Raw genomic sequence first — 288358 nt, 5'->3', positions numbered from 1 at the left:
AAATTTTAGAACACCCTCTACTTGCCCGACTTATTCCCAAGTCCCAATCGCAATGGCCCCAAAACGCCACACAAGAGGAGCACACGGGAGTAAAAGGAGCACATATAGGAGTCCCCACCCGAAGCGCAAGAACTGATAATACCCCTCCTGCGGATGTTCAGGTTCCATCAAATTCACCCTTTTCGTTTCTGCATGACATGGGTGCATTAAGTATAAATTCGCATAGGGAAACCTTAATTGCATTATTAGAAGACTTTGTTTTAAAAAGATCATAGGAATGTTTGGAAAAGTTTTAAATTGCATGACAAGGTACTTAATATTTCTCGCACCATCATGATGAAAGGTTGTTGCATTTTTGAATATATGGTTCATGTGTTAAAAGATGCACTTATGCAATAATGTCCTAGTTGCATCTTGTATATAGGTTAAATATAAATTGCGATGTTCTTGTGCATTGGAAGGTTTTCATTGGATAATTTACGTTGGAAAGAATGAATTATGTTGTATGCAATGCATTTGTGCAATAATAATCCCTTGTGAGGATCGTAAATAGGTTAATTCATAGAAGGATGTTTAATTAAAGAATAGATAGTTGCTATGGATAGGAATAAAAAAGTTATATTTTATTTAGAATTTGCACAAACAACTGCATTCTTATTCACGTGACTTTTATGGGAAAAGAAAAGATTATGTTTTTATAGCATTATAAATTTACCTAGCATAACTTGCATGCATAAGTAGATGTATGAAAAGGAAAAGGGTTATATTTCATTTGATGAAAATCATATAAGATGCAATATGCATGAAATGATAGTTACATTCAATATGAAAGATAGGTTAAGTTAAGTTAAAATGTTGCTTAGTATTGTGCTTTCAGAGTTAATTGAGTGTTCTCGTACTTAGATTGCTCTATGTTGCGAGTAAGAGAGGGCACCGGGCCTTAGGACACGAATACTAGTAATATCGACAAACGAAGGGTTGTAATTCCTCAAGATAAGCATTGCTACCTATCTCATGCAACTAATCTGCAAGGTCATATGCTATTGCAACTAAATCATAAGATGCTACTACTACATCTTAGGCCAAGGGAGGCGAGATTTAATTACAAGTTAGAGTTGTTAAGAAGTGGAGTAGTCACCCTACTACAACTCTCTCTCTTGGGGAGCAATTTGTCAAACTTAGGGAGATTGTGAATTGCCAAGAAGCAAATTGACCAACCAAGGATGACAGGGTTGTCCAAGATCTTTTTGACTATAGTACAAGGAGACCTAAGGTAATGATAATTGGGGTTGGTAGGGTATAAACCCTAACCCAAAGAAAAAGGGAAAATAAGCAACCTAGCTTGCCAAGCCCTTGGAAACTTGCCAAGTTGCAAATGATCTAGGATCGAATGCTGGGAGTATTCGGGAAGAAGGAATCACACCTTAGCAATTGGTCGTACAAACGACCATAGAAATGATCATGATTGTACACTTAGGTACATTGTTTGAACTTCTTTGCTCAAGGAACCAATTCAAGACCAAACACTTAATGCTTCAGGTTAATAGCTTGGAGGGAGAGGTAGGTTCAGTTTCCTTTGACTGCTTGCCTGGCCCTATCTAAGGGGGTTGTTAGCCGCGCCGGGTACATGGACCGAGCCCGCCGTGAGAGATCTCTCCGTGGGTGCTGCTTGGAGCGGGAGGACGCTTGGGTGCTAGGGGAGGCTCTGGCTGTAAATTCCTTACCTCCGGATCCCACATAAGAGGCCGGCGTGACTCGAGATGGGATCTCGAGGCCCGTGTACTAGTCTATGGGTGAAACTTGAAGTAGCAATCTTGATGATTGCTGGGGTAGGCTTCGGGAAAGATACTTAATGTATTCCAAGACTATGATAAATAAAGATTAGATATTTGAAAAAGGAGCTTGCTTGACATTGTTTTTTTAATGTGAGTGCCTAAGTTACATGAAGAAACCTGTGTTTAAATTGGGTAATTAAGAAAGCTGCTTTTGCATGTCAAACATAATGTGGTAGGTAATTAGGTAACTAAGAAACCCGAGGAAAGTGCGGTGGACGTGACTTGGGTCCATCCTACAGAAGGGTGGTCCTGTTAGCTGGGAACTTTTCTCAAAAGATGTGATAACGAAACTGTGAAGACCTAGAGTCAGTAGAGTTAGAATCTTGATTTATATTGTTTTAGGGGAGCGGAATGGGACTATGTATTATGGGCAGAGAGATTGAGCTTCGCATCCCTCTCGTTTCCCATGCTCCATGAACCAAGTGTAGCATTAATCCGCTTCGACTCTGTTGTTCCTACGCAAAGTGGTTCATCTGGAGCTCGAGGCTAGCCATTTCCTAGAGACTTGGCTGATAGGAAAAAAAAACCCTGACTTGAGGTCAGTCCTAAGTGGGAACGACTGGATACTTCCGCTTCGGAGCAGACTTGGGAAGACCTAGATTGCAAATCCTGTGACATTCCTTGCGAGTGCCAGGTGGCGCTTCTAGTCTCTCTTCTTGATGGGCTGCTAAGACGTGTCCCACAGGTGGACAAGCGGACACGTTACACAGTTTTCCCATGAGAGCGGGAGTGAGGGTGCTCCTATGTGGACAAGACACTGGGAAGTAGGCTATGAAGTTGTAACGTGTCCACTAGAATCCTCTAGAACACGTCTTAGCAGCCCATCGGAAAGGTTGTCTAGAAAACTCCACCCGGCACTCCCATGGAATGTTGCGGGATTTGCAATCTAGGACTTTCCGCATCTGCCACGTAACGGAAGTGTCCTGGCCGTTCCCACTTAGGACCGACCGGAATTGTTTGGTCATTTACTAACAGCGACTAGCGTCAGACCTGATCGAACTACTTTACGCAGAAACGCCTGGTCTGAAGCGGATTCATGCTGCACTTGGTTCAAGAAGAATGGGAAACGAGAGGGATGCAAGGCTCGACCTCTCTGCCAAAAGGCATAGTCCCATTCCGTTCCCCTAAAACAGCGTGAATCGGGTAATCGGTAATTCCAAGTCATCATTCTCATTACTTGTTTCGGTGATGTTGATCATCCTTCTGTTCGTCGAAGACTTTGAGAAAAGTTCCCGGCTAACCGGGACCACCCATCCGTAGGACGGACCCATGGTCCATCCTCCGCACTTTCCTCGGTTTGTTTTAGTTATGTAATTACCTACCAGATTAGTTTGACATATACAAACAGCTTCTTTGAATTAACCCTCTTATGCACTGGTTCCTTCACGTAATCTTATCACAGGATATAAAGAAAACAATGCCAAACAACTTCTTTATTATCATTTTATCCTTTTATCTTTGAAATACAAGGAGTTCCCGCCTGTAGGCGTATTCATAATCCGCCCGAAGGCTATCCAGTAATCCACCAGGGATCACTAATCCAAGTTTCCGCCCGTAGACTAGTATGCGGGCCTCGAGATCCAATCCCGAGTCACGTTAGCCTCTTGTGCAGGACCCGGAAGGCGAGGGATTTATGGCCAGAGCCCCCTCTGGCACCCAAGCGTCCTCCTGCTCCAAGTAGAACTTAACGGAGAGACCTCTCGCGGCGGGTTCGGTCCACGTTCCCGGCGCGGCTAACAACCCCCTTGGTTAGGGTCAGGCAGGCAGTCGGGGGTAACTGAAGCTGCCTCTCCCTTCAGGCTTCAACCTGAAGTATTTAGATATATTTTCGTTCTTTAGTTCATTGAGCAAACAATGCAAACAGTGCTTTCCAAACTGTTACAAGCACAATCAATTTCCAATGGTCGTTTAGCTGGCAAACTGTTAAGGAGTGACTCCTTTTCTCCGAATGCAACCCGCATTTGATCCGGAATCAATTGCAACTTGGCAAGATTCCTATCATTCTTGGGTTAGAGTCATACCCTACCAATACTTTAGGTCTTGTTGTGGTAGATTCCAGCGACCATGTCGCTTTAGTTTATTGTCTGGTCATTCGCTTCAAGGCAAATACCTAACTTTCCTTTTCCTTGGCAATTATTCCCCAAGAAAAGTGAGTAACAGGATGATTACTCATCCTCTTGTAAGTTAAATTCTTTCAATAACTTGCCAACCTCATTTCGAGAGATGACAAAACTCTCTTGTGGACAAATCTCAAGTCTATACGACGTTGCAACCTTTTTGCACATGTGTTGCATCATTCCACGGGACCATTCCACCCATTGAATGGCGTTCTCCGGCCACGGAATTACCTCTAGCCGAGTAGTAGGGTTTAGGGTATCCTCCAACCCATTCCTAATTATGTTGGCCCATGGTCCTAGAAATTTGCAACTCCGTCGGAGTTTCATCATTTGAACGAATGATCCTTAGTATAAAACCTTAGATCATTTTATGCATGAACATCCAATTGATTCAACATTTCGTGAACGTGTGTAAGATCTTTGGGTTTGCGGGTTTAGACTTGGCAACAAGTGTAAAACTAGGTTGAAATCTTATTGCACTTGGCACTTGGAATACCTATCATATCGACTGAGCCATGCCCATATGAATCCCTTGTGTTTTAGGTTACTTAGACAACTCAATATTCTTGTATTGCAACAAGGATGAATCTTCTAAAGGTAATAAACTACATTTAATGGAGAACAATAGTTACAACTACACCAATACGCGTAAACATGCGATTTATTGCTTTTACGCATCACATGGTTTATGATAATTTTATCTTTCCTTGGTGTAGCAAAAATGCATGATAATCTGGATACTAACTTTTCCTAAGACCTATTAATCATGCCTACAACCTTGTAGCCTATACTTTCGAATCTTATGCTTTGACGAACCATGCAACCTTTCCTAAATGCGGCTTCTGATGAATGACGTTTTCGCATGATGACTATGCAATACGCAACATTCTCCTAGCTATAATGTAGTTAACGAAGTTTATACCAAACTAAAGCTAGTGTTAACTCATTCCATTTTACATGCTATTTGCAGGTCCATAAGATCATTTCCGTACGCTATTATTTCTTTTCGGATAATATCTTATGGTGTTAACCTTGCCTCATGAAATCATTACGAGGAGGATGTTGCCTAACATGCGGCACACGCTTATTCCTACCATGTCTAGGACGAAAGAGAATGCACCTATAAATTCCATTTCTTTGCCCTAAGTTTAGGCTCATTACTTTGATAATGTACCAAAAAAAAACTACATGCAACTAGTCTTCTAAGGTAGATAACTTGTTTCAAATTCATGACATATTTCAATCTTGCCTAATGTTTCAAGAGATACTTTACCAAATGTATTTTTTTTTTCCAATTTCCACATGCATTAAAATTAAGCGTAAAGATGCAATCTCCCTTATGAACTAAGCGCGCCTAATCATTTCTTTATGCGAAAATAACTCGAAAGAACCTGGACTTGAGGGGTCGGGGAGATATCCACTTGTATACTTGGAGATGAACCTCCCGCAGTCGCATCTTGTGTCCCTTTTGGGGCCATCGTAGGCGTGGTCTCGGCTTCTGGTTAGCTTTTGCGGCCTACGAATCGACTTGCCTTGGCATGCAACCTCCCGACCTTTGCCTTCTTCCCTTGTACGTAGGAGATTCCTTTACGGGATTTGGATAAATGGTGCTTGCGGAAGAGGGCTTTATGAGTTCTTTTGGCACGGAATTGATTCACGTATGGCTTGTGGGCTTTGAAGTCTTTTTGCGAAAAGCCTCTTTCGAAGGGTCTTGTGGGAGTTCTTTATGGGCTTCACCTTCTCCTCTTCAAAGTCTCGGGGAGGGGGTATGAATGGACCTTTGGGGAGATGTCGTGGGAAGGGGGGTTAAGGAAGCCCCCCCTTAGAAGCTTCTTAAGAAGCTTCTTAAGAAGCTTCTGGGCAGCAGCGATGACGAGGAGGGGGGTTCGTTGTGAAGAGGGCGGGGATGGGGCGGACTGAGGTGGCCTGGCGGCTCCTGCACGGCGGCGGCTGGCGACTTCCTGCACGGCGGCGGCTGGCGACTTCCTACACGGCAGCGACCTCCACCTCCCTCTCACAGCCCGCCCCTTCTGCACGGCCCTTGCTCTATCTAGCCTCCCCCCCTCTAGCTAGGGGGGTGTTTATATAGGCATGGGGGGAAAAGAGGGCATCCACCACGGGGCCCCCTTGCATGGGTCCCCCCCCCCCATGCAGGCCACGTCTGCCATATCCCCATCCTCCCCACACTCCCCCTTCTCCAGCCATGCATCGGCTGGAGAAAAAGGGGAAAAAATAAAAAAAATTTGCCTTGAATTACTCAAAATACCCCTCCCAAGAGGGTGTTTTTGTGAGACTTGCGGTTTTGAACTCCCGCTTTTGATTTACCAATGCGGAGGATCCCATTTCACGCGTGCGGGTCACACATTACACTGCCAATAATTTCAATGCAAGAGATAACCTTTGCACAAGGTTTACGTCGTGTGCGGGACGTCAATATTTACGGTACGCAGTTGCGGAAATATTACAGAAGTGATAGGTGTTGATGGAAGGTTTGAGAAAGTTAGATGGATGGTAATATAGTAGTTGGACTGAGGGAGTCCATGATGTGTAGTAAGAATATGGTGAGGGAACCGAAACAGAGAATTGGCAGCATGAGAGCTTCAAAAACAAAACCATCAAATTCCACATCATTTTGTGATGTCTTCTTCACTTGATAACTTCTTGCCTCTTGCAGATCTTGAAATCATCCATGAGTAGCCCCCTGGCAAGATCACAAAAATGATAAGCCCAAGGACAGCACGGAATCTACGAAAAGAGTAGACCTTTCCTTTTCCGAGAACAATATTTTATCATGTGAGCCTTTTGGACTACATATTTTGCATTGTCTCATAAATGAAATTTTTACAAGAGAGTATAAAAGTAAAGTGTCAATTTGCAAAGGATGTTCCCATATTGAGCACATTTTTGTGCCTTTATTTGCACAAATTTTCTAGTTATCAATGGTGGAGTTATCATATACTATGACAACATTAGCAGCATTATGTTGGCAAAGAATCTAGTCTACCATGCCAAGACAAAGCACATAGAAGTGCACTATCACTTCATTAAAGAGAAGGTCATTGATGGAGAGGTTGACTTGGTCCATGTCAAAACAAATGGCCAAGTTGCAGGTAAAGATAATTTTGAGTATTTCAATAATGCATTTGGAGTATTAACTTTGCAAGCTCATTCTGAGTTTAGAGATAGTGTTGAGAAATAAGGCATAGCCTAAGCCCTTATCCTATGCTTGTATTAAGTAAGTGTGTGAGAGGCTATGTAAAGTGTCCTAAAGGTCAAAGGGTCTATCTCTTTGGCGAGAGAATTGGAAAAGTAGATTAAAAGAGAAGAATGAAGAAGGAGAGAATGAATTGTGGATGAGAACTAGAGACTATTTTATATCAAGATTATGCCAGAGTAATAGATTATGAGAGCCAAAAGCTTGATGACAAGGATCACCAACTACATGTTTATGAGAAAAAGATATTAGCAATATTTCATGCTATTAAGAAGTGGTATCACTATGTCTATGGCTACCATTTCAAAATCAAGAGTGATCATTGTGTGTTGAAATACTTTCTTCCACAACCGAATTTGTCTCCCAAGCAATGAAGATGGTGGGCCACTCTTCAAGGATATGACTTTGAGATCTCATATATGGTTGGAAAAGATAATGTGGTAGTAGATGCCTTGTTAAGAATGTGGGTATGTTCCATTTCCACTATCTCCACTATGCATCAAGATTGGATCCATAATATTCAAGACGAGTACTTGCTTGATAAGCAAGCATCCAAAATGATGAAAGAATTTTAGCAAGGCAAAGGAAAAGAGTATCCAAATTATAAGTGGCATAGTGGTCTTCTTTGATATCATGGATGGGTCTATTTTGCAAGAGATTCACTCGTTAGTAGGCCATTATTCATATTTCAAAGATCATATTTTGTAAGAGATGACTCCTCATTCATATTTCAAATACCGTATTTTGCAAGAGATGCACTCTTTAGTGGGCCTTCATGCTTTGTTCAAGACATATGATAATATCCCATAAGAGCTTTTATTGGAGATAAATTTGGAGAGATGTTAAAGATTATATCATGAGATGTCTTCTGTGTCATAAGGAAACCACACTTCTATCTAGTGGATTGCTTTAGCCACCACCTATTCGTCATGGGAAGTGGACTCACATTAGCATGGATTTTATTACATTGTTTCCTATAAAGAAGCATGGGTAAAGTAGCATTTATGTGGTTGTAGACTGGTTGAATAAATTAGTCCATTTCATTTCAACAAAGGTTAAATTGTAGCAAAGCAAATGATTAATCAATTGATGAAACATGTCTTTAAACTTCATGGGATATCAATGAAGATTGTATTTGATCAAGACATAACTTTATGGGAAACTTTTAGAAGAGTTGATTCTCTTCTATGGGGACTATTTTGATTCCTAGTACAACTTATCATCCACAAACAGATGGCCAAACTAAAAGGGTCAATAAATGGCTAGAGATCTATTTGTGCCACTTTTTCCAAATGCATGGGATCATTACCTTCACCTTGTGGAGTTTCGTTATGATAATACTCATCACATGAGTATTGGAATGTCGAGTCATTTCAAAGCATTGTATGGTTACAAAGTTCAAGTGTCTTTTGCATTGTTTCATGATGATGTGAATCCTCATGCTCATTAAGAGTTAGAGAAGATGAAGGCTCTTATGAAGAAATGCAATGAAAATGTTAGGAAATATCAAGAGACAATGAAATCCTATGCAGATGAGAAAGAAAGGCATGTGGAATTTGACAAAGGTGAATGGGTTTTCTTGAAGGTTCCAAAATCTCATTATGCTTCTCTTAAGTGAGGGTATAATAAACTTGCTGATCATTTTTATGGCCATACAAAATAATCCAACAAGTTGGGGATCTTACATATCAACTTGATTTTCCTTCAACTACTCATATCCACAATGTCTTCCATGTATCTAAACTTAAGAACTATGTTGGCCCTAAATTCAAGTTCTTGATGAACTACCTCCCCTTGATGAAGATGGTTTGATCATTTATGAACCCAAAAAGATTATTGGCAAGAAAGAGAAGGTTCTAAAGAACCCAATTCTTATGGAGTATCTCATTAGATGGAAGGGTTTGCCTATGGAAGAGTATTCTTGGCAACATGCTTCATATTTAGACTAATTTCCATGGCTAATTTAAAAGGATACTTTCCTTGATGACTAGTAAATAGATTTTGTATTAAATTTTTGTACAAAAACTAATTACCTTATCTTCATCAAAATTAAATTTTGATGGTATGGCTAGATACTACATATTGTCCTTTACAATTTGCACATACAAATTGGACACTTCTACTTCAAGTTACAGCCAAAATTGTACTATAGTCTATTTTGGATAGCCTAGAATAGTTTCTTCACTAAATGTACTTCAACTTCATCAACTTACATGATACTCTTCAACTTGAAGTTTCATTTCAACATGGTCCATATGCTTCGAGATATCCTTGTAGTCTTCATTTTTAATTTGTCCTAATTTTAGCTTTGAGAAAAAAGCTCTTTTATATCATGATGGCTTGGAATAAAGAAAATTAATACCTTAGTGAAAGCATTTTTTAAAACTTGGTGAAGCATGCAAAAGAAGTAGATTAGTGCAAATTTGAAGCAGAAATTTAAAGCCGACGGAAGCGCAACATGAAGATTTGATAATTTTAAAGACCAAGGAACACATAAATGCAAAACGTTGCTGTGGTTGCAGAATTTTTGTAAATTTTCCAACCATCAAATTGAAGAGAGACAACTTTCTAGTTTTTTGGGATGTCAATCTGATCATGCAAAAATTTTCAAACCTCAAAACGAACGACAGATGATTGAGATTCGCAGGCTGGACAAGGCAAAAGTACCCAAAAAGGACCAAGAATTCTAAACATTGGGCATGGGCCCTTTGGGGGGCCTTTGACCCCTTAATGAAGAATTTAAAAAAATGTGATTTGGGGGGGGGGAGGGGGGGTGCAGTTTTTCAAATGGTGACAACTACAAAATGACACCCTCCTCCATCACGACAATTCATGGAGGGGCGCAATGGCAAGTCACTAAGAAGCCATGGATTGGAGATCAGTAAGAAATTCCTTCAATTCTTGTCTCTCCAATGCGACCTTTAGTTCATGAAATGGCTACCTAGTGGTGAAGCCACAATTCTAGTCTTTCTCTCTCCTCCCTCCTCTCTTCTCTTGAGGGCTGCTCACACGTATGGATCTATGCAAGAAAGAGAAGGAGATGGATGCGAGATTTGATGGAATGATGGTCCCGGGGTGGAGTAGATCATAGATCAAAGTTAAAGAGATAATCAACAATAGAAAATAAGCATTAGGGGTCTCCCAACCATTAATTGCACGCCTCCAAAATCAGGTTTCTCTACGTAAGCACTCATTTTATTCATTTTATGAAAGATATTTAATGAAATTGTTTGTAAATGGATTCATTTGATTGGAAATTCTGAACTTGATTAGAAATCTTGAAGAAAACCACAAAATTTATTCGTTTGATAATTTACATCAAAACATGCAAATATCGCAATTATGCAGTTTTTATAGAAATTATACATTTTCGAGGTTTTGTTATGATTTTGGGGTTCATGTGGAGTAGAAATGAATATAAAATCAATGTTTGATAACTGTGATCAGTCTCAACTTATAAATCAAAAATATTATAACTTTTATGATAATAAATGAAGAAAATTAGTGAAAAAAATTTAGTTTTTTGAGCTAGAAAATTAGGAAAAAATAAGGTTTATATCTGTGAATGTATGGCATGGTTGTAGCATGAGGTATAAGCCTTATTTCAGATGTGTCTTCATGTTAAAGTCCCTTTTTATTGCTTTTTACAAGAAAAACGGTGAAAAACTACTCTTTACACCTATCAACGAAGCACAACCTAAACGGTAGGGGGGAAGAGGGGATTTGATGCTATTAAATTGCTGAAAACATATGAAATTATGATCTATTTTTTTGTGCATACCATATGGGACATTTATAAATTAAGTTTAAATGGGTTAAGTAGCACGAGGATACTCGGGGCGACTGACTCTTAGCAAATGAAGCACAACATATAGGATGAAATCATTAAAAAAAACGTTTATTGCAGTGCAAAACATTGATTGATGAAACATAAAATGTTTGAGCACTATGGGATTCACAATTGCATTGCACATATCACATGGTAATCCTTGGATGGATTGCAATTGGTTTCTGATATAAATAACCTATGATGAGTTGTGAGGCACCTAAGTTGTAGGTTTAGGCATTGCGCATATCACATGGTAATCCTTGGATGGATTGCAATTGGTTTCTGATATAAATGATCTATGATGAGTTGTGAGGCACCTAAGTTGTAGGTTTAGGCATTGGGGTTCCTTGGGAAATTCTCAAGTAATGAAATTTTATCTCATGGATCATTTTAAATAAGAGTGGAGCTTGTTACGTCTGTGTTATATGTGTTAGTGGTTCATCGAGGGGCCAACCTTGCCAGTGTAGGAGAGCTACAATGGGGCATTGGCATTTAGTTGCCGAAGGGGTGCCTCCTTTTGTTTGTGATTACGGGGTATTTTGTACTGATCTAATTGTAGGGACTCCCTCTGAGGAGTATGGGGCTTCATCGTTGGACTACAACTTAAAGCAAATGCAGTTAGGGAAATGTGTCCCTTATACGCTCCTAGCCGTGAGGCTAAGGGGGTGTGGTTTCTTGAGTATAGAGAGGCCCGACTAGTGCTTATAGCTAGTGTCGGCCCGTTTTAGGTCCTGACACTTAGCCAATAGTTAGTATTAGGTCTAGGGTTAGATATAAAAGGCTAAGTTATAACTTGCCTAAGGATTTTTTTCCCAATTCTGAACATTTCTTGTTCGAGGTTTCCACCTTACACCATCCATTGAGGGTGCATACTATTTGGCCACCATGGCATTGAGGTGGATTCCATGCCTCTCCATAGCATGAGGAGGATATCAGGCTACGGCCTCTCATGAATGATTATTGTCCTTTATATTCAAGTGGTAACATGATTCATGGCAACCTAGCTACCTTGGCTATGACTTTCTTGGTATTTTAGTTTTTTTTCAATATTTTAACTTATTGTAAGAACTAGCTTCTTTATAGAGGTAGTAGCATTCTAATTAATAAATCAAGGATAAAATGCATAATTGAAAATTTCTTTTAGTCTTCAATGATATGCATGACTAATCTATGAAAGATTGGAATAAAGAAATAAGTGTTGGGTGATGGTCTTACCAATGCAATTTAGTGACTCATTTATTGCTAGTAATTACCCTTTATAATATTTCAATATTAGGAAAAAAATTCATACAACCAAATCATGGTTATGCATCAAGACATTATAAAGAATACCCATGATAAAATAATATGGAAATGAATGCTAAAATTCACTATAATAGGATTTGATCAATGAGAAGAGTACTAATCTCTTATCTATTGATCAATATTCTACCATCAATAAGTGGCAAAGCTTAAAGCAAGTGGATATTGTGAGATTTCAAAGATTAAGCAAGTGAAGTATATTAATCAAGCTCGTAGAAGATGATGATGCAATCTTCGGTCCAATTATTTGAAGAAAATTCCATAATCCACCATGAATCCATGATAAAGCTCCAAGAATCCATAAAATCAATCCATACATGCTTGAATAATATTGAATAGTTAAAGAATCAATACTTGAGCTTGCTTGAAAACTTGAATGTTGAAGACTCAAGCTTCTTGAAGAAAAGCCCCAAAATAAACCTTCAATATGAGCTTCAAGAGGCTCACTATGTTGAAATTTCATCATTTGTTCAATCTTCCATCCAATGTTAGCAAGAGGAATGTCCTTTGGCAAAAGCTTCTTGAGTAATCTTAAGAGATTAAAAGATTTTTAGTAATACCTTGTTGCCCATAGCCATCAAAAGGTGAAGAAAGATTCAATATATAAATAAATCGGCCGATCTTGTTACCATTTATTCTCCATAACCAAATAAAAGACCTACGTAGGAAGAAGATGCATAATCTTGTGACATTTGTAAAGATTTTTGACCATTGATGCTAGTATCGTGTTCTATTGTGACTAGGATTTGAAGGAGATGAAAGAGAAGTTCACAGGTTGAAATAGCAAGTGCCCTGCCTTCTAAATGCTGCCAAATGAAGCTTGAGGATTAGGGAATGAAGCATAACCAATTGAGTTGAAGAGAATTACTATAGTAATTCACTGCCAATTATGCCAAAAAATGTGTTGGATGGTACTAATGGAATGCCTAGCTAAAACCTACATGAAGTGTACTCCATTTTTTGAGTGTCATGCCAAGATCATTTTCCCCAAGCTCCAAAAGAAGAATCAAGTCATTGAGAAGTAAGAGATGAGGTTTCTTGGCAGCCAACATGGAAGCTTCAACCAAAATTTCGATAGAGAAGAGAAAGAGAAAGCCTATCCTAAAAAGTAATTGAACTTCTAACCAAGTCTAACTCTAATCTCCCTCACTTAAATCATTTTACCTTAGAAATAGCATGTTATTGATGCACAACATGCCACTTGGTCTAAGATGCCTCCAACTTTGCCTTCAAGTAGTCGAGTTAACTCTAACTAGTTGTCCTTGGTCTCCTTCGTCACTGCACTTGCCTATTTTTGCAACTAACACCTTGTCCTTGAGTAACCTAGAACTAATCAGACTATGGAAGGAAATTCAAGAAGGGATTGTACCAAATCAATCAAAGACCAAGGCTTTGATACCACTTGTCAAGAAGAGGGCTGAGATGTGAGAGAAAGAAGAGCAAAAGAGAGAGAAAGATGAAAGATAAAGGGTGATGAGGAGAGAGAAATACTAGAAAGATAAAAAAGAAGAGAGAGAAGCCATGAAAGCTGAGTACAACAGATGAGATGAGAAATAGTAATTCTATTATAACACTATATTAGAAAATTTGGGAATGCTCGAAGTCCCAATTTCAAATAAGTGATAAATATTTGACCACGTGGCTAAATCTTGATTTATATTTGAAAGTGACATTTGGGAAGGTAGTTTATATAGTATTTAGGGTAGACTCCACCTTTAAGTAAGAACAACAAAATTTTGACCATGTAGTCAAGTACTAAATATATTGGGGATTTTGAAAGTGCATAGAAATTTCCAAATTCTCTAGTATAGTGTTTTATGATAAAAGAGATCGAAAATTATGTCTCACACATTTTATACCTATGTTAGTGTGATAAGATATTATTAATAACTCTCTCTCACTAACTCATATAGTCGCAACTTCTTACACGAATGCTATTGAATGTATTTCCATTGGGTATCAAAATAAGAAAAAGGGTTATAAATATCATGATCATGTCACTAGAGAGGTCTACATAAGCATGGATGTATGGTTCAGTGAATATAAGTCATGGTACAAGCCTAAATCTACAGGTGATATGGTTGCTTCTGAGAGAAAATATGATGATGGTTATGGAAATGAAATTTTAGAGAATAATAGTCAAATAAATCAATATATTAAGGATATGTTTGGACCTCAAGACCATGAATAAAGTAATAGGATTTATAGCCCATCAAGTGGCAAGTTGAGAGATGCACAAAAGAAGGTAGAAATAGCATAAGGGAAGAAGCCGATAGGTGAGAATTCAAAAGATGAGTCTATGGATAATGAGTTTGGGATACCTCATGTCAAAACTCTAGGCATAAAGATTTAAGACAAGTATGTACCACCACATGCGAAAATGGTTGAGACACCATCTAGTGCATCTTAGTGAAGGACCTTGGAAAGACTAAGGCATCTAGTTGGTAGATTGATATACAATGATGTTACAAAGGTGAGTTATGTATGCATGGTATCTTATGTGCATCATATAGAGCCTACTTCCTTCAAAGAAGAAATTGAAAGAAAAGATTGGAAGATAAAAACGGATGAGAAAATGGATACTTTGAATAGAAACAAAACTTGGGATCTAGTTGGGTTGCCTTATAGGAAGAAAGAAATTGATTGCAAGTGGGCTTATACGGTCACGTATAAGTTAGATGGCTCATCAAAGAGATAGAAAGAAATTTTGGTTGCAAAGTAGTATATACAAATATATGGATTGGACTATGAGGAGACATTTAGTCTAGTTGCAAAGATGACTACAGTGAGATGAATTATTGTATTAGCTAGAATATATGGGTAGAACTTATATCAAATGGATGCTAAGAATTCTTTCTTGAATGGTACATTGGAGGAGGATGTGTACATGGAACAAGTTGAAGAATATATATACCCTAGCTATCAAGGTTATGTATGGAAGCCAAGAAAGGTGTTGTATGGGTTAAAGAAATCACCTAGAGCTTGGTCTCAGGGGATTGAAGATTTTTATGTAGCATGAGATTTCAACAAAGCATGGATAAATACTCACTATATGTTAGACACACAAATAATGTAACGGTATTTTCTATCATGTATATTGATGGCCTTATCATCACAAGTACTCTTGAAAGATAAATTGTTGATGCAAACCATGGTAGTTTGATATGAAAGACCTTGGACTGTTGAGGTATTTTCTAGAAATTGAAGAGGAAGTAAATATATCTAATGTGCTTCTTTTTCTTCTTTGTAACTTCAACTAAGACATCTATGGTTGGATATCCAACAGATTCAACAACAGTAGAGCACGATGATGTGATTGATGTTTCCTTGATAAGAAATGCAATACAATTATGTGTAATACTTGATCTCAATGGTCTTCTTTTACAACGATGCTTTTGCTAAGTCTAAAAGGTTTCAAAGCTTTCAAATGGGAAAGCAATGGCTTGTTCTTCGACCAGGATGCATGGAAAATCTTGAAGCCTTATTTGCAAGATTCCAAGTGGTAGTTTGGTCAACAGCTTTACATAAGAATTTCATGGCAATTATTAAGTGCTTGGAGATCCATGCAAAAAGGAAGTATCATTTCTTCATGATTTGTGTCCAAGAACAATGTCATAGACATCGAGTCAAAATCATATATAGAACAGATAAGATGGGAGTAGAAGCAATGTTCAAGCCTCTAAAGTATGTATGGGATCAATATGGAGATGTTTGTCAACATATCAAGACTATTCTCATAGATGACAGTCCTTACAAAGGATGTCCAAATCCTGTTGAGAATTGCATTTATCCAAAAACAATTGATATTGATCGTGAAGACTCTATCTTGATCAAAGAACTTCTACCATTGTAACGTATCCACTTGTATTTTCAGGACACGTCTTAGCAGTCCATTGGAAAGGATGTCTAGAAAGCTCCGCCCGACACTCCCATGGAATGTTATGGGGTTTGCGATCTAGGTATTTCCGCATCTGCCACGTAGTGGAAGTATTCCGGCCGTTCCCACTTAGGATCGACCTGAATAAGGGTTTTCCTTATTGGTCATTTCCTAATAGCAACTAGCGTCGGACCCAAGCAAACTACTTTATGCAGAAATGCCAGGTCCGAAGCGGATTCATGCTGCACTTGGTTCAAGGAGAATGGGAAACGAGAGGGATGCAAAGCTCAACCTCTCTGCCATAGGGCATAGTCCCATTCCATTCCCCTAAAACAGCGTAAATCGGGTTCACTCATAACTCTAGGTCAACGCTTTAGTTGTTCATGTTCTTTGACGATCTTCCTACTGTCCATCATGAATTTGAGAAAAGTTCCTGGTCAACTGGGACCACCCATCCGTAGAACGGGCCTATGGTCCATCCTCCGCACTTTCCTCGGGTTGTTTTAGTTATTTAATTACCTAACAAATTAGTTGGATATGTAACAACCAGCTTCTTTAATTAACTCGTTAGGCACTGGTTCTTTCACATAATCTTATCACTTGACATAGAAAAACAATATCAGATAAGTTCTTTATTAACATGTCATCATATTTATCTTTGAAATACAAAGAGTCCAGCCCGTAGGCTTATCCACAATCCGCTCGAAGGTTATCCAGCAATCCACAGGGATCACTATTCCAAGTTTCCACCCGTAGACTAGTATGCGGGCCTCGAGATCCAATCCTGAGTCATGTTAGCCTCTTGTGCAGGGCCCGAAAGGCAAAGGATCTATGGCCAGAGCCCCCCTGGCACCCAAGCATCCTCCTGCTCCAAGTAGCGCTCAACGGAGAGACCTCTCGCGGCGGGCTCGGTCCACTTGCCCGGCGCGGTCAACAACCCCCTTAGTTAGGGTTAAGCAGGCAGTCGGGGGTAACTGAAGCTGCCTCTCCCTTCAGGCCTTCAACCTGAAGTATAGATATCCATTTATCTTTTAATTCATTGATCAAACAAAGCCAAACAGTGCTCTAAAATCTGTAGCAAGCACAAACATTTCCATTGATCATTTTTGTTGGCAAACTACTAAGGAATGAATCCTTCCTTTCTAATGCATCCAGCACTCGATCCGAGATGACTTGCAACTTGGCAGGATCCTCTATATCCTGGGTTAGGGCGTACCCTATTAACCCAACTTGGTCAAACCTTAAGTTCATTGGGTACCTCAGTTTATCGGCTGGTCTTTAGTTTCCAATCAATCTTCTTTACTCTAGAAAGATCACTAAATTAGGATGATTGTTTATCCTCTTGCAAGATAACTTGTGTAAGGACATGCCAACTTCATTGCGAGAACTTGGCCATCCCCTTGTGATCCAATCACAAGATCATATAACTCCGCACTTGTTGCGCAAGTGCTACATCAAACTATGAGACTATGGAGTCACGAAACAATCTATTTTAGGTTCTTTAGGCCGACATCGTTAGACCTAGGGTTTCCAAGTTTCATCTTTGTAAGATTCTTAGGGACAAACCCTTGTTCACTTTACGATTACAATTCACTGTCCCTACATTAAGTGAATGTGGGCAAGTATTTAAAGTATAGGCGTTTCCTGGAATTTAACTTATTCCGAACGAGTATTCTGTGGCTTAGGTGTTTTAGGTTTTATGCCAATTTGGTTAACTCTAGAAAATAATTATGGGATCATTTCTACATCACTTGTTGTCAATGTGTAAATTGATTTTTTTCAACCCTAAACTTTATTGATTTGAGGTTAGGTTAATTTCAAATAATCTTCCTACACTTTGCGAACAAAATTCATGCTAAACAAGCAACTTTTTTCTTGATAATTTATGCAGTTGACAAATGATATTTTCCTAGAGTTTATGTATCGTAATAATCATTTCATGCTTGCACTTTCCATGACGATTCATTGCAAAGAGGATATGGATTAATAGTAGGAGATGCAGTTTATACTTCTAGGTTTAAACGAAGTATACTATTTTAATGGATAATAATCTAGTCTTATAGTTCATTTCAATGCATAAGCTATTTGCTAGAAATGCATTTATACTTTCTTAATTTGCATGTTTCATTAAAAAGTATTGATGACTAAGTTCCTTCGTTGTGAACAACTAGGATGAAAATATATCCTATTTCTAATAATTAACTTTGCATGATCGAATTACAACAATATCAAATAAAAATTAGGAAAGGAAACCTGGGCTTGGGGTGAGATATCCACATGGATGCTGGGAGACGACCCTCCCGCGGCTGCACCTTGGACTTTCTTCGAAGGCATCGCAATTGTAGTCTTTCAAATGTGGAAGTAGCTTTACAACTCCTCTTTGGAATTCCACCATCGCTCCCTTGCACCGTCCGTCGAAAGTAGTTTTAGAAGGCTCCCTCCTTGAAGAAGGGATTTCGGAAGGGGGTGATTCAAAATTTCTCACGACTAAGACCCATTGAAGCCATGGGGAAGGCTTAATGGCCTTTGTAAACTTACACTAACGGGGAATAGAAAGGTGTGGAAAAGAAGAATAAGATGCGGAAGAGTTCCAAGGGGTAGTTTTGCACGGCCTTCAAAGCCCAAGGAAAGGGCTTAAGAGAGATTAAAAGCACGAGGGGGGTAATAATAGGACCTCTAAGCCCCACTCTTATTGGGGGGGAAAAGGGGGCTTATAGACCTTTAAACATGAGGGGGGGTAATAATAGTCACAAGTAGGGCCCTTGGAGGGTTTTACGACACGGGGCGTGAAAGGGATTTCAAGAGATAAAACACCGGGGGGGGGGTCCAAAAGGCATAAGAAGGGGGCCTTGGGAGATTTTAGGACACGGGGGTGAAAGGGGGGCTTAAGGGTTAAAAATGGGGGGGGTCTGAGGGGGGGTTTTAACACCAGGGGAAAGGGGGCTAAGAAGGCCCCCCCTTTGGAAGCTTCCAAGCTTCTAGAAGCTTGCTGCGGGGGGTATTTAAGACCATCAATCGATGGCGCAATGGAGGCGGCTCCTCCCTCCTTTGACGGCGTCGCGTCCCTCTGCCCAGGCGGCCAGTGCAGAGTCCCTCCTCCCTTCTCTCTCACACACACTCAGAGAACCCTCTCTTCTCTCCCTCACGTCTGGCGGCAGCGTTGTCTTCACGATCTCTGCCTTCCCTCCTCCCTTCACCCCGCAGCCCTCTTCTGGTTAAATAGGGAGGGAGGGAGATCCTCCCTCTCCTTCGTGTGAGCATGCATGGCACTACCACCTGCGAGCTCCCACCGAGGAGCTTCCGCGTCGTTGCTATTCCCCTTCCAGCACAACAGTCGGCTGGGGAGGGGAATAAGATAAAAAAAATTTTGCATTATCCTAAAGAAATTGCCATATCATTATCCCCCTTTCCTATAAGGGATAGTTCATGCGAATGTTACAACCATACTTGACTCACTTAAGCAAATACCATGATGCACGTGAAGTCATCAAGTTTGATTGATATGGAAAGGATCCAGTTCAATATGGACATTAATTGCATGCTCAATTCAAGGTTGTCATTGATGAATGGACTAGAGCAGAGAATGATAGTATTTCATCTTCATCATCAGTACCGCACAAGACCATGATTGATAAAGATGGTATATATGTTCAACCTTCAATTACTTCTTGCTTCAAGAGACCATCTATTATACAAACATCCTCAACAAATGCCTCATGTCATCCGTCTCTTACATTTAATAGCTCACAATTATCCATGTTGAAGCAGACTCCTTTAGTTTCTACTTTGAAAGATATGGAAGTAATGCAACTTGCTTATGAGTTAGGGTATCACAAACATTTCATAAATGGTAGTGCAGCTTAATGTTTTATACAAAATCTACAAAATTTGTATTTTTCCAATATACATGATGTAACAAGAAGGCACTAACTCTATATGGACTAATTTTGACTTTCATAATAAATATATCCCTTACATTAAAGGCTTTTGCATGGCTATAAAATATATGCTTGTTAGAAATTTAAGGTGTTTTATGTAGTTACCTTGGTGTTTCTAAACACCACCAATATCAATGAGAGAATCTACTTGATGTTTTTTATTCTTTCAATAACATTAGTTAATTGTGTTGAAATTTCTTACAGAGTGGTTTAAATCCTATTTTGTACTTTATGACAGTATACTATACAAACATACTCAACAAATGCCTCACATCGTCTATCACTTACCTTGAACAACTCAGAATTATCCATGTTGAAGTAGACTCCTTTAGTCTCTACTTTGAAAGATATGGAAGCAATGTAGCTTGCTTAGGAGTTAGGATTTTACAAACATTTCATAAATGGTAGTCCAGCTAAAAATTTTATACAAAATCTACAAAATTTGTATTTTTCCAATATACATGATGTAACAAGAAGGCGCTAACTCTATATGGACTAATTTTGACTTTCATAATAAATATATCCCTTACATTAAAGGATTTTGTATGGCTATGAAATATATGCTTGTTAGAAATTTAAAGTGTTTTATGTAGTTACCTTTGTGTTTCTAAACACCACCAATATCAATGAGAGAATCTACTTCATGTTTTTTATTCTTTCAGTAACATTATTTAATTGTATTGAAATTTCTTATAAAGTGGTTTAAATCCTATTTTGTACTTTATAACCATCTACTATACAAGGATACTCAACAAATGTCTCACATCGTCTATCACTTACATTGAACAACTCACAATTATCCATGTTGAAGCAAACTCCTTTTGTCTCTACTTTGAAAGATATGGAAGCAATGCAACTTGCTCATGAGTTAGGATATCACAAACGTTTCATAAATGGTAGTGTAGCTATCTACAAAAGTTATATTTTTCCAATATACATGATGCAACAAGACAGTGACTCTATATGGACTAATTTTGACTTCCATAGTAAATATATCCCTTACATTAAGGGCTTTTGCATGGCTATGAAATATATGCATGTTAAAAATTTAAAGTATTTTATGCAGTTACCTTGGTGATTTTAAATGCCACCAATATCAATGAGAGAATTTACTTAATGGTTTTTATTCTTTCAATAACATTAGTTAATTGTGTTGAAATTTCTTATAAAGTAGTTTAAGTCTAATTTTGTACTTTATGTCTTAGCTAACAAATAAGTCTTAATTGATAATAAAATTTATGTCTATTTCTTTGGAAACACAAACCATTAGTCAAAGGTTAAATATTTAGTCTTAGAAAAATTATAAACTTCTAGCTTGGTATATAAACCTTCATTTTATGATATGAAAGTTCATTTAGCTAGTCAAAGTGGAAGCTAGTTGATTTTGGCCAAAGCCAATATCCATCTTGTCCATATATTGTCAAGATAGATAGAAATTTTGAATAAAAGATATTTATATATCATGCATATACATTAAAAAAATGTAAATGGGGTGAGCAATTATATGGCATACTTGCATCTATTGGTTTACACAAAAAAAGAACCATCACATCATAGGTTATCCAAACTTATTACTATATGGTATTAGATCAAGTTATTAAACCACACCTAGTTAGTGGTGACTCTTTTAAGGTCCTAGTTCATGAAACTTATACATGTTACTTTAAATGATGCTATATCTAAAAGAAAAAACTCGTATTATAATAATATCTTCAAATCCATAACATTATAAATTTTGGCCATGATAACATTTTTCATACAATGTTTAAGGCTCTTGTATTCTAAATTCTCTCTCCACTCCATCAAACCTTTGTATTCTTACATTAAACTTGGAAATTTCCTAGGTATATACTAGTTAAGCCTCCTTAATGTTTCCACCACCATACAACATCATATTTTGTTAGTATGCTAGAAAAGATAGAGGTGAAATTCAAATCTTGTAACAGCCACATAGCTTACATTCATCATGTAAGCTCTCAAGATGTGTGATCTCATATTTGTAACATACAAAGTGCCCTTTAAAGATTAAAAAATGAAAGACATTAATTCAAAGTGGGACTTGGGAAATTTCCAAAATCTCTAATATGGTGTTGAAGAAAATAGAGAACTCCATATTAAGGAGTTCTAAACGCTCATGTTCAACTATGGAATCCAATATGAAGGACACCTAATGATGTTCTTCAACATGATGTTAAAAGGAAGAGCACCAATGTGGTATCATGGTCTAGAAGCCGGAACCATAACTAGCACTGCCCAATTCTTTACGGGCTTTCGTAGAGAGTTTGCTCCTGAGAAGGGTGGGCAGTATTGGTTACATGGCTTGAATGTAACACGCCAAGAACCAAATGAGAATGTCTAGGCCTATGCCAATAAACTAAAGCAAGTTCTTCACAAAATTAATACTTATATCCCCATTCCAACGGCTGCACAATTGCAATATTTCCTACATGGATTGGATTTCAATATCTAGGTGCAGCTTAGTAGTGTTGCTTTGGCCAACATTGACACTGCTATTACCTAAGCAGAAGGAGTAGAGTCACGCATGCAAGCGGCTCATGCAGCAAGGATAAATTGGAATGGTAATAATCTAGCCTTGATCAATGGGAGTCAAGGGGACCCCATGTCAAATGCGAATGGAAGAGGGAGTATCATGCCAAATTTGCCTATGTTACCAGCTCCTCCTAGTATGACTATGCCCATGAGTAGTCATGGAAGCCAAACAATGAATCCTAATATTGTCCCAATAGGTCAGCGGCCAATTCCTAATCAAGTAGTTAGGCAGATGGGATGACAGATAGATGATCGCGGCTATGAGTCGAGTGCCTCTAATGTCCTTGGTGAAGTTAAGGACATGATGAAGCACTATACCGATATGATTTTTGAACAATACAAACAAATAGTTGTGGACATCAATTTTCTTAAGAAGCAGCAGAATTTGATAGGGAGTCGACGCCCTGAAGAGGGTGCCCCCTCAAGATTCAGCTGTAAGTGGTGTGGTGGCCAACATTTTCCTAGGAATTGTTTGAATGTTAAATGCGATATTTGCATAAAGTCTGGCCACTTAGCTGCTACTTGTTGGAGTAAGATTAGTTCTCTCCAACAAGGCAATAAACAACCAGGTCTAGTTAGCCATCGCGCACAAGGGAATAATCTCCAGCAAGATGAGGGACCAAGACAAATACTGCAACGAGGAAAGGCTACTGTAGAGGAGTTGCCTCGTGGCAGTGGAGTCAACCTTATTGAGACCGTATGTGTCAATGATGCTGAAACTTCTAATCTACGAGCCGTAACAAGAGGTCCAAAGATAAAAAAGGGTGATAAAGGAATTGTAAAACTTGTCGAGGGAAGCCCTAAGCAAGATGCTAGGGAAAAGTGAGTCCTGAATCTTGATATGGAAGGTGGACCTTTAAGATCTATTGGTAATAAAGTTGATCCCGAGAAGGATAAAGGATTGCCAAGAAAGAAGGTAAAGGCTAAAAAAGAGGTACCAAACCCGATTGAAATACCAAAGGAGAGAATGGTTTGGCACGAGAAGAGAACTTTGGCTAACTACAACGACTTTGACCTAGCAAGTTCTCTTTTTGAAGCTAAACCAAACGTAAATCTCCTACAATTGATTAAACTTTCTCTAGGAGTATGTAAGGATTTCAAGAAAATCCTGCGTATAGGGTATATTGTAGAACCTTTGGGCCTTGGGGGGGTCACTCATAAATATAAGTATATATAACATGAGTTTAAAATAAGGGGCTTTTAAAACACCATTTTTATACATTTTTTACATATAGAAGGGTGTCATATAAAGGGGTTACTTATAGATTGAATAGAAAAGGGTTGTGTTTTATTCAAGAAAAATTCACAGATTAGGATATTTTTGAATAGGCCATGAACACACGCTATATAGAGGATATATATATAGTGAACCCCCCGAGCTTTGGGCATTGCTAGAGTAGGAGAAGATTGGTTCCATCATGTTGAAAAGCATTTCCCTAGGATTCTAGTGGATGTGGATGGAATATTAGTGGAGCACGCTATCGTGGACACTGGATCCTCCGTCAAAATCATGAGTTCAGATTAGATGGAGAGATTAGGTCTAGAGATCCAAAAAGATGGCTCCACACTTCTTAGGATAACTGATGATAGTCTAAGATAATCGAAAGGTTGCATCACTAAAGTCTACAATAGAGTTGCGAGCGTGGAATGCTATCTAGAATTTAGGGTGATAAGGTTTGCATGATGTCCTAACTATCAAGATTTTCTAGGCAAACCATGGATTCTACGGACAGACTGTCAAGTCGATATACCCACTGGTCGAGTGATTCTAGGTCGAGATAACCATCGTGTAATAGTGGATGCTTACCCTGAGTCTCCTCAGAGTGAGAGAGCTCCATTATCCTCCACTAAATGAGAAACAGTAGATGATCCATCTGGTAGTCAAGCGTCATCGAGTAATGGATCTAAAGAAGGGTCCACTACAGAGGATACTTATCAGATAGCCTTGAATGAGCCGATAGAGCCTCAAGGTGGAATAAGAGATGCAAAAGTTATTGAGTTGGACCTTGGCATGCCTAATGATTCGCAGCCAATTAAATTAGGTTCCATGCTCAGTTCGAAAAAGAGAGAGGACTATGTGTCCATGATTTAGGAGTTCTACAACATCTTTGCTTGGAGCTATGACGAACTTAGGGGTATTCCTTCCAGTGTGGATATGCATACCATTCCTATAAAGGAAGGTACCCGCCCTGTACGTCAAAAAGTAAGTATGCCTTTTAAACTAAGGGACTGGTTGTTTGAAGAGCTTCAGGAGTTGCGGAAGGCGGGTTTGATCTTCCCAGTTCAGCATACTGAATGGTGTTCACCAGTTTTGTAATTAGAAAGAAGAATAATAATCAAATAGACTTAGAGAGCTAAATAAATAGACTGTTAAAGATTACTACCCATTGTCGTTTATTGACCAAATTTTGGATCAATTAGCAGGTAGGAAAATATATTCATTCATGGACTTCTTTGCAGGGTATAACCAAATGGTGATTGTTTAGTAAGACAAGTTGAAAATGACATTTATCACTCTCTTCGGTACCTTTGCGTACCATGTGATGCCATTTGGGTTATGTAATGCACCTAGTTCATGGCAAAGAATAGCCAACAAGTCCTTTGGTGACATCTCCCCAGAGGAGTTGAAAGTATTCATTGATGATCTGGGGGCAACCACTGTAAGAGAAAGGCAGTTGATCATTTTGCGAAAGTGTTTTGAGCATTGCATACATGTTTGCATAGCTCTTAACCCACGAAAGTGCGTCTTCAGAGTCCCTTATGGGCTTTTGTTAGGCCATGTGGTCAGTTCAATAGGGATTGCGATTGACCCTGAAACAATAAAGGTCACAGTCGCCATGAGTCCGCCACGTACTCCAAAGTAAGTGCATAGCTTTCTGTCGTCGGTAGGGTATTATCGGAGGTTTATCAATGCCCTGGCACAAAGAACATTTCTATTGACGAACCTATTGTCCTTTACTGTCAGTTTGCATGGAGTGATGCTTGGAAAGTATATTTTGACGATGTGAAACAGCAACTTGCCAAAGGAGCTATTTTGAAAGCTCCTAAAAGGAGTGAAATGCTCTATATATTTTCAGCAGCCACCATGTATAGTATCAGCTACTACTGCTTATCCCAAATTTGGAAGGAAAAGTGGTACCATCTGATAGCCTTTGCTAATGGGAAGTTGGGCATATCGGAAATTAACTATGCCTATATGGAGAAGTTGTGCCTTGCGATGGTATTTGTGAAGACCAAACATTCAGGCACGATATTCTTTATGAGAAGGTGGTTTTTTATACAAAGGTGGAAGGGCTTCGATTATTGTTGAATAAGTTACACCCGCCTAATCATTTAGCAAAGTGATTAATCAATTTGCAAGAATTTGATTAAGAGATTAAGAGCGAGCCGCCAAAGCTACAAGGCATTGTCAAGTGTCTTGTGGATTTAGGAGAGCCAAAAGAGGTCTCGGCTGAAGGAAGTGACATGTAAACTTTGTTCAAGATTGATACGACATCTATTCCCTCTTGGTATGTTGCTATAACACACTATTTTTCTATGGGAGAGACTGGAGCTACTTTATCAAAATCGGAGAAGAGAAAAATTAAATAGTAGGCATTGAAATTTTCCTTGATCACAGCAACACTATATCGACAGGATGTTGATGATATCTATGGCTGATGTGTGATGCCTGACAAGGTTCCATTTATATTGGAAGAGTTCCATGACTCTGCTTGTGGAGGGTACTTTGTTGGGTGGTCCATTTTCTAGGATTCATTTGACTATGTCAAGAGATGTGATACATGTCAAAGACATGACAGTAGAGAGAATAGGAAGCGTCCACTTACGCCGATTATGGCTACCCTTCCATTTGAGAAGTGGGGCATGGATTTTGTGGGACCTATCACCCCGTCGTGTACAAAAAAGATACATTATAGTAGCAACTGATTACTTTACAAAGTGTTCAAAAGAACAAGCGACGAGGCAGGACAATGCAAAAGAGACTGCCAATTTTCTACTTGAGCAAATTATCTACTGTTTTGGTCTACCAAAGGAAATAGTATTGGAACGTGGAACCCATTTTTTGAACAAGGCAATTCAAAGCCTAGCTTAAGCATGGAAAATTAAGCATAACAAGATGACCCCCTATAATTTGCAAGCAAATAGACAAGTTGAAAGTACCAATAAGCAGTTGGTGGGTATCCTATCCAAGATAGTCTCCGAAAAGAAGCAGGACTGGGATAAAAAATTATATATGGCGGTTTGGGCATATAACACGACATTCAAACGAGCCACTGGCCACACCCCATTCAAATTAATTTATAGGGAGGAGTGTGTCTTGCCCTTAGAAATTGAGTTGTTGACCATAAGATTCGCAATCAATCATTCTTTGGCTGATGAAGATGCCCTATTTCGAGCGGTTTACGACTATAGCCCACTTGGATTAGCTTAAATTGTAGAGTCTGTTGCACTAAGAGGTGGCTTAACGTCGGATGAATCGATTTCATGATCCAAAAGTGATGAAATATACCTTTAAGAAAGGGCAATTAGTTCTATACTATGAAGCACATATGGAGCTATTTCCAGGAAAGTTGGAACCTAGATGGGATGGCCCTTACAAGATAGTTCGGTTATGTAAAAATAAGTCCACAGCTTTATTATTTGATCTACAGGGAGTGGAATTTAAGAATGATATTAATCTTAATAAGATTAAACCTTACTATTTTTGAATATGCTAACACGCTAAATGCATTGCAGAACTATGTTGGGGTTAATTTGAGACCTGCAGGATAGCTTAAACTAGTTGATGGGGTAGCGGTTAATCCCTTATTTGGAGCACCCATATCTTGAGCAAAGATATCATCATGGGAAGCTTATCTGGTGGAGCAAGGGATACAAAGTGATTGAGCAAGAAGACGGGACCATTGTGTGGAAAATCAAAGTTTTCTTCCATCACTGTTTACAAATTTTGACAAGCATCCCTGTTGAGTTTCATGAAGAAGATGGGATGGAGCCTTTAGTTCATCCTCTAAATATGTTGAATTTTGACTATCATGATTACGAATAGGGGAGTTCTTGATGGCTGGCTATGTAAACCCATTATGGACGTACACATTATACTTTGATGAAGCATCCCGAGGGCCTAATAAAAAAGGGAGTATTGGAGTAGTTATCTAAGATTCTTGACGTAGGGTTGCAATAAAATTAGCTGTTTATCTCGGGGTAGGATTCACTAACAACATGGCAGAGAATAAAGCCTTGATTATGGGACTGAATATTGCCAAGAAAGGTTATATTCGAGAGTTGCTGGTAAAGGGGGATTCTGAGCTGATCTTAAATCAAATCAATGGGACATATACAGTCCAAAATTTCATCCTTCGTATGTATCATCGAATTGCTATAACCCTACTTGATGAATTTGAGAGCGTATCTCTTTAGCTCATTCCACATTATTGGAATTAGTTTGTAGATTCCTTAGCTAATTGTTCTTATGAAGAGGATCTCTTCTTCAATGTGGTCCTAGTCCGGATGTCGCTCTTGATAATGAGATAGGACCTCGTCGCTTGTGGGGAATGTTATCACACCACGTGTTATATAGCAGGCGATGGTTGATATGGGTAATGCGAAGAGTGGTCGAGACCCATCTACCACTATTATCTTGGACCCATAGGTTGATCAAATGACATGTTATGCATATGCCTCTTGCTATATATGCAGGAGGTATGGGTAACAAATTGATGCATTTAGTTTAGGGCTCATATCCCTATTGTTCCCCTTAGAATGGAGTGTATTTTCCTATATCTGCCTTCTTCCAAGGAGGGATCTATATGAGTTGGTTTGCTTGATTTCTTTAGGCCAAGAGGGCCAGTTGTTTTAAGGTTTTAATGTTCTCTTTCCTTAGGCCAAGAGGGCCAATTAGTTTTGTTGTGTCATGTTTGATTTCTCTAGGCCAAGAGGGCCAGCTAGTTTGCAGTAAAATGTGCCATTTCTTTAGGTTAAGAGGGCCCCATGTCTGTTTGTTAGTGCATGTATAGTTAATAGTTTTTGTTGTAGTGATTGCATCATACAGGTTGATGAAGTTGTTAGAGGGAGCCTTTGCTGCGAAGGAGCTTCTTGTGGCCATTCCACGTGGTCTCATCCCCTTTCCGAGTCTTTTCCCTTAAGCAATTAATGATATATGTGTGTGTAAGGGTTACTTTCTTTTGTTTGTAGGGGACCGGCACTCCAGGCATGAAGTCCTCGGTTTATGCTTTGTATGTCTGGGGGAGGTTTGAGTAGTCATTGCCTCCATCAAAGGCATTGTTAGGCATTAAAAGACTTGTTTTAGAAGGAAATTCTAGTGACCCTATTATGCTAACTTGCTAGGCATCCATTCTATGAGTTCTTGTTAGTTGTGAGGCAGTTAGAGAAGCTAGCTAAAATAATGATGGAAAGAGGCAAAACACTAAATATTTGAAAGACAATATATGAATATACGAAGGTGTGTAAAAAGGGGTTCTAACCCCTATAAAAATGGAAAAGGAAAGAAAGAAAAATCCTTGAGCTTGATGGGACCTGAAATGGGCCGGCACTGGCTATGGCACTAGCCGGACCTCATGCTCATAACAAACAAACACAACCTCACGGCCTCACAGACCAGGAGCGTCAATCGGTTGCTAAAGGACAAACTTCCCTAAAGCCTAATCTATGCGTTTATATTTTTATAGTTTTGTAGTCCAACGTTTCCCTTTCTATCAACTCCTCAGAGGGAGAATCATACTCATCTAGAAATCTATCACAAGACTCCTCAAATGATTTGATAGACCCTCTTGGAGGCTCCAGTACCATCTCTTTGCCTCTACCTTTGATAGACCCTCTTGGGAGGCTCCAGTACCATTTTCTTGCCTCTCCCTTTAGGGTACTTGAGAATACGAGCATCCGATGTATATCGTCAAACCCACTTGCAATGCAAGTTAGGCCATATTCTCTTAAATGAATCATTGGATCCTCATTTGGCAACCCATAAAACACAGGGAGATCCCTCTAAAGAGGAGAACATTTGGCCCTCCCTTTTTGGATCAACACCGGGTCATTAAAATCTTCATACTCATCATGATCTGGGTCCAGCCTCTTAGGATCTGTAGCCTCTTCCATCCCCACCCTTTTCGGTTTAGGGTGGTTAATACCCTCATTGACATCCCTTTCTGCTAACTCACTGAGTGGTCTAGGGAGTCCTATAAATTTCAACATGCCATTTTGATCCCCTCTTAGACAATCTTCCATACCTTTCCCTTTAAAAGGAAAGTCCATAATGGGTTTATATAAGAGCTTTGGGTCCTTATCCAAAGCAGATTTATCATTACCACTTCTTAAAACTTGGGAACCGTGCCTTTTAAGCAACGGTTTTCCCTTGATAGCTAGGGCTTCTAACATCCTTGTGATGCCTACTATGTCGTCATGGTGGCCCATTACACGGGATGTTTCAACCACAAGCATATTCCATCGTATATCAGCACTTTCCCATGGCATTATGGCTTTAGCATGATGACCTGCTGATGCCATAACTACCGTAGTTTCCAACATGCTTGTGCCATTCCCTCTAAGTTGATGGATGGTTAAACATGATTTCTCTTGGGTAGAGACCACACCAAGACGAACCTCGGCCCATGCCATCGTATTAGAGAATGGGGTAACCACTAACTGGCTATTCATCACATAAATTATCTTCTGCAGAGGACTCATGCTCTACATAACTTACTAAGTCCATTAGTAAGTTTTGTATGGGGAAAGCCAAGTTTTTCCATCCTCGAACAAACCCCATTTTATGGATAATTTAGGGTCCCTTGAAACCCTAGATTCGAAAACCGCAACTTATAGGTAGCTCCCTGCAGACGCACCACTGATGGGACCTGAAATGGGCCGGCACTGGCTATGGCACTAGCCAGACCTCATGCTCATAACAGACAAACACACCCTCACGGCCTTGCGGACCAGGAGCGTCAATCTAATGCTAAAGGACAAACTGCCCTAGAGCCTAATTCATGCGTTTATAGTTTCATTGTTCTGTACTCCAATGTTTTCCTTTCTATAAACTCCACAGAGGGAGAACCCATACACATTGGCAATGCCACGATCACATACATGGAGGCAACCTCTCAGTAGAAACACCGCAGCCCCACTGCAGCTCTCCTACATCACAGGGATTAGCCCCTTGATGCGCTGCTCAACATATAAAACAAATGAACACACTCCACTCTTCATTTTGATTCCAGGAGATATACCATGTGTCCTTACTTAACAGTCCCTTAGGAAACTGACCCCCTATCCTACGGCAAGGGATAACCTTACGCTCTCAATCGTGGGTCAAAGTCCTAAGAAAACAAGTGCTATGCAGTCTAGGAGCTTTTCCGTTGATACCATGAACTATGCATAGTGCATAATGTGAACGGTTTGGTGCACAAACAGAAGAAAATCAGCATTGTGCATCGTGCAAAACCAATCTTTTCATGATTTCCATGCTAGCATTTATGTAATGAGAAAAGACACCGAGCCTTATGCTCATGCTGCCTTTCTCTTTATTTTAAAACAACGTCCTATAGGCATGATGCAACACATAAACTAGATTTTAGTTCATATTTTGATGCTCAACCTCCCATCTCACCCTACCGTTTAATGTTTTGCATTCGTTGATAGGTGAAAGGGTCATTTTATGTGTGTTTCCTTACAAAGAAAGCGATAAACATGAATGGAAACATAGAAACGAGGGTCAACCGAGTCCAACCTCGTACTTTACCTTCATTATACACTGCACAAACACACATGTAATTTTCTGGAATTTTCCTTTAACAATTTCCTAATTTTCTCCCATTTAAAACCCATTTTCACCTTTTTTTGGTATTTTTCCTCTATTTTCTTCAATAAAAAAATGGCTAAAAATTAAGATTGATTGTGGGCTGTGGCCCTTAGGTTCCTCGATAGCAAAATTTTAGGTTTTTGTAGGCATTATGTCTTATATTTCCCATTTATTTTTAAAAAACCCCATTTTTACCCCTTAAACGCGTGTTTTTTGGGTTTTATAACATTAATTTCAGCCATATCACTTATGATTTTCTGATTTTCAGATTATAAACTCTTGAAACTCATAGAAAACAACATCATAATGCATAATCAGCCCATGGGAACAATGTTTCATCAATCAAATGGCATAAAAACTCATTTTTCTTCATAAAAATTTGAATTACCGCTTAGGTTTCGTGTTTTGGGATCTCGATTTTGGTGTGGGACTATGGGTCAGCCCAGATTCAATGTCTAACATCTTCACAATCAGCAATCTTCATGTCTACATTGATCCGGAAGCAATCCGGTCCCAACCGGACAAGCTTTCCTTCACCATTCTTCATTTCCTCTTGCACACAAGAACAACCCCTTAGGGGAGAGAGAGGGAGAGGAGAGAGAAATACTAGAATCAGATCTCTTCATTCAGTCAACCATTGCACAAGCAAAGACAGGCGATAAGACCAGCAAGGGAGGAGAAGTTGCCCCTCATGATCAGTTGGGTAGGTTGTTTGCAGGCAGAATCTCCATCTCTATCATCATGAGGCACAATTTTCGGCCGTTTCATGGCGCCTTCTTCTCCACAATTTCATCCTCATTCTCTCTCCACGATTGCATGTTGCATAAAATTTTTTGGGGGGGATCCAAAGCTCCCAAAGGTCACATCCCCTTTTGGCCAAACTTTGGTCCACCTTTTCATATCTTGATCGTTTGTTGGCCATTTCCGGCCATTTCCCCGTCCAGCATCCAATTCGAGTACTGTAAATTTCTACGTGTCTGCTTGACATCCCGCATTGACTAGCAACTCCTGACAACCCGCACGGTAGTTTGAAAAATTATCAAAAATCCACAAGTGTCGCTCAGGCACCTTTTAAAAGTCGTCTTTCACTTGGTGCTTAAAATTGTCCTGGATGGAGCTGTCGCCTTCGATGTTAAATATTTTTCTCCTTAATTCAGGATTTTTGGGAAAATTTTAGGCACATCTTAGACTCAAAACTCCGCTCTCAGATCTGTTGTTTATTGCCTTGCAAAGGCCTCGTAGGTTTTTAGGGGCGAGTTTTCCTGAGGCCAAGGCCTTGTCTTCTGAGGGGTGGCATCTAGCTGGAAAGCAAAGAATACAAGAAGGTTCAAGCGAAAGTAAAAGTAAGCATTAGAAAAGGATTAAATGTCACCTTGTGAGGGCTTGGTAGGTTCTTGGGTACCGAGACGAGACCTGAGGCCGATGCCCTGTTCTCCTTGGGTCACTATGCTCAGCTCCCTTCTTTTTACACGCTCGAGTATGGAAAATCAGAGGCTAAAAGAGCAATGTGCTAAACGATGTTGATCAGGATATAGGAGTCCTCACCTAGTAGGAGCTCCTAGTTGAGTTGTCCTTAGTTAGGTAAGTAGTTCAGACCACCACTTAGGATGACCTCTTTGCTTGTTCTTTTTAGCTTGGCTGTGTTGGAGCAGTTGGTTAGCGACTAGCTTGGGCTTTTTGCCAGATTATGCTAGACCTACTCCTCGTGGAATCATGCCTTGGTTTTGTCAAGGGGTAGGGTGAGAGCCGTGATGCGTCTTGTTGTGATGTGAAATCATGCCTTCGTTTTGCCAAGGGGTAGGGTGAGAGCTGTGATGTGTCTTGTTGTGTATCTATTTTGTATCAGCTTGATGCTCTTTGTGGTTGTTTTTATGTTTAGATCTTTTTGTGGGGTTCGATGGGCTAAGTCGCCCTGTCCTGTGGTTGACAATGATGGATGATTTTTAATGTCGAGAAGTGCTTAAAAATAGCCAAAAATTCTAAATTACAGGGGAGAAATAGACTTCATCGAAGCCAGTGGTTGCAATTAGTACGATTTTAAGCGGCAATGCCCAAAAGTGCTTAAAAGACCCACTGGACAGTGGTCGGTGAGTTTTCACAAATTTTTGGCATGTCAAACGAGACTCTAGGGCATGCCTGGCACTGGAGGACTTCAAGACGGACGCCTAGGATTTTTCGGACCACAAATCAAATACCGGACGAGAAAGAGGGGATGCCCGAGAGGCCAACGCCAAATGGCAAGTGGAAAAAGACTTAAGAGATCTCAAAAGATATGACTTTTGGGGGCTCCCTTTGGGGGCCCCTAACAAACTCAAAATCGTGGGGGAAGGGGGGGGTTTCAGGGACAGGCTAAGAGGAGGCGTCATTTTTTTCCACGATTGATGGAGATGGGCTATGGGGGATGCAAACAACCCCCCACAACTGATCTCATGGCTGATCTTCACTCTATCTTTGGTCCCTATCGCTTGCTTTTGCTGAAGTGTAGATCTCATGGCTGAAGTATGGGGTTAAGTCTCATGGCTGATCTACACCTATGAGAACCTCTACACCTATGCTTTTACATACAAAAAATGACATAAAAGAACCTCTACACCTATGCAATGTAGCAAAATTTAAACCATGAGGGGGAGGATGATGTTATACAAAAGTTTAAGCGTTGAAATAATAGAAAGTCTGATTGTTCTCTTTATGCATAACATTTAGGATGCATTTTATTTGGAAATAATGGGTCTAGCAGCACGAGGATCGCCTTGGTGGTAGGTTCCTACAATGATGCATATTAGCGAAAATTCATTAAAAGGCTTATTTTTGCACGACACATAGGCTGATTTCAAACCATAATTGTTTGTGCACAATAAGGCATTCTCTATTGCATGAATCATAAACATGGTATCTATTCCTGGCATGCATAACAATTGGTTGAATTATAAATGACCCACACTGGAGAGAGTAAGGCACCCAAGCTGTAGGTCTAAACGGTGGGGCCAAGGAGAGAAGTAAGTGAGGACTGGTATATTCTTAGAACGATATAATATTAGTACCAAGAGCAGATTCTATTTCGTATGGGTTATATGTGTTAGCGACGCTTCGAGGGGCCAATCCTCAAGGTGTAGAAGGGTCGTGGTGGGGTTGTGGCAATCAGTCAAGGGGTGTCTCCTATGTTGTTCTAAGTGGTGATTTACACCAAAATGTGTAGGGTCTCCCTCTGAAGAGTCTGAAAAGGTTAAGGGTTGGACTACAAACTTGATACAAATGCAAAATGTACGTACAATGGCAGGGCAATGTGTCCTGTAGACGCTCCTGGCCATGAGGCTGTGGGGTTGTCTTGTGCATGTCAGAGGTCCGGCTAGTGCTATAGCTGTGCTGGCGCATTTTAGGTCCCATCAATGGTGCATCTGTCGGGAGCTGCCAACAAGTGGTGGTTCGCGAATCTAGGGTTTTTAGGGACCAAATAGTTGGTTTATGTTCTCTGACAAGGATGTCAAGTCGAAATACAAAAAGCAGAACGTACTGAGAGGGCTAGACGAAATACAAAAAGTCGAAATAGTTGGTTTATGTTCTCTAACAAGGACCGTCAAGTCGAAATACAAAAAGCAGAACGTATTGAGAGGGCTAGACGGCGGTTGGAGATTTTAAGACACCAATCTCCTCAAAGGGCTGAAGTGTAGATCTCCACGATTGACGTAAAAGCATGGGTGTAGAGGTTCTCATAGGTGTAGATCTCATGGCTACATTGCATAGGTGTAGAGGTTCTCATGGCTGATCTTTTATGTAAAAGCGATAAAAAATGACATAAAAGAACCTCTACACCTATGCAATGTAGCAAAATTTAAACCATGAGGGGGAGGATGATGTTATACAAAAGTTTAAGCGTTGAAATAATAGAAAGTCTGATTGTTCTCTTTATGCATAACATTTAGGATGCATTTTATTTGGAAATAATGGGTCTAGCAGCACGAGGATCGCCTTGGTGGTAGGTTCCTGCAATGATGCATATTAGCGAAAATTCATTAAAAGGCTTATTTTTGCACGACACATAGGCTGATTTCAAACCATAATTGTTTGTGCACAATAAGGCATTCTCTATTGCATGAATCATAAACATGGTATCTATTCCTGGCATGCATAACAATTGGTTGAATTATAAATGACCCACACTGGAGAGAGTAAGGCACCCAAGCTGTAGGTCTAAACGGTGGGGCCAAGGAGAGAAGTAAGTGAGGACTGGTATATTCTTAGAATGATATAATATTAGTACCAAGAGCAGATTCTATTTCGTATGGGTTATATGTGTTAGCGACGCTTCGAGGGGCAAATCCTCAAGGTGTAGAAGGGTCGTGGTGGGGTTGTGGCAATCAGTCAAGGGGTGTCTCCTATGTTGTTCTAAGTGGTGAAGTACACCAAAATGTGTAGGGTCTCCCTCTGAAGAGTCTGAAAAGGTTAAGGGTTGGACTACAAACTTGATACAAACGCAAAATGTACGTACAATGGCAGGGCAATGTGTCCTGTAGACGCTCCTGGCCATGAGGCTGTGGGGTTGTCTTGTGCATGTCAGAGGTCCGGCTAGTGCTATAGCTGTGCTGGTGCATTTTAGGTCCCATCAATGGTGCATCTGTCGGGAGCTGCCAACAAGTGGTGGTTCGCGAATCTAGGGTTTTTAGGGACCAAATAGTTGGTTTATGTTCTCTGACAAGGATGTCAAGTCGAAATACAAAAAGCAGAACGTACTGAGAGGGCTAGACGAAATACAAAAAGTCGAAATAGTTGGTTTATGTTCTCTAACAAGGACCGTCAAGTCGAAATACAAAAAGCAGAACGTATTGAGAGGGCTAGACGGCGGTTGGAGATTTTAAGACACCAATCTCCTCAAAGGGCTGAAGTGTAGATCTCCACGATTGACGTAAAAGCATAGGTGTAGAGGTTCTCATAGGTGTAGATCTCATGGCTACATTGCATAGGTGTAGAGGTTCTCATGGCTGATCTTTTATGTAAAAGCAATAAAAAATGACATAAAAGAACCTCTACACCTATGCAATGTAGCAAAATTTAAACCATGAGGGGGAGGATGATGTTATACAAAAGTTTAAGCGTTGAAATAATAGAAAGTCTGATTGTTCTCTTTATGCATAACATTTAGGATGCATTTTATTTGGAAATAATGGGTCTAGCAGCACGAGGATCGCCTTGGTGGTAGGTTCCTGCAATGATGCATATTAGCGAAAATTCATTAAAAGGCTTATTTTTGCACGACACATAGGCTGATTTCAAACCATAATTGTTTGTGCACAATAAGGCATTCTCTATTGCATGAATCTTTAACATGGTATCTATTCCTGGCATGCATAACAATTGGTTGAATTATAAATGACCCACACTGGAGAGAGTAAGGCACCCAAGCTGTAGGTCTAAACGGTGGGGCCAAGGAGAGAAGTAAGTGAGGACTGGTATATTCTTAGAACGATATAATATTAGTACCAAGAGCAGATTCTATTTCGTATGGGTTATATGTGTTAGCGACGCTTCGAGGGGCCAATCCTCAAGGTGTAGAAGGGTCGTGGTGGGGTTGTGGCAATCAGTCAAGGGGTGTCTCCTATGTTGTTCTAAGTGGTGAATTACACCAAAATGTGTAGGGTCTCCCTCTGAAGAGTCTGAAAAGGTTAAGGGTTGGACTACAAACTTGATACAAATGCAAAATGTACGTACAATGGCAGGGCAATGTGTCCTGTAGACGCTCCTGGCCATGAGGCTGTGGGGTTGTCTTGTGCATGTCAGAGGTCCGGCTAGTGCTATAGCTGTGCTGGCGCATTTTAGGTCCCATCAATGGTGCATCTGTCGGGAGCTGCCAACAAGTGGTGGTTCGCGAATCTAGGGTTTTTAGGGACCAAATAGTTGGTTTATGTTCTCTGACAAGGATGTCAAGTCGAAATACAAAAAGCAGAACGTACTGAGAGGGCTAGACGAAATACAAAAAGTCGAAATAGTTGGTTTATGTTCTCTAACAAGGACCGTCAAGTCGAAATACAAAAAGCAGAACGTATTGAGAGGGCTAGACGGCGGTTGGAGATTTTAAGACACCAATCTCCTCAAAGGAGCATCCCGTTACACATAAGTGGTGGTTGTTCTAGTAATCTAAGTGTCACTAGCAGCCCTTTGAGTGCAAGTGGAAGTCTTAGTACTTCCCTTCTTCCAATTAGTCAACCCACTTCAAGTGGGGGTGTAGTTTTACCTACGCAACCTCCTGTTGTCAATCCGGTTGTAGCCATAACCATCGCAATTCCAATAGGTACACCGGATTTACCGGCATTAGGAGAACCTTTGCCCATTTTCCATGGGTTAGGAGAAGAAGATGGGGAAATCCATATTAAGGGGTTCCAAATGCTCATGTTCAACTATCGAATCCAAGACAAAGGACACCTAATGATATTCTTCAATATAACGTTAAAAGGAAGAGTAGCAATGTGATATCACAATCTAGAAACCGGAACCATAACTAGTAGTGTCCAATTCTTCATGGCTTTCCGTAGAGAGTTTGCTCCTGAGAAGGATGGACAGTATTGGTTGCATGTCTTGAATGTAACACTCCAAGAACCAAATGAGAATGTCCAGGCCGATGGCAAGAAACTAAAGTGCAAACTTCATACTTATATCCCCATTCTAGTGGCTGCAAAGTTGCAATATTTCCTACATGGATTGGATTTCAATATCTAGGTGCACCTTAGTAGTGTTATGTTGGCCGACATTGATACTGCTATTACCCAAGCAGAAGGAGTAGAGTCATGCTTGCAAGCGGCTTATGCCGCAAGGATAAATTGGAATGGTAATAATCTAGCCTTGACCAATGGGAGTCAAGGGGACCCCATGTCAAATGAGAATGGGAGAAGGAGTATCATGCCAAATTTACCTATGTTACCAGCTCCTCCTAGTATGACTATGTCCATGGGTAGTTAGGCGACCTCACAAAATAGTGGTGGAAGCCAAGCAATGAATCCTAATATTGTCCCAATAGTTCAGCGGTCAATTCCTAATAAACTAGTTAGGACGATGAGACGACAGATAGATGATCGCGGCTATGAGTCGAGTGCCTCTAATGTCCTTGGTGAAGTTAATGACATGATGAAGCACTATACCGATATGATTTCTAAACAATACAAAAAAATAGTTGTGGACGTCAATTTTCCTAAGAAGCAGTAGAATTTGATAGGGAGTCGATGCCCTGAAGGGGGTGCCCTCTCAAGATTTAGCTGTAAGTGGTGTGGTGGCCCACATTTTCCTAGAAATTGTATGAATGTTAAATGTGATATTTGCGAAAAGTCTCGCCACTTAGTTGCTACTTGTTGGAGTAAGATTAGTTCTCTCCAACAAGGGAGTAAACAACTAGGTCCAATTAACCATCGGGCACAAGGGAATAATCTCCAGCAAGATGAGGGACCAAGACAAATACTACAACGAGGAAAAGCTATTGTAGAGGAGTTGCCTCATAGCAGTGGAGTCAACCTTATTGAGACCGTATGTGTCAATGACGCTGAAACTTCTAATCTAGGAGCCATAACAAGAGGTCAAAAGATCAAAAAGGTTGACAAAGGAATTGTAAAACCTGTCGAGGAAAGCCTTAAGCAAGATGCTAGGGAAAAGCAAGTCCTAAATCTTGATATGGAAGGTGGACCTTTAAGACCTATTGGTAGTAAAGTTGATCCCGATAATAAAGAGTTGCTAAGAAAGAAGGTAAAGGCTAAAAAAGAGGTACAAAGGCAATTGAAAGACCAAAGGAGAGAATGGTTTGGCAATTTGAGATTTTTGCTCACCAAATCTCACAACAATCTGAGATTTTTACTCGACCCTGCTTCCAGTGCCTCCACAAGCACTATCCAAGAGAGAGAGTTGAAGAATGGGAGAGCTTCTTACCCGTTTCTTTCTTGCTCGAACCTTGCTTCTTTTCCTTCGTTTTAGCCTTCAAAATCAGCCTCTCTCAATGGTGCGGCTCTGATATCATGTCAAGAATCACGTGATGGGAGAATTTGCTTGAACTACTGCGTCAAATACACACTGTATACACAAGAGGAAGCTCACTCAAGAACACAAGAAGGGAGATGGAGGCCAAAACGTTTTCTTGCTGATTTTTCTTCTTCTTCCACACACTATACAATGTACACAAAGTATAGATAAGATACAACATAAAGGAAAGTGGTCTTCTAAGTCAAACAGTGCATAAGCAACTACACTAATCGACTCGCATTATATCTTTGCGAGCTGTAGGTAGGTGTAACAAACTAAATATAATAAGTGATAATTCACCATGTGAGTATCATAATGACCACCAATGTGCTAAGTGTAGACGTGCAGACTCATATAGCCAGGCGGTCCATCATCAATATCCGCACATATTGAGCTTGCCATCTCAACACATATGTGGATGGAATATTAGTGGAGTACGGTATCGTGGACATTGGATCCTCCGTCAATATCATGAGTTTAGATTTGATGGAGAGGTTAGGTCTAGAGATCCAAAGAGATGGCTCCACACTTCCTAGGATGGCTGATGATAGTCTAAGACAATTGAAAGGTTGCATCACTAAAGTCCACTTTAGAGTTGTGAGTGGAATGCTATCTAGACTTTAGGGTGATAAAATTTGCAGGATGTCCTAACTATCAAGTTTTGCTAGGCAGGCCATGGATTCTACGGACAGATTTTCAAGTCGATATACCCGTTGGTCAAGTGATTCTAGGTCGAGGTGCCTATCGTGTAATAGTGGATGCTTACCCTGAGTCTCCTGAGAGTGAGAGAGCTCCATTATCCTCCACTTAACTAGATACAATAGATGATCCATTTAGTAGTGAGATATCATCGAGCAATGAACACAATATTAGTGAGTTTGGGAATCTCCCAATTCCCATTTTTTGAATACTAAAAAGGTGGCACCCGGATAACATGCCTTTAAGTTTCTCAAAACCATATGATGTGACCTATCATTGGAAATCACTTGAAAAATGGAATCTACTGAGCTATAGAGCACTCGATTTGGAGTTATAGTGTTCAAGTTATGAAAAATCCAAAGATTTGACCATGTATCCCAAACTTATGGGAAATTCCCATATTCCCCAATATGGTGTTAATGGATCTAAAGAAGGGTCCACTACAGAGGATATTTATTAGATAACCTTGAATGAGCCAATAGAGCTAAGAGATGGAGACGTTATTGAGTTGGACCTTGGTACACCTAATGCGGCGAATCCAATTAGGTTCCATGCTGAGTTCAGAAGAGAGAGAGGACTATGTGTCCCTGATTTAGGAGTTCGATGACATCTTTGCTTGTAGCTCTGAAAAACTTAAGGGTATTCCTCCCATTCTGGCTGTGCATACCATTCCTGTAAAGGAAGGTACCGCAAGACGTATGCCTTTTGAACTAAGGGGTGTGGGCTCTTTGAAGAGCTTCAGAAGTTGTAGAAGGTGGATTTGATCTTCCCACTGAATAGTGTTCACCACTTGTGATTAGAAAGAAGAATAATAATCAAATCCGTCTTTGTATAGACTTTAGAGAGCTAAATAAATAGACTGTTAAATATTACTACCCGTTGCCGTTTATTGACCAAATTTTGAATCAATTGGCGGGTTGGAAAATAAATTCGTTCATGGATTGCTTTGTAGGGTATAACGAAATGGCCATTGATGAGCAAGACAAGTCGAAAACAACATTTATCTACCTTTGATACCTTTGCGTACCATGTCATGGAATTTGGGTTATGTAATGCACCTAGTTGGTGGCAAAGAACAACCAACAAGACCTTTGGTGACATCTTCCTAGAGGAGTTGAAAGTATTCATTGATGACCTAGCGGTAGCCATTGTAAGAGAAAGGCAGTTGATCATTTTGCACAAGTGTTTTGAGCGTTTGCAGACAATTTTGCATAGCTCTTAACCCACGGAAATGCGTCTTTGGAGTCCCTTACGGGATTTTGTTAGGCCATGTGGTCAGTTCAGTAGGGATTGCAATTGACCCTGAAAAAATAAAGGTCATAGTTGCCATGAGTCCGTCACGTACTCCAAAGGAAGTGCATAGCTTTCTCTCATTGGTAGGGTATTATCGGAAGTTTATCAATGCCTTGGGAGAAAGAACATTGCCATTGATGAACCTATTGTCCTTTAGTTGTCAATTTGCATGGATTGATGCTTGCAAAGTATCTTTTGATGATGTGAAACAAGAGGTTGCCAAAGCACCTGTTTTGAAAGCACCTAAAAGGAGTGAAATGCTCTATATATTTTTAGCAACCACCATGTACAGTATCAGCTGTTGCTTATCCCAAATTTGGGAGGAAAAGTGGTACCATCCGATAGCCTTTACTAGTGGGAAGTTGGGCATATCAAAAATTAACTTCACCTATATGGAGAAGTTGTGCCTTGCGATGGTATTTGCTACCAAAAAGTTCAGGCACTACATTCTTTATGAGAAGGTGGTTTCTTCTACGAAAGCGGAAGGGCTTCGATTATTATTGAATAAGTTATAGTCACCTGATCATTTAGCAAAGTGATCTAATCACTTTGCAGGAATTTGATTACGAGATTAAGAGTAAGCTGCCAAAGCTGCAGGGCATTGTCGAGTGTCTTGTGGATTTTGAAGAGCCAAAAGAGGTCTTGGCTGAAGAAACTAACATGGAAACTTTGTTCAAGATTGATACAGTGTTTGTTCCCTCCTAGTATGCTGTTATAATGCACTATTTTTCTACGGGAGAGACTAGAGTTACTTTATCAAAATTGGAGAAGAGGAAAATTAAATAGTAGGCATTGAAATTTTCATTGATTGTAGGAACACTATATCTGCAGGGTATTGATGATATCTATCGTCAATGTATGATACCTGACAAAGTTCCATTTATACTGGAAGAGTGCCATGACTTTGCTTGTGGAGGGCACTTTGTTGGGCGGTTAACGATACAGAAGACTTTAAGAGCTGGATATTGGTGGCCGTCCATCTTCCAGGATTCGTTTGACTATGTCAAGAGATGTGATACATGTCAAAGACATGGCATTAGAGAGAATAGAAAGTGTCCACTTACGCTGATTATGGCTACCCTCCCATTTGAGAAGTGGGGTATCGATTTTTTGGGACCTATTACCCCGTCGTCTACTACTCAGAAAAGATACATTATAGTAGCAACTGTAGTCACAAGCATGGGTGACGAGGCAAGACAATGCAAAAGAGATTGCCAGTTTTCTACTTGAGCAAATTATCTATCATTTTGGCCCACCAAAGGAAATAGTATCGGAATGTGGAACCCATTTTTTGAACAAGGTAATTAAAAGCTTGACTCAAGCATGGAAAATTAAGCATAACAAGACAACCCCCTATAATCCACAAGCAAATGGACAAGTTGAAAGTACCAATAAGTGGATGGTGGATATCCTATCCAAGATAGTCTTCGAAAAGAAGCAATACTAGAATACAAAATTATATGTGGCGGTTTGGGCGTATAACATGACATTCAAACAATCCATTGGCCACACCCATTCAAATTAGTTTATGGGGAGGAGTGTGTCTTTCCCTTAGAAATTGAGTTGCCACAACTATAAGATTCACAATCAATCATTCTTTGACTGATGAAGATGCCCTATTCGAGTGGTTTACAACTATAGCCCACTTGGATGAACTTAAATTGCAGAGTTTGTTGCACCAGGAGGTGGCTAAACATCGGGGGAAGTGGTTGCATGATCTAAAAGTGACGAAATATACATTTAAGAAAGGGCAATTAGTTCTATACTACGATGCGCGTACGGAGCTATTTCCAGGAAAGCTGGAACCTAGATGGGATGGTCCCTGACAAAATAGTCCAGTTAGGTAAAAATAAGTCCATGACTTTATTAGCTGATCTACAGGGAGTGGAATTTAAGAATAAGGTTAATCTTAATAAGATTAAACCTTATTATTTTTGAATATACTAACATGCTAAATGCATTGCAGGTCTATGCTGGGGTTTATTTGAGACCTGCAGCGCAGGAGAGCTTAAACTAGTTGATGGGGCGATTAATCCCTTATTTGGAGCAACCATATCTTGAGCAAAGATATCATCATGGGAAGGTTATTTGGTGGAGCAAGGGATACAAAGTGATTGAGTAAGAAGACGGGACCGTTGTGTGGGAAATCAAAGTTTTCTTCCATCACTGTTTAAAATTTTGACAAGCATCCCTGTTGAATTTCATGAAGAAGGTGGGATGTTAGTTTATCCTCTAAATATGTTGAATTTTGAGTATCATAATTACGAATAGAGGAGTTCTTGATGGTTGGATGTGTAAACCTATTATGGACATACACGTTATACTTTGATGGATTTTCCCAGGGGCCTAATAAAAAAGGGAGTGTTGGAGTAGTTATCTGAGATCCCCGACATAGGGTTGCAATGAAATTAGCTATTTATCTCGGGGTAGGATTCACTAACAACATGGCAGAGTATAAAGCCTTGATTATGGGACTAAATATTGCCAAGAAAGGTGGTATTTGGAAGTTGCTAGTAAAGGGGGATTCCCAGCTGATCTTAAATCATCTCAATGGGACATATATAGTCCGGAACCCCATCCTTCGTATGTATCATCGAACTGCTATGATCCTACTTGATTAATTTGAGAGCGTATCTCTTCAGCTCATTCCATGTTATCAGAATCAGTTTGCGGATTCCTTAGCTAGTTTTTCTTATGAAGAGGACCTCTTCTTCAACTGTGGTCCCAGTGTGGCTGTTACTCTTGATGATGAGACAGGACCTGGTCACTTGTGGCGAATGTTATCAGACCACACATTTTATGGCAGATGATGGTTGATATGGGTAATGCGAAGAGTAGCCGAGATCTATCTACCACTATTATCTTGGACCCATAGGTTGATCAAACGACATATTATGCGTACGCATCCTGCTATATATGTAGGAGGTATGGGTAACAACTTGATGCATTTAGTTTAGGGTTGAGAGCCCTATTTTTCCCCTTGGAATGGAGCATATTTTCATATATCTTCCTTCTTCCAACGAGGGATCTATATGAGCTTGTTTGCTTGATTTCTTTAGGCCAAGAGGGCCAGTTGTTTTAAGGATTTAATGATTTATTTCCTTAGGCTAGGAGGGCCAGCTAGTTTTATCATGTCATGTTTGAATTCTTTAGGCCAAGAGGGCCATCTAGTTTGTAGTGAAATGTTTCATTTCTTTAGGGCAAGAGGACCCCATGTCCGTTTGTTGGTATAGGTACAGTTAATGGTTTTTGTATTACATCAGATAGATTGACATGAGGAAAAAAATGAACTCACAAATGGGCCCTTTAAAATAATATAGTTTAAGATGTGGGCCTTTTGGATTGTCCAATAGGAAGGCTAGATGTTGACATCCATGGAGGGTGAATCTTATCTCTCCAAAAAGGGGTAGTGGAGGATTAAAAAAAGGGAGAATGAATAGTACACAAAATTTGAGTTTCTCTCACCTCGTATTACTCCCTTTTTTTGAGAATTTTTAATTTTGGCTTTTTTTCCTCTCACAAAATCAGTTTGACCCAAAAGTTGAGCAATAGACCACTTTCCCTCTCTTCTCTATACTCGTGAATTTTCATCTCCATTGAAGCTCCGTGCTGAGAGTAATTAGGGTTTTGAGCATTCTGCTTACCTCTGCACTTTCTTCTCCATGTAGCTCCAAATTTTGGGCAAAACATAGGTCCCCATCTCTCTTTACATTTTCTCTTGTTTGCTATTTTTTTAATAGGGTTTGATGTCGTTTCTTATTGTTATTGTTGTTTTATTATAGTGTTTATTTGGGGCAGGAGACAAAGGTGCTCATTTCTCTCTCCTTTCTTTCCCCCCTCTCTCTATGTGTTATTTCTCTTTTATTTTGTGTTTCAATAGAATTTGATGTTGGTTCTAATTGTTTTTTTCTTGTAGAGTTTATTTGGAGCAAGAGGCAAAGGTGTTAATCTATCTCTTTGTTTGGTTTTTTTTTTGTTGATATCTTTTCAATACAATATAATGTTAGTTCTAACCCTTGTTGTTGTTTTATTGCAAAAAGCATTTTGGGTGACATTGCATAAGTGCTCATCTCTCTCTCCCTCTCTCTTTCTCTCTCTATATTTCCTCTTTTCTACCATTTTTTTAGTATACCTTCATGTAAATACTAACTCTTGCTATTGTCTTTTGCAAACATCAATTTGGGCAAGATTGGATAGGTGTTCATTTCTTTCTCTCTCCCGCGTACTCACACACTCTCTCTTTCTTCCTCTCTGCATTATCCCTTTTCTACTATCTTTACAATAGGGTTTTATGCTAGGTCTAACTTAAGAATCAATTCTTGTTGTAGCACTTAACACAAGGTAGAGCAAAGATTCTGTAGCTCAATTTACAGGTAAATCTATCGTATTTTATGGTGCCGAAATGTATTAATTTAATTAGTGACTTTTATGTTTGATGGGATTGATGTTTTCTTATGTCCATCATTTGCAATGGGTTTTGATTAGCAATGATTCAATCTTATCTTCAGCAGCTCAGCTTATAGGTAAATTGGCTCTGTTTTGTATTGCTTCTATTCATGTAGTTATCTAGATATTTTTTACTAAAAGGGATTCATGCAAGTATTTTTGTTAAAAGGGATTCATGTAGGTGTTTTTTTGTACATGCAGATATTGTACAAGGTTTAGGTGAAGCATATAATTCTCAATGGACTATTTTGATGTAGTGAGTGATTTCTTTGTGTTGGATGACATGGGTCTACTGGAAATCGATGGTTCAAAAATCCTTTGCTTTATTGATCCTATGTGTCCATTTGGATCTCCATGCCAATTGGCAATGATGCATGAAACTCTTATATCATATCATCCATATAACACACAATGTGTTGAGTCTTAGAATATCTTAGGTGTCAATCCAGTGTGCCTATTAAGATTTGCATGCCATGTGGCTGCTATCCTTGTAACAAGTACTCTATAATACCCACATTTCATACAATGTATTGAGTCAAATCAAACTCCTCTTCATTATAATAATTTTTTTTTTGGCAAAATTCTCTAAGTATTCTTGTGCTATTCTTTTCATTATATTTCATGTAAATGGTATGATTAAAGTGATGCCTTGAAATTAAATCTATACTTTGTATTGATGTATATGTCCACATGCATTTTGATATCAATGTTTATGTCTGTTTGCAAAAGTGTAAACATCTCTTAATGCCATGTTGATTTGTATGACATATTGGTGATTACTGGATATACTTAAAATGCTTATTATTTAGGGGTTAATACATACTTATTTACATCTAATGCATAGGTTATAATGTCTGAGAGAAGAACAAGCATTCTCTTGATAGAAGTACGTAACAAAAAAGATGAAGAAGGAAATTGGATCACTGATACGTATCATTGCTCGTCTTGGGTACATATGCATCCAAGTATGAAGGGAGCTTTCAGGGTGAAAGCATATGCAATTGCAGATGTATCAAAGCATTGGAAGGGTAAAATTTTAGCTCTCAAACAAAGGAATGTTGATTCTTACCTTGTAACAGAGGCATTTGTACAACATGTATTCATGCAAAAACAAATACATATTGTGCCCACTATGCCCTTTCAACGAAACATTGCAAATAGTAAGTATTCGCAACTCATTGAGAATGAGAAATTTCATGATACCTATGTAACAACTTGTCTCGTATTTACAGAAGTATACCCTTTGGATTGCTGTGAGTGGCAAAATGTTGAGAGTTTCACTGGTTCTTTTAAGTGTTACCACCTTGAAATTGGTAGATTGCTCTTTGAGGGGCATACAGCTAAGTAGCTCGTAGAGGACCTTGTTTTTTTCTACGATTCCAAGTACATATTGCCCAAGGGGAGTCAAGAATATGGAACCCTTGAGTCTATGCATATATCGAATCTTAATAGCATAGAATGGCCATTGTGTAGTAGCAACATTTTGCACATGTATAGCATAAAAATTTTAGCAGACATATTGAATTCTATGAAGCCAAGCACCGGCTCAAAGAATGTACATCTAAGTGGTTCATACTGATTGCAATTTTTGCATATATGTTCAAGGAATGTAAGGGTTTGATATGTACCAAAAGCGAGTACATCATAAAAAATACATCAGAAGATTATGTAACAAGGATTCTAGGCAAAACTTGGATATAAAAAATAACTCACAATCCTGACATAGTGGAGTATCAAGTCACAACAAGGGATATGGCTTTTAGGTAAAATTTTTCTCTCTTAGTTGTCTATTATCTTACTTTGGGATGAATCGGCTAACTTTCCTTTCCAATTACACGTACTTTGTTGCACGTCAAATTTTATGCCTAGTGTTCAAGTATCGTAGATGGAGGATGGTCAAGGGTAAATGGTTGTGCCTTGATCAAGACATGCGTGAAAGTGCAGCTGTGGATATTACTGTCATTTGTGAGGGCTACAAGCCCCAAGTGTTGCAAATGGAGAATAATTGGCCCTTGAGTGTAATGAGCCACAAAATTACAATGTTAATACAGAATCCAACTGTTAGCTTCTATTTTAACCTAGATGGTAGGAAAATTCGAAGCCGAGCTGAGGATACTGTTACCAATGAAAAATGTGTGGCTCCACATATTTTAGAAATTGTAGAGTCTCCCTAAAAATCCCAACACCACAAATTGTAATATCCAACACCTATAAATTTTTGGATTTTTTTGGCCAATAGAATATTGTCGCTTGCAATATTTAAAAATTATGGTATTTATGCAAAATCATACACTTGTTATACACTTTCCACATCAACACATTTACATATGTATGTAAACTTTATAAAGACGTAAGTAAAGCCATAACTAAATATCATATGCAAACAACCCTTAATGGTTTAAAACTTAAGGTTTTTAAGGTAGAACTAGTTTAGTTCTTGTTTTATTATTTCATTTCACACTTTCTCTCTTCATCTCTTTATATCCACCACATCCCTCCTACCTGCTACTACGATGGATGCTCGCGCACACTTTGATGAGTGGATCCATGAGACTATCTTTGCCAACCAGGGTGACAAGATATTCTAGGTTTTCTCTAAGAACTTCAACCTTGAAAGCATGCTCTCATCGCTGGATCCCCTCCTTCACGTTTTGGAAGACTTTGTGAGCACCATTGCTACATACACATACTTCATCGAGGGATTTGACATGACTTGGGTGCCTCTAGAACAGCTCATGGTATTTAAGGCAGGGAATAATCACCAAAAAGTGGTGAATAGGTGTTTGGCCCATGTGGATCCTTTGCATAGAGTATGCACTGTTACCATGGGAAGTGCGTCAGGTATATCACCTTTGGATCTCGTGGAGTGTGATTGCGCATTGGCAATTTACCTCCTTGCATTGGATACACCCCTAGAGGAGGAGAGTGATGATGATACAACTCCATAGGTTGTTTCTATCACATACACGGGAGAAGAACGGATTGAAGAGCTCATAAATATTGAAGAGCAACATTGAGTGGTGGGCAGAGCAAGGGTTGCCTCTCATGGTGCCATCTTCTTCAGAACATCCACAAGTCGATAAACCCAACCTTGCCACCTTGATACCCATTGAAGTAGATGGTGTACAATACTTGCTTCTATGCAATACTTGGAAATTAAGGAAGAATATTTGTTTTCTATCCTAGTCAGGCATTCAATGAAAGACTTGATTGATTATGGTTACATGGATGTGCATCCGACAATGGTAGAGATTGGAAGATATGATGGCACAAGCTTAGATACTGTGAGTGCCATCATAGTAGCACAAGAGCATATTACCTTGGTTGAAGAAGATTACCTTGTGCCAGATGCTGAATTTAAAGCACTACAGCATGATTTATTCGGACTAAGGCCACAGCTTCCTACTAAGGATTTTGTAGATCCCTTTTCCCAAAGAGGTGCCTCCCTAACACAGGAGGAAATGAAGATACAAGATGATCTAGAGAAGGTGAGATTTCTAGCTACCATATATTTTTATGCGATGAAACTTGACGGTAGGGTGCGTCGGGTCCCTTAGAGTCCACCAGTGAGATCTTAGCCAAAAATGATGCTTGCAGGTGTCCTATCCAAAGTATGGTTTTTGAGGCCACTTTCTAGGTTGAAAGTGGCCCAAAATGAACTTGTAACCCATTTAAACCCCAAAATCGGGTTAATGCAACTTCATAAGCACTATCCATCGTATGATCGTAAATCCATAATCTTTTATCGAAATGCAACAAAACTTCACACGCGCACTCATTAGGTTGCCAAGAGTCCATTTTTTTGGCAGGAAAGTGGCTCCAGACACCAGACTTCGGACCAAGGGTCTCTAGGCACTTTTTTTTCAAAAAAAAAGGCTCTTGGCCACCTAATGAGTGCGCATGTGAAGTTTGGTCGCATTCTGATACAGTGATGCACTTCGCATGTATTGCACAACATTGAGCATCAGTCATCAAGTCAACTAAAAAGGCCTCGACAACACACTGTAGAGCATGAAGACATTCTTTTGTGAAGTGATCAGGTCTATCTTGACCTTGTGCCAAAAACCACCTCCTACTTTCTGTGTGGAAGAGGTCTTGCACAATCTCGCGAACAAGTCTCGAGAAGCTCGCCTTCGAAATGATGAGATAAAAAGAGCGTTGATACCTCCTAATTTCTCTCAAGGCCACTATACTTGCCTTCCACTTGCATTTCTTGTGGATGTTGAGGAGGATCTTTGTGAGGGCGGCTTGAGGAAGGTGGATTAGGTTGAGAAGGGGGTGCATCTGAGCTAGTAGATGCTCCAAGGGGTTGAACACAATATGGAGCTCTAAGCAGAAGCTTATTTGCAACTACCTTAGACCTAGCCATCTTTCCTGCACAAGAGATGTGAGAACTCAATGAATAAGATTGTTGAGAGTGAAAAAAGACTGAATTTTTGACTGATTTTTGTTGTTTTTGAGGTCTGATTGATTGATTGTTTATGAATTTAGAGTGATGTATGGTTGTTAATGGAAGTGTTTGAGAGTGTTTTGGATGATATTGATTATGTTTTGGAAGTTCATGATGATTTTCAGTGGAGATATGAAGCTTTATGATGTTCTGTTAAGGTTGTGATTGGTTCTGTATACCTTCTGTATAGCTTTTGTTTTGTTCTGATTGTCTTCTGTATGAAGCATGGATTGATGATTGATGAAGATTGAGATCTTTTGGAAGCTTATTGAATATTTTTTGATAGTTTGGAATGGTTTGAGTATGAGTTATGAGGTTCTAATGACCTTTTTTAACCCTCTGTAGACCTTCTGTAGAGCCTCTGTCTCTGCTTTGTAACTCTACTGTAGCTGTTCTGGTACTATACTGTACTTTTCTGTAGACCTCTGTAAGTGTTTTGTAGAATGTATGTGTGACTTTGGAAAAGTTTTCTAACTTTTGGAAAGGATGAATATAAGTTCAAAAGAGCTAAAACAAGTGGAAGAAGCAGCTACTGAAGACTGAAGAGAAGACTCAATGACAGTGACAGTAGTGAGCTGTGAAAAGACATTGTAGTGGCTCTGGTGACTCTTCATATCAGAAATACCTCTTGGGAGATGCATCCACGACCTAAGAAGGATTATTAAGAGTTATTATGAGAGTATTGCAGTGAGGAGATGATGTACTATTGATAGAGAGAGAGAGAGAGAGAGAGCTTGAGATAGTCAATTCTATCAAAACAGTGTAACTGTATATGAGAGAGTGAGAGAGAGAACTATGAAGACATTGAAGATGAATACTATGTGATTAATTTCCATTCAAAGATGGTGTATTATTTTGTGTTCTTTGTTATATTGGTGGATTCTATGAACAAGTTGAAGATTATGGTTGATTCTATCAAATCCGTGGGAGAAATCTACTATAATGCTGCGTGAAGATTTGCTATTTCCTTTGTTTTGATGATCAAAAGAATGAAATAAAAGCTTGTTGGTGTTACAAGATAGATTTTATTACAAGAGAATTCCATTTTCCTTGGTGTTCCTCTTGGGGCTCCATGTTTTTTGTGTGCAGTCGGGGAAACTTGCCATCAACAAGCACCAGAAGAGGCTGAAAATGAAGGAAATGGCATTGACAAGAAGAGGAGAATTCAATGGATGTTTGGAAAGTTCCTTCTTCCACTGAAGAGTTGGAGATTATCATTATCAAAGCCACTTTCCACAAGAAGTTCATCTCATAATGGCAGAAATATATCACCATCATGATGCATGCTCTATGTGGTGGACTGTTTCCTCTTCCTATTGAAGCAACAGAAACTTGCATCTTGGTGGCAAACTTTTTGGGAACAAACTGAAGAGCAGAAACAGAGAGAATGACAATCCATGGAAGATTTAGCATTCATTGAGAAGTTTCCAGACATTATCAAGTGGGAGATTGTGAATAAGCTTTAGGAGTCGTGGTCTATAGAGGTTCACGAAAACAAGAAGCAAAAGAGTTGGAACTTGTTCATGGATGCTCAATAGCAAGATACGTGGGATGCTTGGTGCACTAACAGTCTTCTGTTTCTCCAATTAGCAACCCACTGGAAGTTGGTAGACTAAGTGTTTTTCACAACACACACTATTGAAACCCTCAGAAGCTAGCATTATTATAATGGCACAACAACGATCCTAAGAAGAATGAGTTTTGATACTTTCAGAATGGAATATCTTTCCCTCTATAGTGGTTTGAAAGCCGAATTCAGAGATGTTGAAAAGAAGGAAGTAGAAGAGATGTTGGCTAGAGAATCCCTCAGAGATTAAAGCCCTCTCTGATACTATCCTGTTGAGTACAAACCAACAGGTTGGAGCCAACCCCCTGATGAATGACGCAATAAAGAGGCAAGCGTTAGAACGAGTCCAGAGGTACGTGAAAAGAGAGAAGACAAAAATCAAAGCTGAGAACGAGCTCACAGAAGAAGCCTCCTTTGATGCCCTAAAAGAACTCTTTACAGAAGTCCCCATGGTGACTCAAGGTCCCCTTCCTAGTCAGATTTGTCTTGGAAATATTAATGACAGGCCAGTAAATGTAGTCCCATTGCGCCAGTTTTTAAGGGAGAGTACAATGAAGACCCTGATCTTCATGTAGCAGAGTTCATGGTAGCATGTGTGGCTAACAATGCTAGAACCCTTGAGCATTGGTTAGCAATATTCCCCGCCACTTTCAAGGGCATGGCGTTTTAGTGGTATGAGAGACAAGAAACAGGAACTTTTGGCACATGGGACGACCTGAAGTTGGCCTTCCTCACTAAATTCAGGCGTGAAGGTTTTGAAGAGCAGATGCGAGAGGAATTTATGAACCTAAGTCAGTTCTCTGGAGAAACAGTAGAAGCTTATGTCTCGCGAATGGAATCCATCCTGAAGAGATGGACTAACTATCATTTGGATGAAGGAATCCAGAAAGCACTGTTCCTTAGGGGCCTACAACCAGAAGTTCCCAAGTTCATGGAATTGAGAAGACCAGTCAATCTTCAAGCAGCAGTGGAAGGTGCAAGATTGTATGACAAAGTTGAAGCAAGGCTGTCAATGACTCCAGGAAGAGGAGTCTTACCTCCTCCCATTCGTGGAATGGTATACCCACTAAATGCAGTCCCAGGGACAGTTCCCTACCCCTATCCCTAGATGCAAACAATGCCGCAGTATAATGCACTTAATCCACTGTGATCGCCGTAGATGACAATGCCTCAAATGATGGTTCAACCACAACAACAGTGGCCTCAAACAGTTCCTCCAATGGCAACTCAACAACAGTGGAATCCTACCAACTGGAATCAACAACCCCAAGTCTCAACATGAGCTCTGCATCAGAGTCAGAACAGAGGACCTTCTAGATCGACCCAACCAGTTTATGCAGTAATTACAACTACAAGCACTTCAGGAGGTGAAAATATGAAGGACTACTTATCCAACTGAGTTGCAAGTATCAAGAAAGAGATTCTGGATATGATTACAAAGCAGCTACAGACGTTGAAGATGAATACTCCTGTGGGAGCTGGAAGAGATGTGACGTGCTCTAATACATGGTGTGGAAAGTGTCATCAACTAGGACATTTAGCCACTAAATGTACCCGAAAACCAACTATTCCTGGGGCCTTCTGTTCCTACTATTTGTGGAAGAACCATAGAGAGGATATTTGTGCTCTGAAAGAGATGCATGAATGAAGATAGAAGGATGAAAATGCAAGATTCAACTTGCTAGAATCCAAAATGACAACACAGGATATTGGACCGAAGCCTAGAGAGCTTGGTCCTAATTTTGGTCCAAGGAGGTTTCCCTCTCAAAGTTACAAAGGACGATAGTCTAGTGGTGGTCAAAGATCAGAGGTGGAATGTTATAGGTGTGGAGAAAAGGGACATATCTCCCCGAATTTTCCAAACCCTAGATGATTTGTGGATTACAAGCCCTTATGCAGCCGATGCAAAGGACAAGGCTACACTGCAAAGAACTATCCAAGTCCAGCCCCTGTAAAGGCCAATGGCACTGATAGTCAAGAGAAGGTACAAGAGCTTGCCTCCAATTTGGTAGAGTTGAAAGTTGATGCTATCACGCGCACAAAGAAGAAGGAACCAGTTGTTCAAAATGAAAATAATTCTCCTGCCAAGACTGTGAAGTTCAACCTACCCACAGAGGGACAGAGCAATACAGAATAGAAGAGTGCAGTACAGAGCACTGTAGTGCCACAGAAAGTTATAGAGACAGTCCCAGAGACAGGACCAGAGATCTAAGAGATAGATGATACAAAAGCCCTTCCAGAAATAGAGGAAGTGTCGATGCTGCAATTATTAGAAGAAAAAGGGAAAATGAAAATGGGTGTAGCCCCATTCCTTAGCCAGTTGAAGAAGCCTGTGGATCCTATCAAAGATTATGACTTGGTAAAAGACAAGTATGAAAGAGCTCAAAATAGGTGATATTTCTTTTCTTTTATCAGCTGAAAAACACTCTTTGATGCAAATGCTAATGAAACATGGTAAAGCTTTTGCATTTCAACCAAGTGAAATAGGCTTTGTGGATCCAAATATTGTGGTTCCTATGGTCATTTTTACGGTTCCACATGTGCATTGGAACCTCAAGCCTATTCATGTTCCAAGGGCTCATTTGCCCAATTTACTGAAAATTCTAAATGAAAAGATCAGAATGAAGATTTTAGAACCTTCTTCAGCACCTTACTCAAATCGATGGTTTACTGTGCCCAAGAAAAATGGATCTTTACGATTCATTCAAGATCTATAGCCTATTAATCGAGTTACAATCCGAAATGTTGGTTTGGGTCTAATTGTTCACAAGTTTGCTGAAGTTTTTTTAGGTAGAGCAATTTATTCTATGGGTGACCTATATTCAGGATATGACCAATTTCAGCTTTCATTAAAGAGCCAAGGCATTACCACAATGAAGACACCTCTTGGATTGGTCCTCATGTATACTCTACCACAAGGTGCAACAAATTTCATGGCCCATATGATGAACACCATGCACAAAGTCTTAAGGGATTTTATTCCAGAGCTTACTCTTCCTTTTCTTGATGATGTACCTATCAAGGGATATGAAGTCTATTAAAGGAATGGGGAGCTTGACGAACATGGTTGCAAGACATTTGTAGTTAACCATATTCATGATTGTGACAGGATTTTGACAATACTAGAAGAGGTTCATCTTACCCTTTCTGGAGCTAAATCGATTTTTGGAGTTGAATACATCCTAGTAATCAGACATTTGTGTGGCTCCTACGAACGTAAACATTCACTAGCCAAGATAGATGCCAGAAAGGTGAATCCAGTTGCTGACGTGTTGTCACACACAAGATATGACAATGAAGAGGAGCTGATGGAAGAAGATGAATTTGAAGAGTCTATACTTGCTGAATTTCATTCCATGACTGTTGATAATACCTTTTCAATTGTTGCATATGTAGAACCAAAGCTGAAAACAAAAAGTATAGCTGATCTTTTTAATGGTACAACATTAAGTACATTAAATACATCAAAAAATAGTAGCAAAGATTAAAGATTTTCCTATGGAAGAAGGGTGGTCAGCTAGAAGATAGCATTCTCATTGCATTACTCAAGTTCTAGCTCATTTCCTTGAAGAAGATTATGAAGAAGATTGGGCCAATATTTAAGCACAATGAAGAAGAAGGAAACTTAGACTAATGAGGAGTTCAAGCATATTAAGAGGAAACCCTATGGCTTTTTTCTTGAAGATGAGCATCTTTGGAAGCACACAAAGAAGAAAAAAGGAGCGCATGTCTAAGTTTTAGGTAACAAAAGATTCCAACAACATGTAATGAAGGATTTTCATGAAATATTGTGGGCTGGCCATAGAGGCATATGGGGAACCTTTATTAAAGTCAAAGAAAAATAATGGTGGTAGAACATGTATCGAGACATAGAGCATTTTGTTGAAACTTGTTATGTGTGTCAGATGTATTCTATGGTTAAGCATCAAGATGGGTTACAACCAACTTATCCCTTGTCTATACATTATAGATGGGTTATTGATCTTGTAACCATGCCTACAGGGATATGGAATATGCAGTATTTAGTGCTTGCAAGAGAGGATCTAACCAATCAAGTTCAAGGTAAAACTTTAACAACCAAGACCAGTCGATTTGTTTGTCGCTTTTTGCTTGAAGAAGTATTTTGCAGATATGATTGTGTTAGTAAAGTAACTGTAGATAGAGGAGAGAGTTGGATGCCAATGAGGCACACAACTTCTTTGCTCAATTGGGTATTAAGTTGGCTTTGACATCAGCCTACAATCCTGAAGGAAATAGCAAAAGTGAGAGAGGGCATCAGCTTATTCTCAAATCTCTAGCAAAGTCTTGTAGAGGAAAGATCAAAGAATGGCCTAAAATGCTGCCTTTTGCATTATGAGCTGACCCGAATACTCACAGTACCATTACTGGCTATATGCCAGCTGAACTTATGCATGGGCAGCAACCAATTATTCCAATTGAAGAATCTATTCTCACATGGAGTATTCTACCTTGGGAGGAAGGCATTAGTAGAGAAGTGTTGTTGACTTTTCTCATATGGCAGCTAGAAAGAAGGCCTCAAGATGTTCAAGCAGCTATTGAGAAGCTAAAAATAGCAAGACTAAAGAACAAAACAAGATTTGATAGGAAACATCAACTTCGGCCAAGAGCTATCCAAGAAAATGACTGGGTGCTTGTCTATGACAATAGCCTAGACAATCAATATAGTGCTTCTAGGAAGATGGTAAAGCATTGGTTTGGCCCATATGTGGTAAAACTTGTTCATAACAATGCCACATATTCATTGGCTAAATTGGATGGGACAAGCATGAAGATACCCATAGCTAGAAAAAGAATCAAGCTCTTCAAACAAAGAGAAAGTTCAATATATGCATTAGAAGACTTGGATATAATCCAAGAGCATGAAGACACAAAAAAAAGGATTAGAAGATGAAGACATGACAAATGAAGATCTCTCTTAATGCTGGAAATCCAAAAAAGTGGCACATGCCAGAGGATGTGCAAGTTAGGAGGGGGTGAATGTCATGGGAATGTTTGCCCATAAATAAAAAATAACACTTTCTGTTGTTTCTCAACCACTCTAGAACTTTCTAGAGAGTTCACAAAATAAGTTGTTCTTCCTACTTCAATCACTCTTGTCCTTCACTTCTATTTTCATTCCAACATAACATTCCATCCTTTGGTCTTTTACCTTGAGTCATATGTTCCCACCTTGAATAAAGACAATGTCATGACTACCTTGAAATTAAAACCCACTCTACTTTTCTTGTTTGACCACAAGTTGTAAAAAGTCATGTAAATCACTAAGCATAAAACATGATGTAAGATTCGGTCGTTGGAACTCTAGCCCTTTGATTTTTTCTTGTAAGCTTCTTTGTCACTAGGCTTGAATGGGAAAACCACTCTCTTAAGCTTCTTGTAATTCTCCAAAGTGTATATGGAAAACCTAGTGCACACATGACATTGTGTAAATGACTTGATATGACTTATGAGACTTTAAAACCTTTGTGTATTAAGCTTGTGGTAGAGGAAGATCAGCCCACTTTTTGCGCCGTGATTTTTAGGCAGTTTGAAGATAGGTCAAGGTGCCATGGATGGAGGAGGGAGAGAGGAGTCCAAGCTACCACACAAAGGAGGAGATCAAGCCATGCAACCATAAGCAACATAAGAAGACTCTAGTTGACATGTAAGTACCTCTCTTTCCATACATTGACAGAAATGGAAGGCCACTCTTGGCTGTGAGAAATAGGGAAAATGTGTATAAAGAGGAGGATAGCAGCCCATTCATGGGGATTCATGCTCATTGAAGAAGAAAGAAGGAAGCTTTGAACATTGTTTGTGTCTATGTCTATGAAGTAGCGACTCTCTTTAATCAAAGTGAGCCTCTTTTTCCACTTCTTGATCTATATTATCAACGCTTGTGGGCTGTATTTAAAGGCCCAAGCTTGCTCTTTTATGGGCTAAATCTGTGTTTTACAAAGCACCTCTTGCACGGTTCAAGTGGTACATGTATTTGTGAAGAAGAAGAGAAGGGAAATGTCTTATGTACCTACCTCTTGATGTAGATTCTCTTCTCTATCAAGAAGAGATCTTTGGGAGACATAAAGATTTAATTTTGGACTGTCATATGTAGCCCAACACTCTCTTTGTGGGCTGAATCATGTCTAATTGGATTTCTACTCTTATGGTTTATGAAGAGAACATGCCCTACTTTCACTTGTAATTGCTGCATCTAATCACTCTTGCCTTGAAAAGGCATTGACAGTACTGTTTGGGAGATTTTTTGTGTCATCTTGGATTATCCTTGGTAGCCTAAAATAGGGTATTTCAAGGCTGAAACCTATAAATAGAGATTCTTCTTCATCTACAATCATTGAAAGTACAAACTAGACTTGTAATTCCCTCTACATATAGTAGCTTGCTTCCTCTTCATTCAAGGGAGGTTTCAAAGAAGTACTTTGGTGATTTCTTGCCATGCTTTGGAATTAATCTTGGCTATCCATAACAGTGATTCCATAGGCTAAAGCTTTTATGCAACTCCTTTATTCGTGTTATGTTGATCTAAGTCATGAATCTCATAATCTTTTCATGAAAAACTAGCAACATTGGTGCTAGTTCCAGAACCTTGAATCATTCAAAGGCTAATATAGGCAATCTTCATCTTGATCCTCTATCTTCATTATACTAATCATTTTCTATCTTCATTATACTAATCAGTTGAAAAGAGAAAGTGTATTGAAAATCTTCTTCATGCCTGGGTTGAAATAAGCAGATATATTCATAGGCAAGGTAGGGAAAAACTCTTCTTGTAATAATTGAAGTAGTGCTCCTGTTTACAAATCATCTTTCTTTGTGATCATAAGTTTCAAGATCTTTGATCATCTTAACCCATTTATTCAACTCTCTTATGTATAATATGTCTTTCCAAGATAAGTCAAAGTATATGGTGAACTAAAGGTTGTGAGGTTCCTCTTGAAAATAAAACATTCACTTGAATCCTACTTATCTCTTGAAGACACATCTCCATCTATCTTTTCTAGTTTTCTCGCCAAACCCCTGTGGTGACCTTCAACCCTATGCACTATGACAACGTAAGTTCATCAACTAGCTTAATCCTGAAGTCCATCAATATGTTAGCCTACAAAGACCAACTACATTGGCAAATTCTAGAACACATGCGAGATGGTGGGAACCTAGGGGGTCCACTACGGTTTACCGTATGGTACCATGTGAGTGTAAGGGAGGGGGGTTATTTAAAGGAAAGATGGTACATTTTATAAGGTAAGGTCCCATAAATAGGGAGTAGATAAGGGTTATTTTCATATATTTCTTGCACATAGGTGATGTCTCCTTATTACTACTAGTGAATCCTCTGTGGGTGGGAAGAAGTGAAACTCAACCAACAATGACAGAAGGATCTATTCAAGGAACCTCAAGTGGAATATCCTAATAGTACTTCAAGTGGGACACATGAAATTGTGTCTTATGTGACCACTCCCCTAGATCCATTTGCAACTACAGGTTCCAATGTATCAAGTGTATCTTTAAATCAATACACTTCAATTCTATCTTATATGATGCAAACATGCATGCCATCTATGCCTTAGACTCGCTCTACTCTAGATGAAGCTAAACTAGTAGACCCTATTGAAAAATCCCTTGGAAAATTAAAAGATGAAGTAATGGGTGCGGTCAAAGCACCCTTAAAAGAAATTTATTTGATAACAACACAAGCTACTAATGCACAAACACCTTCGAGCAGTTCGAATTCCTAGATCAAATATTTGGTGTGGTAAGTGTAATGAGTATGCTCATGTGGATATTGGATGCCCAACATCTTCAAGATTAATGCTTGAGCATCCTCCATTTTGTACCTTTTGTCTTAAAATAGGGCATGTGGACACAAATTGTTAGCATAAAATAGGCCAAGAATAGCAACACGCTCATGCAATGCAAAGAAATTACAATTACACAGATCACAACAACACTACTTATGAGATTGGGCCACCCAATCAACCTTTTAGGCCTCATGGATTGCCTACCCAAGAGAGACCTCCAATGCCACAAAACAATTACAATATTGATGGAAACCAAGGAAGAAATTATCCTTTTAGGAGAAACAATAGTAATTTTTGAATTCCAATGGGGCAAAGTGGATAAGAAAAACCTAGAGGACTGGTAATTTGTTATCAATGCTAGCAAGAAAGTCATATATCTACATACTATCCAGATGCTTGTAAAAATCAAGACTATACCCTTCTTTGTAGGAGGTGTAGTAGAGAAGGGCATTACAAAAAAAATTGTCCTGATGAGCACGAGGTTAACAAAACTAATGACAAAGATAAACATGTTTTGTTGAAGTAGAAATATCTATTATAAATTTAGTTGAAGTAGAAACAACAAGGCAGGAGATTGAGGTTAGGTCTAAATTCGTATACCATGTAGCGTGACCTTTAAGGGTAACCCCATGATTGGTGTCATTACTAGAGCACAAAGGTAGTAATAAAAAGAGCAAGGCCTAGAGGAAGAGAGTCCACAATCAAAAGAAGCTATGAAGGATAAATCTAAGAATGTAGATCCTAACGTGGAGCTACCTGAGTCGGATTCTCCTCAACACTCTTCTAATCATTTGTTATTATCCATGCCCTTGGAAAATCCTAAGCTTCAAGTAGGGATACTCTTGTTCTCAAAAGACTCAGACCTCCAAAAGAAGGTAGCAAAGAGGAAGCAGAAGTGGTGAACAAAGCCTATGATCTCTCTATACATGAGCCACATGGAGGAAATAACCTTAAAAATTAAATGAGAAAATTACTCGAAATAGCACCTACATGCCCACGCTAGCTTTATCATAAGCTAGTTCAGCAAAGAAGGAAAAGGATCAATACTAACGATGTTACACGAGCAATGATCGAGAACAAGCCTCACTCACAACCCGATAACAAGACGTTAAGAAGTGCCGATTGGGGTAATTGACTTTGTCGAATGCACAATACAACTTAAAAAATTCAAATATTCGATAATACACCACAAGCCACATGCAAAAACAAGACAAAACACAATGCCTCTTAAAGCTCAAAACAACTAAAAACCTAAATGTGGATAGTGCATCACACAACCACAACACAACGAAAATACCAACAATTTGAAAACAAACCAAGTGAGATATATTTTTGTACCTTAACAACTTTGAGCCAATGCGTGGCGCTTTGAAACCCAAAAGCTTCAACTTCCAAATTGGCATGACAAGAGCTCACTCTAGCATGTGACCCTCCTCTCTCCTCTCTCACAAAATACAATTGTAATCAAGGCAGAAGGCCCTTAACTCTCCATTCTCATCTCCTTATATAGTTTTCTATCCATACTCACACACATTAGGCTTTTTGCTTTCAGCTTTTGGCTTTTGCTTTTCTACTGCTTTTTACTATTTTCGTTTTTTCTACCCTATGCCTGTTTGCAACTTGTTTGGCTCACCGAATATAGTTATTTGGGTACTCAAAACGATCGGAACATATCTAGTCGACAAGCAATCGCGAGAAAAATTATGAAAATCCATAAAAATGGGCAAAAGTACCGATATTCGTAAATTACATCATTTTTCTCCATCTTTTATCTTGGACTACTTATTCCCTTCCTTGGCCTATTGTTCTTGTAATTGCACACACTTTCACCACACATGTCCTCTTTTTCTTCAAGAAATACTCGCTGATGATGTAAAACGTACGACCTTTTCCTTTGATCCTTAAGTTTCAAAATAAATATTATTTGGATATGAACCTATTTTTTTATGCAGTATGCCCTAGCAGGAATATGGTTTTTTTTTAAATGAACTCCGTGCCCAATCATTCATGATTTGGAAAAATATGCAATGTTGGATCCATGATATGCAACTAATCGATCCATGCTCACACAAAAATAATGTATGCATTGAAGAAATTGTGCCTAGTCTATCTACATGTGATCATGTGTCATGCAAAATGCAAACAAAATTTCTTGACTAATTTAAAATTCCTTATTCTCACCTCTCAACTCTCATAAAAAATATATGATATACTCCGATCCACCCATCCAAAATCTCACAATCACTCTAGAAAATGATGGTCCTCAAGATGTTGACTAGATAAGAACAACCCATCTCACAATTCGTGGCGTCCTTCATGACACTCTAACTCACCAACCTCCTTACACACTCAACCAGAGGTTCCTAACTTTGTGATGAACATCCCAAATGGTGCGTGCAAGAAATGTGCATGCTCAATAACAGGTGCTCTCTCATGTGCGCGTGCATTTTAAAATTATTGCATATAGCTACAGTGGACCTCATGCCGTGCTAATGCTCACTGATGGTGTAAAATGTGCATAATCCCAACCCATGGCATGGAAGTATTTGATAAGAAAAGGAGACGGCCCCCAAGTGCAGTGCATCAACAAGTGCAACGTGAAGTGCTCATGAACCCATAATCCCTGTGATGTACAAGAGTCTCGACAAGAAAACATGCCTTGCTCCTCAATGTCCGGTAGCTAATAGCAAACTCCAACTTCAACCTGTCCAAAAAATACCAAGCTCGACCAAGGCTATCAAGTTTCACACTCAACAAATTAAAAAAAATGACAGAAGCAAATCCTAAGCTAGACAAACACAAGAAATCCAATTATGAAACAACAAAACAAACTGTCACGCAAACAATTAAGCTAGCAAAAATCAAACCTAACTACAATTTGACTAGGATTTTTTAGTTTTCAGAAAAGCACTTGACAACGCTTCCAAGGTAAGTGCAAATGTATCCAAAAAGAGAACAACTAAGGAAGTAAAAGTTGTAGACTTATTTGTGGATCTAAGTGCACCAGTTATAAACATTGCCATCAATGGACACTTATTGAATGAAGTACAATTGGATGGTGGTTTAGCAATCAATTTAATGATAAAGAAAATGATGGAAGAATTAAGGTTGAAGAATCTAGAACCTACCCATATAGTTTTACATGTGGTTGATCAAAGGAAAGTTACTCCTTCGGGATTACTTTCTAATGTGAAATTTATAATTGCTGGACTAGAATTTCATGTGAATTACAACTTGATGGAAGAGTCTACAGAAGTTATCGCTACATTAGATAGTTTAGTTTGGTGTGATGAAGTACGAGATTTCCACTTATGGGAAGTTTACCATTGGGATCTTTGTAGAGCTACCTTAGGTAGAGCTCAAGATGAAGGAACCAATGGGGGTTTAGATGATTTTGGAATCCAAATGTATGCATTACCCTTATAGTAACCCTAGGCTTGTAAAAGAGGATGTGTCACCAAACAAAATGAGATTTTTGTCTTTGAAGAAGTCACCAACATCTAGTCTGCTTGGGGATTTAGAGGGTTGAGATGGAAGCCACAATGGGATGTGAGGTCACCATTGAAAATGAGAAGACTTCTCAAGTTTGACTTTTGAGGTGAGAGGCAATCTCTTACTCTCTAGTAGTCCTAGAGCAATTGGAAAAGTAATGGGACACCAGATTGAGAAGGGGTAGGATGGATAGATTTTGGCTTCTACTTGACAAAGAGATCCCTCTTTCTTAAATAAAAAATTATCTAGTGATAGGGAATTGCTAGTTAATGCAATGATCAACATGGTTGATATTCCATAGAACTTGATGATTGAACGGTGGGCCCGAGAGAAGTCCCTCCCCTACATCTTCTCTGTTCAGAAGAACATAAAAAGGAATAGGGATGCTCTCAATCTCAACACTAAGAAATAGCTTAAAAATTTCTCAATAGCAAGGAGTAGGGTTGGCCATCATAGGTATTCAGTTTTGGTGTCAAAGTGTATTGACCTCGGGTAAGTTACTATAAATATATGTGTGCATCACGTGGGTTCAAAATGATGTATTTTTAAAATACCATTTTTATGCATTTTTTTAACATATAGAAGGGTGTAATGTAAAGGGGTTATTTACAGATTGAATAGAAAGGGGTTATGTTTTATTCAAGAAAAAATCACAGATAAGGATATTTATAAATAGGCCTTGAACGCACGTGATGTAGAGGATATACATATAGTAACTTCCCCGAGGTGTTGGCCCAACTACTTGTAAAGGTTTTATGGAAGCCTAAGGGGTCCACTAGGGTTTACCCTATGGTACCACGTGAGTGTAAGGGAGGAGGGTTATTTAAGGGAAGGAAGGTACATTTTATAAGGTAAGGTCCCATAAATAAGGGGTAGATAAGGGGTGTTTTCATATATTCCTTGCACGCAGGTGACATCTCCTTATTACTACTAGTGGATTCCTCGTGTATGGAAGTGTCTTATAGTGTTGAACCCTCAATAATATATGCATCATTAGTGACTTGGCTGATAGTGATCAATTGGAATTGATTTAGAGGAATGAGAGGATCATCCTTTAGTTCCATTAAAGATACCAAATAGCTCCTATATTAAATAATGAATATGAATGTAATGTAGGGATATGTCAAGTCCACTTATGAGCATCAATCTTGTCCCTAAGTTTCATGCACCATATTTGTTATAGCACCATGATTTTCTTGATAGGAAAATCCAGATGATGCATTGGGCATTTATGTAAGTAATGGTGTGGGGGCTACTACTTCTTAATATGTATGCCATCAAAGTGTTCAATGCCTTCCCCCTTTAAGGTTTCAAGTTTAGCATTACCTATCCTACTTACCTGATAGACATGATATGGTCCCACACCCTAGAGTTTCAATTTCTCCTTATGGCCTTTAAGAGACTATAAGAGCACTAGGTTATTTTTGTTAAATGATTGCTATTGCATATGCATATTATCAAACAAGATCTTACCTAGGGCCTTTTTATCAAGGAGGGCATATGATTCCAAAAGGAGAGTCTCAATGAGACATCCCAACTCAAAAATATGGCTAGTTCAAGCATCAATGCCTTCCTATTTCTCAAGAACTATAATCTAAAGACTAGGAATTAGAAAATCTACTAGCATAATAGCATCAGTATCATAGGTAAGTTAGAATGGTATCTAGCGATTTGTGGTCTTGAAAGCTTTGCAATGTGCCCATATAACTTCCATGAGATTCTTATCCCAATCTAAACTTGAAATAGAGATAGTGTTAGTAAAAAACATTAAGAAAAATCATGTTGGTGAACTTAATCTAGCCATCGACTTGAGGATGGTTAGAAGATGACTTTTGGTGGCTAATCAAGAAGACAAAGAGCTAGTGCTTAATGAACTCATTCCAAAAGTGAGTTTGATGATTAGTAATTAGATTAGTTGGATGGTCAAAATGAGAAATCACTTTCTCTCACAAGAACTTATCCATGGTACGGATATCATTCTTGTGTGTGTCTTGTGCCTCAGCCCATTTAGTCATATAGTGAGTTTCCACAATGATGTGCCATGATTATTAGTACTAAATAGCATGAGTGGTAGGCCCTACAATAATGTACCATGCTTGTTAGTACTAAAATATCATGAGTGATAGGCCCTAGAAAGTCAATTCCCTACTTTTCAAAGGGTTGACTAACAATCACTAGTGGTAGCTCCATCTTGTCCATTTGAATCAACACTTTGTAGCAATGGCATCATCACAATAATTAACAAAGTATACTACATTCTTGAATAAGGTGGGCCACCACAACTGGGTCTGTAAAACCTAATGAGCTATAACATGGCCATCAAAATGGCTACCAACAATGCCTTCATGAGCTTCTTGAAGCACATTCTCAATCTCATGTTTCCACACATACCATCAAAGGAGACCATCTTGCCCTACTCCAATAACGGTGTCCCACAATCATCTAGAAGAGTCAGATCTCAATTAAGAAGAAGTGAGGTGAGCCTTCTCAATGGGGCTCTCAAGAATTAAAATCTCCAAAACAATCATAATTTCATCTTCCAAAGGAGGTGTCAAATCATCCTTAAATGATTGGGCCTCCTTTTAAAGTTGGAACAAGTGGGAATCAAGTAAATTGTCATCCATGCATGTTTACTTTTCTCATTGGCCATGTAATGCTTCTTTCCTTTGCACATGAATACAAAAAAATTGAGCTCGAGAAAAAAATTATCTTTAGGCAATTCTTCTCATATTAGATGCCTTGTTACTACTTTTATACCTTGTTGAGTCAAGCATTTAGTTGCTTCTTTGTACTCTTGTTCCTCTACAAATGGAAACGTGGAAAGAATATGAAGCCAATCCTATTTATACCTAGGGCATGTAATATATTTGTTCAACAGATTTTGTGTTGGCAAATAGATTGTGTCACCATGCAAAAAACTAGAAATAGAATACAAGTTGAAAAAGGTAATATCCTTAGTATTCATTTTAATGCATCTAGCCTTTGTTTGGTTTCTCAAAAAGACTAGACCATTGCCCCAATCCTCCTTGAATCATGCATTACACATCCATGGTCAATTGAGCAATAAGTCCTAGTCCATTCCCTTTATGACCACAAATGTGAGAGAAAACTTGACACTGGCAATCTTCACTAGCTAGCCCTTGAATGCACCTGGAGGATGCACCTTAGCACCATCAAGAATGATGAGATTAAAAAATATAAGATAAATAAAATATTTTTTCCATGTTTGGAGCATCACCTAGTTCATGATACTAACACAAGCTCTTGTTTCTATGTGTTGAGGGTTGAAATGAGTTGATTTTTTTGGTTGTTTTTTGTTGTTTTTGTGGACTGAATTGTTGATTTTTTATGGATTTTGTATGATGTTTAGTTGTTTTGGAAGTTTTTGGGAGTTTTTTGGATGAGGTTGATTAGGTTTGACAAGCTCATGATATTTTATCATGGAGAAATGATGTTTTGTGTAACGTGTCCACTTGTATTTCAGGACACGTCTTAGTAGTCCATTGGAAAGAATGTCTAGAAAGCTCTGCCCAGCACTCCCATGGAATGTTACAGGGTTTGCAATCTAGGGCTTTCCGCGTCTGCCACGTAGCGGAAGTATTCCGATCGTTCCCACTTAGGATCGACCTGAATTAGGGTTTTCCTGATTGGTCATTTCCTAACAGCAACTAGCGTCAGACCAAAGCGAACTACTTTACGCAGAAACGCCAGGTCCGAAGCTGATTCACGCTGCACTTGGTTCAAGGAGAATGGGAAACGAGAGGGATGCAAAGCTCAATCTCTCTGCCATAAGGCATAGTCCGATTCCATTCCCCTAAAATAGTGTAAATCGGGTTCAATCATAATTCTAGGTCAACGCTTTTTGTGTTCGTGTTCTTTGACGATTTTCCCTGCTGTCCATTGTGATTTGAGAAAAGTTCTCGGTCAACTGGGACCATTCATCCGTAGGATGGACCTATGGCCCATCCTCTGCACTTTCCTCGGGTTGTTTTAGTTATTTAACTACCTAACACATTAGTTGGATGTGTAACAACCAGCTTCTTTAATTAACTCGTTAGGCACTGGTTCCTTCACGTAATCTTATCACTTGACATAGAAAAACAATATCAGACAAGTTCCTTATTAACAGGTTACCATATTTATCTTTGAAATACAAAGAGTCCAACCCGTAGGCTTATCCACAATCCGCACAGGGATCACTAATCCAAGTTTCCGCCCATAGACTAGTATGCAGGCCTCGAGATCCAATCCCGAGTCACGTTAACCTCTTGTGCAGGGCCCGAAAGGCGAGGGATTTACGGCCAGAGCCCCCCCTAGCTCCCAAGCGTCCTCCTGCTCCAAGTAGCACTCAACGGAGAGACCTCTCGTAGTGGGTTCGGTCCACTTTCCCAGCGCGATCAACAACCCCCTTGGTTAGGGTTAGGCAAGCAGTCGGGGGTAACTGAAGCTACCTCTCCCTTCAGGCCTTCAACCTGAAGTATAGATATCCATTTATCTTTTAATTCATTGATCAAACAAAGCCAAATAGTGCTCTAAAACCAGTAGCAAGCACAAACATTTCCATTGATCGTTTTTATTGGCAACTGCTAAGGAATGAATTCTTCATTTTGAATGCATCTAGCACTCGATCCGGGATGACTTGCAACTTGGCAAGATCCCATATATCCTGGGTTAGGGTGTACCCTATTAACCCAACTTGATCAAACCTTAAGTTCATTGGTTACTTCAGTTTATCGGTTGGTCTTTAGTTTCCAATCAATCTTCTTTACTCAAGAAAGACTACTAAATTAGGATGATTATTCATCCTCTTGCAAGATAACTTGCGTAAGGACCTGCCAATCTCATTGAGAGAATTTGGCCATTCCCTTGTGATCCAATCACAAGATCGTATGACTCCGCACTTGCTGCGCAAGTGTCACATTGAACCATGAGACTTATTCTACTCATTGACGGAGTCATGAAACAATCTGTTCCTGATTACATTAGGCTGACGTTGTCAGTCCTAGAGTTCCAAGTTCCATCTCGTAAGATTTCTTAGGGACAAACCCTAGTTCACTTTCCAATTAGATTTTCATTGTCCCTACATTCAGTGAATGTGGGCAAGTATTTAAGGTATAGGAATATCAGTTTTAACAATACGTGCGATTAGGTCACGTATTAAATTCCCTAGTGAATTTCTTGGAATCCAACTCTTTCTTAATGAGTATTATGCGGATTAGGTGTTTTAGGTTCATACCAATTTGGTTAACTCTAGAAAATAATTGCATGATCATTTCCACATGACTCGTTGTCTATGCATAAATTAAAATTTTCCCTTAACTTATCGATTAAGGCCAAGCATAGGTTAGGTTAATTCCTACTAATCTTCGTATACTTTGCAAACAAAATTCATGCTAAACAAGCAACCAAACGATATTTTCCTAGAGTTTATGCATCGTAAGAATCATTTCATGCTTGCACTTTTCATGATGACTCATTGTGAAGAGGATATTGGTTAATAGTGCGATACGTAGTTTATACATCTAGGCTTAAACGAAGTATACTATTTTGATGGTCATTAATCTAATTTTTAATTCATTTTCAATGCATATGTTTCATTAAAATTATTAATGAATAAGTTCCTTCGTCATGAACAACTAGGACAAAAATATATCCTATTCTAACAATTAACCTTGCATGATTGAATCAAATAAAAAGTAGGAAGGAAAACCTGGTCTTGGGGTGAGATATCCACGTGGATGCTGGGAGACGACCCTCCCGTACCTGCGCCTTGGACTTTCCTAGGAGGCATTGCAATTGTAGTCTTTCGCATGTGGAAGTAGCTTTATAACTCCTCTTTGGAATTCCACCGTTACTCTCGTGCACCGTCTGTCGAAAGTAGTTTTAGAAGGCTTCCTCCTTGGAGTCGGGAATTCGAAAGGGGTGTTTGAGAATCTTTCACGACTAAGACCCATTAAGCCATGGGAAAGGCTTAATGGCCTTTGTAAGGACTCGCACGAACGGGGAATAACAAGGTGTGGAATCCCTTACGAGGCTTTTGAGTGGAAAAGGAAGGTGTCAACGACCCTCAACATTCCTCTTTCTTTTACGTGTGGGAAACGAAACAAGGTGCGGGAGAGTTCCAAGGGGTATTTTCACATGGCCTAAGGGGGATTTTTAACAAAACATGGGGGGAAAAGGAAAGGTTACTTGGAGTAACCTTTTATGGGGGAAAACCCTAAGGGGGAAACTCCAAGGAAAAAAGTAACCTTAAAGGTTATAAGTAAGGGTCTAAGGACCCTTAGGCAAGTTTGGAGGGAAGGGTTTCAAGAGGCCACGGGAAAGGCCCTAAGGGGAATTTTAAAAAAAGGGCTTATGAGTTTAAACACGGGGGGGGTTTCCAACTATGGGAAGGGGGCTTAAGGGGGGAAAGGGGGGCTTATGAAGCTCCTTTCTAGAAGCTTCTGGAAGCTTCTGCGTCGTCAGCATAGAGGATCAGGTAGTTGACATATTCAAGAAGGCATTGGGCGCAGAGAAGCTGCGCAAGTTCAAAGACCTGCTTGATGTGCAGGAATTGGGATTGAGCTCGAGGGGGAGTGTTAAGATATCGAGCTCCACTCGTGATACGATAGGGTGACCGTTGTGTATTTATGTCACCGACTTGTCAGTTGCAGACGCGGTTGGTACACCGCCCGGGAAAAAGACACTGGTGTGCTGACGAAGTGCTCGCAGCCTGTGATGGCAGAGGCCGATGATAGCCTACGATACTCGACATCTCCACCTCTCCCCTCTTGCAACAGCAGCGGCAGCCTCACCATCTCCCTCACGATCCCCTCACAGCAACAACAGGTGCAGCAATTTTTTTTCCTTCGTCTTTCGTCCCTTCACGGAAGCAGCCCCCCTCTGTTTAAATAGGGGAGGGTAGAGGGATCCTCCCTCTCCTTTGTGTCGATTTCCATGGCACACATTACACCTGCAAGCTCCGTTGAGGAGCTTCCGCCTCCTTTCTATTCCCCTCCCCCTCCAGCACGACTGTCGGCTGGGGGGGAATAAGGTTAAAAAAATTGCACTATCCTTAGGAAATTATCAAAAGAAATGCTACATCATTATCCCCATTACTTAAAAGGGGGTTCATGCGAAATATAGAATTTAGACTGTTACATTTTGATATGTTCTGTTGATGTCCTAACAGTGACTGATTGGTTCTATTTGAGTCTATAAATATTCTCGTTTTCTCTATTTTCTTTTGTATGAGGGGTTTGAGTAAGGATTAATAAAGTTTTAGAAAGTTTGGAATCTTATTGATTGATTCTTGATGGGTTGGAATGATTTAAGTAAGCTCAAGGCTTTCTGATGACCTTCTATATGGTTTTATGTAAACCCTCTGTTGAGCTTATGTAGAGCATCTGTTTTTGTTCTATTATGTTCTACATACCTCTATAGGTATGATGATAGATAAATATGTAGCTTGAGAAAATTTTCAAATATTGGGAAGAGATGAATATAAGATCAAATTAGCTCAAAGAAGTGGTTGTTGAAGAGTACTTGAAGTAAAGACCGAAGTGATAGTGACATTAATGAGCTACGAAGAGACACTGTAGTGGCTCTAGTGACCTTTCATATTTGACATACCTCTTAGGAGGGGTATCCATGACGTAAGAGGGGTTATGTATGATTATTCTTGATGATCTCATTGTAAAATTTTGTGTGTGTGTGTGTGAGAGAGAGAGAGAGAGAGTGAGAGTGAGTGATTGTGTGTGTGAAACATAGCCAATTCTATGCAAAACAATGTATCTATGAGTGAGAGATTGTGAGAGCAAGCTATGGAACTATTGAAGAAGAATACTATGTGATAATTTCCATTCAAAGTGGTGTACTCTCTTGTGCCTTTGTGGTATCTTAATGAGTTATTTGAAGAATATGAGGAGAATGATGAATTTTGTTCAATTTAAAGCCGTGGGAGAATTGTTTCTATGAAGCTATGTGAAGATTTCTTACTCTTAGTGTTCTTTTCCTTGTTGTGGTCACACAAATGATAAGAAAGATGGTTGTTGATGATACAAGATATATTCTCTTGCAGTAGATTCCCCATTTTCTTGGTGTTCCTCTTAGGGCTTCATGTTTTTGGTGTGCAATCGGGAAAAATTTCCATCAAGAAGCATAAGAAGAGGTTGAAAATGAAGGAAATGGCATTGACAAGTGGAGAAGAGGATGCTTGCAAAGTTCCTTTTACCACTGAAGAATTGGATATTCTCATTGCCAAAGCTACTTTCTATAAGAAGTTCATCCCACAATGGCAGAAACATATTGCCATCATGATGCAGACTCTATGTGATGGACTATTTCCTCTCCCTATTGAAGCAACAAAGTCGTGCATCTTGGTGGCAAATTGTTTGGAAACAAATTCAAATGAAAAAATAGAGAGAATGACCATCTATGGAGGATTTAGCATTGGTTGAGAAGTTTCTAGCCATCATCAAGTGGGAGATCGTGAAGAAGCTTCCAAAGTCGTGGTAAGTGGAGGTTCATGAGAACAAGAAAGGAAATAGTTGGAATGTGTTCATGGATGCTCAATAGTAGGATACGTGGGACGCATGGTGCACTGACAATCTCATGTTTTTCCAATTAGCAACCCACTCAAAATTGATAGATAGAGTAATTTTCACAACATACAATATTAAAACCATCAAAAGTTAGCATTACTATGATGATGGCATCACAATGATCCTCAAAAGAATGTGTTTTGACACCTTCAAAACCAAATACCTTCCCCTTTGTAGTAGTGGACTAAAAGCTCAATTGAGAGACATTGAAAAGAAGGAAGTAGAAGAAATGTTGGTAAGAGAATCCTCCAAAAAGTGAAGTCCCCATTTGATTCTGTTATATTAAGCACATACAAATTGGGTGGAGCTAACTCCTTGATGAATGATGCAATCAAGAGGCAAGCACTAGAACGAGTATGAGATATCTGAGAAGAGAGAAGGAAAAAATCAAAGCCAAGAATGAGCTAGTAGCAAAAGCCTCTTTTCACGCCCTAGCAACACTCTTTATAGAAAATCCTGTGGTGACTCAAGATCCCCTTCCTAATAAGATCCATCTTGGAAATTTTGATGTTAGGTCAGCAAATGTAGTCTTGTTGCCCGTCTTTAAGGGAGAGTACAATGAAGAGCTTGATCTTCATGTAGCAGAGTTTATGGTAGCGTGTGTGGCTAACAATGCTAGAACCCCTAAGCATTGGTTGGCAATATTCCCCACTACTTTCAAAGGTGTGGTGTTTTAGTGGTATGAGAGACAAGTAGCAAGAACTTTTGGCTCACGAGATGACCTGAAGTTGGAATCCTCACTAAATTCAAGTGTGAAGGTTTTGAAGAGAAAATGGGAGAGGAGTTCATGAACCTAGGTCATTCCTCTCGTGAACGGGTGGAAGCATATGTCTCTAGAATGGAATCCATACTAAAACATTGGAGCAACCATCATTTGGATGAAGGCATTGAGAAGGGAGTTTTCCTTAGAGGCCTACAACCAGAAGTTTATAAGTTTGTGGAATTGAGAAGAGCAGTCAATCTGCAAGCTGCAGCAGTGAAAGGTACAAGAGTGTATGATGAAGTTGAAGCAAGGTTGTCAATGATCTCAAGAAGACGAGTCCTACCTCCTCCCAATCCAGGAATGGTATACCCACCAAATGTAGTCCCAAGGATAAATCCCTACCCTGATAGATGCAAAGAATGCCACAGTATAGTGCACCAAAACCACATTGATAGATGACAACACCTCAAATCATGGTTCAACCACTACAATTAGTGACCTCAAACAGTTCCGCCACTGGCAACTCCACAACAACAGTGGAATCCTACCAATTGGAACTAACAACCTTGAGTCTCAACAAGAGCTTTGAATCAAAACCAGAATAGATGACCCTTCAGATCAACTCAACCAGTCTATGCACTGATAATAGAAGCTTCCCAAAACCCTATTGCAAGTACTTCAAGAGGTGAAATTTATAAAAGCTACTTGTCCAATTGAGTCACACGCATAAAGGAGCAGCTTATGGATGTGATTACAGAACAGATAGAGACACTAAAGGTAAATACAACAAACATATCTAGTCCATCAAGAGGTGAAAGAGATGTGATGCAATCTACACAAAGGGACTTTTAATCAATCCCTATATAGGAAAACTTGTGAAATGTAGAAAATGTTGTAATATTTCCTATGTGTGAATGCATGTATTCCCTATGTACAACTAGGGAATCACATTTTCCACTTCTAATAGTAGGAAATTAAAGGTCAATATAGACTATTTCCTACCTTCTTTAAAAATTTCCTATATAAGAGTATACATGGACGTAATTTCCTACTTCTACTTGTAGGGAATCATAGGTCACTATGAAGATTCCGTATGTTCTCTCAAAATTCCCTATATAACATAATTATGTAGGAATGCCATTCTCCAATTGTAATGAAATTAATGAAATTGGAAGTAACCATATAGATGTGAACCTAGATTTTCTAACCCCCCTACACATATGAAAATGTTGCATACACATACATGTGCACACATACACATATGAACACGTGTGTACATGCATACATACACACATGCACCCCTCTTCACTTTTAGTCATCAAAAGGCAATATTTAAATATAGCTATTGGCTTGTTTATCCTAGCACTAAATGTTGGAAATGACCACCATGTTGCAAAAAGAGGAGGCCTCAAATCAAGCAACTACATACCTATTTTCTGCAACATTAGTCTCTTTTCTCTAACTTTTCCAATGATGTAACCGTTTAATGCATTTCATGCTGACATAGAATATTGTATAAAGGCACACATGGTAATGTTTGGATTGAAAACCTTATAGGTTCTCATGCACGCCTTGCATGAATTGGTCTACAACTCATGTTTAATTTAAGAACAATAGTTTATACTAACCCTTTTAAGCTTAGACATGCCAATGTAAACATAATCTTGGTCTAGCACCCTATGACCCTTGGGTGAGATACCATCAAGCTTTTGAATGGTTGTAGTGTTTGGACTAATGACCTAGATGATTGAAATGATCCAATATTTTTGAGATATCTTATACTCTTGTTAGAAGAAAATGTTGGTATTTTTATAACTTCTTTAAATGAGCAAGATGGTGCTAGCCTTTGACTGCCATAATGATAGCAAGTGTCCAATGAACCATAATCCTCCTTTAGTAGTTTTTGAAATAGCAAGACATCTATGTTGTATACTCTAGATAACTCCAAAACCCTAGGATCTCCTAGTAAGGCCCCTTATGAGAGGTCCCTAGAAAGGAGGAGTTACACTCTTTGACTATTACAACCATAAAAAAGAAAAATGCAAAATAATAGCAACATAGTTCAATAACCCATTGCAATGGGTTGGTTGGTAGTCATTATGAGACTCCTATGAGAGAACAATCTCCAAATGAATGTAAGGGTGGCATTATAAGCTTGGGTGGGGGTCCTAGACATACATAAGAATTACTCCACTTTTTCTTCTTTATCACAACTCATTCTAGAATGGCAATGTTAGAAAACATCCATTTTTTAGCAATGTCCATGTAATCCATAAGGGACCTAAGCATATAAATTAAGACAAACGTGTTTGTCATATTTTGGATCGATACTCTAAAATGACTAAGGGTCATTTCATATTCATTTGGGGACAAATGTGTGCAACAAAGCCATTAATTGAGGTGGAAATTATCCAATGTGGGATAGAACTATCTTAGTGTTGTTGAATTTGACAAGCAGGAGGTGAGTGGATAGTTTTCTATAATGCACAAAAAGGAGTGGCTAGCCATTGGTACCAATCAAATGCATGCAAGCATCCAAGAAAATTTTGAAAGCAAGAGTGCTCAAATCATGTTTGATCTACCTTTCATTGCTTTCGGTTTATGCATTCTAATGTGTTTTTTGGTCTAGACATTCATGAAACCTTCCTAAGACAACAACTTTTCTCAAGGTGATGAGGTCCACAAGACAGCTTTGGCTTTTTACACAGATAACCTAGTACATCTAACCAAGATTAGATGGAGCACCATTCCAAGTCTATTCATAAATCACACTTGTTGGCTTGTAGGGGCTAAATTTTTTTCCAACTTACAATTATCAAAGATACAATTTGAATATAGTGATGAGAATACATCTCACACAATACAGTTATCAAAGATATCACATAGAACATTAAATTACACCAATCAAAATACATCACATAGAGAAAAAATGGATGTGCATGAAATAGGAACAAAGTTTGATTCTGTAATATTCCGAAGGGCCGCATGTACCGCCTCCATAAAAACGAGTTGGATAATGAAATTTTTTAATTCCCCCTTATCCCCCCAGCCAACTGATGAGCTGGAGGGGGAGGGAAATAGTAGGAGCAATTAAGCTCCTTGGTGGAGCTTGGAATGAGGGGGGGAAACATGCGTAATGACACACAGGGGAAGGAAGATGCCCCTCCCCTCCACTATTTTAATGACAGGTCAGAGATGAGGAAAAGGATGAAAGGGTGCTGCCATGACGCTGTGCCAAAAGTGAGGGCGTGAGGGAAGAGAAGAGGCTGGCAGATTGTGGAAGTTCATTGTGTGGAGGAAGGAGGACGGTGACGTGCCGTGCCTTGTGGAGGAAGGGGGAGAGAGCCGCGCTGCGCCAGCTGCCTTATCCTTGTCGCCATTTGTTGACGGCCCCCACCCCCCCACGTGCCCTTCGTAAGCCTTCTAGAAGGCCCTTGGAAGCTTCCAAGGGGCCTTCTTAAGCCCCCTTTTCCACACCTTTGCCTATTTTCCCCCCTCCAAAAATTTCCCCTTAAGGCCCCCTAAGCCCCCTTGTCCCCCCCGGGTTTTAATTCCCCTAACCCCCTTGTTCCCCCCCCGGTTTTAATCCCTCAAATCCCCCTTTTTCCCCCGGTTTAATCCCTCTAAGCCCTCTTTCCCCCCCCCCCCCCCCCCCCCCCCCCCGGGTTTTAAAAACCTTTAGCCCCATTTCACCCTCGTGCTAAAACCCCTTATCTTCACTTTGAAGTCACTCCCCCTAAAAGCACGAAGACCTTAAGGGTCTTATTACTTTTTCCTCCGTGTCTTATCACCCCTCTTATCCTTTAAGCCTACAACACCTCCGTGTTAGATCCTTCCCTAGCCCTTCCCTTATGGCCTATTGAAACCCCTTACCTCCAAGTTAACCCAAGGTCTTTCGACCTCACTTATAATCCTTGCAGTTACTATATTTCCTTGGAGTTCACTTCCGCACCTTGTGTCTTTTCCACACCTTTTTATTCCCGTTCGTGCAAGCTTACAAAGGCCATTAAGCCTTCCCCATGGCTTCAATGGGTCTTAGTTATAAAAGATTCTAAAACACCCTTTCGAATTCCCGAATTAAAGGGGGGAGCCTTCCAAAAACTACTTTGACGAGCGGTGCAAGGGAGCGACAATGGAATTCTAAGGAGAAGTTGTAAAGCTTCTTCTACGTCTGAAGGACTACAATTGCGATGCCTCCTAAGAAAGTCCAAGGCGTAGCCGCGGGAGGGTCATCCCCCGGTATCCATGTGGATATCTCACCCCAAAACCAGGTTTTTCTTCTTGTCTTTGATTCAGTTTTTAAGTCGATCTTGCAAAGAGAAATTGTTAGGGATAGGATATATTTGTCCAAGTTATTTGTAATGAAGGAGTTTAGCTTATTTGAATGAATGATAATGAATAGAACTTAGTTTCCTTCGAGTTGCGTCAAGCATTATAAATTACGAGCAAGATTATCCATTTACTATAGTAGTATATTTTAGTCCTAAAGGTGTAGAAATAATATCTTGCACCATTAGCCTTATTTCTTTCGCAACGAGTCATTGTAAATGGTTAAATTCATGAAAGGTTTCTTTCGTTGCCCAATTTACTAAAAAGTTATCTTTGCTAATTGCACATCTTAGCAAGGCAAATGTTGTTATTTGGCATGAGTTCGTCTCTAAGGAAACGGAAGTTTAAATTGAACTGTATTGACTGAAAAAGTAAATTGTCACAAGAATAGCAAAACTGTGACAAGACGATTAATATTACCTTCCAAAAATTATCCAAACCAAACTAGACATAGAAATATTCATACCCTAAGCACTTGACTATTTTCCTTATTGTAGGGTCAAACAAATTCGTAAAGATAAGGAATTAGGGCTGTCCCTGAGATCCTTAAAAAGAAACCCTAGGCCCGACATACGTCAGCTTAAAGGATCTATAACGGATTACTCCATCACAGGACTTGCACAGCAAGCACGAAATCATTTAGTCTTGTGATTGATTCATAAGGAGAAAGGGTAAAAACCCTCATCAAGGATGGTAGATCCCTACGTAAGTTATTTTGCAAAAAGATGTATTTTTGGATATCCTTCTAAATAAGGAAAGTTGTAAACTGAAAACTAGCATATCTAAGGAACTTTAGGGTTGACCAAGTTGGGTTAATAAGGTATGCCCTACACCAGAATGTAAAGGATCTTGACGATTTACAAGACATCTTGGAGACGAGTGCTCATACACTAAAAAGGAAAGAACACTTCCTTAGCAGTTTGCCATACAACTCGGTTCATTAATGGAAATGTTTGTGCTTGCTAGAGATTTTAGGGCTCTGTTTGAATTATGAATTACAAATTAAATGAGTACCTATACTTCAGGTTAAAGGCCTGAAGGGAGAGGCAGCTTCAGTTACCCCCAACTGCCTGCCTGACCCTGACCAAGGGGGCTGTTGACCGCGCCGGGAATGGGGACCGAACCCGCCGTGAGAGGTCTCTCCATTGAGCTCTACTTGGAGTAGGAGAACTCTTGGGTGCCAGGGGGGGCTTTGGCCGTAAATCCCTCGCCTTCCGGGTCCTACACAAGAGGCTAACGTGACTCGGGATTGGATCTCGAGGCCCGCATACTAGTTTACGGGTGGAAGCTTGGAATAGTGATCCCTGGGAATCACTGGATAGCTTTCGGGCGGATTATGGACAAGCCTACGGGTGGAACTCCTTGTATTTCAAAGATAAAATGATGAAATGTTAAAAGAACTTGCTTGATATTGTTTTCCTATGTCACATGATAAGATTACGTGAAGGAACCAGTGCTTAATGGGATTAATTAAAGAAGCTAATTGTTATATGTCAAATTAATGTGTTAGATAATTACATAACTAAAACAAAACGAGGAAAGTGCGGAGGATGGGCCATGGGTCCATCCTATGGTTGGGTGGTCCCGGTTAGCTAGGAACTTTTCTCAAAAATCTCGAAGAGCAGCGGGATGATCATCATCATCAAAACGAATAACGAGAACGATGACCTAGAGTTATGTCTTACCCAATTTATGCTGTTTTAGGGGAATGGAATGGGACTATGCCTTATGGGAGAGAGGTTGAGCCTTGCATCCCTCTCGTTTCCCATTCTCCTTGAACCAAGTGCAGCGTGAATCCGCTTCGGACCTGGCGTTTCTGCGTAAAGTAGTTCGCTGGGGTCTGACGCTAGTTGCTGTTAGCTAATGATTAATCAGGAAAACCCTAATTCTGGTCGATCCTAAGTGGGAAACGGCTAGGATACTTCCGCTACATGGCAGACGTGGGAAGACCTAGATCACAAAACCTATAACATTCCATGGGAGTGTCGGGCGGAGTTTTCTAGACATCCTTTCCGATGGACTACTAAGACATGTCCTGGATGATACTAGGGGACACGTTACAGATTGTGGTTATGGCATGTGAGCTTTTGGATGATTTGTGCCTATGTGGTTTCTAAAGCATACCTCAATAACTTCAATATTATAGTGTTAGGAGTTGAAAATGGATCCCATAGAGTTTCATGTGCTAATGGAGCCCTAAAAGGTACTGGCAGATAGCTAAGGCATATATTTCTCATTTGAACCTTCAACAACTTTTCAACCTCTTGCTAGTTGTATGGCAATTCTACTATGCATCATCAGGTCACAAGTGGCTCAACAAAACAAACAGGGGGAATATTTTTGGATAAACAAAGAAGGAACAAATTATGGTGGGCCCATGAGAACCATGAGTAGGGGCTGCTATTTTCTTTCAAGGGAGGCAAATGATATTTTGGACATGTATCGAGAAGAAGACCATGGTGAAGAAGGTAATCAAACTGTGAAAAGAGGCTGATTTAAATAGAACTAGTGATTACAACAAATAATCAATAGAAGGGTGGATAATTTCTTTTGAAAGCAAGACAAAGGGAGTGTCACAGCAGCAGACTAAGCATGGGCTTCTCATGCATTGTACAACCTCACATGCTGGGTATGTATTTCTACCATAAGGTTGTTTACACCATCATCCACAAGTAGAGAGCAATCACAATGTAAGCATAAAGGTGATTAGAATATCATAATGGAAATCAGAGGGTACTATTGTATTTCCATGTGTACATGCCACAATTGTACTACTATTGAAATCCAAGATGGCTACTTCTCCTAAATAAATGATGGCTAATTTGTAATGTGGGAATATATGAAGATGGATGATCTTTTGAGGCACATAATGTGGAGGTTCAACACTTCTTCACGAAATGAGGCACCTAACTCATGAGAATGGCATGAGGGGTGGCAATGCAAGTGTGAACAGCTTGAAATTTAGATTTGCAAGTTTGTTAGGATGGCTCTCAAAATGGATATTGACTCAAACATGAAGGAGAGAAGTGAAGGGAGAGTTGCAAAGTAGGCTAGACGCGCGAGGAGTTTACATGGACAACTTATAGAATCACGTAAGTATAGGGGAGGAGGGCTTCCCCCAAAATTACATAAGCATATACATTAGGGATATTCCCCCATATTAACTCCCCCTTTAGTGGCTAATATTTTTCAATTGGCTAAAACATTATATGTGTGATAGTACATTAAGCTTGTCCCCCACTAAGTAAGTTTTATCGAACCATTTGTGAACCTTGCCTTGGATCTTATCCTTGAACTGCTTAAGAGGTTGGATGCACAACAACAATGGGCTATCATTGTCAAGAATTGGGTTGTAACCTACCATCCTTTAGGAGGTTAGTGGTGGATAGGCCCAACATCTTGGGATATCCTAATAACCTATTATTACAATTAAGATTATTGCCTTAGAACTTGCCCAAAAATTGGTTTGCAGCCCCAAGAGGAACACCAAGGAAAAGGGGATTCTACTGCAAGAAAATCTATCTTGTAACATAAAAAATCTTTTATTTTATTCTTTTGATGACCAAAACAAAGAAAACAACAAATCTTCACGTAGCATCATAGTAGATATCTCCCACGGATTTGATAGAATCAACAGTAATCTTCAACATCTTCATAGAATCCATCAATAGAACAAGGAACATAAAAGAATACACAATTTTTGAATGGAAATCAATCACATAGTATTCATCTTCAATGTCTTCATAGTTTTCTCTCTCAATCTCTCATATACAGATACATTGTTTTGATAGAATTGGCTATATGTGGCTCTCTCTCTCTCTCTCAATAGTACGTCATCTCCTCACTACAATACTCAATATTGACACTCAATAATCCTTCTTAGGTCATGGATGCACCTCCCAAGAGGTATGTATGATACGAAGAGGCACCAAAGCCACTACAGTGTCTCTTCATAGCTCCCTACTCTCTCCGTCACTTCAGTCTTCTCTTCAGTCTTCAGTAGTAGCTGCTTTTTCCATTTGTTTTAGCTCTTTTTAACTTAGATTAATCCTTTCCAAAAGTTAGAAAAAATTTCCAAAGTCACACATACATTCCATAGAACACTTATAGACGATTTACATAATAGAATAGAATAGGAATAGAGCAGAGACAAAACAAAGAAGAGGCTCTACAAAAGGTTTATAGAGGGTTACATAAGGTCATTAGAGAACATCAAATCCTCATAACTCACACTAAAACCATTCCAAACTATCAAAAACTACTCAATAAGCTTTCAAAGATTTCAACCTTCATCAATCATCAATCCATGCTTCATACAGAAGAAAATCAAAACAAAACAGAAGCTATACAGAAGGTATCAGAACCAATCAGAACCTCAACAGAACATCACAGAGCCTCATATTTCTACTAAGAATCATCATGAGCTTCCAAAACATAATCAATATCATCCAAAAAAACTCTCAAATACTTCCATTAACAACCATACATCACTCTAAATCCATCAAAAATCAATCATTCAGACCTGAAAAACAATAAAAATCAGTCAAAAATTCAGTCTTTTTCCACTCTCAACATGTTCCCACACTTAGAAAGGAAGCGTCCTCCTGACCTAAGGAAAATAATAATATAATTTCACTAAAGAGCTCAATTTGATCTTCTTTAGTATCTTCAACAATCACTCCATCACGACCCAACTTATCACCTGTATCTCTAGAAAAGAATACTACTAAAGGAAAACTTTGTTATTCATTAACATATCTGATAAACAATAGAAAGTCATGACAAATTTGTAAAGGATATAAGAGGTTCTTCAACTCTCCATCGTAGGCTTGCCATCCACCATCACCATCAATAGTTGAAAAGAGAGCTCTCGAACAAATTATTCAACCAGTACGAACTCATCACATACAAATTAATACAACACACACACAAACACAACCATCTAAATGGCACCTCCAAAAAAATGTCTCATTAAGAAGCATAAGAGATACATCCAGGGGTATCAATGAAGATGATTCCTCTTGAAGGCTTGATGATTTCGAAAGCGATCCTGGGATAAAGACTCATCTACAAAAGATTTTGGAGGATTCTGAAAGAATTGAAGGCAGCACATCCATTCTAGCAAAACAAGGTATCTGCTAGGTAGACAAAGGGCATAAAAATATAGGACATCCAATTGTTGGGAATCAATGTTCACATTGACATTCATACAAAGCTTTGGAATGGCCTTTTGATCGTTATGAGAATGCCTATGCATATATGCTAAGTACCAAGCAAAACGGGCTGTCAATCTCACTGAAGGATCTAGAGATTGTGAATATTGTTGATAAAAATGGAGGTCATTTTGGTATGCTTGACTAGCAGTTGCCCAGTCCCCTGGAATAAATAGAAAATTAATTTGTGGTCCCGTGAGAGAATCAGTTGAGCTCCATCCTCTTCTTCTCGGAATCTGCTGATCAAATCCTTCGTACCCACTAACCAATTGAGGGGGTTGAGAAATAGAAGTGGTAGGAGATGGAAGAGGAATAAGTAAAAGAGGATGAAGAGATGGGTAGGCAAAATCATAAAATGAGAAATAAGCTAAAGAAGGAGTGGCTGAAAATTTAAGCAAATCAGTTAGGAAAGGTGTCAATTGATAAGCAGAAAAAGTAGAAGGTATATGGATAGATGGAGAAGGACATGGGGGAGAAGGGGAAAAGACTCGTCTTCAATGAAAGAACAATAGGTAAAGATTTGAATTTGAGGAAAACCTTAAGGTTGGAAAAGGAGAGGTAAGATAGTTGTTGAGTTGGATTGATAAAGGGAAAAATAAGCATCATAGCGATGGGCCATTTGTTGATAGTATAATAAGCTAGGAATAGAGGGACCTAAAACAGATTGTCAATGGAAGGCATCAAAGAAGGATGAATCAAATGGATGGTTCTTGGAAAGATATGCTAGGAGATCCACCCTCAGGTGCTCTGCACATAAGTAGAAGCTGTATTGTGGTGTTGGTTCAGGACTACATAATTAATCATTGAATACCATGAAGTGTCAGGGCAAGTAGCCACTTTAGAAGAATAGCATTGGAACATGTCATCTATCCTCAACTCCAAATGTTTGACATATAAGGCATCTTATAAGACCACATCCCCCACATACCAAGCTAGATCTACATCATCAGAAATTAACAGATCACCTAGTAGATACATATAAGACAGCAACATGGTATTCCTTGTTACGGAATTGTAAAGTTCTAAATTTCTCTTCACGTGAACTAACCCTTTCAGGTAATGGATAATGGGATAGAATTTTTTTTAAGGATAATGCAAAATTTTTTCATTATTCCCCTCCCCAGTTGATTGTCGTGTTGGAAGGGGAGGAGAATAGTAGCCGTGCTGAAACTCCTCGGTGGGGGAAACGCAGGTGGTAGCACCATGCACAACGACACAGAGAGAGGGGGGATTCCCTTCCCTCTCCCTATAAAAACCCCCACTCAAGGGAAGGCCAGGGACAGGGGAGAGGACGACGTTGCCAGGACATCACCGTGAGAGGGAGGAGGAAGGGGGTATGCTGTCGTGACACCTCATGGAGGAGCTGAAGTCGACAGAGAAAGAGGGGGAGGCTGCCGTTCGGCTTCCACATCTCGAGTGCCCAGGGAGGAGCCACTACCACCGTCGACTAGAGAGCCCTTCACCCCCCCTTCCATGTCGAAGCTTTAGACGCTTCCTGGGGGGGAAGCTTCTAAGGGCCTTAAGCCCCCTTTCACCCCGGTGGCCCAAAACTTCCCAAGGCCCCCTTTTTTTATGCATTCTTAAACCCCCCCCCCCTTCGGTTTTAATTATTTTAAGGGCCTTTCATCCCTTCTTGTGCCTCACCAAATTCTCCCTACCCCCCCCCCCCCCCCGGTGCTAAACGCAAGGACCCTTTTGTCTTGGGCCATATAAACCCTTTTCATGCCCTATTGTGCCTTTCAAAAACCTTTCATTTCCCTCGTGTCTTATCATCCCCCTTATCCTTTAAACCTTTAGGCTTTAAAGGTCTTATCACCCCTCTTATCCCTTAAGCCAAAAACACCCCCGTCTGTAAAATTCCTCATCTCCCTTCCCTTGTGACATATTGAAGACCCCCTCATGTTTAAAGCTCATACGGTTTCTTTTTTCCTTAACCTTCCCATGTTTCCCATGGGCTTTAAAAACCGCATGCTTTATAAAATTCCTTAAGCCTTTCTCTTGGACTTAGGAATTACTCCCCATTTCTCCCGTGCTTAAAACCCCTAGCCGTTCCTTACCCTTTTCAAAATACCCTTGGGACTTTGATTTTTTCCCCTACTCAAAAAACAGAAGAAAAGTATTGACGTGCAAGGGAGCAATGGTGGAATTCCGAAAAGGAAGTGTAAAGATGTTTCCACGTCCAAAGGACTACAATTGCGATGCCTCCTAAGAAAGTCCAAGGCGCAGTCGCGGGAGGGTCATCTCTCGGTATCCATGTGGATATCTCACCCCAAACCCAGGTTTTTCCTTCTTAATTTTTATTTTATATCGTTGTAATTTAATCATGCAAGGTTAGTTGTTAGAAATAGGATATATTTTGTCCTAGTCATTCACGACGAAATACATCTAATGGAACATGCAAAATAAATAAAGTATAAACGCACTTTTTTCAAATAGCTTTATGCATTGAAATGAATTATGAGCTAGATTATTACCCATTAAAGTAGTATACTTTGGTTAAGCCTAAAGGTATAAAACTGTATCTCCCACTATTAACCCCTATTCTTTTTACAATGAATCATCATGGAAAGTGCAAATCATGAAAGGACTCTTACGGTGCATAAACTCTATGAAATTATCATTGCTAACTGCATAACTTATCAAGAAAAAGGTTGCTTATTTAGCATGAGTTTTGTTCGCAAAGAAAAGGGAAGATTAGTTGGAATTAACCTAACCTCAAATCAATAAAGTTTAGGACTGAAAAGTCAATTGACACATAGATAACAAATCATGTGGAAGTAATCTCGAAATTACCTTCTAGAGTTAACCAAGTTGATATAAACTTAAAAATACCTAGGCTGCGAAATATTCATTGGGAATGAGTTAAATTCCAAGAAACGTCTATACCTTAAATACTTGTCCACATTTCCTGAATGTAGGGTCAGTAAATTGTAATCGTAAAAGGAACTAGGGTTTATCCCTGAGATTCTTACAAAAAATAAAGCTAGGAAACCCTAGGTCTAACAACGTCAGCTTAAAGAACCTGAAATGGATTGTTTCATGACTCCATTATCGCATAGTATGATGCGGGACTTGTGTAGTAAGTACGGAGTCATATGGTCTTGTGATTGAATGACAAGAAGAAAGGCCAAATTCTCGCAACAAGGATGGCGGATCCTTATGTAAGTTATCTTGCAAGAGGATGTATACTTTGATATCCTTCTTGAGTAAGGAAGATTAATTGGAGATTAAAGACCAAAAATTGAAGTACCCAATGAACTTTAAGGTTTGACCAAGTTGGGTTAATAGGGTACGCCCTAACCCAGAATATAGGGGAACTTGCCAGGTTGCAAATCATCCCGGATCAAGTGCTGGATGCATTCGAAAGGAAGGATTCATTCCTTAGCAGTTTGCCAACATAAAAAACGATCAATGAAAATGTTTGTGCTTGCTACAGATTTTAGAGCACTGTTTGACTTTGTTTGACCAATGAATTAAAAGATAAATGAATATCTATACTTCAGGGTGAAGGCCTGAAGGGAGAGGCAGCTTCAGTTACCCCTGACTGCTTGCCAGACCCTAACCAAGGGGGTTGTTGATCGCGCCGGGAACATGGACCCAACCCGCCTCGAGAGGTCTCTCTGTTGAGCGCTACTTGGAGCAAGAGGATGCTTGGGTGCCTGGGGGGGGCTCTGGCCGTAAATCCCTCGCCTTCCAGGTCCTGCACAAGAGGCTAACGTGACTCGTGATTGGATCTCGAGGCCCACATACTAGTCTACGGGCGGAAACTTGGAATAGTGATCCCTGTGGATTGTTGAATAGCCTTTGGGTGGATTGTGGATAAGCCTACGGGCAGAACTCTTTGTATTTCAAAGATAAATATGATGACTTGTTAATAAAGAACTTGTCTGATATTGTTTTTCTATGTCAAGTGATAAGTGTAATATATAGAATAAGTAAAAGGAAAAAAAAATTCGCATTTCATGGCGGCGCATGAGCTAAGCCGTGACGCCGCAATCCGTTAGGTGATAGAGGGGGGGGGGGGCAGCAAGCTCCTCGCTGGAGCTTGCTCAGGGCCCTCTCCATGCACGCTGACAGGCAAGGGGGGGAGGATTCCCTCCCCTCCCATATTTAAAGAGGGAGGGTGGCATGGTTAACGAGGAGGGAGGAGAAGAAGATACACACCGCCTACTTGATTGCTGCCGCCACCAGCCGCCGCTATCACCTATCCCCTCCAGCTTCCCTCCACAGCGCCATCGTGAGACTTCTCGTTTCCCCCCCCCCCCCCCCCCCAAATTGTCTTTCCCCCCTCCTGCCACATGATAAAGGAAGCTTCTTTGTAGAAGCTTCCTAAGGGGGGGGCTAATAAAGCCCCCATTCACCCCTCATATCCCCTTCCTATGAATTTTCATTCCCCCCTCCCCTGGGTTTTTAAACCCCCAAGCCCCCTTTCCCGTGGTGCATTAACCCCTTTTCCGAGGTAGACTTAAGCCTTTTCCGGGGTACGATTAACCCTTTTCCGGGATGCATTAAAGCCAATTCCCTTAAAATTCACCTTACTCTAGGAGGAGAAAACCCTTAATCCCCGTGCCTAAAACCATAAGTCTCGTCTTGTGTTTGACCCCATGTTTTACCCTCATATGTTCTTTTTCTTTTGTACACTCCTAAGCCCTTTCTAAACCCCGTACACACCTTTTTTCCCAACTATAAACCCTTGTGTTATTTTTCAATTTTTCCTTTGGGTTTGAAAAACTCCCAAATCCTTCCATTCCATTGCCAAAGATATCCCAAGGGCTTTCATAGATGTTTGTGAAGCCACGCTCACACATAACCTTTCCACCATGATTATATCCTATAGATCCTTTATCCCTTAAGCTTACAAACCTTTTTCTCTCCGAAGAAGCTAGGATTTTAGAGGTCTTATTATCCCTTCCGGTGGTCAACTTTTTGATCGACTTCTTGCCTCGAAAGAGAGACGGTGGAAATCCAAAAGAAAGAGTAAAAGCTGCCTTCACGATCGAACTGCAATGCCGCCTAAGAAAGTCCAAGGAGTAGCTGCGGGAGGGTCGTCTCCCGGTATACATGTGGATATCTCACCCCAAAACCAGGTTTTTCCTTCTTGGTTTTATATCGGGTTTTAAGTCAAATCATGTAAAGATAAATTGTTAAGGGTAGGATATATTTTTTCCGAGTTATTTACAATGAAGGAGTTCAGTTTAATTGAACAAATGATAATGTATAGAACGTAGTTTCCTTCGAATAGCATCATGCATTTATAACGAATTACGAACAAGATTATCTACTTACTATAGTAGTATATTTTAGTTAAATTCCTGAAGGTATAAAAGCTGCATTTTGCACCATTAACCCTATTCCTTTGGCAACGATTCATCATGAAATCCATGAAAGGTTTTTTTCTCGTTACTCAAATTACTAGGAAGTTATCATTGCTAACTGCATTTCTTAGCAAGGAAAAGATTATTATTTGGCATGAGTTCGTTTGCAAGGAAAAAGGAAGGTTAAATTAAATTCATCGACTGAAAAATCAATTATTACAAGGATAATAAATCGTGACGAGGTGATCAATATTACCTTCCAAAAAGATAACTAAACCAATCTAAACTTAGAAATACCATACTGAAGAGAAAAATACGCCTCGGAAATGATTTAAAGACCAAAGAAACGTTTATACCTTAAGCACTTGACTACTTTCCTTATTGTAGGGTCAATAAATTCGTAACGATAAAGGACTAGGGTTTGTCCCTGAGGTTCTTAAAAAGAAACCCTAGGTTTGACATAAGTCAGCTTAAAGAAACTTAAACGGATTATTTCAACGTAGGACTTGCACAGCAAGTACGAAGTCATGTAGTCTTGTGACTGATTCACAAGACGAAAGGGTAACCAACCTCAACAAGGATGGCAGATCCTTACTCAAGTTATCTTGCAAATGGATGTATTCTTGGATATCCTTCTAAATAAGGAAAGTTATAAACGAGAAACTAAAGTATCTAATGAACTTTAGGGTTGACCAAGTTGGGTTAATAAGATACGCCCTAACCCGGACTATAAAGGATCTCGCCAAGTTACAAGACACCTTGGGAACGAGTGCTGATATACTCAAAAGGAAAGAATAATTCCTTAGCAGTTTGCCAAACAACACGGTTGATTTAATGGAAATGTTTGTGCTTGCTAGAGATTTTAGAGCACTATTTGAATTATGAATTACAAATTAAATGAATACCTATACTTTAGGTTAAAGACCTAAAAGGAGAGGTAGTTTCAGTTACCCCCGACTGCCTGCCTGACCCTAACCAAGGGGGTTGTTGACCACTCCGGGAACGTGGACCGAACCCGCCGCGAGAGGTCTCTCTGTTGAGCTCTACTTGGAGCAGGAGGATGCTTGGGTGCCAGAGGGGCTCTGGCCGTAAATCTCTCGCCTTCCGGGTCCTGCGCAAGAGGCTAACATGACTCGGGATTGGATCTTGAGGCCCGCATACTAGTTTACGAGCGGAAGCTTGGAATAGTGATCCCTGCAGATTACTAGATAGCCTTCGGACGGATTATGGACAAGCCTACGGGCGGAACTCATTGTATTTCAAAGATAAAATGATGAAATGTTAATAAAGAACTTGCTTGATATTGTTTTTCTATGTCACGTGATAAGATTACGTGAAGGAACCAATGCTTAATGGATTAACTAAAGAAGCTGATTGTTATATGTCAAATCAATGTGTTAGATAATTACATAACTAGAAACAAACCGAGGAAAGTGCGGAGGATGGGCCATGGGCCCGTCCTACGGTTGGGTGGTCCCGGTTAGCCAGGAACTTTTCTCAAAAATCTCGAAGAACAGCGGGATGATCATCAAAATGAATAACGAAAGCGATGACCTAGAGTTATGTCTTACCCGATTTACGCTGTTTTAGGGGAACGGAATGGGACTATGCCTTATGGCAGAGAGGTTGAGCTTTGCATCCCTCTCATTTCCCATTCTCCTTGAACCAAGTGCAGCGTGAATCCGCTTCGGACCTGGCATTTCTACGTAAAGTAGTGCGCTCTGGTCTGACGCTAGTTGCTATTAGTTAATGACCAATCAGGAAAACCCTAATTCCAGTCGATCCTAAGTGGGAATGGCCATGATATTTCTGCTACGCGGCAGATGCGGGAAGACCTAGATCGCAAATCCTGTAACATTTCATGGGAGTGCCGGGCGGAGCTTTCTAGACATCCTTTCGGATGGACTGCTAAGACGTGTCCTGGATGATACTAAGAGGACACGTTACAATAAGATTATGTGAAGGAACCAGTGCCTAACGAGTTAATTAAAGAAGCTGGTTGTTACATGTCCAACTAATTTGTTAGATAAGTAAATAACTAAAACAACCCGAGGAAAGTGCAGAGGATGGGCCATAGGTCCGTCCTATGGATGGGTGGTCCCGGTTGGCTGGAAACTTTTCTTAAAACATGAGGAACAGCAAGATGAGCATCAAAGGACACGAACAACAAAAGCGTTGACCTAGAGTTATGACTTAACCCGATTTACGCTGTTTTAGGGAAACGGAATGGGACTATGCCTTATGGCAGATAGGTTGAGCTTTGCATCCCTCTCGTTTCCCATTTTCCTTGAACCAAGTGCAACGTGAATCCGCTGACCTGGCGTTTCTGTGCAAAGTAGTTCACTTGGGTCTGACGTTAGTTGCTGTTAGGAAATGACCAATCAAGAAAACCCTAATTCAGGTTAATCCTAAGTGGGAGCGGCCAGAATACTTCCGCTACGTGGCAGACGTGGAAAGCTCTAGATCGCAAACCTCGTAACATTCCATGGGAGTGCCCGGCGGAGCTTTCTAGACATCCTTTCTGATGGACTACTAAGACGTGTCCTGGATGATACTAGTGGACATGTTTCAGTTGGTATCAGAGCCGACCAACAACGGAATTATTTTTATGAAATCATAATAAGATGAAGTAAAGCAAATGTTGCTGTCCAAACATTTCCTTACCTTCAATGGTGTCTTGCAGAATTACGAGGCGCGAAACAAGTTCTTGGTATTTCAAGTCATATTTATGACTGCAATGCATTCTCCGCATTATCAACAAAGGTTTGAGATGATGAACATCCTAGAGCAGATCTATAATCCATCACCGTTGTACATGGAAAGAAGATGGATGGGTGCCTCACGAATCTACTATTTAGCCGCCCACAAGTTTGCTTATCTACAAACCAACCTAAAAAGGATCAAGTGGTTAGAAGACCTGAAAATCGTGAAGCTATTCATTTTTGTAGAAGCTCACATAAACTCAACTTTAGATATTTGAGGACGGAGGGTTGAGATGAACTCATATGTATATGAGGAAGTAGCCCGTGTAATCCCGGCCGACAGGATTAAAGTGTTGGGCCGCCATGAGAAGTATGGATTCCAACGGAAAGGATATCCTGAACTTCTGATGACTTACTGATTCCTGAAGATCCATGACCCGAAACCTTACTATTATACAGTTCCTGTAGATAAATGTAATACAACGTTGTTCTCCCCAAACTAAATGAAACAGCTGGCTTATCATCGCATGAAATGTTGTATTCGAAAGACTATGGCCATATGTCTGATTGTACATAAGAGTTGATAAAAAGTTAAGTAGCTACATTGTTTACATGATATCGAAATTGAACATGTAATATAAATTAATGACGATTATCGTATAATAGCATTAAGAAAACCTTTATTCAGGCACAACCCCAGGTACAGGTTCCTAATTCGCCTCCTACATCAAGTACTGCTATGATCCAGGAGAAGAAGTTCATTCTCAAGCAGATTAAGCCACCCGAGTTTGATGGGAGAGACAGATTCGTCCAAGTTGATGCTGAAATTTGGATTGAATCCATGGAGAATTACTTTGAAGCAGTCGGTACTGCACTTGCCAATCAGGCTATGCTCGCTAAGCTAAAGCTCACCGGTGAAGCGAGGCTTTGGTGGAAGCAATGGTGCAGGAATCAAGGGATCACAGAGGGATATGTTACCTGGGAGAAGCTAAAGAAAGCTGTGCAAGGAAGATATTTACCACATGCTTATTGCACGCAGAAAATGAATGAGTTCTACGAGCTAAAATAGTTGGGGCTCACGCTTGATGCATACTACTCTAAATTTGTCTCACTTCTTAAGTATGCACCGCAGATGGACATGACACAGCAAGTGTCTAAATTTTGTGCGGGATTAAATCCTTTAGTCAATACCCGTCTCAAATCTATGCATCCATCATATCTTCAGGATTCACTCATTCGAGCGGCGCCTATAATTCAGGAGGTGCAAGCTAGACCAAGGGGTAACAAAATTTGGTCTTATAATGACCCGAACAGAGGAGCATTCAAACCTCAAATGAAGAGAGTTCAAGGTCATAATCAGAGACAAAGAAAGAAAGCAAGGATGAATAATGTCAACAACTTTGTTTCTACTCAAAGTAATGGCCGAAACCTCCGTTGTTTCCACTGCAATGAACTCGGTCACTTCAAGAGGCAATGTCCCAAGCTTGGTGGAGGACATTGCCAAGCGCCTTTCCAAGGATCAGGCCATGGTCAAGGAGCCACTACCTGTGGGAGCTTTCACTCAACTGCCAAGACCCACGACCGCTTATTCTTTCAAGCGTTCCAAGCCAAGCACTAATGGCTACCTCTCACATAACCAACGCGCCATCCATACCTTTGAGTCACCTCCTCTCCCGCGCACTCCGGTGGCTCCATGATCCAAGTGCAAGCTTCAAGCAACCTCGATCCTCTCGCTCCAAGCTCCAAGATCCATTGCTGTGAGCAAGACAAGAGAAGAGAAGAGAAGAGAAGAAGAGAGGAGAAGATGGAGAGTTCTCCTCCTTGGTCCCTCACCCTCACACACTCACTCCCTCACACTCTCACACTCCCTCTCTCAAGCACAAGCTCAAGCAAGAAATAACAAGAAGAAGAAGAAGAAGAGGAGAGCTACTTTTGGCCACACACAAGAATGAGCTTCTCATTCACTTTTCAACTTTATATACAAAACCCTAAATCCCTTTTGGGGGACATGAATGGTGTAGTCCCGGGCTGCCACCGTTTCCAAAATGCCTTTAAATAGTTCGTTGAATTTTTCTATGTCCCGGGCTCCCCTTTCTGCCCTTGAGCATCTGGTGCCCGAGCATACGTTGGGGGTTTGTGCCAGCGGTGTCGCCACATTGTGTGCGCCTCCTTGAGCGTCCACTCCCCTGGCCCGTGGATTCTTCGGCCTTTGTCCGGGGCTGTGTCGCTTAGGGCCGCATTTCTTGGTGTACCTTTTAAGAGTGGGCATGTAGCGCACCGGCGGAGGGGCGTGTGCTGCATGTTCTCGTCGGCTGCGGAGAGTGTCCTTGCAAGCTAGTTGTCATTGGTTCTCCATGTTTTCCTCGTGGGGGGGCCTGTAAGATGCGAATCAAGGATTAGGATTTGTCACATGATAAGACCATTCATATATAAGGGATTATAGTGCAGATTATCAAGCGCATAAGAGGAGAAGGGGAGGGGTGGGGCATGCAGCGCTTGTTGTAGAGGGATGGCCCCTGTGATGTATATTTAGCCTCCTGCCATTAGCACCGAGTTACGTCGGCTTGTGATCATGGATTTAGGAAAAGCTCCTCCTCGGAAGGATAGACCGAAAAGGGAAGAAGGTGTATAGAAAGGGACTACACCCTCTCTACACCATCAAAGTTGTTGGTCAAGGCTTCCTATGGCGGTAATGTGGGTTGCATGCCCTTCACTTGGAGGTGGGGATGGTCACACGGCTTTTAAATGCGTGATGAGAGGAGGACTTGAGGAGCTTAACCTGGCAGACCCAACTCTTCTCCCTGCGCTTGACTATCATTGCTTGTGTGTGTTGATATTGTTTATACACGGTGACACACAAATCAATGTTTATTTATATACATATTTATGAATCCATGTCACTTCGCGAGGATAAGAACCAATTGTAGAACTCGGGGTTATACTGGAGCGTGGCACACGCATCCAGCACTCGTGGCAGCTTACTTAGTACCGATAGATATTTTGCCACATTGAGCAGCACGGACCCTTGTCCAAGTCTACTGGCAACATGTAACTCCTCCTCAGTGAGAACCTTATCAATCAAAGGGCTCTCTAGGCTAGTTCTAGCTAAGTCCGTACCCCGAATGTTAGTTAGCACTCGAAGGGAAGTTGGTGCCACATAGGTTGGGTCTCTTTGAGACCGTCATTTGGCCAATCACTCCTCAAATACTGTCATGATCTAAGCTCCTAGTTCGGCCATTACAACGCGGTTTTCACACCAACACTGTTAAAATTGACTTCGACGTGCTGACAATCGCTTTAGTTGCTCTAGGTCTACGAGATTTGATTGGCAGAGCACTTCATTGAACGTGACAGTTAAGCGTAGTTCATCAGCTTCCTTGTCAGAGATGAGTCGCATGCGTTCATGTAAGAGCTTGTTATAGTGCTCGTCAAGATGTTCTTGCTCTTCCCAAGATAGAGGGAAGGGCAAGTAATCTCCAAGCTGCTCCTTGGGTATTGTGCCCACATCCGCAAGGACGTAGACTCGTGTGAACACCTTGAGCTTAGCATCCAACTCAGCTAGCCATTCTACGATACTTCTATGTTCAATGAGGGCTTGCTCAGTTGCCATCTCATGCAAGGTTCCAGGAGTTTCCTTAGGCTTTAGCATAGCTGGGGGTTCAGGCCTAGATGAGCAAGATTGGTCAACGCTAGGATTGCTTATGCTCTTAGGGATTGTGCATTTTTCTTGAGGTTTTGCTACTATTTTGTCATGGTTCTTCTCGGATGTGACTTGTATAGATTTGTCACCCTGTTGTGACAGCGTTGTATCCACTCTTGATTGGTCGATGCGAGTTCTATTGTCTGTGGATTGAGTGTTGAAAGCAACTATTGATGGCAACGACTGCTTTGATTTTTCAGAGCACATGGATATGTTAGAGGTTTCGCCACTATTAGGAGAGACATCAATGGATTCACTGGTGGGTGGACTTAATGCTTTATTCATCAGCTTTCCAGCACTCTTCGTCCCAATGTTCTTGGGGTCCACAACCACCTGCAACAACTGTTGTTATTTTCTATGCTTTCTCCTCTTTTTCTTGGTCAGTGAAGGTGCTTCTCTCAATGACTTAGGACCCTGGACTAGGTTGACCGCGCTGATGTGCTTGGATGGGCCATAGCATTTCCCTTCTCTAATGTGTCCTCATGGGACCTAGTTGTGGCCTATGGAACAGCCTCGCTAGGTTGTGAGAGCACAACTGCCTCCCTTTTCGGAGAGTCTAGCTCTTCAGCCAACTCCCTTGTGTGTAACTTCTCGAGCCTAGGCTCTAGGCACTTTGAGAGTGCTGGAGTTGTCAATGAAGTTGGTTGCGACACCTCCTCCACAGGTAATCTACTAAGGACACATTCCGCAAGGGGCATTGTCACGGCCAAAGGCTGTGATTGTTGGGGTCCCTGATTGGAAGTAGTGGTGGCTAGTACAGTGGACGGGCTACCATTGGTAGACTGCAGTGTCAAGTCCCTAGGGCAATCGGAAGTGGTCGTGTCTTTTGTTGCCCTTTGCACATTCACTTGTGTAGATTGAGCAGCAGCACGAGGCTGCTGCTGCTGTGCTTCCCGTGTCCATTTAGGTGAAGAGGATGTGGGAGATTTGGGACTCCCACGTGGGCTTGGCACTGACTAGAGAATTTTCTCGTGATTGTTAGATGATTCTATCATTAGCTTTGTTGAGCAATCATCCTTATCATGCACAATGTTGTGCATGTGGTGCTTATTATCCTCTTGGAAAGTCAAAGGCTCCTTGGGCACTAGTGGACCTAGTGTACACTCGACAGTTACCTCTGATATCTACTTGCTAAGCACACTAGACTAAGGATCTACTTTTTGATAGGTCATGTTTGGTTTCTTGACTTCAATCGTGTGGGGCTCAATCACTCCCATATTTTTTGTTTCGAGACTTGGATTTTCATTTAGGTTTCCTCCTACGCCTCTTTGCTTTTGACATAATTTGGGCGTCTGACAGAGGTGGTCTAGTAGGGGGTTTTGGTACCGAAATCCATCGGTTGCCTGCATAATACCCTTGAGCATGAAGCAACGCCTTGGATATCCATCATGGCGTTGTGCTAGCTCTCCATTGATGCCTGCGTCTATAAGGCTTGGGCTTCTTTTGGGGTCTTCTACGATATTTGTAAGTCCAAAGCCTGTCCTTGGCATTGTCTCTTGACCTTCTTGGCTCAGGCATGGCCTCATTCACTGGCTCTCGTTGTTCGACCTGTGCTTGTATTAACTCTTCCAACAAGTCCTTGCTCTCGTTAATGGGCTTGACTGTTACGTCAGCACCTTCCTTGCCTTTCCCTCGAGGTTTGCTAAGGTCACCATTGCTAAAGGTCGTGACTATCCTCACACCCGGTAGTGTCAAGTGTATCCTCTGAGCTATGTAGTCAGCCTCACACTTGGTAGCCTTTTTGAAGGGCCTTCCTAGGAGGATTTCCTTTCCACCATTCTCGCTATTGGGAGGAACATAGAACATGAGGGGCAAGTTTTCTATTTCAATAGTTACAAGGACTTTGCACTTCCCTAAAAGTGCTTGTGGGTGTTCCCCGTAAGGATTAAGAGTTGCATCAATCGGTGTGAGCTCTGGTTGGCCTAGTAGGGTCCATGATTCATAGGTCAAGATATTAAAATATGCTCCTTCATCAATTAGAGCATCAATAGTATGATATCTTTTAGCGGTGAATTTGACCCTAAGATAGGCAGGTGGTACTATGTCTTCATCTTTCGGGTCTTGGCTTGTAAATTTAAGCCTTCTGACAGATACCCTTGAGTTTTCGACTACACGACCAGATGTGGATTCTCCAGTGCTGTCTTGGATCATCAGTGCAGTGCTATTCAAGGTACATCTCTCGTCAAGAGTGTCATGTCTAGTCATATTCACATTTGTAGCTCGCTGAAGTTGCATTTTGATCTAACTAGACACGGTCTGAACACAATGTCTTTGTGTTCTTGTGGCGTGGCCTTTTTTCCCTTGATGGCTAGTTTGGCCCATTGAGGTTCTAGGGTCTCTGTTTCTCTCTGTTCGGGTATGGGCTTTTGGTTGCTCTTTTTCAAGTGAGGTTTCATGCTCATGTAGAGCCATTAATTCACTAGGGTCCAATTTGGAGGACCTGTCACGACGCGCGTTTTCCCTCCAACCTACTTGGGGGAGATGCGGAGGGGGCCCCTCTGCGGGGGTCCGGGGGATAGACCCCCCCGGCCCGCAGGGCCGTTACGATAAAAGCCATGCACAATTTGGAGGACCGTTTATAGCCAAATTTTGAACTACGTGCTCTAAATTTTAGCCCAGTGATGGATCTGTGATGTGCCTTTAGCTCTACGTAGCCTTTGGGGCCAATCTCGGGGTTTAGATGTGTCAAAATTTGTGTTCTAGATACCTATCCAATTTTGATAGTTTTCTGTCCGATTCTCAGATGTCCGATTTTCAAGAGTTCGATTATCAAAATTGGACGTCCGATTTTGGATTGGTCCGATCGGCCCAGTGGTTCGATTCTGGACTGGTCCGATTCTCGACTGGTGGTCCGATTCTGGACTGGTCCAATTTCCAAAATCGGACAGGTTGGTCTGAGTGGTCCGATCGGACAGGATGGTCCGATCGGACGGTTGTCCGAGCGTCTGAGTGTTCGAGTGGTCCGAGTGTCCTATTCTCAAAATCGAACGGGTTGGTTCGAGTGGTCCGACTCCCAAAATCGGACGGGTTGGTCCGATTGGACGGTTGTCCGAGTGGTCCGATTCTCAAAATCGGACGTTCGATTCTGAGACTCGGACACTGAATCGGGTGTCCAATTCTGCCGACCCGAACGCACTTTCGACCATGAAATCATCCAGAATCTTAAGGTATTGCTTATTGTAAGCTACAAGATTCCACAGGAATGATGCTAGAGTGATGGGGAAGAGATCTATATACCTGGGATGGCCAATAAATTCCAAAATGTAAATCAGCAAACGAATCAAACCCTCATGCCCTGTTATGACAGCAGAAACCCTGATGCTTATTTTTCTTCTTTTTCTTTGTTTTTTCGTACCCTAATGCACCCAAATCACAAAGTAAATACCTACGCTACTTCATTCCACAACATAAATCTCAAGAAAGCAAAAAAAACTACTTGCCAAGGAGATCGAATACCATCTTCAACCCCCTCCCTTCCTACCTATTTCAAGCACCGGTTCGGGGAAAGTCCTTACTTCGATACTCGATTCGAAGCGCGCAAGCACTCAAGGCTTGAATCCGTTGGTCCCGGAAATGGAACCAAAATGTGGGAGCTTTCACTCAACTGCCAAGACCCACGGACTGCTTATTGTTTCAAGCGTTCCAAGCTGAGCACTAATGGCTACCTCTCACATAACCGACGCGCCATCCATACCTACGGGTGTAGTGAGCTTACCTCCATGCCATTCGAGTTACCTCCTCTCCCGCGCACTCCGGTGGCTCCACGATCCAAGTGCAAGCTTCAAGCAAGCTCGATCCTCTCGCTCCAAGCTCCAAGCTCCATTGCCGCGAGGAAGACAAGAGAAGAGAAGAAGAGAGGAGAAGATGGAGAGCTTCTCCTCCTCGATCCCTCACCCTCACACACTCACTCCCTCACACTCTCACACTCCCTCTCTCAAGCACAAGCTCAAGCAAGCAAGAACAAGAAGAAGAAGAAGAGGAGGAGGGCTACTTTTGGCCACACACAAGAATGAGCTTCTCATTCACTTTTCAACTTTATATACAAAACCCTAAATCCCTTTTGGGCGGTCATCCCCTTTTTTCCTTTTTTTACATGGTCGATCATAGCCTAGGCCCTTTTTCCCATTGTCCTTCTATCTTCTTTTCCACCCCCTGTCTATATTTACAAATTGCACGGGTGAGAGCCCGGCACTCCTTGAATTAAACCCTAATGCACTTGCGCTCTTTTACAAAAGTTTTGACTTGCGCTTTTCCTTGTGCGCCTTTCTCCCTTATTTAGGACTCTTCTCCTTGTGCGTCTTTGTCTTCCGTTTCTCTTTGCCTTGGCCTTTGTCTTTGTCTTCTGCTTTAGCTTTTCCGGATTTTCCACCTTCGTTCATTTGAGGGTTAACACTACCCGAGGAAGAGGGAGAACCGCCTACATTGCCAATAGGCAAATGTGCGAAGAAGAAGAAGAGGAAGATCCGACTATGGAAGGAGAATTCGAAAGGGCGATAGTCCATGCCGCTTTACACAAGGGCCAAATCGCTAGTTCTCGGTGATTCAAACACTATCGGACTATCAAGGTAAAGGTTTCAAGACCTTGATTGATTGTGGCAGTACACATTCCTTTATCTCACTAGCATGTGCAAAAAGATTAGGAATTGCCACAGTAGAAGGACCTACCATGCTTGTGGAATTGGCAAATGGTCATGAGGTTACTTGTACCAGGCAAATTGCTAAGGTGGAATTCTTCCTAGGAGGAAAGAAAACTTCGGTCAAATTCAGAGTTATGAATTTAGGTATCCATGAGTGTCTACTCGGAATGGATTGGCTCAAGCCTAACGATGCCCACATTCACTGTGGAAAGGGTCAAGTTTCCTTTCGAAACTCTAAAAGGGAATTAGTCACAACTCAAGGTGAGGCAGGAGTGTCAAGAATCCAATTGGCCAAAGTATCTCAGATCATAAAAGAAGTCAGAAAAGGATTACATGTTTACTTGATCAAACTCAACAAATTAGATCAAAAGCAAGAGTCTGATGAAGGACCTTCTTGGCTAAAGGAATACGCGGACATATTTCGTGAAGAGTTGACTAAACTTCCGCCTCAAAGAGAAGTGGATCATGAAATTAGGTTAGTACCAGGAGCTATACCAATTGCAAAGAGACCTTATAGAATGTCCATACCAGAAGCAATTGAGCTGAAGGAACAACTCAAGCAACTGCTAGATCAGGGCTACATCCATCCTAGCAGTTCACCCTGGGGAGCTCCAGCACTATTCCAGAAAAAGAAAGATGGGACACTTCGACTATGTATTGATTACTGTGGGTTGAATCAATCAACAGTCAAGAACAAGTATCCTATTCCTAGAATAGATGAGCTTCTTGATCATCTTCAGGGTGCAAAGATCTTCTCCAAGATTGATCTCAGGTCAGGTTACTATCAGATAAGGATCAAGGAAGAAGATATCCCAAAGATGGCCTTCAATACAAGATATGGGCACTTTGAGTTCCTAGTTATGTCATTTGGGCTTATGAATCCACCTGCCACCTTCAATAGGTTAATGCAGGATATCTTTAGGCCATATCTTGATGATTTTGTGCTTGCCTTCTTCGATGACACTTTAGTCTATTCTAAAAAGGAAGAAGATCATGAACCTCAACTTCGGATTTTCCTTGAGACAATGAGGTCACATAAGCTGTATGCTAAAATGAAGAAGTGTGCATTCTTCAAGCGTCACATTGAATATCTGGGATTCATAGTATCAGCAGAAGGAATCTCAGTGGACCCAGCCAAGGTCAGAGATGTTCTTGAGTAGCCAATACTAGTATCTGTCAAGAGTTACGTAGCTTTCTTGGATTGACAGGATGGTATAGGGTCTTCATAAAAAACTATGCTTTGATTGCAGCACCTCTGACGGACTTACTGAAGAAGCAAACTTCCATTGCATGGTCAACTCCCGAACAAAATAGCTTCGACAAATTGAAGCAAAGTTTGGTATCAACACCTATTCTAAAACTTCTAGACCTCAATAAGGAGTTTGAGGTAGTAAATGATGCTAGCATTCTTGCCTTGGGGTATGTACTTATGCAGGAAGGTCATCCAGTAGCATACTCTTCAAGGAAATTGAAGAGTCATGAAAAGAATTATGCTACGCATGATCTGGAATTGCTAGCTGTCATCCATGCTCTAAAGCTTTGGAGACACTACCTGTTGGGTAATAAGTTTACTCTAGTAACTGACCATAAGAGTCTCAAATGGATCTTTACCCAGAACGAGCTCAACATGAGGCAACGTCGGTGGATTGAAGTGTTGGAGGAGTATGACTTTGAAATCAAGTACCGACCATGAAAAGAGAATGTAGTTGCCGATGCACTTAGTCGCAAGGCATTCCTTAATTCCCTAATCTTGCAAAATCCATCAACAGCCAGATCTCTAGCTAAAAAAGTATCTATGCCAAACAACCCTATACTTGAGTTAGCTAGAAAGGATGCATGCCATGATCCAGCCTACCAAATAATGCTAAGGGATATCTCTATCAAAGATCAGAATCAAAAGTTACAGGCTAAGTATCATGAATTTTCTATCAATAATGGGCTTGTCTATTATAGAAGAAGGCTGTGTATACTAGCAAGCCAGTCACTTAAGTAGAAGATATTGTGGGAAGCTCATGATTCCCCTTTCGCAGGACATCCTGGCTATGCCAAGACTCTCAATGCAGTTAGGAAGAGCTACCATTGGGAGAGGCTCAAAGGTGACATTCTCAAATATGTCACCGAGTGTTTGTCTTGTCAACGTATCAAAGCCGAACATGTCATGATGCCAGGGAAACTGCAACCGCTTGACATCCCCCAAATGAAATGGGAATTCATCAGTATGGATTTTGTTGTAGGCCTATCCCAAGTCCAAGGAGGATACAACTCCATCATGGTTGTGGTTGATATGCTTACTAAGGTTGCACACCTCATTCCAGTAAAGACAAACTATAAAGTCTCAGACATTGCAAGATTGTTTATCAAGGAGATATTCAAGCTACATGGTTTACCCAGAAGAATCATTAGTGATCGTGATTCTCTCTTCACATCACACTTCTGGAGAGCTATCTTTGAAGCTATTGGGACTCAACTTTGTTTTAGCACTGCCTACCATCCCCAAACGGATGGCCAAACAGATCGAGTAAATCAAGTCATCGAGAATATGCTTAGGGCATACTGCTATCGAGAGCCGAAGAGGTGGATTCAATACTTGCCTTTGATTGAATTCGCCTATAATGCTTCTTACCAGCAAAGCATTCAGATGACCCCTTTCCAAGCATTATATGGTCATGACTGCAGAAGTCCCCTAAACTTTTTTGATCCAACCCTAAGGGTTGAATCTTTAAGGCAAATGTTGGAAGAGATGGATGACTAAATTAAGTCAATAAGACAAGTCATAAAAGCGGCCAAGGATAGACAAAAGGCATACGTGGATTTGAAGCGTCAAGAAAGGGTCTTCGAAGAAGGAGACATGGTCTTCATTCGCGTACGCCCTAAAAAGAGTTCTCTATCCTTAGGGAATTGCAAGAAGCTAAGTCCAAGGTATTGTGGGCCATACAAGATCCTCAAATGCCTAGAACCTAATGCTTATAAATTGCAACTTCCTGAGAACCTAAAAGTTCACAATGTATTCCACATTAGCCTATTGAAAAAGTATGTACCTAATCCTAACCATGTACTTGACGACCAACAAGTTGTAATGCCTAGTCAAGGAGTCCTTGAACTAAGGCCTAATAGGATCTTAGATGTTAGGGAGAGACAATTAAGATCCAGAACCCTGAGAGAATGCCTCGTCCAGTGGAAATATTATCCCGAAGAGGATGCTACTTGGATAAATGAAGGCACTCTCAACCATCAATATCCCTAGTTTATCTCAAGATGAGGACATCTCGATTCCTCTAAGGGGGAGAGAATGTAAAGTTCTAAATTTCTCTTCATGTGAACTAACCCTTTCAGGTAATGGATAATGAGATAGATTTTTTTTAAAGGATAATGCAAATTTTTCTTCATTATTCCCCTCCCCAGGCGACTATCGTGCTGGAAGGGGAGGGGAATAGTAACCGTTCTGAAGCTCCTCGGTGGGGGAAATGCAGGTGGTAGCGCCATGCACAATGACACGGAGAGAGGGAGGATTCCCTTCCCTCTCCCTATAAAAACCCCCACTCAAGGAAAGGCCAAGGAGAGGGGAGAGGACGACGTTGCCAGGACATCACCGTGAGAAGGAGGAGGAAGAGGGTACGCTGCCGTGATGCCTGACGGAGGAGCTGAAGTCGAGAGAGAAAGAGGGGGAGGCTGCCATTTGGCTGCCACATCTCGAGTGCCCAGGGAGGAGCTGTTGCCACCGTCGACCAGAGAGCCCTTCACCCCCCCTTCCACGTGGAAGCTTTAGAAGCTTCCTAGGGGGGAAGCTTCTAAGGGCCCTAAGCCCCCTTTCAACCCCGTGGCCCAAAACTTCCCAAGGCCCCTTTTTTTATGCATTTTCAAACCCCCCCCCCCCCCCGGTTTTAATTATTTTAAGGGCCTTTCATCCCTTCTTGTGCCTCACCAAATTCTCCCTACCTCCTCGGTGCTAAACTCAATGACCCTTTTGTCTTGGGCCATATAAATCCTTTTCATCCTCTATTGTGCCTTTCGAAAACCTTTCATTTCCCCCGTGTCTTATCATCCCCCTTATCCTTTAAACCTTTAGGCTTTAAATGTCTTATCACCCCTCTTATCCCTTAAGCCAAAAACACCCCCGTGTGTAAAATTCCTCATCTCCCTTCCCTTGTAACACATTGAAGACCCCCTCATGTTTAAATCTCATAAGGTTTCTTTTTTCCTTAACCTTCCCATGTTTCCCGTGGGCTTTAAAAACCGCGTGCTTTATAAAATTCCTTAAGCCTTTCTCTTGGACTTAGGAATTACTCCCCATTTCCCCTGTGGCGGTTAAAACCCTTAGCCATTCCTTACCCTTTTCAAAATACCCTTGGGACTTTGATTTTTTCCCCTACTCAAAAAAGAGAAGAAAAGTATTGAGGTGCAAGGGAGCAACGGTGGAATTCCGAAAAGGAAGTGTAAAGTTGTTTCCACGTTCAAAGGACTACAATTGCGATGCCTCCTAAGACAGTCCAAGTTGCAGTCGCGGGAGGGTCATCTCCTGGTATCCATGTGGATATCTCACCCCAAACCTAGGTTTTTCCTTCTTAATTTTTATTTTATATCGTTGTAATTTAATCATGCAAGGTTAGTTGTTAGAAATAGGATATATTTTGTCCTAGTCATTCACGACGAAATACATCTAATGGAACATGCAAAATAAATAAAGTATAAATGAACTTTTTTCAAATAGCTTTATGCATTGAAATGAATTATGAGCTAGATTATTACCCATTAAAGTAGTATACTTCGGGTTAAGCCTAAAGGTATAAAACTGCATCTTGCACTATTAACCCCTATTCTTTTTACAATGAATCATCATGGATAGTGCAAATCATGAAAGGACTCTTACAATGTATAAACTCTATGAAATTATCGTTGCTAACTGGATAACTTAGCAAGAAAAAGGTTGCTTATTTAGCATGAGTTTTGTTCGTAAAGAAAAGGGAAGATTAGTTGGAATTAACCTAACCTCAAATCAATAAAGTTTAGGATTGAAAAGTCAATTGACACATAGATAACAAATCATGTGGAAGTAATCTCGAAATTACCTTCTAGAGTTAACCAAGTTGATATAAACTTAAAAATACCTAGGCTGCAAAATATTCGTTCGGAACGAGTTAAATTCCAAGAAACGTCTGTACCTTAAATACTTGTCCACATTTCCTGAATGTAGGGTCAGTAAATTGTAATCGTAAAAGGAACTAGGGTTTATCCCTAAGATTCTTACAAAAAATAAAGCTAGGAAACCCTAGCTCTAATAACGTCAGCTTAAAGAACCTGAAACGTATTGTTTCATGACTCCATTATCGCATAGTACAATGCGGGACTTGCGCAGCAAGTACGGAGTCATATGGTCTTGTGATTGAATCACAAGAAGAAAGGCCAAATTCTCGCAACAAGGATGGCGGATCCGTACGCAAGTTATCTTGCAAGAGGATGTATACTTTGATATCCTTCTCGAGTAAGGAAGATTAATTGGAGATTAAAGACCAGAAACTGAAGTACCCAATGAACTTTAAGGTTTGACCAAGTTGGGTTAATAGGGTACGGCCTAACCCAGAATATAGGGGATCTTGCCAGGTTGCAAGTCATCTCGGATCAAGTGCTGGATGCATTCGAAAGGAAGGATTCATTCCTTAGCAGTTTGCCAACATAAAAAACGATCAATGGAAATGTTTGTGCTTGCTACAGATTTCAGAGCACTGTTTGACTTTGTTTGACCAATGAAATAAAAGATAAATTAATATATATACTTCAGGTTGAAGGCCTGAAGGGAGAGGCAGCTTCAGTTACCCCCGACTACCTGCCTGACCCTAACCAAGGGGGTTGTTGACCACGCCGGGAACGTGGACCCAACCCATCGCGAGAGGTCTCTCCGTTGAGCACTACTTGGAGCAAGAGGATGCTTGGGTGCCAGGGGGGGCTAATGTGACTTGGGATTGGATCTCGAGGCCCGCATACTAGTCTATGGGTGAAAACTTAGAATAGTGATCCCTGTGGATTGCTGAATAGCCTTCGGGCGGATTGTGGATAAGCCTACGGGCAGAACTCTTTGTATTTCAAAGATAAATATGATGACCTGTTAATAAAGAACTTGTCTGATATTGTTTTTCTATGTCTAGCGATAAGATTACCTGAAGGAACCAATGCCTAACGGGTTAATTAAGGAAGCTGGTTGTTACATGTCCAACTAATGTGTTAGATAAGTAAATAACTAAAACAACTCGAGGAAAGTGCAGAGGATGGGCCATAGGTCTGTCCTACGAATGGGTGGTCCTGGTTGGCCGGGAACTTTTCTCAAAACACGAGGAACAGTAGGATGAGCGTCAAAGGACACGAACAACAAAAGCGTTGACCTAGAGTTATGACTTAACCTGATTTACACTGTTTTAGGGGAACGAAATGGGACTATGCCTTATGGCAGAGAGGTTGAGCTTTGCATTCCTCTCGTTTTTCATTCTCCTTGAACCAAGTGCAGCATGAATCCGCTTCGGACCTAGCATTTCTGCGTAAAGTAGTTCGCTTAGGTCCGATGCTAGTTGCTGTTAGGAAATGACCAATCAGGAAAACCCTAATTCAGGTTGATCTTAAGTGGGAGCGGCCGGAATACTTCCGCTACGTGGCAGACACGGAAAGCCCTAGATCGCAAACCCCGTAACATTCCATGGGAGTGCCGGGCGGAGCTTTCTAGACATCCTTTCTGATGGACTGCTAAGACGTGTCCTAGATGATACTAGTGGACACGTTACAGGAATCTTCAAAGACCATATATACAACTTCTATCAGAGAATCAGAAGATGAAGCCCCACTCCAACCATCCTCTAGAAGAGGGAGATCCATCATTGAGAGGTTAATATAGAAGGCCAACTTCTGCAAACAACTGATTACTGGAAAAAAAAGGAATGGTCTAGAGGAACATACTCCTGAAAGTTCTCAAACGTAGACCATAATAAATCCATCCTAGATTGCAATCTTTCCACTTTATCTTGAAACAACAGACATAATGTGGCCTGTCTCTAGAGAACTTCCAAGTCCTGCTGAGATATAGAAGGAATCATAGGAACACTCGGGCTTGGAGAAATGGACCGTGACTGTGCCAGGTGGTCCTGCAACTGCTTAATCTAGGAAGCTTGGGATTCCAATGTATTATGAGCAGTCTGCAAAGCTGAGAGTTTTGTATCTAAAAGAGTCTTAAACTCTTGAGCTTCTTTGGACATTTTCCTTTCTCTTCCGAAACTCTAGTGACCTTTGACTGAGCCTTTGCTAACTGAATTTTCAAAGAAGATATTTCTTCTCTCTGGGTCTCAATCATTTGTGTCTGCTCCTCCATCTGCTTAAACAGATCAACAAGAGTGTCTTTAGTAGAGGCTAACTCTGTGGTTGTCTTATACATCTGGTCTTTGGATTGCATCAATTCTTCCTAGAAAGAAGTATATAATTGTTGAGCACAAGCTGTCATCACTAAGAGTTCAATAGAACTCTCGATGTCGTTACAAAGGAAAGGAATGGCATCCCCTGACACTAAGCTGTTCAGTGAAGGAATTGATATTTCCAAAGAACCCTCTTGATGTGCCCTGAATAAGTTGTTTTATGTGAGGTAGGCAGGGAGGTCACTTCTAGAGGTAGCAGGAACTCTTATTGAAGGAATGACTGGGGGAATTTTCTCTACCACATGCTTCAAGCGCTTCCATTGAATAACCAATGGAGGAGGGGAATCAAGATCCTCTATGTCAATGGGTTCTGAATCCTTTGAAGGTGGAGGGGGAGGGACTTGATCAAATGGAGGAAGAGGAAGCACACCCTTTTTAAGGCTGGAATATATCAAGAAAGCATATAAATATGAACCATAAGTTACATTGGTAACATTCCCTCTAGTCACTTTGACAAAATGTTGGTCCATCTTCGTAAGAAGGTAAGTACTCCAGTCAATGGCAACCCTTTTAACACCATCTTGGAAGCTGTGAAGAGCTCCTTGGACAACTAGTGGGATGGTGTCTTGGCAGTCATGAACCTGTCTTGGAGAAGTTGGAAGACTAGCTTCCAGAGAGGATCAATGATCATTGAGAAAGACACTCCTGAAGTGTTAATCACCTTCTTGACATCGAGGACCTCTTTAGGATGCTTCTATAATAGCTTGAGAATCTCTTCATTTGAGAATAACTGCCTAGCTATAACAAAGGGTTCTCCTTTGTAGGGAAAAGACAAAACCTTTCCTAACCCTCTAGGTGTCAAAACCATGGAAGTACCACGAACCAAGCCTAATTTCTTACTGTATTACGCAAGAAACTCATCACATAGGACTGGATTGTCTCGAATCAAAAGGAGTGAAGCAACGACATATTGAATAGGACGAGGAGCTTGAGGCGCCATTCAGATGGAATATACACACACCACAAACATAGACAATCACAAAGAATACCTGCAATACAACAAAATAGCTATAAAAAAGAAATCGATCAAAATAAGCGTACACACACACACGCAACTAACCAATTGACCACCCCAAACAACCCACATCTTAGAAAAAATTCAGCATGACCCTTACACATATGCGACCAAAAGCTTCATGCTATGCAACAAGCAGGCACCCAAGACCCCGTATTAGGAGAAAAAAAAAAACTAAAGACCGCACATGTAATCATATCACATAATCAAACCATAATAACTCAAAAACCTAATCAGGACATAACCAAAACTTTGATAAACAATATCATCTTAAAGGACTATATGTACCCATCCCATGAAGTGTATTTATTAAAAAGGAAAAAAAGTGCAGTGAGGAGAATGATTTTAGTGAAGGTTTCATTTTAAGAAATTATTAACAATGGTTGAAATTTTATTGGGTTGTAAACCTTAATAAGAAAACGGCAGTTCATTTTTAAACTATTAGTTACAATTTATTAATGTGAAACAATGCTTTTAACAAAACCCGGACTGTGATCCCCAGACTCAGGTCTCTAAATGCATATTCATTGATTAGAAATTTAATGCGTCTGAAGCGCTCTTCTTTTTCAACGCATGCATTTTTGTGACGGTTGGTTCACTTTTATTTAAAATTAAAGTGCCTCTGAAGCATATGTAGCGCATGCAAAGTGAACGGTGGGTTGTGAAACTTGAGAGGCAACATTCAATTTTTCGAGTCTTGATAGAGAGTTGTTATGATGTGCACATCAAAGAAGAGCCTAGGTGCACTTGTCCTAATTTTCAAAGAAGAGAATCTACCCAAAGGGCATTTCTTGCCTGCAAACATATGTATTATGCATACGTGCACATACTTGGCCTTCAACCTAAAGAGCACATGGCTATACATCAACCTGCACTAACTCCCATTAACCTTGCCTTTGTGTTAGGGCAATCACGTAAGATATGCCGTGTCATGTGGAAAGCCCAAAAATAAGCATAACTCATTCATTTTTTTGGCCCACTCGTCATCATGCTCACATCAATAGGGTGTGGCTTGTCATTTTTTATTGCAAAAAGATTAGGGTGTAGCAATCTTGGAAAATTTCTAGATATTGTACTATTTTTGGGAGATAGAGAAGTCCTCCATTGCTCACTAGAGGAAGGTTGCCCATACTCTTTCTAGATATTGCACTCTTTTTGGGTAATGCAAAAGTTTTGGTTGTAGCAATCTTGAAAATTTTCTAGAATTTTGTATCGCAACTTCCTCAATTCTGGATACTATACATCTTGTTGCAAGCTTGAAAAATCTTGAAAAATTAATTTCAATTACAAAAGCACAAAATTGGAAGCTCACAAAAATAACACACTCCTACCAATGCACCACCCAGGTCAAACACCCATAGTATCAACTTGTTGCTCATCATGCACATAAGAAGTCATCCCCTTGGATCATAGATCAAAATGGCTAGCATTAACACAAATCTTGAGCCACACCTAGTATCACCTCTAGGGTCATAAGGACTCAAGTGCATATCATACACTAAAGGCTATGGAACCTCCATATATATGCTCAAAATACACCCATCAACAAATACATAGCAACATGCATGCTCTTTCAAAGTCCAATACATGGAAATTTACTTATATTGATAATTATGTACCACATCAAACATAAACTGAGCCTCACTTGCGTCCAACACATATTGACCATTACCAAAAATAGTGTAGTCCATATCTTGAAGTATTTTTGAATTGCCTATCAAGGCCTTTGACAAAGCATTTGAAATAGTTCAGATTGTGAAGCATTACATCTAACATCCTCTAAAGGCATATCCTCAAGCTCATGAATTGTCTCAAAAACGATAATTGTATCCTACAAATCATGTGTATCCAACACTTTATCAATCTCCCTCTGAGTCCTTTCATCAAGTAAAGCATGAGTTTCATAAGCCTCTTCAGATGCATTAAGAAAATTTACAAATGCAATGGCTAACTCTTCTAGTATATGATCTTCCAAGGCATCCGTGGCTATCTCAATATCAGACTATAACTTATATCCCAATTGTTTTCCATTTTTCTTGCCATCATGTTTCTGCTCCTGCCCAACCTCTTCCATAACATGGTTGGGAGATGGTTGATTCATAGCTTTAGGTTGATCCACACTTCTTCTTGTCACTCTCTTAGATGTCTCTGCACTATCTTCATCTCTCTTTCATTTCTCTTCCACAAGTACATTCATGTTTTGCAATTTTGCTAAATATGCATCCACTGAATAGACATCTACCGGTGATTCCCTGGTAGTTATGTCATGAATGTTTTGCCCTGCATGAGATATTTCACTATCAGTAGCTTTTCTCTTTTCACTTGCATACAAAGAATGTGTCCATATTGCAACCTTCGGACCAACCATCACTTGGCCAAGCATTCTATCCAACTGTAGACCAAAAGTAGAAGCATGTACATCCGCATAATCATTTTGAATAGCCAAGTCTTCCAACAAATTTTGCATACCTCCCTTTCCAAAATTAAAAGGAAGAGGCAATACCATTTCTTGTGCATGGATCTTGACATTTTTACAAAAGATGAGCTATTGTGCAAGGCCTCTTGATAAGCAACACAATCCTTCCTTTCATGTGCTGCAAAATATCACACCATATATATATTTTCCTAGTTTAGGATCTGCTACCTATCCCCTTTCCTCTTTTCATTTGTCATCCAATTTTGCGACCTTCAACTAAAGATCCTACATGTCTTTAACCAATTCATCTAATACATATTTCCTAACAGTGGGAAGAGTAGGTGCAACCACCATAGGGTTAGCCAGAAAAGTGAGTGGCTTATTGGATACATCAACTATTTTTCCCGTAACAGTAGCCAAGCTAGATATATGCAATCTCTCTTCTTCTATGCTTTTTTTCTAGTGTAGTAATAGCTTCCTTAACATGCTTCCACTCTATTTTAAGTCATGTATGTGTAGTTTGATCCTCTAACAAATCATGAAGCTTCTCTTGAAGCTCAAGATGCACCACTTGTAGAAATAATTCAATTTTCAAACTTGCAAGAGCTTTCTCTTCTGCAAGATCTAACTGCTCAAACCAACTTTTAAGTTCTCTTAGTAGCTCTGGATCCATAAGACCCTTATTAGGTTATAGAACCCACTCCTAGAAAGTCTTGTGGGTAATTAAGCTTATATCTTCAATGTAAAAGTTTTTCTTGAGTGTCTTCTTGAAAGCTACCCAGTTGGCATCCTACGTGTAAAATTTAGTATCTCGATCTTTCAATTCATGTACAGTGACCCATACAAAATACTAGCTCCATGCAAGTTGAGCCACCCCAAAGAACTCCATCATTTGAGCATAGTTATGCAAATATGTAGATACATTCCTGCCATTGAATAACTTCATCTCACACTCTACTACTTGTAGAGTATTCATCACAACAATTTCTCCTTGAGCAGATGTTTGCATCACCTTTTGTTGTTGTTGCACTTGCACAAGCATGTTCATATTCTGCAGTAAGTGTTGTAAAACATAACTAGAAATAGTGCTTATAGATTTTACTATCCTATCTTTCCTTCCAATGACCTTTCATATTGGGTTCACCAATGTCGGAGGGGTTTTAGTTGAAAGGTCGTATCCACTTGGGATCAGAAAGAGAAGGAAGTAGATAATAGAAGATAGAAGAGAAGAATAAGAATAGACAAGAGGTATATAAGAAATATCAAAATATTTTTAATTCTTGTATCTTTTACTACATTAGACTTAGCTATCAATTAAAAGTACTATATTTTAAATTAAAATTTTTAAGATAAAAATACAAATCAATAATCATTGTTATAATACCATGTCAATTTGGAAAAAATTTATTATAAATTAGCTATATATTTTTTGATATTTCATTCTAAATATTGTTCTACTATGTACATTTAATTATAGTGTCATGTACTTAAATTTATGTAAGTGTGTATATGTATATTAGATGTGTGCAAATGTATTTATGTTTTATCCATGTGTGTCCATTTGTGTGGTCAAATAAGTATGCATACTCTCTTCTCATTATCTTTCTCTCCTGTCCTTTTCTTTGTCTCTCTCTTCTCTCCTTTATTTCCCCTCTCCTAACTCTCTTATTCTTCTTTTTCTTATTGTTATTGTTGTTGTTGTTGCTATTCTTTTTCTTCTTCTTCTTCTGTCTGTCTCTTCTCTCTCCTTTATTTCCCCTCTCCTAACTCTCTTCTTCTTCTTTTTCTTATTGTTATTGTTGCTATTGTTGCTATTATTTTTCTTCTTCTTCTTCTCTCTGTGTGTGTGTGTGTGTGTGTGTGTGTGTGCACGTGCACATGCATGGATGTGTGCACACGTATGTATATATATGCATACACGTGTATCTTTATGTGATCTTCTAAATGCGTGCCATCTCTCTTCCTCTCATCATTTGTATTCTCTTCTTTCCTTTTATTCCCCTTGTCACTCATATTTATTCACCTCAAAGATGTGCATACTCTGTACACATGTGCATATATGTGTTTGCATGTGTGTGTGTGTGTGTGTGTGTGTGTATGTGTGTGTGTAGATATATATGTCTATATATGTGTGTGTATATGTGTTCTCTCCTCTCCTCACTCTCTCTATTCTATGTATGTTAATGTGTATATGAGCTTGTAGGTATATTCATGTGTGTGTATGTGCATTCGTGCATGGTTTTATAGTAAATATATATTCCATGAACATGTTTAACCATTGAAATTATTATCTCATCTCATCTCATATGTTCAATTAGAAAAGCAATTGAGCTCTTTTTATAATATATGTGCATTTGTCTTGAGAGATTCACTACATACATATACTCTATGTTATGTGCATTCAAGGCCTATTTATATATATCTTTATGTGTGAATTTTTGTTGCATTAAAAATTATATTTTTTAATTTATAAATAATCCATGTATATGATACCCTTATTGTATGAAAATGGTATTTTTAAAACCCCTTATTTTAAACTCACATGATATATGCATATATTCATCGGTGACCCCCGCAAGGCATTTGTAAGTATTTTTAGGGTATGCATTGTGCACATATGTTCAATCATTATAATATTATATCATTTCATATGTTTAATTAAAATCAAAATTTATATATTTCTCTAAGAAAATGGAAGAGAGAGAGAGAGAGAGAGCTACATAGAAGTTTCTATAGACTCAACTTTATCCTTTTTATGATCATATCCTATGTTTAATTAAAAGAGAGAAAGTGTTTGTGTGTGTGTCCATGCATGTTCAAATGAGAGAGAGAGAAAGAGAATAAAATATAAATCCCACTCACCCTTCAAGAAAAATCTCTCTTTATTTCTTGAATACCAAACTTCTCCTCCTTGTGCCATATAAGCTTGAGAGTCTTCTAGTTGGTTTGGGTTCCCTAAGCCAAACTTTCAAATAATATATAGATAAGAATAAGATAAGAAAACATATGTGTGTCTGCTTGTGTGATCTTATAAATGTTTGACATCTCTCTCTCTCTCATCATTTTTGTTTTCTCTCTTTTTATTTTCTTCCCCTTGTCTCTCATCTTTCTTCACTTTATATGTGTGCATATTGTGTACAGATGTGTAATGTATGTATCACATGTATGTGTGTGTGTCGATGTGTACACACACACACACACACACACATGCACATACATATATGTTGTGATATGCCCTAATAAAATTATAGTGAAATTTTTTGTGACGTGTGTAAGTAATGTTTAGAAATAATTTTTAGGTAATTTTGAGTATGTTGACAAATTTTGGTGATGAAAATTTTTTGGTTGAAATTTTTTTGACATAGGGGCACGGGGGTTTCACTAGTAGTAGTAAGAAGACATCACTTGCATGCAAGAAATATATGAAAATACCCCTTATCTACCCTTATTTATGGGACCTTACCTTATAAAATGCACAATCCTTCCCTTAAATAACCCCCTCCCCTACACTCACATGGTACCATACGGTAAACCCTAGTGGACCCCCCCCTCCCCCCCCCCCCCCCCCGCCCCCCCGAGCATAGGGATATCTATTGCCTTTGAGCTGGATTTGTGATCAAATGGAGCAAAATTTGTCTAAAGATCCTCTTGTAGAGTTTGAAGAGGGCATCAAGGAGAATATTTTCCCCCCTTAGATGCCCACTCAAATTTCTCACCATTTGGAGAAACTAACCTTTACAAATGAAAAGAAAAATCTAACACTTTTTAAAAAAAGCTTGTTGTGCTATTTGTGCTTTCTTTCTATTTTTGAAGGGTTTGTATTTAAGTGTCTATTTGGAAAGATCATATCAATTTTTGTGCACGTTTTCCTAAAAAATAAAATATATTTATTCACACACACACACACACACACACACACACACACACATATGTATATATGTATATATATCTGCCTACATACATACATACATATATTGTATGTAGGTATGTATTCATATGTGCACATTGTCGAAGGGTTTTCAAAAGCAAAGTCACATCTACAGAGGACCTTGACAAATTTCAAGATAGAATATCAATCTAGCGAGATCAGATTCAATTTGAAAGCTCAATTTTATATAATATGAGTCATATAGTCAGCTACACTTGATTGGGAGAGTTTATCTTGCTTGTATATAGATTTGACCACGCCTTCACCTCTAACATCATTCTGATATTCTCCTTTTATCTAAATCTGTTAAACAAAAAATCTGCCACACGATGCCTATGCAAAAGATACTCTATAGCAAGAAATATCGGTGATAATAGATGGATCAATGGATCATCATGTGTTAGATCCTTTCTATTCATAGCCCTGCACAGTTCAAAAGCAGATTCTTTCTGCTACATGATATAACAACCTCTGATCTCCCACCCATGCGGCTGGATACATAAACTCAAAGTCATCTTCAACACATCTCTTGAAGCCTCCGATGGGGTACAACACATCCAACTTAAGGCTTCGGAAGAGCGGCGGGTTGAGACCCAGAAATAAGCTTCTTCGTAAGGAAATTGTTGATCATTTGGAGACTCAATATGGTTATCTTTTAGTGAGATAACAGACTGGAGCAGGATCCAAAAATCTGGTCTTGGTCACTTCCTTCTTTAACCTTCTTTCTTATCAAATATTCCACGATCCAGTCACCAACAACATTCACATCAGTTTCCTTTGGAAAAGATCAATCTTTGTTGCAACCAATACAATTGGATTGGCTCCAACCAGATCACGAATTCTTGCAAGAAAACTTCCATTGAAATCAACAATATCTACCAGCTTTATTATTAGTGCTTTCTCGTTAGAAAGATGTGACAATTGTGAACGAAGTTGCTTGGCTGAAACAAATCTTTTCCCTCCAGCATAACCACCATGCCCACCCACTACAGGAATCATCTAGCCATGAGCTAATAAGTGGCATCTCCCACAGAGCACAGTCCTGAGCTGATGGTGCTTTTTTTAATTTAACCAGAAGCTTCCTTACACAGCAGCTTTGGCCAAAGCTTCTTTTTGAAGCTTCTCGATCTGATCAAAGCCTCTCCAAGATGCTTTCTTTCACAATCGCTTGTTCCTTCCACAATAGCTCCCGCAATAAACTTTCCTCGACTCTTCTCCAAGAAGCTTCCTTCCTTCCTGATCGCTCTCCTCCACCTGAATTAAAAAAAAGCAGCTCGAAAGTAACATCTTCCGCCCAAAAAAAAACCTCTCTGGTCCCGCAAGCTTTTTCAGTTCCGTTTTGATATGCTGATTCAAAATAAGGTTGTCACAACTAAGTCTATCCAGAAATCCGTAAGGGCTCTTATTTGCTTTTGCATAGGCCTTCAATAGAGTGCAGTATGATGTGTAGGTACGCGTATAGCCTACGTCTTTGAGACATTTCATTACCTTCTCTGCTCTTGTTACATCCTTTTCTCTGCCAGAAATTCAAGAAGTATTTGGTATGTTATATATTTGGGCCTATCACGGACAGAGGTTTTACTAGTCCTTTGAGCTATTTCAAGCGTCTCAACAACTTTGTCTTCATTAGCCGCATTTAAATACATCAGTACCAAGAAATGGTAAGTTGATGGATTTGGATAGTAAGAAGCCTGTATCTTCTTCAGTATCTTCTCCTTGGTAACACTTCAAAATTCATCATCCATATCCATTGTTACAGACACATCCTTCTGCATATCAAGGTCTTCAAGTCCCATAAGATGCTCTTCATTAATGACCTCTGTTGCAGCCCTTAGCTTTTCAACTTCAGGAACCTCCATTGCAAGATCCAAGGTAGATGGTAATCAATCTTCTAGTGCTTCTACAAACAGACCACATTTGGCATACATATCCATGAATGCACTGTCAAGAACAACATTTTTTTCTAGCAATCCCTCCTTCACAATCTCATCATGTATTTCTTTGGCCTTGTCAACAACTCCTATGTTGCCACAAGCTTTAACAATGTAAGAAAATATTATTGCACTTGGAAATAGGCCCTCTAGTTGCATCTTTTCAAAACACATCACTGCTTGCTCATCATATCCATGTTGAACATAACCTGTAATCAACGCACTCCATGATATAACATCTTGAGCTGAAATATTGTCAAATACTTCTTGGGCTTTTCCAAGCATGCCATATTTTGCATACATGTCAACCAGAGCATTACAAATAAGTTCCTATTGCTCGAAACCCCTCTCCACTATACTGCCCACGCAGAAAAAAAATGCAAACACAACGACTAAGTATGTACAAAGTAACAAATGTCACACACACAACTTTTTGGTGGATTCTACACCTCGGATGCCCAACAATACAACATCCACCCCCTTTGATCCTACACATCCTTTAGATGGGCCAACTACCCATGATCATTATCGTCAAGATCCACGAACAGATCAATCTCTTCATTATGTATTTTCGGTATATCAGCAAGATTATGTGTCATATCATCTGTCTCTTCTACTAGAGTTTCTTCTCTTTGCCCTTCTCTTGCAAATCCTTCCAATGCATAATCCTCATCATCTCTTTTCTTGAAAATCTTGATTCTTTTTCCTACAATAGACACTCTAAGCACTGTCCCATCCAGTTTTGTCAGCTCATATGTTGCATTATCAAAGACATGTTTGATTATGTACAGCCCAAACCATCTTTTCACCATCTTCCGAAGTGCAGCATGCTGATTTTCAAGGTTGCTATCAAAGACTAATACCCAGTCTCCCTCTTCTATTGCTCTAGGCCGCAAGCGATGCCTGCTATCAAACCTGTCCTTATTTCTTAGTCTAGCAACCTTCAACCTGTCAATAGCTAGCTGAATATCCTCTGGTCTTCTCTCTAACTGCCGGATCCGAAGAGCTAAGAGTTCCTCTCTTTTCAAATCCTCTTGCCAATGTAAAACTGACCAAGTCAAAGCACAAGTCTTAATCGGCATAACCAATTTTTGACCATGCATCAACTCTGCAGGGCATATATCCTGTGGTAACATTGTGAGTCGTATGATCAGCCCACAAAGCAAATGGTAGAAGTCTTGACCATTCTCCAATCCGTCCTCTGCATGCTTTGGCTAATGCTTTTACTATTGGTGGATGCCCTCTTTCACTCTTTCCATTTCTTTCTGGATTATATGATGTGGTTAGAGCCAACTTGATTCCTAGTTGAGAGAAAAACTCCCTAGCTTCATATGCATCCAATTCACCACAATCTGCAGTGATCTTACCCACATAGCCATACCTGCAGAAAATTTCTTCCAATAAGAACTTGCACGCTGCACTAGTGGTCTTTGTTCTCGAAGGTCTACCCTCAACATGATTGGTAAGATCCTCTCTAGCAAAAACAATATACCTCATCTGCCATAGATCCATAGGCATAGTAACCAAGTCAACTACCCACTTATAATGAATGCATAGTGGATAGGTCAGATGAAGCTCATCTCGATGACGCACTACGGAATACATCTGAAAATCTCTACAAGTCTCTACAAAGTGAGAAACATCTCTATACATGCATTTCCACCAATATTTTTCCTTGATTTTCTCATAAGTAGCCCACACTCCTCTATGACCAGCCCAAGGACTCTCATGAAGCTCTCTCATCACCTGTAACTGGGTCTCTTTATCGCAAACAACCCGCAAGGGTAATCCATCTCTTTTCTTCGAGTGCTTCCAAAGAAATCCGTCCTTGAGAAAATAACCATAGGCTTTTCTTCTAATCTTCTTGAACTCTTCATCTGTCCATTCATCTCTTTTTCTTAGTGTACTAAGGTACTTGCCAATCTGCAACCAATCTCCAACATAGAGTTCTTCTATGAAAGCCACAATATCATAGACATGGTAAACATGATCAACCATAGCGGGCTGAAATTTCTGCATCATCCTCTTCTGCAAGTAGTCACTACAAGATATAGACCTTATACCGACATTTAAAGCGACGAAAATACAAACAACAAAATTTGCCCCCGTCATCGCAAAAAGCATCGTTATTGAAGACGCCATAGAATCGTCGCTATATGCGTCGCATATAGCTACGCAAATAGCAACACATATAGCGACGCAACCAGTAAATTTGCGACGCACATAGCGATGCCAATAGCGAAGCGAGCAGTAAATTTGCGACGCAAATAGCGATAGTAACAGGGAAAAAAAAATTTGTGGCAGGGCAACCACATATAGCACTGTGTGTTGTATGAGAGCCATACAAAAAAGTTTTTGCACTACTGCATACAAAGCGCTTGCAAACAAAAAGAATGTATACTGAAATGATAAAACTGATACATGAAATAAATACATGATCGCATAAAATGCTATTGGTACAATCATGAAAGGATATCATTAATACATAGAAAATGTCTACATAGATCAGGCGACTAAAAACTAAAGGTGCATGAGCTCCAAGGATCCAAGGGCGAGCTACAAATCCTCATCCCCCGAAAGCTCGTCCCGCCGCAAAGGAGCATCGAACGGATTCTACAGAAAAAGAAACAACACATCAATCCACCATACAATAATGCATTCAAATATCTCATGGTAACTACGGACAAGAAAGATGAGTGACTTACAGGGCCGCCGCGTCTATACAATTGGTCGATCAATGCATTGAGATCGTGCCTCTCTACATATCGAGTCTCAAGGCCTTGCGGATCGCGATTTGTAATGGAGTGCTGCAAAGAAAACAAAATGCTAACTGTTAGAAACATGATTGTCAATACAAAGAATATTTCAAAAAAACAAACAAGCAAAACAAAAGAGAAACTTAAAAAGTCCTCCAAATATGTCCTGTGGCCGCCACTCCTAAGATGATGGACCACTCTGGCCTCGAGTCGTGCCCTCGCCGCCTCCCGCTGGCTGCTGACTCCAACGTCTTGGCAAATTTGTAGCCTCCTCCCTCAGTCGGCGCCAATCGTCTGCATCTAACCACTCAGGCTTTGTAGCCCCACTCTTGATTGCCTTGTGTGCATCGAATCGTCTATGTGACATGTATGCACGCATGCAATCCATCATCCAACCCGTAGAGAATCTGTCTACTGCGGTTGGCACCGGAAAATCCTCGTGCAAGGATGCTACTATGTAGTTCTTGCTCCCCTCCGGTATGTTCTTCCAATGATCCAGGACGATGTGCCGAAAAACTTGTTGGCACAACTCTCTCATGCGAGCCATCACCCTCCTTCCCTCATCATTCATGATGATGGCTCCTGACCCACTATCAACCAGGTATCCATAACCCCTATGAGTCTGCCTAAGATTGGTCCTCTCACATCTCCGTTCACGCTCCTGGGCATATCCAGGAGACCCCTCTACATCCGATGTACCGAACGGGGTAACCTCTCTCGGAGTGGCACTCAAAGGGGTGCCACCAAAAGGGATGCCAATGCTGACGACTGCGCAAAAGCCGAAGTAACTAGAGTAGACGTCCCCATAGGTGTGACAAATCCTGGAGGTGACGCAGCTCTAGCTGAACGACGAGACGGAGACACCACATCCGTGTCTCCACAGCAGCATCCCCCTGATCCCAATGCAGTCCCTCCCTCTGGCCCAAGTTGTGAGGGTCGAGATCGTCAGCTCAAAGCTGAAGCATCTGATCGCGCTGAAGCAGATCAAGCAGAGCGCCCTAACGAAGAACGAGATAGCTCCTGGTCTGCCATCTCTCTGAATCTCGCGAGCTGGTCTGAACACATGCGTGCCATCATGTCCTGAAACTCCTCATCGCTTATCCCTCGACTCATCCTGAAAATGTCACCTGCACAGATAAAAAATGGTGTTAGAATAATCAATTTAAACTATACAAAGCACAGTAATATAAATCATTTTTGAAAAATCCCTCTTAAAATGCATATCTTATGTACCTTTATGGAAGATCTAAACAACGAATTGAGTAATACAATTCTCCAAGAATGAAGTATCCTATGGTCCCATGTTAATCTCCTGACACAACTCTGCATACACTGGAAGGTCGATAGACATGTCACCACAAAGAATGAGTGTGCCTCATTCTCAAAAAAAGTCTTGGACTCCTGTATTTCCATCATTGTTAGCCGATGCGGGCTCCAAGCTTGCGGTGGCCTCTATTTGCATATTATCTTCATCTATGCCCGAAACATGGCTCTGATCATATACTCTCGCACTTCGAGGAGTTGAAGGTATAACATACCACCATCGAGGTTGTCGGGGGTTTGGATAGAAGATTACCTGTTCACAAACAAGTAGAAAGCGAGTTCAAACCATTGTGACATAAACTATGTCGTATTACAATTAGCAAGCAAATGACTCTATGCACCTGTTCACAATGGGCCGGCAACACAAAGGTGTCGCGCAAATCCGTCCATTTTTTTTCGGAATCTATTTCGAGAAATCCAGATGGACCTCGTCGAACTGTTGCTCCAGCTCCTCCAAGTACCACTTTGAACCACTGCACATCGAATAGTATCATGGAGAAGCTACGGTAATCCACCATAATAATACTTTGCAAGTTTCCAAAATACTCCATCTCATCCACAACCGTGTTCGGATCCATTGCTCCTCACCGGTTCTCTTGCTCAAACCTTGCCATGACACCACAGTCCATTGTGGAGCGCATTTTATCAATACGCTCCACGTGAAAATGCCGTCCGCGCGACCACGCTGCACTATATATTTTGTACTATACATTGAAACACTCAAATTAGATGTCGCATATAAAATTTAGATACGACATATTCTAAACCCCTCATCACCTTTGGACTACATCCCCTCAAGGACTCCCACTCCTCGATTGAGACCTCTATCCCTTCGCTGGATGCTGCGGGTCAAGGCTCCATGCAACCATCGTGTTGACATAAACCGCGGCATCTCCTCCATGCCTTCGGGATATCCAATTAGTCGATGACGCGTACTGCGTCGGAATTCAGCTCGCGCTTCCTCTCGGTCTTGCCTTGCAATCTGGTACTTGGCGAGCCACGTCTCCATGGAGGCATGGTGCAACATACAAAAGCGATTCACCTTCTCTTCCATTGAAGCATCCATTCTTTTTTCTACCCCATTTCCAACCACCACATCTCCAGTCAGTCTATCATCGTCCTTCAGCGTCCAGAGCATTTCATTGTCTGGTTCCACCGTTGGTAGCCATTGTGAGATATGCACTAACGCCTCTGACACCAACCAACCTTCCGCCATGCTACTTTCTGGACCAGCTCGTTGTCGCACAAAGCCTTTCAGGGTTTCATGAAGCGCTCCAGGAAGAACATCCATCGCGTATGGACAGGTCCAGCAATCTCCACTTCGTCCACAAGATGCACAAGAAGGTGAACTTGTATCATGAGCATGCTAGTGGGCAGGTATTTCTCAAAGAGACAGACCATCTCCACTGCTCTCCGCCTTGCGGATTCAATAGAGGACGTCTTAATCTCTTTCTGTGAGATCATTGCACCAAATTCGACAACTTGTAAATGGCCCCATAAATTTCTAGAGTAAGGCATCCTGCGATCGCGATCGGTAGGACAAACTGCCACAAATGAGAAAGCATTATGAATAATGGCCACTTTTCAAATTACAAGATGCCCATGCTAATTACAATCCATTCTGTTCACAAACCTGACATATCTTATGCTAATCATGGGATTTTAGCCTAGACAATTGGTCATCTTTAGAAAATGCGGACCTGAGAGAACGCATCATACCCGTCGGAGTGCGGATAGACTTGATTACTTGCTTCACAATGCACTCTTCTTTGGTGGACAAAACCCAAGGAGCGCGAGGAAGCTGCACTCCCCCTTTAGCACTCGACTGCGGCCAAAGCGCCTCCATCTTACCTACCTCCTTCAAATCCATTCATGACCCTATAGTGTCTCTCTTTCCTGTGATGTGGTCCCACAGCAAGCTGCCCACATTCTTGAAAATATGCATGGGATCCAACAAGTGGTTGACCTGTAAGTGGGTCCAATATGGCAACTCATAGAAAACTGAGAACCGTCGAATTCCATTTGGATGTGATTCTGGGTTTACCATTTTTAGCTCGTACCAGTTTGCAACGTTCATACGTGTTGGAGGTCGTCCAAGAAAACCTTCCCTGAGTTCATGATCCTCCGGCAAGAAAGCGGCGTCCCTTGATATACCATCTTCTTCATGGTTCGTGACCTTCGGGAGTCTAACTGTGGCCCACACAATGGACATGCATGATAACCTGAGGTAACTAGACCTGTAAGGTGAGCCACGACCTAGTGAATACTTGATTGAATGAAATAAAATATAGATATTACCAGCGAGAATGGAGGTCTGCTCACTTGAGCACTCTCCCAATCCCGGAAAGTCATGCATCATCCACATGAGAATGGCTCGAATGTTGGCTGACCGTCGACCATCACGTCTACTCATATCTTGCACAGTGACCCCCTCCTCCCACAAAATCTTAAGCTCATCGACTAATGGACAAAGATACGCATCCATATTTTTTACTTTGTAGCGGATCGGGACGAGCAAGCTAAGGATGAGATGTCCTTTCTTTGTAGAAAACCATGGAGGGATGTTGTAGTTGACAAGCACTATAGGCCACACACTGTAAGAAGTCGAGTGCAGACTGAATGGGTTCACACCATCCATGGCAAGACCGAGTTGAAGATTCCTTGACTCTCGCGCAAAGCCTGGGAAGGTAGAGTCAATGTGGCTCCATGCGCGCGAATCCGCTGATATTCATTGAACTCCATCCGTGGACCTATTCTTCACATGCCACGTTGTCAAGCTTGCCATGCCAGACGTGCGAAACATGTGGTTTATGTGGGGGATGAGCGGAAAGTGTCTGAGAACTTTTTGAGGGATGGTTTGTCCTTGCAAGTCCTGTCAATATCTGTGAGCACCACACTTTGGACATGTCTCCATAGTCTCGTATTCATCTCGAAATAGTATGCAGTCGTTGATACATGCATGGATGTTATTGTAGTCCATGCCAAGCTTCCGTAAAACATGTCGTGCATCATCACGAGACTCAGGCATGGTATTTGTAGGTGGTAATATATGATATTTCAATAACCCTGAAAAAAATCATAAAACACCTTGAAAAAGCACAAATGTTTGCAATAATACTGTTTTAAAAAAAATCAATGAAACCTATGTGCAAGGTACCTGAATAACTTGGTCACACTCGTATCGCTCCAACCGTATTTTGCTTGCACACTTAAGAGTGCAAGCAATGTCTTCAACCGAGATACTCGGCACCCATCATATAATGATATGGATGATTCCTCTCTAAGCGGGTCAGATGTCTCAACATCCATGGGAATCAATGCATCGATCATTGCCTCCATCTCAGGCTCCAAGATTGTAGGTAGGTCGGGAAGGTTGTCTGTCTCCTCTGGCATTGATGGTATAGATGGGCCTTGTGAGTGGTGAATTGGCTTTTGCAATCCATCCATCGCACGTCCACAAACTCTTCTAATTGGCCGCAAAGGGTGCACTCCCCATTGGGTCGAGACATCACCCCCTGGATAGAAAATTTGCCAACAAGGCCCAATCTTGTTGTGTATGGTTTTCAATTAGCTTGCGAGTACAATGCATGATTAATATTAACTTCAAATTATAGTTTGCTGAAAATCCACAATCGCCTGATCAATGATCTCAGATTGAAACTCGCCAAATCGTCGTACGTGTTCTATAGACAATCGGCATTTTCATCTAATTGCCAACTTGCATTGAGAGCAAGGACATGGGACACGCTGATTAAGATACGTCTCGCTATCTTGAACAATAAGACCTTCTTCGTTTTCCATCTTATCTACATTACAGCAAATGAGGCTTAAATGGATAGCTTTATGGAGATGTACGTCAAGTTTCAAGTTGACCATAAATCTTGCATTGTACATAGTAGTTGAGAGATTTATTGATGTTATATCTCGGCCTTGTATCATGCTCAACGACTTGTTTGTCCTGGTAGATAATTATTCGTTATTGTAAAAAACTACACTAGAGGGCTTTGAGTATAAGTAATCCATTTATGAGCATCATTGAGGATCTCTTAGTCTAATAATAAATTAGTATCAACAAAAAGCATCTTAGAAATATGGTTTTTTTGTCCTAGGATCGCGTATTAAAATTAATGCCATCTATGACATTTATCAACTATAGTAATAAAATTTATTTTAATCAATTATACTCATAGTCATAAGACCTGAGGGAAAATATCCTATACTCAATTTAAGGGATTCTTCTTCTATAACAATACTTTTGGGTTCATTTTGATGAAGTACCGTAATGACCATTAGCTAGGGTATCATCTTCTTTTAGTCCTTTCGTTGACTAGTTAGCATGATTTCTAATTTGTTATGCCTATAAAGTTAATACAAAAACTATGAATTATGCATATCACAATTAGATCCCCTACTTGGACAATATGAAGGACATGACCAATTTTAAGCCATCTTAAAGAGTCACCAATGTACGTGGCCCATGGCAAAGCACATTGCATACCATTATCGATAAGTATATTATCGTGCATATTAAATCTCCTAATTAGAATTTATAAATGGTATGACTAATTTTTAGCCCCCTTAAGGAGTCGATGTAATGGTACCCATAAAAAAAGTAAAGTGGATACCATTACCATAATCATGGATATGCTATCATTCCAATATATGTTATCTTTCTCTTTCTCTCCCTCTCCCTCCCTCTCTTTCTCTTTCTCTCGTATTTCCTCTCCCTCTCACAATATATCTTAACACTCTCCAAAAGCAAAAGGGAGAGGGAGAGAGAGAATGCACTCTCCCTCCCTCTCCCTCTCCCTCTCCCTCTCTTTCTCTTTCTCTCCCTCTGTCATTTCCTTCCCCTCCCTCTTCCTCTCTTTCTCTCCCTCTCTCTCCCTCTCCCTCTCTTTCTCTCTTTCTCTCTTTCTCTCTCATTTCCTCTCCTAAACAAGCAAAAAAGAAAGTGATTCAAACATTAAACAAGCAAGAGGCAGAGTGAGAGAGAGAATGCACTCTCCCTCCCTCTCCCTCTCCCTCTCCCTCTCCCTCTCCCTCTCCCTCTCCCTCTCTTTCTCTTTCTCTCCCTCTCTCATTTCCTTTCCCTCCCTCTCCCTCTCCCTCTCTTTCTCTCTTTCTCTCTCATTTCCTAAACAAGAAAAAAATAAAGTGATTTAAACATTAAACAAGCAAAAGGGAGAGGGAGAGAGACAATGCACTCTCCCTCCCTCTCCCTCTCCCTCTCTTTCTCTTTCTCTCCCTCTCTCATTTCCTTCCCCTCCCTGTCCCTGTCTCTCTCTTTCTCTCCCTCTCTTTCTCTCTCATTTCCTCTCCTAAACAAGCAAAAAATAAAGTGATTTAAACATTAAACAAGCAAAAGGGAGAGGGAGAGAGAGAATGCACTCTCCCTCCCTCTCCCTCTCTTTCTCTTTCTCTCCCTCTCTCATTTCCTCCCCCTCCCTCTCCCTCTCCCTCTCTTTCTCTTTCTCTTTATCTTTCTCTCCCTCTCTCTCCCTCTCCCTCTCCCTCTCTTTCTCTCTTACTCTCTCATTTCCTCTCCTAAACAAGCAAAAAAGAAAGTGATTTAAACATTAAACGAGCAAAAGGGAGAGGGAGAGAGAGAATGCACTCTCCCTCTCCCTCCCTCTCCCTCTCTTTCTCTTTCTCTCCGTCTCTCATTTCCTCCCCCTCCCTCTCCCCCTCCCTCTCCCTCTCCCTCTTCCTCTCTCTCTCTTTCTCTCTCATTTCCTCTCCTAAACAAGCAAAAGAGAAAGTGATTTAAACCTTAAATAAGCAAAAGAAAGAGAGAGGGAGACTCATTGATGAGATATGGCGAGCATGGGGCGGCTCCTCCTCTCCTTCGCGAACAACGGCGACAGCAAGTCTTCTTCCTCTCCTTCTCTCACGACGGTTGCTCTCTCCCTCGCTCTTGCTCTCAAAACTCACAAGCCGCAAACGCGAAATGAAAACCGTGCTCGGTTTCGGCCGCTTTTTTTCCCTGTGGAGCATTGCTATTTGTGTCGCTATTTAGCGACGCCGCTATCCGCCGTCACTAATTGGCATCGCTACTAGCTCAAATCCTTGTAGTGAGTGTCTCCTCATCATCATATCTGGCTCTAGACAGCATATGCGCCACTGGATTGTCTTTTCCTGCTATGTGTTTAAATTCTAGATTTAATGACTTGATGTATGCAATCCATCTCAGCATAGCTATATCCGAAGTAGAGCAACTCGTAATCATACCTATCAATGGCAAGCAATCTGTTTCTACCACAATTGGGGCTCCAATAAAGTACTCCTTGTCACATTTGAGAGCCGTAACAATTCCCAGTAATTCCCTCTTGATTTGCGGATACCTTCTCTGTCTCTCGTTTAGGACTTTCGCCCCAAATCAAATAGCATACCTATTTCCATCAGCATCATCTTGACCCACATCCCAACCTATGCCAATTGGACTAGTGTCAACTGTCAATACAATAGGCCTTCCGAAATTATAATCCGCTTTCCTAAGAGTAGGAGCAATCTGCAATAACTTCTTCAATTTCCGCATGGCTCTAGTGTGGCTCTCATCCCAATAAAATTTCTGTCCCTTTCGAAGTAGCTGATATAAACAATCTGCTATGTGTGCAAAATGGGGTATCCAAATCATGTAAAACACACAAGTTCCAATGAATCTCTGTACCTCTGAAGTGGTAGAACAATACTCCGTATTCTTGCCTATAGCATCCACCTTCTCAGGTGATGGTTTCCTGCCATAATACCCACACATATGTCCAACAATGACAACCTCATTTACTCCAAAAACAAATTTCTGCCCTGATAGTGTCAAGTTCACTTCTTCTAACCTGGCCAAAATCTTTTCACAAGCTGAAATATGATCAGCCATAAAGTATCTGCATCCCTGCTCATATAGACTCTCATTCTTCTCTTCTTTTGCACACCCCTTAATGGGCACATCATCCAAGAAAGGCATGGTAAGCTGAGGTATGTACTCACGAAGGACCTTATGCATGGCATTCATATTAGTGGCACCTTGAGGCAAGGTACACATCCTGACAAACCCAACAGGAGTTCTCATAGTGGTTATGTCCCTACTTTCCAAAGCCAGCTGAAACTGATCATATCCCGAATACAAATCACCTAAAGAATAGATGGCATGTCCAGCAAATGCTTTTGCAAACTCATCCACAAATGGACCTATACCAACATTCCTGATAGTAACTCTGTTTATTGGCTGCATGTCCTGTAGAAATCGGAGAGTACCATTCTTCTTTGGAACCGTAAACCACCTATTTGAGTATGGTGTAGATGACGGCTCTAGGATTCCCATCCTGATTTTCTCATTCAACAAGTCAACTAGCTTTGGCAGGTGTGCCCTTGGCAATACTCGTCTCGAATCTATGTGCCCATCAGATCAATAGGATACACTCATTTGAGCTGCCCCTATAATTCAAGAAGTACAGGCTAGACCAAGAGGTAACAAAACTTGGTCTTATAATGACCTGAACAGAGGAACATTTAGGCCTCAAATGAAGAGAGTTCAAGGTCAAAATCAAGGACAAAGAAAGAAAGCAAGGACTAACAATGTCAACAACTTTGTTCCTACTCAAAGCAATGGCCGAAACCTCCGTTGTTTCCACTGCAACGAGCCCGGTCATTTCAAGAGGCAGTGTCCCAAGCTTGGGGGAGGACATTACTAAGCACCTTTCCAAGGAACTGGCCGTGGTCAAGGAGCTGCTACCTGAGGCATAGGAAGAACCTCTTGCATTGCCAATAGGCAGAGGTGCGAAGAAGAAGAAGATCCGACCATGGAAAGAGAGTTGAAAGGGCGACAGTCCATGCCACTCTACACAAGAAAGAGCCAAATCACTAGCTCTCGGTGATTCAGACACGGTCGGACTATCAAGGTAAAAGTGTTAAAACCTTGATTGATTGTGGCAGTACACATTTCTTTATCTCACCAGTTTGTGCAAAAAGATTAGGAATAGCCATAGTAGAAGCACTTATCTTGCTTATGGAATTGGCAAATGGTCATAAGGTTACTTGTACTAGGAAAACTGCTAAGGTGAAATTCATTTAGGGAGGAAAGATGACTTCGGTCAAATTGAGAGTCATGAATTTAGGCATCCATGAGTGTCTACTCGGAATGGATTGGCTTAAGCCTAATGACGCCCACATTCATTGTGGAAATGGCCAAATTTCCTTTCAAAACTCTAAAGGGGATTTAGTCACAACTCAAGGTGAGACTGGAGTGCCAAAAATCCAATTGGCCAAAGCATCTCGGATCATAAAGAGAGTCAGAAAAGGACTACCTAACTACTTGATTAAGCTCAACAAGTTAGATAAGAAGCAGGAATCTAATGAAGGACCTTCATGGCTAAAGGAATACGCTGACGTATTTCTTGAAGAGTTGACAAAACTCTCGCCTCTCAAAAAGAAGTGGATCATGAAATCAAGCTAGTACCAGGAGCTGCGCCAATTGCGAAGAGACCCTATAGAACGTCTATCCCGAAAGCAATTGAGCTGAAGGAACAACTCAAGCAACTAGTAGATCAGGGCTATATCCATCCTAGCAGTTCACCATGGGGAGCTCCAATACTGTTCCAGAAAAAGAAAGATGGAATACTTCGACTATGTATTGATTACAGAGGGTTGAATCAATCAACTGTCAAGAACAAGTACCCTATTCCTAGAATAGATGAGCTTCTTGATCATCTTCAGGGTGAGAAGATCTTCTCCAAGATTGATCTCACGTCTGGTTACTATCAGATAAGGATCAAGGAAGAAGATATCCCAAAGACGGCCTTCAACACAAGATATGGACACTTTGAGTTTCTAGTTATGTCATTCGGGCTTACGAATGTGCCTGCCACCTTCAACATGTTAATGCAGAATATCTTTAGGCCATATCTTGATGACTTCGTACTCGTCTTCTTCAATGACACTTTAGTCTATTCCAAACAGGAGGAAGATCATGAGACCCAACTTCGGATGTCCTAGAGACAATGAGGTCACATAAGCTGTACGCTAAGATGAAGAAATGTGCATTCTTCAAACGTCAGATTGAATATCTGGGATTCATCGTATCAGCGGAAGGAATCTCAGTGGACCCATCCAAGGTCAGAGATGTGCTAGAATGGCCAATTCTAACAACTGTCAAAGAAATACGCAGTTTTCTTGGATTGATAAGATGGTATAGGGTCTTCATAAAAAACTATGGTTTGATTGCAGCACCTTTGACGAACTTATTGAAGAAGCAAACATCCATTGCATGGTCAACTCCTGAACAAACCAACTTTGATAGATTGAAGAAAAAATTGGTATCAGCACCTATCCTAAAACTTCCAGACCTCAGTAAAAAGTTCGAGGTAGTAACTAATGCTAGCGCACTTGCCTTAGGATGTGTGCTCATGTAGGAAGGTCATCCTGTAGCATACTCTTCAAGGAAGCTGAAGAGTCATGAGAAGAATTATGCTACCCATGATCTAGAATTGTTAGCTGTCATCCATGCTCTAAAGCTTTGGAGACACTACCTGTTGGGTAACAAGTTTACTCTAGTGACTGATCATAAGAGTCTCAAGTGGATCTTTACCCAAAACGAGCTGAACATGAGGCAATGCCAGTGGATTGAAGTGCTGGAGGAGTATGACTTTGAAATCAAGTACTGACCAGGAAAAGAGAATGTAGTTGCCGATACACTAAGTTGCAAGGCATTCCTTAATTCTCTAATCTTGCAAAATCCATCAACAGCTAGATCTCTAGCTACAAAGGTATCTATGCCAAACAATCCAATACTTGAGTTAGCTAGAGAGGAAGCATGCCATGATCTAGCCTACCAAATGATGCTAAGGGAGATCTCTATCAAGGATCAGGACCAAAAGCTACAGGCTAAGTATCATGAATTCTCTGTCAATAGTGGACTTGTCTACTATAGAACGAGGCTACGTATACAGGCAAGCTAGTCATTTAAGCAGAAGATATTGTGGGAAAGCTCATGATTCCCCTTTCTCAGGACATCCTGGCTATGCCAAGACCCTCAACGCAGTTAGGAAGAGCTACTATTGGGAGAGGCTTAAAGGTGATGTTCTCAAATATGTCACCGAGCGTTTGTCTTGCCAACGTATCAAAGCCAAACATGTCAAAATGCCAGGGAAGTTACAACCACTTGACATTCCCCAAATGAAATGGGAATTCATCAGTATGGATTTTGTTGTTGCCCTACCCCAAGTCCAAGGAGGATACAACTCCATCATGGTTGTGGTTCACATGCTGACTAAGGTTGGACACCTTATTCCACTAAAGACAAACTATAAAGCCTCAGACATTGCAAGGTTGTTTATCAAGGAGATATTCAATCTACATGGGCTACCAAGAAGAATCGTTAGTGATCGTAATTCTCTCTTCACATCACACTTCTGGAGAGCCATCTTTGAAGCCATTGAGACTCAACTCTGCTTTAGCACAGCTTACCATCCCCAAACAGATGGCCAAATAGAGTGAGTCAATCAAGTTATCGAGGATATGCTTAGGGCACACTGCTGTTGTGAGCCAAAGAGGTGGATTCACTACTTGCCTTTGGTTGAATTTGCCTACAATGCTTCTTACCAACAAAGCATTCAGATGACTCCTTTTCAAGCATTGTATGGTCATGACTGTCGAAGTCCCCTAAGCTTCTTAGATCCACCTTGAGGGTTGAAGCTTCAAGGCAGATGTTGGAAGAGATGGATGACCAAATAAAGTCAATAAGACATGACATCCAAGTTGCCAAGGATAGGCAGAAGGCATACGCGGATTTAGAGCGTCAAGATAGAATCTTCAAGGAAGGAGACATGGTCTTCATTCGCATACATCCAAAGAAGAGTTCCCTATCCTTAGGATATTGCAAGAAGCTAAGTCCAAGGTATTGTGGACCATACAGGATCCTCAAGTGCCTAGGACCTAATGCTTATAGACTACAACTCCCTAACAACCTAAAGGTTCATAATGTATTCCATATCAGCCTATTGAAGAAGTACGTATCTAATCCTAACCATGTACTTGATGACCAACAAGTTGTAATGCCTAGTCAAGGAGTCCTTGAACTAAGGCTTGACAGGATCTTAGATGTTAGGGAGAGACATCTGAGATCCAAAACCTTGAAAGAATGCTTCGTCCACATTGGAAAGATTATCCCGAGGAGGATGCCACTTAGATAGATGAAGGCACTCTCAACCACATATATCCCCAGTTTATCTTGAGATGAGGACATCTCGATTCCTCCAAGGGGGAGAGAATGTAACATTTTTTATTCTAAGTATGCGTTCTTTGCATGAACCTCCTCTTAATAGGAGGTCATGAGGATAATTAAATGATTAATGGCAAATTTTTCTTAATAATCCCTCTCTCTTTGAACCAACTGTTTTGCTGGAGGAGGAGGGAATAGCAAGGGGTGAGCAAGCTCCTTGCTGGAGCTTGCTGAAGGAAGAAAGCATGCAAGATGCCGAGTGGGGGAGGGAGGATCCCCCTCCCCTCACCTATATAAGTAGGTAGGGGACATGGCCAAATAGAGACTCAACATAGCTAGGGTAGAGTAGAAATCCGTTGGACTGTTTACACGCTGCCCTAGAAGGAGAGGGTGGTCGTGAGAGGAGAGGAAGGCCATCACTCAGTTGCATCGTGTTGCCATCGAGAGTGGAGGGAGGAGCCATTAGTGCTACCGAATCGAGGAGCAACTGCCATCAAATGACCCGCCTGTGTGGATTGGCCACTGTCCCAGTCCGGCCACGTGCTGGGCCATAGACCATCAGAAGCTTCTAAGGCTCTTAGAAGCTTCTAAGGGGGAGGGTTCTTGAAGCCCTTTTTCCCCCACGCAAAAAAAGTCTCCTCCTAAGGGTTTTTTACACCTTTTCTCCCCCCACACAAAATTCCCTCCTAAGGGCTCTTTCATACCCTTCTCCCCCCACACAAAATCCCCTCTTAAGGGTCTTCTACACCCTTTTTCCCCCTTTCCTGAGGGTCTTTAGAAAGCCTTAGCTAAGTGGGTTTGGTACCCCCTCCCCCTCGGGATTCAAGAAAAGCGCCCTTCCCTTGGTTATAATAAGCCTTGCTCTGGAAAGGTTTTCCTACCACCCTCTTCCCGGGATTTAAACCCTTCCTGTGGGTTTCTTTTTCCCCTTCCATGGAAATATCCCTTTTTAAGGACTATAATACCCTTTTCCCCTTTCTCAATCCGTTAAAAGTCTAGTTAGTACCCCCTTTCCCGTGGGTCCTATCTGAGGCTTTTAAAAAGGCTCATTAAGCTTTTTCCCTTGGATTTCCTTCAATCTCCCAATTAGCCCGAGTGCTAAACCCCTTTCCATCTATACAATTTGCACCAGAGCTTCTACGAAAGGAAGGAAAAAAATTTCATAAAGGACGGTGGAATTACAAAGGGAGTTTCCCAAAGCCGCATCCAAGACGGAAAGGCCGCATTCGCAATGGCTCCTAAGAAAGCACAAGGCGTAGCCCCGTAGGAGGATCATCTCATAACATCCATGTGGACATTTCACCACAAGTACAGGTTCTTTCTTCCTAATTTTTGTTTTACGTCATTATAATCCAATCGTGCATGGATCATTTTTGGAGATAGGATGCATCTTTCGTTTTAAATACTTTGACTAATTTAAAAGAAATAGCTCACGACAGAAGAATTCGGCCATTAGTATTTTCAATAAAAGAAACAAAATAAAGTGAGCATAAGATTCCTATGCATTTCTAGCCAGTAGTTTTTATGCATTGCAATGAATTGAAATTAGATTAATGTCCATTTTTACAAAACGGAATTATGATAGTACACTTCGATTAAGCATGGAAGAAATAAACTACATATCGCATTATTGAACATATTTTTTGAAATGATTCTTAAAGAAAGTTACTAGCAACTGTAGGAAATTGCTAGTGCTGCATGAAGGAGATTTAACTCTAGGCAAGTGGCCTAAAAACTTAAATCAACGAAAGAGTATGTAAGTTCAAGATACGCCAACTTCATTCGGAAATGAAAGTAGAAAAAGGCTGCATGTTTTAGCTTGAATCTTGTTTGCATATTGGGGGATGATCAATTGGAATTATGCCTATGCTTTGATCTTAACCCGAAAAATTAGGGTTTGTAGATCAACTTATACGTAGACAATGAATCACGTTCAAGACCAGACAAGTTAAATTGGTTTAAACCTTAACACCTAAAACCGTGAATTACTCGTTTAGGAAGGGTTAATTCAATGCAACATATTCCAAAGAACTAACTAGGATTTAACATGTTGAGACGTGACCTAGTCGCTCGTATTGCCAAAGCTGAAACTCCTATACCCCAAAGACTTGCCCACATTCACGGAATGTAGGGACAGTAGGACATACTTGCGAGAAAAGATCTAGGGTTTTTACCCTAAGGATCTCTCGCTAAAAAGATGAAACTCGGAACCCTAGGACCGACAATGTCGGCCTAATGTAATCAGGAACGGATTGTTATATCTAATCATGATACCGTGTTTAGAAGACACCATTGATGGGTAGAATAGTCCCATAGTTGATATGACACTTGTGCAACAAGTTGCAGAGTCGCATGATCTTGTGATTTGATCACAAGGGAATGGCCAATTCCTCGGAATGAGATTGGCAGATTCTTACACAAGTTATCTTGCAAGAGGATGAATAATCACCCTGATATAGTACCTTTCTTGGGTAAAGCGACCAAGATACGGGGATTAGATATTTGCATGAAGCAAAAGACCAATCAATGAAGTGGAATAACATATTCATTGCTAATAAAACTTAAGTTTTTGATTAAGTCGGGTTAATAGGGTACGGCCCTAACCCAAGGATACAAGGGTTAACAGTCAAACTCTTGGGGATCTTGCCAAGTCGGAATTGATCCCGGATCGAGTGTTGGATGCATTCAGAAAGAAGGATTCTCTCCCTAACAGTTCGCCAAAAATAACGACCAATGGAAATGATTGTGCTTGTAACATTTTTAAGAGCACTGTTTTGTTTTGTTTGCTCAATGAATTAAAGGAAAAAAAGATATCTAATGCTTCAGGTTGAAGGCCAGAAGGAAGAGGCAGCTTCAGTTACCCCCGACTGCCTGCCTGACCCTAACCAAGGGGGTTGTTAACCACGCCGAGAAGGTGGACCGAACCTGCCGCGAGAGATCTCTCCATTGAGTGCTACTTGGAGTAGGAGGACGCTTGGGTGCTAGGGGGGGCTCTGGCTGTAAATCATTCGCCTTACGGGCCCTGCACAAGAGGCCAACATGACTTAGGATTGGATCTTGAGGCCCGCATACTAGTTTAGAGGCGGATTATGGATAAGCCTACGGGCTGGACTTTATGTATTTCAATGATAAATATGATAACCTATTGAAAAGGAACTTGTTTGACATGGCTTTTCTATGTCAAGTACTATGATTATGTGAAGGAACCAGTGGCTAACGGGCTAATTAAGGAAGCTGATTGATACATGTCCAACTAAATGTGTTAGGTAATTAAATAACTAAAACAACCTAAGGAAAGTGCGGTGGATGTGACCATAGGTCCGTCTCACGGATGGGTGGTCCTGGTTGGCCGGGAACTTTTCTCAATCATGATGGACATCGAGGAGATCATTCAAAGGATACGAACAAAAAAAGAGCGCTAACCTAGAGTTTAAATTATTAAATGATTTTGATTTACACTGTTTTAGGGGAACGGAATGGGACTATGCGTTATGGCATAGAGGTTGAGCTTTGCATCCCTCTCGTTTCCCATTCTACTTGAACCAAGTGCAGCATGAATCCGCTTCGGACTTGGCATTTCTGCGTAAAGTAATTCGCTCGGGTTTGATGCTAGTTGCCGTTTAGGAAACGACCAATAGGGAAAACCCTGATTCAGGTCGGTCCTAAGTGGGAATGGCCAGAATACTTCCGCTACGTGGCAGATGTGGAAAATCCTAGATCTCAAACCCCGTAACATTCCATGGGAGTGCCGGGAGGAGCTTTCTAGATATCCTTTCCGATGGACTGCTAAGATGTGTCCTGAAGACAATAGGTGGACACGTTACATACAAGCATTGGCGGGACAAAAACCACCTCGGGTTCGTCATCATCTACGCCATTGCCTTGTTCTTCAACAACTTCGGGCCCAATACGACCACCTTCATAGTGCCTGCGGAGTGCTTCCCGTCGAGATTCCGCACCACCTGCCATGGAATCTCGGCAGAGATGTCGGAAAGCTCGGGGTGGTTCTGGGGGCCTTCCGCTTCTCGTTCTCTGTGCAAGACCCCGACCCCGCCAAGGTTGAACCTGGCTATAGATCGGGCAGGCCCACCTCCACTGCAGATCAACAAGATCTCAAACGGCAATATAAAGCCATAACCAAATTCTAATTACCATGATTATATCACATCTTCAAATCCATAACTCAAGTCAAAACTTGCAACAAAGTATAGCCATAAATTTTTATTAACATATATATGATATAAAAGCAATATATATGAGCAATATAAATATGAAACCATATACATGAAAGTAAGATCTAAGAATGAACAAAGAAGAAAAACTTATCTTTGCGTGATTGTGAAACCTCGCTCTGATACCATGTTGAACAGTGCTCGAGGGAGATGAGGAACGGAGGAAGAGAGAGGAGAAGAGAGACACGAGACACCAGAAGTAGAACCCCAGAAGTGCATCAAGTGAGCACACATAGTTGGAATATATAGAGGGGACCATGGATGCTATATATAGACAAACTATATATAGCTAATAGAAGCGCACGATTAAGGGTGTTTCTATGGAAAAATGACACATGACATATAAATATCATTATGTATAAAGTATCAATATGAAATGAAGGTTCGAATTCTAAGTCATTGTCATGAAAAATAAATGGTTGTGTATTATAGTGAAGAATTTAGGACTTCATCCAATATTTAAGGGAGTGGAAGCACGTGTTAGCCTAGTTCCATCTTTCCAATGGTACAATATGATATAGAAAAGTATGGAAAGAATGATTTTTCACATCACATGGGTGATTTTAAGTTAAAACTATTTGATCATGCTAGGGCATGATTCATTGCATATGCACCCTTTCTGCATTTGTAGGTCATAGAAATCAAAATGATATTGTTACCAGTGTGGAGTGTTTTTTGGAGACCCAAATAGAGTCTAGGGAAGATGTGATGACACTAGAGGAAGCCACAACAACAGGGAAGGAAAGGCTAGGTTTTGTGCGAATTGGCATACAAATCTAGATCAACTTTTACAACCCAAACCATAAACAACTTGGCTTGGGTAGAAGAGTGGTCTAGGGTTTCTTTCGTGGAATCGCCAATTTTGCAAGGAAGTGCATATATCCATGGTGTGGAAATATTTGAAGCATATGATGATCGCAGACTAGAATATCCACTTACTCGCACTAGATGGGTGGAGCACATGATGAATGGTAAATAAGAAGGATATATAATCCATCATTACTTTGTGTCTTAGAGATGGAGTACTTGTGTGTGTAGAACAAGGTCTTAAGGGATTACATACCATAATTAACTATGCCATTCTTAGAGGATGTATCAATAAAGAGTTGTACATTGGATAAGAAGAATGAAGAGTTGAATGGGCATGGTTGTAGAGCATTTGTTCCCTGTCATATAGCCAATTTGTGAAAAGATTTTGGCTTTCTTACAAGAAGTGCATTTGACTCTTTTGGGCCAAAAGTCTTTTTTTGGAGTTGAAGAGGCATTGATTGTCAATCACATATTCGAGATCTATGGTGGAAAGTCTTGTCTAGCAAAGATAGATGGGATAAACAAGATGCAAGATACATATTCCAACATTTCAGATGGCAGACTATTTTTAGGGGCATATGTCTTTTACCTCATATGGATTCCACATTTTGGGTATGTGGTAGATGATTTGTATTAGTGATCACAAAAGGGAGAGAATTTATTTTGGGATAAAAAGCACACCCAAGCCATGAGGAAAAACTACTGAAATCTTCATTGACATTGAGGAAGGTTGATTATTCAAAGGGAAATCCTACTATAATTACAGTGGACACTAGCCCTATTTGTATTGGATGGGTGATTGGACAAGATGACAATGAAGAGAATCGATATCCAATTAGATTTGGTGCAAAAGTGTGAAATGAAAGGAAAATGACATATCCATAAGTGAAGAGGAAGCTATGGTCCTTATAATAGCCCTTAAATGTAAGAAAGAGCACTCTATAGATGCACACGTGATTACTGAAACAATTTGTTTGTCATTATTGGGGATGATTGCAGTTGTGCCACTCCAGATATTGCCATGCTAAGGTGGATTGCATATATAAAGTTACTAAATCATAAATTATACTAAATTGCAAGGAGAAATAATTTGATTTTCAACATGTTGTCTAGGAGCACACTATGAGAATAAAGATAGGATGATAGATGATGAATGAGGGGGTGAATTTACTATTGAAAATATATATAGTAGTGGGGCTGAATTAGTAGTTGCTAAAATTGCAAGTATAGCACTCATTAACACAAACAATAATACATACAACAAGTATAAAAGATGAGCTAACAATGACATCTATTGAAAGAATGAATACAACAATAAATAATGCATTTGCATTGATGGATAAATCTTGGATAGTAGAGAGAAAGCACTTTAGGTATTTCAAATTTAAAAGTTGTCTTACAAAACTTGTATGTAGGGTAATGACTGAAAATGGATTACTATCTCCATATTGTCCAAGAGAGATGAATGGTTTGAAGAGGAGTACAGAAGAAATGAAAAAATTGTATGTGGGTTCTTTCCAAAAGATAGATATCTTTGGAAACATGTTCATGAGAGTTTGTGGGCTAAAAATAGAGGTGCTTTGGACACATTTGAGAATATTAAACAAAGATGTTGGTGGCAAAGAATGTATAAGGATGTTTCACACTTTGTGGAATCATGTGACACCTATCAAATGCATTCAATAGTGAAACATAGAGATGGGTTGTAGTCTGTCCTTTATCTCTACATTACAAATGGGTAGTAGATTTAGTCACCATGTGTTATAAACTTTGGCAAATGGGATACCTCGTGCTTGTGTATGAGGATTTGAATAATTAGGTTGAAGAAAGAGCTCTACACACTAAGACGATATATGTAGTATGCAAATTTCTCTTGGAAGAGGTATTTTGCTACTATCATTACTTAGGCAAGGTTACAAATAAGAGAGGAGAACTAGATGTAGATGGGGCTCGTGCATTCTTCTCTGAGTTGGGAATCAAGCTTGCATCAAATTCAGTATTAATCCAAAGAACACAATTTTGGTGAGTTTGGGAAACTTTCAAGTCCCATTTTTTATTATTTAGAACATTGGGACTCAAAAAAAGTTGCCTTCAAGTCACCTAAAGCTACTATCTTATACATAATTAAAAGCCTTATGAAAACTGGAATCTATTGAGCTATTGAACATGAAATTTAGAGCCATGATGTGAGAGTTATACCAAAGACAAAGTTTGACCATGAGGCCTAAATTTCTAGAAAATTCCGTAACGTCCCCATTACTTAGTTTACTTTAATGTGCATATACATTTCAAAGAAAATTGACTTATGTTGCACATTTTTAAAAAATAGTGCTAATGATGAAATTGACTCTCATTATGAAGATAATAATAATTATTGTTGAGGTATTATATGCCAATTCATGGAAGAGAGACTTGGGAGACCCTCCCAACACTAGCTTATTAAAACTATGTTTGTAGTATAGAACAACAAAAAGAACTAGCCTAGTGGATAGTCACTTGGAAGTTAAGTGCACTTGGGGTACTAATACACACAGAGACCATGTAGAAATCTCTCTATTGTTGATGCGATGAAGCTCTGCTATGATCAGACGACTCTCTCTCTCTCTCTCTCTCTCTCTCTCTCTCTCTCTCTCTCTAGAAGTGCTATTCAAATCCATCAAGATTCTAGTGCGCAAATATCAGATGTTGGATGCATATGTAGCGAGCGCCGGAAGGTCCCCGAGAACAGAGAACTCTACTAAAACTCATAAAAAGTAAGAAGAGAGTTTGCATGATATGAAGCAAAAAGACAAATTGGATATAATCTCCCTCCATGCCTTGTGTGAGCACTTCACAAGGTATGCATTTATAAATTTATTCATCTCAAAACTAAAAAATAGCCAAATTTTACAATTATCATACTTTAGCTTTTGTGTTTGCTTTTTTTCAAATAAAAAATAAAGCGATTGGGTGAGGCCTAAAAGTTGGACTATGCCCAAATACAATGTCCCATAATGAAATATTTAAACCGTACGTCCATGCACATACAAAATAATATATATTTTTCAAGCACTTCAATAAATAAGCGCACCTAAATAAATATTAGCGCCATGCCTTTAATGATAAGACGCGCGCCCATGAAAAATGATAATTTCTTTTAGGTAATTTGAATACATGCTATCGCACAGTGCTTCCTAATGCCACTACTGCCTACTCTACACATCAATTGAAGCATTCACAATTGTTAGAAAATAATAAAATTAAACCCACAAAAGTGAATACTTAGCAGTCTTCAACTACAAAATAAATAGGTTGGAACTATGTCCTAACCTTAATTTAATATGAGTGCACTCTAAACTCATAAATGTCCATTAATTTAAATATGTATTTTGTGGAATCACCCATTGTGGAGTCACCCATGTGCACATTACATTAATATGTTGTCCAAAAAGGACAGGCCTCCCCATCAACTTCTCCTACAAGGAATCCACCTTATGTAGGAGCCTCGGCAAATAAATATGGTTTTACGGAATCCACTATAAAACCTCAAGAAATCTATAGTGGCATTTAGAAAAACTCATGGAATCCACCGTGGTCTCACAAAATCCAGTGTAGAATATGCCTCCTGGCATCATACCCCTGAGGAGGGATAGCAATTGTTCTCAATTGTTATTAGCTCAATGTGGAGCGAGCAGTGAGGGGTAAGCACTTAGGTCACGGGCGTACATCCATTAGGCCTCTTCAATAGGATGATTTTTTAACTTAACCAAATATCTAGAGTATCTACGGCCATGTCTAGTGGTCATAAAGTCAGTGTCTAAAATAGTTTCAAATTCAAAGATTTCAGATTTTTCTTTTAACAAAGGAGGGTTTTCATAGACAAGGTGAACATGTAATTGGCCTCTAAAAGGTTGTAACAAACTGATATGAAAAGTATTGTGGATTTTCCAGTGTTGGGATAGTTTTAATTTAAATGCATTGTCATTGATTTTGTGAATGATTTTGAAAGGTCCATAAAATCTACGGGCTAACTTAATAGCATGGTGTTTCTCAATAATTTGTAATATTCCTTTTTCAATGCGTAACCAAACATAATCATCAACTTTGAAACGCATAATTTTTCTTTTCTTATTATCTTGTTTCGTGTATGATTGCTGGGCTTTCACAATCATGTCTTTAACTTCAGCAAGAATAGTAGCATGCATATTAGCAATATCATCAACAACTTTAACTTTGTTTGATAATGATGTAATAGGTGTAGGTAATCTACGTCCATAAATGATTTCAAAAGGTGCTCTTTATGTAGCTACATGTGGTGTATTATTGTATGCAAACTAAAGTAAATGCAAGTGTGTATCCCATATTTGTGGTTTGAAAATTGTGTATGCACACAAAAGATCTAATATTGTACTGTTAGTAGCTTCTATTTGCCCATTAGTTTCAGGATGAAATATAGATGTGAAATCAATCTTAGTATCTAAATTAGCAAAGAAAGTAGTTCAAAAATTATTGTAGAATTTAGAATTAGGATCTGAAATAATAACTTTTGGTAAATTATGGCTAGTGACAACAATTCTAAAAAACAATTGAGTAGCTTGAGATGCAGTTAATGTTATCTTGCATGCAAGAAAATATGCTTGTTTGCTAAATCGATCTACAATAGTCCAAATCATATCATGATTAGCCTGGGTGTTAGGAAAACCAATTATAAAATCCATTGAAATATGTCCCCATGGTTGTTCAAGAATTGGTAAATGCATTAACAAACCATATTGCTTAACTCTTTGGCAAATTAAACACTCAGATACAAAGTTAGAAACATCAAATTTCATTTATGGCCAGTAAAATCTGCAACCAATATACGTAAAGTAGAAATAACACCTCTATGGCCTTGATATGGGGGACAATGAATTTCGTGCAACACAAATGATCTAAATGGAACAATTACACACAACCTTTTCTAATAAAGCATAAATCCATCAGAAAAAGATAATGAATCTATTGGAATCTAGTTATTAGCAAGTAATGTATTCCAATCACGTTTGAAATTGGGGTCTTGGTCATAGGTATCTTTCATAGGGATAAGGGAATCAAAAGATATAACGGAGATATTGTGGATAATTGGCTTCTACTTAAGGCATCAGCAAAAACATTCTCTTTTTCGGGTTGATATTGGATAAGTGGATGAAAACTTTGAATAAAAGAAGACCATTTAATATGACGATCAGAGATTTGTGGTTGACTAAGGAGATGTTTGATACTTTGTTGGTTAGTTTTCCCATTAAATAGTGTTTTCATCAACGTAAAGCTTGTACCACAGCTACCAATTCCTTATCATAGGTAGAATACTTGAGTTCAGATGGTTTAAGTTTGCAGCTAGAGTAGGCTATGGGATGTGAATCTTGCATAAGGAAAGATCCTATTCTAGATCCGCTAGCATCAATGACTACTAGAAAGAATGGTCTATTGAAGTTAGGTAATTGTAAAACAAGGGCATGGGTTAAAGTATGTTTCAATAAATCAAAAGACCTTTGTTGATTATCAGATCAATGATATACAATATCTTTCTTTAACAATTTTGTCAAAGGTAATGCAAGCATTGAGAAATTTCTCACAAATTGTTTGTAAAAGCTAGCAAGACCTAAGAAAGATTGTAATTCATGCACAATTCAAATTTGCTTCTATCTTTTTTAGATCAACTTGAGTACCATAAGAAGGAACAATATGTCCTAAGTATTCAATGTAGCTTTGGAAAATTTCACTCTTTTTAGGGTTAGTATATAATTGATTCTCTTTCAATAATTTGAAAACAAATTATAAATGTTCATAATGCTCGTTCTAGGGATCAGCCAATTGAAAATTGCTTCTATCTTTTTAGGATCAACTTGAATACCATTAGAAAAAATATGTCCTAAGTATTCAATGTGGGTTTGGAAAATTTTACTTTTTTTAGGGTTAGTATATAATTCATTTTCATTCAATAATTTGAAAACCAAAGATAAATGTTCATAATGCTCGTTCTCATTGTTACTAAAAACCAAATTGTCATCCAAGAAAACAATTTCACCCATACTAAGTATGATTTGCTACCTTTTCTTAATGCACGTTTAGCATGTGTGTGACTAAGAAATGGAAAATTATCAAAGGTGTGCATTCCATGTAATGTGATTTGTTTTCTATTACAATGAATTTCCATTGAATGTGTAGAATAATCTATATCCGGATTATATTTATGATGCCAAGGCATTCCTAAAATAATATCACTAGATTATAAAGGCAAAACTAGGAAATTTTTGCACTCAATGTAATCACCGATTTTGATTTCTAAATCATGAACTTCTTGTGTACCATTGTATCTAGTGCCTAAGAATGTAGCTTTTATGCAATAATGAGTTGGAACACTATATCAATTCAATTCTCTGACCAATTTTGCAGAAATAAAATCATTTGTGCTCCCATCATCATGTAAAATAATATTTTCTTTACCATGCACAAGACATTTCATCGTTAATAATGAATGAGAATTTGGCATACCTGGTAAAGCATATGAAGTAGTACCGATATTGTCATCGTCTTCCGTGAAATCTGGCATTTCTTCATGGTCTTCATCTTCAGTCGCTCCCAAGTAGTTGATGTGAACAATTGTCTTTTTGGATTGATAATTTACCGCTAGATGTCTAGGTTGGTGGCACTTGTAGCAAACTATGGGCTTGGCTTTGGAAACATTATTGGTAATGGATGGGAGTTTAGGTATGTTGGGATTTGGTTGGAAAGATGGCTTAGGATTTGAATTTGTGTTTGATGGTAAAGCAGGGGATCATGTCCAAGATGTACAGAAAGAAGGAACAAAGTGATTTTGATTGAATCTTCGAAAGTTAGAATTGAATTGCTTTGTACCAAAGTTACCGTTAGTTGAAGATTGTTGTGGTCACTTCTCTCATCCAAGAATTTTGTCTTCAGCATCACGGGCCAAAGAAATCACATCCTCGAGAGTCATTGGATTGAGCAAGTTCACCTCTACATAGAACTAACCAAGAAGACCAGATATAAACTTGCGCTTGTGGATTGCCTCAAGTACGTCTTCAAGCATTCAAAGTTGCAATAAGGCGTTCCAGAAATGCTCATGTATTGCGAAAGAGGCTCATGATCTCTTTCTTACAGAAGATCCCACTTTTTGATTCTTTCTTTTTTCATGGAATTAAGGTGGAAGAAAATTCTACAAAATTTTCTTTTTAAAAGCCTCCCAAGTAGTAGGACAATCAATACTTTTGCTGACAACAGTCCATCAAAACGATGCTCTGTTCACTAAATGGTTAGTGACACACTTGAGTTTGTCTTTTTCGCCATACTATTCTTCATGAAAATAATCATCATACTGAGTGATAAAAGCAAGAATAGATTTTCCGTCACGTAGCCTATTAAAAGTATGGAATTTGAAATTTCTTTTAGTTATCTTGGCTTATTTCTTGATAGATTGTGCTTAGAGTATCACATCGATCATACATGGTATAACATCTTCAAGTTGCGGTCCATCTTGATCGACAATAGATCGTTGAAGAGTAACCAGTTAAGCTTGCATAATTTGACGTGCTCTTCTATCCTCTTGAAGCTCCACCATCATTGGTCTTGATAAATTACCTTCGGCCATAAAATCTTCAATATTTTGATTGGACATCCTGCAAAATTTATAACAATCTCACACACTCAAAATCTTGTTAAGCGAGATCAGTGTAGCTCAAGGTTGCATTTACAAGGCTTGCTTCTTTTTTTTGTATAGATTTTTTCAATCTTTCTTCTTTTTACAGGCATGAAAATTGATGAAATCCTCTTCCAATGAATACTTCGTGCTGCGTGTAGACTGCATATAACAATCCGCTTACTGGAAATTGTCTATGTCAGAGTACAGATACAAACATGGGCTTGGTAGAGTTGTAAAATTGGTTTAGGGTTGGTTCAGTGAGAACAACCCCTATAGGGAAGATTGAAAATTGGAATTTTATCCTTATAAAGCTTATAAGCTTTTAAGCTTTATAAAAAGCTTTATGTTTTTTTGGAAATTCGATAGGACTGCAGCATCAATTTGATGGCGGCATCACTCATGAGTACATCCTCACACCGTCGACACTAGAATTTGAGGAGTTAAGCTTTTTAATAAAGCTTATTAAGCTTTATAATCCAATTGACTAATGGAAGTGTATGCTTCTCAGAGAAAAAAAAACATCTTGATAAAGGAGCTTCCCGGGTGTGGTCCTCCGTCCATAGAGAGTGGTTCTTCATGATCCAATAGCACAACAAGGGGGTTCTTCACTACTAGGACATGCTGATATCGACCGTTCATCGTGAGACTACTGTAGAGACCGTTTGTTTCAGGAGCTTCGCCTTCACGAGAGATGGTAAGTGATTGAAAGTCCTTGATCTCAGCTTCACTTTGATATCACTAGTGTGCAAATCAGATGCTGGATGCATACGTAGTGAGCGTCAAAAGGTCCCCAAGAACAAATAACTCTACTAAAACTCATAAAAGGTAAGAAGAGAGTTTACAGGACATGAAGCAAAAAGACAAATTGGGTACAATCTCCTTGCATGCCTTGTGTCAGCACTTCACAAGGCATGTACTTATAAATTTTTCCATCTCAAAGCTAAAACAATAGCCCAATTTTACAATTAGCATGCTTAAGCTTTTATGCTTGCTTTTGTCCAAATAAAGAATAAAGCGGTTGGGTGGCCCAAAAGTCCGGGCTGTGCCCAAATACAATGTTCCATAATGAAATATTTAAATCGTACGCCCATGCAAATACAAAATAATAAATATTTGTCAAGCACTTCAATAAATAAGTGCGCCATGCCTTAATGATAAGACACGCACCTATCAAAAATGATAATTTCTTCTAGGTAATTTGAATACATACTATTGGCCAAAGCTTCCCAACACCACTGTTTTGGGGGGGTCACTCATAAATATATGTATATATAATGTGAGTTCAAAATAAGAGGCTTTCAAAACACCATTTTTATACATTTTTTACATATAGAAGGGTACCATATAAAGGGGTTGCCTATAGATTGAATAGAAAAGGGTTGTGGTTTATTCAAGAAAAATTCACAGATTAGGATATTTATAAATAGGCCATGAATGCACGTTATATAGAGGATATATATATATTGAACTCCTCCAGTGCCACCGCTGCCTACTCTACACATCAATTGAAGCATTCACAATTGTTAGAAAATATTAAAATTAAACCCATAAAAGTGAATACATAGCAGTCTTTAGCTATAAAATAAATAGGTTGGAACTATGTCCTAACCTTAATTTAATATGAGTGCACTCTAAACTAATAAACGTCCATTAGTTAAAATATGTATTTTGCAGAATCACCCATGTGTGCATTAAATTAATATGACGCTTAAAAAGGGCATGCGTCCCCGTCAACTTCTCGCACAAGGAATCCACCTTGTGTACAAGACCCAGCAAATAAATAGAGTTTTACAAAACCCACTGCAAAACCTCATGGAATCCACCGTTGTCGTCGTACCGCTATGCACACATTGTGTGAAAAACTCTAGAGTACGGCTTCCTTATAGATTTATAGAGCCAATGCCATTTTAGACATAGTGTTAGTGTCCATGGTTCAAAAATATTAGATTTTTTGACAATTTTTAGCCCATTTTTGATATTTTAGATATTATCTCTTGTAAAGATCCATAAAACTATAGACAACTTCTAGATTAGGATGATATGTAAAAGAAAGCATGTAGCTTTCAGCCAATTTGAGAGGATTTTATATAAAAAGAGATTTTGATGAAATCGTGTGATGCATGATTGTTGTTTTCAAGTCGTGAATAGCACTCCGAACGTGGGAGATGAAAAAGGAGTGATCTGGTACAATTTTGGTTAGGTGTGCCAATATTTTACCCCCTCTTAGAGCCAATGGAAGCATCGAATTGGTGATTTGAGAAACATAGAGGAAGGTATTATTTTATACACGTTCTTGTCTATTAGAGTTATATCTTCTCATAATGCTGAAAGAAATTGATAGGTTTTATCTCTATAGTATTCTTCTACATTTTCTAATTCTTTTTGGGAGTATTCTTCAACGTCTTCAATTTCTTTGAGCCCCTTCTCTTTCATCTACTTCTCTCCATGAATCTACCTTCACCCTGCTATCTCCTACCCTTGTGGTGGACTCTCGACACACCCAACTCACCGACACCGTGTTAGGGGAAGTTTATGCTATCATTTGAGGTGATTTGCGAAAGATATTTGGAGTGATTTTGAGCTGATATCTTTAGCCATATTCAGAGAATTAGCTACAATATTGTTCTTTTAATTCATTTCTTACTCTACAGAAGACATCTTGTTAAAATATGCAAGTATTATGTGCCCCTTTGGCAGGGCAATGTTCATAGATCATTCATAGATGCTTTGAGTTGAATTAAGAGGATCTTTTTCTCTTATTTCTTGGTTGTAGTAACTTATCCTTATCAAGAACTCAATTTTAAGCTCTCTTGAAGCAAGTATCTTTGCCCTACAAGCCTTGTAGTTGAATCATAAGCTTTTATCCCTAACAGTCTACATTGAATGTAATCATGCAAAGTTGATTCATACTATGGCATCATGTATGAATGATGGGATGCAGAGTTGTCTATGATACATGACAATATATTGTACTTGATTTTTTTAAATTGCTCTTACAGTTAAGAAAAAGAACTTGGCTTGAAACCTTCAACCCTTCTCTTATCTCTACCATCTTTGAGTCTAAGCTGAGATAGGTGTTTTTACTTTTTGATCACTTGAGCACATGAGAGGGCAAAGGGCGAAGTGGTAAGTGCCCCTTTTATGTAGCATAGCTTTAGAGGCTCAAGGAATATTCGAGGGGCTCTGAGCTAGTAAATTCCCTATTGACCATGAATGGAGTACGATCACATACTGCCCATATCGAGGGATTGGAAGGTCTTATCCTAGGTAGGACGGTGTTTTGGTGTGGGAAGATGATTTTGTACCACTCTACGGAGTGATGATTTTGGATGTTATTATGAAATAAAGTATCTAATGTTCAAAATTATTTGTTATGTGCTCAAGATTGAGTTTAAGGAACCCAATTTAACGGAGTAATAAAAGGAAGCTGATTTCATATGTCCAAATAGTGTGGAAGTATGCTTTTCTAATTAGAAAACTAAGCAAACCCCATGGAGGAAAGTGGAAGGCTTCAATCCTGACAATTGGATGCCTATGGATGGGTGGATCTGATAGGTCTAGATAGAGTTGATTAAATCGTAACCCTCCCAATATCGATAGGATTAGTTACCAAGTTTATTAGGGGACTGAAGCTGAGATTTTATCCTATGGGTAGGGGGATCGAGTTACACACTCCCCTGTCTCACTCTCTTTGAACTAAGTGCGGTGTTAACCTCACTCCTATCTTTGATTGATTGCAAAGTGCTCTTTCTTAGTCGGTCATTAGATTGCTGTTAGGGGTGACTTGTCCATGCTTTCCTTGTGAAGTAGAACCGAGACTCCCATGTTCAACTAAGTCCTAAGTTTCCCATGGGGAGATTGGATGGTGATGTGCATGGATATGGATTTTGGTCGACTATACTAAGAGGACTCCTTCAGGTTTGTTGGAGGAGGCAACTCACAAATTTCCAATTCACTAATGACATGTTAAAGGGTAATGGAAAGGTTAAGAGGGGGTCATTTGCCTATCATCAGGCACTTTTCAAAGTTATGTAGAGGTATAGTAAAGGATTGGCTTGATAATTACCATATGCATTATGGGGTGATTGGACAACACATAGTATAGTGACTTGGTACATATTTGCCAAATTGATATATGAACAGAAGTCAAATATCATTACAAGGATATAGGCGCATTAGCGATGGCGGTTTTTAACGTAAATTAGCAGCATCGCTATTTGCGACGGTACTTGGGCAAAAAAACGCGGGCTGAAATGTATGCACGTCATTTTGCGTGAACGAACGAAAGAGAGAGCGAACTCCATCTTGCATTTGAGAGGGAGAGGGAGAGAAAGAGAGAAAGAGGGAGAAGGAAAGCTTCTTGCCGCCACCACCACCATTTGCGAAGAAGAGGAGAAAGTGTACGGAGGGCGAAGAGGAGCCGTTGTCGCGAGAGGAGCTGCCGAATCCATCCTCGGGCCTTTGCGGTGAGTGCATTGATCCCTCTTTCTTTGTTTTTTTTTTCTCCTTTTATTTTGTTTTTTTGTTAAAAATCATGTGTATTGAGAGAGAAAGAGAGGAAATGAGAGAGGGAGAGGAAGAGAGAAAAGGAAAGAAAGAACAAGAGAGAGAGGGAGAAAACATTAAACATAATAGAGAAAGAGAAAAAGAGAGCAAGAGGAAGGGAGGGAGGGAGAGAGGGAGGGAGAGGTTGTTGTTATTGTTGTTATTGTTTTAATTTTTATTTTCTTTTTTTCTTATTTGTTATAGTAGCAGTAGCAGTAGCAGTAGCAGTAGCAATAGCAGTAGCAGTAGCAGTAGCAGTAGCAGTAGCAGTAGCAGTAGCAGTAGCAATAGTAGTAGTAGTAGAAGTAGTAGTTGTTGTTGTTGTTGAATTTCTTATTTTCTTGTTTGTTGTTATTGTGGTAGTAGTTGTAGTAGTAGTAGTGGTAGTGGTAGTGATAGTAGTAGGTGCTGTTGTTCAAATTCCTCTTTTCTTGTTTGTTGTTGTTGTTGTAGTCATAGTCATGGTCGTGGTTGTCGTAGTCATGGTTGTGGTAGTAGTATTAGTAGTTTTCTTGTTTGTTGTTGTTGTTGTTTTTTTCTTTTCTTTTCTTTTCTTATTTATTGTTGTAGCAGCAGCAGCAGTAGCAACAATAGTAGTAGTAGTAGTAGTAATAGTTGTTGTTGTTGTTGTTCTTGTTATTATTTTTTCTTTAGTAGTAGCAGTAGTAGTAGTAGTAGTAGTAGTAGTAGTGGTAGTGGTAGTGGTAGTGGTAGTGGTAGTGGTAGTGGTAGTGGTAGTGGTAGTAGTTGTTGTTGTAGTAGTAGTAGTAGTGGTAGTAGTAGTAGTAGTGGTAGTAGTTGTTGTTGTTGTTATTTTTTCTTCTTTTCTTGTTTATTGTAGTGGTAGTGGTAGTAGTAGTAGTAGTTTTCTTGTTTGTTGTTGTAGCACGGCATAAGGGTAAAAATAAGGTCCACGAAGATTATGCTCAGCAAATCACAGATTCCATGTTGGATAATACACCTCCAGAGAGCCCTAAAGAGCCTCAACAACAAGGGGAAGTTAGTATACTCAATAATACCTTGTGCATCCATGAACAAAGACATAGGGAATGACACGATGCCATATTATCAAGAATGGAGTAGGTGATTTTGTCTACTGATCAAACAAAGTCTTCCATTGAGAAGGTGGATTCAACAACTCAAACAAAGGCTTCTATTGATAAGTTGGTGCAATCTAACGCTCAACTTATGTCACAATTCTCCCAATGGATGCAAATGCAAATGGAATCAAAAGAAGCTAAGGAGAAAGCGTATTCAAATAGTGAGCCTTCAGTCCCACTTCAACCATCTAACCAAAATGGTCATGAACATGGGATTATTAGAATAAGAGGCATCCCAAATAGCCAGTATGAAGTAGGAGAGGCTTCACAATAGCGCGATGACTATTTGGGCAGTTTGAATGGAGCTAATTCTCAAGATTTTGGACTGAATACTCAAATTCCTAGGGGTTCTCTACCAGCAGGAAGATTACATAGTAGTTCTCAGCCACCTGTTGGGAGATTTCCGTCTCAATTTGGGGATTCCATACATGGTATTCATGATCAGCCTATTTTGGGACAACAACCATTTCATGAAAGAGAGCTAAAGGACAAGATTGTTCTAGCTAAATTTAATGGTCAGTCATCTTCACCATCTGATTTAGAGGAGTGGACCTCTAAGATGGAATCCTACTTTGACATATTCCCTAAAACTGATGACATGAAGATTCATTTTTCTTCCTTGCATTTGGAGGGATTTGCCCATGCTTGGTGGAGGAATAAAAAAAAATAAAACATACTTGTAGAGAATTGGGAAGCTTTCAAGGCACTTATGGCTAAAGTATTTTTCTCCCCTCTTGAAAAAGAGAAATTGGCACGGAGATGGTATGGTTTGGAACAAAGAGGCCTAAGTGTAAGAGAGCACACTAACCAATTCCTCAACCTAACGATGTATGTGGAACGCATTAGTGATGAGGCTAAGCTCCATAAGTATATGTATGGTTTAGAGCCATCTTTATCAACTGATGTCATGGGACAAAATCCTACTTCCCTCTTTAAGGCTATTGAGCTTGCGGAGTACTATGGAAGAAAGTATAGAAGAGAATCTTCATTTCATCTTGGTTTTGAATACCCAAGGACTGTTTTTAAGCAGGGGCAAGTTGGTAACACTTATGGGAGCAATCGTGTGCCAAATGGAAGCTTACGGGTACCAACTTATCCTCCATTCAATGCTTCTAGACCTCAAAGTAATTTCAGGACAGCAAACAGTCCAAGAGTTGACTTCAAACAAGGGGATAGTAAGCCTAAATCCATTTCAGCCAATACGAATCCTAAATCTATTTCTATGGATCTTTATAAAAAAAGAAAGGAGAAAGGCTTATGTTTCAAGTGTGGGGAAAAGTATACACCTGATCATGCCTCAAAGTGTATATACAAAAATGTCAAATCCAGGCTTCAGAGTATGTTAGTTTTTGAGGATTTTGAAGATGACATGGATGAAGCTAATGCAATTGCACTTAATGCTGAAAATGAAGATCTTGAGAAAGAAGTTGGACAAGATTATTTCTATGATCCAACCGACTCTTTTCCTTTTGATCCAGGTGGAAGTGTTCCATTTGATCCAAATGAAACTTGTTATGAGCCACTTGTTGCCACTAATTGTTCTATTTCTATGGATGCTTAGACAGGATCTAAGAGCCCTAATACACTCCGTATGAAGGGAAGCATATGTGGAAAGCCAGTATTCATTCTGATAAACAGTGGCAATACTCATAATTTTGTAAATAAGTCCATCATGGACAAGCTGAATTGTATTCCCATAGATTTACAGCAGCCCATTAGAGTTCAAGTGGCCAATGGTAAAGAGGAAATCAGCACACAGATATACCCATAGGTTTCTTTGCAGTTGGCTGAAAATTTTGAAGCAAAAGTAAACCTGATCACTTTGGAAATGGGACCTATAGGCATTGTACTCGGTTGTGATTGGTTGATGACATTAGGCAGGATCACTATGGATTTCTCACAGTTATATATGGAGTTTATCTTCAATGGACAACTCATCCATTTATAGGGAATTCCTAGTAGATCAGATTTTCAGCTTATTACCATTCAAAAAATCAAAAGGGAGTACAAGAGGCACTCACAAATATTTATTTTGCATTTGAATAAAAAAATGCAACATCAGCCCAATAATTCAGCAAACCATCTAGCCTTGATAGCTCTTCTTGAGGAGTATAGAGATTTGTTTGAGGTACCTACTTCATTGCCTCCCAAGAGAGCAGTAGATCACCCCATTGATTTGGAGCCCAACTCAAAGACAATCAATAAGCCACCTTACAGATTATCAAAGTGTGAATGAGAGGAAGTAGCCAAGCAAATTAAGGAACTTCTTGAGATGGGATTCATTGAACCAAGTTCTTCACCTTATGCATCTCCAATCCTGTTAGTCAAAAAGAAAGATGGATCTTTCAGAATGTGCATTGACTACAGGGATCTTAATAAGATCAGAGTGAAGAATAGGTATCCGATACCCAGGATTGATGATTTGCTTGATGAGCTTAACGGGGCTCGATTTTTTACGAAGATTGATTTGAGATCAGGGTATCATCAGATTCGCATGCGAGAGGGTAATGAAGTCAAGACTACTTTTGGGATTGATCGTGGGCTCTATCATTTCTTAGTGATGCCATTTGGGCATACAAATGCTCCAGCTACCTTCCAAAGTCTGATGAATAAGATTTTACAGCCTTTCCTCTTTCAGTTTGTCTTGGTGTTCTTTGATGACATTCTAATCTACAACAAGACGTTACATGATCACATGGCACATATGAGGAGGGTTTTTGATGTATTGAGACATCACAGGCTTTTTGCTAAGGAGAAGAAGTGTTCTTTCATACAGACTAAAGTGGAATACTTGTGATATATTGTTAGTGAAAAAGAATACAGGTTGATCCCATGAAGGTGCAATGTATTAAAGATTGGCTAGCGCCTACTACTACTACCTTTCTTAGAGGATTCCTTGGTTTCTCTTCATTCTATCGCCGATTCATTAAGCATTATGCAGCCATTGCAGCTCCTTTGACTGATAGGTTGAAGAAGGAGGCTTTCTTTTGGGATGCTCTTGCAGATAGCAACTTCAACGAGTTAAAGGAACTCCTTACCTCTACTCCTATCTTAGTATGCCCAGAACTTTCCAAAGATTTTACTATACAATGTGATGCTAGTGGCCGTGGCATTGGGACTGTTTTGCTACAGGAGCATGGAGTGATTGCATTTGAGAGCCGTAAGCTTACAGATAAAGAAATGGCCATGAATGTTTATAACTAGGAGATGTTGGCTATCTTGCATGCAATTAAGAAGTGTCACCATTACTTGTACGGCAGCTGATTCAGAGTACACATTGATCACAGGGTACTTAAGTATTTTCTTACTCAGTCCAATCTTACTCCAAAGCAACGTCGTTGGGTAGCTACATTACAGAATTATGATTTTGACATCACTCATACAAGGGGCAAAGATAATATAGTGGCTGATTCTCTTTCTCGTTTGTGGGCTTGCAAAGTTTCATCTATGAATTGCATAATGATTGGATTGAAGAATTACAGGAGGCTTATCTTTTGGATGAAGAATTTAGCCATATTTTTCAGAAATTACAGTAAGGTCTTATGGAAGAAAACTTGCATTACCAGTTCAAAAATGGCCTTATTTGGTTGAAAGGCAAGATTATTATTCCTTTTACCTCTTCTTTTACACGCAAAATTATGGAGGAACTACATTCTTCGCCTGTAGCTAGACATTTAGGAGTTTTCAAGACCTAAGAAAGGATCAGTAAATGTTTCTATTGGAAAGGACTATGGAAAGATGTCAAGGACTTTGTTATGAAGTGTATGCCTTGTTAGCAAAATAAGAACATCACCCATAAGCGAGGAGGTTTGTTACAGCCATTACCTATTCCTACAGGTAAATGGACTCATATTACTATGGATTTCATTACTGGCTTGCCTACTACCAAGAAGGGATGGAATAGTATATATGTGGTGGTAGACAGACTCACCAAGGTAGCCCATTTTATTCCAACCAAGATTCAGTTTACTGCTTCTCAAGTGGCCAATCAGTTTATGGAGCAGTTTTTTAGACTACATGGATTACCGGAGGTGATTATTCATAATAGAGACTCAAAGTTTATGAGTAACTTTTGGCAGGCGGTATTTACATCTATGGCACTAAATTGGCTCCATCTACGGCCTATCATCCCTAGACTGATGGATAGACAGAAAGAGTCAATAAATGGTTTGACACTTATCTTCGCCATTTTTGCTATGATGTCCAAACTTCATGGGATTCTTGGTTACACTTGGCTGAGTTTGCTTATAACAATTCTACCCACACTAAGATTGGAGTTTCACCCTTTGAGGCTTTGTATGGTTACAAGGTGACCTTACCCACAGTCATCTTTAATGAAAGGATCAATCCTCATGGGAAGGAAGAGTTGCAAAGAATGCAGACCATTCTTCAGCAATGTAAGATGAATCTTAGGAAGGCTTAAGACCAAATGAAGATGTATGCTGATGAGAAGAGGTGGCCTTTAGAGTTCTAAGAAGGAAAGTTGGTCTTACTGAAGGTGCCCAAGTCCAAGTACTCTACATTAAAAGATGGATCTAGTAATAAGCTTGCCCATAGGTTTTATGGCCCTTACCAGATCCTTAAGAGAATTGGAGATTTGGCATACAGATTAGAGCTTCCCTCTTCCACAAAGATTCATAATGTCTTCCATGTTAGTCAGCTCAAGCCCTTTTATGGTGATCCATTGGATATAGTTGATGAGCTTCCACCTATTGATGAAGAAGGTCTTATTCAGTAAATCCCAGAGGCTGTTATAGGTTAGCGTGAGAAAAAGCTTTGATCTCATTCTATCGTGGAATATTTGATCAAATGGAGAGGTTTACCACCTGAGGAAGCTTCTTGGAGGCCTGATTCTATATTGGATGAGTTTCCTTTCTTAAGGGATACATTGGTGGCTAAAGCCTATTGATTATGGAGCTAGTGATGATGCAGACAGGATCAGGACAGCACGCTGTTTTAGAACAGTTTTTATCGTGCCTAATTTTTAGAATTAAGCTATCTACATGGGCTTAAAGTTCTCTTCAAGAGCTTCATTTTGATATATGGTGCACCTCATTTGGACACTTCTACTAGAAGTTATGGCAGATTTGGTCTAGCAAGGTCTATTTATACAACAAGCTGTCTACTTTGTTTTGAGATTATTTGTTGAAGACTTTCTAGCTCCTTATACTTTTGAAGTACTCCAGATCATGTATATAGCTGAGGCCTACTTCCGTTCTTCAATCTCAGTCCATATAGTTGGTCATACTTCATTCAATTTCCATTTATAAAGCTATAAAACAGAGTAATACTCTGTTCTATCCATCTTTTTCTAGTCTTCCAGGTTTGTTTTTTAGGACAAAAACTTTTGGAAAGGGATGGATTGTTGGATGGACTCGGGGGGAATCTCATATGCGATAGCTCATGTCACCTATATCTCCATAACTAAGAAAGATATATTTTTGAGACTTAAGATCCAGCTTATTGTGCTTATCCTTAGAAACATGGTAGAAAGCCTCACAACCAAAGACATACAAATGAGCATATGAGGGATTTCAAACCATAATTCCTCTGCAACTTGATATCAAGAGCAGTGTATGGAGACCGATTTATCAAGTATACGGCAGTAGTAACTACCTTGGCCCAAAAATGTTGTGGTAAGCCTACCTCGCTAAGGATACTACGAACTCACTCCTGAATTTTCCCATTCATATACCTATCTGTACCATTCTAGAATGGGATGTATAGAGCAATCAACCTCGGGAAAGTTACTATATGTATATCCTCTACATCATGTGCGTTCAGGGCCTATTTATAAATATCCTTATTTGTGAATTTTTCTTAACTAAAACATAACCATTTTCAATTCGATCTGTAAAAAAACCCCTTTATATTACACCCTTCTATATGTAAAAAATGTTTAAAAAATTTATTTTAAAAATACATTATCTTGAACCCACATAATGCAAACATATATTCATCAGTAACTTACTAGAGCAATCAAGTGACACATAGTATCTCTTTCATCACACAACTACTTAAAATGCTTTAGAGATATATTTACCCCCATTATTTGGCCTTAGACATTTTAGTCTATACTCAAATTGGTTGTTGACCAAAGCAAGCCAATAACCAAGACTTCCAATGTCTTCTTCATAGGATATGCCTACACCTTATGCGTATAGTCATGAATGAATGTATCATCCCCTATCTTCACATAGCCTAGAGTTTTTGGATTGCATATCTCTCTGAACTACTCTCCACGAGAAGTCAGGTGGGTAGAGGTACTTAAGTCTACATACCATACATCATTCTTAGATGATCCATTAGCTGTCATAGTATTAATAAAATGCTACATGACAAAATTCTACTTGCATATATTGTTGTTGTTTTCACTAGTGAGAGTACTACCTTATTGTTTTTCCCATTTCTAATTTTAATATTTCTTTTTAAACAATTCTTATATAAACAAACCTTTCCACTACTTTCTTCTATTGGACTTGAAACCACATGATAATGAGTTATCTAATATTGTTCTTGGTAATCTTCTTTGTCCATCTCAACTTGTTGATGTAAACTAGAACTCCCTTAATGAAAAAATACATGAACAACATATATACACACATACACATGTAGTGTGCATGCATATGTAAACACATATGCAAATGAATGTGTATACACACACACACACACATGTACATATGCATACATACATATGTGTATGTGTATATGTATGCATGTGTGTGTGTGTGTGTGTGTGTGTGTGTGTATGAATATATATTTTTTATTTTTCAAAAAAATGTGCATAAAATTTGATATGATCTTCCCAAATGGACGCTCAAATACAAACCTTCCAAAAATAAAAAGAAAGCACAAATAGCACAATAAGTTTTTTTAAAGTACACACACATACATGTGATACATACATTACACATCCATACACAATATGCACACATATAAAGTGAAGAAAGATGAGAGACAAGGGGAAGAAAATAAAAAGAGAGAAAACAAAAATGATGAGAGAGAGATATCAAACATTTATAAGACCACACAAGCAGACACACATATGTCTTCTTATCTTATTCTTATCTATATATTATTTGAAAGTTTGGCTTAGGGAACCTAAACCAACTAGAAGACTACCAAGCTTATATGGCACAAGGAGGAGAAGTTTGATATTCAAGAAATAAAGAGAGATTTTTCTTGAAGCGTGAGTGGGGTTTATAATCTATTCTCTATCATCTCTCTCTAATTTGAACATGCATGGACACACGCACATACACTTTCTCTCTTTTAATTAAACATAGGATATGATCATAAAAATGTAATAAGTGGGGGACACGAGAACATGGCATGGGAACATACCAGTCACATTGACTGTATATAAGGTGTAAGAGGGTATTCTGAGGCATCACAGAATTATCAAGAATCTCTCTTTTCACCTTCACAAGCTTTCATGGCTTCTTCTTCTTCTTTCCCCCTTTCCTCTCTTTCTCTCTCTTCTCCCTATCTTTCCCTCTCCTCTTCTTCTTTTGCTACAGTCCTTCTCTCTCTTCTCTTTCTTAGTTAGACTAGCTAGGTCTCTTTCATTACAAGTGGTATTAGAGCTTTGTCTTTGATCCTTTTCTTTCCCATAGATTTAGGGTTCTTACAATTTCTCACAGTTAGAAAATCTCAGTTACATATTTCTCACAGGTACACAGGGAGTACTCAGGCAAGCTATCAGCCCTCTTGAAGACCATGGCAGCCCTTCTTGGATAAGTTACATAAATTTGGCAAGTCGTCACTAATTTCCATGTAAGTTTCTTGAGGATTTTGGGCAAAAAGAGTGTAGTAGAGTTAGAGAAGCCCAAAAGCACATTGAATTTTTCAAGATAACCTTCTCTCTCCTTCCTTCAAGATGCCATGGAACCTTCAGCTCCAGAAGTGCAGAGATCTTGCTCCCCCTTCTTCCTCAGCTTGAATGACTTGTCCTAGAGCCTTCCCCACTTCATGCTCAGTATCTAGAGCACCCATCAGCCATGTTTGCCCTGCATGGAGCCTCCTGAGGCCAACCTGAAATTCACGACGCATTTTTGCATTGAGTGGTGTGCTCTCTTCTTCCTACTCTAGCTCAGTTCTAGCACTCCTTGCTTCATCCTCCAGCTCTTGGCATACTTCTAGGCAAGGCTTGAGCATGGTTGTTGAGATTTTCAACCGGTTCTTGACATATCTCAAACCCTACTGTGGGAAATAGCCATGGCAGCCATGAAACCTTCAACCAAGCTCATGGCACACTAAATCCCCTTCAATTTATTACCCCCAGGAGCCTTGGGAGAAGCCACAAGCTTCAAGAAGTGAAGATATACGACATTGAAGGCCCCCATACAACCAAGGGCTGCAAGAAGAAGGGCAACCACAACTTTCTTGGAGAGGGCAGCCACTACCTCTTCCCCGAGCTTGAATAAGGTATGTCAATTGGTTCTTGCTCCCTCTTTTACATCCAATTGTTGAGCTCAACCACTTGATGAGAAAGATGGAAGAATTGCATGCCTTCTTGGAGCTTGAGAGTGCCAAACTTGGATTTCCATCCCACACCCTTGAAATGCATGCATGGCTGAATGCACTTTAAATTCCCTTCCCCAGTGATCAAGATTTTACTCTAATCCTTAACTATACTCTTATCTTGATTCCGACCGATAAGAAAGAAATTTGTAAGAAGGGTAAGTCATTGATTTGCAAAGGTAACCCCTTTTCCCATCCCATTTTCCTTATTGATCATGCATATCATGAAAGGCCCAATCCTCAATTTGTAAATGCATATCATGTTGGCTGCTTAATAATAAATATCTGCCATGTATATTTCAGGTGAGGAAAAGCCCGATGCCAGGCGAGGTGGCAAGACAAAAGAGGGGTGACCCCCCCTTGCCATCAAAGACCTTGAAGGGGTGCACAACCTGGCTCAAGGGGAACTTTGCCCACCTCCCGGTGATCTGGAGCCCAAAATTTCTTGCAAGTGTAGGTACACTTGAATGAATAGCTCGATCCCTAATCATTTACATTCCACAACCTTGTAGATGTATTGGTAATGAGATGTATCACTTGGGAATGTATGGTGGATGCATGCAAGATGGGTAGGGTATGCAGTCAAGAAAATGGTCTTAGCAAGAGAACTATTGATGGAAATGATGTATGGCTCTATGGTGGATGCATGCAAGATGGGCAGGGTATGCAGTCAAGAAAATGGTCTCAGCAAGAGAACTATTGATGCACATGATGTATGGCTCTATCTAGCATTGAGAACCACCATTGAGGCCTAGGATGTCTTGAAATAAGCACCTTAGAATTGGGATATTGTATGCTCAATGAAGGAATCCTTGCAGGGTGTTGCAGATAGCTAATCCTACACAGTCAGCCCACAAAAGTCAATCACAGCAAAGCCTTCTTGTGTGACTGAGCGTAGGCCCCATAGCTTGATTCAAAGAGGCCCCCCCCCCTTCAATTTGAACCAAAAATCTCCCCATTCCACCCTACGATCTGGGAGATACACCCAATTTTGTGCTCAGAGGTACTGTGGGATAGACATTAGTCCTACATAGTCAGCCCACAAAAGTCAATTATAGAAAAGCCGTGATCAGTTATTGTTAGAGATATTTTTACATAGCCTCATAGAGTTGATCAAGAGCTTTAATTTGAATTAAAAAATTTTCCGATATTGAGCTTCCTAGCTCAAGATATTTCCATTTTTGTAATAGGGGGTCTAGTGGATCACACTTAGGATGGCAAGCCACAAGGGTAAAGCAAAGGGCCAAGAGGACTTCCAACGTGAAATAAGGGACTCCTGTGCCTCAATGAATGATCCTAGCTTAGCCCAAGAGGATCATGAAGTCATGTTTGAAGAGGGTATCCCCGAGATGGACCGGGCAGCATACACATGGCAATAGGCAGCATACACATGGCAGTTTTGGGAAGCAAGGCCCCAATGCTCAGCTCGGTTTGCATTTAATGCATGGGCAACATGGTCATTTTGGACAGCAAGGTCCTAATGTGCAATTTGGACCTCATGTAATGCATGGGCAGCATGGCCCACATGGAAATTTTGGACAGCCAAGGTTTGGACAGCAAGGCATGTATGGGTAGCATGTAGCACACGGAATACATGGACAGCAAGGCCCAAATGAGTTGCGTGACAAGATTGTGTTTGTTAAGTTTAATGGGTAGTCCTCATCCCTGACAGAATTAGAGGAATGGACCTCTAAATTGGAAGCCTATTTTCTCATTTATTCCTGTACCAATGAGGTAAATATTATTTTTTCCTCCCTTCACCTAGAGGGTTTTGCCCACACATGGTGGATATTTATTCAAAGAGAAAACTAGCATTTTCATGATTGAGAAGATTTCAAGATGCATATGGTCCAAGTTTTTGTCTCCCCGGTAGAGAAAGAATGCTTGGCTAGGCAATGGTATCAGTTTGATTAGTGAAATCTCACCATGAGGGAGTATACCAACCAATTTATGAACCTATCCATGTATGTTGAGGCCATCAGTGATGAGGCCAATTTGCATAAATACATTTTTGGCCTAGATGTGCATCTTTCACCTGATGTAATGGATCAAAAGCCAGCCACTTTGTTTGCAGCCATAGAATTGGTTGAATGGTATGCTCGAAAATACCGTTGCAAAGAGGGCATGCAACCAATTACAAGATAGCAAAGATACCCTACTAGGAAACCCCCATATGCTAGTAATTATCGCAGTAACAATGCAGGGAATGGTAGCCCCGAAATCCCCACCTACCCTACTTTTAATGTTGAAAGGAAATATGGCAGTTTTGGGACAACACCCCCTTCCAAAAGTGACCCAAAGTATGCTGAAAATAAGACATAAAATGGCTTCAGTTCTAATGGTCAAAATTTCATTCCTCTCCAGGTTGTGAAGGATCGCAAGGCTAAGGGCTTGTGCTTTAAATGTGGGGATAAGTGCACGGCTGATCATGCATCCAAATGCCCCTTTAAGAATGCCATTGTCAAGTTTAATATCATGTACGTGTTAGAAGATAGTGAAAAGTTGGAAGAGGACTCTCGTGACACCTCTCCCATGATGACACTTGCTGAAAATGTTGAATACAAAGAGGATCTTGACACCGATCAGTTTTATGACTCACCAGATGGGTTCCCTTTTGACCCTAGTGGTTGCTCCATAGATGGCATGCTTGGGAATAACCCTTTGCACCCCCCACTTACCACTATATCAGCTTTCTCAATCTCCATGGATGCATGGACCAGCTCTAGGAGCCCAAACACCCTACGGGTACATGGTAACATTGATGGAAAGAATGTATACATTCTTATAGATAGTGGCAGCACACATAGTTTTGTGAATAAATCGACTCTTGCCCATTTGCTGTGGGGCTGAGACATCCTATGCAACATCAGAGACTTGGGCCATTGGAGCATCAACTACTGCGGTAGGTTGTCTAGTTGGTTGTATAGTAGTAGGAAGGCTCCTCTCGAAATATCACCCTGTGTATCTCAACAACATGCTTAGAGGACTTACGATCACGAGACTTATTGCGAGACTGTAATTTTTCCCACCCAGCCATACCGACAAAAGATCTCTTCTAAGAGAAAAGTACATACGGCATTTGTCATCTTAGTACGTAGAGCTCTCCCTTCCACTTGATTAATCAAGTCTTCACGGGCAAGCACAAGACATCTTATTTGCCAAAGACCTGTATGCATCGTGACTACATCCACCACCCACTTAAAATGAAGAGACAATGGATATGTGGGTTGCAATCCATCCCGATGTCTCAGAGATGAATACATTTGACATGTCATACATGTTTTCATAAAGTGAGAAACATATTTATACATACCCTGCCACCAATATCTTTCTTTGATCTTTGTAAAAATACCCCAGACACCTCTATGACCATCCCACAAGCTTTCATGAAATTCTTGCATTACTTTTACTTGTGAAGCTCTATTACCCAAAACTCACAATGGCATACCCTGTTTCTTTTTAGCATGTTTCCATAACTATCCATCTTTAAAAGAAAACCCATACACTTTCCTCTTTATTTCTTAAACTCCTCATCTGACTGTTCATCTCTCTTTGTTAATGTATTGAGGTATTGACCAATTCTCAGCCACTCTCCTATATATTTGTCTTCTAGAAACACTTCTACACAAGATACAAAACATCTAAAGTGTCTTCTCTTTGTTGTCCAAGCTTTTGTTAATGTTGTAGCAACACCTTGCATTGCTAAATTCACTCCTGCAACATCATTTTCAGCCATAAGAAAGTCATCTTCTTCCTCCTCATCCATCATCCCATCTTCATTCTCATAAGTGGTTGAGATAACATGTCTACCACTGGGTTATCTCTTTCTGCAATATGCTGAAGTTCAGGGTTCAGATTTGATGTATGCAATCCACCAGAGCATAGCAATGTCTGAAGCAGCACAACTAGTAATCATACCCAATACTAGCAAACAATCGGTCTCAATGACTACATGAGTACCCATAAAATACTCCTTATCACATTTAAGGGCTGTCACAATTCCCCGTAATTCTCTTTTAACCTATGGATATCTTCTCTATCATTCAGTCAATACTTTAGCACCAAAGAGAATTGCATATCTTTTTCCTTCCTCATCATCTTGCCCAATTTTCCATCCAATCCCGATTGGGCTTGTATCAATAGTAATAATAATAGGCTTTCCATGTTAATAGTCATCCTTTCTCAATGTAGGAGTAGATTTTAAGAGTTGCTTCAATTTCTTCAGTGCTTCTAATGCTTCCTTTCCCAATGAGATTTTTGACCGTTCCTTAGAAGCTGACAAAGATCATCGGCTACATGTGCAAAGTGAGGAATCCATATCAAATAGAACACACATGCACCCAAGAATCTATGCACCTCTGATACATTCATGCGTACATCTTGCATTCTATCAATCCTATCTATTTTTGCTGGTGATGGCCTTCACCCATAAGGCACACACATATGCCCAACAATCAAAACCTCTTCAACTCCAAAGACAGAATTTTGTCCAGAAAGAGTTAAATGCACCTCTTCTAGACGTGTCAAAATCCTCTCACAATCCACAATATGGTCTGCAACAAATTGTCTGCATCCACGAGCATCCATCTCTTCATTCTTTTCATCCACTACACACCCTTTGATTGGAACATCATCCAAGAAGGACAGAGTCAATTATGGTATAAAATCCGTGAGTACCCTATTCATAGAATTTGTCATGTGTGCCACTGAGTTTGTTCCACCCTGTGGAAGAGTACACATCCGTACTAACCCCAAAGGAGTCTTCATGGTTGTGATATCCCTGCTTTCAATTGCAAGCTGAAACTGATCATAACCCAAGTAAAGATCACCCAAATAATAGATCGCTCTGCCTGCAAAAGCCTCTGCAAATTCATCAACCACAGGACGTACACCCACATTTCTTATGGTCACTTTATAGACCGGTTGCATGTCTTGAATAAATCTCAAAGCCCTATTCTTTTTGGGCACAATAAACCAACGATTTGAGTACGGGGATGAAGAAGGCTCCAAGATCTTCATGCGAATCTTTTCCTTTAGCAAATCCATCAGCTTTGGTAAGTAATCTTTAGGCACTGGAATAGGCCTCAAGTTCCATGGCACATGTGGCAGACTAAATATGACCATAGGAGAGAAAACTTTTGGATCCACACAACATATTTCACTTGGATGAAATGCAAATGCCTTCCCATGTCTAGCCAGCATCCGCATAAAACAGTCTCTCTCAGTAGGAAAAAAAAACCCTTATGCACCAACTTTCAATTCCTGTAATGTTTCAGATGCAAACTGATGACCTATATCTTTAGGATCCCGTAAGCTTGGCTACCTTGACACTTTTTCATACATACCCTCACTCTCTAGTGGAAGTGGCAAAGCAATTGGTTTCACCTTTTTTTCAACTGTCTTATACTTTTTCTCCACAAGTGCTTCAACCCATTGTAATCCTTCCTGTTGAGCAAACAATGCTATAACATCATACATATCCAAAGAACTGACTGATAACACTTTTTTTTCAGCCTCATTTTTTGCATGTATAGTTGCTGAAATTTCAGCCATAGTGTCAGTAATATTCAGCCCATAAAAGATGCCTGAAATGCCATCATTTTCAGCTAACAACCCCAATGCTCTCAATTTCTTAGTAGCCCATTTCATAGATATGTGTTCAACCCTACACATAGCTTCCATAGGCTTAAATGAACGTGAACTGTTTGCTGTAAACTTAGAATTACCAATAGTACCTACATGCTTCATTTCATCAAGAGGTGAGTACACCCACTGAAGAGCACCACTGTCACATCGCATTACAGCAGTGCTTAATGAAAATCCATACTTATTGACTGGTTGCATGTCTTGAATAAATCTCAAAGCCCCATTCTTTTTTGGCATAGTAAACCAACGATTTGAGTACGAGGCTAAAGAAGGCTCCAAGATCTTCATGCCAATCTTTTCATTTAGCAAATCCATCAGCTTTGGCAAGTAAACTTTAGGCACTGGAATAGGCCTCAAGTTCCATGGTATATGTGGCACAGTAAATATGACCATAGGAGAGACAACATTTGAATCCACACAACCTATTTCACTTGGATGAAATGCAAATGCCTTCCCATGTCTAGCCAACATCCACATAAAACAGTCTCTCTCAAAGGGCAAAAGTAACCTTGTTGTACCAACTTTCAATTCATGTAATGTTTTAGATGCAAAATGATGACCTATATCTTTAGGATCCCGTAAAGTTGTCGTTGCTGCCGCTGTATATCAGGCCGTCGACGTCCTCTGCCGTCACGAGTCCGTGCCCAGCCGTCAAACGTTGTCGATCGTGGCGCTGTCTTCTTCCCCACTCCCATGTGGCGTGAAGCTGAGAAGCTTCCTAGGGGGAAGCTTCCAAGGGGCCTTCTTAGCCCCCTATCCCTTGGGTTTTAAAAAAACCAACCCCCCCCTCGTGTTTAAACCCTTAAGCCCTTCTCTTTGCTTTGGAACCCCCCCTTCCCCCCTCGTGTTTAAAGCTCTATAAGCCCCCTTTTCCCCCAATAAGAGTGGTGCTTAGAGGTCTTATTACCCCCCCCCCCCCCTCGTGCTTTTAATCTCTCTTAAGCCCCTTTCCTTGGGCTTTGAAGGTAACCCCCCTAAAATTCCCGCTTAGGTTTTACAAGCCCCCTTCTCTCCCCCCAGAAAAGGGTTTTGACCTTTAAGGTCTTATCTCCCCGGTTTTTTTTTTAAAATCCTCCTTAAGACCCTTCCTTTGGTCTTGAAACCCCCTATCGTAAAAACCCCCTTTATCCCTTCCTTTGTGCTCTTGAAACCCCATGAAAAATACACTTGGAGCTTTGTTTTTTTTCTCGACTCGTATAAGAGAAGAGAGTGTTGAGGGCTTTTAACACCTCCCTTTCCCACTCAAAAACCCCTCATAAGGGATTCCACATCTTGTTATTCCATGTTCGTGTGAGTCCTTACAAAGGTCATTAAGCCTTCCCCATGGCTTAATGGGTCTTAGTCGTGGAAGATTCTGAAACACCCCTTTCGAATTTATGACTCCAAGGAGAAATCCTTCTAAAACTGCTTTCGACGGACAGTGCAAGTTATTGCAAAAGCAAGCCACGGTGGAATACCAAAAAGGAGTTGTAAAGCTGCTTCCACGGTGGAAATGCCTCCTAAGAAAGTCCAAGGTGCAGCCCCGAGAGGGTCGTCTCCCAGCATCCACGTGGATATCTCACCCCAAGCCCAGGTTTTCCTTCCTAATTTCTATTTGATATTGTTATAATTCAATCATGCAAGGTTAATTGTTAGAAATAGGATATAATTTTTGTCCTAAATGCTCACTAAGAAGGAACTTAGTCATTAATAATTTCAATAGAACATGCAAAATAAAGGAAGCATAAATGCATTTCTAGCAAATAGCTTTATGCATTGAAAATGAGTTAAAAATTAGATTAATGTCCATTAAAATAGTATACTTTGTTTAAGCCTAGATGTATAAACTGCATATCGCACTATTAACCCATATCCTCTTCACAATGAATCATCATGGAAAGTATAAAGCATGAAATGATTCTTACGATGCATAACTCTAGGAAATTATCGTTTGCCAACTACATAAATTATCATGAAAAAGGTTGCCTGTTTAGCATGAATTTTGTTTGCAAAGTAAAGGAACATTAGTTGGAATTAACCTAACCTATGCATGACCTCAAATCGATAAGCTAGGGTTGAAAAAATCAATTTACGCATAGACAACGAGTCATGTGAAAATGATCACGTAATTATCTTCCAGAGTTAAACAAATCGGCATAAATCTAAAACACCTAAACCGCGGGTACTCGTTGAGAACAAGTTAAATTCCAAGAAACGCCTATACCTTAAATACTTACCCACATTCACTGAGTGTAGGGACAGTGAAATGTAATTGTAAAGTGAACTAGGGGTTGTCCCTAAGATTCTTACAAGATGAAACTTGGAAACCCTAGGTCTAATGATGTCAGTCTAGTAACCTGAAATAGATTGTTTCGTGACTCCATTGTCTCATAGTTCGATGCGGCACTTGGCAACAAGTGCGGAGTCATATGATCTTGTGATTGGATCACAAGGGAATGGCCAAGTTCTTGCAATGAAGTCGGCATGTCCTTATGCAAGTTATCTTGTAAGAGGATGAATAATCATCCTAATTTAGTGGTCTTTCTTGAGTAAAAAAGATTGATTGGAAACTAAAGACCAGCTGATAAACTGAAGTAAGCAATGAACTTAAGGTTTGACCAAGTTGGGTTAATAGGGTATGCCCTAACCCAGGATATAGGGGATCTTGCCAAGTTGCAAGTCATCCATGCTGGATGCATTCGAAAGGAAGGATTCATTCCTTAGCAGTTTGCCAGCAAAAAAGATCAATGGAAATGTTTGTGCTTGCTATAGATTTTAGAGCACTGTTTGGCTTTGTTTGATCAATGAATTAAAAGATAAATGGATATCTATACTTTAGGTTGAAGTCTTGAAGGGAGAGGCAGCTTCAATTACCCCCGACTGCTTGCTTGACCCTAACCAAGGGGGTTGTTAACCGCGCCGGGCAAGTGGACCGAACCCACCACGAGAGGTCTCTCCATTGAGCACTACTTGGAGCAAGAGGATGCTTGGGTGCTAGGGGGGCTCTGGCCGTAAATCCCTCGTCTTTCGGGCCCTGCACAAGAGGCTAACATGACTCGAGATTGGATCTTGAGGTCCCCATATTAGTCTACGGGCGGAAACTTGGATTAGTGATCCCTATGGATTGTTGGATAGCCTTCGAGCGGATTGTGGATAAGCCTATGGGCTGGACTCTTTGTATTTCAAAGATAAATATGATAACATGTTAATAAGGAACTTGTCTGATATTGTTTTTCTATGTCAAGTGATAAGATTATGTGAAGGAACCAGTGCCTAACGGATTAATTAAAGAAGCTGGTTGTTACATGTCCAACTAATGTATTAGGTAATTAAATAACTAAAACAACCCGAGGAAATTGCGGAGGATGGGCCATAGGTCTGTCCTACGGATGGGTGGTCCCAGTAGGCCTGGAACTTTTCTCAAATCACGATGGACAGGAGGAAGATCAAATAACACGAACAATAAAAGCGTTGACCTAGAGTTATGATTGAACCCGATTTACGCAGATTTAGGGGAACGGAATGGGACTATGTCTTATGGCAGAGAGGTTGAGCTTTGCATCCCTCTCGTTTCCCATTCTCCTTGAACCAAGTGCAATGTGAATCCGCTTCAAACCTAGCATTTCTATGTAAAGTAGTTCACTTGGGTCCGACGCTAGTTGCTGTTAGGAAATGACCAATAAGGGAAACCCTAATTCAGGTCAATCCTAAGTGGGAACGACCGGAATACTTCCGCTATGTTGCAGACACGGAAAGCCCTAGATCGCAAACCCCGTAACATTCCATGGGAGTGCCGGGCGGAGCTTTCTAGACACCCTTCCGATGGACTTCTAAGACGTGTCCTGAAGATACAAGTGGACACATTACAGTTGGTATCAGAGCTGACCAACAACGGAATCGTTTTTATGAAATCTTAATAAGTTGAAGTAAAGCAAATGTTGCTGTTCCAAACATTTCCTTACTTCCAATGTTGTCTTGCAGAATTACGAAGCGTGGAACAAGTTCTTAGTATTTCGAATCATGTTTATGATCGCAATGCATTCTCTGCATTATCGACAAATGGTTGAGATGATGAACATCCTAGAGCAAATCTATAATCCATCACCTTTGTACATGGAATAAAGATGGATGGGTGCTTCAGGAATCTACTATATAGCCGCCCACCGATTTGCTTATCTACAAACCAACTTAAAGAGGATCAAGTGGTTGGAAGACCTGAAAGTTGTGAAGCTGTTCATTTTTGTGGAAGCTCACGTAAACTCAACTTTACATATTCGAGGTTGGAGGGTTGAGATGAACTCATATGTATATGAGGAAGTAATCTGTGTAATCCCCAGCGAACAGGATTAAAGTGTTGGGGTGCCATGAAAATAATGGGTTTCGAAGGAAAGGATACCCTGAACTTCCAATGACTTACCGATTCCTGAAGATCCATGACCCGAAACCATACTATTATACAGTTCATGTAGATAAATGTAATACAACGTTATTCTCCCCAAACTAAATATAACAGTTGGCTTATCATCGCAATAAATTTTGTATTTCGAAAGGGCTATGCCCATATAGATACAAATAAGACTTTTTTTTTTGTAACGTGTCCACTAGAATCATCCCGGACACGTCTTAGCAGTCCATCGGGAAGGATGACTAGAAAGCTCCGCCCGGCACTCCCATGGAATGTTACGGGACTTGCGATCTAGGTCTTTCCGCGTCTGCCACGTAGCGGAAGTATCCTGGCCGTTCCCACTTAGGATCGACCTGAATTTGGGTTTTCATGTTTGGTCATTAGCTAGCAACAACTAGCGTCAGACCCGAGCGAACTACTTTACGCAGAAACGCCAGGTCCGAAGCGGATTCACGCTGCACTTGGTTCAAGGAGAATGGGAAACGAGAGGGAAGCAAGGCTCGACCTCTCTGCCATAAGGCATAGTCCCATTCCGTTCCCCTAAAACAACATGAATCGGGTAATAGTTAATTCTAAGTCATCGTTCTCGTTACTTGTTTTGGAGATGACCATCCTTCTGTCCGTCGAAGACTTTGAGAAAAGTTCCCGGCTAACCGGGACCACCCATCCATAGGACGGACCCATGGTCCATCCTCCGTACTTTCCTCGGTTTGTTTTAGTTATGTAATTACCTACCACATTAGTTTGACATATACAAACAGCTTCTTTGATTAACCCTCTTATGCACTGATCCTTCACGTAATCTTATCACAGGACATAAAGAAAACAATGCCAAACAACTTCTTTATTATCATTTTATCCTTTTATCTTTGAAATACAAGGAGTTCTCGCCCGTAGGCGTATTCATAATCCGCCCGAAGGCTATCCAGTAATCCACCAGGGATCACTAATCCAAGCTTCCGCCCGTAGACTAGTATGCGGGCCTCGAGATCCGATCCCGAGTCACGTTAGCCTCTTGTGCAGGGCCCGGAAGGCGAGGGATTTACGGCCAGAGCCCCCTCTGGCACCCAAGCATCCTCCTGCTCCAAGTAGAACTCAACGAAGAGACCTCTCACGGTGGGTTCGGTCCACGTTCCCGGCGCGGTTAACAACCCCCTTGGTTAGGGTCAGGCAGGCAGTCGGGGGTAACTGAAGCTGCCTCTCCCTTCAGGCTTCAACCTGAAGCTTTAGATATCTTTTCATCCCTTAGTTCCTTGAGCAAACAATGCAAACAGTGCTTTCTAAACTATTACAAGCACAATCAATTTCCAGTGATCGTTTAGCTGGCAAACTGTTAAGGAGTGACTCCTTTTCTCCGAATGCAACCTGCATTCGATCCAGAATCAATTGCAACTTGGCAAGATTCCTATCATTCTTGGGTTAGGGTCATACCCTACCAATACTTTAGGTTTTGTTGTGGTAGGTTCCAGCGACCATGTCGCTTTAGTTTATTGTCTGGTCATTTGCTTCAAGGCAAATACCTAACTTTCCTTTTCCTTGGCAATTATCCCCCAAGAAAAGTGAGTAACAGGATGATTACTCATCCTCTTGTAAGTTAAATTCTTTCAATAACTTGCCAACCTCATTTCGAGAGATGACAAAACTCTCTTGTGGACAAATCTCAAGTCTATACGATGTTGCAACCTTTTTGCACATGTGTTGCATCATTCCACGGGATCATTCCACCCATTGAATGGCGTCCTCCGGCCACGGAATTACCTCTAGCCGAGTAGCAGGGTTTAGGGTATCCTCCAACCCATTCCTAATTATGTTGTCCCATGGTCCTAGAAATTTGCAACTCCGTCGGAGTTTCATCATTAGAACGAATGATCCTTAGGATAAAACCTTAGATCATTTTATGCATGAACATCCAATTGATTCGACATTTCGTGAATGTGTGTGAGATCTTTGGGTTTGCGGGTTTTGACTTGGCAACAAGTGTAAAACTAGGTCGAATTCTTACCGCACTAAACCCTAGTTAGCACTTTGGAATATTTGTCATATCGACTGAACCATGCCCATATGAATCTCTTGTGGTTTAGGTGACTTAGACAACTCAATATACTTGTCTTGTGACAAGGATGAAACCTTTCCTAAAGGTAATAAACTAGATCTAAAGGAGAACAATAGATACAACTTCACCAATACGTGTAAACATGCGATTCACTGCTTCTACGCATCACATGGTTCACAATAACCCTATCTTTCCTTGGTAAGGTAAAAATGCCTGATAATCTGGACACTAATTTTCCTAGGTCCTACTAGGACTTACATCAAATAATCATGCCACTTGCAAGTCCATAGATCATTTTCGTGCCCTTCTATTCCTTTTCGAATGACATCTTATGGGTGTTAACTTTTCCTCATAAATCATTACAAGGAAGATTTATCTAAAAATGGGACATGCCATTAATCTTTCCATGCCTAGTAAAAAGGTGTACCTCAATAATTTCAACCTTGTAATGAGGCAACAGTTTGTCCTAGGCTCGTCACTTTTGAATACACAAAAGGAAACTTGCTAATAAGGTCCTACAAATGCATGGACACCTTATGCCCTTTCCAATCATTCCATTGAACGTACCAATGATCAATTTTCATATCTTAAGCTATTTCTAATAAATGCTCAAATAGCCAATTCATTTTTCCAGTTGCTTTTAACTTGACTAGTTGAATTTGAACATGCATGAGTGCTTCCTAATTCATGAAGTTTATCATGATTAACTCAATACTTCTGTGTGGAATCCAAATAGATCAAACCTGGACTTGTGGGCTCCGGGAAATACCCACGTAAATATTAGGAGAAGATCCTTCCGCAAGCGCGTCTTGTGACTTTTTAGGGGCCATTATGACATAATTACGGACTTCCAGGTTGGCTTTTCCCTTACGCAATCGATGAATTTGCTCACCCTGGTACGCAGCCTCAAGATCTTGTTCTTTTCTCCCTCGTACGCAGGAGATCCCTTTCGAAAAGTGGATCCTTGGGAATACCAGCTTGCGGAATTTGGCCTTATGGAAGGCCTTGCGGGGTTGGAGCTTGGTTCTTGGAAATGGGGATTTTATGAATGGAGTTTCAACAATTGGACCTTACGAGGATGTTCGCGGAAAGGGCTCTTGCAAATTGGCCTTGCAAGAATGGAGGCTTTAGAGTTCTTCTTCTCCTTCCCTAAAATCCTAGGACCGGCCTTGTAGGTGATTAGTGGGAAGGGCCTTTATGGGCTTCCTCTCTTATTCTTCAAAATCCCAGCCTAGGGATGACTGGTGGGAAGGGGTTTTTGTAGCCTCCTCCTCTTGAAAGTCTCGGATGGACTTATTGGGTGATTGGTGAGAAGGCTCGTAGCCTTCTTCTCTTCAAAGTCCCGGGGGGGTATGAATAGACCTTTGGGGAGATGTAGTGGGAAGGGGGCTTAAGGAAGCCCCCTTAGAAGCTTCCTAGAGAAGCTTCTAAGAAGCTTCTGCCAGCACGTGGCCACATCGGCAGAGGGGGGGGGGTCGTGATCCAGCGGCGGCAGCGGACTGAGGTGGCCGGGTGGCTTTACGGCAGCGGACTGTGGCGGCTGGCGACTGGCGGACTGGGTGGCAGCGTTTCCTTCCCTACCTCCCACAGCAACGGCCTTCACACGACACGGCGACCTTCCCACCAGCACATTCAGCACGTCCTCCTCCCTCTTACGTCCGGCCTCCTTCCTTCACGGCAGCCTTCCGCCCATTGTTCCTATCCCCCCTCTCCAAAAGGGGGGTGTTTATATAGGCATGGGGGGAAAAAGAGGGCCTCCACACACGTGGAGGACTCCTCCTCATGCAATTTGACCTTCTCCTCCCTTGGCCATTCCTCCCCACACTCCCTCTCCTCCAGCCATGCATCGGCTGGGGGAAGGGATAAAAAAATTTGCCTTGATTTATCCAAATTGTCCCTTCAAAAAGGGTGTTCCCTTGCGGCTTTTACGGTCTTCAATCTCAGCCTCGTATTTCTCGACGTGGAGGCCTCATTTTTTAGCGTGCATGGTGTGGATGAGGTTACCAATAATTAGAAGTAGGGAATACCCTTGCACAGGGTTTACACGGCGTGCAGGAAGTTAATATTTACGGTACGCGATATGCAGAAATATTACATTCTCTCCCCCTTAGAAGAATCGAGATGTCCTCATCTCGAGATAAACTGGGGGTATTGAAGATTGAGAGAGCTTTCATCCATCCAGGTAGCATCCTCTTCGGGATAATCCTTCCACTGGACGAGGCATTCTCTCAAGGTTCTAGATCTCAACTGTCCCTCCCTGACATCTAAAATCTTTTCCGGTCTTAGTTCAAGGACTCCTTGACTAGGCATTACAACTTGTTGGTCATCAAGTACATGATTTGGGCTAGGTACATACTTCATTCTTCAATAGACTGTTATGGAATACTTTATGAACCTTTAGGTTTTCAGGGAGTTTGCAGTCTATAAACATTAGGTCTTAAGCACTTGAGGATCTTGTATGGTCCACAATACCTTGGACTTAGCTTCCTGCAATCTCCTAAGGATAGAGAACTCTTCCTTGGGCATACGTGAATGAAGACCATGTCTCCTTCCTCAAATATTCTATCTTGACACTTCAAATCTGTGTATGCCTTCTGTCTATCCTTCGCAGCTTTGATGTCCCGATAAAGTGAAATCATGAGCTTCGCACAATATCTTCTATTTAAATAACTGGCTTGCTCGTATACATACTCTCATCCTATAGTAGACAAGTCCACTACTGACAGAGAATTCATGATACTTAGCCTCTAGCTTTTGTTCCTGGTCCTTGATAGAGACTTCCCTTAGCATCCTTTGATAGGCTAGATCATGGCATCCTTCCTCTCTAGCTAGCTCAAGTATTAGGTCGTATGGCATGGACACCTCTGTAGCTAGAGATCTAGCTATTGATAGATTTTGCAAGATTAATTAATTAAGGAATGCCTTGCGATTGAGTGCATCAACAACTACATTCTTCTTTCCAGGTCGGTACTTGATTTCAAAATCATATTCCTCTAATACTTCAATCCGTTGACGTTGCCTCATGTTGAGCTCGTTCTGGGTAAAAATTCATTTGAGACTCTTATGATCGGTTACTAGAGTAAACTTGTTACCCAACAGGTAGTGTCTCCAAAGCTTTAAAGCATGGATGACAGCTAATAACTCTAGATCATGCGTGGCATAATTCTTTTCGTGACTCTTCAATTTCCTTGAAGAATATGCTACTAGATGACCTTCCTGCATAAGAACACACCCCAAGGCAAGAATGCTGGCATCAGTTACTATCTCGAACTCCTTATTGAGGTCGGGAAGTTTCAGAATAGGTGCTGATGCCAAACATTGCTTCAATTGGTCGAAGCTATTTTGCTCGGGAGTTGGCCATGTAATAGAAGTCTGCTTCCTTAATAAGTCGGTAAGAGGTGCTACAATCAAAGCATAGTTTTTGATAAAGATCCTATACCATCCTGTCAAGCCAAGAAATCTACGTATCTCTTTGATAGATACTGGTATTGGCCATTCAAGCACATCTCTGACTTTGGCTGGATCTACTGATATTCCTTCTGATGATACTATGAATCCTAGATATTCAATCTGACGTTTAAAGAATGCACACTTCTTCATTTTTGCATACAGCTTATGAGACCTCATTGTCTCCAACACAATCCGTAGTTGTGGTTCATGATCTTCTTCCTGTTTAGAATAGACTAAAATGTCATCGAAGAAGACAAGCACGAAGTCATCAAGATATGGTCTAAAAATATCCTGCATTAATCTATTGAATGTGTCAGGCACCTTCGTAAGCCCTAATGACATAACTAGAACTCAAGTGTCCATATCTAGTGTTGAAGGTCGTCTTTGGGATATCTTCTTCCTTGATTCTTATCTGATAGTAACCAGACCTAAGATAATCTTGGAGAAGATTTTGGCACCCTGAAGACTATCAAGAAGCTCATCTATTCTGGGAATATGATACTTATTCTTGACTGTTGATTGATTCAACCCACGGTAATCAATACATAGCCGAAGTGTCCCATCTTTCTTTTTCTGGAATAGGACTGGAGCTCCCCATGGTGAATTGCTAGGCCGGATGTAGCCTTGGTTTAACAGTTGCTTGAGTTGCTCCTTCAACTCAATAGCCTCCGGAATGGACATTCTATAGGGTCTCTTCGCAATTGACGCAGCTCCTATTACTAGCTTGATCTCATGATCTACTTCTCTTTGAAGCGGAAGTTCTGTTAACTCTTCAGAAACTACGTCCATGTATTCCTTCAGCCAAGTGACCAATTCACTTTACTTCTTTATCAATATTCATAGTCAAGACAATCGGGAAAAAGTTTCATTCCATTCATATCAGCATAGCCCTTTCGGTATAATTATTTCTTGGGCCGATGGAACAAGTTAATACATTAATTCGAGGAGAATAAGATGTTGTTGCATTCAGCTACAGGAACTGAGTAGTAGTACGGATTGGGGTCATCGATTTTCAGGAATCGATAGTTCATTGGAAGATTAGGGTATCTTTTCCTTTGATATCCATTCTTCTCATGACGTCCCAAAACCTTGATTCGGTCGGCAGAGATTCTTTGAATCACTTCTCCGTACACATACTTATTCTGGTTAACCCTTCGACCTCCGACTTGTAGGGTCGCGTTTACGTGAGCCTCAACAAAGACGAACAGCTTCACGATCTTCAAGTCCTCCATCCACTTGATTCTCTTCAAGTTAATTTGAAGGTACGCAGGTCGATAGGCAGTTATGTAATAGATCCCTGAAACACCCATCCATCTCTGTTCCATGTACACAGGCGATGGATTGTAAATGCGGTCTAGGATGTTCATCATCTCAACCCTTTGTCGATAATTCGTGGAATGCATCGCGGTCATAAACATGACTCGGAACACTAAGAACCTGTTCCATGCTTCATAATTCTGCAATACAGCATTCAAAGTAAGGAAATGTTTGGGACACAACATTTGCTTTACTTCTTCTTATTAAAATTTCCTAAAAACAAGTCCTTTGTTGGTTTTCTTTGATACCAACTGTAACGTGTCCACTAGAATCATCCCGGACACGTCTTAGCAGTCCATCGGGAAGGATGTCTAGAAAGCTCCGCCCGGCACTCCCATGGAATGTTACGGGACTTGCGATCTAGGTCTTCCCGCGTCTGCCACGTAGCGGAAGTATCCTGGCCGTTCCCACTTAGGATCGACCTGAATTTGGGTTTTCATGTTTGGTCATTAGCTAGCAACAACTAGCGTCAGACCCGAGCGAACTACTTTACGCAGAAACGCCAGGTCCGAAGCGGATTCACGCTGCACTTGGTTCAAGGAGAATGGGAAACGAGAGGGAAGCAAGGCTCGACCTCTCTGCCATAAGGCATAGTCCCATTCCGTTCCCCTAAAACAGCATGAATCGGGTAATAGTTAATTCTAAGTCATCGTTCTCGTTACTTGTTTTGGAGATGACCATCCTTCTGTCCGTCGAAGACTTTGAGAAAAGTTCCCGGCTAACCGGGACCACCCATCCATAGGACGGACCCATGGTCCATCCTCCGCACATTCCTCGGTTTGTTTTAGTTATGTAATTACCTACCACATTAGTTTGACATATACAAACAGCTTCTTTGATTAACCCTCTTATGCACTGGTTCCTTCACGTAATCTTATCACAGGACATAAAGAAAACAATGCCAAACAACTTCTTTATTATCATTTTATCCTTTTATCTTTGAAATACAAGGAGTTCCCGCCCGTAGGCGTATTCATAATCCGCCCGAAGGCTATCCAGTAATCCACCAGGGATCACTAATCCAAGCTTCCGCCCGTAGACTAGTGTGCGGGCCTCGAGATCCAATCCCGAGTCACGTTAGCCTCTTGTGCAGGGCCCGGAAGGCGAGGGATTTACGGCCAGAGCCCCCTCTGGCACCCAAGCGTCCTCCTGCTCCAAGTAGAACTCAACAGAGAGACCTCTCACGCGGGTTCGGTCCACGTTCCCGGCGCGGTTAACAACCCCCTTGGTTAGGGTCAGGCAGGCAGTCGGGGGTAACTGAAGCTGCCTCTCCCTTCAGGCTTCAACCTGAAGCTTTAGATATCTTTTCATCCTTTAGTTCCTTGAGCAAACAATGCAAACAATGCTTTCTAAACTATTACAAGCACAATCAATTTCCAGTGATCGTTTAGCTCGCAAACTATTAAGGAGTGACTCCTTTTCTCCGAATGCAACCCGCATTCGATCCAGAATCAATTGCAACTTGGCAAGATTCCTATCATTCTTGGGTTAGGGTCATACCCTACCAATACTTTAGGTTTTGTTGTGGTAGGTTCCAGCGACCATGTCGCTTTAGTTTATTGTCTGGTCATTTGCTTCAAGGCAAATACCTAACTTTCCTTTTCCTTGGCAATTATCCCCCAAGAAAAGTGAGTAACAGGATGATTACTCATCCACTTGTAAGTTAAATTCTTTCAATAACTTGCCAACCTCATTTCGAGAGATGACAAAACTCTCTTGTGGACAAATCTCAAGTCTATACGATGTTGCAACCTTTTTGCACATGTGTTGCATCATTCCACGGGATCATTCCACCCATTGAATGGCGTCCTCCGGCCACGGAATTACCTCTAGCCGAGTAGCAGCGTTTAGGGTATCCTTCAACCCATTCCTAATTATGTTGTCCCATGGTCCTAGAAATTTGCAACTCCGTCGGAGTTTCATCATTAGAACGAATGATCCTTAGGATAAAACCTTAGATCATTTTATGCATGAACATCCAATTGATTCGACATTTCGTGAATGTGTGTGAGATCTTTGGGTTTGCGGGTTTTGACTTGGCAACAAGTGTAAAACTAGGTCGAATTCTTACCGCACTAAACCCTAGTTAGCACTTTGGAATATTTGTCATATCGACTGAACCATGCCCATATGAATCTCTTGTGGTTTAGGTGACTTAGACAACTCAATATACTTGTCTTGCGACAAGGATGAAACCTTTCCTAAAGGTAATAAACTAGATCTAAAGGAGAACAATAGATACAACTTCACCAATACGTGTAAACATGCGATTCACTGCTTCTACGCATCACATGGTTCACAATAACCCTATCTTTCCTTGGTAAGGTAAAAATGCCTGATAATCTGAACACTAATTTTCCTAGGTCCTACTAGGACTTACATCAAATAATCATGCCACTTGCAAGTCCATAGATCATTTTTGTGCCCTTCTATTCCTTTTCGAATGATATCTTATGGGTGTTAACTTTTCCTCATAAATCATTACAAGGAAGATTTATCTAAAAATGGGACATGCCATTAATCTTTCCATGCCTAGTAAAAAGGTGTACCTCAATAATTTCAACCTTGTAATGAGGCAACAGTTTGTCCTAGGCTCATCACTTTTGAATACACAAAAGGAAACTTGCTAATAAGGTCCTACAAATGCATGGACACCTTATGCCCTTTCCAATCATTCCATTGAACGTACCAATGATCAATTTTCATATCTTAAGCTATTTCTAATAAATGCTCAAATAGCCAATTCATTTTTTCAGTTGCTTTTAACTTGACTAGTTGAATTTGAACATGCATGAGTGCTTCCTAATTCATGAAGTTTATCATGATTAACTCAATACTTCTGTGTGGAATCCAAATAGATCAAACCTGGACTTGTGGGCTCCGGGAAATACCCATGTAAATATTAGGAGAAGATCCTTCCGCAGGCGCGTCTTGTGACTTTTTAGGGGCCATTATGACATAATTACGGACTTCCAGGTTGCCTTTTCCCTTACGCAATCGGTGAATTTGCTCACCCTGGTACGCAGCCTCAAGATCTTGTTCTTTTCTCCCTGGTACGCAGGAGATCCCTTTCGAAAAGTGGATCCTTGGGAATACCAGCTTGCGGAATTTGGCCTTATGGAAGGCCTCGCGGGGTTGGAGCTTGGTTCTTGGAAATGGGGATTTTATGAATGGAGTTTCAACAATTGGACCTTACGAGGATGTTCGCGGAAAGGGCTCTTGCAAATTGGCCTTGCAAGAATGGAGGCTTTAGAGTTCTTCTTCTCCTTCCCTAAAATCCTAGGACCGGCCTTGTAGGTGATTAGTGGGAAGGGCCTTTATGGGCTTCCTCTCTTATTCTTCAAAATCCTGGCCCAGGGATGACTGGTGGGAAGGGGTTTTTGTAGCCTCCTCCTCTTCAAAGTCTCGGATGGACTTATTGGGTGATTGGTGAGAAGGCTCGTAGCCTTCTTCTCTTCAAAGTCCCGGGGGGGTATGAATAGACCTTTGGGGAGATGTAGTGGGAAGGGGGCTTAAGGAAGCCCCCTTAGCAGCTTCCTAGAGAAGCTTCTGCCAGCACGTGGCCACATCGGCAGAGGGGGGGGGTCGTGATCCAGCGGCGGCGGCGGACTGAGGTGGCCGGGTGGCTTTACGGCAGCGGACTGTGGCGGCTGGCGACTGGCGGACTGGGTGGCAGCGTTTCCTTCCCTACCTCCCACAGCGACGGCCTTCACACGACACGGCGACCTTCCCACCAGTACGTTCAGCACGTCCTCCTCCCTCTTACGTCTGGCCTCCTTCCTTCACGGCAGCCTTCTGCCCATTGTTCCTATCCCCCCTCTCCAAAAGGGGGGTGTTTATATAGGCATGGGGGGAAAAAGAGGGCCTTCACACACGTGGAGGACTCCTCCTCATGCAATCTGACCTTCTCCTCCCTTGGCCATTCCTCCCCACACTCCCTCTCCTCCATCCATGCATCGGCTGGGGGAAGGGATAAAAAAATTTGCCTTGATTTATCCAAATTGCCCCTTCAAAAAGGGTGTTCCCTTGCGGCTTTTACGGTCTTCAATCTCAGCCTCGTATTTCTCGACGTGGAGGCCTCATTTTTGAGCGTGCATGGTGTGGATGAGGTTACCAATAATTAGAAGTAGGGAATACCCTTGCACAGGGTTTACACGGCGTGCGGGAAGTTAATATTTACGGTACGCGGTACGCGGAAATATTACATTTTTATCAATGTCTGATTGTGCATGAGAATTGATAAAAAGTTAAGTAGCTACATTTCTTAGGTGATAGCAAAATTGAAGATGAAATATAAATCAATAACAATTATCGTATAAGAACGTTAAGAAACCTTTATCTAGGCACAAACTAGGTATAGGTTCCTAGTTCGCCTCCTACATCAAGTACTGCAGTAATCCAGGAGAAGAAGTTCCTTCTCAAGCAGATTAAGCAACCCGAGTTTGACGGGAGAGGCAAGTTCTTCCAAGCCGATGCTAAAATTTGGATTGAATCCATGGAGGATTACTTCGAAGCAGCCGGTACTGCACCTGCCAACCAAGCTATGCTCGCTAAGCTAAAGCTCACTAGCAAAGCCAGACTTTGGTGGAAGCAATGGTGTAGGGATCAAGGGATCACGGAGGGATCCATTACCTGGGAGAAGCTGAAGAAAGCCATGCAAGGAAGATACCTACCACCTACATATTGCACACAGAAAATGAATGAGTTCTATGAGCTAAAACAGCTGGGACTCACTCTTGACGCATACTATTCTAAATTTGTCTCACTTCTTAAGTATGTGCCACAGATGGACATGACACAGCAGGTGTCCAAATTTTGTGCTGGTTTAAATCCACTAGTAAATACCCGTCTCGAATCTATGCATCCATCAGATCTTCAGGACGTACTCATTCGAGCAGTGCCTATAATTCAAGAGGTGCACTCTAGACCAAGGGGTAACAAATCTTGGTCTTATAATGACCCGAACAGAGGAGCATTCAGACCTCAGATAAAGAGAGTTCAAGGTCATAATCAGGGACAAAGAAAGAAAGAAAGGACTAACAATGTCAATAACTTTTTTCCTACTCAAAGCAATGGCCAAAACCTCAGTTGTTTCCACTACAACGAACCCGGTCACTTCAAGAGGCAATGTCCCAAGCTTGGTGGGGGACATCACCAAGCACCTTTCCAAGGAACGGGCCGTGGCCAAGAAGCCGTTACACGAGGCAGAGGAAGAACCACCTGTGTTGCCAATAGGCAATGGCACGACGAAGAAGAAGAATAAGATCCGACCATGGAAGCAGAGTTCGAAAGGGCGACAGTCCATGCCGCTCTACACAAGAAAGGCCCGAATTGCCAATTCTCAGTAATTCAGACACCATCGGACTATCAAGGTAAAAGTTTCAAGACCTTGATTGATTGTGGCAGTACACATTCCTTCATCTCACTAGCTTGTGCAAAAAGATTAGGAATAGCCACAGTAGAAGCACCTACCTTGCTTGTGGAATTGGCAAATGGTCGTGAGGTTACTTGTACTAGGCAAACTGCTAAGGTGGAATTCTTTCTGGGAGGAAAGAAGACTTCGGTCAAATTCAGAGTCATGAATTTAGGTATCCATGAGTGTCTACTCGGAATGGATTGGCTTAAGCCTAATGACGCCCACATACATTGTGGAAAGGGTCAAGTTCCCTTTTGAAACTCTGAAAGGGAATTAGTCACAACTCAAGGTGAGGCTGGAGTGCCAAGAATCCAATTGGCCAAAGTATCTCGGATCATAAAAGGAGTCAGAAAAGGATTACCTGTCTACTTGATCAAACTCAACAAGTTAGATTAGAAGCAAGAGTCTAATAAAGGACCTTCTTGGCTAAAGGAATACGCAAACGTATTCCCTGAAGAGTTGACAGAACTCCCACCCCAAAGAGAAGTGGATCATGAGATTAAGTTAGTACCAGGAGCTGCGCCAATTGCAAAGAGACCTTATAGAATGACCATACCAGAAGCAATTGAGCTGAAGGAACAACTCAAGCAACTACTAGATCAGGGCTACATCCAGCCTAGCAGTTCACCATGTGGAGCTCCAGTACTATTCCAGAAAAAGAAAGATGGGACACTTCGACTATGTATTGATTACTGAGGATTGAATCAATCAACGGTCAAGTACCCTATCCCTAGAATAGATGAGCTTCTTGATCGTCTTCAGGGTGCAAAGATCTTCTCCAAAATTGATCTCAGGTCAGGTTACTATTAGATAAGGATCAAGGAATAAGATATTCCCAAGACGGCCTTCAATACAAGATATGGGCACTTTGAGTTCCTAGTTATGTCATTCAGGCTTACGAATGCACCTGCCACTTTCAACAGGGTAATGCAGGATATTTTTAGGCCATATCTTGATGACTTCATGATCGTCTTCTTCGACGACACTTTAGTCTATTCCAAACAAGAAGAAGATCATGAACCCCAACTTTGGATTGTCCTTGAGACAATGAGGTCACATAAGCAGTATGCTAAGATGAAGAAGTGTGCATTCTTCAAACGTCAGATTGAATATTTGGGATTCATAGTATTAGTGAAAGGAATCTTAGTGGACCCAGCCGAGGTCAGATATGTGCTTGAATGGCCAATACTAACATCTGTCAAAGAAATACACAGCTTTCTAAGATTGACAGAATGGTATAGGGTCTTCATAAAAAACTATGCTTTGATTGCAGCACCTTTGACGAACTTGGACTCTGGTATCATGGCAAGGTTCGAGCAGGAGAGTGGACGATGAGCAACGGATCCAAACATGGTTATAGCTGAGATGGAGTATTTTAGGAACCTGCAAAGTATTTTTACGGTGGATTACCGTAGCTTCTCCATGATACTATTCAATGTGCAGTGGTTCAAAGTGGTACTTGAAGGAGCTGGAGCAACAGTTTGACAAGGTCCATCTGGATTTCTCGAAATAGATTTTGAAAAAATATAGTTGGATTTGTATGACACCTTTGTGCTATCGGCCCATTGTGAACAAGTGCATGAACTCATTTGTTTGTTAATTGTATTATGACACAGTACATGTCACAATAATTTAATCTCTCTTGTACGTGGTGTTAAACGTGTAATCTTCTATCTAAACCCTAGACAACCTTGATGGTGGTATGTAATACCTTCAACTCCCTGAAGTGCGGGAGTATATGATCAAAGTGATGTTTCAAGCATAGATGAGGACAATATGCAAATAGAGGGGTCGACATTGCAAGGGGTGGAGGCCACGAAAGCTTGGAGCATGTAGAGGAGCCAACATTGGCTAACAATGATGGAAATACAGGAGTCCATTCCAGTGTATGCAAAGTTGTGTCAGGAGATTGACATGGGACCATAGGATACATCATAGTTGGAGCATCCACTTACTCACTTCATTGACTAATCGCTTATAAGGGTACATAAGATATGCATTTTAAGTGAAATCATTTTTAAAAGGATTTATATTACCGTGCTTTGTATGATTTAAATTGATTACGCTAACATCATTTTTTGTCTGTACAAGTGATATTTTCAGGATGAGTCAAGGGATGAGCGATGAGGAGTTGCAAGATATCTTCACGCGTATATCTCTAGATTAGATTGCGAGATTTAGAGACACAGCAAACCAGGAGCTCTCTCGGACATCATCAGGCCGCTCTACTAGATCTACTTCAGTGCGATCAGATGCTTCAGCTTTGAGTAGACAAGGTCGACGCTCCAAACTTGGGCCAGAGAGAGGGAGTGCTTCAGGGTCAAGGGGATGCTGTAGAAATACGGAGGCAGTGAGCCCGCGGTTGACATGGGATACAGGTGCGATTCCTTGCTCTCATGGCAGTTTCAAGGAGCATGGCTCAGGTAGATGCTGTGGAGGCACGGACGCAGTGTCTCCGTCTCGTCTTTCTGCTAGAGTTGCATCACCTCCAGGATTTGTCACACATGTGGGGACGTCTACTCCAGTTACTCCGGCTTTTGCTTAGCCGTCTACAGGTGGCACCCCTATGGGTGCCACTCCGATAGATATTACCCCGTTCGGTACATCGGATGTACAGGGGTCTCCTGGATATGCCCAGGAGCATGGACGCAGGTGGGAGAGGATCCATCTTAGGCATACCCCAGGGGGATATGCCTATCTTATCGATCATAGGTCAAGAGTCATCATCATGAATGATGAGGGGAGGAGGGTGTTAACCCCAACACGAAGAAAGCAAAAGGAAATAAAAAAGACACAGTGCAAAGGCGGAAAAAAGGTAGCCCAACTGAAGAAAGAATAGCAGAAAAGGCCAAAAGCGCAAGGGCAACCTTAAAAGTCCAAGGCAAATGCAAAAAGGGAAAGAAGCATTTTAAAATAACAAGGCGCACCCTGAAATCTTGTAAAAAAGTGCCGGGTTCTCACCCGTGCAATTTGTAAATGTAGACGAATGGTGGAAAGGAAGCTAGGAAGATAGAAGGACAATGGGAAAAAGGGCCTAGGCTACGGCCAGCCATGTAAAAAAGAGGAAAAGGGGATGACCGCCCAAAAGGGATTTAGGGTTTTGTATATAAAGTTGAAAAGTGAATGAGAAGCTCATTCTTGTGTGTGACCAAAGCTTCTTCTTCTTCTTCTCTTGTTTCTTGCCTTCTTGCTTGTACTTGAGAGAGGGATTGAGAGAGTGTGAGGGAGTGAGGGAGTGATTGTGTGAGAGTGAGGGATCTTGGAGAAGAAGCTCTCCATCTTCTCTCTTCATCTTCCCCTCCTCTCTTCTCTTCTCTTGTCTCGTGCGTGGCTATGGAGGATGAAGCTCATAGGAGAGGGATTGAGGTTGCTTGAGCTTGCCTCAAGGATCATGGAGCTACCGGTGTGCAAGAAAGAGGAGGGTACGCGATCGAGCATCAAGGTAAGCTCACTACACCCGTAAGGGAGGCATTGCGCATCGGCTATGTGAGAGGTAGCCATGGCCGCTCGGTTCGAAACACTTGAGCAATAAGTGGTCCGTAGGTCTCAGGGTAGAGCTTGTAGCTCCCCTTCATTTTGGTTCCGTTTTCGGGACCAACGGAATCGAGCCTTGAGAGCCGCCCACATCAAATCGAGTATAGAAGTAGGGTTTGCAGCCGGAATCGGTGCTCGAGATAGCTAGGAGATTTAGGAGGTTTTAATCCGTGAAACAAGTAAGTGTTTTGGTTTGTTGGAAGAATTAGTGTAGGACTATCATTCTGCATCTCTGTTTTGCATTTTGACTGCATAGATTAAGGTTAGATTAGGTTAAGAAAAGAGAAAACAGAAGGTTTTGGCTCGTGCTGGAAACAGGGAAACAGGGGACCAAATTCAACGATTCTGGGTGCCATCGATTTGTGCTACTCCAGGTGAGTCTGGTGCTTCTTAGTAGTACCCTAATCATATCTGGAAAGTCTCTTGTGATTGTGTGTAGCACGTGTCAAGTGGGATCGAAACACATTGAAATCGGGCCTGGCTACCAGATGCAATCAGACCAGGTCTCAGTGGTTCGAGTCCCAGAATCGGACCACCCGAGTCCTGGAGTCGGACCATCTGATTCCAAGAATCGGATCGTCCGACTACTAGAGTCAGACCAGGTGCTAGTCGGACCATCCAACATTCGGATTGGACCAAACAATTTTAGAATCGAACCCCACTACCGGATCGAATAGTCCGATCGGACATGCTACATGGCACTCAGACCGCCCATCATAGTTGGACCGTCCGACTACTAGAGTTGGACCAGCCCTGTCCTACTACTGGACTCGGACCACTCTGTCCGACTACAAGAATCGGACCGTCCGACTAGTAGAGTCGGACCAGCCCTGTCCGATTCCTAGAATCAGACAATCCGATTCTGGGAATCGTACCATCTTGCCTGAAGGAAAAATAAGGATCTTTAGTTGACTCTACCACAGACCTGACCCCTGAGACACAACCCTGAACACCCCCAAGACCCAGTTTGACCATTAGAACCTCAGAGACCAATCGAACTTAGAGCAGAATAGAAAATGCAGCAGAGACCTTCAGAAAGACCATAGAATAGCTGAGAATCGAGCTTTGAACTCAAATTAGGCTAAGAATGTGGAGAGAAACAGAGTGGAGTTCGCATTAAACGCTTTCTGCATCAGCACTTCACTCTTGTGTTCCACTAAGTTTGCACTGCAAGAAAAGAGAAAAGCTTGTTTTCGCACCAAGCACCACAAAAGCACTAAGCATAACGTGTGAATAAGGATTGCAGCTGCTTTCAAATAACAAGGAACACATCAGGATATCTAATAACATTAAGGAACCCGCTAGTAGGAGAAGACCCCAAGACTTAGACAGGTGTCTGAGTGCCCTACTAGTAGGACCTGGAGAAGACACAAAGACACGAAAAGCAACAATATAGAGGATTGGACGCTGCCGGAGCTGCTTGGATTTATTGACAACCTCGTGGAGCTGGAAGCAGAAACAATGTTGGGATCAAGAGGCGAATGAGGAGAGAACCAATTAGACTTAGGAGAATTTCCAACCTTAGTCCAGGAACTGGTCCACAACTACGATCTACTCACTAGGACTGTGATCTAGGGTAGACCTGTAGATGAAGTGGTAGCAAACCTGGAAGAAGAGAGAAGAGCAATCAAGAGAGCACTAGAAGGCATAATTGCCTACAACCATGAGCAAAGGGCTAGAAGGCTACAGCAAGACGTAGATATTACGAGGCTAGACGAGTGCTAGACCTAGTTGGAGTGGCCAAATCTGGACCGAATGTAGAGAGGGAATGGGCAGCAGAGGCTGACATGACATTGAGCGAACTGGTAGCAAAGCGACTCTTGGACAATACGTACGTTGAACATAGCACTACTGCCCTAGCCACCACGCTACTATCGGGATTGGGAGTCATGCAAGGGGCTAAAGGGTAGGCTAGAATCCCCATTGTAGCAAAACAACTAGCTAAATACGAACCTAGCAATGACCCGTACAGCTTTATGGAGCAGTTCGAGCAAGTATGTGAGGCAAACGGTCTTACTGACCCTACGCAGTGAGCTCAAGTTTTCGGCCTGTGCTTAGGCGATAAGGGGAGGACCTGGTATTCTAGTCTAGATGATGTAGAATGTACGAACTTTGTTTGCCTTAAGGGCCTCTTCATCAAGAGGTTTTCGGAGGCAGGGTATTCGGGTAACCTCATCGTTAGGTTGATGAATATCAGTCAAAGGGAGAAGGAAGACGTTAGGGATTATGTCACTCAAGTGCGTAGCCTCTACAAGAGAATCCCTACCAATGAGCGACCTACCGAGAGGGCAGTGTCTATAGTGTTCATGAACGGGATTCGGAGTGAGGAGCTCTACAAGGCTTTGGCCAGTAACTCCACCTTGCAATAAGACATGCTAGCTAGAGTTTTTGAGGAGGCAATACCCATAGATGATCAACTTAGGGAATGCAGCATGAGGACTACCAACCAAGAGAGTACAAGCTAGAGGAACCCTGAGAGATCAACTACTTTGGGGGAAAAAGCAACTGCTAGCGAGCAGGATAAGGGAAAGAGTGTAGACCACGACCAGGGGATGGCAGAAATGAGAATGGAGATTGCACGGTTGCAAGAGCTGGTAAGGAAGCCTGTGAGATCGCATGTACAATGTATATACTGCGGCGGCAATCACCTCCCAGTTGAGTGCCAAGATCCTGAATCTTGGCCGTGCTCAAATTGCGGTAGATTCGGGCATGATGCAGTGCATTGCAGAATGCCGAGGAGATTCCCATACGCGCAGCAATACAATCCTCCATACTTAGATAATAGGCCACCCAATTTCTTTGGGAGGGGAGCCTAGTTAGCTCTCCCAGCACCGACTGACTCAAGACCTGCCGTACCTAGACTGAGATGAACCCAACTGGTATACCCAGACCACCAGGGCCTTTTGTAACCCACCCATCTAGCGATGCTCCTGTTCACTTTGTGGAGGAGCCTAATGAGGAAGAAACATATGTCAACCCGTACATATCCTATGATGAGGAGGGTAACCCAGTCCTGATGGACTATCGGCCGGTGCCGGTGATGGCTTTAGGAAGAGGAAGAGGCAGAGGCTTTGGAGGGTCAAGCCAAGATCCAGTCACATGCTGGACTTGCAGCCACCTAGGCCACATTTTATCACGTTGCCCAAAAGGAGAACAAGCTAACAAGGACAAAGCGAATCTCCGATGCACAGAGTGTAGAATCACACATCTATTTCCTGACTGTCCTAGGCAGAAGCCATCAACCAGCTTTGCCAACATGCCATCGGTGCCTTTGGGGCTTTTTGGAGTGGAAACCTTTGATAGTGAGGATACACCCATCCCACTACATGTTATGATGCGAGCTCAAACAAAACAGGCATGCATCTCTTTGCCAGGGCCAAGTAACCTTGACGCAACCTCAATAGGAAAGAAAAGCCGGAGGAGACAGAAAAAGAGAACCGATGCAAAGATAACTCTTAAAACCGAGGAAGCGACTACGTTAGTAACAGGAAAGAGGGTCACAGACGCAGAGGCGGAGACCTCAACTCCTAAGACAGCCGAGCTAGGGAGTACCAAGGTAGGGGAATATCCCCATCCTAAATGGCAGCTCGAGGCTATAGCTAAGGTCAAGGAGTGGGTCAAGGACGCCCAAAAGCACCTCAAGGATGCTGAACCCATATTAGAAGATCCTATTGACAATTTCTCCAGCGTGAGCACACCAGTCTCACCTTCAAAACCACAAGCTGCGAGCATACCTACACCACTGGGGGCAACTCAGCAGCAAGGCCAAGGGGAAACTTGCCAGGGCAGACAAAACACATGGCCTAGAAATGCTAGTCACAGGGGAAGATAAGAGCCTAGTAGCCTCCTCACAACCTTGTTGTCTACTCCAGTAACTCTAAGCTTGGAAGAACTACTTAGGCAGAATCATTCCTTATGGCAGGAATTAAAAGACTTGATGGAGGGACACACAAGACTTGCGGGTGCTGATCCGCAAGATCATGATGCAGTTACACAGATCCCAAGTCTAACTCTACACTCAACTCCCAAGTCTTTGCACATCAATGCTTTTTGGGAAGGCACTAAAATGCATGCAGTTTTACCCATCCTAGCCTTAGGAGATATGGTGCGAAAAGGAATTGTAGACACATACACAGGTGTTAGTGTACTAAGCCATGTAGTCTTAGAGGCATGGGGAAACCCTCCTGTAGAGACTGCCAGGTTTAACATCACGTTAGCAAATGGAATGAAGGTAAGACCATTCGGGGTCTTAAAGAATTGGCCAGTAAAGATTGCCGGTGTGCAATTTTTCGTAAACTTCATTGTCATGAAGGGAGTGGATTACGACATACTAGTAGGCCGACCTTGGATGAGGAATGCACGTGTCATTGAGGACTGGGGCAATGGTTTGATTTTCCTAGGGAATAGAACTAGTGCAGTAAGGGTAGAGATGGACACTTGGAAGACGACCCCTGTTGACCTAGATGCCATCTCAGCTATGCTAAAAGGCGATACTCAAACGACCAAACCCTATGGATCACTCACTAAATATATTCCTTGCCCTGAGGATGAGAGGGATTGGATGCACGTTTTGGCAATCATTGACCTACCATTCTTGGATGAGGAAGAACTATATCAGCAAGCTGCTAAAGCCGCAACCATGCCAATTGAGGAGCCAATTGTGCCACTCTGCATGATGACAGGAAGCTCACTCAACCCAAGCAAACCAGCCTGGTTCCATATCCCCAACAACAAACTAGAGCTTCAGGAAATCGTAGAGTATCTGACCAATAAACTGGAAGGCAACTTGGCTGCTAACTTAAAACCTCTACGTGATCTATTAGCTAAGCCAGAATGGAAATGGACCAAGGTCCACGACTTGAATTTGTTATATAACTGGGATTTAGTTACTAATGACAAGGAGACTAGAGAGGAAAGCTTAGGTGATGATGAGCAATCAGAAGGACAGGACTCTGATGATGAGGAGTATGAGGACTATCGCTCTACGGGAGAGGAGAGTGAAGAAGAGATAGATACAATAGAGTACGACACGGAAGGAAAAGCGATAGAACAAATCAGGGCAGACTCGAGGCCTAGGAGAGGAAGGACTAGTCAGAACGAAAAAGGAGTCATGCGAATGGAGTGTGACAGATCCTGACTAGAACACATAGGAGCCATGGATTATGTGCAAGCCGGAGTGGCACGACCATGGGTAATCCTAGTGCTCAAGACGGATGCACCTATTGAACTACGACCCCTTGGGGAAACACCTTCCTCAAGTGAGGGATGCGAGTTTAACTTAGAGTCGGAAGTCAGCACTGAGAGTGATCCCGAGATACCACAACCTTCTAAAGTCAAACGCACCAAGGGAGACTTGCCAGTCCACCTAAAGCGCAGGAGGCTAAAGGAGGAGACTAGGAAGCAAGCAAAGGACTCAGAAGCAGAAAGGAAAAAGAAACCGCAGGATCTACCTAAACGGTTTACAAAATTTAAAAAGGGTGACAGAGTGGTGATTCTGCTAGGTGCGAAAAGACAAGGACAAACTAGTGAACCGATAGAGGGACCCGCCAAAGTCAAGGAAGTTAACTTGGCTGGGGAAGGTGAAAAGCCAAGACCTGTATTCATTGCAGATGACTTGATGGAGGATGAGGAGACCAAACTTGTTGCACTCTTGCAAGAGTACATTGACGTATTTTCCTGGACATTGGATGAACTTAAGGGAGTCGGCACCCTAGGGTTATGACTCATAATATCCCAATGGTCCCTGATGCAATGCCAACAAAACAACAACCTTACCCCATGAATCCCAAACACGCCCATGCAGTAAAAGAGGAGATTGATAAACTCATGAGGGCAAGATTCATATATGAGATCGAGCACATGGACTGGGTATCACCTATCGTGATTGTCATGAAGAAAAATGGAAAAATCCGAGTGTGCATGAACTACAAGAAAGTGAATGCCTCTACAAAGAGGGATAGCTATCCTTTACCTTACACCGAGCACATGCTTGAGAGGGTAGCAAGTAAAGAAGCTTACAGTTTTTTGGATGGTTTCTCGGGCTATAATCAAGTGCAAGTGCACCCCGACGACAGGCACAAGATTGCCTTTGCCATGGAATGGGGTGTACTCGCCTACATTGTCATGCCTTTTGGGCTGATGAATGCACCTGCGACTTTTCAACGCCTAATGTGCACTATCTTTAAGGACATGCTTAGGCGCGAACTGGAAGTGTTTGTAGATGACTTATGCGCACACTCTAGTTGGGCCGAACACTTAGAGAATTTGAGAGTTGTCTTTGAAAGGTGTAGGTTGTACCACCTCTCGTTGAACCCCTTAAAGTGCCAGTTCTGGGTGAAACACGGATGCATCTTACGGCATGTAGTGTCAAGGAACGACATTGCCACTGACTTTTCTAAAGTCAGAGTCATTGTTGACTTACCACCACCTGATAACTACAAGGGAGTTCAGTGCTTCTTAGGACACACTGGATATTATCGACGCTTTGTACTAAATTACGCACTAATTGCTAGACCATTGTACAAGCTGTTGATAGTGTTCGAGTGGACTGAGGAATGCCAGTGCGCATATGAGGAGTTGAAAAAGGCTCTTACTACTGCACCAATCTTACGAGCCCCAAACTGGAACATAACGTTTCATGTACACATAGACGTCTCTAAGTTCGCTATTGGAGCCGTGCTATGCCAGCCTGGTGAACATAACTTAGATTACCCTGTGAGTTTTGCCAGCAAGTAGCTCACAAAGACCGAGATGAACTATTCCACGACAAAAAGGGAGGGGTTGGCCATGGTATTTGTGGTAAAGAAATTTAGGCATTACTAGTTGGCCACTCCCTTTGTCTTCTTTGTTGACCATCAAGCCTTGCTATATCTTGTAAACAAGCCTTGTGCTACGGGATGCATAGCTAGATGGTTACTCCTTCTACTAGAGTTTGACTTCTCTGTAGTTGTACGCAAAGAAAAGCAGCATTACATGGCTAACCATATGTCCCGCATAACCACAGGAGAAGCCACTGGACAAGCCATACTTGACGATTTACCCGATGCTCATCTCTTTAACCTGTCTAGCAAGAGATAATTGTTTAAAGCTGATCTGACACCATACTAGGCCGATGACATAGTGCAAGTGCTAGAGAGCGGACTACTTGAGAGACCCATTGAGAAGGCCAGGCTAAGAAGACTTATCCTAAAAATTCAGCCATACCAACTGATAGCTGGCCAACTCTACAGGTTGGGACAAGACGGTTTATTGCGCAGATGTGTATGTGAGCACAAGATGCATGATGCATTGAAAGAAGTGCATGGGGGAATCGTTGGAGGACACTTTAGCGGGGACACAACAGCCCAAAAGGTGCTATAATCCCAACTATGGTGGCCCACCCTTTTCCGCGATGCAGCTAAATTCGTAAAGCACTGCGATGAGTGCCAAAGGACCAAAGTGCCTTTGCAAAAAGACAAGATGGAGTTGATCCCTCTCATAGCTTGACAACCCTTTGAAAAATGGGGCATTGATTTTATTGGACCTATCAGTCCTACTGCACAATATTCCCAAGCTCGCTACATCATAGTGGCACAACCGATTATCTAACGAAGTGGGCAAAGGCACGAGCCACGAGGAAGAATGATGCTAGAACCACTGCAAAGTTCTTGTGGGAGCAGGTCATTTCACAGTTTGGCTGTCCAATCAAACTTGTAAGAGACCAAGGCACGCACTTCATTAATGAGGTGATTTCCCACCTGCTCTCTACCTTCCTAATAATTCATCGAAAGTCCTCTCTGTATTACCCTCAAGCTAATGGCCAAGCCGAATCCACGAATAAAATCTTAGTCAATGTGCTTACAAAGGTAGTGTCTACTTCAAGAAGTGACTGGGACAACAAGCTAATGGTGGCCTGGTGGGCCTATCGCACAGCTTATAAAACGACAGTAGGACAGACGCCTTTTAGGCTAACGTACGGAACTGAAGCCATTTTACCCTTAGAATTCTTCATCCCTAGCTTAAGGATAGCAGTCCAGGAGCGTTGGGAGGGAAGAGAGGCTTGGACCAATTGCTTAGTGGAGTTAGAATGCCTAACGGAGACTCGACTCCTCGCCACTCACTCTCTGATTTGTGAGAAGGCTCGACGAAAGATGTGGTTTGACAAGCATGTCAAACAGCGAGACTTTGAAAAAGGGGACCTTGTTATGCTATACTCTGTAAAAGGACATAAACAGAAGATGAAGTTTCGAGGGCTAGGGCCTTTCAGAGTACGCATGATTGGTAGAATAGGGAATGTTGAGTTAGAGACACTTGAAGGCGAAGGAATAGGATTTTTTTATGGCAGTCGCATAAAGAAATACTATCCTCCTTCCCATCCATTACATGAGCCACCCATGCTAGAACCCCCAATGAATGTCTGCATGACTACTATAACTGACCTTATAGATCAGGATGAAGAAGCAGTGGCACCGGCGTATCTACAAATCACAGTCACAGCAGGAGTGATGTATTCTTTCGATGCCTTGATTGATGAAGGTGCCGACTACAACATCTTGACGCATGACCATTGGACACGCATTGGTCAACCGAAACTACAACCCACTAATGCCAAACTCACCCTGTTTGGGGGTAATTCTTATTCACTCCTAGGGAAGTGCAAGGTAGTCGTTTCTATCGAGTTTGAAAGTTTACCAGCTTTCTTCCATGTGTTGCCTGACACTAAAGGAGCCGGTAATATGTCACTATTAGGTCATACTTTCAAGAAGCAAACGAACTGTAATGTGGATTACACCATAAACCGCATTCATCTTGCTATAGGCAATGTGCGTATAGTGACGACTTTCAGCAAGGGCTGTCCTGACTCCTCCACCATTACGAAACCACTGGTAGAAACCCCTACAACCACGCTTCAGCCCAAGTCTAAACAAAAGAAAACTAAGGCCTAATGCCAGGCTCTCGACCCTAGGCCCAAACCCACCAAGAGTGCTCACAAGGCCAAGGAGTCCAAGCTTATATGGGTGCCAAAACAACAAAGACCACATCCGGGTAGACCACCCAAATGTGATTCTAAACGCCAAAATAATCAGCCATCACGGCCTAAGAGGCAGTCTAGACGCTATCGACGTAGACACACAACCACGCCGCCATGGATCCCCAAATATCTCTTGCGCATACAAGGATACTACGAGGGAAACCCATGGATTTGGGTGCCTAAAAATGGAAAGTTTAAAAGCTCATCTATAAGCAATCTCACCCCAGTGAGGGAGGCTTGCACACATGGTGCCCAGGGCATAGTCAGCAAACCATTTCTCGATGTGGCTAGTAAGCCCCAGCTCATCTATCTACCAAAGCAAATGCCACAAGCCTTAGACTTACCTAATCCAGAGAACTTAAATACCCCCATGACTACTCACTCAGAACCCAGAACAACTCCCATGCCCCCAGAGCTTCCTACAGCACCTCAAAGTGCTTCGGAGTTCAAAGCCACACCTGTGACACCAATGATGGAGTCACCACTATCCAGTCCATTTGCACCATTCCCACCAACATGTCTTAAACCTTCCTACACGGTACGACCTTTCCTTTCCTTGGCTAAAGACCTCGCCACGACTTTTGGGGATGACTTAGTAACCTGCATCAAGATGTTGAACAAAACTTTCACTACATTTGCTAGAAGTTATGAGAGGCTAGACCTAGGTCTTCTTGACAAAACACTTGCTTCGGATGTTCCTGCATTACCATGCACTTGGGAAGAATATGAACTTATGACCGGTAAATTCCCCAAAATTGCTGCTGAACTGATAGCAAATAATGAAATCTCAAAGGAGCAAGCTGCCCTCAGAAGACTAATCACTTCATATCGTAAGCCTCCTCATTCTGTTCCTGAGCTTGAGTTGCAAGAGCTCATGCAGATGGCAAGCTCGCCTTCCACGTTCTTGCAGCAGTGGTTTGCTCTGAGAATCCAATGGGAGAAAAAAGGTTGCCGGATAATGACCAATGCTGAGCAACGCAGGACAGTTAAAACCATCGAATATGACCCTACTTATGTGGCACCTATCTCATTAGGGTTTTGGCCATCACCTGCAATCAGCATTTAGACGACCATGTGCTCGCTCACCCTTACATTGACCAATTTCTTACAAAAGAGGAATTACATGTTGCAAGCCGCCTTAATACTGGAGATCTCTTTCACGATGTCTTGACCTACACCTCCCAAGTCTCCATCCAACCATCTGCTCTTGATTGTCATGCCCAACTCGAATACAATCCAAGCTTCTATGATTGGTTATTGGCTAAGTAAGTCAATCCACAAAAAATAGTATTTGCCTCGTACTTCCTGTGCTAATCCTAGGAAGGATTCCTTGAAAGATCCAAGCCGAGGGGGGAGCAATGTGAGCAAGAGCAGGGCAAGAGCAGAGCAAGAGCAGAGCAAGAGCAGAGCAAGAGCAGAGCAAAATGAGAATCATGCTATCTAGCAGAATGTTATGATTAATTGAGTTTCAATGGAAGATACTGCAAAGGGAAAACAATAGCAATTGCTGTTGTGAGCCTGTCTCTAAAATTCAAGCCTCTAAGCAAGTATACCAATTTTTGACACATACATTTTTCTCTCAAAATTGAGTTTTGTTAGAAATAAGCCGATTTTTGAGCATTAATATTGGCATGGTGTGTTGACAGGTAACCACCATGGCAAGAAAAGATAAAGGGAGCAAACTCCCATTTTCTGAAGAAGAGATGACCAAGTTCGGCATCAGTGTCGAGACACGAGGATTCAATCAATTCACCTTCAAGCACACTCTGAACTTGGATGAGGCCATCTTGGAGGAACCTGCAGTCAAAGAATTGGTGGACAGATGCCACCTCCACAAGTATGTGGAAAAGATGGGGCAGGCCGTGGATTACGGCATGTGTGCTGAATTTTTGAGGAACTTTGATAAGGGTAGGAACTGTGGCACTGTCATAGTGAGGACAGGGGAGCAGGAAAGAAGAGTTGAAGTGCCCCTCAATGTGGCAATCATAGAGAAGGCCTTGGGGCTCGTACCCAAGAAAGAGAGGCGGCTGAGAAGGGATGTTTATGCCATGCTGGGGGTAAAGAAAGAAGAGGTGCACACAGTGGATGGAATCAGCTTAGTTGATATCCCGGATCCAGTAGTGAAGGTGCAAGCGAAGATGATCCACACACTCTTCTTGGGCCAAAGGTACAACGCATTGATGAACAGGATCGGGGTCCCGTTGTTAGAAAGCATCACAGCAAGAGTCCCTGAGGAGGTAGATTGGAATGGGTTTGTGCAGAAAACCATTCAAAGCTCAGCTGCCCTTCTCACTCCAGTGGAAGCACCATCAGGAGGAGAATCCCTTGCCTCAACAGCACGCTCCACAAGGAAGAAACCTGCCTCAAAGGCGGCCACAATTAGATACAGTGGTGTTTTGACAGCCATCATAAATGAAGTAATGAAGGATGCTGGAGTCATGGAAGAGCAAGCTGCACATCAAAGCCCATTGCATCAAAGCCCACCTCACCACGAGGGAGAAGAATCAAGTGAAAGAATGAAAAGTGAAAAGGGAGAATAGGAGTTGCCACCTACACAAGCAAGTAAACCAAAATGACAAAAGAAAGGAGACATGAGACAGAAGGAAAGGAAAGAGGAATTAAGCAAAGAAGAATGAGCTGAAATCAAGAGGGCTCAAAGAGAGTCTAGGGGAGCTGAGGAAGAAAGAAGAAGGAAAGAGGAGGAAGAGCTTGCAAAGATAAGAGAAGAATCAAAGAAGGCAGAAGAGGACAGGAAAAGAAGGGCGGAAGAAGAAGCTGAAGAGCAGAGACTGAAGGAGCTGGCCGAGTTGGCAGAGGCTACACGAAGATCTGTGGAAGAGGCCCATAGGAGTGGAGAGCTCGAACCTGTGAGCCCCCGTCATAAAGCCGAAGCTAGTTCAAGTGTGAAAACAGCTCCAGTGGCTGTAGGCAAGGGCAAGTCCCTACTACATCCACTTCCTTCCTCTTTTGTGCCTGCAACGACTGAAACCATGACTACAACCACCACACAACCCACACCTCCCCTCGACACCGCACAACTAATGAACATTATGCAAATGCTAGTGAGCAAAGTGGTCGAGATCGTGCCTGAAACCGGATTGAAAAGGCCCACTGCTGTAGATGCAGAGTCACGGCAAGACCCTAAAAGACAAAGGCTGGAGGCATCAACCACCACACCCCATACTCCCATGCTTGCCGACACTAACTATGATGCATATGTGGCTGAGCTACTAGCACAACTAGACAAGGCAAAGGAAGAAAAGAAAGTGGCCTTGATGGAGCTAGAAAAAGAAAAAGAAACGTCAGCTACTCTTAGGCTAGAAGTGTCAAGGCAGGGAGCTCACCGACAAAGAGAAATGAAGGCCCTCCATGACCAACTAGTAGCAAAAGCAAAGGAAGCCTAGGACAATGAAAGCCACCTTAAACAAAGGCTGGAAGACGAAGAGTAGAACCTGGTGGCAGAGCAAAGGAGTCTAAAGCTACTAGTGTAGCAATACAATTATCTACAGCAAAAGATCGCTCAAGTGGAAATGCTAAGACGAGAGGTTCAGGAAGGCAAAGCCAGTACACCACAAGAACATACCATGGAGCTCCGTTTGTGGTAGGAGCTAGAAGAACAAAACAAATTAATAAGTGAAATCAAGTTTCTGAATAGTGAAGGGCCAGGAGTTTCAGCAGCATAAGAAAAACGGCTACAAGATGAAGCGCAAAGATTACAAGTTGCATTGGAGACCTCCCATGAAGATGTAGAGGCCCTCATGGCCATGGCTTTCAATCAAAAAAGGCTATTCCTTGTTGAGATCCAAATCCAAGAGTAGTTGGTGCAGGAAAAATCAGAAGTACTGGCTGAGGTGCAACAAAGGCTCAGCATTGTAGATCAAGCCAAAGGGATTGCTGAAGAGCAGCTGGCTCAGAAGTCAAGAGAAAGAAACCAGTTGTGGTTTTTAACAAATGAGCAGCAACAGGTAGTGACCACCCTGGCGAGCCAACTGGAGGAAGAGAGAAAAAGGATGGAAGAAAGAGCTATGGATTGGGAAAGGAATACTTTTGACAGGGTGAGAGACTTGATCGAACGCTTGGCAGTGGTGGCAGAATGCAAAAGGGTGCTTTTTTGTAGAAGCCAAGGTTGAAGCTGCCGAAATAACTACTAAAACACAGCGGCATGCCTTCCTCAACATGGTACTCCATGTCACACAAGCTGAGGGCGATGATCCAGTGGAAAAGGTGAAAAGAAAGTTGGAGCTAACCACCCGAGCTCTAAGATATGGTCTTCAAGAGGGGGAGCTCCCAACGAGTATAGGGATCACTAAGGAGCAACAATTCCACTACTTACACTGTACGGGCCTTTCCATTGCAGAGCTCAAGGAGCTAGGTTTTGAGGAGCATGAACAGCCACCACACCACTGCTAGTCATCCCATCTATGGTTCAGCGACATGTCGAAGAGGGTCCGGATTTCGAGCAAGGTGATGAAGAAGAGCAACAAAGAATGCCGAGTCTGCCTCAACCCGATCTCCCACAGGAAGAACCTGCAGATGCCCATCTGCCTGAGCGTATAGTTGTAGCAAGGAGGAGAAGACAAGAATTAGCTAAGGAGGCCCAATGCTGAGCACGCATAATTCCAAGACAACTTCCTGAAGAGCCCATGCCACTGAGAGGTGATGCACATCATGTAGACTGGCCCCAGGAGTTGGTCATCTGGCATCAGCAAGAGTTCCACAAAAGGCCATTTGAGCTCTCACTTGCTTTCCCACGCTCTCTGGACCGGGCCCTGCATCTAGGAGTCGTAGCCAAGATCAAGGATCTAGCTAATGAACTTGCAAACAGGTGGATTGAAGAGAGGAGCCTGATAATGTGGTGGCGACAAGAACCACAGGATTACTAGGAAGATAAGGTCAATATGGTTTCCAAACCGTCCAAGGCTACGAGGCACAGCCGAAATGGTGGAGGAGGATTTGGGACACCAATTTTGATGCATGGACCGCCTTTTGCAGTTCACTCCCTGAAGAGCGCAATGATCCTATCTACATGCCCTACCCCTGTAGGCATGGAGTGGACTATGATAGAGACTTGCATGGAGATTACGACTTCCCAAAAATATATAATGTAAATGCTAGGATCCCTGAGGAATACTTAGTGTTTAGGTTAGAAGATATACTTCCTTCTATAAATCGTTTCCTTGCAGACTTCTCTTCCTGCCCAGATCCAGCGTTTTTGACCACTTGTAATTACCTCCGACTTATCAAATTCTTACTACTCCAAAAACCCACAGCAGAGGAAGCCCATCTCCCCCCACTCTTCTTTGATATCAACCTAGGAATAGATAGTAGAGCTATGACTAGGTTAATGATGCGGGCTACTCTCCTTCCTTTCTTCTGTCTAAAGCTCTTAGAAAATATGAGTGACACCCGCTTCACAAGGTGTAATCACCCTTTCTTGTCAACCACTCCTCTGAGAGCTAAGGCCGATATTAAAGAATACCTACAAAGTCGCGCATTCTTATCTCAATGCCTGCGACTGCCCCGTGATTAAATGGGTGTGATATGCCTTGACAATTGTACTCCCTCTCTCATTCTCAGAAAAAAAAAAAAGCAAAAAGAGAAAAAGCCACAAGGGAACAAAGATAAGGTGACTAGAGAGAAAGACAAAAGCAAAAAATAGCAAAGCTGAAAGATGAATCTACTACTAAGAAAGTTAACAAGGAGAACACTTCACATGTGCTTGCAGTCTCCCTTTAATGTTATTGTGCACCACACTCACTGCATCTAGGGTTCTCCCTAGCCCCTTCCCCACTTCACACATAGGGCACATCAAGGGCAGGACTTTCAGACCTGTCACCCTAAGTTTTGCACCGCACCTCCAACGACGCACGAACTGGGTCCTCAAGTGTGGGACATTACCAAGGGCTTGCCCAAGGTTAGACCCATCTCCCAGTTCCACTGGCACATAAGGGGCACCACAACAGTGTGAAAGATGCCGAGTATCTTCATGAAGCCTAAAGCATGCCAGAATCTTTCCTGGTCATCGTCCTTAAACCCCATCACCTATCATTCAACCAACCACATTGGAAGCAGTGTCACATACCTACCTGTTCCACCCAGCAGCCGACCTAACTAGCCACTACGTCCTTGTCACCCACGTCTTCGGTGCACGCTACAGTCTGCTACCTATGACGGTGAGTACCATGGGACTGGCACTCATCTAGGAGGGGGGTAATGTTAACCCCAACACCAAGAAAGCAAAAGGAAATAAAAAAGACGTAGGGCAAAGGCGGAAAAAAGGTAGCCCGACTGAAGAAAGAATAGGAGAAAAGGCCAAAAGCGCAAGGGCAACCTTAAAAGTCCAAGGCAAATGCAAAAGGAGAAAGGCACATTTTAAAATAAAAAGACCCACCCTGAAATCTTGTAAAAGAGCGCCGGGCTCTCACCCATGCAATTTGTAACTGTAGACGGGCGGTGGAAAGGAATCTAGGAAGATAGAAGGACAATGGAAAAAAGGGCCTAGGCTACGGCCAGCCATGTAAAAAAGAGCAAAAGGGAATGACCGCCCAAAAGGGATTTAGGGTTTTGTATATAAAGTTGAAAAGTGAATGAGAAGCTCATTCTTGTGTGTGACCAAAGTTTCTTCTTCTTATTCTCTTGTTTCTTGCCTTCTTCCTTGTGCTTGAGAGAGGGATTGAGAGAGTGTGAGGGAGTGAGGGAGTGATTGTGTGAGATTGAGGGATCTTGGAGAAGAAGCTCTCCATCTTCTCTCTTCATCTTCCCCTCCTCTCTTCTCTTCTCTTGTCCCGCACGTGGCTATGGAGGATGAAGCTCATGGGAGAGGGATTGAGGTTGCTTGAGCTTGCCTCAAGGATCGTGGAGCTACCGATGTGCAAGAAAGAGGAGGGTACTCGATCGAGCATCAAGGTAAGCTCACTACACCCGTAAGGTAGGCATTGCGCGTTGGCTATGTGAGAGGTAGCCATGGCTATGAGCGATAAGTGGTCCGTAGGTCTCGGGGTAGAGCTTGTAGCTCCCCTTCAGAGGGTGATGACTCGCATGAGAGAGTTGTGCCAACAAGTTTTTCGGCACAACGTCTTAGATCATTGAAAAAACATACCGGAGGGGAGCAAGGACTATATAGTAGCATCCTTGCATGAGGAGTTTCTTGTTCCAGTCTCAGTAGATAGATTTTCTATGGGCTGGATGATGGACTGCATGTGTGCATATATGTCACACAGACGATCGAACGCACGCAAGGCACTCAAGAGTGGGGTTGCAAAGCCCGAGTGGCTAGACGCGGACGACTGGTGCCGACTCAGGGAGGAGGCTACAGATTCTCCAGGACATTGGAGCCAGTAGCGTGAGGCGGCGAGGGTACGACTAGAGGCCGGAGTGGTCCATCATCTTGGGAATGGCAGCCACAGGACATATTTGGAGGACTTTGTAAGTTTTTCTTTTGTTTTGCTTGCTTATTTTTTTGCAATATCATTTGTATTGACAATCATGTTTCTAACCGTTAGTATTTTGTTTTCTTTGCAGCACTCCATTACAAATCGCAATCCAACTGGCCTTGAGACTCGATATGCAAAGAGGCACGGTCTCACTACATTGATCGACAGATTGTATAGACGCGGTGGCCTTGTAAGTCACTCATCTTTCTTGTCTGTAGTTACCATGTTTAATTAGAATGCATTATTGTTTGGTGGGTTGATGTGTTGTTGTTTCTTTTTTTGCGGAGTCCGTTCGATGCTCCTTTGTGGTGGAACGAGCTTTTGGATGGCGAGGATATGTAGCTCGCCCTTGGATCCCTGGAGCTCACACACCCTTCTTTTTTGGTCGCCTGATCTGTGTAGACATTTTCTATGTAGTAGTGATATATTGTCATGATAGTACCACTCGCTTTCATTATGTGATCATGTATTTATTTCATGTATCAGTGTTATGATTTCAGTATACTTTGTTTTTGTTTACACGAGCATTGTACATAGTGCATAAACTATTTTGTATGGCCCAAATAAAGCACACACAAATTTTTTTTTCCCTGTTGTCGTCGCTATTAGTGTTGCAAATTTACTGTAGGTGTCGTTATTGGCATCGTTATTAGCATTGCAGAGCGTCAATATCAGCGTGTCGCCAATAACGACGCTTTTTGTGACGCAAATAATGACGCTGATATCGACTGTTCTATGGTGTCACCAATAACGATGCTTTTTGTGACGACGGGGGCAAATTTTGTTGTTTACATTTTCGTCGCTTTTAACATCGATATAAGGCCTATATCTTGTAGTGATGGAGACTTTGGGTGACCCTTTCCATATTAAGGCTAGCTTCAAGGGCAAGAAAAAGAAAATTGTATTCAATGAGTTTATAAATATTTTCAATGACTCGCCCATCCTACAATGTTTAATGATTAGATTCTATGGCTTGTCACTAGAAGACGCACCAGGAGTGGCTAGATGTAATATTCCGCATTAACTAAAGATTTGGGACTTATCGAAATTTTTTTAATTTTTCCCCCTTATCCCTCCAGCCGACGGACGAGCTGGAGGGGGAGGGAAATAGAAGGAGCTGTACGCTCCTTGGTGGAGCCTGTGGAGGGAGGGAGGACATGTGTGTCGACACGCAGGAGGAAAAGATCCTCCTTCCTCCACTATTTAAATGAGGGGAGAGGGGCCGCTGTGGATATAGAGGCTGGGCCATGCCGCCATAACTCCGAGCCGAGGAGGAAGACGAGTCGCCATCTGTCTCCACCACATCGCCATCTATAACCGCCAGTCCCTCTTTAGGAGCCGTGGCACAGCAGCAGCCTCCCAGCACGCCGCTTGCATTCGCACGCCCTGCCACCTCGCCATCACGCCATCAGGAGCCTTTTTTTCCCCCCCCCATGTGGCCCTTCCAGAAGCCCTTGGAAGGTTCCAAGGTGGGCTTCCTAAGCCCCTTATTCTCCCCCCCCCCTCTCTCGGGGTTTTAAAATCCCCCCCCTAAGCCCCTTATTCTCCCCCCCTTCCAGGGGTTTTAAATTCCCCCCTAAGCCCCTTGTTCTCCCCCCCTCCCGGGATTTTAAAATTCCCCCCTAAGCCCCTTGTTCTCCCCCCCTCCCAGGGTTTTAAAATCCCCCCCCCAAGCCTTGTTTTTCCCTCCGGATTTTAATCCCTCCAAAGCCCTTATTACTCCCCTCGGGTTTTAATTTCCCCCCTAAGCCCTTGTCCTTTTCCCCTCCGGATTTTTCTTTAGACTATTCAAGTCACACCCATCAGCCTACTTTGTTCTTAGGCTACCTTGCAGACTTCCATTTTCTTGCATATATTCCTTCACTCACTTTTTAAATCTTTTTGTGTAAGTGCTCTCGTAGCTGAGCTTTGTGTTCTTAGTCTTATCAAACAAGCCGGTGTCCACACATTCCCATGTCCTAAAAAAATCCAAGGCATCATCATGGCCTCGTATGGTATCCCGTAAGGAAGAAATAGCCGTGAGATAAAAGAAAGGGAGGGAAGTAGAGGGAGTGAAAAGAGGGAGTGAAGGAGGAAGAATGGGAAAAAGGTAAAAGATAAGGAAGGAGAAGACGATGGAATTCCAAGAAGAAAAAGGAAAAGGCTATCTCACATTCGAACTACGATGCGGCCAAAGAAAGTCCAAGGTGTAGCTGCGGGAGGGTCATCTCCCGGTATCCATGTGGATATCTCACCTCAAAGCCAGGTTTTTCTTCTTGGTATTAATTTGGTTTTAAGTCAATCATGCAAAGGAAAATTGTTAAGAAAATATATATTTGTTCGAGTTATTTTTAACGAAGGATTTAGCTTATAAATGACAATGTATACAAATTAGCTTTCTTCAAATTGCATCAAGCATTATAAAATTATAGGCAAGATTAACCATTTACTATAGTAATTTATTCCTAAAGTGTAGAAATTATATCTTGCACCATTAGTCTTATTCCTTTCACAACGAATCATGGTAAAATGGCTAAATTCATGAAAGGTTTCTTTCGATGCTCAAATTACTAGGGAGTTATCTTTGCTAATTGCACATCTTAGCAAGGCAACTGTTGTTATTTGGCATGAGTTCATCTTTAAAGAAAACGGAAGTTAAATGTTAGGAATTAACAAGTATAAAAATTAGATATACGAACTCATTTGAAAAGAAAATGTAATGGGGAATTGCTGGATGACACTCTATTAACACTTTTCCCGTGCTATTTGAGGACTTGGGACTAATAAAGTGTATATACACCAATTCCTTAGCTAGGCCTTTGTCGCAAGAAGTATCGTCGCTCTTTGTATCATCTTGGCATTATGCTATATGCCAAATTAAACTGTATTGATTGGGAAAGTTAATTGTCACAAGGATAGTAAAACCGTGACAAGACGAGTAAGATTACTTTCTAAAAGCTAACCAAACCAATCTTTCCAAAAGCTAACCGAACCAATCTAAACATAGAAACATTCATACCATAAACACTTGACTACTTTCCTTACCGTAAGGACAATAATTTCATAAAGATAAGAAACTAGGAAACCCTAGGCCTGACATACGTCAGCTTAAGGAATCTAAACAGATTATTCCATCGCAGAACTTGCGCAACATGTATGAAATCATTTTGTGATTGATTCACAAGGAGAAAAGGGGAAAAAAAACCCCATCAAGGATGGCATATCCTTACGCAAGCTATCTTGCAAAAAGACGTATTTTTGGGTATCCTTCTAAATAAGGAAAGTTGTAAACCAGAAACTAGCATATCTAAGGTACCTTAGGGTTAACCAAGTTGGGTATACCCTACACCCGAATATGAAGGATCTTTCCAAGTTACAAGACATCTTGAAAACGACTACTGATACAGTCAAAAAGGAAAGAACACTTCTTTAGCAGTTTGCCATACAACTGGGTTGATTAATGGAAATGTTTGTGCTTGCTAGAGATTTTAGGGCTCTGTTTGAATTATGAATTACAAATTAAACAAGTACCTATACTTCACGTTAAAGGCCTGAAGGGAGAGGCAGCTTCAGTTGCCCCCGACTGCCTGCCTGACCCTAACCAAGGGGGTTGTTGACCGCGCCGGGAACGTGGACCGAACCCGCCGCAAGAGGTCTCTCCGTTGAGTTCTACTTGGAGCAAGAGGACGCTTGGGTGCCAGGGGGCTCTGGCCATAAATCCCTCGCCATCCGGGTCCTGCACAAGAGGCTAACGTGACTCGGGATTGGATCTCAAGGCCCGCATACTAGTTGATGGACAGAAGCTTGGAATAGTGATCCCTGGAGATTAGTGGTTAGCCTTCGGGCAGATTATGGACAAGCCTATGGGTGGAACTTCTTGTAATTCAAAGATAAAATGATGAGATGTTAAAAGAACTTGCTTGATATTGTTTTTATATGTCACGTGATAAGATTATGTGAAGGAACCAGTGCTTAACAAGATTAATTAAAGAAGCTGATTGTTATATGTCAAATTAATGTGTTAGATAATTACATAACTAAAACAAACCGAGGAAAGTGCGGAGGATGGGCCAAGGGTCCGTCCTACGGTTGGGTGGTCCCAATTAGCCGGGAACTTTTCTCAAAAATCTCGAGGAACAGCGGAATGATCATCATCATCAAAAAGAATAACGAGAACGATGACCTAGAGTTACATCTTACCCGATTTACGTTGTTTTAGGGGAACGGAATGGGACTATGCCTTATGGCAGAGAGGTTGAGCTTTGCATCCCTCTCGTTTCCCATTCTCATTGAACCAAGTGCAGCGTGAATCCACTTCAGACCTGGCATTTCTGCGTAAAGTAGTTCACTCGGGTCTGACGCTAGTTGTTGTTAGCTAGTGACCCATTAGGAAAACCCTAATTCTGGTCGATCCTAAGTGGGAACGGCCAGGATACTTCCGCTACGTGGCAGACGCAGGAAGAACTAGATCGCAAAACCCATAACATTCCATGGGAGTGCCGGGTGGAGCTTTCTAGACATCCTTTCTGATGGACTGCTAAGACGTGTCCTGGATGATACTAGGGGACACGTTACACTAGATTTGTGGTTAAACTTAATGAAAGTGAGATTCTAAAATGCATAAAAGTAGAGAGTGTCTGAAGGATGGATTTTAGGCCCCGGAACATGCCTAAAAATAGGGAAAAATATGGAAATGCGGGGGAAAATCCTCAACCACGAAGGCGGCAGCTCGAGCGAGCACGATTTTAAGCGTCAAGTACTTGACGGGCGCCCGTATGACACTCCGAGAATTTTCATAATTTTTTCGTGCGCCCATGCCAGTCAGTGAAGCTGCAGGCCTGTCCGGAATGTTGAGACGAGCTCACAGAAATTTTCAGAACGCAGTTCGGAGTTCGCACGCGAGAGTTGGCCCGAAACCGGCCGGGGTGCCCAAGAGGGGGCCCAAAATTGAAATTTTAAAAGGTGCAAGTGGGGGGGGGTGACCTTTGGCACCCCCCCACAAAAAAAAACGTGAATATGGAGGGGGGCGGCGGCTGAAAACAGCCGCCGAAAAAACGCGACCCCCCCCCCCCCCAATCGATTGATGCCTTGCAAATAAGCCATAGCCACGAGCCTCCAGGCCTGATGAAGATGATGTGCCGATCAATTCGCCGGTCTCCGCTCCCGCAATGGTGGACTGGTTGAAGAGAGAGAAAACCAGTCTTTCTCTCTCCTCTCTCTCTCTCCTCTTAGCCCCCGTTCGTGCTTGAAGGAATAGGATGAAGATGGACGGCCGGATGGATGCCGATTCTTGACGGGATGAAAGAGCAATGCAAAACCATTGTAGATTGCTGATTCCAAGCAGAATTCATGGCTGGAAATCAATCGTGGGACGTGCCAAATTTAATGAAAAAACCCGCAAGACACGGTAATAATTGTTTTTACAAAGAAAATGGTCTTTTGATGCAAATTTGGTTGATAAAAATGTGTTCATATGGATTGAGTTTTGAGTATGTCGTGCTTTGAGTTGGTTTCTAGCTGTTCATCATTTAAAAATCAGGAAAACATGTGTGGGATAGCAGAAAATAGGGAACCGAGACACGAAAAACCATAAAAATGAAGGAAAACAAGGGTTTTGGGCATATAAATGGGAAAAACCGTCGATACACATCAACTAATCTTTCAATTTTGTTGCAAATGAACTAAGGGCCACAGCCCACAAACTGGTTTTCATTTTCAGCCATTTAAAAATTACAAGAAAATGAAGAAAATGGGGAAAAATGATAAAAACACCATGAAAAATAGGGGAAAAATACATTTGGGGCTACGAAAAATATAGAAAAATAGGATTTATGTTTGTTGATGTATAGCAAGGTTGGGGCATGAAGTTATGCTTCAGTTCAGCCTTGTTTATATGTTTTGGTGCGTGTTTCATTCCTTTCTCCACATAAAATGACAAGGAAACCCTAAAAGAAATGAATATAATGATGCACTATCAACGGGGAAGGGTAGAGTTGTGGAAAAAAATGGTTAAATGACGCTGAGCATGATGAATAATTTGCTGATTTTATATGCATTGCATCTAGGACGGAATAATAATGATAAAAATTAAAACCTAGTAGCACGAAGATCACTTCGGTGCTAGGTGTTGCAGCGAAGCACAAAGCGGTTAGAAAGAAAAGCATGAAAGAGATGTTTTGCACTTGCACGCTGCTGGTTTTTAAGATGTTTGAGCACTAGGCATCCACCTCTTTGCATGATCATGTAGAGGAAATTAAAAGTATCAGAGTTAGCTCCTGGATATGCATAGCAATTGTTTTCAGCAGGCCTGTGACCCACCGTTGAGAGCGTGAGGTTCCTATGCTGTAGGATAGACGAGGGTTAAAGGGGAAGTCAAGTGAGGAAATGGTACATTCCTGGATACGTTTATTTGGTACCTTGAGCGACGTTTGTGCGAAATGTCTAAATGTTGAGCGACGCATCGAGGGGCCAATCCCCAAGGTGTAGGAGAGTCGCAGAGGGTTGACGGCATTCAGCCGTAGGAGGAACCCCATGTGTATGTGATTCGAGCCTTTTGGCTATGTGAAAGGGACTCCCTCTGAGGAGCAATATTGGGTTAGGATCAGTTGGACTACAACGTATTACAAACGCAATGTTTAGGAAGGCAGAGATTTTGATAGACGCTCCTGGCCGCGAGGCCGAGGGGTTGTCTTGCGCGTAGTGACGAGGTCCGGCTAGTGCATGAGCCAGTGCCGGCCCGTTTTTAGGTCCATCAGTGGTGCGTCTGCCGGGAGCTGCTTAAAAGTGGCGGTTCTCGAATCCTGGTTTTCTAGGGACCAACTAGCAGTTTATGCCAAAGGATACTGAGCTTGATCCGTTATTTAGTGATAAGCATCGTCTAGCAGAAATCCAAAAGCAAGAAAGAGACGAGAGAGCTAGGCGACGTGCTGAAATCTTTAGGAGATATTCCCCTAAGCGGAGCGGTGCTGAACCCTTACGAGGGAGTGGATCTAGTGGTCTTAGGACCCCAAGCAGTAAGTTAGGAGAAGGTGGAAGCTCTAGTGCTCCCCTTCCTTCCTTAAGCCAGTCCACGTCAATTGCGGGAGGTGTAACCCCACCGTTCCCTATTCCTAGTGCAAACCCAATCCGCGTCATGGCGCAGCCTATTGCAATTCCAGCAGGAACGACGGATTTGCCGGCTCTAGGTTACCCGCTACCCATTTTTAATGGGTTAGTTGAGGAAGATGCGGAACTCCACATTAGGGAGTTTCAAAAGCTGATGTTTAACTGTCGCATTCAAGAAGAAGGGCATTTAATGATGTTCTTCAATATGACTCTCAAAGGAAGAGCCGCTATATGGTATCATGGTTTAGAAGCCGGAACCATATTAAACATTGATGCATTTTATGGAGCTTTTCGAAGGGAGTTTGCCCCTGAAAGGGGTGGGCAATATTGGTTGCGTGTACTCAACGTGACCCGCCAAGATCCACATGAGGATATTCGTGCTTATGCGAAGAAGATAAAAGAGGTCTTCCGTAAGTTGGACACCTCTATTCCTATCCCTGCAGCTGCCCAATTGCAATATTTCCTACATGGTTTGGACTTTAATATCCAATTGCAGTTGAGTAGTGTCCCCTTGGGGGATATAGATACTGCCATTACACGAGCACAAGAGGTGGAATCCCGACTACAAGCAGCCTATGCTTCTAGAGGCAATTCGAACATGGGTTTAGTATTGGGAAACAATATGGCAATAGCCAATGGCAGTAGTGGCCAAGGGATAGCGATGGCTAACCCTAATGGGAGAGGGAACATGATGCAGAATGTGCCTTTATTACCAGCTCCCCCTAGCATGTCGATGCCTACGGGCAGTCAAATGGCTCCAAATGGTGGAGGCCAGGCGGTCAATTCTAATCCCATGCCTGTGGTTCAACAACCAGTGCCTAATCGAATTGTTAGGCCGATGGAGCGACATGGTAATGACCAAGGCTATGAGTCGAGTTCTTCCAATGTTCTTGGCGAGGTTAAGGACATGATGAAGCATTATACCGACATGATTACGGAGCAGTATCGACAAATAGCTGTTGATGTCAACTTCCTTAAAAAACAACAAAATTTGATAGGAAGTAGATACCCGGAGGAGGGTGCACCGTCGAGGTTTAGTTGCAAATGGTGTGGCGGGCAGCACTATCCAAGAAATTGCCCAAATGTTAAGTGCGACATTTGTGGAAAATCCGGCCATCTAGCAGCTACTTGCTGGAGTAAGATCAGTTCCCTCCAGCGTGGTAGTCGGCAACCAGGGCCTGTTAATCATCGTGCTCAAGGAAATGATTCCCAGCCAGAAAATGGGCCTAAACAAATACTTCAACGACCAAAGACTACAGTGGAAGAGCTACCAAGTGGAAGTGGGGTTAGTTTGATTGAGGCTGTACGCGTTAATGATACTGAAACCTCTAATCTACGAGCTGTCCTTACAAGAGGTAAAAAGGGTAGAGAAGCCGACATGGATAAGCCTGTCGACGGAAACCCTAAACAAGGCGATAAAGGAACGCAAGTTTTGGATCCTGCCCTAGAAGGGGGACCTTTGAAGCCCGTAGAGAGTAAAGCCGATAAGGAACCACCAAAGAAGAAGGTGAAAGTTAAGAAAGAGGCAATGAAGCCAGTTCAGCGACCTAAAGAGCGGATGGTTTGGCGTGAAAAGCGAGCCCTATCGAACTATCATGAATTCGATTTGGCGGGCTCTCTTTGCGAAGTCAAGTCGGATGTGAACCTTTTGCAGCTTATTAAGCTTTCCCCAGGAGTACGTAAGGAATTTAGAAAGATCCTACGTACCGGGTATATTGTAGAACCTTTGGGTATTGCGCGAGTTGGTGATGACTGGTTCGAGCATGCTGAGAAGCATTGCCCAAGGGTTGCAGCCTATGTCGATGGGATATTAGTAGATTATGCCATTGTCGACACGGGATCATCTGTTAACATTATGAGTTCTGAACTGATGGAAAGGTTGGGTCTTGCGATTCAGAAAGATACTTCCACAATTCTCAGAATGGCAGATGACAGTTTGAGACAGCCGGAAGGCTGCATTACTAAGGTCCATGTCACTGTTGCAAATGTAGAATGCCTGTTGGACTTTAGGGTGATTCGTTTTGCAGGGCGGCCAAGTTACCAAGTATTACTTGGACGACCTTGGATCTTGCAAGCGGATTGCCAAGTGGATATACCCGCCGGTCGATTGTTATTCGGCAGAGGTGCCCAGCGTGTGGTGGTTGATGCTTATCCTGAGTCCCCGCAGAGTGAGAGAGCTCCTCTATCTTCTACAGAATTGGAGACATTAGAAGATTTATCTGCTAGTGAGACATCATCGAGTGATGAGTCCAAAGAGGGATCCACCACGGAGGACATCTATCAGATCACTTTGAACGAGCCGATAGAGGCCCAAGATCGTATAAGAGATGCAGATGTTATCGAGCTAGACCTTGGTACGCTTGATGATTCGCGGCCAATCAAATTAGGCTCTATGCTCAGCTCAGCAGAAAGGGAGGACTATGTGGCCTTGATCCAGGAATTCCGTGATATCTTTGCCTGGAGTTATGATGAGTTGAGAGGCATCCCTCCCAGTCTTGCTGTTCATACAATTCCGTTGAAAGAGGGCAGTCGTCCTGTACGGCAGAAAGTCAGGCGTATGCCTTTCGAATTGAGGGACGGGTTGTTTGAAGAGTTACAGAAGCTTCGAAAAGCGGGTTTGATTTTCCCTGTACAACACACGGAATGGTGTTCGCCAGTTGTGATTAGAAAGAAGAAGAATAATCAGATCCGTTTATGTGTAGACTTTAGAGAGCTGAATAAGCAGACAGTTAAGGACTACTACCCATTGCCATTTATTGACCAGATTTTGGATCAATTAGCGGGTAGGGAGATATATTCGTTTATGGATTGCTTTGCAGGATACAACCAAATGGCAATTGCAGAAGAGGACAAGTTGAAAACAACTTTCATCACTGTATTTGGCACTTTTGCGTACCATGTGATGGCCTTTGGTTTATGCAATGCGCCTGGTTCGTGGCAACGAACAGCCGATAAGACATTCGGTGACATATCCCCTGAAGAGTTGAGGGTGTTTATTGATGACTTAGGGGCCGCCACCGTGAGAGAAAGGCAGTTGATCATTTTGAGAAAATGCTTTGAGCGCTGTAGACAATTTTGCATCGCCCTAAACCCACGGAAGTGCGCTTTTGGAGTACCTTATGGGCTATTGTTGGGTCATGTGGTCAGTTCGGTAGGAATTGCGACAGACCCCGAGAAGGTCAAAGTTATAGTTGCCATGGGTCCACCACGCACTCCGAAAGAAGTTCATAGCTTTCTGTCTTCGGTTGGTTACTACCGTAGATTCATTAACGCCTTAGCAGAAAGAACGTTGCCACTTACAAATTTATTGTCCTTTAGCTGTTCGTTTGTATGGGGTGACCCTTGTAAGGTAGCATTTGAGGATGTGAAACAAGAGCTAGCCAGAGCGCCCGTTTTAAAAGCACCTAAAAGAGGTGAGGTGTTTTATATATTCTCAGCAGCCACCATGTATAGTATCAGCTGCTGTTTAGCCCAAATTTGGGAAGAGAAGTGGTACCACCCGATTGCTTTTGCTAGTCGGAAGCTGGGGGTATCCGAAGTCAATTACACCTACATGGAGAAGCTGTGTCTAGCGATGGTCTTTGGGGCCAAGAAGTTCAGGCATTACATTCTCTATGAGAAAGTCGTACTTTATACGAAGGCGGAGGGACTTCGACTATTGATGAATAAGTTACAGCCGCCTGATCGTCTGGCGAAGTGGTTGATCACTTTGCAGGAATTTGATTATGAAATCAAGAGTAAGCCACCAAGGTTGCAAGGCATCGTGGAATGTCTAGTGGACTTTGGGGAGCCGAAAGAATCTGTGGCTGAAGGTAGTGACATGGAGATGATATTTAAAATAGATACGGCATCTATTCCCTCCTGGTATGCTGCAATAACGCATTATTTATCAACAGGAGAGGCGGGATCCGAATTATCTAAGGCTGAGAAAAGGAAAATTAAGCAGCAAGCGTTAAAGTTTGCCTTGATCGCAGGTACATTATATCGGCAAGGGGTTGATGATATCTATCGCCGATGTGTGACGCCTGACGAGGTGCCATTCATTTTGGAAGAGTGCCATGATTCCGCTTGCGGTGGCCATTTTGCTGGACGGCTTACAGCACAAAAGGCTTTAAGAGCAGGTTATTGGTGGCCTGCCATCTTCCAGGATGCGTTTGCGTATGTTAAGCGATGCGATATTTGCCAACGACATGATAGTCGAGAGAATAGGAAACGACCACTCACCCCTATTATGGCGATACTTCCATTTGAGAAGTGGGGAATAGACTTTGTGGGTCCTATTACTCCGTCATCGACTACGCAAAAGCGGTACATCATTGTAGCAACTGACTACTTCACAAAGTGGTCAGAAGCACGTGCAACAAGGAAAGATGATGCGAAAGAAACTGCTAGTTTCCTTTTAGAGCAGATAATATGCCGGTTTGGTCCACCGAAAGAATTAGTGTCGGACCGCGGAACCCATTTCCTGAATAAGGTGATCAAAGGTTTGACAGAGTTGTGGAACATCAAGCATAACAAGACAACCCCATATAATCCGCAAGCCAATGGGCAAGTCGAAAGCACCAACAAGCAGCTTGTGGGCATCCTGTCCAAAACTGTGTCGGAAAAGAAACGGGATTGGGATAAAAAGTTATACGTGGCAGTGTGGGCCTATAATACGACTTTCAAACGAGCCACTGGCCATACCCCGTTCAAGTTAGTATATGGGGAGGAGTGTGTCTTGCCTTTAGAGATTGAGCTGCCGACTATTCGGTTTGCCATCAATCATTCTTTGAGCGATGAAGACGCTCTTTTTGAGTGCTTGACGACATTGGCACATTTAGATGAGCTTAAGTTGCAGAGCTTGTTGCACCAAGAAGTGGCGAAACGCCGAATGAAGAAGCTACACGACCTCAAAGCCAAGAAATACACCTTCAAGAAAGGACAGCTTGTTCTGTATTATGACGCACGACGTGAATTATTCCCAGGCAAGCTAGAACCCAAATGGGATGGGCCCTATAAGATCGTTAGGATAGGAAAGAATAAATCTACAGTGTTGTTAGCTGACCTTGAGGGGATAGAATTTAAAAATAAGGTTAATCTTAATAAGATTAAACCTTATTACTTCTGATTGTACTAATGCTATGACTGCCTTGCAGGTCTAGGCAAGATTGATCAAACATCTGCAAGGAAATCGTGATAGAGGTTGATGGGTCGTCTGATCCCTTATTTAGAACACCCATATTTGGAACAGAGGTATCATCAGGGAAAGCTCATTTGGTGGAGCAAAGGATACAAGGTGATTGAGCAAGAAGGTGGGACATTCATTTGGGAAATCAAGGTCTTCTGCCATCACTGCCTACAAATTTTGACGAGCATCCCTGTTGAATTCAATGATGATGGAGGGATGGAGCCTACAGTCCACCCGTTGAATATGCTGAATTTCGATTACCATAATTACGAGTAGAGTTCAGGATGGCAGAATATGTAAACCCTTTATGGACGTACACCTTGTACTTTGATGGGGCGTCCAGGGGTGCATGCAAAAAAGGAAGTGTAGGAGTTGTCATCCGCGACCCCCGACGACGCATTGTCATGAAGTTAGCTGCTTATCTCGGGGCGAATTTTACCAATAATATGGCAGAATACAAAGCCCTGATTATGGGTTTGAATATTGCAAAGAAGGGTGGTATCCGCCAGTTGTTGGTAAAAGGGGACTCTCAGTTGGTTTTAAATCAACTCAATGGGACGTACATGGTACGAAACCCCATCCTTTGTATGTACCATCATACTGCCATAGCCCTGCTAGACGAATTTGATAGAGTGTCTTTTCAGCTGATTCCACGGTATTGGAATCAGTTTGCTGATTCATTGGCTAATCTTGCGTATGAAGAGGACCTCTTCTTTAATTGTGGCCCTTGTCCCGATATATCTATTGATGGTGAGACAAGACCTGGTCGTTTGTGGGGTATGCTTTCTGAACATGCCCTCTTTGGCAGACGATGGTTGATTTGGGTGATGCAGAGGGTAAGCGAGACTCATCTACCTTTATTATCGGGGACCCATAGACTGATTCGACGACATGTGATGCGAACACCTCTTGCGATATACGCAGGAGGGATAGGTCATAATTTAATGCACCTAGTTTAGGGCTACAAGCCCTGTTCCCCTGGGAATAGTATGCTTTGATGTCTATCATGGTTGTTCCCAGGAGGATGTTATGTATAGTATTGTTTTATTTCATTAGGCCAAGAGGGCCGATTCAGTTTTATAGCAAAGTCATGTCTGATTTCATTAGGCCAAGAGGGCCATTTCCCTGTCTAGTGCGGGTGCGTTTAATTGGGTTTTGGTTTAGTGTTGTGCTGGACAGGTTTCGTGGTTCGTGGAATTTGGTGGAGCCTGGAGGAGCCTTTGCTGCGATGGAAGCTTCTTGTGGCCACTCCAGGTGATATTTCTCCTTTACGAGTACCTTTCTTTCCTGTTATATGTGTATTTGTACTTGTCAAGGGGACACATTTTTTTTGGGGACCGGCAACCAAGGCATGAAGTCCCAGGTTTGGGCTAAGTATGTTTGAGGGAGGTCGGAGTAGTCATTGCCTCCTGTAAAGACATCGTTAGACATTGAAAGATCTGTTTTAGAAGGAAGTCCTCGTGGCTCTGTTCTGCTAACCTGCTAGGCAGCCGTTCTAGGAGTTCTTGTTAGTAGTGAGGCAGTTAGAGAAGCCTGCTAGAAGATAATAATGATGATGCCCAGAAACTTTGTATATCCTAAAAGATGACTATAAATACGAAGGTGTGTAAAAAGGGGTTCTAACCCCTATCACAGAAAAGACATGAAATAAAAATATATAAGCAGTTGATCATTGCCTTGCGAGGGCCTGGTAGGTTCTTGGGGACGAATCAGACCCGGGGCCGATACCTTGTCTTCCTAGGGGTGGCTTCTTGCTGGAAAAATAATATCAAAACAAGGAAGGTTGGAGCGAAAATAAAAGTGAGCGTTAGAAAAGGATTAAGTGTCGCCTTGCGAGGGCTTGGTAGGTTCTTGGGTGCCGAGACAGGTCCTGAGACCGATGCCCTGTTCTCCTTGGGTCACTACGCTCAGCTCCCTCCTTTTTACATGCCAAGTATGTTCATCCAATCAAAACCCTCAAAGAAGAGATATACTAAAAGAAAATATCCTTTGCTCAGGCTATAGGAGTCCTCGCCTTGTAGGAGCTCCTAGTTGCGTTGTCTTTAGTTGGTAAGTAGTTCAGACTACCATTTAGGGCAACCTCTTTGACAGTTCTTTTTAGTTTGGCTGTGTTGGAGTAGCTGGTTCGTGACTCACTTCGGATCTTCTATTAGATGATGCTAGGCCTACTCCTTGTGGATGTTATGCCTTGGTTCTGTCAGGGGTAGGGGGAGCATTGTGCTGAGTTTTATGATGATAATTGTTTTGTATCAGTTTGATGCTTCTTTGGATGTTTATGTGCAGATATGTTCGTGGGTTCGACGGACTGAGTCGTCCTATCCCGTGGTCGCCAATGAAGGATGGATTTTAGGCCCCGGAACATGCCTAAAAATAGGGAAAAATATGGAAATGCGGGGGAAAATCCTCAACCACGAAGGCGGCAGCTCGAGCGAGCACGATTTTAAGCGTCAAGTACTTGACGGGCGCCCGTATGACACTCCGAGAATTTTCATAATTTTTTCGTGCGCCCATGCCAGTCAGTGAAGCTGCAGGCCTGTCCGGAATGTTGAGACGAGCTCACAGAAATTTTCAGAACGCAGTTCGGAGTTCGCACGCGAGAGTTGGCCCGAAACCGGCCGGGGTGCCCAAGAGGGGGCCCAAAATTGAAATTTTAAAAGGTGCAAGTGGGGGGGGGTGACCTTTGGCACCCCCCCACAAAAAAAAACGTGAATATGGAGGGGGGCGGCGGCTGAAAACAGCCGCCGAAAAAAACGCGACCCCCCCCCCCCCCAATCGATTGATGGCTTGCAAATAAGCCATAGCCACGAGCCTCCAGGCCTGATGAAGATGATGTGCCGATCAATTCGCCGGTCTCCGCTCCCGCAATGGTGGACTGGTTGAAGAGAGAGAAAACCAGTCTTTCTCTCTCCTCTCTCTCTCTCCTCTTAGCCCCCGTTCGTGCTTGAAGGAATAGGATGAAGATGGACGGCCGGATGGATGCCGATTCTTGACGGGATGAAAGAGCAATGCAAAACCATTGTAGATTGCTGATTCCAAGCAGAATTCATGGCTGGAAATCAATCGTGGGACGTGCCAAATTTAATGAAAAAACCCGCAAGACACGGTAATAATTGTTTTTACAAAGAAAATGGTCTTTTGATGCAAATTTGGTTGATAAAAATGTGTTCATATGGATTGAGTTTTGAGTATGTCGTGCTTTGAGTTGGTTTCTAGCTGTTCATCATTTAAAAATCAGGAAAACATGTGTGGGATAGCAGAAAATAGGGAACCGAGACACGAAAAACCATAAAAATGAAGGAAAACAAGGGTTTTGGGCATATAAATGGGAAAAACCGTCGATACACATCAACTAATCTTTCAATTTTGTTGCAAATGAACTAAGGGCCACAGCCCACAAACTGGTTTTCATTTTCAGCCATTTAAAAATTACAAGAAAATGAAGAAAATGGGGAAAAATGATAAAAACACCATGAAAAATAGGGGAAAAATACATTTGGGGCTACGAAAAATATAGAAAAATAGGATTTATGTTTGTTGATGTATAGCAAGGTTGGGGCATGAAGTTATGCTTCAATTCAGCCTTGTTTATATGTTTTGGTGCGTGTTTCATTCCTTTCTCCACATAAAATGACAAGGAAACCCTAAAAGAAATGAATATAATGATGCACTATCAACGGGGAAGGGTAGAGTTGTGGAAAAAAATGGTTAAATGACGCTGAGCATGATGAATAATTTGCTGATTTTATATGCATTGCATCTAGGACGGAATAATAATGATAAAAATTAAAACCTAGTAGCACGAAGATCACTTCGGTGCTAGGTGTTGCAGCGAAGCACAAAGCGGTTAGAAAGAAAAGCATGAAAGAGATGTTTTGCACTTGCACGCTGCTGGTTTTTAAGATGTTTGAGCACTAGGCATCCACCTCTTTGCATGATCATGTAGAGGAAATTAAAAGTATCAGAGTTAGCTCCTGGATATGCATAGCAATTGTTTTCAGCAGGCCTGTGACCCACCGTTGAGAGCGTGAGGTTCCTATGCTGTAGGATAGACGAGGGTTAAAGGGGAAGTCAAGTGAGGAAATGGTACATTCCTGGATACGTTTATTTGGTACCTTGAGCGACGTTTGTGCGAAATGTCTAAATGTTGAGCGACGCATCGAGGGGCCAATCCCCAAGGTGTAGGAGAGTCGCAGAGGGTTGACGGCATTCAGCCGTAGGAGGAACCCCATGTGTATGTGATTCGAGCCTTTTGGCTATGTGAAAGGGACTCCCTCTGAGGAGCAATATTGGGTTAGGATCAGTTGGACTACAACGTATTACAAACGCAATGTTTAGGAAGGCAGAGATTTTGATAGACGCTCCTGGCCGCGAGGCCGAGGGGTTGTCTTGCGCGTAGTGACGAGGTCCGGCTAGTGCATGAGCCAGTGCCGGCCCGTTTTTAGGTCCATCAGTGGTGCGTCTGCCGGGAGCTGCTTAAAAGTGGCGGTTCTCGAATCCTGGTTTTCTAGGGACCAACTAGCAGTTTATGCCAAAGGATACTGAGCTTGATCCGTTATTTAGTGATAAGCATCGTCTAGCAGAAATCCAAAAGCAAGAAAGAGACGAGAGAGCTAGGCGACGTGCTGAAATCTTTAGGAGATATTCCCCTAAGCGGAGCGGTGCTGAACCCTTACGAGGGAGTGGATCTAGTGGTCTTAGGACCCCAAGCAGTAAGTTAGGAGAAGGTGGAAGCTCTAGTGCTCCCCTTCCTTCCTTAAGCCAGTCCACGTCAATTGCGGGAGGTGTAACCCCACCGTTCCCTATTCCTAGTGCAAACCCAATCCGCGTCATGGCGCAGCCTATTGCAATTCCAGCAGGAACGACGGATTTGCCGGCTCTAGGTTACCCGCTACCCATTTTTAATGGGTTAGTTGAGGAAGATGCGGAACTCCACATTAGGGAGTTTCAAAAGCTGATGTTTAACTGTCGCATTCAAGAAGAAGGGCATTTAATGATGTTCTTCAATATGACTCTCAAAGGAAGAGCCGCTATATGGTATCATGGTTTAGAAGCCGGAACCATATTAAACATTGATGCATTTTATGGAGCTTTTCGAAGGGAGTTTGCCCCTGAAAGGGGTGGGCAATATTGGTTGCGTGTACTCAACGTGACCCGCCAAGATCCACATGAGGATATTCGTGCTTATGCGAAGAAGATAAAAGAGGTCTTCCGTAAGTTGGACACCTCTATTCCTATCCCTGCAGCTGCCCAATTGCAATATTTCCTACATGGTTTGGACTTTAATATCCAATTGCAGTTGAGTAGTGTCCCCTTGGGGGATATAGATACTGCCATTACACGAGCACAAGAGGTGGAATCCCGACTACAAGCAGCCTATGCTTCTAGAGGCAATTCGAACATGGGTTTAGTATTGGGAAACAATATGGCAATAGCCAATGGCAGTAGTGGCCAAGGGATAGCGATGGCTAACCCTAATGGGAGAGGGAACATGATGCAGAATGTGCCTTTATTACCAGCTCCCCCTAGCATGTCGATGCCTACGGGCAGTCAAATGGCTCCAAATGGTGGAGGCCAGGCGGTCAATTCTAATCCCATGCCTGTGGTTCAACAACCAGTGCCTAATCGAATTGTTAGGCCGATGGAGCGACATGGTAATGACCAAGGCTATGAGTCGAGTTCTTCCAATGTTCTTGGCGAGGTTAAGGACATGATGAAGCATTATACCGACATGATTACGGAGCAGTATCGACAAATAGCTGTTGATGTCAACTTCCTTAAAAAACAACAAAATTTGATAGGAAGTAGATACCCGGAGGAGGGTGCACCGTCGAGGTTTAGTTGCAAATGGTGTGGCGGGCAGCACTATCCAAGAAATTGCCCAAATGTTAAGTGCGACATTTGTGGAAAATCCGGCCATCTAGCAGCTACTTGCTGGAGTAAGATCAGTTCCCTCCAGCGTGGTAGTCGGCAACCAGGGCCTGTTAATCATCGTGCTCAAGGAAATGATTCCCAGCCAGAAAATGGGCCTAAACAAATACTTCAACGACCAAAGACTACAGTGGAAGAGCTACCAAGTGGAAGTGGGGTTAGTTTGATTGAGGCTGTACGCGTTAATGATACTGAAACCTCTAATCTACGAGCTGTCCTTACAAGAGGTAAAAAGGGTAGAGAAGCCGACATGGATAAGCCTGTCGACGGAAACCCTAAACAAGGCGATAAAGGAACGCAAGTTTTGGATCCTGCCCTAGAAGGGGGACCTTTGAAGCCCGTAGAGAGTAAAGCCGATAAGGAACCACCAAAGAAGAAGGTGAAAGTTAAGAAAGAGGCAATGAAGCCAGTTCAGCGACCTAAAGAGCGGATGGTTTGGCGTGAAAAGCGAGCCCTATCGAACTATCATGAATTCGATTTGGCGGGCTCTCTTTGCGAAGTCAAGTCGGATGTGAACCTTTTGCAGCTTATTAAGCTTTCCCCAGGAGTACGTAAGGAATTTAGAAAGATCCTACGTACCGGGTATATTGTAGAACCTTTGGGTATTGCGCGAGTTGGTGATGACTGGTTCGAGCATGCTGAGAAGCATTGCCCAAGGGTTGCAGCCTATGTCGATGGGATATTAGTAGATTATGCCATTGTCGACACGGGATCATCTGTTAACATTATGAGTTCTGAACTGATGGAAAGGTTGGGTCTTGCGATTCAGAAAGATACTTCCACAATTCTCAGAATGGCAGATGACAGTTTGAGACAGCCGGAAGGCTGCATTACTAAGGTCCATGTCACTGTTGCAAATGTAGAATGCCTGTTGGACTTTAGGGTGATTCGTTTTGCAGGGCGGCCAAGTTACCAAGTATTACTTGGACGACCTTGGATCTTGCAAGCGGATTGCCAAGTGGATATACCCGCCGGTCGATTGTTATTCGGCAGAGGTGCCCAGCGTGTGGTGGTTGATGCTTATCCTGAGTCCCCGCAGAGTGAGAGAGCTCCTCTATCTTCTACAGAATTGGAGACATTAGAAGATTTATCTGCTAGTGAGACATCATCGAGTGATGAGTCCAAAGAGGGATCCACCACGGAGGACATCTATCAGATCACTTTGAACGAGCCGATAGAGGCCCAAGATCGTATAAGAGATGCAGATGTTATCGAGCTAGACCTTGGTACGCTTGATGATTCGCGGCCAATCAAATTAGGCTCTATGCTCAGCTCAGCAGAAAGGGAGGACTATGTGGCCTTGATCCAGGAATTCCGTGATATCTTTGCCTGGAGTTATGATGAGTTGAGAGGCATCCCTCCCAGTCTTGCTGTTCATACAATTCCGTTGAAAGAGGGCAGTCGTCCTGTACGGCAGAAAGTCAGGCGTATGCCTTTCGAATTGAGGGACGGGTTGTTTGAAGAGTTACAGAAGCTTCGAAAAGCGGGTTTGATTTTCCCTGTACAACACACGGAATGGTGTTCGCCAGTTGTGATTAGAAAGAAGAAGAATAATCAGATCCGTTTATGTGTAGACTTTAGAGAGCTGAATAAGCAGACAGTTAAGGACTACTACCCATTGCCATTTATTGACCAGATTTTGGATCAATTAGCGGGTAGGGAGATATATTCGTTTATGGATTGCTTTGCAGGATACAACCAAATGGCAATTGCAGAAGAGGACAAGTTGAAAACAACTTTCATCACTGTATTTGGCACTTTTGCGTACCATGTGATGGCCTTTGGTTTATGCAATGCGCCTGGTTCGTGGCAACGAACAGCCGATAAGACATTCGGTGACATATCCCCTGAAGAGTTGAGGGTGTTTATTGATGACTTAGGGGCCGCCACCGTGAGAGAAAGGCAGTTGATCATTTTGAGAAAATGCTTTGAGCGCTGTAGACAATTTTGCATCGCCCTAAACCCACGGAAGTGCGCTTTTGGAGTACCTTATGGGCTATTGTTGGGTCATGTGGTCAGTTCGGTAGGAATTGCGACAGACCCCGAGAAGGTCAAAGTTATAGTTGCCATGGGTCCACCACGCACTCCGAAAGAAGTTCATAGCTTTCTGTCTTCGGTTGGTTACTACCGTAGATTCATTAACGCCTTAGCAGAAAGAACGTTGCCACTTACAAATTTATTGTCCTTTAGCTGTTCGTTTGTATGGGGTGACCCTTGTAAGGTAGCATTTGAGGATGTGAAACAAGAGCTAGCCAGAGCGCCCGTTTTAAAAGCACCTAAAAGAGGTGAGGTGTTTTATATATTCTCAGCAGCCACCATGTATAGTATCAGCTGCTGTTTAGCCCAAATTTGGGAAGAGAAGTGGTACCACCCGATTGCTTTTGCTAGTCGGAAGCTGGGGGTATCCGAAGTCAATTACACCTACATGGAGAAGCTGTGTCTAGCGATGGTCTTTGGGGCCAAGAAGTTCAGGCATTACATTCTCTATGAGAAAGTCGTACTTTATACGAAGGCGGAGGGACTTCGACTATTGATGAATAAGTTACAGCCGCCTGATCGTCTGGCGAAGTGGTTGATCACTTTGCAGGAATTTGATTATGAAATCAAGAGTAAGCCACCAAGGTTGCAAGGCATCGTGGAATGTCTAGTGGACTTTGGGGAGCCGAAAGAATCTGTGGCTGAAGGTAGTGACATGGAGATGATATTTAAAATAGATACGGCATCTATTCCCTCCTGGTATGCTGCAATAACGCATTATTTATCAACAGGAGAGGCGGGATCCGAATTATCTAAGGCTGAGAAAAGGAAAATTAAGCAGCAAGCGTTAAAGTTTGCCTTGATCGCAGGTACATTATATCGGCAAGGGGTTGATGATATCTATCGCCGATGTGTGACGCCTGACGAGGTGCCATTCATTTTGGAAGAGTGCCATGATTCCGCTTGCGGTGGCCATTTTGCTGGACGGCTTACAGCACAAAAGGCTTTAAGAGCAGGTTATTGGTGGCCTGCCATCTTCCAGGATGCGTTTGCGTATGTTAAGCGATGCGATATTTGCCAACGACATGATAGTCGAGAGAATAGGAAACGACCACTCACCCCTATTATGGCGATACTTCCATTTGAGAAGTGGGGAATAGACTTTGTGGGTCCTATTACTCCGTCATCGACTACGCAAAAGCGGTACATCATTGTAGCAACTGACTACTTCACAAAGTGGTCAGAAGCACGTGCAACAAGGAAAGATGATGCGAAAGAAACTGCTAGTTTCCTTTTAGAGCAGATAATATGCCGGTTTGGTCCACCGAAAGAATTAGTGTCGGACCGCGGAACCCATTTCCTGAATAAGGTGATCAAAGGTTTGACAGAGTTGTGGAACATCAAGCATAACAAGACAACCCCATATAATCCGCAAGCCAATGGGCAAGTCGAAAGCACCAACAAGCAGCTTGTGGGCATCCTGTCCAAAACTGTGTCGGAAAAGAAACGGGATTGGGATAAAAAGTTATACGTGGCAGTGTGGGCCTATAATACGACTTTCAAACGAGCCACTGGCCATACCCCGTTCAAGTTAGTATATGGGGAGGAGTGTGTCTTGCCTTTAGAGATTGAGCTGCCGACTATTCGGTTTGCCATCAATCATTCTTTGAGCGATGAAGACGCTCTTTTTGAGTGCTTGACGACATTGGCACATTTAGATGAGCTTAAGTTGCAGAGCTTGTTGCACCAAGAAGTGGCGAAACGCCGAATGAAGAAGCTACACGACCTCAAAGCCAAGAAATACACCTTCAAGAAAGGACAGCTTGTTCTGTATTATGACGCACGACGTGAATTATTCCCAGGCAAGCTAGAACCCAAATGGGATGGGCCCTATAAGATCGTTAGGATAGGAAAGAATAAATCTACAGTGTTGTTAGCTGACCTTGAGGGGATAGAATTTAAAAATAAGGTTAATCTTAATAAGATTAAACCTTATTACTTCTGATTGTACTAATGCTATGACTGCCTTGCAGGTCTAGGCAAGATTGATCAAACATCTGCAAGGAAATCGTGATAGAGGTTGATGGGTCGTCTGATCCCTTATTTAGAACACCCATATTTGGAACAGAGGTATCATCAGGGAAAGCTCATTTGGTGGAGCAAAGGATACAAGGTGATTGAGCAAGAAGGTGGGACATTCATTTGGGAAATCAAGGTCTTCTGCCATCACTGCCTACAAATTTTGACGAGCATCCCTGTTGAATTCAATGATGATGGAGGGATGGAGCCTACAGTCCACCCGTTGAATATGCTGAATTTCGATTACCATAATTACGAGTAGAGTTCAGGATGGCAGAATATGTAAACCCTTTATGGACGTACACCTTGTACTTTGATGGGGCGTCCAGGGGTGCATGCAAAAAAGGAAGTGTAGGAGTTGTCATCCGCGACCCCCGACGACGCATTGTCATGAAGTTAGCTGCTTATCTCGGGGCGAATTTTACCAATAATATGGCAGAATACAAAGCCCTGATTATGGGTTTGAATATTGCAAAGAAGGGTGGTATCCGCCAGTTGTTGGTAAAAGGGGACTCTCAGTTGGTTTTAAATCAACTCAATGGGACGTACATGGTACGAAACCCCATCCTTTGTATGTACCATCATACTGCCATAGCCCTGCTAGACGAATTTGATAGAGTGTCTTTTCAGCTGATTCCACGGTATTGGAATCAGTTTGCTGATTCATTGGCTAATCTTGCGTATGAAGAGGACCTCTTCTTTAATTGTGGCCCTTGTCCCGATATATCTATTGATGGTGAGACAAGACCTGGTCGTTTGTGGGGTATGCTTTCTGAACATGCCCTCTTTGGCAGACGATGGTTGATTTGGGTGATGCAGAGGGTAAGCGAGACTCATCTACCTTTATTATCGGGGACCCATAGACTGATTCGACGACATGTGATGCGAACACCTCTTGCGATATACGCAGGAGGGATAGGTCATAATTTAATGCACCTAGTTTAGGGCTACAAGCCCTGTTCCCCTGGGAATAGTATGCTTTGATGTCTATCATGGTTGTTCCCAGGAGGATGTTATGTATAGTATTGTTTTATTTCATTAGGCCAAGAGGGCCGATTCAGTTTTATAGCAAAGTCATGTCTGATTTCATTAGGCCAAGAGGGCCATTTCCCTGTCTAGTGCGGGTGCGTTTAATTGGGTTTTGGTTTAGTGTTGTGCTGGACAGGTTTCGTGGTTCGTGGAATTTGGTGGAGCCTGGAGGAGCCTTTGCTGCGATGGAAGCTTCTTGTGGCCACTCCAGGTGATATTTCTCCTTTACGAGTACCTTTCTTTCCTGTTATATGTGTATTTGTACTTGTCAAGGGGACACATTTTTTTTGGGGACCGGCAACCAAGGCATGAAGTCCCAGGTTTGGGCTAAGTATGTTTGAGGGAGGTCGGAGTAGTCATTGCCTCCTGTAAAGACATCGTTAGACATTGAAAGATCTGTTTTAGAAGGAAGTCCTCGTGGCTCTGTTCTGCTAACCTGCTAGGCAGCCGTTCTAGGAGTTCTTGTTAGTAGTGAGGCAGTTAGAGAAGCCTGCTAGAAGATAATAATGATGATGCCCAGAAACTTTGTATATCCTAAAAGATGACTATAAATACGAAGGTGTGTAAAAAGGGGTTCTAACCCCTATCACAGAAAAGACATGAAATAAAAATATATAAGCAGTTGATCATTGCCTTGCGAGGGCCTGGTAGGTTCTTGGGGACGAATCAGACCCGGGGCCGATACCTTGTCTTCCTAGGGGTGGCTTCTTGCTGGAAAAATAATATCAAAACAAGGAAGGTTGGAGCGAAAATAAAAGTGAGCGTTAGAAAAGGATTAAGTGTCGCCTTGCGAGGGCTTGGTAGGTTCTTGGGTGCCGAGACAGGTCCTGAGACCGATGCCCTGTTCTCCTTGGGTCACTACGCTCAGCTCCCTCCTTTTTACATGCCAAGTATGTTCATCCAATCAAAACCCTCAAAGAAGAGATATACTAAAAGAAAATATCCTTTGCTCAGGCTATAGGAGTCCTCGCCTTGTAGGAGCTCCTAGTTGCGTTGTCTTTAGTTGGTAAGTAGTTCAGACTACCATTTAGGGCAACCTCTTTGACAGTTCTTTTTAGTTTGGCTGTGTTGGAGTAGCTGGTTCGTGACTCACTTCGGATCTTCTATTAGATGATGCTAGGCCTACTCCTTGTGGATGTTATGCCTTGGTTCTGTCAGGGGTAGGGGGAGCATTGTGCTGAGTTTTATGATGATAATTGTTTTGTATCAGTTTGATGCTTCTTTGGATGTTTATGTGCAGATATGTTCGTGGGTTCGACGGACTGAGTCGTCCTATCCCGTGGTCGCCAATGAAGGATGGATTTTAGGCCCCGGAACATGCCTAAAAATAGGGAAAAATATGGAAATGCGGGGGAAAATCCTCAACCACGAAGGCGGCAGCTCGAGCGAGCACGATTTTAAGCGTCAAGTACTTGACGGGCGCCCGTATGACACTCCGAGAATTTTCATAATTTTTTCGTGCGCCCATGCCAGTCAGTGAAGCTGCAGGCCTGTCCGGAATGTTGAGACGAGCTCACAGAAATTTTCAGAACGCAGTTCGGAGTTCGCACGCGAGAGTTGGCCCGAAACCGGCCGGGGTGCCCAAGAGGGGGCCCAAAATTGAAATTTTAAAAGGTGCAAGTGGGGGGGGGTGACCTTTGGCACCCCCCCACAAAAAAAAACGTGAATATGGAGGGGGGCGGCGGCTGAAAACAGCCGCCGAAAAAAACGCGACCCCCCCCCCCCCCAATCGATTGATGGCTTGCAAATAAGCCATAGCCACGAGCCTCCAGGCCTGATGAAGATGATGTGCCGATCAATTCGCCGGTCTCCGCTCCCGCAATGGTGGACTGGTTGAAGAGAGAGAAAACCAGTCTTTCTCTCTCCTCTCTCTCTCTCCTCTTAGCCCCCGTTCGTGCTTGAAGGAATAGGATGAAGATGGACGGCCGGATGGATGCCGATTCTTGACGGGATGAAAGAGCAATGCAAAACCATTGTAGATTGCTGATTCCAAGCAGAATTCATGGCTGGAAATCAATCGTGGGACGTGCCAAATTTAATGAAAAAACCCGCAAGACACGGTAATAATTGTTTTTACAAAGAAAATGGTCTTTTGATGCAAATTTGGTTGATAAAAATGTGTTCATATGGATTGAGTTTTGAGTATGTCGTGCTTTGAGTTGGTTTCTAGCTGTTCATCATTTAAAAATCAGGAAAACATGTGTGGGATAGCAGAAAATAGGGAACCGAGACACGAAAAACCATAAAAATGAAGGAAAACAAGGGTTTTGGGCATATAAATGGGAAAAACCGTCGATACACATCAACTAATCTTTCAATTTTGTTGCAAATGAACTAAGGGCCACAGCCCACAAACTGGTTTTCATTTTCAGCCATTTAAAAATTACAAGAAAATGAAGAAAATGGGGAAAAATGATAAAAACACCATGAAAAATAGGGGAAAAATACATTTGGGGCTACGAAAAATATAGAAAAATAGGATTTATGTTTGTTGATGTATAGCAAGGTTGGGGCATGAAGTTATGCTTCAATTCAGCCTTGTTTATATGTTTTGGTGCGTGTTTCATTCCTTTCTCCACATAAAATGACAAGGAAACCCTAAAAGAAATGAATATAATGATGCACTATCAACGGGGAAGGGTAGAGTTGTGGAAAAAAATGGTTAAATGACGCTGAGCATGATGAATAATTTGCTGATTTTATATGCATTGCATCTAGGACGGAATAATAATGATAAAAATTAAAACCTAGTAGCACGAAGATCACTTCGGTGCTAGGTGTTGCAGCGAAGCACAAAGCGGTTAGAAAGAAAAGCATGAAAGAGATGTTTTGCACTTGCACGCTGCTGGTTTTTAAGATGTTTGAGCACTAGGCATCCACCTCTTTGCATGATCATGTAGAGGAAATTAAAAGTATCAGAGTTAGCTCCTGGATATGCATAGCAATTGTTTTCAGCAGGCCTGTGACCCACCGTTGAGAGCGTGAGGTTCCTATGCTGTAGGATAGACGAGGGTTAAAGGGGAAGTCAAGTGAGGAAATGGTACATTCCTGGATACGTTTATTTGGTACCTTGAGCGACGTTTGTGCGAAATGTCTAAATGTTGAGCGACGCATCGAGGGGCCAATCCCCAAGGTGTAGGAGAGTCGCAGAGGGTTGACGGCATTCAGCCGTAGGAGGAACCCCATGTGTATGTGATTCGAGCCTTTTGGCTATGTGAAAGGGACTCCCTCTGAGGAGCAATATTGGGTTAGGATCAGTTGGACTACAACGTATTACAAACGCAATGTTTAGGAAGGCAGAGATTTTGATAGACGCTCCTGGCCGCGAGGCCGAGGGGTTGTCTTGCGCGTAGTGACGAGGTCCGGCTAGTGCATGAGCCAGTGCCGGCCCGTTTTTAGGTCCATCAGTGTCTCTATTATCTTGATGAATAGAGCACTTTCATTAGATAATTGCAATTACTCAATGTCATTTAGTCTTCAATCACAAGGAGTGGCTAGATTTGTGGTTAAACTTAATGAAAGTGAGATTCTAAAATGCACAAAGCTAGAGAGTGTCTCTATTATCTTGATAAATAGATCACTTTCATTAGATAATTGCAATCACTCAATGTCATTTAGTCTTCAATCATAACACACCATTTGGTAGCTAGAAGCATTCAAAGTAGATATAGAGGATTTTGATATAGTGTATTGGGTTTTTCATCGAACACCAATACTTGATGTTATTAAGAGACAATAAGCAAGAGAATAGCTATTTGTTGAAGGATTTTGGAAGTATAAGATTGAGTGGCACATAGCCAATGACTTAAAGACACTTAAATGCATGTACAATGTATCAAAGGGAGCCAACTTCAAATCTCCTTGTCTATATTGCATGGCCCCAACCATAGAGTTAAACTCAAGTAATTAGAATAGAGCTCCCTCTAGGCACAACAAGGATCCACAATTTCAGCTAGTCCTAGATATTTCTTCAGTGAATACCCATATGTGTGCACTTCATGTGATTGGCATGATAATCAAAAAGCTTGTTCATCTTTATATAGAATTTGCATAGAAGCTGAAGCCATTATCAACTAAAATAGATGCTACAACAGAGATTGAAAATGTCTCATATGAAATTGGTCTATATGGTGGTAATGTTGTTTTTGAATCAAATCTTCAAAAGTCTAAGGATGGTAAATTTTTTTCCAAAAAGGAATCTATTGGTGGAGTGAAGGCTAGAAGGTTCCTAGGCTTTCATGGGAGACTTGGTAAGATAAACTCTACAAATGGTGGCTAAACTATTAGATACAATCAGTGGAAGTCCCTACATAATGCAGTTAAGGATCATGCTGATAATGGACAATCTCAGAATAGAAAAGCTAGTGTTTGGGAAACACTAGACAAACTATTCTTTTATTGTGATAAAAGTGAGTGAAATGATGATGATCTCAAAGACTTCAAAAACCAATTGAACCTTTTTAAAAAGTCAATGACAGAAGCTTGGGGTAATCAACACTTCACTCACTAGATGGTAAGAAGTTTGCATATGTATGTCTCTTTATTGTTTGACCTGTAAAAGTTTTTTTAATTGACTTTCTTTATTTTTTAACTATGCATCATATTTTATACAACCATGCTTTATATTTCATCAAGAAATATGGATCTCTATCTATCTAGTCAACCCAAGGTATGAAAAAATCACATTATCAAGCAAGAACAAAATACTTTAGATACACAAGACATGGATGTGGAAGATTCAAAGAAAACAATTTATTAGAGGTCTTTTAATGGTTTTATAGAAAAATTTGACTCAAATTCAAGTTCAAAGGCACAATTGCATCATGTAATACATCATCTTTTGCAAGGACTATATCCATTGTTACCCAAAGAAGAAAAGATAGATATTTAAACTCTTGTGCAAAGCAAAGATTTTCAAAATAGTTACAAATTAGACAAAGAGATGGAAAAAGATGGGTTTCAAGAAATCCTTAACATCTTTTGGTTTGACTCTGCTGAAGAGTCTTTAGTTTCAAGCAATTATCTAGGTCTTCTAGAGGAATCTTTTGTTTTATCCCACTCAATGAGACCTCTACATTTCAGAAACTCTTGTTTCCTATAGCCTGGAAGGAGCTTCAAATTCTTGGCATCTCGAACATGGGAGAGCAAATAAGAGCCAAGAACTCCAAAGTATCTTGCCCTAGATCCACTGTATCTAGGCATGAAGCTAAAAACTCTTATAGCTTCTTCCTTATCTACCAAAATTATCTTGTCTTCTAAACCTCTATTGAAATTATGGGATCCAATCACCTTGGAGATAGCTTTCAAAGCCATCACTAGCAAGCTTGGAGAGCTTGACAACCTACTATGATAAATTGTAACTGTTTGATTATTTAAGCTTCCAATATAATAACCAAGGCCTTGACTTTTTCCAAACTTCAATGGCCTTGAGCCTTGGCTCTTCCAAGAAAGTCGTCTGCATCTTCGATTTCTATCTACACAACAAGTCGCAATAGTGTAAGATGTCAGTAGATAAATATCCAATAATATTTGTCTATAATGCATAACATACTCTAATATAAACCACAATAGATATCTTAGAATTTTCATACTTTAGGGTTTTCATCTTCTTCAAGAAGGCTATCATCATAAAGAGTTATTGAACTTTTTGGTTGTTCCTCTAATAGAGACTTGAGTTTCTCTTCATACCCCATGTTATCAATACTAAGTCTCTATTGAATTTGTAAGAACTCTTCCTCTGTACATATCCCCTCCTTTTTATATTCCACAATCTAATTAATATATGAATGCAAGGCTACAGAGCTGTCAAAGAGAGAACTAGAGAGAGAGAAAGAGGAGAGAGAAGACTGTAGAAGAGAGAGAAAGACCGCAAGAAGAGAGAAAAAGAGAGTGACGAGGAGAGAGAAAGACATGAAAGAGAAAGAAGCCATAGAAGCTATGAGCAAGATGGGAGAGAAGGATAGTAATTGTATTAATGTGTCAAAAAGATATGAAAAGTTTACATATCCTCTCCTTTTATACAAATGTAAGTGTGACATGGCATAACAACAATATTACTTATACACTAAATCCTTATTCTTCCCAGCTTCTTACAATCCATCCCTTCCCAAAGGTTTTTTCCCTCAAAAACAAATTTGAAAGACTAGAAAAGGATGGATAGAATAGAGTACTATTATGTTTTTACAGCTTTACAAATGGAAAAATGAATGAAAAATCACCAGCATATGGACTAAAATTGAAGAACAAGAGTAGGCCTCAGCTATATACATGATCTGGAATACATCAAGAGTATATGAAGCCATAAAATCTTCAACAGATAATCTCAAACTGAAGTAGACAGCTTGTTGTGTAAATAGACCCTGTTGGACCAAATATGCCATAACTTCTAGTAGAAGTGTCTAAATGAGGTGTGCCATATATCAAAACGTAGCTCTTGAATAGTACCTTAAGCCCATGTAGATATCTTAATTCTCAAAATTAGTCACAATAAAAACTGTTCTAAAATAACGCACTGTCTTGATCTTGTCTACACGAAAACTAGCTCCATAATCAATAAGCTTTGGCCACTAATGTATCCCTTAAGAAAAGAAACTCATCCAATATAGAATCAGACCTCCAAGAAGTTTTCTTAGGTGGTAAATCTCTCCATTTGATCAAATATTCCATGATAGAATGAGATCAAAGCTTCTTCTCACGTTGACCTATAACAGCCTCTAGAATGTATTGAATAAGACCTTCTTCATCAATAGGTGGCAGCTCATCAATTATATCCACTACATCACCATAAAAATGTTTGACAACTGACTAACATGAACGACATTGTGAACCTTTATGGCATAAGGAAGCTCTAATCTGTATGCCAAATCTCCAATGCGCTTAACGATCGGGTAGGGGCCATAAAACCTGTGAGCAAGCTTATTACTAGATCCATCTTTTAATGTAGAGTACCTAGACTTGGGCACCTTTAGTAAGACGAGTTCTCCTTCTTGGGACTCTAAAGATCGCCTCTTTTCATCAGCATACATCTTCATTTGGTCTTGAGCTTTCGTAAGATTCATCTTACATTGCTAAAGAAGGGTTTGCATTCTTTCTAACTCTTCCTTCCCATGAGGATTGATCCTTTCATTACAAATTACTGTGAGTAAGGGCACCTTGTAGCCATACAGAGCCTCAAAGGGCAAAACTACAATACTAGTGTGGGTAGAGTTGTTGTTAGCAAACTCAGCCAAGTGTAACCAAGAATCCCATGAAGTTTGGACATCATAGCAGAAATGGCAAAGATAAGTCTCCAACCAATTATTAAGTTTTTATGTCTATCCATCAGTTTGTGGATGATAGGCCGTAGATGGAGCCAATTTAGTGCCCATAGATGTAAATACTGCCTGCCAAAAGTTACTCATAAACTTTGAGTCTCTATCATGAACAATTACTTTCGGTAATCCATGTAGTCTAAAAATCTTCTCCATAAACTGACTGGCCACTTGAGAGGCAGTAAACTGGATCTTGGTTGGAATAAAATGGGCTGCTTTGGTGAGTCTATCTACCACCACATATATACTATTTCATCCCTTCTTGGTAGTAGGAAAGCCAGTAATGAAATCCGTAGTAATGTGAGTCCATTTACCTATAGGAATAAGTAATGGCTGTAACAAACCCCCTGACTTATGGGTGCTGTCCTTATTCTGTTGACAAGGCATACACTTCATGACAAAGCCCTTAACATCTTTCCACAATCCTTTCCAATAGAAGCTTTTGCTGATCCTATCATAGGTCTTGAAAACTCCTAGATGTCTAGCTAAAGGTGAAGAATGTAGTTCCTCCATAATTTTCCGTGCAAAAGGAGAGGTAGAAGAAATGACAATCTTGCCTTTCAATCAAATAAGGCCATTTTTAAACTGATAATGCAAGTTTTCTTCCATAAGAACTTGTTGTAATTTTTGAAAAATATGGCTGAACTCCTCATCCAAAAGATAAGCCTCTTGTAGTTCTTCAATCCAATCATTATGCAGTTCATTTGTGGGGCAGAAACTTTGCAAGCCCACATACAAGAAAGAGAATTAGCCACTATATTGTCTTTGCCTCTCGTATGAGTGATGTCAAAATTATAATTTTGTAGTGTAGCTACCCACCGATGCTGCTTAGGAGTAAGATTGGACTGAGTAAGGAAATACTTAAGAACCCTATGATCACTCTGGACTCTAAATCGGCTACCATACAAGTAATGGTGTCATTTCTTAATTGCATGCAAGATAACCAACATCTCCTAGCCATAAACATTCATAGCCATTTCTTTATTTGTAATCTTATGGCTCTCAAAGGCAATTACTCCATGCTCCTGTAATAAAATAGCCCCAATGCCACGACCACTAGCATCACACTATATGGTAAATTCTTTGGAAAGTCCTAGCATACTAAGATAGGAGCAGAGGTAAGGAGTTCCTTTAACTGGTTGAAGCTACTGTTTGTAAGAGCATCCCAAAAGAAATCCTCCTTCTTCAATCGGTCAGTCAAAGGAGTGGCAATAGGTGCATAATGCTTGATGAATTGGTGATAAATTGAAAATAGACCAAGTAATCCTATAAGAGAGGTAGTAGTAGTGGGTGTTGGCCAATCTTTTCTACATTGCACCTTCTTGGGATAAGCTTGTATCCCTTTTTCATTGACAATATGTCCTAAGTATTCCACTTTAGTCTACATGAAAGAACATTTATTCTCCTTAGCAAAAAGCCTGTGATGTCTCAATACATCAAAAATCCTCCTCATATGTGCTAAGTGATCTTGTAAAGTCTTACTATAGATCAGAATGTCATCAAAGAACACCAAGACAAACTGAAAGAGGAAAGGCTACAAAATCTTATTCATCAAGATCTGGAAGGTAGTTGGAGCATTTGTAAGCCCAAATGTCATCTGAGATGATAGAGCCCTCAATTAGTCCTGAAAGCAATCTTGACTTCATCACCCTCTCGCAAGTGAAGTTGATGATACCCTAACCTCAAATCAATCCTCGTAAAGAATCGAGCCCCCTTGAACTCATCTTATTAAGATCCCTGAGTCCGTCAGTTGTGGATCTTCTACTTGTATCCTTTGGATCTGTAGCGCGGCCTCCAAATGCACATGAGCCCAATATGTCCCTTTCTTCATGTAAATCTGAAAGAGCTTGTAATCACCAAAGTGAGGGTATTGGGGATCTTTAAACTTCCTAAGACTCATAAGATGGAGTAATATTTTTTTCCTACGTTGCACAACAACATGCATGAATAGAAAGCATTGAAGAAAAAATACAACATGCATGCAACTTGCTTTGTAAATACAAATTACCTTTCCGAAGAGATTTTGGAACTTGTAAGACAATACAACTTGTCTCTTGTGATTTTGAGCATGTTCGCATCATCCCACCTTAGGCTAAATAACAACTTAAAGAAATCATCCCCATTTTTGGGATTGGCAATGCATAAGTACTTGTAACCCCTATCTTTGAGGCGCTCCTCTTCCACTCTTATAGACTTATCTAATTGTTTCTTCCTCTCTGCCTCATCTATACCAAGAGCCTCAACCTTCGCAGTTTCTTTTGAGATAAAGACATGGAATTCATCATGTCATACCAAAACCAAAATAAAATTATAGCCAGAGAGAGAAAAGCACATTCCATACAAGAGAGCTAGAGATAGAAAAGTACCTTCCATACAAGCTGAGATATTAAACTTCAAGGAGAGTAGCAGATAGGGGTGAGCTAGATGCAGATGAGGCTCATGATTTCTTTGCACGGTTGGGGATAAAGCTTGCTTTAACATCAGCCTATAACCCTAAAGGAAATGGCAAAAGTGAAAGATGTCATCCACCTATTGTGAAGGCATTGGTAAAAGCATGTGGAGAGAAGGTAAAAGAGTGGCCACAATTGCTCCCTTATGCTTTGTGGGCTGACAAAACAACTCATAGTGTCGTTATAGGATATATGCCTATAGAATTAATGTATGGTCAATAACCTATCATGCCGATAGAAGAGATGACAATCACATGAAGTATGTTACCTTGGGAGGAGGAGTTGAATCGAGAGGAGTTGTTGGCCTTATGCATTAGACAGTTGGAAAGAAAGTCAGAAGACATAGAGGCAGCAACTGCAAAGCTAAGGGCAGCAAGGATACAGAACAAGAAACGGTTTGACAAAAGACATAGACTGAGACCAAGAACCATACAAGATGGGGATTGGGTATTGATTTATGATAGTAGTTTAGATAACTACCATAGTGCCATGCGTAAAGTTTCCAAAAGATGGTTTGGACCTTATGTGGGAAGACAAGTGTTTGATAATGCTACTTATGCATTAAATGAGTTGGATGGGACAACCATCAAACTTTCGGTAGTAGGGAAAAGAATTAAATCATTCAAAAGGTGAGAATCTACTACCTATGAGTTGCCAGAATTGGAAGAAAATAGTGGTCCTAATACAGGGGCTAGCCACAAAGATGTGGAAGATGAAGAAGTAAAGGATATGGTTGCAAAGGATGAGGAGGACTACGAATCCGATGACAACTAGAATTTTGGCACATACCGGAGGATGTGCAGGTTCAAAGGGGGTGGATGTCATGATGTTATGAGGACACAGTGTGAAAAAGTATGGAATGCATAATCATCCGACTTCTTATTAATCAAGAGAGTCAATGTGATCTGAGTTATTAGTATTAGTGTGAGTTGCATGGATTATCCAAACATACTAGATTTTTGGATAATTTTAGCCTATATTTGATATTATTTATTGTAAAAATCCAAAAATTTTAAAAAAGCTTATAGATTAGGATGGCATGCAAAAATCAAGTTGCTTTTTTAGCCAATTAGGGGATTTTCACAAGGGGGACAGATTGACGAAATCCCACGTGTCGCAATCGCTGAAAACAGGCTGAAAAATGCAGTTTGAACTAGAAGAGGAAGAAGGAGTGACCTGGGAGATCGGTGAGTAGGTGTCCTGAGGTTTTACCCCCCTTTCAAAGCCAATGAAGCCATTAGATTTGGATTTTGGGCAATGGAGAAAGAGCTGATTTCTCTTATTCACATTTTTGGTATATGAAGAAGCTCCAGGAGATCTAATGCATGGAGATTGCTTCTGAGTAGTGCAAAGATTCCAAGTTCTTTCAATACATATTGATTCAATTCATTGTGATTTGTCTTTGTAGTGTTTACCACCTGGGTATTCTCTATCTTCTCTTCCTTCTCCTATCTCTACTTCCTTATCCCCGGTGGATTCGACCTTTCGACAAAAACCCCTCCGACAATGAGGAAGAGAGAGAGCAAGAGAAAGAGAGAGATGAATGTGTAAGTACAAGTGCATGTATCTATGGGTTCCTTTTGTGTGCATACTTGAAGTATTAACATATTAATATGTAATTAAAAAGCATGCGCAAAGAAGGGAGAGAGGGGGATATGAATGTATATGTAGTGTGATATCTCATATGTATGCATAATTGAATCATCAACATTGTGATAATATTATCAAATATAAGCATATAAGCTTAATCTAGTGATGTAAATAAGTTAATTAGAGAGAACTACTACTACATTGCTAGAGAGAGAGATAGAGATAGAGACAAAGACACACACACACACACACACACACACACACACAGAGGAATGTGTAAGTATAAGCTTACATGGTTTTGCTCATGTATGCACAATTAAAATACTAATACATCTTGATGTAATTATAACATTCATACAAATAATTGAGAGAGGGGGGATGTGAATGTATATGTGAGTATGATATCATTTGTGTATCTGTAATTCAACCACTGTCATTTTGATAATATTATAAAAAATAATCACATAAGCTTAATGTAGTGTGTAAAGCACTTAAGGAGAGAGAACTACTAATGTGTTGTTAGAGAGAGAGGGCATTATTGAGGAAAAGGAGGAGAGGGAGATGCACGTTGTTGACTTGAGTGGATATAGTTATACTTCTTATATAAACAAACCTTTCCACTACTTTCTTCCACTGGACTTGAAACCACATGATAATGAGTTATCTAATATTGTTCTTGATAATCTTCTTTGTCCATCTCAACTTTTTGATGTAAACTAGAACTCGGTTAATGAAAAAATAAATGATCAACATATATACACACATACACATGTAGTGTGCATGCATATATAAACTTACACATATATGTACATATGCATACGTTGTCATACTACTGCGCATTCGAGGTGTGGAATCCACCAAAAAGTTGTGTGTGTGACATTTATTACTTTGTACATACTTAGTCATTGTGTTTTCATTTTGTTCTGCATGGGCAGTATAGTGGAGAGGGGTTTGGAGCAAGAGGAACTTATCTGTAATGCTCTGGTTGACATGTATGAAAAATTTGGCATGCTTGGAAAAGCCCAAGAAGTATTTGACAATATTTCAGCTCGAGATGTTATATCATGGAGTGTGTTGATACAGGTTATGTTCAACATGGATATGATGAGCAAGTAGTGATGTGTTTTGAAAAGATGCGGCTAGAGGGCCTCTTTCCAAGTGCAATAATATTTTCTTGCATTGTGAAAGCTTGTGGAAACATAGGAGCTGTTGACAAGGCCAAAGAAATACATGATGAGATTGTGAAGGAGGGATTGCTAGAAAAAGATGTTGTTCTTGACACTGCATTGGTGGATATGTATGCCAAATGTGGTTTGTTTGTAGAAGCACTAGAAGATTGATTACCATCTACCTTGGATCTTGCAATGGAGCTTCTTGAAGTTGAAAAGATAAGGGATACAATACAGGTCATTAATGAAGAGCATCTTATGGGACTTGAAGACCTTGATACGTAGAAGGATGTGTCTGTAACAATGGATATGATGAATTTCGAAGTGTTACCAAGGAGAAGATACTGAAGAAGATACAGGCTTCTTACTATCCAAATCCATCAACTTACCATTTCTTGGTACAGATGTATTTAAATGTGGCTAATGAAGACAAAGTTGTTGAGATGCTTGAAATGGCTCAAAGGACTAGTAGAACCTCTATCTGTGATAGGCCCAAATATATAACATACCAAATACTTCTTGAATTTCTGGCAGAGAAAAGGATGTAACAAGAGCAGAGAAGGTAATGAAATGTCTCAAAGACGTAGTCTATATGCATACCTACACATCATATTGCACTCTGTTGAAGGCCTATGCAAAAGCAAATAAGAGCGCTTACGGATTTCTGGATAGACTTAGTTGTGACAACCTTGTTCCGAATCAGCATATCAAAATAGAACTAAAAAAGCTTGCAAGACCAGAGAGGTTTTTTTTGGGCGGATGATGTTACTTTCGAGTAGCTTTTTTTCTAATTCAGGTGGAGGAGAGCGATCGGGAAGGAAGGAAGCTTCTTGGAGAAGAGTCGAGGAAAGTTTCTTGGGGGAGCTATTGTGGAAGGAACAAGCGATTGTGAAAGAAAGTATCCTGGAGAGGCTTTGATCAGATCGAGAAGCTTCAAAAAGAAGCTTTGGCCAAAGCTGCTGTGAAAGGAAGCTTCTTGTTGAATAAGAAAAAGCACCATTAGCTCAGGACTGTGCTCTGTGGGAGATGCCGCTTATTAGCTCATGGCTAGATGATTCCTACAGTAGGTGGGCATGGTGGTTATGCTAGAGGGAAAAGATTTGTTTCAGCCAAGCAGCTTCGTTCACAGTTGTCACATCTTTCTAACGAGAAAGCACTAATAATAAAGCTGGTAGATATTGTTGATTTCAATGGAAGTTTTCTTGCAAGAATTTGTGATCTGGTTGGAGACAATCCAATTGTATTGGTTGCAACAAAGATTGATCTTCTTCCAAAGGAAACTGATCTGAATGCTGTTGGTGACTGGATCGTGGAATATTTGATAAGAAAGAAGGTTAAAGAAGGAAGTGACCAAGACCAGATTTTTGGATCCTGCTCCAGTCTGTTATCTCACTAAAAGATAACCATACTGAGTCTCAAAATGATCAACAATTTCCTTACGAAGAAGCTTCTTTCTAGGTCTCAACCCGCCGCTCTTTCAAAGCCTTAAGTTGGATGTGTTGTATCCCATCGGAGGCTTCAAGAGATGTGTTGAAGATGACTTTGAGTTTATGTATCCTGCCGCATGGGTGGTAGATAAGAGGTTGTTATATCATGTAGAAGAAAGAATTAAAAAAAAATTTACACAGGTGATTTTGTTTCTGATTCTACAATGTTCAGAAAGAAAAACAGTTATACAAGAAGTCCAATAGAGCCAGTTGTAGCTTTTAGTTCACCAGGATCAAATGGGAAGATTAATGTGAGTGTTATTGAGGCACCAATTCTTTCTCAATTCAGGCTGGAAATGATTGGAGATCCTAGACAAGTTGGGGAGAATTTATTTTGAGGCCTCGTGTTTCTGAACTGTGCAGGCCTATGAATAGAAAGGATCTAACACAGGATGATCCATTGATCCCTCTATTATTACCGATATTTCTTGATATAGAGTATCTTTTGCAAAGGCATCGTGTGGCAAATTTTCTGTTCAACAGATTTAGATAAAATGAGAATATCAAAAAGATGTTAGAGGTGTAGGCGTGGTCAGATCTATATACAAGCAGGATAAACTCGCTAGATTGAAATTGAGCTTTCAAATTGAATCTGATCTCGCTAGATTGATCTTCTATCTTGAAATTTGTCAAGGTCCTCTGTAGATGCGACTTTGCTTTCGAAAACCCTTCGACATCTTTGGTGAACCCGACGTGAAAGCGTCGCACTTAAATTTCAGGATGGGAGATACTTCAGCATCATTTTCAGCCTCTTCTACGATTCTTGCTTTGTCCTCTACTTCAGCTTCATCATCGACTTCTACTTCAAGTACTTCTATGGATGATTTAAAGCAGATTTTGCAGAATATGTCTATGTATATGCAACTTCAAAATCAACAAACACAATTGTATATGTAGCAGCAACAACAGTTACATCAACAACAGTTGTCTCAGCAAAGGCAACTATATTCGGAGCAAGAGAATGCAATCACTGCGACTAAGGCGATTGAAGCAGTTGAGAATGAAAAGAAGCTATTTGATGGCCGTAATGTATTGGCTTATTTGAAGACGTATGAGATCAAGATGGGATTTTTTGGAGTACCAACAGAACTTATGAGTAAATATTTTCTTCGCCTTGTCACACCCGCCTTGAGGGTAAAAGTGACTGATCTTTTCCTTCAAATTCGCATTGGCAAGATTTTAAGAAGGCCATGAAAGAGGAGTATTTTCTTGAGGACTTTGGGATGGCTACACGGCGATCATTCCGAGAGTGGGTCTACATGCCAAACAAAGGTCTAGCTACTTCAGAATTGATACGAGAATTTGAAGAGAGGTATAGTTAGCTTGATGCCATTGAACAAAGAGCATTGGATGTTGAGAAAGTTGAGCTTTTCTTGCAAGCTGCAAGTCCTGCTCTTCAGGAAGAATTAGGAGAGATTCTTGAAGATTGCACGAAGCCTATGGGTCTTAAAACAGATTGATGGTAAGATGCCCACAATGCGGTCTCGACTTTGACCAAGAGGCGGATATGGAAGACCCGCCTGCAGAATGGATCCATGACACAGACGCCGTCTTCTGCTCCTATGTCTGCTTCTGCCCTTGTCATTTCTTCTCTTCCTTAGCCAGTTTCTTGGCCTATGCCAGTGCCTACTGTTTCTAATCCTCCTGTTCCTCCTGTTCCAAGACCGATGCCGGCTTCATCTGCTCCAAAATCATCCGCTCCGTCGGTTCCTTCCTCTCTTGATGACATAATCAAAGGCATAACAGATTTGACACTGGAGTTAGTTAAAGCAGAATTGGTGGAAATTTTGAAAGAGCAGTTTGCTTCGACTGGGCCTACTATTTCTTCTAGTGCTTATAGTGCACCTAGGAGTGCTCCTAGTGCACCTAGGAGAGATCAAAGATATATTTGGTGTGATAGTACGGACCATCAACATTGCAAGGATTGTGAATCTTTTCAAGATGCAAGGAGGAAGAATTTGGTATTTTGGGGACAAGATGGCAAGATCTGGTTGACTGAAACAGGAGCTCCGCTTGCTACCAATTTTGGGAAAGGCAGAATGAAGAAATTAGTAGATGACATGGCTGCGCGTACTTCTTATGTGGCAGCTAAAGGAGATGCTTCTGCATATGGAGTCCAGATTGAGAAAGGTTCAGAGAGTCAGTCATCATTATGGACATATGCTTTGGAGATAGCAAACAAGGGGAAAATTCAGCAGACTTTTTTGACTAGTGCAGATTCTAGCATCAGATCTGAGACAGGTTGGGATTCGTCTGTTGACAGATACACTATTTATGCCTACTTGGCTAAGTCTCAGGGAGCAGATGTACTTGTTGAGGAGAAGCGTAAGAGAGATGAAGGGAATCCAAATGCAACTAAAAAGACTAGAGGGGGTGAGTTTGTTACTCCACCTACTGCAGGGCCGTCTTTGAGACCAGGGCCAGAATGACAAATGGAGGATACTCAAAAGAAAGAAAAGATGCAGGAACCTAGACAAAGAAAGTAGCTAGGGTTTAGATTGATGTTCGATATTGAGACATCTACGGACATGAAGAGAATCTTTAATGATAAGATACTTGGCAGTGAGGTGACTTTTACTATTTCTGAGGTTTTGGGCATCTTGAAAAGAGAGTTTCAAGATCAGTTCCAAGAAGTCCTGAAGAGAAAAAGACATGCATTGCCTACTATTGATACACAGGGAGTTTTGATTGGGGATTTGGATGAGGATGAGGATGAGGTTATGGTTGAAAATGCTTCTGTTTTTCCGTAGACAGAGAAGAGGGTTTAGCCTATGCATTATGCTGAAACTGATGAGCCTATCTTGGTACAGCGAAGTCACTTTTTGTGGAGTCATTGGGCTAGGGCAACTACAGAAACAATAGTAAAAATTGGAGAGAATCAGGTGCCTTATGTTGCTTTGGTGGATCATGGTTTAGAGATTAATCTCATAGTTTGTGGAGTTTATGAAAGTAATGGATGGCCTATGGATGTAGAGCATGGGTGGCGTATGAGAGCCGCCAATAATACTACCAGTGATTTGTATGCTACCTGTCCCAATGTCAAGATTTCTATTGGAGATGTAGAGGAGGATTTCCATTTCTTTGTGCAGGATTCATGCTCTTACCCCATAATCCTTGGACAGCCATTCATCATTAGATGCGCATGGAGACGAAAGTAATGGATGATGAATCTGCTTATGCACGGATTCGCAGTAAAGATGGTATGAGAGTAGTCCAGTTTATGACTGTGTGTGTAAATCATGCTAGAAATAGGGATACTCTTTGAGATGCACCTTTGCCCACTGTGAGGGATTTGGGTTTTCATTAGGTACCGCTGTCCCAAGAGACGATCGTGGTACAGAGCAGAGGATATTGGAGTTCTCGCCTCCTGGGAGCACTGTTTTCTCCTCCAATTTTGTTGGAATTTTAGCAAACAGTTCGATGAGTTATCAAAAGTTTTCTAAGTTGGCTAGAGTTTCCAGGCAGTACATATGCAGGAAGGAGAAAGATTTGAAAAATGCAGGTATTTTAGAGGATGATAAGCATATAGATGGGATGTATGATAGTATGGTTTGTGCAGATATGAGAGCGGAGTTTTGATGCTGAGAAGTGCTTAAAAATAGCTAAAAATTACAAATATCAAGGGAAAAATATTCAACGTCGAAGGTGGCGACTCCAGCTAGGACGATTTTAAGCACCAAGTGAAATATGACTCTTAAAAGGCGCCCGAGCAACACTTGTTGATTTTTGATAATTTTTCAGACTGTCGTACGGATTTTCAGGAGTTAGAGTCAATGCGGGATGTAAAGCCAAACGTGCAAAAATTTACAGCACTCGAATCGGAGCCACGACAGGGAAATGGCCACAAAAGGGGCAAGATATGAAAAGGTGGACATTTGAGAGGGCCAAAAGGGGTACCCTTTGGAGCCTTTGGCCACCCCCTCAAAAATTTTATGCATCCTACATCAAAAAACATGGAGAGAGAATGAGGGATGAAGAAAAAACGTGGAGCAACATGGCGGCCGTTTTTTGCGCCCTCTCATGATGGAGATGGAGTATGCAGGTTGAATGTCTGAGCACATAGCCATACATGATTTGCATTAAGCATAATAATTAAAAGATATCAGAAAAACCTCCTAGATGCATGGCACTTGTCTTCCTTAGGTTGTAACCAACGATGAGCATGAGAGGATGTCCTAAGCTGTAGGTTAGTCGTTGGGTCCTAAGGGAAAATTTTAGTGAGGAATGGTACATCCTAGAACGTAAAATATTGGTACCCTGAGAGGATTTTGTGCTCATTTTGTTATATGTTTAGCAACGCATCAAAGGGTCAATCCCTGCGATATAGGAGAGCTGCAGTGGGGCTCCGACTATTAGTCGGTGGAGTGCCTCCTATGTGTGTGTGACGTTGGACTATAAACTATAAACGCAGGAATTAAGCTTTAGGACAGTTTGTCCTTTAGCATTGGATTGACGCTCCTGGTCCGCGAGGCCGTGAGGGTGTTTGTGTGTCATGAGCATGAGGTCCGGCTAGTGCTATAGCCAGTGCCGGCCCATTTTAGGTCCCATCAGTGGTGCATCTACCGGGAGCTGCCTATAAGTGGTGGTTTTTGAATCTAGGGTTTCAAGGGACCCTAAATTATTCATAAAATGGGGTTTGTTCAAGGATGGAAAAACTTGGCTTTCCCCATACAAAACTTACTAATGGACTTAGTTCATTATGTAGAGCATGAGTCCTCTGCAGAAGATAATTTATGTGATGAAAAGAGTAGCCAATTAGTGGTTACCCCATCCTCTAATACGATGGCATGGGCCGAGGTTCGCCTTGGTGTGGTCTCTACCCAAGAGAAATCATATTTAACCACCCATCAACCTAGAGGGCATGAAATAAGCATGTTGGAAACTAGGGTAGTTATGGCATCAACAAGTTATCATGCTAAAGCCATGATGCCATGGGAAAGTGCTGATATACGATGGAATATGCTTGTGGTTAAAATATCCCGTGTAATGAGCCACCATGACGACATAGTAGGCATCACAAGGATATTAGGAGCCCTAGCTGTCAAGGGAAAACCGTTGCTTAAATGGCACGGTTCCCAAGTTTTAAGAAGTGGTAATGATAAATCTGCTTTAGATAAGGACCAAAAGCTCTTATATAAACCCGTAATGGACTTTCCTTTTAAAGGGAAAGGTATGGAAGATCCTCTAAGAGGGGATCCAAATGACATGTTGAAACTTATACGACTCCCTAGACCACTCAGTGAGTTGGCAGAAAGGGATGTCACTGAGGATATTAACCTCCCTACACCGAAAAGGGTGGGGATGGAAGAGGTTGAAGATCCTAAGAGGCTGGACCTAGATCATAATGAATATGAAGATTTTAATGACCCCGTGTTGATCCCAAAAGGGATGACTAAATGTCCTCCTCTTTATAGGGATCTCCCAGTGTTTTATGGGTTGGCAAATGAGGATCCTATGATTCATTTAAGAGAATATGACCTAACTTGCAGTGCAAGTGGGTTCGACAATATACATCGGATACTCATATTCCCAAGTATCCTAAAGGGAGAGGCAAGGAAGTGGTACTAGAGCCTCCCAAGAGGGTTTATCAAATCATTTGAGGAGTCTTGTGATAGATTTCTAGATGAGTATAAAAAGAAGCTCCCTATGATTCAGGTCTTAAGGCGGCTTATGCAGTTTAGACAGGAGTCTTATCTTTCTGTTAAAGAGTATGCTAGAGCCTTTGATAGTACTCTTAGGCTTTGGCCAAGAAGAGAAGAGCACTACCAAATGATGTGCTATGTGAGCTCTTTCTGAATGGCTTAGAGATTAATACGCAAATCCAAGTGGAACTATGGAATCCTAAGTCATTAAGGGAAGCAAAAATTCATGCCATTGATTATCAGGGTCATATTCAGAAATGTTGGGAAAACTTTTGGAGTTTTTCCAACTCAGTACAAGTGCATCCTAGCTTCCAACCATTTTTGCAAGAAGACAGCTCACTTGTTGATACCAAGGCAATCTATGAGGGAAACCTTGGTGGCCAAAATCTCAAAGCAAAAAATGGCCATCCTATGAGTAGTAATGACATGCCTCTTAGCGAACAGGTGCCAAGCCATGTAAGTCCCATTAGGGCTTGCAACACTTCCACGAGAGCTAGTTGTGATGGCAACATGGATAGAACCATTGGGCCTATGAGTGTTGATAAGCATTCTGTGTGTGGTTCTAATTTTGTTGCTAGTAAGGCTCTTGAGAGACCTTTGGTGTTGGAATCATGCTTCCGGGTGGATGTTGTTCCCTTCAGTGAAAGCATGGTTCTTATGGAAAAAAATCTGCAGTATGGACGTAAACAAGTAAAGGCATCTTTTGTAAAGAGGATGCAAAATGCTAAAAGTCCACATGTGCTTCACAAAGGTCATAAGGATGTGAGGCCATTTGGCCATAGGGATAAGTTTGCATTGAGTTCGTTAAACCAGTGCAGCAAATTGAGGGAATGCAAGAATATTAAGGGAAATGTGAGATGGATTTGGAGACCCAAAATCTCCAAAAGTATGGCAGGAGTGTCGGATGCAAGGCCAAGGATCCCATCTAGACTAGATATATATTCGACAATATACACTGCCTTGGGATACACCCATGTGATGTGCCTAGGCTTGAAGCTCTACCTAGTTTGGGTCGCAGCACTGATTTGTGTGAAAATCCAAATAGGGGAGGCTTGAATGAGTACAAAGCTATGATTCTTTCTCCCAAAGGAGCCACTCAACCGCTTGAACGACCAATTTATTCGGATTACAATAAATGTAGGTCATGTGAGCCCATAGAGACCATTCATTCAGCTCATAGTGCCCAAGAAGGGATCGGACCTTATTGATGAGTTGTTTGTGGAAAAGCTTGGATTTGTAGCTCTACAAAAAACCTAAGATAAAAAAACTACAAGATCAAGCTTTTAGCTAACTTGCATGAGTAGCATGGGGCTAGTCGACCTATGATATGCTATCTTTGGCACCTTGGGTAGTCTGATAGGGTGTGATGTATATGCCAAGGACATCAATATTATGTGGACTAAAATGACCTATCTAGTTTTAAGCTAGGAAGGCTAGCTGCTGTGGATATTATGCCTAGATTTCGTTAGGCCAAGAGGGCCGGTTGACTGTTTAGTACAGGTGCAGTTAATGGTTTCTTGTTTTAGTTCTATGCTAGACAGGTTTAAAGACGAGCTTGGAAGGAGCCTTTTGTTGCGTGTAAGCTTCCCGTGGCCCTATCCAGGTGATATCTCTCCTTTACGAGTAACGTGTTTTCATGTTGTATGTGTCTCTCTACTTGTTGGGAGATTTTTCTTTCTTGTTGGGGACTGGCGTCCAAGGCATGAAGTCCCAGGTTTAGGCTAGGTATGTTTGAGGGAGGTCTGAGTAGTTGTTGCCTCCTGTAGAGACATTGTCCGGCACCAAAAGACTTGTTTTAGAAGGGAGTTCTAGTGACCCTGTTATGCTAGCCTGCTAGGCAGCCGTTCTAGGAGTTCTTGTTAGTTGTAAGGCAGTTAGAGAAGCCTACTAAAAAAAGAAAATAATGATGCTAGAGGAAAAGGAACCTTGAATATCTTAAAAGAACTAAATATATACAAAGGTGTGTAAAAAGGGGTTCTAACCCCTATCAAACTAGAAAAGAAAAGAAAGAAAAAATTATAAGCAATTGATCATCGCCTTGCGAAGGCCTAGTAGGTTCCTGGGGATGAGTTCAACCCAAGGGCGATGCCTTGTATTCCTAGGGTGGCATCTTGCTGGAAAAGAAGAAAATAAGGAAGGTTGGAGCAAAAATAAAAGTGAGTGTCAAAAAAGGATTCAGTGTCGCCTTGCGAGGGCTTGGTAGGTTCTTAGGTACCGAGACAGGACCTGAGGCCGATGCCCTGTTCTCCTTGGGTCACTACGCTCAGCTCCCTCCTTTTTACATGCCCGAGTATGGAAAATAAAAACCTAAAAGAAGCAATGTGTTAAAGAAAATACTTCTTGATCAGGCTATAGGAGTCCTCGCCTAGTAGGAACTCCGGGTTGTGTTGTCCTTAGTTAGGTAGGTAGTTCAAACCACCACTTAGGGTAACCTCTTTGATAGTTCTTTTTAGTTTGGACGTGTTGGAGCAGTTGATTAGTGACTACCCTCAGACCTTCTATCAGATTATGCTAGGCCTACTCCTTGTGGATGTTATGCCTTGGTTTTGTCAGGGGGTAGGGAGAGCATTGTGCTGTGTTTAGTATGCATCTATTTTGTATCAGCTTGATGCTTCCTTTGGTTGTGTTGTGCAGATCTACTATGGGATTCGACGGGTGAGTCGCCCTATCCCGTGGTCGCCAATGAGAGTGGAGTTTTTATACCGAGAAGTGCTTAAAAATAGCTAAAAACTATGAATATCAAGGGAAAAATATTCAACGTCGAAGGCAGCGGCTCTAGCTAGGACGATTTTAAGCACAAAGTGAAATACGACTCTTAAAAGGCATCTGAGCGACACTTGTTGATTTTTGATAATTTTTTAGACTGCCGTACGGGTTGTTAGGAGTTACCAGTCAATGCGGGATGTAAAGCCGAATGCGCGAAAATTTACAACACTCGAATCGGAGCCAGGATGGGGAAATGGCCACAAAAGGGGCAAGATATGAAAAGGTGGACATTTAAGAGGGCCAAAAGGGGTGCCCTTTGGAGCCTTTGGCCCTCCTTAAAAATAGGACGGATGTAGCCTTGGTCTAACAGTTGCTTGAGTTGCTCCTTTAGCTCAATCGCTTCTGGGATGGACATCCTATATGGTCTCTTTGTGATTGGTTGCGCTCCTAGCACTATCTTGATTTTGTGATCGACTTCCCTTTGAGGAGGAAGTTATGTCAGCTCTTCAGGAAATACGACTGCGTATTCCTTTAACCATGAAGGTTCTTCCCTAGACTTCTGATTCTGATCTAGCTTATTTAGCTTAATCAAGTAGACAGGTAGTCCCTTTCTAACTCCTTTTATTATCCGAGGTGCTTTGGCCAGTTGAATTTTTGGCATACCAGCCTCTCCTTGATTTGTAACTAGTTCCCCTTCAGAATTTTGAAAGGAAACTTGGCCCTTTCCACAGTGAATGTGGGCATCATTAGGTTTAAGCCAATCCATTCCGAGCAAACACTCGTGGACACCTAGGTTCATAACCCTGAATCTGACCGAAGTTGACTTTCCACCCAATAGGAATTTCACATTACATTACATGTCCAATTCAGCTTTTAACCAAGTGACCTAATCACTTGACTTCCTTACTAATACTCACAGCCAAGACTCATTGATAAAAATTCTATTTCATTCATGTGGGCATAGCCCATTCGAGTACAATTATTTTTTGGAAGATGGGACAAGTTGATTGGTACATCAATTCGGGGAGAATAAGATTGTATTACATTCAGCTACAGGAACTGAGTAATAATATGGATTGGGGTCATGGATTTTTAGGAGTGGATAGGTCATAGGAAGCTTGGGGTATCCTTTCCTTTGATACCCGTTCTTCTCATAACGTCCCAACACCTTGATTTTGTCAGCAGGGATTATTCGAGTCACTTCCTCGTGCACATACCTGTTCTGCTTAACCTTTTGATCGTCGACATGTAGGGTTGCTTTTGCGTGAGCCTCAACAAAGATGAACAGCTTCACGATCTTTAAGTCCTCCATCCACTTGATTCTCTTCAAGTTGGTCCGAGGGTACGCAAGTCAGTAGGCAGCTATGTAATAAATTCTTGAATCACCCGTCCATCTCCATTCCACGTACAGGGGTGAAGGATTGTAGATACAGTCTAGGATATTCATCATATCTAGCCTCTATTGATAATCCAAGGTATGCATCGCAGTCATAAACATAACCTGGAACACCAAGAATTTGTTCCATGCTTTGCGACTCTGCAAGCTAGCATCGATAAGCAAGAAAATATTCTTAACAGCAATATTTGCTCTACTTCTCTTCATTAAGTTTCCTTGTAAGTATTAGATCTTTGTTGGTTCTCTCTGATACCAATTGTAACGTGTCCACCTGTCCACTTATAGGACACGTCTTAGCAGCCCATCAGGAAGAGAGTCCAAAAAGCGCCGCCCGGCACTCCCACGGAATGTCACGGGGTTTGCGATCTAGGTCTTCCCGAGTTTGCCACGAAGCAGAAGCATTCCGGCTGTTCCCACTTAGGATGGACCTGAATCACGGGCTTTCTAATGGTCAAGTTCGTAGAAGATAGCTAGCATCGAGCCCCATACGAACTACTTTACATAGGAACATCAGGGTCGGAGCGGATTTATACTGCACTTGGATCAAGGAGAATGGAAGACCAGAGTGATGCAAAGCTCAACCTCTCTGCCCGTAAGACATAGTTCCATTCCGTTCCCCTAAAATAGCATAAATCGGGACTATAGCTCTATAGATTCTAGGTCATCGTTTACCTTGCTGTCAATTTCTTTGAGAAAAGTTCCCGGCCAACCGGGACCACCCTTCCGTAGAACGGACCCAAGGTCACATCCACCGCACTTTCCTCAGGGTTGTTTTAGTTATCTAATTACCTACCACATTTAGTTTGACAAGCAAAAAAGAGCTTCCTTAATTAGCCAATTATTCACCGATTTCTTCACATAATTTAGGCACTGACATAGAAAAACAATGTCAAACAAGTTCCTTTTCAACATTTAATCTTTATTTATCAATCTTTGGAATACATCATATAATCCAACTGGAAGGCTATTTTATAATCCGCTCGAAGGCAATTCCATAATCTGCCCGAAGGCAATTCCAGCAATCCTCAGGGATCGCTATTCCAAGTCTCGGCCCGTAGACTAGTATGCGGGCCTCAAGATCCCATCTCCAATCACATCGGCCTCTTGTGCAGGACTCGAAGGCAAGGGATTTATGGCCAGAGCCCCCCTAGCACCCAAGCGTTCTCCTGGTCCAAGTAGCACCCACGGAGAGACCTCTCACGGGGGGTTCGGTCCACGTACCTGGCGCGGCTAACAATCCCCTTGGATAGGGTCAGTCGGGGGTAACTGATGCTGCCTCTCCCTCCAGGCTTTCAACCTAAAGCATTAGTTATTTTCTAGCATTAGTTCCTTGAGTAAAGAAATACAAACAGTGCTCCTAAGTGTACAAACACAAGCATTCCAGTGGTCGTTTGTACGGCCAACTGTTAAGGCGTGAATCCTTCTCTCCGAATACATCCAGCATTTGATCTGGGATCAATTTCGACTTGGGGCAAGATCCCCAAGGGTTTTGTTGCTTATTTACCCCTTTTCCTTGGGTTAGGGTTTATACCCTGTTAACCCAATTTGTCAATACCTTAGGTTTCCTCATATTAAGGTCAATAATTCCTGGGCGACCTCGTCGCCCTAGCTTGATTGGTCAATTGCTTGCTAGGCAATTCATAACTTACCCTAACTTGGCAAATCAGCCTCAAGGAAGCGTGATGTAGCAGGATGACTACTTATCCTCTTGCAAATTAGACTTGTACTTAGAACTCGCTAACCTTGTTCTAAGGAGTGGCAATATTAATTTTGTGATTTAGTCACAAAATCATGCGACGTTGCAACTTGTTGTACGAGATAAGTGTCGCACCTAACTTGTGGGATTATTTCTCCCGTCACACGGTATTCCTGGGTCAAGAATACTTTGGTCAAGATGTAGGGTTTGGGAGTCCTCTTGACCCAACCCAACCCTAACCCTACTAGGCCGATAATGCTTTGGCCCTAGGGTTCCTAATTTCCTTGCGAAAATCTAGCATTTGGTCATCTGATCATTAGGGTAAGAACCCTAGATCAATCTTGCACAAGAGTTTAGCTAACCCTAACATTCCGTGAATATGGGTAGGATCTTTGGGATCGGAAATATTGCATCGGCAACCTAAGTGCAATACTAGGCAGAATTTTAACTTAACTTAACCCTACCTAGCACTTTGAGGTGATTGTCATATACAATCTAATCGTACCTATGATTTTCATGTGAGCTACTTAACTATACACGAATTACTTGGTTGATTAACTAACCCACGATTAGAGACGATCTTCCCTTTTAAAGATGCAAATACTTCCTTCTAAATTAGCAAGTATTTTTCCCTAAAAGATGCAAGGAACTGCAAGATATATGCAATGTATCATTTCATGCAAACTTGCGATTTCAAGACTATAAACCTTTTCCTTCAATGCAACTATAAGGTTTACAATGTTCATTTCTTTCCCTTGCCCTAAACTATAATGATACAACAGAATCAAAGCTTTAATATTTTCAATGAAGATGCATTCAAACCTTGATAGAAGGACCCCATGCATGAGTGAATACCATAAGTCCAACATTAAAATAATCCTTCCTTCAGCACTTAACCCGTCCTAAAATGCAACCATCTTCGCATGCAATTTGCAAAGTTCGTAATTCCTTTCCATGCATTGCGATGATTTGGACATCTTTCAATTTGGGCATCTAAGATTATTCTCTATATGAACCACAACCATGAATCTACTTCGTAAGTGCATCATGCAACATAAGCTCTATCCTTCTTAGCACAATATCATCTTCTAAGTTATGCATTATACGTTTAAGAAGATTGCAACTACCCTTGTCCACCGGAGTGCGAGCAATTTCAAATATTTGACATGCATTAATCTTTGTAAAACGAATGAATAAATGAATTTATAACTTTCATATGGAAATTAAACATGCCTAATGCATCCTTTCATGGGAAATTATTTATTAAGAACCTGGGCATTAAGGATCGGAGCATTGTCCACACGTGTACTCGGGGTGGAAGCTCCCGCATGTATGCCTCGTGACTTTTGCTTCGGAGCCATCGATGACATAGTGGACTTGGACTCCGCAAATTCTCCTTGCCCTTTTTCTCGATCTCCAAAACTACCTATTAGGCTGATATTTCTTTCCTTGCGCAGAAACTGGGGCTTACAAGACCGGTTTTAGAAATTGGGGAAGGCACGTGTAAACAAGGCTTATGGAAGCCTTTAGTGGAAGCTTCCAAAGAAGCTTCCAAGCTTCTGTACTGAGAGAAATAGTGTGGAGAGAGAGTGTTGATAGGGGAGATGATGAGGATGATGATAAAGGAGATGAAGAGGATGATGATTATGATGATGATGGTGATGGAGAGGGCAATGACGACAGCAGCGTGGCGTCAGCATAGCGGCTCCTGGTGGCGTGGCAGCATGGCGGACAGGCAGGGCAGCAGCTCCACGATCTCCTCTCCCCCCCTCAAGCTTGGGGAGGGGGTGTTCTTATAGTGTGGAAGGAGAGGTAGCCACACACATGGGTGGTGGCATGTTCCCTCCCTATGCTCCTCTCTACTCCACACCCACTCCTCTCACACTCCCTCTCCCCCGCCATGCAATAGATGAAGGGGAGGGGGCTATTATAAAATTTTTTTCCAAAAATTCATCCATTACCCATTTGCTTTTCTCATGAAGGGTGTTCCCGCGTGGAACTATGGCTTTTTGAGCCTCGGTCTCTTATGCACAACGCGGGCTGGAGTTTGCTAGTGTACGCGGAGGGAGCACTTAGCCACCAACATTTTTCCGTTGCGGGAGATTACTTTTAAGTTGCTCTTGTGCAGGATGTGTGAGGCTCTAGGATCATTAATATTTCGTGCGAAAATATTACAGTGCATTAATAACAGGCTATTTCCAAGGTAAAATGATTTAATCTAGGGAGATCAGACTTAGACTTGGTTAGAAGTTCAATTACTTTTTAGGATAGGCTTTCTGTTTCTTCTCTCTCTCAAAATTTTGGTTGAAGCTTCCATGTAGGCTGCCAAGAAACCTCATCTCTTACTTCTCAATGACTTGATTCTTCTTTTAGAGCTTAGGGCAAATGATCTTGGCATGACACTTAGAAAATTAAGTACACTTCATGTAGGTTTTAGTTAGGCATTCCATTAGTACCATCCATCACATTTTTTGGCATAATTGGCAGTGAATTACTATAGGAATTCTCTTCAACTCAATTGGTTATGCTTCATTCCATGATCGTCAAGCTTCATTTTGCCACTTTTAGAAGGCAAGGTAGTTGCTATTTCAACCTCTCAAGCTTCTCTTTCATCTCCTTCAAATCTAGCCACAATAGAACACATCACTAGCATCAATGGTCAAAAATCTTGACAAATGTCACAAGATTATGCATCTTCTTCCTACCAAGGTCTTCTATTTGGTTATGGAGGATAAATGGCAACAAGATTGGTCCATTTCTTTATATATTCAATCTTTCTTCACCTTTCGATGGCTATGGGAAACAAGGTATTACTAAAACTCTTTTAATCTCTTAAGATTACTCATGAGAGCTTTCAATCAAGGCCAAAGGACATTACTCTAGCTAGCATTGGGTGGAAGATTGAACAATTGAAGAAATTTCAACATATTGAGCCTCTTGAAGCTCATATTGAAGGTTTATTTTGTTGGAAACTATGAGGAAGACGAGAGACGAAAGGAAGAGAGGAGAGAAGAGAGATGTGAGACACCAGAAGTGGAATCCCAGAAGTGTATCAACTGAGCACACATGATAGGAATATATAGAGGGGACCTGGGGCGCTATATATAGACAGACTATATATAGCTAACACCCCAGCCGCTCAAATAAAGGTCCCTTACTATGGATGAAAAACCCTTAGGGGCTCAAGGGAAAAACCCACAGCTCTATATAGGCCTATCGTTATATTAATATTCAAAATATAAAATTACAAAGTTGAACTTACAAGAGCCTATTCATAGGCATCAAAGGAACTACATCACTTGTGAATTACAATATCAACGGAGAATGAGCTATATCACTCAGGAGCTACATCACTCCTAAATTACAACAGCCTATTCAAAGGCATCAAAAGAGCTTTATCACTCCTAAATATACATGTAAAATAAGGATAAACGACATCACTGCAAAAGATAAGATCTCCAAGAAATTCCTTCAACTGAACGTGGGATGTAAATAGTATATCTGTTACATCAAAACTTAAAGAAAAATGTTACAGTGACATTAGAACAACACAAGGTCTAGAGACGGTTCGCGACGCCGCTCTATCGACAACATAACTTATGTGGGGCCCCATGAACATAATATAAATAAAACAATTTGTCATCAGCTGGAATATAGACACTCGTCAACTGGAAAGAATATAAACAAAATAATATGTCATCAACTGGAATATAGACCCTCATCAGCTGGAAAGACTATAAACGAAACAATGTATCATCAGCTAGAAATGGAATAACGAATGAGGACGATCATCATGAAGCATAGCAATATCGACATCCAAAAGTAATGTTGATGTTGAAATGTAGAGAGAGAGAGAGAGAGAGAGAGAGAGGAAGCTTATCTGCTAAGTGGCTAGTAGCGAGAGAGAGAGAGGAAGCTTATATGCTAAGTGGCTAGTAGCATGTTGAAACCCATTTTTCAAACCATCCACGATATGAGATGTTGGCCCATTCTCAATTGATTTTCCCAGCATGTCTCCATGGGAAATCTCTGCCATGGCAACATCTCCTTCACCCTCCAATGTTCTTTCAATGCATTTCACATCCTGAGAAACACTTGTTGAAACTCCTGTTGTATCTGTTACTTTTGTCCTGGTTTCTATAATATCAAGTTTTCCATTGCAAGTTTCTTTTGCATTTATTGTTTTTATTCTATCCTTAGAGGTACCATCTGCATTTATTGTTTTTATTCTGTCCTCAGAAGTACCATGATCTTTCTCACTCAAAACAGTATCCTCTAACTCTTCAAAAGTATGTCCATCAATTTCCTTATCCCCATGCTCCAAAATACCTGGAGTAAAATTTTGACCAACCTCTTCAAGTTGTTGCACCTCACCTACATTAGATACTATACCTTGAGTACCCTTGGATTCTGAAAACTCTTCAACTCCAGGTTTTGTTCCACATACATTGCTGTGTTACTGGTTCCAATGTCCGTGAGTGTATACCCTATAAAACGTTTGAGCAAGGAAAGGAGCATGAAAGTTGGCTTGCTGCTGTGGTTGGCCTTGCTTTTACTTTTGTAAGTTCTCTTCCGATTCTATTTGTGCTTTCAAGAGGTATTTCTGACAAGAAACCAGAATTAAGCGCTGCTATGCTATGGAACTGGGTGGAATCCATGTGGCACTGGAATAGTGCAACGTATTTATATCTATTTTTGGTGCATTTTCCATGTTCTGTATTATGCCACTTTCTCTTGTTAAGTGGTTGTGAGTGAGAAGAATTGGGAAATTGGCTGAGCTCTTCCATCAGGTCAGCATTCGCAGCTACAAAATTAGCAAATTGAGCCAAAGTTTATCCATCCAGTGTATTAAGAACCCAAAAGGATGCCATGACCTGGGAATACCCCTGTGCCATTTATACCTGCATTGCTGTGCATTCCTTCCAATTCCATTATTCTGACAAAATGCTTCTATTTCCTCCCACTGCTCCTTGGATTTTCCACTACTACTGAACCCTGCTGCCTCAGACTCCAACTGCTTCTTCTTTGCAGCAATCAAAACTGAGACTTCATGTGGTTGCGAGTGCTGCCTATTCGTTGCCTTCTTTTTAGATTGTTCCACATCCTATATAGAAGCTTTTGTGGCAACGCTTCTGGAGTATGAGGTCCACGGCCTGTGTTTTAGTGATTCAAACCATGGAAGAGACCTCTGCATCAGCAACATGCCTAGGCGGCAATTTCTTCTTGTGAGCAGCAGGATGTGACACTCGAGGAAGGCCAACTCTCAGAGCGTTCTGATTTGCAAGAACCCCATTCTGGGCTGCATTCTGAGCCGACAGAAGTTGGGATGCGATCTGCAGCTACAAGCGAGCGGCGGCCTCATCGGAGAAGAAGGAACATGGAACGTCCCAGCCAAGGCGCGGACGTTTTGTGGGGCGGGTCTTGACTCGGAAGGGACCGGACACAAGGTCGAGAGCCATTCGCAGCGACCAAAATCAGTAGAGAAGAGCAGGAGCCCAGGGGTAGGGTTTTAGGGAAGAGGACGACAGCAAACAAGAAGCATTGATAAGGTTTCATGGGAACGCGAGAGAGAAAGAAACGGAGACAGAACCAGACAGATGGAGAGCGAGAGAGAGGGAGAGAGGACCCATCTAGGCCCGACCCCAGACACCCGCACGCACGCTCTTGCTGCCGCAAACCAACAACAGGAAAGGAGCTGAGACAGAGAAGCGCGAAAAGGAGAAAGAGTCCATCATTTCTTGCCCCTTCCTTCTTCCTGTCCACCTCATTTATTCAAAGATCCAGATGCAGAGGTAGTAGCACTGTCGCCAAAGGTATTGATGGAATCTAATAAATATGTGTGTGAAATCTGTGGACAAGGATTCCAGCGAGAGCAGAACTTGCAGATGCACACTTTGAACGCACGAGCAACCTAGGAGGAGACGACGATGAATCAGGGGATGATGAGCCTGGGTCCTCTCCTCTGCCTTTCTTGTCATTATCAGGATATTCAGGAGGGTGTCGTCGACCTGCGGAGCCGCACACTTTGAACGCGCGGGCAACCTAGGAGGAGACGATGATGAATCAAGGGATGATGAGCCTGGGTCCTCTCCTCTGCCTTTCTTGTCATTATCATCGCCTCGTCTTCTTCTTCTTCTTCACGGTACTGAGCTAGAAGAACCATTATCTCAGTAGAAAGCTCGTTCTCTTTTCTTTTTCTTTTGGTGGAAGTTCACTCTCACTCGCTCTCATACCATGTTGGAAACTGAGAGAAAGACGAGAGACGAAAGGAAGAGAGGAGAGAAGAGAGATATGAGACATCGGAAGTGGAACCCCAAAAGTGTATCAACTGAGCACACATGATAGGAATATATAGAGGGGACCTGGGGCGCTATATATAGACAGACTATATATAGCTAGCATATTTTGGGGCTTTTTTTCAAGAAGCTTGAATCTTCAACATTCAAGTCTCTTCAAGTAAGCTCAAATATTGATTCTTCATCTATTCAATATTATTCAAGCATGTATGGATCGATTTTATGGATTCTTGAAGCTTTATCATGGATTCATGGTGGATTATGAAAGTTTCTTCAAATAATTGGACTGAAGCTTGCATCATCATCTTCTACGAGCTTGATTAATATATTTCACTTTCTTAATCTCTAAAATCTCTCAATATCCACTTGCTTTAAGCTTTGCCACTTATTGATGGTAGAATATTGATCAATTAATTCTTTGACTTGATAAATAGATAAGAGATTAGTACTCTTCTCATTGATCAGAACCTATTACATTGAATTCTAGCATTCATTTCCATCTTATTTTATCATGGGTATCCTTTATAATGTCTTAATGCATAACCATGATTTGGCTGTCTGATTTTTTTTTTCTAAGATTGAAATATTATAAAGGGTAAGTACTAACAATAAATGAGTCACTAAATTGCATTAGTAAGACCATCACCCAACACTTATTTCTTTATTCCAATCTTTCATTGATTAATAATGTATATCATTGAAGGCTGAAATTTAAATTATACATTTTATCCTTGATTGATTAATTAGAATGCTACCACCTCTATAAAGAAGCTAGTTGTTACAGATCCAAATGACATGTTGAAACTTATACGAATCCCTAGACCACTCAATGAGTTGGCAGAAAGGGATGTCACTGAGGATATTAACCTCCCTACACCGAAAAGGGTGGGGATGGAAGAGGTTAAAGATCATAAGAGGCTGGACCCAGATCATAATGAATATGAAGATGTTAATGACCCGGTGTTGATTCCAAAAGGGAGGAATAAATGTCCTCCTCTTTATAGGGATCTCCCAGTGTTTTATGGGTTGCCGAATGAGGATTCGATGATTCATTTAAGAGAATATGACCTAGCTTGCACTACAAGTGGGTTCAACAATATACATTGGATACTCGTATTCCCAAGTACCCTAAAGGGAGAGGCAAGGAAATGATACTGGAGCCTCCCAAGAGGGTCGATCAAATCATTTGAGGAGTCTTGTGATAGATTTCTAGATGAGTATGAAAAGAAGCTCCCTATGATTCAGGTCTTAAGGCGGCTTATGCAGTTTAAACAAGAGTCTTATCTTTCTGTTAAAGAGTATGCTAGAGCCTTTGATAGTACTCTTACGCTTTGGCCAAGAAGAGCCAGTGCACTACCAGATGATGTGCTATGTGAGCTCTTTCTGAATGGCTTAGAGATTAATACGCAAATCCAAGTGGAACTGTGGAATCCTAAGTCGTTAAGGGAAGCAAAAATACATGCCATTGATTATCAGGGTCATATTCAGAAATGTTGGGAAAACTTTTGGAGTTTTCCCCACTCAGTACAAGTGCATCCTAGCTTCCAACCATTTTTCCAAGAAGACAGCTCACTTGTTGATACTAAGGCAATCTATGAGGGAAACCTTGGTGGCCAAAATCTCAAAGCAAAAAATGGCCATCCTATGAGTACTAATGACATGCCTCTCAGTGAACAAGTGCCAAGCCATGTAAGTCCCATTAGGGCTTGCAACACTTCCACGAGAGCTAGTTGTGATGGCAACATGGATAGAACCAATGGGCCTATGAGTGTTGATAAGCATTATGTGTGTGGTTCTAATTTTGTTGCTAGTAAGGCTCTTGAGATACCTTTGGTATTGGAATCAGGCTTCCGGGTGGATGTTGTTCCCTTTAGTGAAAGCATGGTTCTTATGGAAAAAAATCTGCAGTATGGACGTAAACAAGTAAAGGCATCTTTTGTAAAGAGGATGCAAAATGCTAAAAGTCCACCTGTGCTTCACAAAGGTCATAAGGATGTGAGGCCATTTGGCCATAGGGATAAGTTTGCATTGAGTTCATTAGACCAGTGCAGCAAATTGAGGGAATGCAAGAATATTAAGGGAAATGTGAGATGGGTTTGGAGACCCAAAATCTCCAAAAGTATGGCAGGAGTGTCGGATGCAAGGCCAAGGATCCCATCTAGATATATTTTGTCGAACCCCCAAGAGGATAAGACTAGATATATATTCGACAATATACACTGCCTTGGGATGCACCCATGTGATGTGCCTAGGCTTGAAGCTCTACCTAGTTTGGGTCGCAGCACTGATTTATGTGAAAATCCAAATAGGGGAGGCTCGAATGAGTACAAAACTATGATTCTTTCTCCCAAAGGATCCACTCAGCCGCTTGAACGACCAATTTATTCGGATTACAATAAATGTAGGACATGTGAGCCCATAGAGACCGTTCATTCAGCTCATAGTGCCCAAGAAGGGATCGGACCTTATTGATGAGTTGTTTGTGGAAAAGCTTGGATTTGTAGCTATACAAAAAACCTAAGATAAAAAAACTACAAGATCAAGCTTTTAGCTAACTTGCATGAGTAGCATGGGGCTAGTCGACCTATGATATGCTATCTTTGGCACCCTGGGTAGTCTCATAGGATGTGATGTATATGCCAAGGATATCAATATTATGTGGACTAAAATGACCTATCTAGTTTTAAGCTAGGAAGGCTAGTTGCTGTGGATATTATGCCCAGATTTCGTTAGGCCAAGAGGGCCGGTTGACTGTTTAGTACAGGTGCGGTTAATGGTTTATTGTTTTAGTTCTATGCTAGACAGGTTTAAAGATGAGCTTAGAAGGAGCCTTTTGCTGCATGGAAGCTTCTCGTGGCCCTATCCAGGTGATATCTTTCCTTTACGAGTAACGTGTTTTCATGCTATATGTGTCTATCTACTTGTTGGGAGATTTTTCTTTCTTGTTGGGGATCGGCGTCCAAGGCATGAAGTCCCAGGTTTAGGTTAGGTATGTTTGAGTAGTTATTGCCTCCTGTAAAGACATTGCCCGATACCAAAAGACCTGTTTTAGAAGGGAGTTCTAGTGACCCTGTTCTGCTAGCTTGCTAGGCAGCCGTTCTAGGAGTTCTTGTTAGTTGTAAGACAATTAGAGAAGCCTACTGAAAGAAGAAAATAATGATGCTACAGGAAAAGAAACCTTGAATATCTTAAAAGAACTAAATATATACAAAGGTGTGTAAAAAGGGGTTCTAACCCCTATCAAACTAGAAAAGAAAAGAAAGAAAAATTTATAAGCAGTTGATCATCGCCTTACAAAGGCCTGGTAGGTTCCTGGGGATGAGTCCGACCCATGGCCGATGCCTTGTATTCCTAGGGGTGGCATCTTGCTGGAAAAGAAGAAAATAAGGAAGGTTGGAGCAAAAATAAAAGTGAGCATAAAAAAAGGATTCAGTGTCGCCTTGTGAGGGCTTGGTAGGTTCTTAGGTACCGGGACAGGACCTGAGGTCGATGCCCTATTCTGCTTGGGTCACTACGCTCAGCTCCCTCCTTTTTACATGCCCGAGTATGGAAAATAAAAACCTAAAAGAAGCAATGTGTTAAAGAAAATACTTCTTGATCAGGCTATAGGAGTCCTCGCCTAGTAGGAACTCCGGGTTGTGTTGTCCTTAGTTAGGTAGGTAGTTCAAACCACCACTTAGGGCAACCTCTTTGATAGTTCTTTTTAGTTTGGACGTGTTGGAGCAGTTGGTTAGTGACTAGCTTCAGACCTTCTATCAGATTATGCTAGGCCTACTCCTTGTGGATGTTATGCCTCGGTTTTGTCAGAGGGTAGGGAGAGAGCATTGTGCTGTGTTTAGTATGTATCTATTTTGTGTCAGCTTGATGCTTCCTTTGGTTGTTTTGTGTAGATCTACCGTGGGATTCAACAGGCTGAGTCGCCCTATCCCGTGGTCGCCAATGAGAACGGAGTTTTGATGCTGAGAAGTGCTTAAAAATAGCTAAAATTTACGAATATCAAGGGAAAAATATTCAACGTCGAAGGCGGCGGCTCCAACTAGGACGATTTTAAGCACCAAGTGAAATACGACTCTTAAAAGGCGCCCGAGCGACACTTGTTGATTTTTGATAATTTTTCAGACTACCGTACGGGTTGTTAGGAGTTACTAGTCAATGCAGGATGTAAAGCCGAAAGCGCAAAAATTTACAGCACTCAAATCGGAGCTAGGACGGGAAAATGGCCACAAAAGGGGCAAGATATGAAAAGGTGGAGATTTGAGAGGGCCAAAAGGGGTGCCCTTTGGAGCCTTTGGCCCCCTTCCCTAAAAAAATTTATGAATCCTACATCAAAAAATATGGAGAGAGAATGGGGGATGAAGAAAAAACGTGGAGCAACATGGCGGCCATTTTTTGCGCCCTCTCATGATGGAGATGGAGTATGCAGGCTGAAAGCAACCCATACAATCGATCATGGGGCTGATCTTCCCTCTCTTGACTGGTCTTATCTCCTATCTTCGCCCGTACAATGGTGATTTGAATGAAGAGAGCCAATTCTAGTCTTTCTCTCTCCTCCCTCTCTCTCCCTTAAGGGGTTCTTCTTGTGTGGATGAAGACAATGAAGAATGGTGGAGGAAAGCTTGTTCGGATGAGACTGGATTGCTTCCGGATGGATGGAGACATGAAGAGTACTGTTCTTGAAGATGCTAAGCATTAAATGCATGTTGGAAATTAGTCCCGTAATCAAGGCCAAGAAACCGAGACCTGAAAATAAGCAGTAATGCTATTTTTATAAAGGAAAAATGATCTTTTTTTGCTATTTACTTTATGAAACCTTGTTCATATGGGATGAAAGTTCATTATAATATTTTTTGCCATGAATTTCAACTTTTTGCAACCTGAAAATCAGAAAATATAAGGCTACATGGCCGGAATTAGTGTTAAAATACATGAAAAACACGTGTTTTAAGGGTAAAATTGGGGTTTTTGCTATATAAATGAGAAATATGATATGTCACACCAACTAAATCTGAGTTTTTCTATCAATGAACCTAAGGGCCATAGCCCATAATCAATTCTCATTTTCAATCATTATTTATTAAAGAAAATTAGGGGAAAATACCCAAAAATAGAGAAAATTGGGTTTTAAAATAGGAAAAAATAGGAAACGGGCTAAGAAAAATTAGGGAAAATTATATCTATGTTTGTGAAATGTATAACGATGACAAAGTACAAGGTTGGCCTTAGTTTTTTCCCATTTCTATGTTTTGTGCGTATTTATAGGGTTTTTTAAAGGGAAAAATGCATAGAAACCCTATCTAACCACAATCAATGATGCAAAATGCTAAGAGTTGGATGAAGAGGGGCTGAAATACTGAAAGATAAAGAAAATATTTAATTTATGCATTGCACTTGGCATATAGGAAACGGTTTGAATAAAGAGGATGGTAGCATGAGCATATGGCTCGGTGCCTCCTTTCAACGCAGCATGCACTAGTAAAATTCATGGAAAGAATGCTTTATGCACTATGCACATTGCTGATCTTTCTTTTGTCTGAGCACATATCCATACATGATTTGTATTAAGCATAATAATTAAAAGGTATCAAAAAAACCTCCTAGATGCATGGCACTTGTCTTCCTTAGGTTGTGACCAACGATGAGCGTGAGATGATGTCCTAAGCTGTAGGTTAGTTGTTGGGTCATAAGGGGAAATTGTAGTGAGAAATGGTACATCCTAGAACGTAAAACATTGGTACCCTGAGAGGAGTTTGTGCTCGTTTGTGTTATATATTTAGCAGCGCATCAAAGGGCCAATCCCTGCGATGTAGGAGAGCTGCAGTGGGGCTCCGACTATTAGTCGGTGGAGTGCCTCCTATGTGTGTGTGAGGAGGCGTTATGCCTATGTACTTTGGGTTCTCTCTTTGAGGAGTTTTAGGGAAACGTTAGACCATAAACTATGAACACATGAATTAAGCTTTGGGACAGTTTGTCCTTTAGCATTGGATTGGCGCTCCTGGTTCGCGAGGCCATGAGGGTGTTTTAGTGTCATGAGCATGAGGTCCGGCTAGTGCTATAGCCAGTGCTGGCCCATTTTATGTCCCATCAATATACGATGACAGAGATGGAAAATATGCTGAAAACTGATATGCAGTGTTGTCACAGTAATGTATTAGTCCCTGGACATGTTTCATGAAATTTCAGATTGTGTTACAGATAGCGTTAGAGGCTGAGGTGACTCAGCAAAAGGTATTGAGTGCTGAAGAAATTCAACAAACAGTGTTTCTGGCTGATTATGATCAACCTACAAAGACATAGAGGGCTGAAAACTTTCAGCCAACAGAGTTTACTGCTGAAATATTTCAGCATCCAGAGTTTAGGGCTGTTCCTATGCAGTCCATAGAGCAGAGGGCTGAGGATATTCAGCCCAACAGAGGGCAGAATTGCTAATTTATAGCATGATTTGAGTAATACAAAGGATCATAATGAAGCCAGGGTTAACACGAAATACAAGACTGTGGATAAGAAGGTAAAGCAAGTAGCTGGACTGCTTCCACCTAACAGTGATCAGCAAATAGAGAGGGCTGCAAAGTAGCCAATTTTGAGGAATCCAGAGCATATAGACCATAAATTTTCAGCAGAGACTCTTGCTGAATTAAAAATTGGAAATGGTGATTTCTTATTACCCTCAGAGAAGCAGTGCTTTCAGGATATGCTTGAGCGACATGGAAGGGGGTTTACTTTCTTTTCGCATGAGATTAGATGTGTGAATCCGGATATTGTTGTCCCTATGGTAATCATTACTATTCCTCATATTCCATGGAACCTCCGACCTATTCCTTCATTGGTGGGTTTAAACCAGCACAAAATTTTGACACCTGATGTGTCATGTCCATCTGTGATGCATACTTAAGAAGTGAAACAAATTTGGAGTAGTATGCGTCAAGAGTAAGTCCCAGTTGTTTTAGCTCGTAGAACTCATTCATTTTCTACGTGCGATACGCAGGTGGTAAGTATCTTCCTTGCACGGCTTTCTTCAACTTCTCCCAGGTAATGGATCCTTCCGCAATTCCTTGATCTCTGCACCATTGCTTCCACCAAAGCCTGGCTTCGCTGGTGAGCTTTAGCTTGGCGAGCATAGCCTGGTTGGTGGGTGCAGTACCGACTGCTTCAAAGTAATCCTCCATGGATTCAATCCAGATTCCAGCATCTGCTTGGACAGACCTGCCTCTCTCATCAAATTTGAGCGGCTTAATCTGCTTGAGAAGAAACTTCTTCTCCTGGATTACAACAGTACTTGATGTAGAAGGCAAACTAGGATTCTGTACTTGGGGTTCTGCCTAGATAAAGGTTTCTTAATGTTATTACATGTTAAACGTTGTGATTTATATTTCATTTCCATTTCAGCTATCAACCGAGTAATCCAACCACTTAATTTCTTATCAATTCTCATGAACAAACAGACATTGATAAAAAGAAGTCTTATTGTATTTATATGGGCATAGCCCTTTCGGAATACAACATTTCTTGCGATGATAAGCCAACTGTTACATTTAGTTTGGGGAGAATAATGTTGTATTACATTTATCTATAGGAACTATGGTTTCGGGTCATGGATCTTCAGGAATCGGTAACTCATTGGAAGTTCAGGGTATCCTTTCGTTTGGAACCCATTCTTCTCATGGCACCCCAACACTTTAATCCTGTCGGCGGGGATTACATGGGTCACTTCCTCATATACATATGAGTTCAACTCAACCCTCCGACCTCGAATATGTAAAGCTGAATTTACGTGATCCTCCACAAAAATGAACAGCTTCACGACTTTCAGGTCTTCCAACCACTTGATCCTCTTTAGGTTGGTTTGAAGGTATGCAAACCGATGGGCAGCTATATAGTAGATTCCTGAGGCACCCGTCCATCTTCGTTCCATGTACAAAGGTGATGGATTATAGATACACTCTAGGATGTTCATCATCTCAACCCTTTGTCAATAATTCGAGGAATGCATCATAGTCATAAACATGACTCAGAACACTAAGAACTTATTCCATGCTTCGTAATTCTACAAGACAACATTGAAAGTAAGGAAATATTCGGAACAGCAACATTTGCTTTACTTCATCTTATTAAGATTTTATAAATAACAAATCCTTCATTGGTTGGCTGTGATACCAACTGTAACGTGTCCACTTGTTGTCTTCAGGACACATCTTAGCAGTCCATCGGAAAGGATATCTAGAAAGCTCCACCTTGCACTCCCATGGAATGTTACGGGGTTTGCGATCTAGGACTTTCCGCGTCTCCCACGTAGCGGAAGTATTCTAGCTGTTCCCACTTAGGACACCTGAATCAAGGTTTTCCCTATTGGTCATTTCCTAAATGGCAACTAGCGTCAAACCCGAGCGAACTACTTTACGTAGAAACGCCAGGTCCGAAGTGGATTCACGCTGCACTTGGTTCAAGGAGAATAGGAAACAAGAGGGATGCGAAGCTCAACCTCTCTGCCATAAGGCATAGTCCCATTCCGTTCCCCTAAAACAGCGTAAATCGGAATCATTTAATAATTTAAACTATAGGTCACCACTATTTTTCTGTTCATATCCTTTGAACGATCTCCTCGCTATCCATCATGATTGAGAAAAGTTCCCGGCCAACCGGGACTACCCATTCGTGGGACGGACCTATGGTCACATCCATCGCACTTTCCTCAGGTTGTTTTAGTTATTTAATTACCTAACACATTCAATTGGACATGTATCAATCAGCTTCCTTAATTAGCCCGTTAGGCACTGGTTCCTTCACGTAATCATACCACTTGACATAGAAAAGAAATGTCAAACAAGTTCCTTTTCAACAAGTTATCATATTTATCTTTAAAATACATAAAGTCCAGCCTGTAGGCTTATCCATAATCCACCTGAAGGCTATCTAGCAATCCATAGGGATTACTAATCCAAGATTCTGCCTGTAAACTAGTATGGGGCCTCGAGATCCAATCGCGAGTCACGTTGGCCTCTTGTGCAGGGTTCGTAAGGCGAGGGATTTACGGCCAGAGCCCCCCCTGGCACCCAAGCGTCCTCCTGCTCCAAGTAGCGCTCAACGGAGAGACCTCTCGCAGCGGGTTCGGTCCACCTTCTCTCGGCGCGGTTAACAATCCCCTTGGTTAGAGTCAGACAGGCAGTCGGGGGTAACTGAAGCTACCTCTCCCTTTAGGCCTTCAACCTGAAGCATTAGATATCTTTTTTTCCTTTAATTCTTTGAGCAAACAAAACAAAACAATGCTCTTAAAATTGTTACAAGCACAATCATTTCCATTGGTTGTTATTTTAGGCCAACTTCTAGGGAGCAAATCCTTCTTTCTGAATGCATCCAACACTTTATCTGGGATCAATTGCGACTTGGCAAGATCCCCAAGAGTTTGACTGTTAACCCTTGTATCCTTGGGTTAGGGCCGTACCCTATTAATCCGACTTAATCAAAAACTTAAGTTTTATTAGCAGTAAATATGTTATTCCAATTCATTGATTGGTCTTTTGCTTCATGCAAATATCTAATCTGCGTATCTTGGTCGCTTTACCCAAGAAAGGTACTATATCAGGGTGATTATTCATCCTCTTGCAAGATAACTTGCGTAAGAATCTGTCAAACTCATTCTAAGGAATTGGCCATTCCCTTGTGATCAAATCACAAGATCATACGACTCTGCAACTTGTTGCACAAGTGTGGTATCAACTATGGGACTATTCTACCCATCAATGGTGTCTTCTAATCATGGTATCATGATTAGATATAACAATTCGTTCATGATTGCATTAGGCCGACATTGTTAGTCCTAGGGTTTTGAGTTTCATCTTTTTAGCGAGAGATCCTTAGGGTAAAAGCCCTAGATCTTTTCTTGCAAGTATGTCCTACTCTCCCTACATTCCATGAATGTGGGCAAGTCTTTGGCATATAGGAGTGTCAGCTTTGGCAATACGAGCGACTAGGTCACGTCTCAACATGTTAAATCCTAGTTAGTTCTTTGGAATATGTTGCATTGAATTAACCCTTCCTACACGTGTACTTCATGGTTTTAGATGTTTAGGTTTAAACCACTTTAACTTGTCTAGTCTTGAACATGATTCATTGTCTACGTATAAGTGGATTTACAAACCCTAATTTTTTGGGTTAAGATCAAAGCATAGGCATAATTCCAATTGATCATCCCCCAATATACAAACAAGATTCAAGCTAAAGCATGCAACCTTTTTCTACTTTCATTTCCGAATGAAGTTGTCCTATCCTGAACTTACACACCCTTTCGTTGATTTAAGTTTTTAGGCCAGTTGCCTAGAGTTAAATCTCCTTCATGCAGCCCTAGCAATTTCCTACGATTGCTAGTAACTTTCTTTAAGAATCATTTCGAAAAAGATATTCAATAATGCGATATGCAATTTATTTCTTCCATGCTTAATCGAAGTGTACTATCATAATTCCATTTTGTAAAAATGGACATTAATCTAATTTCAAATCATTGCAATGCATAAAAACTATTGGCTAGAAATGCATAGGAATCTTATGCTCACTTTATTTTGTTTATTTTATTGAAAATACTAATGGCCGAATTCTTCCGTCGTGAGCTATTTCTTTTAAATTAGTCAAAGTATTTAAAACGAAAGATGCATCCTATCTCCAAAAATGATCCATGCACGATTGGATTATAATGACGTAAATCAAAAATTAAGAAGAAAGAACTTGTACTTGTGGTGAAATGTCCACATGGATGTTAGGAGATGATCCTCCTGCGGGGCTGCGCCTTGTGCTTTCTTAGGAGCCATTGCGAATGCGGCCTTTCCGTCTTGAATGTGGCTTTGCGAAACTCCCTTTGTAATTCCACCGTCCTTTATGAAATTTTTTTCCTTCCTTTTGTAGAAGCTCTGGTGCAAATTGTATAGAGGAAAGGGGTTTAGCACTCGGGCTAATTGGGAGATTGAAGGAAATCCAAGGGAAAAAGCTAAATGAGCCTTTTTAAAGGCCTCAGATAGGACCCACGGGAAAGGGGGTACTAACTAGACTTTTAACGGATTGAGAAAGGGGCAAACGGTATTATAGTCCTTAAAAAGGGATATTTCCGTGGAAGGGGAAAAAGAAACCCATAGGAAGGGTTTAAATCGCGGGAAGAGGGCGGTAGGAAAACCTTTTGAGAGCAAGGCTTATTAAAACCATGGAAAGGGCGCTTTTCTTGAATCCCGAGGGGGAGGGGGTACCAAACCCACTTAGTTAAGGCTTTCTAAAGACCCTCAGGAAAGGGGGAAAAAGGGTGTAGAAGACCCTTAAGAGGGGATTTTGTGTGGGGGGAAAAGGGTATGAAAGAGCCCTTAGGAGGGAATGAAGAGCCCTTAGGAGGGAATTTTGTGTGGGGAGGAAAGAGGGTGTAAAAAACCCTTAGGAGGAGACTTTTTTTGTGTGGAGGGAAAAGGGCTTAAAGGACCGTCCCCCTTAGAAGCTTCTAAGAGCCTTAGAAGCTTCTGATGGTCTGTGGCCCAACATGTGGCCGGGCGTCCAATCCACACAGGCGGGGCGTTTGACGGCGGCTGCTCCTCGATTCAACAGCACTAATGGCTCCTCGCTCCACTCTCGGCAGTGACACAATGTAGCAGAGTGACGACCTTCCTCTCTTCTCATGACCACCCTCTCCTTCTACGGTAGTGTGTAGACAGTCTGACGGCTTCCTACTCTTGCTCCACGGCAGCGACCACCCCCTGGCTATGTCCCCTACCTACTTATATAGGTGAGGGGAGGGGGATCCTCCCTCCCCCATGCGGCATCTCGCATGCTTTATTCCTTCAGCAAGCTCCAGTAAGGAGCTTGCTCACCCCTTGCTATTCCCTTCCCCTATTAATCATTTAATTATCCTTATGACCTCCTATTAAGAGGATGTTCATGTAAAGAACATGTACTTAGAATCGGAAATGTTACATTGTAGGGGATCCCCAGGGAGAGCATGAAGATGGCCATCCCCTTTATTAGCTATATATAGTTTGTATATATATAGCATCCCTGGTCCCCTCTATATATTCCAACTATGTGTGCTCACTTGATGCACTTTTGGGGTTCCACTTCCGGTGTCTCATGTCTCTCTTCTCTCTCTTCCTCCGTTCCTCATTTCCCTCATGCATTGTTCAATAGCTTCAACATAAGAGTGAGGGTAGGCTAAAATCCCGTGCCCTACTTTTCACTACACATCGGAATATGTTATTCCTAATTTTTCCATTTTTCTAGACTTAAAATATATTTTTGTTTATTTTTAAATTTTTTTAATTATTTTTATTAATTATTTCTTATATAAATGCTAATAATTCTATAATTTCTAATCATAAATAAAAAGCATAGTTATGGCAACTAGTGCACACCATCTTTTCCCACACATACCATTACTTCCACCAATTTTATCAATTGTCATCATATTTCTCGAATTTTCATATTTTTCATGTACTTGATAATTAATGTTTGCATTATTTGTAAGAGAGGGGAAAATAAAATAACGGGGATAAAATACTAGTTAGACTAGCCAATATGAAAGGTGTAAGGGACTTGACTTTTGGATTATTACTATAATACAAGTATCCTTCATATTCTCTCTTTATCAGCTTTCATGGCTGCCTTCTCTCTCTTTTTGTCTTTCTCTCTCCTTTCTTAGTCATTCTCTCTCCTCATCACTCTCTTTCTATCTCTTCTACACCTCATCTTCTCTTGCTTCGATAGTCTCTCTCTTCTCTTTCTTCCTCTCTAGTCCACTCCTTGACAAGTGGTATTTGAGCTTCTGAGGTTCTTGATCTAGTTAGTCATATTTTGTTTAGTTTTTCCTTTTTAGCCGCACAAATCCAAGAACTTTAGGTACACAGGTACAAACATGGCAGGCACCATTGAAGACTAGTGGATATTTCCAAGAAGAAGACAGGCCACATTGAAGACTGGAGAGTGAATAGCAAGCATGGAGCATGTAGAAGACCTTGTCATTTTGTGAGAAGCACACGGGGTGAGCTAGTATGCCATTGCCAAGTACATTGAGGACAAGTACAATGGGGTTCTTTCGCAAAGCTTTTGTGATAGTTGGAGTGGCCTTGAATTTGAATTTGTTGGTGACATCCACAAAACCCCTCTCTGCTATATCTAGGTTGTTATAAACAACTCAAAATATGAAGAGAATGAGAGAGAACTCAGTTCGACATTCAAAGGGCACGAGATCTTTTTTCCTCCCAGCCTTGCTTAGTTATTGCTAGCAACTCTCATCGTAATCCGATTGCCAGCCGTCACTTGTTGGTGAGTCCTACTATTCCTAGACTCTCTTTAATTCTAAGATCTGCACTACATGTAGCAACTCTCATCCTAATCCGATTGCCAGCCGGTCACTTGTTGGTGAGTCCTACTATTCCTGGACTCTCTTTAATTCTAGGCTCCCCTAAACCCCGTTCGGGTGCCCAAGGCCCCCGAACGGTCATCCCTTGTGCTTGTTTCCCGTAATTTACCTTACTAATATAACATAGGTGCACTCTTGCCATCTCTAATTTTGAAATAGGGTTTATCGCTAGATTCGTCAAGCATGTTTGCTGCACTAGAAGCTTCAGTGATGGAGGTAGAATCTCTATTTTGGTTTTCTTTGTGTTCATTTTCCTTGTTGTCAACAAAGGTGTCGAGGTCTTTGACATGATTTGAGGATGAATCTTTGATATGACTTCCTTCGAAAGATATATCTTTGTTTTCTTTGTAGTCAAAGATGTCAATGCCTTCAAAATCCATATTGTGACCACAAAAACCAATGTCATCTTTGAAATGGATCCAAAAAACTCAAATAACCATCAGAAACTTATGCTCGACATCGAGTGAATCTTCTAGAAGCAATGATGCCAACATCTCATATGGATCAGCTTGAAGCTTGCACTCAAAATGTGGCACACCATTTGACTTGTGAGGAACATCTTCTAACTCATTCCTACCATCATTGTGTAGGTGTTTGTTTGCCTCACTACCTGCACTTGCATCATCAATAGCCATTTCAGAGTTCATGGTCTACTAGAAACTGCTCACTAACCATGCACAATTTTGAGCTCGTCACTGAGTTTAATTTCTCATCTAGGCTTTCTAAGGGCAAGCTGAAGGCAAAGATAAGACAGCCTAGTCGGCAACATGAAAGAAGTGAGGCCATCTCACCATGTCTTGTGTACACGATATAGCATTAGCTTCAAGACTATTTTCCATATGAGTAGCTGAAATGCAAATTTCTTTAGGAATGTGATTTGAAAAAGGACTCATAAATTTCTCTCAGATGAATAACTTGATGTCATGATCTATAAGCTCATCTTCATCCATCCAGCCACCATCAACATAGAGCTCGAATCCATAACAAAAATAGGCAGATGTAGAGCCAATGCTTTCACTTGAATCATCAATATCAGCGCAAGAAAATTGAGGACGAAGTAGACCTGAATGAAAATGTGTGTTAGAGGCAATTGTGTTGGAGGAAGGCCTCAAGAAAATTTTCCTTTTCTTCTTACTACCAATATATTTTCTCTGCACATCTTTTAGACACACCCATTGTTTGTATTGGTAAACTTATGTACTATTCTATACTTCCATAATAGGTGCAATAAATACTGTACAACTAGTTCCTTTTTCCCATCTTCCTAACTAGGAGCCTTATCAAGAAGCCTCTGTAAAGTCTTATTTTCTATAGGCACTGCTTTGTATGAAGTGATTCCCATCTTTGAAGCAAGAAGCAAGGCACTGCCATTGAAGTACCAACCCTAGACATTGTTGAAGTTGCTATTAACTTCACAAGAAAATGAAGATGAATCTGCATATTGAATGGCTAGAGAATGCTATGCTAGCTTATGTGGAGGATTAAAGAACATGTCTGAAGGCAAGCTCATGCTCTACCACAATGAGCCACCACAAACACATGGAGGCTAAGATGGATTAAAAAGTATTGTGATAAAAAATAGTGATTGCTGTTAAAGTGCTTCACAACCTTGCTACAGATCATTAGGAGAAAGCTTGGTGAATAAAATGTGGGAACAATCAATTCTTGAGTGAACATTAGCGGTCTCAAAACAATTTCTAATCTATTAGTCACAAGAAGAATAGATGTTATGTCATCAATAAGACTTGAGATACCTTCGACAAAAGGTTTCTATTTGTCATAGTATAGCTTATGTAGCATGTAGAAAAAGAAAAAGGAGACATATCAGAAGAACACAACCCAAGCAAATCTTTAATGTATCTAAATCAACTGGTAGCTTATCTAAAGCTTTAAGCAGTGTCAGTAAAAGATCCTCAACCCCTTTCTCTTATCACTATCTTTGGATTGCCTATTTGAGGCTTTTGGGGGTGGAGTTGGAACTCTTGTTGCCAAGAAAATTTGTCAATTTAGATTTCACTAGCTCTGATTTCCTGCTAGTTGCAATGGCCTACATTTCTAAAATTTTTGCAATCATTTCTTGATCCTCCTTACTAGAGCATTCATAATAAGTCTCCTCAAGCTCCTTAAGGATTTCTTGCTAACTGTGATGGCTAATGTGCAGAGACTTGCATAACTTTATCATGCTTTTTTCTAGATTTATGAAGAACTCCACAATCACATTAGATATGTGGCCCTTGAGGTTTCAATGCTTTGTAAAGCACCCTTTTGTAGTGGTTGTGTGAAGCCTAATATCTCCCTCTCTTGGTTGTGAAGAGATGTTTGAAGGTCTCTAAGTACTATCTCTCCCTTTGATACAAGTGTTGATAAAAGCTCCTCTAATGTAGAGGAATGAGCAAAAATAGTAGCATTAAATCTTTCAAATGTGACTGATGATCCTCTCTCATGAGAATGAATCAGATCATTGAGGCCTTTCAAACTAGAACAATAGAAATACTTCAAGTGGAGAAGCCTTTTCTTCAAACCTTTAGAAACCTCCTCTTTGCTTGATACAAAGGATTTTAGTTGCTCCTCCATATTGTGAAATTGATGTTGTTGGTGTGTAATAGAGCTTGCAATAGTTGAGCAAAGAGTCTCATTCACCTCTACAGCAATGAGCTATGCTGGGATGCTGAAAATTGTGTCAACTCCCCTCTCTGTAAATTGGAGTTTCTCTAGCAAGTTTCCTAAATATTTCTCTTCAAGTACACTTCCTATAGACTTTCACATGAGCTGGAATGAAGAGGCTACATTGATGTTAAGGATTTTTATTAGATAGGAATACACTTGATAGCCCTGAAGGGGAGCTGAGAACGTTTTTGTTTCATAGCTTTCTTCACCACATGACTTAGTCTAGGATATTTCTGGTTGCTAGCTACATACACTTGCGGAACATTAGCACTTTTCTCTTGCAATTTAGTTGGTTAGCTGCTTACAAATTCTACTACTACATTTGCTACTATTGAACATACCCTCAAGCATTGATCTTACTATCATATCTGGTTTTGCTTACCTTTTTAGATTCTGAAAGCAACTTGATTACAATGGCAACTGAGATCAATAGCTCTAGCTCTACTGAACAAGATTGGCTTCAAACACAGACTAATATTGATAAACTTGCAACTTTAATTGATCGATATATTGCTCTTATGAAGGTGGACAAAGAAAATAGAGCAATACTTGAATCAAGTATGAATTCTCATCATCTTGAGTAATATCAATAGCAAGATGAGTATTATGGTCATCATGAGCATTCTCATGGGCATTATGCACCCGATACTTATGCTTATGGCCAATATGGATATGTTGATGGTACACAATATGATTTGCATACATCTTTGAATATGGGTAGCAACAACATGCAAACAAACATGAGCAATACATGTACCATGTCATGATGTAGAGCATCATTCCACTGAACCTTGGCAACACAACAGAATGGCTATTATGGGCAATATGCTTATGCTTCTGAGCATCCATCTTTTCAACAACATAGTCATGATTATACATGTGAACCTTCCTTGATTAAGCAACCTAGTTCTTATGGATGTGATGATAATGGTCATGCTTATTTGTACTCTTTTAGCTTTGATCATCAACAAGTTCATAACCACCATGGTACCCTATGTCCCAATCATTTTATACCTTGTGACCACCCAAATGTAATGATGAATTCTTTTCAAGGTGTTGATGATGATGAAGATAGCAATGCGCAAGGTGAACAACAAAAAGGAGATAATGATCAACAAGAAGATGAACAAGAAGAAGACAATAACCAAGAAGAGGTACAAGAAGGAAACAATGAAGAGCAAGATGTATAAGTTGATGACATATTTACTCAAGAATCACATGAGGCACTCACATATGTAGATGGCTATGCTGAAGGTTTTAGACTCTTGGAGAAACCTCATGATGATCTTCATTAGCATCAGTTTACACATAATCAAGGTTTACAATAGCCATTGAAGGCATTTGATAATGAGTACCTTGATCATGGTTACAATGATTGGTATATATCCGATGATGATGTAACACATGATTTGGGTATACATGAAGATGAAGATGGCATTGTGGTTCTCTATGATCTGGGAGATTATGGATGTGATTATAGACTTGATTATGGGGATACTTCCTTGTATCCATTTGATTCAGGTGGACTAGAGTATGTGGTTGATGGCCATTCTCTTCTCTTGGACAAGTAGTATGATGGAATACCTTTTGATCTAGGAGGTTAATGGATTGTTTGGGGATCTCATTTAGATCAACATCCATCTTGTAAGAAATTTTTTCTCTTTGGTAGGCTCTTTTAGCTAAATATTGGTCATCTATGGCCATATTTTAGTGTAGGGAAGATTGGAGAAAACTCACCATTTTTCACAGATTTTACTTTGAACTTTGGATAGCAAAACCTAGCCTACATGGGCTACAAGTACTTACCAAGAGCTCCATTTTGATGTGTAGCATGCCTTGATTGGAGTTCACTACAAGAAGTTATCTAACTAGATCTACTACAGTAGGGTCTTGTAGTAGACAACATGATGTCCATTGCCTGCAGCCTTCATTTTCTTAGAGAATATGGGCCAATATTTAAATTTTATCATACGTGAACAATGACCCTTTATACATCAACAATTACATGTTATTCCATTAGATAACCCTTATAATGCATGCAATAGAGTAGTACTCTAGTCTACCCCCACTCTATCTTTTGTAATAAGTACCCAACTTGATTATGAGAGGAAAAACTTTGGATGGGGATAGAATGTAAGAGAGGGGAAATAAAATAATGGGGATAAAATGTAAGCTAGACTAGCCTGTATAAAAGGTGTAAGGGACTTGACTTTTGGATTATTATTATAATACAAGTCTCCTTCATCTTCTCTCTTTATTAGCTTTCATGGCTGCCTTCTCTCTCTTTCTGTCTTTCTCTTTCCTTTCCCAGTTTTTCTCTCTCCTCATCACTCTCTTTCTCTCTCTTTTGCACCTCATATTCTCTCTCTTCTATAGTCTCTCTCTTCTCTTTCTTCCTCTCAATCCAGTCATTGACATTATCACAGCCAAAAATTCTAAAATTTCATGCTTGTATCCCTTAAACACAACACATATCACTTCCATATCAAATTTTCGTCCATTTATGTCTCAATTTCATGACAAAAATAATAATAGAATTAAATATTCTTTACTATAAGAAAACCACTTAGGTTTTCATGATTTCAAAGATGTATAGGGTGCCCATTAATGCTTCTTATAGGTGCTATCACCACCACTTAGATTTTCATGATTTCTGAGATACATAGGCCACCCACTAATGCTTCACATAGGTGCTATCAACCACCTTCAGGTTTCCTCGCTCCATTTCATTATCTTGTCCACGATTTGACACCCCTTTCCCCTCATTCTCTTAGTCCACATGAATAGCAATTAGGGCATTCAAGAGAAGGAGGTTAGCAGTTTCATTTGCATCACCCTTTCTCATCACTTGTGCTTTTGACCATCTCATAAAATAGTCATTCGCTATTATAATATACCTCTTTGATGTAGAGGACGACGGGGTCATTGAACCTATGAAGTCAATGCCCCACTTCTCAAATATTAATGAAGTCATAATAGGAGTCTGTGTACGCTTTAGATTCTCTCTACTATAATATCTCTAGAATATATCACATCTCCTTACATATGCAAATGTATCTTGGAAGATGGAGGGCCACCAATATCTAGCTCTTAAGGCATTTTGTACAGTCAACCATCCAACAAAGTGCCCTCCACATGGGAGTCATAACACTCTTCCAAGATAAATGGAACCTCATCAAGCATAATGCATCAGCGATTAACATCATATTTCCCTTCTCGATCTAAAGTTATTGCAATTAGGGTAAACTTTAAGGCTTGCTATTTATTTATTTTTTTCTCACCCAATCTCTTTTATAGATAGATAATGTGTTATTGTAGCATACCAAGATTGAATGGAGGTAATGTCTATTCTCATTAGACCCTTAAAGTTACTAACTTCAGTCAATACCTCTTTTGGCTTTTCAAAGTCTACAAGACATTCTACAGTGCCTTGCAATCTTGATGGCTTACTCTCAATCTAATAATCAAATTCTTGCAAAGTGTCCATATGACCTCAATACTAAGGAAAATTTTTAGCTCTCCCAAATATTTTATCTCAAACTCTCCTTGTAGCATGGATTTTATCTCATTAATGGCTTATGTGTCTCGTCTTTAATGACCAAGTCATCTACATAAACCACTTAAATCACATTGTCATTCTTTGTCTTCTTAGTAAACAAGCTATGGTCAGCTTTACCCATATCTAAAATCCAAGATTCCATAAGAATGAGCTATTTTTGCATTCCATGCATGTGGTGCCTCTTTCACTCGATACAATGCTTTCTTCAATCTACCAACATAATATGGATATTCAACATGTATATATTCTTTTGATTGATCCATATAAACTTCTTCCATCAAATCACCATTTATGAATGCATTCTTTGCGTCCATTAGGAGAACTTTGAGGTCTCAAAGATGCCCTATAAGCGATCCTAGAGAGAGAAAATATTTTAGGAAAGAAAATTAGTTTTAATATTTTTAAAAACCCTTATATTTTGGTAAGTAAATATATAAAATTTGTTAACAAGTCATTGTCATGATATTCTCATGGTCACATAAAACCTAGAAATCTAGGCTACCATAAAGGTGACAAAGATTGTCATAATGAAGATCTTCCTCATCCCCATTAAAGTGAAAAATAATATTCATTTTGAAAAATTTTTTACGTTTGATTATTTCCCTCCATTCTCACTCTTTTATTTCTTTTTCCCATCCTTACTAGTTTCTTTTTTGTTTTCCTTCTTGTTTCTAATTCACATAGTTTTTCAATCCAATATTCTAATCACATCCTTAGCTCTGGATCAATCGTCCAATGATCTTTGTAGCTCTAGTAAAAGATCTCTCTATCATCTTCATATTGAGTTGGATAGTGATTATGAACCAATGATTGCCCCTCCCATAGGCACCAAGAACAGCATAGAAGACTAGAGAACACTCCCACAAAATCTATGTGGAAAGCTTGGCTTTCAACCTCAAGCCCATCTCTTCTCTTCCACAAACAAGGAACACAACATATATTCATTGTCATCATCCTCACTACCTCCCTCTCCCATAGATAGAATCGAGACACACATAGAGAGAGAAGCAAGAGTTATGCCCCTAAAAGAGAGAAAAAAGGATATGTGAGAATGGGATGATAAAGAGAGAGCAAGTGGTTGCAACTCCTCTAACCAACCATCACATGACTCTTCCCATATTCATATTTCTTTATAAAAAACATTTAAGTACATAAAAAATTAGGACTTTAGAACCTTAGCATTTTTTCCTTTCTTATCCACATATTAGACCATACAACATGGTACATTTTGTATCTAGGAATACATAAAAGGATGGCTATCATGAAATTTTGATACAAAAATTTCACTTCTCATGACATATATTTTCAACATATTTGAGCTCCATCATACTCCCACACTAAGAAGTGAAGTGTTCTCGTGAACCACTAAAGAATAATAAATACTAAGGAATATAGGGAAAATGGGGATGAAAAAGGGAAAAGTCGACTTGCTGTCATGAAGCTTGTAGACAGAAGGGACCCTTGTAAACTCCCACACAAAACTTTGCATAGTCTCTAGAGAAAATGTTCTCCCATAGCAATCCATAAAGGTTTCCACCATCCTGCCTGGGAATATGATAGCATGCCATTACTTTTCTTACTTCACACAGCATGTGAACAAGGGCCCTCTATTGGGCACTTTTTTTAAAGTTCAACAAAGAAAATATTATAAATGTATTATAATAGATAAAAGATAATAAGCATTTGTGGATGAAAAGGAACATCACAGGATAGGCTGTCAAATGAATAGGCTACTACCATGAATTGCAAGGAAGGGCATCCATGTGCATAAAGAAGAGAGGTGAAATGCCTACATCTTGGAGGAGAATAGACATTGAACATTGTAGTAGAACATGAACGAGCACTAAAAAATTCTTTTGCTAAAGGAACATCAAGATCTCTCTACGTGGAGAGGCCAAAACTACCATGAGCGGAGTCAAGAAGAGCAATCTAATGCTATCACACTACAAAGAATAGTTTGGCAACATCATTCCTGCCTTCTTGTCTATCTTGGTCTCTATCATCGCATTAATTCTACTCATGGCCTTTGCTTAACCTTCTCTCCTTAGATTGAGATTGGAGGTTTCCCCGACTACACACCACATGATTGCAAATCCCGCAGGCACCAAGAACAGCATAGAAGACCAGAGAACACTCCCACAAAATCTATGTGGAACTTTTGTCTTTCAACCTCAAGCCATGTAGATCGTTTCTCGCAAGTATGTCCTATTGTCCCTACATTCCGTGAATGTGGGTAGGTCTGTAGGGTATGAGAGTTTCAGCTTGGCAATAAGAGCAACTAGGTCATGCCCCTAGTTAGCACTTGGGATATGTTGCATCGATTTAACCATTCCTAAGTGAGTCCTTCGCAGTTTAGGTGTTTAGGGTAAACCAATTTACTTGTCTATTCTTGAAGATATTTATGATACCATTCTTGTAATCACATGATTCATTGCCTACGTATGATTAGATTTACAAACCCTAACTTTTCTGGTTAAGATCAAAGCATATGTTAAGTTACGGTATAATCTCCATTGATGCATTCACGATTCAGGCTGCTAAGCTTTTAGGGTTTATGTCAAAATGACCCATGCAGCCTTTTCCTAACTTCATTTTTGAATGAATTATTCGTGTGTTGAATGAGCATTACACAACCTTTCGTAACTACTTACATAACTAGTTGAGATTTATGCAAATTGCCTAGAATTTAATCTACTTATGCAGCCTTAGAATCATTTCCATGCCTTGCAAATTCCTACAATTGTTAGCAATCTTCTTTAATGAATCCTTGCGAAGAAAGAGATGTCTAAATAATGCCACATGCGATTTTATCTTTCCATGTATAATTGAAGTGTACAACAATAATTTCAACTTTGTAAAGATGATCATTAGTTAATCTAAATTCGTTACTTTACAATGCATAAAAACAACTTGATAAGAATGCATAGACGTCTTGGCCTTCTTTCATTCGTTTCTTTGAAAAATACAAATGACCGATTCTTGGATTGTGAGTTATTTCCTTTAAAATAGCCAAAAGTGCATCCTAATTCCATAAATTATCCATGCACAATTGCAATATCTCCACGTAAACCAAAATTAGGAAGAAACCTTGGACTTGTGGATTCGGTGAAATGTCCACATGAATGTTAGGAGATGATCCTCTTGCGGTTGCGCCTTGTGCCTTTTTAGGGGCCATCATGTATTCAACATTCTTGCCTTGGCCGCAAACTTATGATCTTGGCCCATCTCCCTCGCATGCGCAATGCCCTTTTTAAAATAGGGCTTCCTTGACCAATGCACCTTCTTGCGGAATTTGGGCTTTGAAAATGGGAACTTATGAACTCCCCTTCTTTATGTAGAAGTTCCGGGAATACAATTTGATCTTCACGGAAAGGGGCCTTAAGAAAAATCCTGGGGTAAAATGGCTTGTGGGAGTTGAAATGGGAAAGGGGTTAGAACCCAGCTAATATGGCTCTATGTGAGTCCACGGGAAGGCTTTAAAAGAAATCTAAGGGATAAAGTGGACTTAAGGAGATTCAGTGGGGAAAGGGACTTAAAACCAGCTAATGTGGGAATCCACGGAAAAAGGGGTAAAATAACTTTGTGGAATGCAAGGGGGGAAAGGGTGCTTAAATCCCGCGGGTTATAAAGACCCCTTGGGAAGGGTTTATAAAATTCCACTTTAAAGGACTTGTGTGGGAGAAATCCATAGGAATGACTTTGTGGAAATGCTATGGGGAGGGCTTTGAAAAACCTGGCTATGGTGTCTTTTGGGAAAACCAAGGGGGAAAAAGGGTTTAATTCTCGAAGTAAGGTGAACTTTAAAGGGACTTGGGTGGAACCTCACGGGAAGGGGGCTTAAATCCCAAGGGGGGGGGGGGGGGGGGGGGGGGGGTTATAAACCACTTGGGAAGGGGCTTAAAGTCCATAGGAAGGGGGGTTTTCTAAGGGGCCCTTAGAAGCTTCCAGGAAGCTTCTGGTCGTGATGCAAGACCACGTGGATGAAGGGGAAGACCAATACGTGGAAGGGTGGCGTCGGCAGCAACCAGCAGCAATTCGGATGGCAGCTGGTGCTGGGATTCATCTTGACTACCGGCTTCCCTCTTCCTCCCGGTGCAGCAATACAGTGGCTTCTACAGTCATCCTTCCTCCCTCTTCACGACTATTAGCCCACGACTCCTCCTCAACTTTCCTCCTCACTTTTTTTTTCAAGCCATCTCTCTCTCTCTCGGCCTGCAGCGTTACAACTCTTTTCTCCCCTTTACTCCCCCTCCACAGGGGGTTTTTATAGGCTAGGGAGAGGATCCCTCTCTCTCCCATGCGGCCAATTGCATGGCCCTTCTCCCCCCATGACCTCCAGCAAGAGGGCTGAGTCATCCCCGCCTACTCCCTCTCCTCTAGCACAGCCTTCGGCTGGGGGAAATAAGGGTTAAAGAAATTCGCCATAAATTAATCAATTTCCTCTTGACCTCCTCCCAAGAGGAGGTTCACATGAATATATGCAGTTTCTTTTACTTCGGTCTCATTTTTGCTAATCATGATACGTCGTGTATAATCGCACCGTCCGTATTTTCAATGCCGGCATCGTCATTGTATGAGACTCACGCGTGTACGTAATATTTTTTAGCAAAAATATTACACTATACATCTCATATGCTTTGTAGGATAATTGAAAATATTATTCATCCTTATATAGGATTTACATAGAAGCTAAAGAAATTATTAGCTAGAATAGATGTTATAACAAAGATTGAAAAAGTCTTATCTGCAAATCGGTCTTCATGGTGGTAATGTTGTTATTGAACTAGATCTTCAAAAGTTTAAGGATGGCAGTTGTGTGCCCAAAATGCCATCTATTGGTGGAGTGAAGGCTAGAAGGTTCCTAGGTTTTCATGGGAGACTTGGTAAGATAAACTCTAGGATTAGTGGCTCAACTATTAGATACAATTAGTGGAAGTCCCTACATAATGAAGTTAAGGATTATGTTGATAATACACAAGTTCAGAATACGAAATCTAATGTTTAGGAAACAATACTAGAAAAAGTATTCTTTTATTGTGATAAAACTGAGTGGAATGATTATGATCTCAAAGACTTCAAAAACCAATTGAACCTTTTTAGAAATGCAATGACAGAAGCTTTGGATAATCAACACTTTACTCACTATATGGAAAGAATTTTGCATATATATGTCTCTTTATTGTCTAACTCATATAATGTTTTTTAATTGACTTTCTTTATTTGTTAGATATGCAACATATTTTATACAACCATGCTCCATATTTTATTAAGAAATATGGATCTCTATCTATTTGGTCAACCTAAGGTATGGAAAAATCACATTATCAAGCAATAACAAAATACTTGACATGAACAAGACATGGAGGTGAAAGATACAAAAGAAACAGTTTATTAAAGTTCTTTCAATGGTTCTACGGACAAATTTGGCACAAATTCAAGCTCAAAGACACAACCCCATCATGTAATACATTATCTTTGTCAAGGACTATATCCACTATTACCCAAAGAAGAAAATAGGGATATTTAAACTATTGTGCAAAGCAAACATTTTTAGAATGGTTACAAACTAAACAATGATATGGAAAAAGATGGGTTTCAAGAAACCCTTAACACTCTATTATAAAAGAGTCTTTAGTTTCAAGCAATTCACTAGGTCCTCTAGAGGAATCTTTTGTTTCATCCCACTCAACGAGACCTCTACATTTTAGGAACTCTTGTTTCCTATGTCCTCAAAGGAGCTTCAATTTCTTTGCATCTCCTATAAGGGAGAGAAAATAGGAGCCAAGAACTCCAAAGTATCATGCCCTAGATCCACTATACTCGAGCACGAAGCTAAAAACTCTTATAGGTTCTTCCTTCTCCTTTAAAATTATCTTGTATGAACCTTATTGATTGGGATCCAATCACCTTGGAGATATCTTTCAAAGCCATCATTGGAAACCTTGGAGAGCTTGACAACCTGCTATGATAAATTGCAACTGTTTGATTATTTAAGCTTCCAATATAATGGCCAAGGCCTTGACTTTTTCCAAGCTTCAATGGCCTTGAGCCCTTGGCTCTTCCAAGAAAGTTGACTGCATCTTCAATTTCTATCTGCACAATAAACCACAAGTAGTGTAAGATATTAGTAGATAAATATCTAATAATATTTGTGTATAGTGTATAACATACTCTAATATAAACCACAATGGATATATTAGAATTATCTTTCATACCCTAGGGTTTTGATCTTCTTAAGGAAAACTGTCTTCATAAAGATTTATTGATCTTTTTGGTTTCTCCTCTAATGGAGACTTCAATTTCTCTTCATATCCCATTTTATTAATACCAAGTCAGTGTTGAATTTGTAAGAACTCTTCCTCTATAGGTATCCCCTCTTTTCATATTCCATGATCTTATTAATACATGAATGCAAGGCTATAGAGCTATCTTGAAAATTCTCTCCCTCAACATCAAGACTTGCTAGCAATTCCTATTCATAACGTAAAAATTCTTATCATTTTGATCCCATGCTGCAAGGATTGCTAAGTAATAATCTTCTCTAAGATAAAAAAGGTTTCGCATATCATTTGGAAATACCTATCTCCTTTTGTTGATGAGATAACTAGGAAATATTGAGACACATTCAAGATGACATGTTTCAATCTCTCCACACAACTCTATCTCCTTTTCTTCCACTTTTGTAATGTTCTCACTTTTAAACAAAGCAACATCAAATCCTTGCACTAACTGGTTCTCAATATCCTCATGAAACATTTTTCCCTTCTCTTCAACCTCTTTATCTTTGCTTGCAGTATCCTCTATCTTCTTCTCTTGTATTGTATCTGAAGAGCAACTATCCATATACAATATTGAAGATATACAAGAAATCAAACATCCTTCTATACAAGAAGAAATTGATGCTGATTTTGATGAAAATGGAAATCTGCTTCTCACTTCTTGAATTCCTCATCAATAAGGCTAAACCTTGTTTGCAAAGTTCTTCTAGGCGCATTGGTAGCTTCCATTACATCACTATAACGGACAAACCCCTCAATATTTAGGCCTTCCATATGTCTATTGAATAGAGGTTGCATCAATCTTAAATGTGAAGCCATTTGATTCTTACATATCATTTGATAGAACTCCATCACAAGAAAGAGAACAAGATTCATATCAATGGAACCGAGCTGTCTCAAGTACTAGTAGTCTCACTAAAAAGAGAAGTAGAAAAAGTAGCAAAAGTATAGAAAGTGAAGATAATGCTACACTATGAAGTAACGCACCATCCATTGATTGGGATTTAGAGTCAAATTTTGAATTTCACCAATTATTTAGAGAGCTAGTGAGAGGGCTTCATGGATGGTGCATTACTTGTAGATTTAGGATTATGGTTCTTATTTAGAATCCCCCCCCACCAACGAGAGTCATTTCAAGATGTAGCTGATCTAGGGTTGAGATTCCTATTCAAGGAGCCCAAGGATCCTATGTGGTTGATTCTACTCCGGATTTCAAGCTAGGGTGGTTATCTAGAGAAATAATGGATCATAATCTCATAAGACTAGCTAATTTTACCCAATTTGGGGGACTGTGGGATGAAGATTCCAATGCTCACATACAAAGGTTCGAGGTGGCTTGTGAAGCAAATGAGAGAGTGGAGGATGATCAAAAGTTGCATATTTTTCTAGCAACGCTAAAAGATGAAGTAGCTAGATGGTATGGGAATATCAATGCGCAAAATAAGGAGACTTATGCTACCTTATTAAGAGCATTCTTAGAGAAGTTTCAGTGGCAAGGTTTCCAAGATCAGTTAGCTCTTTAATTGGACTATTTATCCCAAGAAGCAGTTGAAAGTATTGAGCATTACATCGAGTGGATGGAAATGATTATTTGAAAGCTCAACCTGACCCCTAATGAGCCTATGCAAAAGTGTAAGTTTATCGACTGGCTTAATCATTAAGTCCATCAACATGTTAGCCTACAAAGACCAACTACATTGGCAAATGCTAGAACACATGCTAGATGGTGGGAAGAAGTGCAACTCAACCAAGAATGACAAAGAATCTATTCAAAGAACCTCAAGTTGAATATTCCAATAGTACTTCAAGTGGGATACCTAACAATGTGTCTTATGTGGCCACTCCCCTAAATCCATTTACAACTACAAGTTCCAATGTATCAAGTGAACCTTTAAATCAATACACTTCAAATTTAGCTTATATGATGTAGACAGGCATGCCATCTATGCCTTAGACTTGGTCTACTCTAGATGAAGCTAAAGTAGCAGACATTATTGCAAAATCCCTTGGAAAATAAGAAGATGAAATAATGGGTTTGGTCGAAGCACCCTTAAAAGAAGCTTATTTGATAACAACACAAGAGCTACTAATGCACAACCACCTTCGAGTTGTTGGACTTCAAATCCACCTAGATCAAATATTTGGTGTAGTAAGTGTCATGGGTATGCTCATGTGGATATTGGGTGGCCAACATCTTCAAGATTAATGCTTGAGCATCCTCCATTTTGTACCTTTTGTCTTAAAATAAGGCATGCGCACACAAATTGTTGGCATAAAATAGGCCAAGAATAGCAACAGGCTCATTAAATACAAAGAAATTACAATTACATGGATCACAACAAAATTACTTACAAGATTGGGTCACCCAATCAATCTTTTAGGCCTCATGGATTGCCTACCCAAAAGAGACCTCCAGTGCCATGAAACAATTACAATATTGATGGAAAACGAGGAATAAATTCTCCTTTTAGGAGAAAAAATGGTAATTTTTGAAATCCAATGGGGCAAAGTGGATAAGAAAAACCTAGAGGATCGGATCGGTAGTTTGTTATCAATGCCAGCAAGAAGGTCATAAAGCTACATATTATCCAGATGCTTGTAAAAATCAAGACTATACTTCTCTTTGTAGGAGGTATAGTAGAGAAGGGCATTATAAATAAAATTGTCTTGAGTAGGAGGCTAACAAAAATAATGACAAATGTAAAAAAGTCTCCAATTAACCTTCAACATCTACTGCAAATTTACTGGAAGTAGAAACAACAAGGCAGGAGATTGAGGTTAGGTCTAAATTCATACCTTGTAGCGTGACCTTTCAAGCTAACCCCATGATTGGTGTCATTACTAGAGCACAAAGGTAGTAACAAAAAGAGCAAGGCCTAGAGGAAGAGAGTCCACAATCAAAAGGAGCTATGAAGGATAAATCTAAGAATGTAGATCCTAATGTGGAGCTACCTAAGTTGGATTCTCCTCAACACTCTTTTGATCATTTGTTATTACCCATGCCCTTGGAAAATCCTAAGCTTCAAGTAGAGATAGCTCCTGTTCCCGAAAGACTTAGACCTCCAAAAGAAGGTAGCAAAGAGTAAGCAAAAGTGGTGAACAAAGCTTATGATCTCTCTATACAGGAGCCGCATGGAGGAAATAATCTTAAAAATTAAATGAGGAAATTTCTCAAAATAGCACCTACATGCCCAAGCCAGCTTTATCATAAGCTAGTTCAGCAAAGAAGGAAAATGATCAAGACTAACGCTTCCAAGGTAAGTGCAAATGTATCCAAAAGGAGAACAACTAAGGAAGTAAAAATTATAGATTTATTTATGGATCCAAGAGTACTAGTTATAAACACTGCCATCAATGGACACTTATTGAATGAAGTACAATTAGATGGTGGTTTAGCAATCAATTTAAAGATAGAAAAAAAGATGGAAGAATTAGGGTACTTGAAGAATCTAGAACTTACCCATCTAGTTTTACATGTGGTTGATCAAAGGAAAGTGACTCCTTTGGGATTACTTTGTAATGTGAAATCTATAATTGTTGGACTAGAATTTCATGTGAATTACCTAGCAGTTTGCTCATTGTCAAATATCTCTTCATATTTTGTGTTGTTAGGTCAAAGACCTTGGTTAAGCGAGATGTGAATGGCTTTATGTCTAGTTATTTAAGACACAACAAGCATCAAGAGTAGAAAAATTAGATGTGAATATGGTACATTAGCCTCATCAAGAAAAATAGGTGGGTATTGGTGAATATGCTTTAAATTTATCCTCGGATAATGATTCCGATAGCAATATTATCCATTGGTTATCCACATTAGAAGATACTACCCTAGGCTGCTTAATGATCTTAGCAGCAGGGAAAGATAAATATCTTGATTATGCAATCCATGAATTCAATGATTTGAATGATTCATTCTTTGAAGCATGTCCTAGATTTTATAAATATGAGGAAGAAGGTGACCTTGGGGATGCATTTTTTGCATATTAAGCAAAGCTATTTTCAAAAGTTGACCTAAGGAAATGCTACTACTAGATTGCGATTAAGAATAATGATATTTTAAGAAACTACTTTTAACATGATGTATAGCCATTTTAAATTTACTTGATATCCTTTGGGTTGAGTAATGCATTGGCTACTTTCAATAGATTAGACTAGGATATTTTCAAATCGTACCTTGATGGTATTTTCAAATCATATTCTTTGATGACATCATGTCCTATTCCAAAGAAGAGCAAGATCATCTAAACCACCTCAGAGTCATCCTTGATACCTTGAGGGAAAATAAGCTCTATGCAAAGCAGAGAAAATGCACCTTCTTTAAAAAAAAGATTGAGTATCTAGTGCTCATTATATTAGCCAAGAGAATCTCAATCAATCCTACAAAACTCAAGGATGTTCAAGAGTAGCCATCTCCCTAAATTGTCTAAGACATTCAAGGATTCCTAGGGCTCATAGGATGTATTACATTTTCATCAAGGATTAGATCCTTATTGCCATTCCTTTAAATGAAATTCTCAAGAATCAAACTAAGATAATATGAACTCCTATAAAGTAAAAAATCTTTGATAAGCTAAAGGAATGACTTACTACGACTCCAATGTTAAAGCTCCCTAACTTCTCTAAAGAATTCAAAGTCATTATCAATGCTAGAACTATTGCATTGGATTGTTTATTTTCCCAAGAAGGATGACCCATAACATATTCTTCTCAAAAACTCAAATCTTACAAGAAGACCTATGCTGCACACGATCTAGAGCTTTTTAAAGTCGTTCATGCTCTTACATTGTAGTGCCATTATCTATTTGGTCATAGATTCATCCTCATCACCAACCACAAAAGCCTAAATGGATCTTCACTGTAAGAAGCTGGGAAGAATAAGGATTTAGTATAAAAATAATATTGATGTTATGCCATGTCACACTGACATTGATATAAAAGGAGAGGACATGTAGTTTTTCATATCTTTTTGACACATTAATACAATTATTGTCATTCTCTCCCATCTTACTCATAGCTTCTATGGCTTCTTTCTCTTTTTCCTATCTTTCTCTCTTTAATTCTAGTCTTTCTCTCTCCTTGCCACTCTCTTTCTCTCTCTTCCTACAGTCTTTCTCTCTCTTCTACAGTCTTCTCTCTCCTCTTTCTCTCTCTCTAATTCTCTCTTTGACAAGTGGTATTAGAGAATTAGTCTTTGATCCATTTTTCCTTCTATTTTCAGTCCTACTTTCCTCCATCAACATCAATTTCAAACAAGTATTGGACAAGACAGTGACTAGTGGAGTATTGCAGACCATCTATAGTTAGTAAGAGACTACATATGGAGATCTTCAAGGCTGAATATGGTGGCAAGAGGCTAAAGTAATAGATCCTCATAAAATTTCATTCAAAATTGGAGGTAACTAGGCTAAAGAAGAGTTAACTGGTCTTAGTTTGGGGTTAAAATCCAGTTACTTTTCAAAAGAGAGCTTCTATTCTCTCTCTTCCAAGATTTTGGCTAAAGCTTCAATGGTGGCTACCAAGAAATCCTTCATCTACTAATCATTTCTCATAGCCAAACCATGGGGCAATGATTCTTTATCCTCTATGCTTCAAGTTGAGTACCTTGGTCAGGTGCTTGATGCATAAGATGGAGCAGCATCCAGCCCGAAATTTGTACCAAAAAATGAGCTGATTTTCCTGATCTAATCCTCTTCCTAATCTACTCTAGATCTTCTATAGATTGTTGCATGCTTTGAAGTACTTCATTAGGTACATATTCAACAACTTCTACTGAGAGATGAACTATAATCTTCATCTCCTTTATTCAAAACCCTAAAACACAACAGAGTAGCCATAGCCACAGACTTGGAAGCTCAAATTCTTCAAATTTTGGACTTCTCCAACCTCCAAGGCTTCTCTAGTACCATGTACAAGTCGGATATACTTCAAAATTGAAGACATTGGAGAGATTTAAGCCCGTGGAGGACATTGGAGCTCATATTGAAGGTTTATTTTGGGGCTTTTCTTCAAGACTGGATTTGAGCATATTGGAGGCCTGAATCTTTGGTATTCAAGTGTTCAAGCAAGCCTCGGGCATTGATTCTTCACAGATTTGAGCATATTGGAGCTCATATAGACTAATTTAGTGGACATTTCAAACTTCATGGTGGATTTTGAAGAATTATTCCATCAATGGGATTGGAGCTGGCATCCATCAAGGTATTTCTCTTGCTTAATCTCTAAAATCTCTCAAGAATCCACTTGCTAATGTTTTTCCACTTGTTGATGAGAGATTATTGATCAATTAATTCTCTGAATTGATCAATAGATCAGAGATTAGTGTTATTTCCATTAATCTCAGCCTATTCCATTGAATTTTAGTATTGATTCAATCATAACTTCATCATTGGTATCATTTGCCAAGTTTGATGCATAACCTTGACTTGTTTGGCTGAATTCTTTTGCCCAAACTGAAATATTGTAAAAGGGTAAGTACTAAAGCAATTAGTGAGTCACTAAATTGCATTGGTAAGACCATTTCCTTATCCAAATTTTCCAAATCTCATTCAATTGCATCTCATGAAAGGGGCTAAATGAATATTTTAGCAATGCATTTCATACTAGTTGATTAGAATAGAATGCCATTTCCATGTTCATATATCCACTGAGGAAAAGGTGGATGCCGGGGGAGATAGTGGGACAAAACAGAGTGACCTCCCTCATTATCAAAGATCCCGAAGGGGTGCAACCAACCGAATCAAGGGGAACTTTGCCCACCTCCTACTGATTCAGAGCCCGTGTAGGGAGCCTGTCATGCTTTTTTATCTCTCACACAGTTACAATGAGTGGAGAATTGAAGATTGAAGAGTTTCCAAATGCTCAAGTATCTTCAGGACCAAAACAAGGTAAAACACGGATTTTACAGGGCACTAGAAGGCATTTATAGGTTGTCATAGGTACACCCTTCATTACTGAAGTACAAGTGCATGTACAACAAGGTATCCATAGGTCCTACTCAGCCTTCTATAGATTTTGGTATCCATTTGGGGTTACTATTTTACCTCATAGGGTCAAAACAAGATGCAGGCCTAGACACTTCAGACTTAGAGATTGAGTGCAGAATTTTTTATCCTAAATTTGTTATAGCGTGCTATACCTCATCTCAAAGAGGGCATTCTTGGCTTCGATTTCAACTAATAATTTTTTAAATCAGAGTTCCCTAGAAAAAGTTATAGCCATTTTTCTGATAGGGGATACTGCAGGACTGCACTATTATGGCAAGGCATAAGGGTAAAAATAAGGTCGAGGATGATTATGCTCAGAAAATCAGAGATTCCATGTTGGATAATGTACCTCAAGAGAGCCATGAAGAGCCTCAATAAGAAGGGAAATCAGTATACTCAATGATACCTTGTGCGTACATGAACAAAGGCATCGAGAATGTCATGAGGCCCTACTATCAAGAGTGGAGCAAATGGTTTTATCTATTGATCAAACAAAGTCTTCCATTGAGAAGTTAGTAGATTCAAAGACTCAAACAAAGGCTTCTATTGATAAATTGATGGAATCCAATGCTCAAATTATGGCTCAATTCTCCCAATGGATGCAGATGCAAATGGAATCTAAAGAAGCCAATGAGAAAGTCTATTCAAATAGTGAGCCTTCAGTCCCACTTCAGCCATCTAACCAAAATGGTCATGGTCATGGAATTATTGGACAAAGAGGCATTCCAAATAGTCAATATGAAGTAGGTGAGACTTCATAAAGGCATGATGACTATTTGGGCAGTTTGAATGGAGCCAACTCTTAAGCTTTTGGGCTGAATACTCAACTTCCTAGGGTCCTCTACCAACGGGAAGATTGCATAGTGGTTCTTAGCCACCCATTGGGAGATTTCCATCTCAATTTGGGGGGTTCA

Source organism: Lygodium microphyllum, chromosome 29 (assembly GCF_053477565.2).
Source record: "Lygodium microphyllum isolate KBCC chromosome 29, Lygodium_microphyllum_v1.1.10, whole genome shotgun sequence".
In the NCBI taxonomy this organism is placed as follows: domain Eukaryota; kingdom Viridiplantae; phylum Streptophyta; class Polypodiopsida; order Schizaeales; family Lygodiaceae; genus Lygodium; species Lygodium microphyllum.
This window is presented reverse-complemented; position numbering follows the sequence as displayed.